Below are 233,402 nucleotides of genomic sequence, written 5' to 3' on the forward strand. Positions count from 1 at the left end.
AACTGTGAGATAATACATTTGAGTGGTTTTAAGCCACCAAGTTTGTGCTAATTTGTTATAGCAGCAATAGCAAGCTAATATACCTGTTTGTGGTCACAAACTGAAAACAAAAACCACTACAAATGATCCAGCAGATTGGGTGCCTCAAAAGTGGGATGACAGAGGAGTTCAGAGCAGTCAATCTGATGGTGGCCTGGTCTTTACTGAACCTGATTGTGAAGATACAATGTGCGCTAGCTGGTAACAGCATTGGTGAAGGGTCATTCATTCTTGGCAGAGGACAGAGGGAAAAGGCAAGCAGGTCAACGGAGTCTAAGAAGCTATTAGAGATACTGGGTATAACTTGAGTCCTAGATCCAGGACTTGCTTTGACAAGGAATTACTGTAATAGCTCAAACTTTGACCCCCTTATTCTTTCTACAGCCCACCTTCCTGTCTATGACTTCATCTCTACATGAGAGGTAAAGAATATGTCTCATTTTATGCCTATAGTTTTTCCTCTGTAGGTCAGTTGTTTCTCCTGTATGTAGGGCACTTCAAAATTTTTTTGAAACTAAAAGAAAATTTTAACAGAATATGTCTAGGTGTTCATTTTTTTCTTACTTTTCATGTTCGGGTATGTGATGGGCTCTTGAATTCCACGAACTGTGATACATCTTCATATCAGCAAAGTTTTCTACTGTTAATTTGTTGCTTATGTTTATTCTGGCTTGTATTTTAGGAATAATTATTATCTTGAATCTCTAGTCTCTGCCGTACATATTTATCACATTTTCACTCTCAGTATTTTCTTCTTTCTTTTTTTTTTTGGCTGCACCGCGCGGCATATGGAACTTCCTGGACCAGAGATCAAACCCGTGCCCCCTGCATTGGAAGCACGAGTTTTAACCACTGGACCAGCAGGGAAGTCCTCAGTTTTTTCTTGTTCCCTTTTTGTTTTTTTTTAAACTTGAGTAACCTTCTCTACTCCACTTCCTCCCACATACATGCCTTCCTCTCAGAAACTCTGTCCCCAGTATCCCAAGAGCCACAGAGTTAAGATAACAGATATTCAGGGGGATAGCACTGCTAATGGGTCATTCTGAAGTTAACAGTGCAACATTCACATTTGCGCATGGTAAGGAAAACAAATGCCATAGAGTGAAGCTTGATTAATAGTTATAAAATCAAGGAGTTGAGAGAACACACTGAGAATGAATACTGAATTTCCAGCCAGTAGATCTTTTAGGTAGAAAACATGAAAACAATGAACAAATAAACAGATGAAAATCAAACCGTTCATAAAAAAAATTGGTTATCTCTGGTTTTTCTTATGCTTCTTTCTTCTCAAGCTCATTCTCCAAATCACTGCTTCAGTTTTCTTTCCTGTCAATGTGTGACTAATTCTGTGATTGTATTTATAACTTTTTTTTTTACAGTAGTCCCGTCCTCTCATACAGCTTTTGATTTCTGATTCCATCTCAGCTAGCTCCTTTTTAAATCTGTTTTCTTACCCATAGTTCATCTTTTATTTCAAACATCCATATTTTCCTAAATCTTATTCAAGGTACAAACCTGATGTTTTCTAAGATTAGTTAGGTTTCCTGTAGGAATATTTTCCAAACACATGTTATTCGGAAAACCTCAAATGCCAAATTCTCTGTCATTTATGTCATGTAATGTTTCATAGGCTCCCCCTACCACATTTTAAATATTGATTATCCTTGAAAAAGGAGAATGTATTCAGCTCTGGTGAATGCCTGTAAACATGGGGCAATGGTCAGTGTTAGAATCCTCTGTCTGCGTCTTAGACTGGAGGACTGGATGGGCAAACCACCTAGCCCATCTTTTTGTTAGCTTGCTGATTCCATTTTATTCTGAATCTGTTCACTCCAAGGGATAAATCCCCTGGCCCTTACAAGATAGGGCTTCCAGTCTTCAAAACTGATCCCCCCACCCTCGGGGGGCAATCATCTCTAGCAGTCTATAGTTCTGCCCATATTCACCATCCCACGTTTCCCTAATTAGAGCCCCTCGGTTATGTCCCCGGGCTTCTCATTCCAGGTTTTGCTACATAAACGTCCTTCCTGACATCTGACAGATGGCAGGCAGCATTTCTAGTTTGTAATGCCACTGTAACTTTTTCATCTCCTCTCTTTGGGTTTGTGAGTATTTTATTGATAACAGGAAACAGGAGAAGGATAATCAGTACTGCTTGGCTTCTGCTCTCTGGAAGCTTTGGTTGAGAATCAGTGGAGACTTTCCTGCTGGGCTTTCAGAAACTTTCCCCACTTTCTAATTTGCCTTGTCTCCCAAATACGAATCCTGTGCATCAGATCTCCTGGTTTCTTCCCCTACTCTCTGAAACACCACCCTTATTCGTAGCCACCCTCTTCATAGTAGTTTCATAAGATGGACTCCCACAAAGCTGACTCCAAGATGGAGATTAGGGTGCAGGGGGTTACTAAGGAGAGCTTGAGATCAACACCTATGGAAGGGACACAGGGAAGCAGGATTAAGCAGAAGTTGAACTAAGATGCATTCCCAACAAAGACCTCAGGAGCTCTGGGGATGGAATGGCCCTTTAGATATCCCACATTGGGGCAAGAGGGGCAGGATTTTATATCCTCAAATGATCATTCTTCAGATGTGGTATGTCCTCAGAGAAGACATGACCTTGGGTGAGGCAGTTTAAATAGGGTTGACAACTGAAGACATCTTCCAACAGCACTCCCAGCATCTGAGGGAATAAATCCCTCATTCCTGAAGGGGAATCTGGGTACTGTAGCCCAGGGTCTACCTCAGGCAGTCGTTGGTTAACACAGCAATACCTTGGCCTCTCGAGTCTTAAGGAACCGAATTGAAATAACACAGAGTGCCATCTTTCATTGGGTTGATTTAGGTAAAAGGCACGATTATAAACTTCTTGCAATCAATTAGAGTAAGACGACAACCAGATGGCCTTAGATTAGAACCAGAATTGTTTAGAGCACTTCAAGCTAAAAACATTTTTAAAAAAATTTTATGAGGTATAATTGACATATAACATTATATTTGTTTCAGGTTACAACATATGATTCCATATTTGTATATATTGCAAAATGATCACCACAGTCTAGTTTAACATCTATCACCTTACACAGTTACAAAAAATATTTTTTCTTCTGATGAGAACTTTCAAGATCTACTCTCATAGCAACTTTCCAATATGCAATACAGTGGTATTAACTATATTTATATTATTATAACTATATATGTTTATATTATTTACTAAAGACATGTTTTATGACAATTGTTAAAGAAACTACAGAATAGTATTAGATAAATATAATCCTCCAGTGGTAACTAGTTAAAACTAATTAGGAGTTGCCTGTTTTGAGGGAAGACCAAGAATTAATACAAAGACTCCTGGTTTTGCAAAGAGAATTTATGTTGTCTCTATAATCTCCCTTCCTGTTATACAAGAGCCTGAAAGTAAAATGATCACAAACTTTAAATACCTGTGGAAGAGATTTTTGTTTCATTCAACTGTGAAGCGAATCCCCCATTTATATCCTGTCACCTTACAAGTCAGCAAGGCCACATGAATGGAGACTATGACTTAGTTACTTGGTATATGCTTCCTCAGAGACAGTTAATGACTAGAGATCAAAATAATTCAAATCAAGGATTACAAACCACATGCCTGCAGAAGAATGGGAATGGAATGGTAGTGCCTTTGATTTTTCAAGAGAAGATAGAAATCCAGATTTCTGTGTGAAATTTCCAGACTTTCTAGTGTGGGAAATTAATTCAAACTTAAAAAAAACACCATGTGAGTCAAACAATAAATGTTATAAGGTGAAATCAGGTATGTAGGCTGCCAGACTGTGACCTCTGAGTTCAGCCTTTCATCAGAATTCTTTTTGGTGGGGTTAATGAAAGTTGTGATACAAACAGAATGATGCTATAGTTTATTATAATAGCATTTCCTTCAAAAACTTTGTTATAATGTTACCTTGGCCCCAGGATATTGTTGTTTAAATAGACAAACAACATCAAGAATATCACTAATATGCATTAAGATTATAAGTATGTATTCCTTTGTATTTGGCAATAGTTCAGGTGAGTAAAAACCTTTAAGACTTTTGACCAAAGGCCATTATAAAACTCTTAGAGACCAAAAATCTAGTACCTTTTGCTCTTCAAAGTTAGTACTGACATGGACTCATACTATATCATATTATCAGTATCTCCTTTTTCCACTGGCAATAACATTTTCCTATTCTTGAGAACCACTCTTCCTTTTTCAGTTGTGTGATTCCACTGGGAGCTGCCATGTTTTTGTCTTGTGCTGATTTCCTGTTCACTATTAATTGGTCTAGTCCTGAGTGTCTGACCCAAGGCAGATGAATCAGAGTTCCCTGAGAAAAGGAGTCAAGCCCCCTCTGGTGGCAGGAGCTGGCAGAAGCCGTGTGGAAGAAGCTGGTCTGCAATGAGAGAGAAGAAAGCCTAGCCCACCTGCAGAGAAAAGCAGAACAGAGGGACTTCCCTCGTGGACAGCGGTAAAGAATCCGCCTTCAAATGAAGGGGACACGGGTTCCATCCCTGGTTGGGGAACTAAGATCCCACATGCCCGGGGCAACTAAACCTGCGAGCCTCAACTAGAGAGCCTGCATGCCGCAAACAGCAGAGCCCACGCGCTCTGGAGCCTGCACACAACCAGAGAGAAGCCCACACGCCGCAACGCAAGATCCCACGTGCCGCGCATGCCACAACGAAGACCCGACGCAGCCAAAAATAAATAAATAAATAAATTTTAAACAAATAAATGTGCTTTCCTTTAAGAAAAGAAAAGAAAAGCAGAGCAGGTGTTGGGGAAACAGAGAGGGAGTCTTGGCTGCACTTGTGACCCTGGCTCCAGTTGTTTCTGAGACCTCGCTGCATCCCTCCACTACCTTCAGTCTGATTGTTCACAAAAAGATGCTCAACAGCACTTGTCACTAGGGAATACAAATCAAAACCACAATGAAATACCTCTTCACAAACACTAAGGGGCTCTAATAAAAAAAGAAAGACAATAGCATGTTTACATGAGAATGCGCAGAAATTGGAACCCACATTGATGGTGGGATTGTAAAATGGTGCAGCCACTTTGGAAAACAGCTTGGAATTTCCTCAAAAAGTAAAACATAGAGTTATCATATGACCCAGCAATTCCACTCCTAGGTATATAACCAAGAAAATTGGAAATGTTATGTCCACACAAAACTTATACATGAACGTTCATAGCAGCATTATTCATAATAGCCCAAAAGTGGAAACAACCCAAATATCTATCAACTGGTGAACTGACAAATAAAATGTGATAAATTAATACAATGGAGTCCTATTCAACTTTGAAAGAAATGCAGTACTTAACCATGCTACAGTGTTTATTAACCTTAAAATCATTATGCTAAGTAAAAGGATCCATTCACAAAAGATCACATATTATATGAACGCACTTACATGAAATGTCCAGAATAGACATATTCATATAGAAAGATCCAGAAAGAAGATTAGTGGTAGCTAGAGGCTGGGAGGAGGGGAGAGAGGAGAGTGAATGTTTATGAATATGGGGTTTCTTTTGGGGTGGAAAATATTATAAAGTATTGTGGCAATAATGGGTTCCATAACTCTGAATGTACTAAAAACCACTGAATTGTACACTTTAAAAGGATGAATTTTATGTTGTAAGAATTATATCTCAATTAAGCTGTTATAAAAAGCAACTAGGTATAATTGCTTCACAATAATTTTGTCTCTGTTTTTCAGAAAATGACAGTATTTCATTTAACCAGCCTATAAGAAATCTAATAACTAGCAAGAATCAACAAATTCATATAATAACCATCAGCAGTTACAACGTTTATCACATAGAACGAAGAATGTGGTAGATGAAAGGCTGGGAATATAAAAAGGGGCTTAAAAAGATTTAGAAGGTGGGGTTCAAACAAAGTCCCTGCCCGGGGTGTCGTCTGGTTCAGGAAGGAGGCTCTGTGTCAGGGCCACCTCATCTGGCTCTGTACACGGCTCACTGCACAAGGGCACAAAGCTAACAGGGAAAAAGGGTTGAGCTTGGTCTGTTCTCTGCCCCCAAAGCCATGTGCTCTGATGTACCTCAGGGCGTATCTGTCCAGAGAGAGCACCTTTTCCTAATCTTCACAAAAATGCCATGTTTCCTAGTGACTGCCCTCAATAAAGAATATAATAAAGCAAGAGGCAGGTGGTGACAGACACCAAAGAGGGTGGTCACCAAGTTAAGGAAGTCTTCCTGAAAAAAAGAGAGATTGAATTGGTCAAATAGAGAAAAATAGGTCCAGGGGGAGTGAGGGGGACATTGGAGGCACTGAGAGAGGTGATAGAAGCTAAATGAGGAAGCTGGAATGCACAAAGCATGGTCAGGGGAAGTATGGGGCCCCATCCATCCACTTAGCAAATGCTTACTGAGCACCACTGGGGGCCAGGCAACCCCTGGGGGCCAGGCCCTGCGCTAAGCCCTGGAACCAAAACATAGCTGAGGCACAGCCTCTGACCAAACATCTGCTAGGAGAGGGGAACCAACAGTCACACCACAGTGAGATAAATGCTGACGGTGGAATGTTGAAAAGCTTCTAGGTTCTATATAAACAGAGAAAGAGTGATCCAGGTAAGGATCACTTTTTATTCTGCAGATGGTCAGGAGAAAATCCTGGCCAGTGAGTGCAGCAGGAAAAAATATAACTGGAAGTGCTTTCCTATGTAAATAAAACTGATTAGGAACTCTGCTTGGAACTCTGATGGATGTTAGACCTGGGAAATAGGCTCTCTGAGGCTGATTTATTTTATGGCTATTTAATTGTCCCCAAGCTATCATCTCAGATCAAATTGGGTATGAAAACACTCTATAAATGGCATATCCTGTGTTTCATTTTTGCTTGAAGAAGTTGATTTTTAAAAAATTCTTCTTCCAACAAAGACCATGTGGCCCAGACTCTGAGGTGGAAAAATAGATGGCATCTCTGTGCAGGGCTGGGGAATGGCAAAGTAGAAATGTTGAAAAGTCAGAGGAATGAGGGGTCTAGCAATGAGTTAATTTTTTTTTCATTATTTATATCCTGGAAGTTTTCAAAAATAAATTTTAACACGTTATGGAAATGTGTGAGCATTTAATTCAGCATGAAAGGGAAGGCAAGTGAAGCAAAAATATGGGTGATGAATATGAAGGCTGGATTGATTAAGATGCTTTGGGATGCATGTGGTAAAAATCCAACTAATCTAATTTTAGCCAAAAGGGTGATTGAATGACTCAAGTAGATAAGAAGTCCAGGAGTGCATCTAGCATCAGGTAAGGCTGAATCCAGGAGCTCAGAAAATGTCACTAAGGCTAAGTCTTTTTTTCTCTTGACTCTTTTTTTCCCTTTCTTCTTCTCTAGTCCTGTCTTTTATTGTATTGACTGCATTTCTTTTTTTTCCACATTTCCCTCTTCTACTGTTTTATATATGTGTGTGCATGTAAGTGGTTACTTTAAAATATTTAAACACATAATTTAATCAGTATCTCTATTCTCCAAGCACAAAAAGACACAACTTACTTTTACTTCTCTCTACACTATTCCTCTCAACTCCCGTGTTACTACTCTCTGAAATTTTGGTTCCAGCTTGTTTTTAAACACATAATTTAAAAAACTTATTCATTTTGATTTAATACTATATTTCTGATGATTTATTTGCTCACTGTGACTTTTTGTACCCTTCCTTTAGATTTACTTTTCTTCTTGTGGGAGTACACCCTAGTATATTTTATTCAAAGAGAGTCTTTGGATAGCAAACTTTCTAAGTATTCATGTGTCTGAAAATGTCTTTATTTTGTCTTTCCACTTGGATAATAATTTGGCTAGATACAGAATTCTGGGTCCAAAATTATTTTCCTTTAGCACATTGACTGCTGACCTCCAGTGTTGCTGATAATCTCATTCTCATTCCTTCCTTGTATTATTAGGTCTTTTCCCTCTGATAGCTTTTAGAATGTTCACTTTATCTTGGATACTCTGGAATTTTACATGATATACCTAAGAGTGTGTTCTTAATTTATTCTCTTATACACTTGATGGGAATTTTCTATTTAAGGACTCATTTTTTCCCTACAGTTTTGGGATGTTCTTCCTAGTATCTCTTCAGTATTATCTCTTCACTATTTCTTCTATTCTCTGCTTCTGACACTCATTAAATAGGTATTGGAGGGTTTGGATGTGTCCTCTTCTCTTTGAACTCTTCTTTAACATTTTCATTCTTTTTATTCTGGGAGATAAACTGGAGATAAACTTTGTTTGACCTTCCAGTTTACCCATTCATTCTTCAGCAGTAAAGAAGCTGCTATGAGGCTCATTTTTAAATTTTTTATTTCAATAACTATATTTTCATTTTAACATTTCTAGTTGATTCTAGTTCTAGCTTGTTCTAGTTTCAAACTTTCTCTTGTTTTATGGATTTTATTCCCATCTCAAATTTGTTTCTTTGAGGGTTTTGAGAATATCCTCATTGGGGAGCTCCCCCTTCCCACTCCCAGTATTCGTTGATACTGAACAATAAAAGTATGTCTATGAATAGATTAAATTGAAATAAATGTCCTAAGAACTAGAAGCTTCTAAGGGTTGGAGAACCAAGAATATTCTCCTCTCCTCTCTTTCTAGTTTCCATCTTCTCAAAGGATAGCACTTGGGAATGAAATAGAGAGGTTTCTAAAATGAATTTGACCCACTTAGAAATAGTTATAAGAAATTATATTCCTCCAGAGAAGAACTAGGAAGTTATTTTCCTTTTTCTCTTTCCTTTCCAATCTTGATAAAAAGCACAAAGGAGGGCTTCCCTGGTGGCGCAGTGGTTCTGCCAATGCAGGGGACGCAGGTTTGTGCCCCGGTCTGGGAGGATCCCACATGCCGCGGAGCGGCTGGGCCCGTGAGCCATGGCCGCTGAGCCTGCGCGTCCAGAGCCTGTGCTCCGCAACGGGAGAGGCCACAACAGTGAGAGGCCCGCGTACCGCAAAAAAAAAAAAAAAAAAAAAAAGCACAAAGGACACATAAATCAAGATCAAAAGTTTGCAGATGAAATATTATGACAAGGCAGACTAAGACAACAAACATACAGAATCACAATGACCAGTACTCTTGACACACAGGTTTGCAATCTGAAGCTTAAAGAGTGACACAAAACCAGTTGCAAGAAGTGAGAGTAAATTGTGTCTTTAACATTTGAAATCTGAGATCAATAATCAGGTAAAACTGTAATTTGGATTTGGAAGAGATTTAGCTTCTCCACCTTAATAATTCTATTTGAAACCTGAACTTTGCTGGGAGGGCTAAGTAATTTGAGTTTCTTAAGGCTACACTGAGAAGCCTTGAGTATTGCTTAATTGTTTCTCAATATGGAACAAAAAAAAAAAAACATGAAACAACTGGTTTTGATTAGGTAGAGTGAACATTTAGACCTGCTAATGTGGAAACATTCTATTACAGCCCAATAAAACGAACTGTCACTTAGATAATTTCATCATTGCTAATTATATTTCACACTTCTCCTTTTGCCCCAAACAGTATTTTACTCTCCAAAGTTCATTTTTCTTACAGTTTGACTCGTTCCTTTCTCAGAGATAAAACATTTAGAAATAATCATTGATAAATATAAATTTGTCTGACAACTTAGAAATATCATGGAGTAGGATGGAAAACCTCTGAACTATTTCGTTTTCTAGGTGTTTTTTAGCTTATATATTGTTCAAGTAACTTACCTCCTGCGTCACTTTAAAAAAGTAATGCATTTTGCTAACAATAAATTGGCAATTGGCAGTGTTAAATGACAGACTTAAGTAATTTTTGTTTTGTTTCATTTTGTTTTCTATGTGTCTTTTGCAAGAATTGTTCTTTCATGGTGTCATGGAAGAGAAAACAAATTTATCAAGAAACTTGGAAGCTTGCTTTGAGTTATAACCAGAACCACTATCAAAATATGTTTGTTCACTGGAAAACCTGTTTTACAAGTGGATTTTCATTGTGTTTTGGGGAAACCTTTTGTGCCAAATGAATCAGCAAAAACATTTTCTAAATCCTGCTGGAACCACAACCTGAAGTTACTACTGATATTTCAAAATCACATTTTGTTAAGAAATACCTTATACAGTAAAAATGATGGATATATGTTAAATATATTTATAATTTCATCTATTTAAATGAACCACTGTGCTATATAAACTGCTGGTCTTAGGCACCAGGTTAGAACACAGCTTTTCAAAAATTTATTTCAAAGCCTGAGAAAATCAAATATACCCATTACTGAAATCCGTCCTTTTAGTCTGTGAAATGAATTGCTTCATTTGTTTCTACCAAATCCCCTTGTTATCCATTGGCTTTAAATGGATAGACAGTTTTAGAATTTTCCAAAAGTGATCACAGAACTGACTCAAGCCTTCTGAATCTGTTGGACTAGTGGTGTTTTGTGGTCTGGCTCACAAACGTTAAGGTTACTCCAGTCTTCACTAGAACCACAAGTCTTGCCCTTGGCAGATTTAAATATTCAATTCAATTTTTCAAACATGTGCTAGAAGAAGAAGGGAGAAAGGTGATAGGAATAATCCGTGCCCAAGGTCCACAATTACCTCTCACAATACCTTGTTAAAACAGAGTGTCCTTCTGATTTTGGCAACATGCTGGATTGTGCTAATGCCAGATAAAAAACAAATATTCTGGTATCAGATCAATTTCCTAATTTCCTAATTAGATGGTATAGTCCATATGACTCTCTAAAATATTTGCCTCTCTAAAATGTGTAAGTAGAGAGGGGCCACATTATTTTTAAAACAAACACACAAGCAAACAAGTAAATAAACAAGCTATGGGATTACCATGAGAATCTCAATAAGCACTCATGTATGAGCATAGTGCTAGATACTTATTAAGCACATAATAATTGGTTAAATAACAGTCCAGTGCCTTATGCTTTATAGGTGATATCAATTAGCTATTGCTGTATAACAAACTATCTCAAAACTCAGTGGGTTAAAACAGTGACCATTTACTGCTGTTCAGGAGTTTATTAATCATCTGAATGGTTCTTTGGTTGTGGATGGACTCACTCATGTATTTGTAGTCAGCTGTGGTGCGCTTGTAGACAGCTTTTCAGATTTTTGGGTGGGCTCATTCATAGGTTTGAGAGTCAGTAGGGTGCTGGTCTAAGATGGACCTGGCTGGAATGAATCAACTCTGTTCCACATGGCCTCCCATCCTTCAGCAGGTTAGCCTGGGCTTGTTCACATGGCAGTCACAGGGCCCCAGGAGATAGATCAGAAACAGGCAAAGCCATTTGGGGCCTAGGCTTTGAACAGATACATCATTGCTTTAACCAAATTCTGTTGTCAAAATTTTTGCCAGAGCAAATCACAAAGTCAACCTGTGTTAAAGAAGTTGGGGAAATATTCTCCACCTTTTGGTGGGAGTGACCAAGTTACCCTGCAAAGTACGTGGATATGTGGAAGGGTGGATAATTGGAGCTAGTTTTGCAATTAGGCTGTTACATAGATTTTCAATTAATGTGAGAGAATATGTGAAAGTAAAGGAGTTCACTTATAAGCTTCTGAATAATGATGTTTGTATTTGGGGTTTCCATTTCCTTTCAATTTTAGGTTTGAAGTTTGGGTTCTTTGATTATTTGGTGGTGTGCAATAGAAATTGTAGGTAGCAGGACAAAAAAAAAAGAAAAAAGAAAAGAAAGAAGAAGATGTATAGGATAGCTCACAGAATCTAAGGATGAGCTTCAGCAAGGACAGGAACCCTGGATCACCTAGAATTTAGATAGCAAGAATTAATCCATTCAGGGCACTGCCTTGGGTTTCAGATTTCCTGGAGAGAAAGTCCAGTTGACCTCTGGATTAGCTGCCCAGGCCTTGGTCAAAGGAGGGCCAGATACCTTGACTCTAAAGTCTTACCAAGAGCACAAGCAAAGAGACTGGACAGTTCTCCAAGATAAAATGGAATTCACTACCAGATGAAGGGAATTCAAGGCAGGCAAATACAACAGTATCCTCTACAAAGTTTAAACAGCTTAATCCTAGAAAAGCAGATCTGGTAGTGGTTAAATCCCTACTGGTGTGGGCATGGAGGAATCAACTGTCATGTCCTTGCTTATCACTCTTCCCAGTAAGTAAAATTTAGAAAGTAGCCAGAGGCAAAGGATGCAGATTATGCAGAGAGGGAAGATAAATTAGAGGTGGCTTTCCTCTACCCATTGAACGACAGGCAATCACTTACTTATTTAATTTAATTCTTCATCTGCCCTGGCCCGATCAAAGCATAGTCTACAGATAGCAGCCTTTGCTCTGCTTCAAAGAACGTGGGAAATGTATGGCCAAAGAGAGAAGATACTTAGGAGTCGTATTAAGTTAGGAATGCTTCTGGCTGCTGGTGACTTTACTCATAGGACACTTATTGTTACTGAGTAGGAAGTCCCAAAGTAGTGGTCCCAGGGTGGGCCCAGAAACTCACCAGAGTCCTCTAAGGACCCCATCCTCAGTGTGGCAGCAGTGTCTCCTCATAGCTACAAGATAGCTGCAGCTCCCAGCATCATGTCCTCACAGGACAGCATCTCTAGCAGAAAGGAGAGAGGAAAGAGAGAAAAAAAGCTTTTGCTTTGCTTGCCTCCCTTTAATTAACACCCTTCAGTGTTATCCTTTAACACCCTTACATCTTATTGGCCAGAACATGACCATCCTTAAACCAGTTACTATAGAAGGGGAAAGAGGTTGCCACAACGGGCTTAGACCAATGTTAGTTCAATCTCTCAGGTTAGGCACATTGCCTCTGACATTTATGGTGCCTCCACTCACATTTACTTGGCCTTGTCCCTAATTCCAGCCCCAAAGGGGGTCAGGGCTGGCTTCATGGGGCATGGGACCTGTGTAGTTGCACAGGGCCTCTCGTTTAGAAGGGCTTGGTTTAATGCTCTTCTGTTGCTGTCTTGAAATTCTTAATAATTTTTTAACAGAGAACTCAGCCTTTTCGTTTTGCACTGGATCCCACAAATTATGTAGCCAGTCCTGGCTGGGATGGGCATAGGCCTTGACTCAATTCTCCCCCACAGCCCTTGCTGCAAGCTGGCACCCGTGGGTGCACTCAGCTGGTGGACATGCATAGCTTGGAAGGATGGTGGGCTAACATCCCCAAACTCTAACTAGTACAGCACAGAAACAATGGAGAAATGCTCATGCATCCCATCCTTCAGGGGCATTCTGCACGCTTCTTAGAAGGTCCTGGTGGAATCCACCTCCATTGCCCACAGCAGTGACCTTGATAGCATACTCTTCTATTGGCTTTTCTTCTTTCTCTGTCCAACTCTACTCAGACCCTCATTCCTAGTCCCTGGAATCACCTTCCAAATAAATACTTGCACACTAGTCTTATCTCAGGCTCTGCCTGCGGGAGAATCCAAGCTCAAACACCATCCAAAAAAATCATGGTTTGGGACTTCCCTGGTGGCCCAGTGGGTGAAACTCCGCACTCCCAATACAGGGGGCTGGGTTCAATCCCTGGTCGGGGAACTAGATCCCACGTGCATGCCGCAACTAAGAGTCTGCATGCCACAAATAAGAGCCCACATACCGCAATGAAGATCCCATGTGCCGCAACTAAGACCTAGCACAGCCAAAATAAATAATAAATAAATAAATATTTTTAAAAAGAAATGTTTAAAAAACAGTCATGGTTTCCTGTCAAGAAGAAGTGTATATGGCTGTTTGTCCTTTGGTTAAGCAACACCAACAATGTCAGTGATAGTTCTTGTGGGATAATAAAGGGGAATCAACCCAGATCCTGTATCCCTGACTTGCAAAAAATAAATCTAACATTTGTTGAGTATCTACTGTGTGCCAGACACTGTGCTGTTTTTAGATATATTCTCTTATTTCAGCTGCACAACAGCCATATGCAGTAGTTGTCCTTGTCTCCATTTTACAGATGAGAATACCAAGGATCAGAGAAGTTGAGTGATTCCCCAAGGCCAGTAGGTGGAAGACCAGGAATTCAAACACAACTTTTCTGGGTAGTCTTCCCACGGTGTCACCCTACTGAAAGGAAAGACATTAGATCTATGGGCCAACTAACTGGCAATGTGAGGATATGTGTGCAGCCATGCTCTGAGCTTCATGATCACTCATACAGTACAAAGCACTTCCTGAAGAACAGCTAGTGGGCAGGTATGCCAGCAAAGGGGCAGGCTTTCCTCTTAGTTTTTGATTCTTCTATAAAATTTCACAGCGGTGTTTCAGGAACAGAGGGTGGTGGCCGGCACATTGCTCATGCATTTTCTCCAAACCAGTAGGAACCTGGCAACTGTATTTTCCAAGCCTGGCTAGACAGATCATTCTATTTTGCTTTGTCACTTTCAAGAGAGTATTCTGCTCCTTCACAGACTCAGGGCTGTGTAGCAGACTACATTTATAGAGTGTTCTGGATAATGAGGTCAGGCAAACATTTGAAGAGACAGATCACAGACTACAGGGACACCACTGTCTTTTTCCAGGGCAAGTGGAGAAAAGAAATTGGACACTGGACCAGACAACGTCTGCGGTACCAGCTGAATTGGTAAAGCAAGCCAACACCTGGCTAGCAGTCAGGGACACAACTGAAGAAAGAACTGTAACATTATTATTCTCGAAGGATGTATTTTTAGTACACAGTATATAAGATGTGACCCTCTCCTGTGGAGAAACACAGAATGGAAATTTGCTTAGTACCAAATTGCCACCACATGATGAAGAAATGAAATGAGTTAAAATTATAACTTCAGAGAGTTTTCCAGTAGAGACTTTCAGATTAGCTTTTATTTTAATCATGTATATAAATTCCTTTGGTATTCTTAATATAAAATAAGATTTGATATGTCAGTACCTCTTGCTGATTTTCTTATATCCATTTCCCTGAGGTTTCTTTCCTGACTGTCATCTAACAAGACGCCAAAGCAGTGGCCTCTAACTTTGTTGATTGTGCTCCACATCCATAAAAGCCCTCATGCATTAATATCCAATATATGTATATTTACATATTTAGAAACTATATCCCTGTACTGCTGCATTGATATTTTATGTACAATATGAAATAGGCCAGAATGAAAATTTAAAGGATAAGATAAAGGTTAAACTATCTTAAAGGTACTCTTAAATTACATTTTAATTAGTGACAGTACAAAAAATTGTTTTTGCTAGTGAGAGCAAGATGCTTAAATATACTTCTTTCTTTAAAAAAAAAACCAGTTTGTGGACTTCCCTGGTTGTCCAGTGGTTAGTACTCCAAGCTTCCACTGCAGGGGGTGCAGGTTTGATCCCTGGTTGGGGAACTAGGATCACACAATGCCGTGCAGTGCGGCCAAAAAATAAAACAAACAACAACAACAAAAAAACAGTTGTAACTCTGTGATGCTGCAGTTCAAATTTTTGGACTAGTTCAGTTTATTACAATACTTGTATTTTTTAAATCTTTTAAAAATTGAGATATAATTCACCCTTTTAATTTATACAATTCAGTGGTTTTTAGCACATTCACAAAGTCATGCAACAATCACCACTATCTAATTTTAGAATATTTTCATCACCTCCAAAAGAAACCCCATACTCATCAGCAGTCACTCCAATTTCCTTCTCCCACTGGCCCCTGGCAACCACTAATCTTATTTTCTGTCTTTATGGATTTGCCTGTTATGGACATTTCACATAAACGGATTCGTACAATATATGGCTTTCTGTGTCTGGCTTCTTTCACTTAGCATAATGTTTTCAAGATTCATCCATGTTGTAGCATGTATCAGTACTTCATTCTGTTTGATGGCCATATAATATTGTATTGTATAGATATACTACATTATCTTTATTTCTTCATCAGTTGATGCACACTTGGGTTGTTTCCACTTTTTGGCTATTATGAATAGTGCTGCTATGAACATTTATGTACAAGCTTTTGTGTGGACTTAAAAAATTGCCAAGCCATGTGCTAACTCTATGTTTAACCATTTGAGGAAATGCCAGATGGTTTTCCAAAGTGGGTACACCATTTTACAATCCCACCAGCAGTCTTATGAGGGTTCCAATTTCTCCATACCCTCACCAGCACTTGTTATTGTCTGTCTTTTTATTGTAGCTGTCTTAGTGAGTGTGAGTGGTATCTCACTGTGGTTTGATTTACATTTCCCTAATCACTAAAGATGCTGAGCATCTTTTCATGTGCATGTTGGTAGTTTGTATATCTTCTTTGGAGAAATGTCTATTCAAATTCTTTGTTCATTTTTAAGTTGAGTTTTTTATCTTTTTATTGTTGAGTAATAAATTATATATTCTGGACACTAGACCCTTATTGAATATATGATTTACAAATTTTTTTTTATCTGTGGGTTATCTTTTCACTTTTTTGATAGTGGCCTTTGAAGAACAAAAGTTTTTATCTTGATGAAGTCAATTACTTCTTATGTTTCTTTGGATTCATATGCTTTTGGTGTCATATCTAAAGAACCAGTGCCTAATCCAAGGTCCTAAAGCTTTACATCTATGTTTTCTTCTAAGAGTTTTATACGTTTAGTTATTTAGGTCTTCAATCCAGTTTGAGTTCATTTTTGTATATGATGTGCGGAAGGGGTTCAACTTTATTCTTTGAATGTGGATAGCTAGTTGTGCCAGCATATTTGTTGAAAACACTATTCTTTCCTTCATTGAATTGTCATGGTAAGCTTGTCAAAAATCAACTGAACCTAGGGACAGGACAGGAATAAAGACACAGACGTAGAGAATGGACTTGAGGACACAGGAAGGGGGAAGGGTAAGCTGGGAAGAAGTGAGAGAGTAGCATTGACATATATACACTACCAAATGTAAAATAGATAGCTAGTGGGAAGCAGCTGCATGGCACAGGGAGATCAGCTCGATGCTTTGTGACCACTTTGAGGGGTGGGATAAGGAGGGTGGGAGGGAGACGCAAGAGGGAGGGGTTATGGGATATACGAATGCATATAGCTGATTCACTTTGTTATACAGCAGAAACTAACACAACATTGAAAAGCAATTATACCCCAATGAAGATGTTAAGAAAAAAAAATCAGGGGCTTCTCTGGTGGTGCAGTGGTTGAGAGTCCGCCTGCCGATGCAGGGGACACGGGTTCGTGCCCCGGTCCGGGATGATCCCACATGCCACGGAGCGGCTGGGCCCATGAGCCATGGCCGCTGAGCCTGCGCGTCCGGAGCCTGTGCTCCTCAACGGGAGAGTCCACAACAGTGAGAGGCCTGCGTTCTGCAAAAAAAAAAAAAAAAATCAACTGACTGTAAATGTATGTTTTTTTTTAACTCTCAATTCTATTCCATTGATCTATATGTCTCATTACCTGGTTCTTAATGTATGTCTCTGCTGAAACAATAACTCACAAAGATTCTTAGATCAAATGGAAAAAAATTCATCATTGGCTCCTTTTACTCATAATTTTCTGTCACATTCACCAGTTATGCAAATATTTGGCTGAAGATCTGGCTAGTGAAGATCTGGCTAGTGAATTTCCATCTTTTCCGATGTCTGTGAGTTGTTCTTGCAAACCAATAGTTACACATTGCATTTTTCCCCTTTTTAACACATATATACAAAACTCACTAAAACTCTTCATTTAGAAGATTTTTAAAACAGGTTAGCAAATTCTCCTTCCATATTTTCAAAAGTGCAACTATGAGAGTATTTAGACAGTGTTATTACATTTATGTAATTTTAGCAACAAAAACTGCAGGACAATGGATACGTTTTCAAAGATTCCTTTCCAAAATGTTCTTTCCATACCTCAAGTTTACTAGCTTGCTGTTTAGAGGGGACCTAATTTCTTTCTGTAAAGATTGTACTAGGAAGTGTGAGAAATGTCAGCTCTTCAATTTTATTGTTACTTGTGTTTACATTATTAGTATCCTCATCAACCTGTGGTTTCTTTGCAGTAAATATTTTTAAGCTAATGTCCACTTTGAGAGTATGTTAGTTAAAACTTCATAATTATAATATGTTGGGTTTTTTCTTTTTATTTCATTAGTTTCTTCATCTACTTTTATTATTTCCTTCTGTCTAGATTTTTAGGAGTCATTCTGGTGTTCTTTCTCAAACCTACCAAGTTGGGTGTTTTTAACTTTTAACATTTCTTTTTTCTAATGTGTTTAAATTTTCTTCAAAGAGCAGCTTTATTTGCATCTACAAGTTTGGATAGTATTTTTAATATTACTCGTTTTCAAGTATTTTCTAATTTCCATATAATTTCTATGTTGATCCATAAACTACTTAATAGTACAGTTTTAAAATTCCTAGTATATGGGGGGAGTCTTTATTTGTTGTTTTTATTGATTTTTAAGATGGATGCATTGTTGTCAGAAAAAGTGATCTTCATATTACTAATTCTTGCACGTTGTTGAGACATGGTCTGCAGCTTAATACCTGGTGGATTTTTGTAAGTATTTGACCAGAGTTAGCCCTACTGCAAAGTTTGAGGGCCCAGTTTCCACAGAAGACTGCCCTCACTTCCCACACCCACTCTAAGGAGTTTCAGCCAACTGCAAAGTTAACAGGAACAGTCCCCAAGATGGCTCTCACTTCTGATACCAATTGCAACTTCAGAGGATCCCAAAATCACTCTCAGATTTAATACCTTGTGCAGAGAACTCATAGAACTCACTGAAAGTTCTTATGCTTGTGGTTATGGTTTATTACAAGGAAAGGATTAAGATCAGCTAAAGAAAGAGACACACTGGGCAGAGTTTGAGGGGTACCCAATGCAAAGCTTCCATTGTCCTCTCCTGTGGAGTCAGGATACCTTACCCTCCTGGCATCGATGTGTAACAGTGTGCAAAGAGTGTTGCCAACCAGAGAAGCACATCAGAACCTCAGTGTTCAGAGGTTTTTAAATTTTTTAATTTAATTTTTAAAAAAGTTTCAGGTGTACAGTGTATTGATTTAAGAAGTATTCAGGGACTTCCCTGGCGGTCCAGGGGTTAAGACTCTGTGCTTCCACTACAGGGGACACGGGTTCAATCCCTGGTGGGGGAACTAAGATCCCGCATGCTGGACAGCGCAGCCAAAAAAAAAAGAAGTATTCAGAGTTTTTATTGGGGCTCTATTGTGTAGATGTGATTGATTGACAGACTGATTGATTGCCCACAGAGTTGAACTCAGTCTCCAGGTCGACCTTTACCACGTGACCCAAAGCACCCACTCTACATGTTCTGAGAAACAACAGGAGTAAAGCTTAGGAGTTAAGTCTTGGATTTTTCTCATTTCTGGAAACCTCCATTTAACCAACTGAATCTAGCCCAAGTTTTCCTGGCCCAGGTCCTACTCTCCCCAGTGGATGAAAAGTCTCTTGAATTACTCTCAGTTTGAGGGCAGACTTTCTTTTGTAAACCTGATCAATAAAGAAACTACATCTTTGTTAGAAAAGCCAGTCCCTGTCAAATTCTTTTAGCTTTACAGCAAACCTAAAATAATACTTTCTCCTGTGGCCCTTTTTTCTGACCCTCAGTTTGAATAATTTCCTCTTGCCTGTATGATTCATAAAATCTTTGCTGCTGGGTTAGAGCACTTATCAGATTCTGTTTCCCTTCGAGGTTGTTTATTTACTCTTCACTAGACTGTGATTTCCTACTTTATTTATCTTTGTATCTGTGGTACAGCCTAATCCAGAGCAATGACTACTGTACTGAATGCACTGGAGCTTTGAGATACAAAGGACTGGCAGGAATAAGAAAAAGTCACGGTTGGTACAAAGTTAATCTAGATCAAGTCACTGGTATTTCTATAAGAAGGTGGACTCCAAGATAACACAGAGAAATTATCTTTTTTTAAAAAAAAGATTATTTATTTATTTATTTATTTATTTTAGTTACTTTTGGCTGTGACGGGTCTCAGTTGCAGCACGCGGGATCTTTGTGGAGGCATGCGGGATCTTTCGTTTTGGTGCGTGCACTCTTCGTTGTGGTGTGCGGGCTTCTCTCTAGCTGTGGCGTGCAGGTTTTCTTTTCTCTAGTTGTGGCGCTCAGGCTCTAGGGCACATGGGCTCTGTCCTTGTGGCACGCGGGTTCCAGAGCGTGTGGGCTCTGTAGTTTGTGGCACGCAGGCTCAGTAGTTGTGGTGCACGGGCTTAGTTGCCCCGCGGCATATGGGATCTTAGTTCCCTGACCAGGAATTGAACCTGCGTCCCCTGCATTGTAAGGCAGATTCTTTTTTTTCTTTTTTTTTTTTTTTTTTTTTTTTTTTTCCGTATGTGGGCCTCTCACTGTTGTGGCCTCTCCCGTTGCGGAGCACAGGCTCCGGACGCGCAGGCTCAACGGCCATGGCTCACGGGCCCAACCGCTCCGTGGCATGTGGGATCCTCCCAGACCGGGGCACGAACCCGCGTCCCCTGCATCGGCAGGCGGACTCCCAACCACTGCGCCACCAGGGAAGCCCTTTTTCTTTTTTTTAAACATCTTTATTGGAGTATAATTGCTTTACAATGGTGTGTTAGTTTCTGCCTTATAACAAAGTGAATCAGTTATACATATACATATGTTCCCATATCTCTTCCCTCTTGTGTCTCCCTCCCTCCCACCCTCCCTATCCCACCTCTCTAGGTGGTCACAAAGCACCGAGCTTCTCCTTGTGCTATGCGGCTGCTTCCCACTAGCTATCTATTTGACGTTTGGTAGTGTATATATGTCCATGACACTCTCTCACTTTGTCACAGCTTCCCCTTCCCCCTCCCCATCCCCATATCCTCAAGTCCATTCTCTAGTAGGTCTGTGTCTTTATTTCCGTCTTACCCCTAGGTTCTTCATGACCTTTTTTTTTTCTTAGATTCCATATGTATGTGTTAGCATATGATATTTGTTTTTCTCTTTCTGACTTACTTCACTCTGTATGACAGACTCTAGGTCCATCCACCTCACTACAAATGTTTCAATTTCATTTCTTTTTATGGCTGAGTAATATTCCATTGTGTATATGTGCCACATCTTCTTTATCCATTCATCCAAAGATGGACACGTAGGTTGCTTCCATGTCCTGGCTATTGTAAGTAGAGCTGCAGTGAACATTTTGGTACACGACTCTTTTTGAATTATGGTTTTCTCAGCGTATATGCCCAGTAGTGGGATTGCTGGGTTGTATGGTAGTTCTATTTCTAGTTTTTTAAGGAACCTCCTACTGTTCTCCATAGTCACTGTGTCAATTTACATTCCCACCAACAGTGCAAGAGCGTTCCCTTTTCTCCACACCCTTTCCAGCATTTATTGTTTCTAGATTTTTTGATGATGGCCATTCTGACTGGTGTGAGATGATATCTCATTGTAATTTTGATTTGCATTTCTCTAATGATTAATGATGTTGAACATTCTTTCATGTGTTTGTTGGCAATCTGTATATCTTCTTTGAAGAAATGTCTATTTAGGTCTTCTGCCCATTTTTGGAATGGGTTGTTTGTTTTTTTGTTATTGAGCTGCATGAGCTGCTTGTAAATCTTGGAGATTAATCCTTTGTCAGTTGCTTCATTTGCAAATATTTTCTCCCATTCTAAGGGCTGTCTTTTGGTCTTGTTTATGGTTTCCTTTGCTGTGCAAAAGTTTTGAAGTTTCATTAGGTCCCATTTGTTTATTTTTGTTTTTATTTCCATTTCTCTAGGAGGTGGGTCAAAAAGGATCTTGCTGTGATTTATGTCATAGAGTGTTCTGCCTATGTTTTCCTCTAAGAGTTTGATAATGTCTGGCCTTACATTTAGGTCTTTAATCCATTTTGAGTTTTTTTTGTGTATGGTGTTAGGGCTTGGTCTAATTTCATACTTTTACATGTACCTGTCCAATTTTCCCAGCACCACTTATTGAAGAGGCTGTCTTTTCTCCACTTATATTCTTGCCTCCTTTATCAAAGATAAGGTGACCATATGTGCTTAGGTTTATCTCTGGGCTTTCTATCCTGTTCCATTGATCTATATTTCTGTTTTTGTACCAGTACCATACTGTCTTGATTACTGTAGCTTTGTAGTATAGTATGAAGTCAGGGAGCCTGACTCCTCCAGCCCCATTTTTCGTTCTCAAGATTGCTTTGGCTATTCAGGGTCTTTTGTGTTTCCATACAAATTGTGAATTTTTTTGTTCTAGTTCTGTGAAAAATGCCAGTGGTAGTTTGATAGGGATTGCATTGAATCTGTAGATTGCTTTGGGTAGTAGAGTCATTTTCACAATGTTGATTCTTCCAATCCAAGAACATGGTACATCTCTCCATCTATTTGTATCATCTTTAATTTCTTTCATCAGTGTCTTATAATTTTCTGCATACAGGTCTTTTGTCTCCTTAGGTAGGTTTATTCCTAGATATTTTATTCTTTTTGTTGCAATGGTAAATGGGAGTGTTTTCTTAATTTCACTTTCAGATTTTTCATCATTAGTGTATAAGAATGCCAGAGATTTCTGTGCATTAATTTTGTATCCTGCTACTTTACCAAATTCATTGATTAGCTCTAGTAGTTTTCTGGTAGCATCTTTAGGATTCTCTATGTAGAGTATCATGTCATCTGCAAACAGTGACAGCTTTACTTCTTCTTTTCCGATTTGGTTTCCTTTTATTTCTTTTTCTTCTCTGATTGCTGTGGCTAAAACTTCCAAAACTATGTTGAATAATAGTGGTGAGAGTGGGCAACCTTGTCTTGTTCCTGATCTTAGTGGAAATGGTTTCAGTTTTTCACCATTGAGGATGATGTTGGCTGTGGGTTTGTCATATATGACCTTTATTATGTTGAGGAAAGTTCCCTCTATGCCTACTTTCTGGAGGGTTTTTATCATAAATGGGTGTTGAATTTTGTCGAAAGCTTTCTCTGCATCTATTGAGATGATCATATGGTTTTTCTCCTTCAATTTGTTAACATGGTGTATCACGTTGATTGATTTGCGTATATTGAAGAATCCTTGCATTCCTGGCATAAACCCCACTTGATCATGGTGTATGATCCTTTTAATGTGCTGTTGGATTCTGTTTGCTAGTATTTTGTTGAGGATTTTTGCATCTATGTTCATCAGTGATATTGGCCTGTAGTTTTGTGACATCTTTGTCTGGTTTTGGTATCAGGGTGATGGTGGCCTCGTAGAATGAGTTTGGGAGTGTTCTTCCCTTGTAATGCAGATTCTTTACCCTGGACCTCCAAGGAAGTCCCGAGAAATTAGCTTTATATATGTGTCACAATTTAAAGAAACATTTTGCTGTTGTAAACCTGAAACTAACAATATTATAAATCTACTATACTTCAATTAAAAAAAAAAAAAAGGAAAGGGCACCTCAAAAAACTAAATAAATAAAATAAAATAAGAAGAGTGGAGGGCTTCCCTGGTGGCGCAGTGGTTGAGACTCTGCCTGCTAATTCAGGGGACACGGGTTCGAGCCCTGGTCTGGGAGGATCCCACATGCCACAGAGCAACTAGGCCCGTGAGCCACAACTACTGAGCCTGCGCGTCTGGAGCCTGTGCTCCGCAACAAGAGAGGCTGCGGTAGTGAGAGGCCCGCGCACCGCGATGAAGAGTGGCTCCTGCTTGCCACAACTAGAGAAAGCCCTCACATAGAAACGAAGACCCAGCACAGCAAAAGTAAATAAATAAGTTAATAAACTCCTACCCCCAACATCTAAAAAAAAAAAAAGAAGAGTGGAGATGTCATATTGACCTCTTCATGGTAGGGTTAAAGATTGCCCCCATCTTCTATTCTTCTTGGAAGTATTTTTCCTGTTAATGTTTAATCATCTGTGTTCCTACAACACGTAATTACTCAAAAACCTATAAACAATAAACATCTATATGAAAAAATAGGTTTTTAAAAATATAGAAATATTTTGGAAGAGGCAGCAAACAGATTGTCCAAATTCTTGAGGTCAAGTCAGTTTCTCTGCAATCCATGTCTTTAAAAAAATATATTTTTACAACTAGAAAAAAATACATAGACTCATTTAAACTTGCTTTCCATTCTATAAAAGGGGACAATAAGTTCTATTAAGTGTGTTAAAATATTCTTTTCTTATAATCACTTCTTGTATTTTAAGGGCAGTTGTTTAAAGTTTTTGTTTAGGAATTTAGGAGATACTAATCAAATTGTCAATGTCTGACTAAATACTCAGAACATGTATAGTGTAAGTGCCTAATATTACATTTTTTGATTGTAACATAAGTCCCTGACTTTAAGCTTTTGGTTGCTGAGGCATCCATTTCAAAGACATTCATCTCGAATAAACATATTGCCCACTGTGTGAGGAACTTATTATAGAAACAACTAGATAAGGAACCAGGTTGAGCACCGCCCCCATCCATGAATTCCCCCTTTCAGAAAGCCCTTGGTGACCTAGATAACTGACCACTTGAGTGGTCTGCTTCTCCCTTCCCACACCTTATTCCTACTCTTATGCCTTAACTTTGCCAAAAAAGAGTGAACTCATGAAACCTTAGGTACCCCACCCTTGAGCACTAATAAAAGCAGAACCCCAGGTCCATGCTCCCTCCCTCTCTCTCTACCCACGACCTTGTGTGGCCTTGTAGCATGCCCTGCACCCTCCAGGACCTGTGAGTAATAATAAATCTTGTTCGTCAAAGTTCCCTGATGGTTTTGCTGAGATGTGTCCTGCAATCATAATAAGAACCAAAGAGGGCAGTCCAGTCACAACATTGGCCCTGGTGATGGGGGGTGGGGGAAATGTCTGGCCAATCTGGAGACTGAGTTCAACCATGTGGGTGATCAATCAATCAATCAGTCATGTCTACATAATGGAGCCCCAATGAAAACCCTGAGGCTCGGATGAGCTTCTCTGGTTGGCATTACTCCATGCACATTGTCATACATCAATGCAAGATTGTAAATCCAGCAAGAAGCAAAGGGTGCAAAGCTAGGTCCTAGGAAGGAGCTATTCAGTCCACCCTTCCAGAACTGGAGCCAGGCCACAGACCTCTGTGAGGACCCCGTAGGTATGAGTTTCAGAGCTCTTAGGGGCATTTGTTTGACCCCACAGGCATGGGACAGAGGCCAGAGAACACTCTGCAGAGAAGAAAACAGATACATGGCCAAGTGGGTGTCAGTCCAGGTCCCAGACCAAAAGGGACTTAGAAAATTTCAAGGAAGGCACTTCAAAGTGTGGGAGGCTGAAGGGGCAGGGCTGGGGTAGAGGCCCCTCTTGCTCTGGTGTGAGGGCAGTTACCACTACCAAGAAAATGTTTCTTTCAGAAATGCTTGCCTTTTGCATTAGTTGAGTTCTAATAGCATCATTCCCCACCTCCCCCTTGGAATTTCTGTGAATGTATGCTAATTAACTTGGAAAGCTGAGTACGGCAAAAATAGAGATTTTTAACGACTATGTTATAAAATCCTTATCTTCTCTAATTCTTTGAGTTGTTAACCTCTAGTCAGCTTTCAAACTTTCAGTTGTATGCTCTAGGGCCTTTCACATCTGCAAATCCTCTTTCTAGAATCTTTTATGCGCTAAACAGATCAAATTTCCGTAGAAGAATCCTGCCTTGCCTGTGTTATTTCCATTTCCGGGAAGTGTTTTACATCTGCGTTGCAAAATAGCAGTCATGCCTCCTTCTCACTTACCATCCAAGGATAAATGTTACTTTCCTGACAAGCAGTTTGGATGCCTTCCAACCCCCAAGGCTCTGTGCATCAGTCCGTACAGAAATCCTTTTCCCTTCCAGACAAGATTGTCTTCTCCAGTACAAAATGGATTTTGTACTCTTTTGCCCTATCTCAAACTGCCTTCCCCCATACTCTCTAGAGGTCCAGTTCTTCTAGCAAGGAGGTAGAATAAACCATTTCTGACCTGCCACACTCATCCTCTCCCACACCCTTGCTGGATTACTATTTCCCCTGTCTCCCTGCTTCCATGCCTTTGATCATGTTCTTGCTTGCACCTGGAACTCCCTCTCCATTACTCCCCTTCCCCTCATGTCACCTCAAAGGAAGAAGAGCATCAGTTTAATCACAAGGCCAAGTTAAAGTACTGTCTTTCCAAAAGCATGACTGTGACCATTTACCTTTCAGAAGAGTCTAAGAAAAAAAAGCACAGAATTCCTCCACATGTCAGTAAAGATTTCCAGTTTTAACCAGTCCACATGCTCCAGGCCAGCAGATAGAAGTTGAAAGGGACACAGGTTTGTACCCAGCTACCAGCTGAACTTGGTGGCAGGGTATTAGAAAAAAAAAAAAAAAAAGGCACAAATCACATGGAAGGATGTGTGGGAGGGGCGAAAAATAAAAGACTGCTGTCTCATAGAAATGTGTTTTTAAAATTTCTACAGGTAGAGCTGTCAGGACTGCATATCAACTTTCATGGGCCCGACACATTTTGAGCCTATGGGTCTCCTCCAACCAATGCATTTCATGGGTGCTAAAACTTTCCTTTTTCTCTGATATAAGAAAAATAATTATTTTCTTCAATCCCAAGTTCATTTTTTTCTTTTGATTTTAAAAGAAATTTAAACAATTTAGTGAGACTCTAAAGTATTGTGGAGGTCTAGAAATTATGCTTAATGGATAGTTAGCCCTGAGACTATGTCTTATAATGTAGCATAAAAGACATGATTTGGTATAGTGTTTTAGAGCTGTAATCCAGGAGCCAGGCTGCCGGGGCTTGAATCCTGTCTCTGCCCTTCTCTAGCTGTGTGACCTCAGAGGAGTTATTGAATATCTGTCTTTGTGACTCAGTTTCCTCATCTGTAGAATAGGGATAATACTATCACATAGTTTATTGGGTTATGGCTAAGTTTAAATGGGCTAATATGTGCTAAGACCAAAGACTGACACATAGTACTATATGAGGACTATAAGCGTTAGCTATTATCATTATTAATTATTGTCAATGTTAGGTGCTTAATCAATATATATTAAATGAAACAACAAATATTCTTCTTATGCCAAGGTATTATTTTCAGCATCATCAAGCCACGTTAAAAGAAGGATTTTAAATCTGGACATAATTATTTCTATTTTTGAGAAAGAGGAAAAGAAAACAAAACCCTCTGGGAGATGAGGCAAACCCTTGACAATATATGAATGCATCTTGTTCTGCACATTATTGAAATCCCAAACTCTTTTAAGCTGGAAGCATTTAAGAGGCCATCCTTGATTTATATTAAACTAGTGAGCAACTAAACTCTCTAGGTCCTTTTTATATGAAGAATGATCAAACCAGGTTTTCTCCATTTTTTACTTCCACAATTCATTTTATAAACCTGGTTGGAGAACTTTACCTTATTATGACTACTTCACATGTCACTACTTTTAGACTAATACCTGTCTTAGTCTATTAAATCTTGATTTTCTTTTAGCAATCACATTAGTTTTCTCACCCATCCTTTTACCATATAAAAACTTGATAAGCATAGTTTCTCTGATCTCATGTAAATCATTAACATATATCTTATCTAGGGCAGGGTCAGACCACTCATCAACCCAGAGATTGCTTCTGGGTTGACATATTTTGGAGATACAGTTACCCAAACAGTTTTAAATGTCCTGATTACCATCATTTAGCTCCAATGTTTTGATCTTAGCTACAGTGTAATCAGGCAAGACTTTGTAGCAGGCCGATTCACATCAACATTTAGCTTGTCTAGGCCAGTAGTTTGCCTAGACATCAGAAATGCCTTTTAGAATTTCCTCCTTTAAAACATAGATTCCGAGGCCCCACTCCTCTGACTCTTGAGTCGGTAGGTTCTGAGTCCTGAGAATTAGTGCTTCCGTTATGGCCAGCACCTGGGAACAAAATGCTCTTTCTAATCCTAGTGTGGTTTGTAGATCAGCGGCAGCAGCTGGAAGCTGGTTGGAAAGATAGAATCTCCTCTCCTACCTCAGACCTATTGAATTGGATGGAATCTACTGATTATAGATCCCCAAGTGATTTGTAGGCACCTCAAAGTTTGAGGAGCACTATGTAAGCCATTCCCATAAGTTAGCTTCCTAGTTACTCAAGAAGAAGGAGAAGGAAAGGGGGAAGGGGGCGAGAGAGAAGTTCTCCCTCCTCCGCTTGTTTTACATTTGGACTTGGACAAATTATTTCACCTCCCTTTTACCTCAGTTCCTTTGTCTATCAAATGGGCATGGTAGTCATCCCTACCTCACAAGGATGTTGTAAAGATTAAACGAGTTAATGTGAAACACTGAGAACAGTCCCTGCCTACAGTAAGCTCTCGGTGTATCTGTTCTGGGTTAAACTGTTCCCCGCCCCGCCCCCCAACCCCGCTCCCAAAATATATTGAAGTCCTGAGCCTTGGTGCCTGTGAATGTGACCTTATTTGGAAATAGAGTCTTTGCAGATGTGATCAAGCTAAGATGAGGTCATTAGGGTGGGCCTTAATCCAATATAATAGGTGTCTGTAAGAACAGGAAAATGTAACCAAGGATTGACAGCCACCACCAGAAGCTAGGAAGAGACAAGGAAGGATTCCCCTACAGGTTTCAGAGGGAACATGGTTCCGCCAACACTTTGATTTCAGACTTCCAGCCTCCAGAACTGTGAGACAACACTATGAGATCCAGTTTGTGGAACTTTGTCACAACAGCCTTGGGAAACTAAAACAGTATCTTAGGTATAGTAATTATGGTTGTTACTATTATTACTACCAAGTGCTGGCACTGGGGAGACTGTGATGAAGAAGACCCAGTCTCTGCCCTCAGGTAGATTATAGCATGGAACTGTGCCAGGAGTATAGTGATGAATGGCTTGATACCCATCTGGGGTTCGGAGGAGAACCACAGTGGGAGAACAGCTGGGAAGGCACTAAGCCTTCTTGAGGGTCTAGAAAGACTTTCCAGGGGAGATGCGATCTCTGCAGAGGGGCCAGTAAGGTCAGGTAGGTCAGAAGGCTACATATACTGCTCCAGGCAGAGGGACAGTGTTTGAAGACCCCTGAGATGAAAGAGATGACTATAACATCTCTGAAACCACATCTGCCATTTCTTTCAGGCTTTGGTCTTGTAGGTCACCTGGAGATGAGAAAATGAGTTCCTTTTACATGGCCAAGTATCCTCACTTTTTCTTTTCCACCTGGAGCATCAGTTCTCCTCTTTAGAGTGAGTGCCCTTCACACTTCACTTGAAGACTTTTTTTTTTTTTAAAGAAGATGTTGGGGGTAGGAGTTTATTAATTAATTTATTTATTTTTGCTGTGTTGGGTCTTCGTTTCTCTGCGAGGACTTTCTCTAGTTGTGGCAAGTGGGGGCCACTCTTCATCGCGGTGTGTGGGCCTCTCACTATCGCGGCCTCTCTTGTTGCGGAGCACAGGCTCCAGACGCGCAGGCTCAGTAGTTGTGGCTCATGATCCTAGTTGCTCCGTGGCATGTGGGATCCTCCCAGACCAGGGCTCGAACCCGTGTCCCCTGCATTAGCAGGCAGATTCTCAACCACTGTGCCAGCAGGGAAGCCCGAAGACTTTTGTTTGAAAGAGGACTGTAAAACGGTGCCTGAGTGATTCTGTCATCCCACTTTGGCCCTCCCTCTTTCTCTCTCTTGTTCCAGCATCGTGCTGGCATGGTCCTTCTGTCTACTTTAGTATTTTCATGCAATCTGGGTTATAGTCTCCCGATACTTTTCTGATAAGGGATATATTGGTTTCAGGGATTTGTCCTTAGTTAAGCAATACATCTTGCCTCTTCTAGGTTTCTGTTGTGCGTGTTCTTTCAGAAATGTTCCCTCATCAGAAAGCTACCTATGTGGCCACACTTTTTTCTTTAGAACTATCAAGAAAATTGCTTTTATTCTCACTGAACTCATTTGCATCTTTATTTTTAGTATTTTCATTTTTAGAAACTTGCATGCCTGTTGAATATATTATTCTCTTTGGGGGCTTCTAACCATGGATTCATATATGTCTTCTCTATAAGAAGACATATATGTTCATTCAGTGAACATATATGTTCATTGTTCATTCATTCAATTAATATCTATTGAGCATCTACTGTGTAACAGGCACATAGAGCCCTGAACTAAATGATCCACATCCTTGTAGAGATTACAGTCCAGTGAAGATTTATGTCTGGTTGGGTCATGCATTCTCGGCTGGGGGGTTGTTTTTCAGTATTATGAACCCTAAGGTGGCACAGAGTCTCTGTCAGGATCCTAACAGCCAAGAAATACAATAACGAGATGGTGTTCTTGAGGATAGTCTATGAAGGGACTGTTTACAAGGTTGTGGACAGGGTGAAAAGAAGCTAAGGACTAGCAACAGCAGGACATCAGTAACCACTCCTGTGTCAAGGTCAAGGAGAGAGCTGTAGCTGAAGGTCAGGGCCTGCCAACAGGAACAGTGCAGCCAGTACCAACCTGCAGCCTGGCAGGGAGGGAGCAAAGGCAATAAGTACTGTACCTGGGATGGTTAATTTTATGTGACAACTTGGCTAGGCCGTGGTACCCAGTTTTTGGTAAAACAGCAGTCTTGATGTTGCTAGGAAGGTATTTTTTTAGATGTGATTAACACTGAAATCAGTAGACTTGGAGTAAAGCAGATAAGCCTCCATAATGTAAGTGGGCCTCATCTAAGCAGTTGAAGGCCTTAGAGGGAAAAAGACTGAGGTTCCCGGAGGAGGAAGAATTCTGCCTCCAGAGTGACCCTCAGACTCAAGACTGCATCAGCTCTTCCCTGGGTCTCCAGCCTGACGGCCTGCCCTGCAGATTTTGGACTTGCCTGCCCCTACAGTCATGTGAGGCTCGCTCTCTCTCCCTCTCCCTCTCTCTCTTCATATACATATGTATATATAACACATATATATACACATATATGTAAACACATGGGTAATACATATATGCATATATATACATATATAGAACTACATACATGCATATATAATTCCATATTTGCACATATGGTTCTCTCTGGAGAGCCCTGAATAATACAGCACCTAACCACTCCTTCTCACTTTGGTTTCCCATCAGCACTTGCCAAACACAACAAGCGAGCTGGGGGAAAGGGAACCCGTGGATGCTGTCTGCAGCGGTCAGCATCCTGAGGCACAGAGAAGGGAGGAGAGGGTGGATCTGGAGGGCCAAATCAGGATTGTCAAGACAGCTACTTTCCCACAGAGAGGCCTTTCAGAGTACAGATCTGGCCATGCTACTAATGGCTTAAGTATCTTTCACAGAATGGAGCAAAGCTGAAGCTCCTGGCCCACATGGCTGGCTGCATCTTTTATGACCTCAGCCCTTCCTTTCACACCAGCCTAGCCTCCTGCCTCTCCACCACCTTCTACTTTATGTTTCCGTTGTAATTCCCTGGAGCACTTACAATTCCCTACCCTGAGCAGGTTTTTTCATGCTGCTGTGCCTCTCTGCACACACCACTCCATCTGCCTGGGCTGCCCTATGCCCCCCACCCACCGGCAAAGCCTTGCCTATCCTGTCAAATCCAGCTCACATGTCACATGCCTTGTGAAATCTGTGAAGTCTGTCCTGTTTACTTGGTCCCAGAATTCCCGCAGCTTTCCTCTCTGTTACCTCCATGGCATACACAGGATTCACTGATCACCCAGAATTCAGTTATTTATAGAGCGCTCTACCTTCCCCTGCACTGGCAGCACCATGAGGACAGAAACGGGTGTGATCCCTCTCCACGTCCCAGCCTCCAGCTCAAAGCCTACAAACGACAGAGGTGGTGAGCGCGAGCCCCCTGTGGAGAGGTTCTTGGGCTTCTCACTGAGATGCGGATGTGCCCTTCTTTTTGGAACAGTTTCGAAGGACAACCCTAGCTTTTTAAAACCCATCCATTCTGAATGTACCTGCATTTCTGCACATCCTACATTTTGAGGCAGCCTAGGAAATGTACTGCAGATTTCTTCACTGGCAAGTATCTGATGTCAACCTCACTCATACCAACTACCCACAGTGTGTAATGAAACACACTGAGCTACATTCTTCAGCTGCTTCTGGCAGAGTGAAGTGCATAAAAAGCAATTCAACAGTTGGACAAGGCTCTCTTGGTTCATCTCGTCCTGAGGTCTCAGCACCGAGTCGAGCTGTTCTAAAGCCCTTTTCAAAACTGTTCCGTCAGTTGGACACTAGAGACTCATTTCATGGGGTTCTGTTAAGGGAAGGATTGCACTTGACACACAGATTTCTGTGTGTGTTGGGGGAGTGTGAGGGGAAAACATAACACGTTTATTTAGTTCAGTTTTTTTTAGTACAAGCCTTATTCATGTTTCCTTGAAATAAAGTATAATGTCCAATTTCAAATCAGTTTCCAGAATCTCTCTAAGCATAATGTGGAATTTCCCACTGCCAGTAAATGCTGAAAGGCTGTATTTCAAGCTGAAGTTCATTACAAACACCACCCCACCCACCAAGAATGAGCCTCTTTTTGATTGCTTAGGAAGGCTGGGATTAAGAACAGAATGGCTAAAATAACGACATAACAACTGAGAATAAATTAAATACAGTCCTGCTAGATTAGTAAATTTTGTACCATTTCACGTGTTTAATACCTGAAAAATATTATTCCACAGTCATTTAATTGGTGATATGCATGTACTAGACGCAGAACTGGTTGATGAGAGGATGCTCAGTGAGATGTTTGTTTCAGGGCACAGGGACACCTGGCACCCCACAGTCATGTATAACTTAAACAAAAGAAAGGAGAGATTTGCTGGGATGAGCTTGGAAAGCTTTGCAGAGAGAGTGACATTTGAGCCTCGAAAAATGGTAGTGTTTCAACAAGCAGAGATAGGGGAGAATGTCATTCTAGAAAATGGGAACAATGTGGGCCAAGGTATAGAGTGGGTCACATGTGGGGACCCCTCAGTGTAAGGGGGCTGTGTCTACAGCGTTAGGTGCATTGGGACAGGTTACTATGGGGAGATAAGGCTCGAAATATGGCTTTGCAATCACATGTTCAGGGACCCGAATGCCTCTATAAAGAATTGTAGTCAGGAGGCAGTAGGGAGCCATGAGAAAGTCTGGGCAAGGACGCGGCATGATCTGATTTGTGCTTGGGGTCAGCGACTCTGGGAGATAGGAAGCATAATGGATGGATTTAAAGAAGGATAAGTGGGGAGTTCCCTGGTTGCCTAGTGGTTAGGATTCTGGGCTTTCACTGCCGTGGCCCGGATTCAACTCCTGGTCAGGGAACTGAGATCCCACAAGCCGCGCAGCGTGGCAAAAAATAAAATAAAATAAAATAAAGAAGGATAAGTTGAAGAGCTCTCTTCATGTTTATAACATTTCTTTTTAATACCTTACTGCTTAGACTTTATAGCTTGTTACACATTAACAGGTTCAAGTTGTGCATCCATGTCCTCCTTCCTCTCTCCAAAGGCAGGAATTCTGCCTCAGTGAAATTATTCCCTCCTCCTCTCCTTAGGATGATAATCCCTACTATTATAATACATGTAGCTTCTTGTGTGCAACTGACTTGAATTTTGTGCCCCTTCTAGTAAAAGTTAAGTTTGTGTTGTAAAATATTTACCTATTGGGCTTAAAATTGAAATGTGAACTTTTATTTTAAGATATGTGAATTCTTTGATCTAGTAATTCCATGGATTGAAATTTGTCCTAAACAAATAATCAGGATGGCCACAAAGATTTATCTCTAAGGACATTCATCTCTGTATTGCATACAATAGTAATAAACTGGAAGCAGCCTAAGCATCCAAGAGGAGATTGGTTATGCAGCCGATTAAATATTTTTTGAAAAATGTCTAATAATATAGGTAAATGTTATAATGTAGTGTTGAATTTAAGAAACAGATAATAAATAAATATGATTCCATTTTGCAAAACAAATTTTTTAAAGAATTTATGGTGAAAGATTGGAAGAGTATTGACCAAAATTTTAACAGTGGATATCCTTGGTTGATGAGTAACATGGGTGATTTTTATGTTATTCTTTGGCTTTTCTTATATTTTCTAAATTTTCTATAATGAGTATGTATAATTTTTAGTTATTAGGAAAAAATGCTATTTAAAAATTGCTTTCATGTTAGAGGGTAGATTACAGTTCAGAACCATTCTTAGCTCCTTTGCATCTCTTGAATGAGTCTGGGCTTCGGAGTCTTTATTTGAATGAGAGGATTAGTTCCATAAACTCTAATACCATTTACAGCTCTAAGATGTCTCACCACATTTTCTGTGCCTTTCTGTGTTCCCACAGCACCAGGTACCTACTTTGTCATAGCACCACCCATCACAAAGTAACTTAATTCTTATTTAGTTACCTTATGTCTGCCTCTTCTAGAAGGACCCAAGCATCTTAGAGGAAGGAACAGTCTTGTATCACCTCTATTTGCCAGGAGCATTCTGGTTTCAAATGACAAATATATTACTCAAACTGATTTAAGCAAAAAAAAGAAGAAGAAGAAGAAGAAGAAAACTAATATTAGTTCCTAGCACTAAAAAGTCCAGGGGGCAATCTAGTTTGGGTGTAGCTGGATCTAATATCCAAATGATAGTACCCAGACTCTGTCTCTCTCTGCTCTACTTTTGTTTCCGTTGGTCTCCTTGTCAAGCTACTGGCCCCCTCACATTCTCATAGCTTCAGTCTCCTTTGGAGGGAGATCTTTATCTCCTTGATAGTTCCACAGAAGTCCCAGATTACTTTTCTTGAGTTCCATACACAGCACTGTGGCCAGGGGCTGAAAATTTCCAGTTACTCCTCCTGTACCTGTGGTTGGTGGTGGTCATGGGAGGCAGGGTGCAAGGCTAGTCTCTCTTGAAGGAACCACATGAGCCAAGAATACGGAATGAGTGTTTTCCCAAAGTAAAATCAAGATGCTGTCACCAGGAAAGGGAGAAATGGATTCTGGGTGAGTAAAAATGACAGTTATATCTCCTTCCATTTGCATCTCTAGCACCTTGCACTGTGCCTGGCATCCACTGGGTGAGGACTCAGTAAAAACCTTGTAGAATGAATGAAGGATCAATGTAAATTGTCGTTTTTTCCCCCCTCAGAGAAACTTAAATCTCACCCAATTCTGATCGGCTGGGTGTACTCATGTTTTCTCTGATTGTAAATTCTGGCTCGGACAGTTTTTCAAATAGTTTTTAGTCTTCGCTACTAATAGAAATTTGAAGTTGTTTTTATGAAATCATTTGCCTCTTCAGCCTTTATTACATATTCATTTTCTAAGAATCAAGTGACAGTTTCTGTTGGATTAATGTAAAATGAGCGTGACCATTATAACCCTAAGTTCCAATCCAGGCACTATTATTAACTGATTCATACTTTGTCTTTGAAAGACTGTTGGAAAATTTTTTTCAATAGTATGTGGGAAACAGTCTAACTCAAATATGGACTACTTTATTTAAAGATTGCAAAACTTTCTTGCCAGAAAAGAAAAAACAAAACAAAACAAAAAAACCCAAAGAATAATAGGAATTCTATTGCTCACCACTCTACTTTAATACAGCTTTAATACAGGTGACATGCAGGAGTTTTTTTCTCTTGTAATTGGACTTCCTTTTTTTTTTTTTTTTTTTAATTTTTGGCCTCACCACGCAGCATGGGGGATCTTAGTTCCCCGACCAGGGATCGAACCTGTGGTTAAGGGAGTCTTAACTGCTAGACAACCAGAGAAGTCCCCATATTATTATTTTTTTAAGTTTAATACAAGCACAGGTTAAAAAAAAAATCAAACGGTACAAAAGAGCATGCAATGAAAGCAAGTCTTCTATCCCTGATTCCTCTTCAAAGAGGCAACCACTACTAATAGTTTTTTATGCATCTTTCCAGAGATATTCAATATAAATATGTATAAGCATATCTGTATGTACTTATCTCCATAGCGCCCCTTTCCTTTTTTACATAAATGGTAGTATCAATGTACCTGTCATGTTCCTGGTTTTGTTCACTGAATATGTCTCACAGAGAGTTCCATATTAGAAGATGGCTCCACCTTGTTCTTTTTAATGACTGCCTAGTATTTTAATAGAAGACTATACCGTAATCCTCTCAGCCATTCCTCTACTGATGGGCAACTAAGTTGTTGCAGTCTTTTGCTACCTCGCCAATGAGGGCTTTCTGCTTCAGCTGACACAAAGTGTTTGCCTTTTATTAAAAGGCATCACTGGGGAACATCCCAAAGACTAAATAAAAATAACAGCAACAAAGAATCTAAAGCCATGGCGTTGGCAAAGTACCACTTTGTAGTTCCAGGTGAAGTTCTAAATGCTCTAGTTTTCCTGGCAAACGGTACCTCTGTCCTCCCACTCTATTTCTACCTATTCCTGTTAGATGTTAAGGGGAGGGGTATTATATTCTTCCTGAGGTCATTACCAACCTCAAGTTCTGGAGTCCTGCTACGCCCCAGAGCAGACCCTGACACTCTAGATCCAACTGATTGAACTGAACTGCTCTTCTGGGCACCCAGCTGACCGTGGCATGCTGGAGTGTAAATGTTGACAGTTGGTTATGTCTTTTTGATTTTTGTTTTTTCTGATGCAAGTACCTGACCTTAAGCTTTGGTTGCCACAGAGAGGCATCCACTTCAAAGATGGCTATCTGGAATAAACACATTGCCAGCCACGGTTAGATAAAGAGCCAGGCCACCTCCCCCTGTTGAGGCTCCTTTGTTTTAGAGATCTTGGTTGATTTTGATAACTATTTACACCCTTTGTTTTTCTCTTTCTGTGCTTTAAATTCCGCCCTTATGTTTTAAATTCACCAATAAGGAATCAGACCTCAAAACCCTAGGCCTTGACCACAGTAAAAGCAGAATCCCAGGCCCTCACACTCTCTCTCACTTTCTCTACCTGTGACCTTGCTGTGTGGCCATAGGTGTGCTGTGTAATTTCCAGGTCCTGTAATAATAAACCTTTATTTTTTAAGTGTTTTCTGGTGGTCATTGCTGAAGGACATCTTGAAATCATAATAAGGACCACAAGGGCTGGTCCAGCCACAACATTGGTTATTGATAGCCTGAGACCGGCACATTAACACATGCCAATCATTGATCTGTGTATGAAATCATAGGCCAGGTGGGGCAGACCTGGGCAGACTTCCAAAACAGTGGCCATGGCAGAGACTTCAAAGTGGGAGCAATTCCAGAGTTGTGAACTGGGCTCTGCACTCTCGAACACTACTCTTCCCTTGGGAGGGGAACTTATGAGCTGCCGCCTCAATCACAAAAAGATTCAGGGGGCTTTGACCTCTTCTTGGACCTGTCTGAGGGTCTTTCTACTGAAGCTTACTCAGCCCTCTGGAAGTGGTTTAGATACTTCACAATGGAGTCACAACATACACACATTTACCTTGCAAGAATTCTATCACGTGTCTCGTGTGTCCTTAGCAAAAAGAGAAAGAGAATTCAAATAATGCATGAAACGGCCCTGCTAGTCTACCTGATGAGTATCCGCCCAGAAGTAGATACAGCAGCTGTGCCTGAAAGCAACAATGCTTGTCATCTGAAAACTTCAGGAAGACTGTGGGAGTGACTGCAAGGGTTTGAGCCAAAAAGTCAAACTATTGTTCCTGGTGTTGGTATAAGAGTGGCGATAGAAGAAAGAGGGAGGAATTCATTGAGAGTAATCAATGAAGAGTTAGAGAATCCATTAAAATTCTCTTCAACATTGACCACACCAAACCATGTATTTTTATGGAATTGTACTTGGTTTTGCATTTGAAGGATTTTCAAAGTTACCATTGACTGGATATGAAATGTACCCTTAATGTGGTTGAACTTAAAGCACATTAGGTCTGACCCCACCATATCTCATTGGAACTTCTCTGAGGCTCACAGAGATAAAGTAGCATGCCAAAATTCACAAGCCAATACGTGTCCAGAATTCAAACTGGTCCTGCCAGCAAGGCCTAAAGACGTAACCTCTGCTCTTTACTGTGTCCTCATTTATAATTCTATTACTTACATAACTGGGAGTATGAGGGTGGCTCTGGGGTGACTAACCAACTGGGTTTACCCAGGACTAAAGGGCTTCCCAGGACTTAAAATTAGGACATTCCCAGGCAAATTGTGATGGCCAGTTACCCAATTTGGGTTTTGAAAGGCTCTGAGTCACATGATGTGACCATCCCATTTCATTGACCTATCTATTTGTAATGCTTCCTTTGATATTCTGTGACTGGACCTTGTTCTGAGTGATAGGCTCAAGAATAATGCCTTGAAGTTTAAAAATAGGCCCTTTAGAGTCTATGAGACCTAAGACAAACCATTTGCAATGGATTTTGAACTCTCTTCAAGTTTTTATTGAAGTCTTGAACTCTGTTAAAATCAATACTTTGATAATGCATGTAATCACTGACTGATTCATATGCTTTATAAATCTGTTCCCATGATTTGCTAGAGGTTGTGTTTTGTAACAAGGTGAACAAAGCCAGTGACAGGTGTTGTATTGCAATACCTTTCCTGTGAGAGGGGAAACCAAAGCAGATATAAACTATGTGATGGATAGGAAGTTCTCCAAAGAAGTTATACAAATGGTCAATAAACACATGAAAAGATGTTCAACATCGTTAGCCATCAGGGAAATGCAAAGCAAAACCACACGAGATATTCCTTCACACCCACCAGCATGGCTCTAATAAAAAAGATGGACAGTAACAAGTGTTAGCCAAGATATGGAGAAATTGGAACACTCATACCTTGTTGGTGGGAATGTAAAACAATGCAGCCACTTAAGAAAACAGTCTGGCAGTTCCTCAAATCATTAAACATACAGTTAGCATATGACCTAGCAATTCCACTCCTAGGTATGTACCCAAGAGAAATGGAAACATATGTCTACACAAAAACTCACACATAAATGTTCATAGCAGCACCATTCACAGTGGCTAAAAGGTGGAAACTACCCAAATGTCCATCAATAATGGATAAAGAAAAAGTGGTATTTTCATACAATGGAGCCATGAAAAGAAATGAAGTACTGATGCATGCTGCAACATGGATGAACCTTGAAATGTTGTGCTAAGTGAAAGAAACCAGACTCAAAAGGCCACATATTTTATGACTCCATTTGTATGAAATATCCAAAATAAGCAAATCTGTAGAGATAAAAAGTTGATTAGTGGTTGCCCACCGGAGGATGGGGGAATTATGGGGTGATGGCCAACAAGTGTAGGGTTTCTTTGGGGGATAATGAAAATATTCTAAATTTGATTTTGGTGATGGATGTACAGCACAACTCTGTAAATATACTAAAGTCCATGGAATTGTACACATTGAATGGGTGAATTTTATGCTATGTGAATTATATTTCAAAAAGTTGTTAAAAAAAAAAAGAAAGAATAGATTGTTCTAAGCCTTGCTTCTGTCTCACGGCACAGCCAAGACCACATTGCAAACCTCCTGACTCAACGAGGTTACATCAAACTCAAGTGCAACAAGTTGCCACTTCATCAGCCCCTCCCTCCGTGTCGGCTGGGGAAGCTCCAGGGATTTTAAGTTCCTTTCACTATGGAGTAAAAGTAAGTGATGAATCACCTACCCTCCTACCACAGGCAATGGCAAGCCTGAAAAGAACTCTTGTTTGCTGAGTTTTTATCATTTTCCAGTGCTTTGGTTGAATCTATAGGAATATCTTTAAAGAACTCCCCCAGGAAGGAGAGTTTATTTATGATTTTAAAATAATGCTTAATTTATTCTCTGTACCCTGGGAGCTAGCAAGGAAAGAACTTTGGTCAATAAAAGGCTCTGATGCCTGCTTTTCTATAGAAGTCAAGCTTCTTCCTTTGGACTCAACTGATATTAGATTTCTGATTATTCAACCTGGGCAGGGCTCAAGATATAAGTGCAAAAACACCATCTCCAATAAAGGGTTTGCTAAGCTAACTGACATTATGAACACATTTTCAAGGACTCATAAACCGACTTAAGAGAACAAGGTGTCTTAAAAGTTCTCCAGATGAACATATGCGGACAAAGCTAGTAAATAAAAATGCCCCTTCCCTAGCCGGTGTCTGTCTGGACACATAGTGCAGGAGCTGGGAGTTAGTTCTTGTTGTTGGAGGCACTTGAAAAATTTAAAAAGAATACCTTTTAAAGCTTTAAGATAAAAAATTATTGATAGTCTCTAAAGCCACTTAGGTTCCTCTTTTCACTTATGCAGAATGACTTTTCTACTAACAACTCCAAGGTAGTGAACATTGTTGTTTAATACTTTTTATTAAAAGGGTATTTCATGGACTTCCCTTGTGGTCCAATGGTTAAGACTCCACTCTTCCAACACAGGGGGAGGGGGTTCTATCCCTGGTCGGGGAACTAAGATCCCACTTGCCGTGTGGTATGGCCAAAAAATAATAATAATAAATAATAAATAAAATAAATGAAAAGAATTTTTTAAAAAAGAGTATTTCATGCACAGGCATGGGAGGGGTTACATGCATAGCCAGATTCTCTGGATTTGAATCCTGACTCTGCCATTTACGTAGGTACTTAACTTCTTTGTGCCTCATTTCCTCTTCTAAAACAAAGAACATAGCAATATTACCTGCTTTATTGGTTGTCCTGAAGGTTAAGTAAGTTAATATATATGTACAGCACTTAGGATAGTGTCAAGTGCTATGTGCATTAGCTTCATTGTCATGACTTAGCCAACTGGGCGTTGGGCCTAAAACAACAAATTAATCTTAACAACTCAACCTCACTTTTTTTGCACCACCTTGGGAATTTGTATTTGTAAAAAAACCCAATAATTAGACCATCAATGTGTTTAGCTAATGCTTTCTCATCAGAATTCTAACATGAAAAAAGGTGTCTATGGCCAAACAGATTAAGGAATAGAATGGATAAGTAGGACTAAGTTTGAGAATTTTTTTTTTTAGGCAGGGAATAGTTTACAGAATCCCACAGATGATTTTTTTCCATACTTACTTGGAAAATGTCCTATGAATTAGTTTGAGACCCTCATAACTCCACCATTTTGGGGAATGTTTGTATCTGGTGTGAATCTGCTACCTAAGTCAACATCGCTGAGCTTGTCATGTGACAAATGAGGTAAAATAATTGCTTCCTATTAGAATAGCATTTAAAGATTTTAGATATAATAATTTCGAACTCCTATTAGACACAGGTGCTTTTTATGTTGCAAGTACATACATGTTCAACTTATTAGCATTTTATTTTTGGTTCTATTCAAAAAACATTCCCAAGATGGCTGGCTCATTTTAATGGAGACAAAAATTTCACATACCAGTGTGAACAGAGAAGTGAGTAGTGAGTATGGGTGGAAAGCATTTAATAATTGACTGAGATAGGAGGACCAGATTCTCATTTTGTTAAAGCCCTCTTTGCACTTCATGATGCAGTAACATTTCGGGATGGAATGAATACTGTTGATATCACAACTCCTTTGGGTGCTTTCACTCATCTGTTTTTTCTGTGAGGCTTACTCTGAATATGGAGTGATCTGGTGTTTATGCTGCAAGCCTGAAATAATACCATTCTTGTCAACTACTTAAAAATATGGAAATATTTTTTTTTTTGCAGTACGCGGGCCCCCCACTGTTGTGGCCTCTCCCGCTGCGGAGCACAGGCTCCAGACGCGCAGGCCCAGCGGCCATGGCTCACGGGCCCAGCCGCTTCGCGGCATGTGGGATCCTCCCGGACCGGGGCACGAACCCGCGTCCCCTGCATCGGGGGGGATGTACATGCCGCGGTGTTGTACATCTCCCAACAACTGCGCCACCAGGGAAGCCCTGGAAATATCTTTTGTTCAGAACTCAGAATATGTGAGAGTGATGTATTTCATCCAGAAAGAAAAAAAATTCAATGTTCTTATCCCCACATTTGAAAAAACTGGTTGTTTTTCTGAAAGGACCATGAAAATAAAATTACAAGGAATGCAGGTATAGTTATAACTGAGTTAACAATTTACCCAAGAGGCAAAGAGGGGTAAGTTGCTTTGAAATTTCATGGATCTGAGATAGTGATCTGATGCATTGCTAACTCTTAGAACTGAAGTATGTTATTGTTTCAAGCCACTGAGGCCGTGGCAATGGAGTGAAGAGGGAGCACAGATCTGGGCTGGAATCTCAGCTGAGGATGGTGGGTCTGTTTGACTATAGAAATGGGCAAATGCTATAATCAAGGCTTGCTTTGTTTGTCCAGAGAAGAGGTCAGGAACCTTTTTCTGTAAAGTATCAGAGAATAAATATTTTAGGTTTGCAGGCCATACAATCTCTGTTGCAACCACTCCATTCTGCCATTATAGTCAAAAGCAGACCTAGAAAATATATAAGTGAATGACTGTGGGTGGGTTTCAATAAAACTTTCCTTACATATACCAAAATTTGAGTCTCATATAATTTTTCACATTGCAAAATGTTATTATTCTTTTGATTATTTTCAACTATTTTAAATTATAAAAACCATTCCTAGTTTGGGCCATACAAAAATATGCAGGCCATATTTTGCTGATTTCCAGTCTAGATTTAAGATAATAATGGTGAAAATTTTAATAATGAATATTAAACTTAAAAATTACTCATGTTTGTAGGAGTTGATTGGTGTCTTGTGGGGCTGAGGTGAAAGGACACTTTGCTGACAGTCAGAGCTTCTGATCTGAGAGTCTGCTGGGTGATGGAAAAGTCTCCTGGAATTTCTTTGAGATGCACACTGCAGCTCCAGCAGCCTGGCATCAGAGGTCCTTTGTTCCCTGCTCCAGAGAATCTGATATTCTTGCGACAGTTTTTCTAGGTCTGTGCTTCTACAGTGTCTGTGCTTCTTTACCTCAAACCTCTACTTCCTCGTGAATTCCATTGCTTCATGGCAACTGCTTAATGGCTTTTCTTGGTTTTTCTTTCCACTTCTGCTGCCAATACTGAATTCCTCTCTGTCTCACATTTAAATTTTTGCCTTCTCCAAATTAGGAGCAGTTGCCTGGCCCTGTCCCGGGCTGCACAGTTCTGGGTGTGCAGGCACGTTGGACCTAAAGTTTCCACATGATCCTTTTTTCTGAGCATGGGCAGAGCTCAGGGCCATCCTCATGCTCCTTCACTATTAATTCCAATTATACTATCTCTTTCTCATTAAAAAATGGTCACGTGCTCACATGCTTTTTAATCATTCCTCTTTCTTTTTTGTCTCTTTCTACCTCTTCTTTTCATTTTAGACTCCAAATAACAAAATAAAATATGACTCTTAACCAAGAGAGTGATAGGAAGGAATACTGCTAGTGATACACTTTTTATTATTATTATTATTTTTTACTGAAGTATAGTTGATTTACAATGTTGTGTTAATTACTGCTGTACAGCAAAGTCATTTAGTTATACATATATATACATTCTTTTTTGTATATTTTTCATTATGGTTTATCATAGGATATTGAATATAGTTCTCTGTGCTATACAGTAGGACCTTGTTGTTTATCCATTCTATAGATAAAAGCTTACATCTGCTAACCCCAACCTCCCACTCCATCCCTCCTCCAACGCCCTCCCCCTTGGCAACCATCAGTCTGTTCTCTATGTCTATGATTCTGTTTCATAGATAGGTTCATTTGTGTCATATTTTAGATTCCACATATAAGTGATATCATATGGTATTTGTCTTTATTTTTCTGACTTACTTCACTTAGTATGATCATCTCTAGTTGCAGCCATGTTGCTGCAAATGGCATTATTTTGTTCTTCTTTATGGTGGAGTAGTATTCCATTGTATGCATGTACCACATCTTCTTTATCCATTCATCTATCGATGGACATTTAGGTTGTTTCCATGTCTTGGCTATTGTGAATAGTGCTGCTATGAACATAGGGGTGCGTGTATCTTTTTGAATTATAGTTTTGTCCAGATATATGCCCAGGAGTGGGATTGCTGGGTCATATGGTGGCTCTATTTTTAGTTTTCTGAGGAACCTTCATACTGTTTTCCACAGTGGCTGTACCAACTTACATTCCCACCAACAGTGTAGGAAGGTTTCCTTTTCTTCACACTCTCTCCAGCATTTGTTATTTGTGGACATTTTAAAAAATATAAATTTATTTATTTATTTATTTATTTATTTATTTATTTATTTATGGCTGCGTTGGGTCTTTGTTGCTGCACAGGGACTTTCTCTAGTTGCAAGAGTAGCGGGGGCTACTCTTCATCACAGTGAGTGGACTTCTCATTGCAGTGCCTTCTCGTTGCACAGCATGTGCTCTAGGCATGCAGGCTTCAGTAGTTGTGGCACGCAGGCTCAGTAGTTGTGGCTCGTGGGCTCTAGAGTGCAGGCTCAGTGGTTGTGGTGCACGGGCTTAGTTGCTCCGCGGCATGTGGGATCTTCCCTGACCAGGGATCGAAACCATGTCCCCTGCATTGGCAGGTGGATTCTTAACCACTGCGCCACTGGGGAAGTCCTGTGGACTTTTTAATGATGGCCATTCTGACTGCTGTGAGGTGATACCTCACTGTAGTTTTGATTTGCATTTCTCTAATAATTAGTGAAGTTGAGCATCTTTTCATGTGCCTGTTAACCATCTGTATAACTTTGGCAAAATGTCTACTTAGGTCTTCTGCCCATTTTTGGATAGGGTTGTTTGTTCTTTTGTTGTTGAGCTATATGAGCTGTTTGTATATGTTAGAAATTAAGACCTTGTTGGTCACATCATTTGCAAATATTTTCTCCCCTTCTGTAGATTGTCTTTTCATTTTGTTTATGGTTTCCTTTGCTGTGCTAATGCTTGTAAATTTGATACACTTTTATTAATTTTTAAATTTTGAAATAAATTTAGACTTACAGAAAGATTGTAAAAATTAGTGCAGAGTTCCCATATATTCCTCACCCAGCTTCCTGTAATGTTACTATCTTATATAACCATAATACAATTATCAGAACTAAGAAATTAACATTGGTTATATCTAAATAAAAAGAGAGAGAGACAGAGACAGAGGGAAAGAGACCAGAGAGCTCTCTCTCTACACACACCCCCAAAGAAAAGCCCTGTGAGGACATGGTATGAAGCCAAGAAGAGAGCCCTCACCAGAAATTGAACCCAGCTGGACTTGATCTTGCCCTTTCCAGTTTCCAGAACTGTGAGAAAATACATTTCTGTTGTTTAAGCCACACACACAAAAGAAAAGAAAAGAAAAGATAGAAAAGAAAAAAAGAAATTAACACTGGTACAAAAACTATTGATTTTATTAGGATTTCATTAGTTTTTTGACAAATGTCCTTTTGGTGTTTCAGGACCCAATTGAGGATCCCACATATCATTCACTGGTCATAGCTCCTGTATAGGTGTCCTATGCTGTGTAACAAATTACCACAAATTTAGTAACTTAACACATATTTATTACCTCACAAGCCTCTTATAGGAGTCATGGCTTAGCTGGGTCTCTGCTTAGAGTCTCACAAGGCTGCAATTAAGGTATCGTTAAGGCCTGGGTTCTTATCTGGAGGTTCAACTGGGAAAGAATCCTCTTCTCAACTCCCTCAAGTTGTTAGCAGAATACATTTTCTTGTGGTTGTAGGATTCATGGCAGCTGGCTTCTTCAAAGCCAGAAAAATAGAGAGAGACTCCACTGCAAGACAGAGGCTGCATTTGTATATAATCACAGGGACGTAGCCAGAAGCACATAACTCCCATCACTTTTACCACATTCCACTGGTTAGAAATAAGTCACAGGTCCTGCCCACACTCAGGGGGGAGGGGATTACACAAAGGCATAAATACCAGAGGGAAAACTATGGGGGCCACCTTGAAGTCTGTCCAACACATCTCCTTAGTCTCCTTCAATCTGTGATGGTTCTTCAATTTGTCCTTGTCATTCATGACCTTGACCCTTTAGAAGAGTACTGATCAGTTATTTTGTAGAATGGTCTCAATTGTGTTTGAGGTTTCCTCATTAGACTGAGATTATGGATTTTTAGCAAGAATACCACAGAGGCAATATGACCTTTTCACTGCATCAGATGAGGAGGTACACGATGTTGATGTTTTATTGCTTGTTATGATAACCTAGATCATATGGTTAAAGTGGTGTCTACTGGATTTGTCCACTGTAAAATTACTAATTTTTCCCCTTTTTAATTACTAAATATCTTGGGATGTAAACTTTGAGACTATACAAATATCTTATTTTCTCCTTGAATTTCCAAACACTAATTTAAGCATTCTTTGGTGGATTTGTCTGCAACAATTATTATTGTGATGTTCCAATGGTGATTTACTATTTCCTTCATTCTTTATACATTTATTATTTGGAATCTCTCTGAAAGAAAGGTTTGCCTCTTCTCCCCCATTTACTTATCCAATAATTTATTTATATTAGTATGGGCTCTTAGATATTTATTTTTTCCTATGAATTATAATCTAACACTGTCATTATAGATTTTGTGGCTCAAATTTTTCCAGCTTTGTCCATTAGGAGTTCTATCAAGTGGTTCCCATGTCTTTTTAACATGCCCTTTTCTTTCTGTCTCCCTCCTTCCCTCCCTCCCTCCCTCCCTCTCTTTCTTTCTTTCTCCCTCCTTCCTTCCTTCCTTCTTCCCCCCTCCCTTCCTCCCTTCCTTCCCTCCTTCCTTTCTTTCCTTCTTTCTGTTCTTCTTTTAGCACTTCCTTACTTTCTGGCACCACAAGATGCTCCAGCTTCATTTTGTATACTTTCTACCTCAGCTCTGGGTTCAACCACTTCTCCAAGGAGCCCTGGTTCCTTTAATTGGAGAATGATTATTTAGAAATCAAGATCTGGGTACTAGGTGTACTCATTGCTACTGTAATGCCATTGCTTTTAGAACCTCTCAGTGGACAGAGCTAGGAAATATAAGCATGTATACTAACGCATTTACATACATATATCTATATTTCTATATCTACCTATCTGTATATATATTAAAAGCCTGTGAGTTCATGCTAATATCTCTGATTCCAACCCAACACTAGCAGGTTCATCCTAGCTTTCCCGGCTCCTCATTTGTAATTTTTTTCACTGACAGTGAGAAAGCTGGCTCTTATGACCCATAATATATTTACCTATTTGTTCAAACTTAATACACATATAAAATAGTCTCAGAATTGCTAACCCATATCCCTGTGAGAAACAAATTTACAAACTAGAGAACGGTGTTTGCATACAGTTCTTTTTGTCTTTAGCTTTACAGTGGGCAGTCAAAATACTCTTTTCTAATGTAACATAGGTTAGTTCTTTGCCACTGTCTTCAGTGTGGTCATGTTATTCATTTATAACACATTTATGTTCATATTTTACTATTTGTATTTTATTTTGGATTTCCCCCACATACAGTTTTTTTGTTTGTCTGTTTGTTTGTTTTCAGTTCACATTCAGTAAAATTTACTCTTTGCAGTATACAGTTCTATAGGTTTGACAAATGCCCAGTCAGGTATCTGCCTCCACAGTCATGGGACAGAACTATTAGAACAGTTCCATTGCCCCTCAAACCCACCCATACTGCCCATTAGAAATCAAACTATTCTCCCAACCTCAACCCCTGGCAACCACTGATCTGTTTTTTAATCCCTGGAGTTTTGCCTTTTCCAAAATGTCATTTAAGCAGAATCATGAAATATTTGGGGGGGAGTTCTGGCTTTTTCAGTTAGCAAAATATTTTTGAGATCCTCCTATGTATGTTGTTTTATGAATCAGTAGTTTCTTCCTTTTCATTGCTGAGTACTATCCCATCGTACGGATGCACCACTAAAATGTAGTACATCCATTCACCAATTTATTCATTCACCATTTGAAAGGTAGCTAGATGGTTCCCAGTTTGGGGTGATTATGAATAAGCCTGCTATAAACATTCATGTACAAGTTTTGGTGTGAACATAAATTTTCATTTATTCTGTGTGAAACCTTAGGAATGGGATTGCTGCGTCACGTGGTAAGTGTATGGTGATATACCTTTTTTAAAAATAACAGTTTTGTTGAGATATAATTTACATACCATCAAATGTATTATATAATTCAATGTTATTAGTACAATCACTACAGAGTTGTGCTACCATCACCAATTTATAATTTTAGGACATTTTCACGCCCTGCAAAGAAACCCCATGCCCATTAGCAGCCACTCCCAGTTCCCTCTTCCCTCAGCCTAGGTCTGACTTCAGCCTAGGATTCTTTTGGTGTGCCCTGTACACAACTCTTTAATGGAGCTGACCCACCCTTGTATCACAGCTCAGAGAGCTGGTGAAAGACCATTTGCAGGTAAGAGCCCTGTCCAGGCTGACCTCGCTTGGAAGCAACTTCCCCCTCCCCTGACTCCCCCAGAAGGATCCCTCAACCGGGCTCTGATTTCATTCTTTAAGTCCCTTGTTCCCAAAGTGTGGTCTGAATTATGTTTGTAAGGGGAAAAAAGGAATGTTGTTTTCTTACTTTAAGTAAATAACTAAATTTTAAAAAGTAACCGAGTGTAATAATCCATACCATTCCTCCCAAACAAGAATAATAGAAGGGGGTAGGGTGGGAAATTTCCTTTATAATTCCATAGGAATTACTTTACTGCATGTGTGAGACTCAAGAAGCCTAAATAGATGAGATACCATGTGCTAGAGAAGAAACTTGATCGTTGTATCAATTCTTCCCAAATTAATGCATAATTTATTTATTAACCATTCAATAGAAGCCCTATACAATTTTAGGGAGCAGGGCAGGGAAGCTTAATAAAATAATTTAGTAATTAGTCTGGAAGAACAAATGACCAAAAAGTTCCAAGTTATAATTTATAACTGATCTGCTTCTCATAGTGGCTCCCTGGTGGAGAATCATAAGGATTTATTACTCAACAATTGCAAGGGGACACCCCTGCCAGCTAACATTTTGCATCACGGAGGAAGCACCACACACCAGTAGAAGAAAGGATAGATTTTTCAATAAGTAATGTTAGAAAAAATGATATGGTGGGACAATATTTTCAAAATATTAACTGATTTTTATACCTAATATTCCCCTATGCGAATGGTTCTCTACCATTCGCACAAGACCATTCTGGGCTCAGGATGGAAGGTAGAAAATATAACTGGGGTTTTCTCCCGGTTTTAAAGCCTAAAGCCCTTAAAAAAAAGAAAGAGCTCTGAATAAACAAAGCATCTGGGAGAAAAGCACCGAGGCCTAATTAAAACCCCTCAACCAGAATTAGAACTAAGCAATCTTATGGAAGAATTCCCAGGATGGGATTTAGGAATGTGTGTTTTTATAAATGTAAATTTTGTGCACCGGTGGGCTAGATTAGTGGTTCCCTACCTGGCTGCAAAGTGGAATCACCTCCAGGGTTTAAGATATTCAGAGCGGGCCCCATCCCAGAGATCTGTAGGTTGAGAGGGAGAGAGGGAAGTCCAGGAACCTGAATTTTTTTTTTTTGAAAGCTTCCAATGTGATTTTAATGATTAGTCAGAGCTGAGAATTCCTGGTAAAGTCTATTTCCTTCCTTGTTAATCCTGTAAGACATTTTATTCACTGTAGTGGGATGATTTTTAAGAATATTATCCAAGGTTATCTCCCCAACACACCTTTTTCTTCTCTTTCTACTTACTTTCAAAATTTCCTATAAAAAAATTAAAACATACGGGTGAGTTGGAAGACCTATATTTAAGGCAATGATCTGCAGAACGTGGTCCCTGGCTTAGCAGCATCAGCATCACCTGGAAATTGGCTGGAAATGCAGTCTACGCTAGACTGCCAGGGTGAGAAACTCTGGGCATGGGGGAGGGGTAGCAGTCTGTAATTTTACACAAGTAATCTTGATGCAGCCTCACTTTTGAGAATCAATGATTCTCTTAAAGTCAAACTTTGAAAACTTCTGATGCCTGGGACCCACCCCCAGATTTTGATTTAATGAGTCAGGTGTGTGGTGTCCTCAGATGGTTATAATATACAGTGAAGTTTGAGAGCCCTTGGGGCTTCAAAAGAACTTCCCCCTGTTCAGAGCGGAATTTTCTTTCTAAACTAAAAGTGAAGAAAAGAAAAACAAGTGTGTGTAGGGGCTGGATTTGATGAAGAAAAGACAGTGTTTAAGAATAGGGGGATTTCAAGGTTCAAGCCTGAGTTTGTTTCAGCAGTGCATATTAATAATTTGGGCCAGGGCTTCCCTGGTGGCTCAGTGGTTGAGAGGCCGCCTGCCGATGCAGGGGACACGGGTTCGTGCCCCGGTCCGGGAAGATCCCACATGCCGCGGAGCGGCTGGGCCCGTGAGCCATGGCCGCTGAGCCTGCGCGTCCCGAGCCAAGCCTGTGCTCCGCAACGGGAGAGGCCACAACGGTGAGAGGCCCGCATACCACAAAAATAATAATAATAATACTAATAATTTGGGCCAATATTTATGATTTTATTATAATGGGACTGTTGCCCCATTTATCTTTAGGGGCCTAAGATTACTCCTATGATTATAGTTATATTTTTAGTATTTGATGATTAAAAATATTATATGAAGGTCAGGAAATGAATTTGATAACATTGTGCGTTTTATTCTTTACTGCAGCACTTAAATACATTTGAAAAATAGAAATATATACGTAGAACTATTACGTTTTAAGAAAATGCTTAGCATCCATAAAAACTTTCTTATAATACTTTCAGGAGGCCTGAGGCTCATAAGTTGGTGACTGCTAAGGATTTTTATACTTTTATCTAAAAGAGATGGAAAGAGCAAGAGAGATTATATTGATTTTTTTTTACTGCTTATCTTCCTATGATGTGACTGCCCAAATTTATAATAAAACCCTTCCAGAAGGTTTGGGACCCACTAATAAATTATGTTCAACATATTATATTCCAGTTCTTTGCAAATTAGCCATCCATTTATGGCATCTATGATATTCCCTAATAATTATAATATGAATTTATTACATCACCATATTTCTCAGTTATGTTGAGAACACTTACCATGTAACCCCATATAAGTTATTTCTAAATGAAACATTTCTGTCCTTCTACAATTATAGACAAATTTCTCAAATTATAACTCTAATTTCTTGGAGTATGTCATGTTTTGTGATATTTTTTCAATTTTAGGCCAAATATCACAATTTCCATTTCTTCTTTTTTTTCCTTCCCTCTTTCCTTTATTCCTTCTCTTCTTCCTTCCTTAAAAATATTGTCTTAAAATCTACTAAGTTTAGTTGGATTTTTCTAATTTAAATTTAAGTTAAATAATTTGTTAATTAAATGGTTAATAGTTAAATAATTTAAGTTTAGTTGGATATTTTTCTAATAATTTAAAGGCTCTAAAGTGACATAGATCAAGTTATTTTCCACCTTGCTAAACATCTTTAAAAAGAACCTGTTGAAGACTGAAAATGCAGCCAATTAATAGACTCAAGTAATTGATTTGCCTGCCATTAAACAAATGCAACTTATTTCCACTGAGGTTTGTTGAATTTTGGAGTGAATTTTCCTAAATACCCTAAATGTTTCTATTTTGCAAAATGTGTGCACATACTAATAAATGTACTTCTTTTTAAACTAATACAAAGAGCAGACAAAAACTATGTACTGGGGCTTCCCTGGTGGCGCAGTGGTTGAGAGTCCGTCTGCCGATGCAGGGGACACGGGTTCGTGCCCCGGTCCGGGATGATCCCACATGCCGCGGAGCGGCTGGGCCTGTGAGCCATGGCCGCTGAGCCTGCGCATCCGGAGCCTGTGCTCCGCAACAGGAGAGGCCACAACAGTGAGAGGCCCGCGTACTGCAAAAAAAACAAAACAAAAAAACCCCCCAAAAAACTATGTACTGGATTCCACCCGAGAAATGGCAGAGGAGCGTTACTTCTGCCTGGAAGTGTAGGCTTTTCCTCTGGTTGCCTAAGTTCTGTGGGCGGCCTTTTGGTGATTGGGTCAGAGTTGTGCAATCTGGCTCTCAGCAGCTTGTCTCTGCTCTACCTGGGTCTTCAGCAACAGGCTGAGGCACTTGAAGGAGGCACAGGGGATGCCAGGGTAGGAAGTGAATGTTTCATGCAGCTGGGAACATCAGTCCCGGCGCCTGGACCATCAGTAGGGTCACAGATCACTCTCCTACTAGCTTTCTTTTATCCTTGAAATGCAGGTTAAATTATCACCACCCATTGGAATCTCTTCGTAGTCATCACGTTTGTGTGTGTGTGTGTGTGTGTGTGTGTGCGCATGCGTGTGCACTTTCCCTATAACTTCGAATATCCCTTTATTCTGGCACTTAATCACACTCCCTTGGAATTGTTTGTGTACATATCCATCTCCTTCACCTCAGGACGGTGACTTCTCATCTTTGGACACAGCAAATGTCTCTATGACTAATGAGTAAATACAAGGCCAGCCACATGGCTAATGCACCCCGATGAGCATAAAGAGAACATGCAAAATCACGTCGCTGCCTGATTGTACATGGCACGTCCTCTATTACAGCCTTCAGCCTTCCCCCACTCTTCCGTTGTATCTCCTAAACTCAGCAATACAGATACTTATAATTTTCTGAACATACCGTGTTATTTCATGCGGCTCTCTGCCTTTACATTTTTGAATTTACACATACCCTCACTTTGAGGAGGGGAAGGCTGGCAAAACCTTACCCTTCTTTCAAGTCTTAGTTTATGTATCATATTCCCCAAGAAAAAAATCTGACATCTCTCTCCATTCTCCCTCCTTTCAAAGTTGAACTCTGTGCTCCCACAAAATCCTTCCTTTTAACTGGCTGGCCAGTTTAATCCACGCTCTCCATTTCTTCTGGAAAAGAAAATGACTGATGCCCACAGCACACTCAGTGTTCTTTGACAGTAGGACACACTGGAATGCCCACACACTTTAGCACCTCCACTCCCTACGCTGGATGCTTACTGAGATCCATTGTGTTTATTCCCAAACCTATTTATGCCACTTGTACCTATTAGTGTAACTAAGTAATTTAGTTAGATGTGACTTAAGTGAAGAGCATATGAGTGGGAAAAGAGAGTTGTGTTTTCCATGAGAATAGATGGATGCTTTGGAAAGACCCTTAATTTTTAACTCTATAAAAGTTCAAACTGGAAATTTTTGCAGATGCCTATGGAAGTGGTTTTTGGAACTCCCACCAGTGTACCCATACCACAAGAGAAGCCTTTAGCCCTACATCAAAGATTAGTGAAGTGCATGTGTTTTAGTCAAAATAAAATGTCTAAGGTATGTATGTATCATTTTTACCTGTCCCAGTAATATATTGTAATGTACTGGGGTGGGGTTGGGAGGAAGAGACTGTCTCCTTCACTAGATTGTTTCTTGAAGGCAGGGACCATGTCTTGCTTGTCTTGGTAGTACCTGTGCCTGAGAATGGGAAGAATATTTGAATCCTAGAGGACTTTCTCTAAGGACTTCTTGACCCAAGGAACTGCTGCACTTATTTCTGTACAGGGGGTTTCAACAATTAGGTTCCTTTTATGAATTACAGCCACTAGGGGGCAATGCAACTGCATTCCTTTGGAACGGCCAATCCAGGGAAGATGCCTCCAAGCTAGATCCCCTAAAATGTGATGAGCCTCCCTAAAGTGTATTGGGGAACCTGCGGCATAAACATCTTACCAACACCGTCATTCTTTTTTTTTTTTTTTTTTTTTTTTCGGTATGCGGGCCTTTCACTGTTGTGGCCTCTCCCGTTGCGGAGCACAGGCTCCGGACGCGCAGGCCCAGCGGCCATGGCTCACGGGCCCAGCCGCTCCGCGGCATGTGGGATCCTCCCGGACGAACCCGTGTCCCCCGCATCCGCAGGCGGACTCTCAACCACTGCGCCACCAGGGAAGACCCGTCATTCTTTGTATATGTGTTTCCCTGTTTATTTGGGGAAGCTGACTCCATTTTTTCTAAACAATGAAAGGACCAAGTAGTAATCACCACCTCATTAAGTTAGTTATTATAGCTGAACCAATTCCTGGAAGGAAGAAAACAAAAGAAAAACAGGAAGAAAATTTTGAAACCCTCATGCAAATGTTGCGAGTAATATCAAGGATTATAAATTGGTACAGTGCAGGCCACAGTGTCTTACAGTGGAGTATCAGAGGAAACACTACTGAGAAAGTTATGGAGAGTGTGTCCAGATGACTGAACAGATGTCAACCCTTCCTTCCTTCCCCTAAATGAGTCTCCTCCCAGTTCTGATGTGCTAGATTCACAGACTTCAAAAATTAAGCTGCTGGGCTTCCCTGGTGAGCAGTGGTCGAGAGTCTGCCTGCCAATGCAGGGGACACGGGTTCGTGCCCCGGTCCGGGAAGATCCCAAATGCTGCGGAGCGGCTGGGCCTGTGAGCCATGGCCGCTGAGCCTGCACGTCTGGAGCCTGTGCTCCACCACGGGAGAGGCCACAACAGTGAGAGGCCCATGTACCACAAACAAACAAACAAACAAAAAACCAAAATTAAGCTGCTAGTTGCTCATATCTTTTCAGAAGGAATGTCCTCTCCTAGGAGTAAGAGGGTAGTGAGAGGATAAAGAATTCCAAACATCACCTTTAAAAGAAAGACCCTGGGAAAATAAAAAAGAAAGATTATTTTACTTTTCAGTGAGTTGCCATGCTGAATTACAACTAAACTGATGATCTCTGAAGTTAAGGGATCTTAAACATTGCAGTTTGAGTCCAAGGGAGCTGAGGCCTCCTATTTCACACGTCTTTGGAAGTAATGAAAGAGTATCTGTTCCAAAGTACTCTGTTTGAGAATTAATTAAATCTAAAACAAGATAAACAGTCCAGTTTGCAATTATCATGGGGGTTTTGAAGTAGTTGAACTAGAGGCTGAGTGATTCACTGCATCTGGGGAGCTGACTGACCTGGGTTTGAGTCTCAGCACCGCCCCTAACTAGTGAGGAGGGTCAGATTACCTCCCCTCTCTCAGCACCAGTTTTGCATTGCCCATCTGTGAAATACAGGGAGAGGGAAACTGGACAAACGATCGCAAAACCTCCCCCAGGTCTAAACAGTCATATATTTCTTTTCCAGGAAGTTGCCCTTATGGATTTGCCCTTAACATCCTTCTGTTTCAGCTTTTAAAGAGGCAATATGAAAAAAACCAATCATGCAAATTGCTATTTCTCTATCAACACTTAATTTACCTTTTCTCTTAGGGCAGGATCTGGCAGGGTTCAAAATATGGTTGGAACTGATACAAGTGGATGTTTCCAATAAAATTAGAATGGGATGTTACTGTTTAAACCCCCAAAATTCAAAACATGCTAGTTTGTGTGCAGAACAGAAACTCAAACCCAGCATTTGCCCTCTAGCTGCTCATATCTGAAGGGAGTGGTGGCAGCTTACTCCAAATGAGTAAGAAAATAAATATACTGATATTTCAAGACTGGACAAACATGTAGGCTGCCTTTTAAGTTTCTGACTCCTGATTTACTTATTTTTTTCCCACCTTCCCATGGAGAAAGGCAATGAATGAATGAATATTCAGATCTTTAGTGTCTGTCTGGAAAGCTGGCAGTCTTCCAGAAATACAATTAGATACGAAAGAAAAGTTCCAATCCTCACCTCCTTAGGCTATCAGTTCAGCCTTTTCACAGAAGGAAGACCAAAGTTGGAATGGGCAGTGTGGCCCATGGGCATCTTCATGGTTCTTTTGTCAGTACTATCCTATTGATCTGTTTGTCACATTGTGCAAGGAATTAAGGTACAGAGGGGTGTGAGGCCTTGTGACTGCCCTCAAGGTGCTGTCACTAACCATAGCTTCTCCTTCCTTACTTTTGCTTGTCCCAGACGTTTGAGTTAAAAGAGTTGCCCTCTGATAAAACCTTGGAGCCCTAAGGTGTAGTCCATAAGCCTTGTCAACTTGGGCCTCCTCTTACTTTTTCGCCTCAGGGCCCATCCTGGTTGCTGAACACACGGAAATACTATAGGAATGCTTTGGGGGATGGACTGAAACAAGTGGCTGGGCTACTACTGACCATTTTCCCGGGCTGGCCTTGCTTACTCAACTTTGTGAGTAGGAGCAGTGCCTCAGCTGGCCCATCTGTAACAGGAGGAAAATATTGTGAGCTCCAAAGGAGTGAATGCATGTAAACCCCTTAGTCCCGTGAATGGTGCATAAGGTGCAGGCAGGCGCTGCGCCTCCTGATTTCTTCTTCTTCTTCTTGATCATCATCATCATCATGATCGATGCTGATGCTGGTGTAGAAAGCCTGGACTGTGGAGGCTGACGGCCTGGGTTTGAATCCCCTCTCTTGGAAGATAATCTTGAGAAAGTCTGAAAGCCTCAAGTGCTTCATGGGAGAAAGTAGGACTCGATGCCTGGATCAGGGGCCGCAGGAGGCTTAAGGCAAAGGTCAGCAGAGTGCAGAGAGAGGACCAAAAAATGTCAACCGTCGCTGTTATTACTGCAAATGAAGACAAGCTGGGCATCGGTGCCCACTAAGGACCATGCCGACAAGCCTGGCGGTTTCAAGCAGGTCCCAGAGGCAGGAAGTCTTCCTTGGAGAGGCGCGGGGGTGGGAGGTGGGGGAAGCTCAGGCAGCCACTGGGAGTGGGAACGCGGAGAGCGAACTTGACCTCCGACTGCACGCGGGGCGTGTCCGTCCGAGCCCCCGGCTGCAAGGTCCTGCCTCCGACCCGGGCTGGAGGAGCCGCTCCCGGGCGTAGGGGGCCGGGCCCGGGACCCCGCCCAGGAGGCGGCCGGGTCCCCTGGGTTGGGCGCTGCTGGCGGAGCCGACGGGGCGGAGAGGAGCACGGCGGGAGGAGGAGGAGGAGGGGGCTGGTCAAGGGAAGTGCGACGTGTCTGTGGAGCCTTTTTATACCTCCTCGGGAGTCCGGCAGTAGCCACTGCCGCCGCCACCGAGCGTCCTAGCGCTTCCGCTCCCAGGAGCTGGGCTCCGAGTTCCAGCGCGCCGGGCACCGCCGCAGCCAGCCAGCATGTCGTCCGGGGTCAAGAAACAGAAGACGGTAGGCTTCGAGTCTCCTGCCTTCCTCCTTCGCTCCAACCACGGGACGCTCGGAGGCGAGCAGCCCCGGCGCCGAGGCTGGGGCGCGGGGAGGAGGAAGAGGAGGAGGAGGGAAGCAGGAGGGCGAGGCTCGGCCGGGACTCCCGGGGCAGCCCTTGCCGGGCAGTCCCTTCCCGCCCCGCGCCTCTGGGAACCTGCGCCCCGTGGGGTCGTCACGGCCGGGACAGACCTCCGGAGCTGGCAAAGTGGGTCCCAGTTAAGAGAAAGGACCAGAGATGGGAAATTTCCTTTCTTCTCCAAGAGCTTTTCCAGACCCGTCTTTTCTTCTGAATGAGCTCCGCGCGGGTCCAGCGGGTGGTGGGCTGAGGGAACTCGGTCCTGCCAGGTTTGGTCGCGGGGCACACGTCAGTGACAGTCATTGGGGTTTTGTCCACGGAAACTCCTTGGAGTGGACTTTCATGACAGACATTCATAAAGGAAACTACGACCATCTAGACGTAAGGGAGGAAATTGCATTTCTACACTGGCAGGACTCCAGCTTGATTCAGCTCCCTGTTGGAATCGGGTGGCACCTCAGGTTCAGTCATGGGGGGCCCCTCAGCTTGGTGGAGTGAGATGAGGGGACTGTTTTCAGGAGGCTCAATTTTATCCAGAATTAATCTGGGCCATCCCCATTGTGGGAAATAGAGGGTTCCTCGAAAAGTTTCTTTCCCACTTAGTGATAGGAGCTCCTATAAATTTTGCATCCTTAAACATGGCAGCAGTGATCACAGACTCTTAGAGTCGGAAACAGCCTTGTAGCCAGCATTTGGGCCACACCAGGGGTGGTCTGCAAGCCTTGTTCAGATCCCAGCCAGCAGTCTGACTGCCTAGCACTCATCTTTTCACTACCACACTACAAGCCTCAGATGATTATGGTGGTTAGGGAATGGGCTGACCTCTCTCAAACAGACTTGCGCTTGGCACATAGTAGGTGATCAATAAATAAATGTTTATTACTATTATTATATAATACTTATTACTGAAATATCTTTGAGGTGTATTTGTGGCAGGCGGCGGGAGAGGTGAAAAAAACATGAATTGGGGAAGAGGAGTGGAGGGGCCATGCAGGGGCTAGAAGTGTGGACTTCAGCAACAAGGGGAAGGGAATGGGGGCTCTGTGGTTTCAGGGAACCACACTGGACCCGCAGGAAGATCCAGGGGGAAGGAGGCATCAACTTGAGAAGGGAGACTGGTCGGGGTCCAGTTGCCTTTTATAGGAGCGATTTTAAAGTAGAGAGACTCTCAGTATTATATTTGAAAATATTGTTAAGTGCAAATCACTTGTGTTTTATTCCTATTTAATTTTATTAATTTCTGTAAAATTCTCAAGGGTATTTTCTAAATGACAACCTGCTGTGGCACTTAGTAGCCTTTTATATCAGTGAGGTTTTAATTCTTACCTCCTTGCTTGCATCAAGAATTCCTTCCCAATGGGGTTGCTTTGTCAAGCATTAGTAATGAAGGGACGGGTGGTCTTTCCCCTTCATGCCTCCAGTCAGCAAGAGCCTGTGAAGTGAAAGGTTTGAAAACAGGGGTTTTACACACTGATCGCGGCAACTGCACACAGACAGAGAAAGTGAGAAATTTGAGGGCCGGAGGGTTTGGTTTTTGTATTTACACATTTGGAACCTTCTATTTTTTGTTTGGAGATGTGTGCGTGTGTATGTGTGCGTGTGTGTGTGTTCTGCATAAGATGAAATTAACACCTGAAACAGCTAGCAGGACTTGTGAACTTTTATTTAGCCAACATGATTATAATCCAGGGCACCAGCACAAGTTCCCCAAAGGGGCGGATAGATACTATTGGGTAAAGCAAGTCAGCTGTAAATGCATATGAAATCTCTCAAGCTTTAATTGTTAACTCAAAATGTGTTTTGAAACTTTGCAAGCCAAAACAAAATCTGTCCACATGTGTGACCTCTGAACTAATCAATTATTTGAGAAGTGAGTCTTGCTGATCTAGGAAGGTTTCCTGAGGCTGAGCTGATCTTTTTAGGGACTTGCAGAAATCATTACATAATGTTCTCTATTGTTAAAAGAGGGTGATCAATTCACACCCCAGGTACTGCAGTGACTCCAAATATTTGTTGAGCCCCTACTGTGTGCCAGGCAGGATACTGGGGTGAATATATCTTTCCTGGGGTTTTTTTTAGCCACACTGTCTGGATGAATATAGCCATTCAGTTCAGACCCCTGTTGGGGGAGTAGGTAGTTTTGGTTTAAATGTGAGAAGGTAGGATGATTTTCTCACAAGCTTGAGAAAAATAAAAAAGGAAAGTTTCTTTTATAAGGGAAGGTAGCACATTCCTCCTGTGTTAGGCATCCTTACCATGGCAACCAAAGACAGCTACGTGTCACAGCCCTCCCTCCCACCCTTGATTTACTTCCAACCCTGGCCACCTCCCATCCCGTCGACACACACATGGATCCCAGGAGAAGGAAGGAGGCAGACTGCAGCCAGAGGACTGGAAAGAAAGGCAAAGGCCTGGTCCTTTCTTCTTGCATCATGTCCTGGATTAGCATTTTTCAAGGCCCACAGACAATGTTATGTCCTGGAGACAACCAATCTAAAAAAATCATCTGAGATATTAAAATATTTTCCAAAGGGTCAAACAAGCCAGTGTTTGGAAGGGAGTGAAGGGCTACTGAAAAGTTAAAGCTCTCCCTAAATGTAAGTAATTATCCACCTTTTTATTATTTTAAAAACTCTGTACACAGGGCTTCCCTGGTGGCGCAGTGGTTGAGAGTCCTCCTGCCGATGCAGGGGACACGGGTTCGTGCCCCAGTCCGGGAAGATCCCACATGCCGCAGAGTGGCTGGGCCCGTGAGCCATGGCCACTGAGCCTGCGCGTCTGGAGCCTGTGCTCCGCAACAGGAGAGGCCACAACAGTGAGAGGCCCGCGTACTGCCAAAAAAAAAAAAAAAAAAAAAAAACTCTGTACAATATTCTGTTATTTTCCTGGAGGTAGCTACTTTTAAAACTATTTGAAGATGCTGTGTAAGGCAAGACATGAATTTCCAGATGAGCAACCATTGGAAGGAAGGAAAAACAAGTACTTCCCAGAGTCCTGGCGCTAAGCTGTGCTGTATTTCATTTCATACTCACAGCAGCCTTCACCCCAGAAAACCGAGCCTCACCTCTAGGGGAGGAGAAATGCCAGGAGCAGGTCAGGATTTAAATTCAAGTTTGTCCAACTTTGAAGCCCCTGCTTCTGCTCCCTCTATTTCTCTGGCCCATAAATTTCCTCGTCTGTAATGACTTACCCCTTACAATTGTTGTGAGGAGTAAATAACTCCTAAAAACTGTCTTGCTCAGTTCTAGGCGCATATGCAGTTGCTTCTGTTATTATTTTTATTACACCATACTGTCTTGGTTTGCCCAGCAAGGAGAAGAAAGCACAGGTTGGACCATTCCAAAGGCTCAGTAAACGACAACCATAAGAATATTTAATAAAAGCAAACAAATAAAGAAGTATAGAGGTGATGATTTGAATTCTAATTGTGAAAAGCTGAATAGAAGACAAAGGTTGATAATTACTGTGGACGTACCAGAGTAACCCAAATAATCAGCAAGATTTTGCCAACAACCTTGGCCAAGAAAGGCAATCTATATATAAGTAAATTTTAGACTAATTTCTCTTCACCCTTCCTGTGCCTTCAACTGTTTCCAGATCTATCTTAAAATTAATGTTGTCTGATTCATGCTGTTATTCCATGATCATCTCTTTGGACTTTTACCGTTAAAAATAAATATCATTAACTCTGAGTTTTTTATCTCTGAGATAGTTATCTTTATCTTTCAGCACTTTGTCTTCCTGTTAATGTATGTGGCTCTCTGGTTTGCTTAGGGGATAATTAGGCTGAACCTTTAGGGAATGAGAGTCTGAGAAAGGACTCAGTGATGTCAATTTCAGTCCTAAGCGATTACTGTTTATTTCAAAACCTGTCACTAAATAGTAATGGGCACTCATCTTTGTGTTTGGAAGTCTTTGGAAAACACAGAAACTAAAAGTAAATAAACATAAATATAATGGCATTTCAACTAACCTTTCATCCCTTAGGTGATTTGCTCATCCCACAGGTGAAATGGCACCTGTCCAGAGCAACTTTGCATAGAGCCTGGCACTGAGTAGGTGCTCCATAAATATTTCTTGCATAAAAGGCTGCAGAATTCATTAGTGAATGAATTTGTTTTTAGCATCTCTATTTTGCTTAGATTTCCCCCACTCCCCTCTTACCTGTCTGCTCTTGTATGCTTGCTTATTTTTGCCTGGATATTCATCATCACCACTGAAAAATTACCTGTAGGGATTCTTTGAGGCTTAGGATGAATGGCCTTCCCCCCACCCCGCCAACCCCCTGGAGGATTTGCTTTTGTTTCTGCCAGGTGCCTGGTGGCACTACTAGTCTGGCACCACTTTGACCTAAACTTACCACTTCAAGTTTTTTAGACCACCCAGGTGATGTGAATTTAAGCTGCAGTTTTGCACACAGGGACCAGCTGGTGAGTACAAGTCCTCATGGACTACCCCCCTGTGCCTTCTTATGTACACTTCCCAGGTCAAGGCCATTGTCCCTGCAGTCTTTCAGAGTGGGAAGTGGGTTAATTCTGGTTCACTCTTATTTTTAGAGGGTGACTCTTGGGAAACTCAGCTTAGTGTAGACAAAGGCCTTTGTATTCTCCCCACTTGGGTACGTTCTAGTCTTCGATTTCTGTTTCATCTCCCCCGTGAGGCTGTCAAAATCCATGCACATCTGCCCCTTATCAGGGCAAAAGTGCCTCCCTGCTTGCTTACCTCTTAGGTTCTTGCTTTCCCGCAGATTTTGGCCTGGTAGTTCCTTACTATCTTCTCGGGTATTTGATGTTTCTAATTAGATTATTGTATATTATAGCCTGTACTTTAAATCTGTTTTTATGAAGGATTGGACTGTATAACCTAGACCATGATTGCTGGAAACAAAAAAATCTCTGTCTTTTCTTGATTCCTGTGTATCCTTAACATTTTCATATCATACCTTTCCCTTATTATACCTATAACATTCTTATAAAAGGAGTACTTTAAGAACAAGTAAACTTAAGTCAGATTGCTAGTCAGAAATATTTAATTTAATTCCTTTTTCCCTACGAAGTGCTAAGGTCTGGGCTGGGGGCGGAGGAGGTGAGCAGTGCTCACCTTGTCTTGTGGCCTCTGCCTTACGGGCATCCGTTGAGATGTGCATTGTCCTGTCTCATCCTTAGTGTTGGTCCAGTTCAAGTGCATTCCTGTCTGAAAGCTGCTTCAGTTTCAGCACCTCTCCCTGCTTCTCCCATGCTCTCGTGGGTACTTTGAGGTCATTGTGCTGCCCCAGCACAACTCTGGGGGAAATTCGGTTAGGTTAAGATCTTTGACATTGCCGCCCTACTCCCAGAACGGTGGGAACTGTGCTTCTGCTCTGGTGTGACCATGCTGGGACTTTGAGGGGCTCGAGGGGCTGCTGATGTCTGTCCCTGCTTCCTCTCCCTTGGGATCTGTTGAGGCTCAGCAGCACACCCAGTGCCCCTGCTTTCAGAGTCCCCGAAGCTATTTGGTTCCTCTTACCGCAAGCCCAACACCAGGCCCAGAACACCACTCCCCTTCTCAGACTCACACTGGCATCTAAGCTCCCTTTGTTTCTAATCAATATTAAATAGAACTTTTTCAGAAAGGTTAATTAACATTAACATTGGATTCGTGACAAATGTGGTCTTATGGATCCTCTTTCCTGCCTTTTGATCACCAAATATTTTTTTTTCAGTTTAGAATAAGTTGGCACACGAGATGGAAATATTTTTTTCTCTCTGCAAAAGAGCCATTGTATTAAAACTTAAAATCTAACTTGCCTCTGATAACACATGGTGTGTAAGGTGACTTTCATCAGTTGGCTGGTGTGACTTCCTTTAACATCTAATCAGCAACTCTTCTGTATTTCACATTTACTCCTGAAGTTGATTTTGCTATTACTGGTATTGTGAAAACATGTGTGCAGCATAAACATGGCAAGCTCAATCTAATATCTGTCTAGCACCAAATACTAAGTTTTGACAAAAAAAGTGACCTGTTATCAAGCTTTTCTAAAACAGTTACATAAATATACCAAATGCTACATCATTAAAAGTGATCATTTCTATGCTAGGTTAATATTTGCTTTAAATATCTAGTTATGTTTTGTTATAAAAATATGGATTTTTATCCACCAAGCATCTATGTCCAGGCTAATATTACAATTACTTTTTTTTTCTTTTTAATGCATGCTGAGTGTGGGCTTGAAAAATTATTTGCAGACTTTGCTTGGAGACTTAAACCACCTACAGTGTAGTCTGAGATTTTACCCCCATTACTTCATTCATCTATGCCTTCCCTAATCATTTATTTATGGATAACTCATGCTTTCTCAACTTTTAGCGAAATAGGCAACTAAGATGTTGGTGATGATTTTTATTTTTATATATTTCCTACTGTTAAAAACCTGAATTAACTTTTTCGTCCTCTGCTGTGATTCCATTGTATATTGTTTTGTTTTCCTGTAGGAGCTCTGAAGCTTTTCCTTTTTTAGTTTGTGTCAGATCCTCACTTACATATTTGTTCACTTCATTCACTCAACAAATATTTTTTGAATGACCCAACCAGGACCTTTCGTTTCCATAGTTTACTAGAGCTGCCAAAGCCTTATATTCTTATTTATTTATTTATTCATTTATTTATTTATTTATTTATATTTATGTTTGGCTGCATTGGGTCTTTGTTGCTGCGCCTGGGCTTTCTCTAGTTGCAGCGAGCGGGGACTACTCTTCGTCGCAGTGCGTGGGCTTCTCATGGTGGTGGCTTCTCTTGTTGCGGAGCCCGGGCTCTAGGCACGTGGGCTTCAGTAGTTGTGGCACGCGGGCTCAGTAGTTGTGGCTCGCAGGCTCTAGAGTGCAGGCTCAGTAGTTGTGGCGCACAGGTTTAGTTGCTCTGCGGCATGTGGGATCTTCCCGGACCAGGGCTCGAACCCGTGTCCCCTGCATTGGCAGGCGGATTCTTAACCACTGCGCCACCAGGGAAGTCCCCAGCCTTATGTTCTTTAATTATAGTTTTTTAGGCTATTCAAAACTGTCTTTAAACTATTCAGAACATAGCGTTTACTTTTTCTAACTGCAACACCCCACCCACAAGTTGTGTATTCTTTCAACCTTCTGCCCAGTCAGTATTACAGTGACCTTGGGCCAAAAGCAATAAAATTTCCAACTGATTTTTCATACATTTTTTAAAATCCCTTTTTTGTTCTCCTAAATTAAAAATTTAAATTATTGACTTTTTATTCAGGCTGTTCCTACTTTAAAATTGTATTTTTTAAAGAACCCTAGCACTTTACTTCTGGAAGGAAAATTAAGAGCTCGTGTTCAAGCCGTTCAAGTTGATACACAGTATTTCAGAGCTTTGCTAAGGCCCACGACCATCTTCCTGGCCAGCTGGTTGGTGATAACCACCACCACTGAGCTGGAGCTCTGAGTGCCTAACTACAGGCCTAGCACTTTTCTCTGTATTGTGTGCCCTTTGAAAGAGGCCCTACCCATTTTCTATAGCTTTGTTTTTTCTTTTACATACTGGGAAATAGTTTCCATAAATTTAAAAAAAAAAAAAAAACACTCCCAAGTTGGTTATCAGTGAGTCACAGTTACACTTTTTTTTAAAAAATAAATTTATTTATTTATTTTTGGCTATGCTGGGTCTTTGTTGCTGTGCGCAGGCTTTCCCTAGTTGCGGCCAGCGGGGGCTACTCTTCGTTGCGGTGCGCGGGCTTCTCATTGTCATGGCTTCTCTTGTTGCGGAGCACAGGCTCCAGGCACGCAGGCTTCAGTAGTTGTGGCACATGGGCTCAGTAGTTGTGGCTCGCAGGCTCTAGAGCTCAGGCTCAGTAGTTGTGGCTCACGGGCTTAGCTGCCCTGTGGCATGTGGGATCTTCCCAGGCCAGGGCTCAAACTCGTGTCCCCTGCACTGGCAGGTGGATTCTTAACCACTGTGCCACCAGGGAAGCCCCACAGTTACACTTTGATTTAGCTTTAGCATCTTGTTTTGATATTCTGGAGATAGAAAACATGCACCAGAGAGCAATGTTTGAAAAATATAACTTTACCATTTTGAAATATTTTTCATGGGCCAGTCTGTTTCTCTTTAGAAAATTCAACTCATACCCCCCCAAACTCCCCAACCTCACATACTCTTCCTTAAACCTTCTCAAACAGTTTAATCATTTTATCAAAAACAAGAAAAAAGATAATAATGATTGCATAGTGCGCAATACAGATAAAACTATATTAGGCAGAAGTTGGGGCAAGTTCAGTTATACATTAAGGTCTCAGTTCTTGTTGTAGTTCTCGGAATTTCCAGTTTTATCTCTAAATCCATTCATTTCCATTGTTTCCTAAGTTCATGAAGTACCATGAAGTCAACCACAATAATTGTGTGGTCCTGCCAACTAAATCTACCTAATTGCTGAGTTCCAATAGAATCTTTTCCTGAATTATATGAATAAGTACAGCTCTTGGGCCATTGTGTCACTAATACAACAATGTTCTGAGTAGTTACTAAAAAATAAAATTAAAAAATTTACATTCATCTACTGTGTTTAATTTAGCCATTTGACTAAGAAGAGATCTAATAAAACATAGAGATTACAATTCCGACTATGGGATTTGCATATTTATCAGGAGTTTCAATTTTTAGAGCATGTTTTGTTAGAAAATTCCCACTCTGTTGTGACTTGTTTATCATCTGCATTGACAACTTCTGATGTGGCAGGCACTGTTTCCAGAGCCTGCCTGTGCATTAACTCATTTAGTCCTCACCATCTCCTGAAGCAAGTTTGTGAACAAATAGTCAGGAGGGAACTCATTTAACTGAAATAAATCTTTAGAGAGTTCCCCCACAGAAGAAGCTAAAATCTTATTAGCTCCTCTGTAGTTAATAAGTTGTTTATTTCATAGAGGGGATGAGACAAACACCAAGTAGCAAACACAGCAGGATTGGGCAACTAGTAATATATTACTGCTTCATTTGTAAAATATTTTGGCAGCTTCCTAGTGCTGATATCTCAACATAATAATATAGAATTCTACTGAGACATTCCCCAGCACTTTTGTAAAAAGAGTAAGTGGCATATACTCGCAAGTGCATGTTACCCTTGCCATCACACACATTTCTTTCTTTATGGTGACATAAAGTGAATAATTGGAAAATAAATTTACTTTGTGCTCAGACTCAACAAGTAGGGGTAATAGTTTTTATTGCCTAGTTTTACCACTAGGTCAGTATTCAACAAATGTGAACAGAATGATTTGTTTCCACTAAAGCTGCTAATACTTGAGCCAAGTTGTAACAGTGATTTGTCAATGATAAGAGGAAACCAGGCCACCGATGTATTTTTCACAAAATAAAAATTTGACCTACCTGGAAGTCAAGGCTTAAGGATGTTGGCAACCAGATAATGCTTCCATTTCACTGGGGACCAATGAGGAGTGCCTGGAAATTGTGAGATCCTAAATGACACTTTCTATGACGTTTGGAAGAAACATTTGGGGAGTTTGTCTCATTCTGTCATCATAGGTCGGGAAAGTCTAAGTTTTCAGCAATCCTGGGCCATGGCCTCATTGACAGCCACTAGGAAGACCTGGATTCTGATTGCCAGGAGGCCACTGTGTAAAAGGCTGGAGCCCACGCTCAAGGGGAGAAAAGTGGCATTGGCTGCGTGTAATTGTAGGGGCTGAGATCGAAGTCCTTTAATAGAGAGGTTACCTTATTTAAATTAAGGGAGTACTAGTGACAGTAGAGAAATTAAATCACAGAATCCATGCGTTCACAGTGTGAGACACCTTGGGTACAAAATTCTGTTAAAAGGATGTGTTGCCTCTGCTTAGTTAGCCATTCAGTGAATGAAAATCTGGGTCATCATAAACACCTGGTTTCTTCCATTTTCTTCTCAGTGTTGAGGCTCTGGCTTAATAAGTCCTTTAAACATCACATTGTGATGTCCATCCTTGATTTAGGTTAAGAGTCTCCCTCAAGGTTGAGGAAGGTACCTTGTTGATCCAGCTGAGTTCCTTAGATAGGAGAAGGGAACAAGCATTTTATTTGGGGACTTTCCATACAGTAACTCATCTCCTCACAGTAACCTATGGAGTAGTTGATGTTCTTATCCCCATTTTATAGTTGAGAACAGTAAGGCTTATTGAGATTAAATAACTCACCTTAGGATGCATTAGTGTGAGTGGCAGAGCTGACTCCCTCCTAAATTCGAACGCCATGTTTTCAATGATTCTTTTTTTTTTCATTCGTTAATGTAATAGATGTCATGGATACTACAACTGTCAAAATGAAGATTATTCTGATGATTGGAACATACATTTAAACTTTGTGGATGCAGATTAATGCAGTGAAGAAACTGAAAAGATTAGGTGGTCGCTTTGAAAGGGATTTTCCTCAGGTGCTTTTTGGAATGTTGTATATAATCTTTAGAAGATGTGGATTTGAGCAAATGCCATTAAAAGGCAATAAATGTTAGTTTGGATGACGCTTTGCGGCCAATTTTAGGAATGGTAGTGTTTGGAATCGAACCCAACATTTCACCTTAATAATACAAAGCTTCAGTGTTCTAGTGGGTGAATGCATATACCCAAGAAAAAGTGTCCTTAGAAATAACTGCAGTGACTTACATGTAACTCTAGACCTGGCCTTGTTCATTATGTGGGCGCTGCACAGTCGAGCATTCATGAGTTCCAAGTTCCCAAAGCCCCACAAGCTACAGGCCTGTTTTCTGGATGTACTAGAGGTTTCATTGACATTTCCACAGCTCAGCACAGAATTTTAATCTTTCATGGTTCAAGGAGCTTGTGTCATATACACAGCCTCATTACCAGAACCAATTGCAAAAGAATATGAAGAAAATACACAGAGGTAATGAAACACAGCCTTCAGTGGAACACTTACAGGGCTGATGTTTAGAAAGGCAGCTAAGACCTGTGCTGAACACTATAACTGTGTGGTTTAGCGCATCTTCTGAAGGCAGTTACACATTTCTAGGAGACTTGATTTGATGTGTATTGTGTTTCCATGAGGGCCATTGCCCCCTCCCTGAATTATAGCAGGGTTCCTCTGGGTCTGCATTAATACCTTTCTTTCATCATACTCATCAAGGCTTAGTCATAAATTCTCATTAATTATCCTAGGCGCTCTCTAGAATGGGTGGGTATAAGGACTACAAATCTTTACTAAAATAAAGAGATGGGATAAATTCCCTACGCCTTCTGGTGAGCCCATATAATAGTAGAGACAACCCAAGTTTGCCAAGTTCAGTGGCCTAGTTCTTTGTTTTGTCTCCAAGCAGACAGAAGCTCAGGGACACCTGAATTATATTTGGAATGAAGGCTTTCTTACTGGGATTGTACCAAGTTAATTGTGTGCTGTGAAACACCATATGGCCTCATTTTCATTGGGACATCTAGTGCTGTAAACACTATAATACATGAATTAAGTGATTCAGCTAATTATACCCATTTTTTATATGCTTCTAAAAAAATAGTACGTGATCCTTGAAATAGAGAAGGTTGTGTATTCAAATTTTCTTACCATTTTTTTGGTGTTGTGTCTGTATGTTTATTTTAATGAGGAGACTGGAAACTAAACCATTTCTTTGCTGCTAATTCATGCTGGATTACCTTCTTATTTCCATGGGACATATGAATTCTGAAGCCATGTCTGTCTCCATGATAGCACCCTGCTTGGATCTGTGTATAGTTGCATATAAAGTATAGAAGGAGTTATTACCTTAAAAAGCTGATTTAGACAGAGGCTTGAGGAAAGAGAAAGATACAAGAGTCAAGGAGATATCTGGAGAAAACTTGATCCTGTAGACCAGCAGTTAAGAAATTAGGTTCTGTGGCCAAATCCAGCCCCCACCCTGTTTTGGTATAACGTGTAAGCTAAGAATGGTTTTTAAATGGTTGAGTAAAAAATCAAAGGAAGAATTATATCTCACAACATGTGAAAAGTGTATGAAATTCAAATTTCAGTATCCATAAATAAAGCTTATTAGAACACAGTGATGCCCATTTATGTATATGTTGTGGCTGCTTTCACTGCAGAGATGAGTATTTGCAATAGACTGTATGGCCTGTAAAGCTGAAAATATTTATTATCGGCCTCTTTAAGAAAAGTGCACCACCTCCTGCTTTTGACACTGGGGGACCAGTGTTCAGTTCCGACTGACTTAGGTCAATGGCCTGTCAGCACATCACTCACATCTGACTTCAGAAAGCTGAGTACCCAGCTCTACTTCATGAGCCCCCAATTGAATCGTGTTTGGTGTATTGGCTTGTTTTGTTTTAAAAAACATTATTTTTTAAAAAGTTCTAGGGAACTCATTGTTATGTCTCTTTTAATGATATTATTGAAGATATTGTTCATTAATTACAACGCATGATATTCTCTTTATAAAGATCCATGGGAGAAATACCTCTTCAGTCTTAGTACCAGAAAGGCTGTATTTTTTCTGAGGATTTATGTGTGTGTGTGTGTGTGTGTGTGTGTGTAATCCTTTGGAAACTGTGCATTCTGTGACTGTCCAGCTTTATTTTCGCCAAAAAGCTTGGAAGCAAATTTGTGGCTCACTTTCTATTTTTGCACCAGCTTCGTGCTTGGTATCATTTCACTTTATGCCCCTTATGTTGTTTTCTCTTTTTCTCATCCACTCAGAAGTGAGCTTTTGCTGTGCTTTATGGATCCTGTAAGTCACTGTACATGTTTTAGGAACTATGCAGAACATTAAAACATATATTAAATTAAAAATAAGATGCATTTGAACTTTAGCTCCAGAAACTCACAGAGTATTCCTTACAGTACCACCTCAGAGAGCCCTTCAGCTTTTCCCTACTGTTTTGTGACTTTCCAGGGCTCTGTGTCTGCAGGACCTTATGGAAACCAATCCTTGAAATGCTTATTAAGTGCTCTGTGGTCTAATGTTCTATCCTTGCTGGAGGCTTATCATCAAACCCCCTCAAGATGGATAAAGATATAGATCAGAAGTTCTTCATCTGGAGTCCAGAGGATTTAGGAGAGTTGTGAACTTGGATGGGGAAATTATTTTTATAACCTAAAATAGAAATGTCTCACTTCCTTCAGTGATGATCACAGACAACAAATCATAGCAGTATTAACAGTACCTGTGATTATATCAGCAATAGAAGTTACAGATATTTTCATATCACGTAAGTTGTTGCCGATATCGCTGATGTCATGAAAATAACTGTGTTCTTTATTACTCCGAAATTTAGATGATTACTATAGCTGTCTACCTAAACATCAGGATCTTGTTATTTAATATGCTGATAAAGAAGGACATTTATTACTGTCCTGTAATTTTAAAAAACCATTTTGATAACTAATTCATTTTTTTTTCTTTGCAGTCATTTGTGTTTTATTTTATGCATTTAAAAACATTTTTCTGAGAAGGGGTCCATAGGCTACCAAAGGAGTTCTTGACTCAAAAAAGGATAAGAAAGCTCTGTGCATGGGTACACCCATGCAGGCCCCCACACACAGTTTTTACAGGCAGTTCCAGAGGGTTCACAGATGCCCAGACAGTTCACAGATGCCCAGACAAGACCCATGTCTAATATGCAGTTTAAGAACTCAGGCCCTATTGGCTAAAATCCAAGATAGAAGGTCTCATGAGGGAGGGTTTTTATTTTGTTTTATTTTCTGAGGTCCAGTTCAAATGAATCACTTCTAAGAATCAACCTGCAGTGCTTGGTCATAATCTTAGTCATAGTATTGATTCTGGCTGTTATCATTTAGCATTATCTCTTTCATCCAAAAAGCAAGGAATGAACATGTCTTCATAAAGTAACCTCTTGGCTTTTGCCATATCAACTCTTGGTGTTTTTCAGTGAGAAATTAAAAACCTACCACTTCACACTGTTTGATTTTTAATTTCTATTGAAAAGAGCTTTGAGTCTTTGAATGGTCAGAGCTTGATATGTGTGTATGTCATAAATTTGGAATTGGATAAAAAGTACCAGTGCCACTAGATGTTAATGACATAATACCTTTCATGTTCTATGCCTTGAATGTTTTTATTGATGTTTTCTTTACTAATCAAGCATATTTTTGTGTTCATGAAGCCACAGTTCATGTGAGAATATCATTCTCTGCTGATATTTGTGTGTTGTACACCCCTGGTTAGGGTTTGCTTTACACTTGCATGGCTTTTATGTTTTTTTGAGTTCCATTTCTTGTGCTGGTATTCTGAATTCTCCCCTTCAGTTACTGAGATCTGGGTGGGACCTTAAAGATTATCTAGTCCGGTGTTTCTCAGCCCTGCTACACTTTACAAAATATTGATGCCTGGACACCACTCCCAAGAATCTGATTGAATTGGTCTGTGTGGGGTTCTTTAAAAGCTGGGTAAGAGGTTCCTCGGTTCTGCCTGCCTTGAGAACCACTGCCTAGCTTAATTCCTTCGCCATACAAATGTGGAGCATTGTGACATGCCTGAGGACCTCCAGCTAGCTAGTAACAAATGGGTTTTCTCTACTTCAGAATGCTATTTGCTCTTTTCAGATTTTTTTTTTTTCAAAAATGCTAGGCCATTTACCAGCTAACGCAGACTTCTGGGATGGCTGCATCCCTCACAGAATATTTAAAATTAAATATTACAGCTGGAATGTTTCAAAGCTTGCCACCCTTGTCCTATTTTAACATTACCTAATGAACAGACAGCTTTCTGGAAAAACCCGGAGATCATTCTTTCTTAGTCAGTTGTTCCTGGCTGTGGTGACAACTTATCCCTGGAAATTTGCCCCATTCCCAAATCACAATTAAGAGAGTGGCTTGTTTTTGTAAGTAGCTTGTGATTCTTGATAATGTAAGTCTCCAGATCTTACTGTTGAACCTGGCACGTTCCAATGGGAATAAATCTAAAAAGATTCCCTTGTCACATTTGACGGCCTTGAATATTAAAGACCCACACTGGAAGAACTCTCCAAAAATCAGCCTGCCTTTCCATTGTGATTTGTCAGTGTAACTCTAACATTTCTAGGAAAAATATATAAATACCTCATGGGCAGAAATGCTGTCCGTTTCTATATTTCATACCTATCATCTGAATTTACTAAGAATGAATCAAATTAATTTACAACCATCTGCCTTTTCCACCCAAGCTAATAAACTTCTTGCCTTGTTTTGTCTGATCATGAATTTTGATCAACTTTATTTATCTCATTGGGTTTAAAAATTAATAATGTATCGCCTTATATGGCACTTATCTTCATAGAAATTATTCATTCTTAATGTAGTAAATGAAAGGAAAAAACAGATTTTTTTTTTTTTTTTTTTTTTTTTTTTTTGCTGTACGTGGGCCTCTCACTGCCGTGGCCTCTCCCGTTGCGGAGCACAGGCTCCGGACACACAGGCTCCGCGGCCATGGCTCGCGGGCCCAGCCGCTCCGCGGCATGTGGGATCTTCCGGGATCGGGGCACGAACCCGCGTCCCCTGCATCGGCAGGCGGACTCTCAACCACTGCGCCACCAGGGAAGCCCCAAAAACAGATTTAATATAGATATTTGACTTAAAAAGATTAGATGACTCAAGCTAATGCAGTTCTTTTTTTTCTAATTTATTTTTTATTGCAGTATAATTGATTTACAATGTTGTATTAATTTCAGGTGTACAGATTTCAGGTATAATATATATATATATTTTTCAGATTCTTTTCCCATATAGGTTATTTCAAAATACTGAGTATAGTTCCCTGTGCTGTACAGGAGGTCCTTGTTGGTTATCTATTTTATACATGGTAGTGTGCATATTTTAACCCAAACTCCTAATTTATCTCTGCCCCTGCTAATGACAGTTCTTAACTTAATGGCAAGTTTTCTGATCTACAGTTGGTTCCTTTAGGACAGCAGCTTTCTTTTTGTTTCTTTTGCCTTCTGTCCCTTTTTTTGTTAATTAATTAATTAATTTGGTTGCGCCGGGTCTTAGTTGTGGCAGGCAGGCTCCTTAGTTGCAGCATGCGAACTTTCAGTTGCTGCATGCATGTGGGATCTAGTTCCCTGACCAGGGATCGAGCCCGGGTCCCTTGCATTGGGAGCGTGGAGTCTTAACCACTGCGCCACCAGGGAAGTCCTCCTTCTGTCTCACTTTGAAGTGAATTTGGTTACAGGTATTTTGAAAGCAATGTGTCCATATATATTAAACCTAAAAGAATTAAAATTTTCCTTTTCCTGTAGTTCTCCTATAAAACTATCAGGACAGAAAATAAATTTCACCTACAGCAGGTCAGAATACCACGGAATCAAAAATGACACAGTGGGCTTCCCTGGTGGCACAGTGGTTTAGAATCCGCCTGCCAAGGCAGGGGACATGGGTTCGAGCCCTGGCCTGGGAAGATCCCACATGCCATGGAGCAACTAAGCCACCTGTGTGCCATAACTACTGAGCCTGTGCTCTAGAGCCCGTGAGCCACAACTACTGAGGCCCATGCACCTAGAGCTCGTGCTCCCCAGTAAGAGAAGCCACCGCAATGAGAAGCCCACACACCACAACGAAGTGTAGTCCCCGCTCGCCGCAACTAGAGAAATCCCGCACGCAGCAACAAAGACCCAACACAGCCAAAAAAAAAAAGACCCAATGCCTTCTTTAAAAAAAAAAAAATCTGATACAAAAATGGCACACTAAATGGCTTGGCCTCTAGAGAAGAACAAGAAGAAAAGGGAATTCTGCCCTAAGCCCTCTCACCAGCCCTGTATAGAATCAGCACCGAGAACTGTCAAGTAAATTGCCTCCCCAAGGAAGCTCTGTGTTCCTCTTCTAAATCATCTTCATTTTTGCAGGCAATATAATTTCAAAATTTTGTAGAGTAGAATCCCTTTATTGAGTTATTACTGGAGAGCTATCTGCTATCTCTTTATAGGATAACATTATCTATATAATATATAAGGTTTATATTATATGCATGCATGTGGATTGTAGTTTGAACCACTTTATGTCTAGGGCCAATTCTAGATCTGTACCTGCCAAAGGATGAACATTTAAAAAAATGTGATCACAGAGTTGAGAAAGCAATCTCTTTTTTTTTAGCTATGCTTAGCCTTATGAATATAGATAAGCATTTTAATGTATATTTTAATAATTAATTTTGAAAAGAAAAGATTTGATGGAGCAAAGATTTAAGCAATAAAAAAAACCCATAAGACTATGAGAAAAAAATATGGATCTTTTATGATCTCACAGCTGAGAAGACCTTTCTAAGTGAGACACAAATTCAGATACCACACACACACACACAAATACACATACACACAAAAATTTTTAAATTACCTGCCAAAATTTAAAAAAAAATTAAAATCAAATCAAAAGACAAACAACAACCTAGGGGAAAATTTCTAATTCAGAGAAGACATAGTTCTGCTTTCCAAAATATACAGCACTCCTACAAATGAGTATTTTTAAAAATCTGCAATCCAATAGAAAAAAATGTGGAAAAAGAACATGAATTTCACAGAAAAGGAAATACAAATGGCTCTTAAACATATGAAAAGATGCTGAATCTCATTCATTATAAGAAATACAAATTAAAAGTATGAGATTGAATTTTTCATCTATCAGATTGGCACAGGTAAAAACTTAAGCCAACCTGTTATATTGGCAAATGTGTGAGAGAAGAAACAGTCTCATACATAGCTAGTGGAGATGTATATTAGTACAATCTCCAAGAGGTGTTTGGAAATATCTATTAAAATTAATATTGAGCATATTCTTTGAACTAGCAATTCAAATTCTGGAAATTTTTCTATAGAGATCTTGCAAATGGGTAAGATGATGTATGTGCAAGGTTATTCTTGGCAACATTTTGTAACAGAGGGTTGGAAACAACCTAAATATCAATCAATAAGAGGATTCTTTAAGTACATGTTATGGACTATTTTGTTATTATAATATATGCATAGTAGAAATTAATTTGCCACTGTTAATAAAGAATGAGTTGTCCCCTAATTATACCAATATGGAAAGATTTCCAAGCATTTTGTTAAGTAAAAAAGGCCTGGTGCAAAAGTGTATCTATAGCCTTGTAACATTTGGGAGAAAAAGGAAAAAAGATGCATATAGTTATAAGTGCATAGAGTATCCCTGGAAGGATGCATAGTAAATTAATAGTATTATTGCCTCCAGGAAAGGGAACTGAGTGGCTGGGTAGGAGATTTACTTTTCAAAAAGAGAAAGCTATATCTCTATCTATCTATCTATCCATCTAGATAATAGCAACTGTGAAAAGTCTGTGATTTTATCCCAGTTGCAATCTAATAAGTTAACTTGCCATAGTTGCATGGTTGCTGGCAGAAAACAAAACTCCTGAGTCAGAGACAAAGGGCTTTATTACTCATAGCACAGCAATCAGTATGAGCATCAGTGTATGTTGGTTTCTCTTGCCCCCATCTCCCAAGCGGGTGACATGGGTGCATCTAGATGGATATCCGCACAAGCAGTGAGTTGTATTATAGGAGAGGAACTGTAAGTGAAGGGAACCTGAATCTTTTTTATGATGGGCAGTAGAGAGGCTGACCCTTTGCTCTGGAGGAGACATTATCTCTCTCATCCAAGGCCGTTCACTATACAAACATCCTTGAAAAGATAGTCTGAAATAAAAGGCAGTTAACACTCTGTACATCAAAAGATGTACAGAGACACAAGAGAACAATGGAGAATTGTCTGTCTCTTGTTTATTTGTAAATATATGCATTCATATACATATATGAGGTTTGAAGGCTAACAGTAACTCCTGATCATTTGAGCCTTTCAGATAAATTGTGTGGAGTGTGAACTCATTGGTTATTGTTCAGATTACTAGGCCTGGATCTGGTGTCACTTAATTGCCTCCATCAAAGAATGCTATGTCCATCCACCTCACTATTCCATTGTATATATGTGCCACATCTTCTTTATCCATTCATCTGTTGATGGACACTTAGGTTGCTTCCATGTCCTGGCTATTGTAAATAGAGCTGCAATTAACATTTTGGTACGTGACTCTTTTTGAATTATGGTTTTCTCAGGGTATATGCCCAGCAGCGGGATTGCTGGGTCGTATGGTAGTTCTACTTTTAGTTTTTTAAGGAACCTCCATACTGTTCTCCATAGTGGCTGTATCAATTTACATTCCCACCAACAGTGCAAGAGGGTTCCCTCTTCTCTACACCCTCTCCAGCATTTATTGTTTGTAGATTTTTTGATGATGGCTATTCTGACCAGTGTGAGGTGATACCTCATTGTGGTTTTGATTTGCAATTCCCTAATGATTAGTGATGTTGAGCATCCTTTCATGCGTCTGTTGGCAATCTGTATATCTTCTTTGGAGAAATGTCTATTTAGGTCTTCTGCCCATTTTTGGGTTGGGTTGTTTGTTTTTTTGATAATGAGCCGCATGAGCTGCTTGTGAAGTAAGTCAGAAAGAGAAAAACCATATGCTAACACATATATATGGAATCTAAAAAAAAGAATGGTTCTGATGGACCTAGGGGCAGGACAGGAATAAAGATGCAGACGTAGAGAATGGACTTGAGGACATGGGGAGGGGGAAGGGTAAGCTGGGGTGAAGTGAGAGAATAGCACTGATATATATACACTACCAAATGTAAAATAGATAGCTAGTGGGAAGCAGCCGCATGGCACAGGGAGATCAGCTCGGTGCTTTGTGACCACCTACAGGGGTGGGATAGGGAGGGTGGGAGGGAGACACAAGAGGGAGGGGATATGGGGATATATGTATACATATAACTGATTCACTTTGTTACACAGCAGAAACTAACACAACAATGTAAAGCAATTATACTCCAATAAAGATGTTAAAAAAAAAAAAGAATGCTATGGCCATGAACTCCATTTTGCACCTGGTACACTATCTGTAACTACAAGTTATTGGTCAGGAGGGGCCCCAACTGAGAGTGAGAACATGTATGAATCCGCACAACTCATTCTCCCCTACTGTAACAAACAACGGGAGTTGCCACCTTGGGCATTTGTAGTACTCTCAGATTTGGGAACTAGACGCATTGTTTTTCTTTAGCTCTGGAGTGAATGCTGAAGAAAGTGCTTCCTTTATTTGGCTTCATTTAGCTCAATTGCACACTGAAATCAGTTTCAGGCCTGTGCTTTGCAAAGTATGAATTGAAAATGGGTGGTGGCGGGGAGGGACTTTCTTGGCTTTGGCACCTGGATAACAAAGTAACCCAGGAACAGGCTTTTATTCATCAATGGAACACACTGGATTTGTGTCTCAGAGTTCAGGGTGGGCCAGCAGGAGCCCTGGTGGGTCTGTGGAGGGATGAATTAGCGTCCTGTTGGAAAGGTGCTGAGCCCCTCCTGAGTCACCTTGAATGCCCTCTTTTTGCAGCAGCCACAGCAATGGCCCATATTTTTAAACTTTTTATTTAAGTATCGTATATAACATATGTATATGAATATATATAAATCTTAAGTGTCTGCCCGATGAATTTTCATAAAGTGAACACACTTGTATAACTAACCAGCACCCACATTAAGAAACAGAATACTGGGGCTTCCCTGGTGGCGCAGTGGTTGAGAATCTGCCTGCCAATGAAGGGGACACGGGTTCGTGCCCCAGTCCGGGAAGATCCCACATGCCACGGGGCAACTGGGCCCGTGAGCCACAACTACTGAGCCTGCGTGTCTGGAGCCTGTGCTCCGCAAGAAGAGAGGCCACGACAGTGAGAGGCCCGCGCACCGTGATGAAGAGTGGCCCCCGCTCACCAGAACTAGAGAAAGTCCTCGCACAGAAACGAAGACCCAATACAACCAAAAATAAATAAATTAAAATAAAAAAAAAAAAAAAAAAAAAAAAGAAAAAAAAAAAGAAACAGAATACTGTCCGAATCCCAGAAGCCCCTTCCAGTCACGAACTCTCCCTCTGAAGGTAATCATCTGATTATTTTTGCCTGGTTTTGAACTTTAGAGTACAAATAGAATTGTATATCATACACGCTGTGTATGGCTTCTCTTGCCTCAAGTTATATTTGTGAGAGCCCTCCATATTGTCTGTACTGTTAGTGTGTGGTTGGAATTTGTTTATTCTCATGGTTGCATAGCAGCCAGGGGTGATTTTGTTCCTCAGGGGACATTTGGCAACGTCTGGAGACATTTTCTGGTCATTACAACTGGGGGGAGGGAAAGTTGCTGCTACCCACCCTACAATGCACAAGGCAGCCCTGCAACAGTGGCCCAAAATGTCACTAGTGCTGAGGCTGAGAAACCCTGCTGTATAATAATAATATTCCATCATGTGAATCTACCACGATTTATTTACCCACATATTCCTTAGAGCCTCAACTTCAGCATTCATGACCATTATACAGCTCAGGCCTGGCTTTGAAATTCTTGAAATTATGCTTACCACAGTCTCATCAAACTAAAAAAATTACCAAACAGGATATGCTTTTTACATTTAGGATGAGCGTTAGAATCAAAATGAAGTATTATGTATAGTCTTGGTCATAGACAAAAATTGTATATTTTGGAATCACCACAAGAATTTGAACAGATTCTCAATGAGAGAATGAAATGGGCTAAATCAAGTAAAGATGTGAAGGACTATTATTAAAAACAGCTTTACTGTAGTATCATTTACATCATAAAATTCACCTAATTTAAATGTACAATGGAAAGATCCCTAGTAAATTTATAGAATTGTGCAACCCTCACCGCAATCTAATTTTAGAACATTTTCATCACACCAAAAAGATCCATTGTGCCCATTTGTAGTCACTTCTGTTCCTAGCCTGAGTCCCAAGAAACCAACAGTTTACTTTCTGTCTCCAAAGATTTTCCTTTTCTGGATGTTTCCTACAAATGGAAACATAAAGTAAGGTGGTCTTTTGTGTCTGGCTTCTTTCACTTTGCATAATGTTTTCAAGGTTCATGCATTGTTGTAGCAGATATCATTACTTTATTCTTTTTTATGGCTGAATAATATTCCATTGTATCTGTGTGTCACATTTTGTTTATCCATTCACAAGCTGATGGACATTTGGGTTGTTTTCAGTAGGGACTGTTATGAAAATGAACGTGGAGGATTTTTCTTTTAATTGATGTATAGTTGATTTACAATGTTGTATTAATTACTGCTGCACAGCAAAGTGATTCAGCTATATATATATATACATATATTATATATTCTTTTATAGTCTTTTTCATTATGGTTTATCACAGGATACTGAATACCGTTCTCTGTACTATACAGTAGACCTTGTTGTTTATCCATTCTATAAATAAAAGCTTACATCTGCTGACCTCAACCTCCCACTCCATCCTTCCCCCAACCCCCTCCCCCTTGGCAACCATCAGTCTGTTCTCTATGTCTGTGATTCTGTTTCTGTTTCATAGATAGGTTCATTTGTGTCATGTTTTAGATTCCACATATAAGTGATATCATACGGTATCTGTCTTTCTCTTTCTGACTTACTTCACTTAGTATGATAATCTCTAGTTACATCCATGTTGCTACAAACAGCATTATTTCATTCTTTTTTATGGCTGAGTAATATTCCATTGTATAAATGTACCACATCTTCTTATCCTTTCATCTGCGATGGGCATTTAGGTTGTTTTCATGTCTTGGCTATTGTCAATAGTGATGCTATGAATATAGGGGTGCATGTATCTTTTTGAATTATAGCTTTGTTCAGATATATGCCCAGGAGTGGGATTGCTGGATCATATGGTAGCTCTATTTTTAGTTTTCTGAGGAACCTCGATACTGTTTTCCACAGTGGCTGCACCAACTTACGTTCCCACCGACAGTGTAGGAGGGTTCCCTTTAACATGCAGGATTTTGACACATAGCTAGGTAAATGGCAAACACAAGCAGACTTTTGAAGAAAGGATATGATTCTGGGTCAGATAATCTGTATTATTTTCAAGGATAATTTGACCAATTAAAAAAAAAAGAATAGGAAGGGGAAAAGACTGGAAAATGATACAAGGAATATTAGACTTGCAGGAAAAGGAAACCTCTGACAGTTACCCATACAGACCCTAGCACTTTTGAAGGCATTTTATAACCAAGTAGCCTAAACTACAGGGCAGCAAAGCTCTGCCTTAAGGCGAAAGATAATAGATAATTGGTTGCACTAAGAGAAGGTCATTAAACATGCCTCATATTAGTATCTTACGTTAAAATAAATCATAGGGCTTCCCTGGTGCCGCAGTGGTTGAGAGTCCGCCTGCCAATTCAGGGGACACAGGTTCGTGCCACGGTCCAGGAAGATCCCACATGCTGCGGAGTGGCTGGGCCCGTGAGCCATAGCCGCTGAGCCTGCGTGTCCGGAGCCTGTGCTCCGCAATGGGAGAGGCCACAACAGTGAGAGACCCGCGTACCACAAACAAACAAACAAACAAACAAACAAATAAATAAATAAAATCATAACTCAAAAGGAGAGACCATTACCAGAATGGATACATAAGGGACCAGCATATCCATTAACAAAGAATGGTATAGAGAAGGGGGCACTCAGGTGAAGTCAGGGCTTATACTTCATAGGATTGTGAAGATCACAGACAAAAGCAGCATGAGAGTACTCTTTAAATCATAAGGTAATCTCTACAGATATTAGGACTTACCCCTTACTAAACAAAGCAAGATCCCCCGAGGCTAAGCATATGAAAATTGGTCGTTAAGAGCCAAAGGAATAACCTAGAGGTAGAATTGCCTCCTCTGGAGCTGAATTTGTGTCAAACACCAGTGGAATGGGGAGCTCCCAAAGTAATGAACCCCTAACCCCACGCCCTTCACCTTCACTGAGGGTGTTCAAACAGTGGGAACATATTCTTTAGCCACATGGGATCGTGCGGCTTCATGGAATGGAAGTTGTTCATTTTATTAGACCTGAATAATTATGCAGTAGGTGTAGGTGTGAGGGGTCAGGTGAGAATGGAGAGGGTCAGAACACTTGATATAAACAGGTTCCTTCTCCTTTCGTCCCCTTCTCCTCACTCTCTCCATCCAAGGCATAACTTTTTTTAATATAAATAAACAAAATTCTTAACATAGTAACTAAATCTCTTCTTTTTATGCAATAGAATAAACGAGATAAGGGACTTCTCACATTACAAAAAGACATCCTTCTCAAGGATTTGTTTATACAGCATTACATATACAACATTATATACTCAATAAGGCAAAATGAAGCTGAACTGTTTAAAAAATTAAGGTAAAGCAAATCTTACAAGTTTTTTTTCTCATTTTACTAGAAAGGAAGCTAAACTATATCACAAGTTCAAGTTCATATTGTTGGCAAACCTATTAGTGTTTTCCAAGCTTATTTGGCCAATGCCCACTTTTTTGTTCCCACAGAAAACCATAATCTCTTGAGGGACAGTCTGAAGAACACAGATTGTGAAATGTTGATATGGCCAGACTTCATTTATGGTTAGCGCCTTATTTGCATTACAGATTGAACTCTCAAATGAATCAAGTTGGTTAGTTTAGGTGAGAAATTGAGTAGCACTTCATTCCCATTCAACAAACTACCAGATTTTTCTAGTGCCTCCGATGAGGTAAGTTGGCTCTACTATTACCATAAATAATATGACATCTGGCACCACTCGTCAGCCAATTGCATTGCTGCACCCAAATGAATTATTTGTCTTGAAATCTTACTCTCAACGTTCTAATCACCCAATCTAAGTTGAATTAATATTTGTTGTCTTTAGTGTGCGTATATTCAGGCTTAATCTGGCACGCTGGCTGCCAGAAAACACGTAATCTCTGTAAATAACAGAGAAAACAAAATTAAAGTCTAATATTGGAAAGTGTAAATTACATCCAAACTTTTAAAATCATATTTGTATCATGTCATTTCAAAGAAATTCAAGTGTGCCTTTCTATCCAGGTTCAACAAATGTCCTATACGAGAGAGAAAGAGAGAGAGAGAGAGAGGAAAGAAGGAAGGGAGGGAGGAAGGGAGGGAGAGAGTAGAGGCAAGGGGTGGGTGGGAGGGAAAGGAAACACAAAAACTATAACTTTTGCTTACCTGATCCAGGTTCCCATCTTGGGAACCTGGATCAGGTAAGCAAAAGTTACAGTTTTTGTCCATAAAAGATCTGAGTTTGCTTAAGTTTTGTCCATAAAAGATCTGTGTTTATGTCCATAAAAGATCTGAGTTTGCTTAAGTTTTGTCCATAAAAGATCTGTGTTTATGTCCATAAAAGATCTGTGTTTATGTCTATAAAAGATCTGTGTTTGCTTAAGTTTTGCTGAGTTAGTTTGTTCCCGTGGGTCTTACTGAAGAGCAAAGCATAACACGCAGCACCCATCCCTGAGTCCTGCTGGCACAAATCAACAAAGGGACAGCTTGTGAGGTAGGTACACAGAATCCGGTTGGCACAGCCTTGAGGCTGATTTTTCCAGTTGAACCAATAAGACCTTTGTTTTTCGAGGCAGATTTAATAATGTACACTCCGAGAGGATTTTCCAGGGCTATATAAAACCACCTTAACTCAATGGGAGTCGTTCTCTAAAAGCTTGAGTTAGAGCTTTAAGATTAAGTCCTTAAGATGGAAAGTGCATATATGATAATCACGCAGAATATTTGTAATAGAGAAAAGTTATGAAGCACGGCCTCTAAAAATATGTTTGAAAAAGAAAGAAAATATTTAGAAAAACAAGCATGAAACGATAAAGAATAGTCCCACCATCAACGTCAAACCATCTGCCTCAAATGAAGCTACTGCTGACAGTGTCACTATTAGAAGATATGCAGAGCATATAAGTGGGGATGGCTGCAGTGCTCCTTTTAGCCTCCTCTTCATAGGTAAGTGGAGGGGACTAAGTGAGTCAGAAGGGGGAGGAGTGTAGAGGAAAAACACAGTCAGGGGCTTCCCTGGTGGCGCAGTGGTTGAGAGTCCGCCTGCCGATGCAGGGGACACGGGTTCGTGCCCCGGTCCGGGAAGATCCCACATGCCGCGGAGTGGCTGGGCCCGTGAGCCATGGCCGCTGAGCCTGCGCGTCCAGAGCCTGTGCTCCACAACGGGAGAGGCCACAGCAGTGAGAGGCCCACGTACCGCAAAAAAAAACAAAAAACAAAAAACAAAACACAGTCAGATTGAGAGGTTGAGAGGGAGAGCCGAGCCAGTTGACCGCGCCCAGAGTGAAGACGAAGCATCTGGAAGCCTCTCTTGTTCATTCAAGGAATAGGGATAGAGGGTAAGGAGGGTTTTAAGCCCTGAGAGGCAGTTTGTGCTTTCTCCACAGATTCTGAGGGTAGTGCAGAGTATTCCTAACTGTGTAGTTCCCACATGCAAACTAGGCCCAGAAGCACAACAGTTCAACAATGTGGGCCTTGTGTATGTCTGAGGGAATAACGCCTCACATCCACTCTGCTGCCATCACCTGACAAGAACCAAACAGAACTCTGTGGTGTAAATTTGCATTAGTGTGCAAAGTAGCTGCATAACGATCCTGCAAAATTGTGGTTGGAAATATTTTGTCTTGGTGTGGATTCATGAAGGTTTAAAAACATGGTCAGGCATAGAGAACAGACTTGTGGTTGCCAAGGGAGAGGGGGTGTGGGAGGGAAGAAGTGGGAGGTTGGGGTTAGCAGCTGTGAACTATTATATATAGGATGGATAAACAGCAAGGTCCTGCTGTATATATAGCATGGGATATATTCAATATCCTGTGATAAACCATAATGGAAAAGAGTATATATAAACCAAAAAAAAGGATGTCAATATGTGTAAAAAAAAAAGCCATGGTCAGGGAACCAGCCTCACCAAGAGCTACTTTCAGGTTCCTCCACTTATTCAGAAACATTTTGCTTATACTACATAGAAGGAAAAAAGTAAGAGTTGATATGCAGCCTGTGCAGCCATTTTGAATCCGTTTATAGTCACGTTGTATCCATACATGTCTACAAAATGCAGCAAAATAAAGAGTTGTGGGGTGATCTTAATGCATGATTAATGAAGACTGAAGCCAGCCCATGGGGTTAATCCGGTTAAAAAAAAAAACCCTAGTTTTTCCCCTCCGGACCTAGATTTTTGCCTTGACTAGCTGGATAATTGTTGCAGGAGCTTCCTCTGTCTGCCTGTGTGAAAGCAGCCATGGGGTATGTGCTTGAATGTAGACAGTTTGTCATTCAAGTTGTAGGTGCGAAGGTAAGCCATGTTCTGTGTGGGTCCTCAAGGAACAGTTCACCTATGCCCATCACAAGTCTAGTTCACGGTGTGACATGTCAGTTGCACATTCAACTGTCTCAGGAGGTCCACCTTGTCTTTGAACACTACACATTATTTGCTTTGCCTGTTTTTGAGCTCTAGATAAATGAAATCATACAGTATGCACTCCATTTGTGTCTGACTTCTTTCAACATTGTGTTTGCAAGACCCATCCTTATTATTGTACGTCATTGTATATTGTTCATTCTTGTTGCTGTTAGCATTTCCATTGTGTGAAACACTGTGATTTACTTACCAGACTACTGTTGAAAGGCAGTTGGTTGTCTTTCAATATTTATAACAACCCTGTGAGGTAGGTGCTATTATTCTGTCCATTTTGCGGATGGGAAAACTAAGGCTTTGAGCAGCTTTAGAATTCATTTATCTCAAGTCACACAGGCTACTGTGGTCTAGCCAAACTTGAGCCCAGGTCGCCTGACCTGAGAGCCTGTGATCTCCACCCTCAATCTATTTCTTTACTGAAACAGTTCTTTCATCTGTTTTTTGTCTTCTGTCGTTTTAAATGATTCAGTTGTGAACCTATGGGAGCTGGACCAGGAGACAAATTTCTGTCACCGGACCACACATGAACTCATCCCTCCCCCTGAGACTAAAGCTTTGTTCCTAGGTCAAGTTTACTGAGCTTAGAGTAAGGGCTTGCTCAGGTGGTTCCAGTAGTTCACCTGATGTGTCCAAATCCCTGTAAAATGCTGTGTGTGGTCTCAAGCTGGGCTCCCCAATTCAAAAATATATTTAAAAGCTGAAGAGACTCTTGAGAGGAGAGTGAGCACATCTATTGTGTTAGTGTATCTCTAGCTTTAACTGTTTTGGTTCCATGATACATGGAGAAACCTGAGGACTGTTTTGGGGTTTTTTGTTTGTTTTTTCTATATTGAGGATTTTTTTTTTTTCTGTGTTGAGCCTTCTATGGCTGTTTGTAGGAAAAGAAATGTCAGTTCATACTTTATTTTTTAAGAAAATTTTCACAAATGCCTTTTTCTTCCTGTTGCTTCCTGGGAGACATTCAAGTGAAGACTACAGATTAACATTGGAAAGAAAGACCAATTTTCTAGCCTTGGGGTCAGGAACCCAGTACAAGGAAGTTTATAGGAGGCCAGTTTTTGGCCTCTTCCTGGATGGAAATGGAGGAGCATAAACGGGACCACCCTCTCCCGAATTCCATCGTTAGTAGGAAATGAGATGTTCTGCTCTTGCGTCTCTTCATGACCATCTTAGAACAATGCAGAAGTTTGCTGGATCTTTGGTGTGATGACAGGAGAGAATACAGAGGAGACCTGCACCTCCCCTCAGAGGACAGACAATCCCTACCCAGGAAGGCAGCTCATCCACTTTGCTTCCTGCTCTGGAACATACAGGGTAATTTTGACAGCCTTCAAATCTGGATGGAATTTTGTTTGTTTGTTTTTGTTTGTTTTTAAATGAAAAAGTTGATTGTTTATATATGTATAGGTAGGTTTTACTTTTTTTTTTTTTTTTTTTTTGCGGTACGCAGGCCTCTCACTTCTGTGGCCTCTCCCGTTGCAGAGCACAGGCTCCGGACGTGCAGGCTCAGCGGCCATGGCTCACGGGCCCAGCCGCTCCGCGGCATGTGGGATCTTCCCAGACCGGGGCACGAACCCATATCCCCTGCATCGGCAGGTGGACTCTCAACCACTGCACCACCAGGGAAGCCCAGGTTTCACAAATTTTTAAAAGGCATTTAATAAAAGTTAAATGTGCGGTCCACCCTCTGTAGAGCTTCATCCTTTTCTTCCAGACACTCTTTTCCACTGTGGAATTTGTGAGCTGTGCTAGCCAGAAGAGCAGCAGTTTAAAAAAAAAAAAGGGCAATTTTACTCATTGGTGGTTAGAGGGGGAGGGTGCAGCTCTTTAAAAATGTCTGAATTCAGTCTTTCTCCATTTCTGAAACTGCCTTCTCTTCTCCGCAGTGTCTCCATGTAGTCATCCTCATGCCCCACCCCATACCCCCTTGCCCCGCCAGGATTCTGCATTCCATCTCAGCCACTCCCCTAGCCAATGAACCTGCTCACCACTAATTTCAAGGTAATGTGGGGAAGCTGTATTTCTTAAGATAGAGTATTAGGTCTTGCTGGGAAAAAAAAAAATCTAAACTTTGAAAAATATTATGTCTGACATTTCAGAACTGGCTGTAAAACTCTAGTCTGTTTAGATAACATATACTGTTCTCCTATAATGTGTTTGTCTTTAGCAGTTAACAGTTTGGAACCAAGACTTTTAAGCTGTCCTTTCCCCTCTGATTGACATCAGAGAAGAAGGGCATTCCATTCCTATAAATTATTGAAAATAATTTATAAAGAGAGAATTTCATAAATGGAGTATAAAAAAAGAATGAGGCACAGAGATAAACATCTTCAGTGTTCAAATGGCTTATGTATGTAGTAAAGGCAAGGCTAGAACTTATTTTCTGAGAAGTAAACCCCTAGTAAGGTGGCAGATAAAATATAAGATTTCCAGTTAAATTTGAATTTTAGATAAACAACAAATAATGTTTTAGTATAACTATGGCCCCAATATTGCACGGGACATACTGTATTTTTATTTGTTAAATCCGGCAACTCTAACAAAAGTTTTCAGTATGGTTTCAGCACAATTTCAATCAATTAATATTTTCTGAGCACTTTCTGCCCAATGGTTAGGCTCAGAGGTGGCCTCAGGCAGGCCTTGTGTGTGTGTGTCTTTCACCATTGTACCCACAGCTTCTAGCACAGTCTTTGGCATATAGTTAGTGCTCAATGAATATTTTTTGAAAACATTAATCAAAGGAATAAAAGAAATCTAGAATATGATGAATTTATGACATGTGTAACCTAGGTAGGAACAGAAGCCCACATATATAACAAGCTAATGTGACTAATGCTATCTTATTTTGGATTTTAACTAGTTAATTTACTTACTAGACTAGCTCATTTATGTAAAGGATCCAGATTCTGAATATGTGAAAGTTTACTCCCACTTTGAAAGGAAGTGATAACCGAACAGGAGATTGAACAACAGTCTTATCTAAATTTAATGCAGTATTCTTAATTATCTATTTAAAACCGCCCTACTGGACATATTGCTACCTATCTTCTTTCACATACACTTTTGTTCTAATGTTCTAATCAAATAAGTCATGTATCTGTAATACATTTATTTCTGACAGGATTGAATTTGATCAAGAGGAAAATGAATGTGTACTATACTAGTCAGGTATAACATTGAGCCATACTATAAAGTAAAAATTATTGATCTGTATTGTTTCTCCAAGGAATTTATAACTCTTTATAACACTTTCATTTATAATAGCACTAAATAAAAAAGTTGATTAATGTAATATTTTTCCAGTATAAAAATTAGGCATATGGAAATTCTTATTGTTTATTATTAGTTTCACTATTTTGCAAAATATAATGATATAACACACAAGAAAATTTAATATAATCATAAATTCAGATCTCAGGATTGTAAGGACCTTAAGTATATTATTTATAATTGAAGCTATATATTCTCTCCTCTTTTTTTTTTAATATTTATTTATTTGGCTGTACTGGGTCTTAGTTGTGGCATGTGGATCTTCATTGCAGCATGCAGGCTCCTTTAGTTATGGCATGTGGGCTCCTTTAGTTTCAGCATGCAGGATCTAGTCCCTGACCACAGATCGAACCCGGGCCTCCTGCATTGGGAGTGTGGAGTCTTACCCACTGGACCACCAGAGAAGTCCCTTCTCTCTCTTCTTCAGAAGAAAAACCTGAAGAAGTGTAGAAATTTGCAAGGAACAAAAACCCAACCACTCTTATTTATTCAGACTTCCTTGTGAGGCTGACTGAAACAGCACTGTATTTTTCTCACTTGCTTGAAGTTATACTCAATTGAATTATACATTCAATCCTACCAGTTGTGTCCAAGCAGTAGTATAACCAGAAAAAGTTGGAGTTCCAATTGAAAGAAAAAACTGATAAATTTAACTATATTTTTTTAAAAAAGTATGGCAAGCAACACCATAAACAAAGTTATAAATAACACCATTCACAAAGTCAAAGTACAAAGAGGCAGTGGAAAAATTTCCTAATATATATAGAGTTCCTATAAATCAATGAGAAAAATACCAACAATGCAATAGAAAAATGGGGAAAGGGTATGAATGAGAGTTTGAAAAATAAATAAATACAGGAAATACAAACGGTCCTAAACATAACAAAAGGTGTACAACATCACTCATAATAACAGAAATTCAAACTAAAATCATATTGAAATACCATTTTCATCTATCAAATTGGAAGAAATCCAAAAGTCTTGATAATGTACTCTGTGGCAATGCCATTGGGAACCTGGAACTCCCATGTATTGCTGGTGAAAGTATAGATTGGTATAATCTGTAGAGAGTGATTTGATTATATGGATCAATATCACAAATGCCCATACTGATTGACCTAGTAATCTCACTTCTAAGAATTACTCTCATAGACATATATTCACAAGTGAGAAATCAAGGTAATTCATTGTTGCATTGTTTGTAGTGGTACAAATTTGGAAGCCTTTGAAATTTCTATTAAAAGGAAGCTAGTTAAATAAATTATGGTGTATCCATACAATGGAACAATATGCAGGCATAAAATGAATAAGAAAACTCTCTGTTATCAATATGGAAAGATCTGCCAACATAGATCTGAAACAGCAAGGTGTGTAATAGTGTGGAAAGAAGGGTTAAACAAATAGTATATACATGTTTTAAAATTTACTTCTATTTGTATAAAGAAATTGACAGGATATACAAGAAACTAATAAAAGTGCTTACACGTTTTCAGAGGTAGGGAAGGTGGAGATGGGACAAATGGGTGATGGGTGTGAAAGCAAGACTCTTCTGTATACCTTTTTGTATGTATATATTTAAAGTTTGTGAGTCATGTAGATATTACTTATTTAACAACTAAATAATAAAAAAGAGAATAGCATTGCATCAGCCCAGAAGCAAGAGACAGCTTAAACTCTGGGGGGAACTTCAGGGATTCAGGCTGACACCTGTGTGTAGAGTGTGAAAATGGAGAGTGTGAGCGATGAGAGGAAAAGACGCAGGAGGTGCCACGGAGGAGGCCTGATCACTGAACTGTGTCAGAGCTGGCAGGTGGGAAGGAGTCAAACCAGGGGAGCAAAGGTGATTTCTAAGTCTTAGAATGAACAAACTCCCTGCAGAGGAGGGAGCCCAGGAATGGATCTGGGGAAGGGCCCAGGTGATTTCTAGGGGCCAGATCTAAGTAGAAAGGAGTGGAGGTCAGGACTATATGTAATGAGATAAGCAAGACGCACATCTTCTAGAGCCCAGACTGTATCCTCTGGGGTGTGGGGTGGGGAAGGCTTCTTCTAGGCAGCATTTATGCATTCTCGTGCTTTGTCAGCCAGCCCCAAACACATCTTTACCAAGAAGCCATGGTAACTTCCGATAACTTATTTGCCCCGGTGGTCTTATTTCTAAACTGTGCTTTTAAGATCCCCAAAGATTGCTCAACTTGGAATAAGAAGACTTGGATTTGAGACCCTGAGTGACCAGCTGTTATGACCTTGGGTAAAACACTTTGAACCTCACATTTTTGAACCTCAGTTTTGCCATCTGTGAAACAGACATGCGGAGACAAGCCATAGTCTGCTGTGTTTTGTGAAGCTCAGGTGCAGCTTTAGAAACTCTAAGGTTTCTGTGACAGGTAAGGGACTGATCACTGGCACTATTTTTGTCTATGCTTCAGTCAACAGACACAGCTGTGCATTCTGCACCTAGATAAGATGGCCATGCACGGTTTGCTCTGTGCTGAGTTCGAAATAGCAGGGCATGAGGAGGTTTCACAGCTGGAAAGTGAAGGAGAATGCCCTAGGTTTTTGAGGGACATCATATTTCTTTCTACACTACATGTTTTAGGGAAGACTGAACAGAGGGAAGCACTGGGGCAGTCTTCATAATTTTAACTATCATCATCCACTTAATTATTATTATAATTATTTTACTAGTAAGTGAACTATTTAAATTATCATTAATAACAACTATTTGTCTCATTTTAGCTAACATTTAGTGAGGGCTTAACTACTGGCCAGGCCCTGTGCTGTTTTATGTACATTTTCTTATTTAATCCTCATACGACTTCACTAAGGCAGAAAATATTATGAAAACCATCTACAAAAGAAGGAATGGAGTGGTTAAGTAATTTGCTCAAGGGCACGCAGCTGGCACCAGAAGAACCAGGATGCCCTACCAGTCACTCTGACGTGGAACCCATGTTAACCTTTATGCCATTCTGCTTCTTTAAGGGAATATACATCCAGTTGAGGGTGGGAGCAAGAGTGTCTGTCTTTCTGCACTGTGAGTTTTATCCATACAGTTAAATTCATCAGACAATACTAACAGGTTTGGCTGCCTCCAAATCTGTAACTCAGCCAAGATTTTGAAAAAATGTTTGACATTCTTATCACCCAATTTTACCACCTGGGCAGCTATGTTCTTCCAAGTCTATCTCAGCCCCTGGCCCTCTACCTTTGCCCATAATACACATTTGAATAACAGATCAAATTTTGTGAACTATCATGGGAATGAAAAATTAGTTTGAGTAAAAATACTTAACATTCATTCAGTAAATTCTAAACTCCTATGATATTCTAGGTACATGGATTCCACGACAAATGTGGGTAGAGCAGACCAGCAAGTTCCCAATCTGGTGAAGTACAGAGCCATGTCAGTAAATACAATAGTCCCTCCTTATCCGCTGTTTCACTTTCCGCAGTTTCAGTTTCCCGAGTTAAACCATGGTGTGAAAATATTACATGGAAAATTCCAGAAATAAACAAGTTACAAGTTTTAAACTGTGCACTGTTCTGAGTAGCATGGTAAAATCTTCCACCGTCCCGCTCCATCCCGTCCAGGATGTGAATCATTCCTTTGTCCAGCATGTCCATGCAGTATAAGCTACCTGCCCATTAATATAGGAAAACACATAGTATGTATAGGATTCAGTACTATCTGCTGTTTCAGGCATCCACTGGGGGTCTTGGAATGTATTCCCTGCAAATCAGGGGGGACTACTGTGACCATAATTAACATAAGTTCTCTAGTATCGTTAGTGTCTCCTAGATTTGCCTGAGCATTAAAATCACCTGAGGCACTTTTGGAACAAAACTACAGGTTCTTGGGCCCTACCCCAGACCAAATGAATCAGAATCTCTTGGGGAGAGTCCTGGGAATCTGTGTTTTTATCAAATACCCTCTCAGAGTCTTACATCAGAGTCTTAAGTAGGTTTGGGAAATGAACTATCAGTAGAAACAGGATACTGTGGGGTCAGAGGAAGAAGCTAAGTCTGTCTGTGGGTGGGGAGATTAGCCAAAGGCTCACAGCAATGTTTACGCCACACCTTCGTGAGTGAGTAAGAGACAAATCGAAAGAAGGGCAGTCCGAGCAAGGAGAATGTGGGTGAAAGCACAGAAGAACGGCGTGTGTGTGTGTTGGGGGGGGGGGTAGGGCTTGTTCTGGACTGGTGCATGGGGTTTGTGTGACTGGTTCATGGAGTTCAAGGCCACGAAGGGCAGTAGGTAAAGCTGGAAAAGTAGGTCATGGCGCCAAATTGAGGTCTCTGGACTTTACCATAGAAGCCAAAGGATTTTAAGCCAGAGAATTTTACTCTGGTGGCAAAGGAGAGAATAGCTTGAGAGAGATGAGGAGTCCAGTTTGAAGGCTGTCAGGGAGGTTCTCGTGAGTGATTAGCTAACAACAGTGAGATGATTCGAGAGGTATCTCTTAGCTAAAATTGACAGGACTCAGTGATAGATTTTGTTTTTTAATGAGGGAGGGGGCAGTAGGATGTCTCCTAGCTTAAATAATAGATAGACGTGTGGGCCATTACAAATGATGAGGAATATGGGAAAAGGAGTAAGGGGTGATGACAAGAAAATGAATTCTTGTCGATGCTGAGTTTCAGTGGCTCTGGGTGGCTATACCTGCTAGGCATTTAAATATTGATATTTGGGGCTTCCCTGGTGGTGCAGTGGTTGAGAGTCCGCCTGCCAATGCAGGGGACACGGGTTCGTGCCCCGGTCCGGGAAGATCCCACATGCCGCGGAGTGGCTGGGCCCGTGAGCCATGGCCTCTGAGCCTGCGCGTCCGGAGCCTGTGCTCCGCAACAGGAGAGGCCACAACAGTGAGAGGCCCGCGTACTGCAAAGAAAAAAAAAAAAAAATTGATATTTGAAGATAGAGATTTTGCAGTCCATAGCATACTGATAGTAGACAAAACCTTTGGGAACAGGTGAGAGTCACTAAGGGATGTATAGGGGAAGAGCGGAAGGGCGCTGGAGAAGAACCCTGATATCTAAGGGATGTGGAGGAGGCGTGTGTGAAGGAGCCTGTGGAGGAGACGTGAGATGGCAGAAAGGCAAAGGGATAGAATAATATCTTGGATGCTAAGGAAAGAGGGAGTTTTCCAGAAAAGAGTGGTCAATGGGATAAAATGGAAGGGAGACATTGTTTTACGGATTCGTGGCTGCTCAGTTTCTGCTCCCAGTGCCTTGATTTGGCAACTCTAGTACAGGTCTTCATGAATCTCCAATCTAAGGACTGAGTATGTAACTGACTGGGTGTTTTGTATAGCTTAAATTCTTAAGAGAATCTCACTGATTCAGCCTGTGCATTGGTTGTACTTGGGTCAATCCAGTACAAGCAGCGATGTCTGGGGAGAGTAGTTGGGGAGGTTGAGTCTGTAGCTGTGGCCAGGCAGACTCACTAAGTAGAGTATGCAGGGGAAAGAGATCAAGTCAGATAAACACTGAAGATCTTGTCAGTGCCGGTCGTTACAGTGACTACTGATTTAGACGCTGTTTTAAACACTTTACATGCAGTAATTTAATCTGTTTGAACCTACTGCTGGGCATAGAAGTCATATTGCAATGGATTAGAGTCCTTTACTCCTAATAATGACAGTGAGTCTTGAGAAAGGCATTAATCTGGTTCTTTCACAATTGCCCTTTGCTTTGTGCTTCTTTACAGAGGCAGAAGCCTTCTCTGGGTCCACTCTTTTTTTTTTTTTTTAATTGAAGTATAGTGGATTTACAATGTTGTGTTAGTTTCAGGGGTACAGCAAAGTGATTTATATATATATTCTTTTTCAGATTCTTTTCCCATATAGGTGAGTATACTTCCCTGTGCTATAAGTAGGTCTTTGTTTCTGGGTCCGTGCTTAATGATCAAATGGAAGACTGCCTTCTGATCTTATTTCCTTTTCCTGAGTTCTCTTAATTGAATCATGAAAATATTACACATAAAAAGAAGTCTTAGAGCTGGGCAGATATGACCACATGAGCGTTCTATGAGTCGGTTTACTCCAGAGCTAGATGGATTTAAATGACCTTTCTTATCCTTAGGAATCTGCCTCACTGTGAACAAAGAATATAGGCAATGTAGCAGATGAATTTTTAATCTGACTTTTTTTGAACAGAGAGTAAACAATGTTTCCATGTAACAGCTTTTTGATGTAAACTTTTTATAATGGTGATTTCAGGCCATTTCAAGCTGATGGGCTCTTCTAGTTCACAATAATATACATTTTAGTTGCCTGTCTCTGGATTGTTTATGTTATATTTGTGAAGGAAAAACCAGTGAAGTAATCAATGTGAGGATGTGCTCACAGAGGATGTGGTTCATTTAACTTATTCAAGCAATGCATTAAATAAGTGTCCAATTCTGTATTCTATTGGATTTAAGTGTTAATGACTTAGATTTCAGCACTAACTGAAATATGTTAGGTCCCATCAGCTTAATTGATTCTCAAAGAATATGGGAAACTCACCAGAACTATAATCACAAATTGTTATACACAGTTCCTTGATGCAAATTTCAAAGAATATTTTACAAATGCATTTGTGAATGGGAGTTCTGTTTATTATAAGGTTTGGACTGCTTTGGCTGTTTTCTGTAGTGATGGCTGTGAGAAGACTTAGGACATGGCAGGTCTCACTTTAAGAAAGGGGTAACCTGCAGGATACAAAATTAATGCACAGAAATCTCTGGCATTCCTATACACTAATGATGAAAAATCAGAAAGAGAAATTAAGGAAAAAATCCCATTTACCATCGCAACAAAAAGAATAAAATACCTAGGAATAAACCTGCCTAAGGAAGCGAAAGACTTGTACTCAGAAAACTATAAAACACTGATGAAAGAAATCAAAGATGACATAAACAGATGGAGAAATATACCATGTTCTTGGATTGGAAGAATCAATACTGTGAGTGTACTACCCAAAGCAATCTACAGATTCAATACAATCCCTATCAAACTACCAATGGCATTCTTCACAGAATTAGAACAAAAAATCTTACAATTCATATGGAAACACAAAAGACTGAATAGCCAAAGCAATCTTGAGAAAGAAAAACGGAGTTGGAGGAATCAGGCTACCCGACTTCAGACTATACTACAAAGCTACAGTAATGAAGACAGTACAGTACTGGCACAAAAAACAGAAATGTAGATCAATGGTACAGGATAGAATGCCCAGAGATAAACCCATGCACATATGGTCACCTAATTTACGACAAAGGAGGCAAGAACATACAATGGAGAAAAGACAGCCTCTTCAATAAGTGGTGCTAGGAAAACTGGACAGCTACATGTAAAAGAATGAAATTAAAACACTACCTAACACCATACACAAAAATAAACTCCAAATGGATTAAAGACCTAAATTAAGACCGGCCACTGTAAAACTCCTAGAGGAAAACATGGGAAAAACACTCTTTGACATAAACCACAGCAAGATCTTTTTTGACCCACCTCCTAGAGTAATGGAAATAAAAACAAAAATAAACAAATGGGACTTAATTAAACTTAAAAGCTTTTGCACAGCAAAGGAAACCATAAACAAGACAAAAAGACAACCTTCAGAATGGGAGAAAATATTTGCAAATAAAACAAGAGACAAAGGGTTAATCTCCAAAATATACAAACAGCTCATGGAGCTCAATATCAAAAAAACAAACAATCCAATTAAAAAATGGGCGGAAGACCTAAACAGACATTTCACCAAGGAAAACATACAGATGGCCAAGAGGCCCATGAAAAGATGCTCAACATCACTAATTATTAGAGAAATGCAAATCAAAACCACAATGAGGTATCACCTCACACCAGTCAGAATGGCCATTATCAAAAAATCTAGAAACAATAAATGCTGGAAAGGGTGTGGAGAAAAGGGAACCCTCCTGCAATGCTGGTGGGAATATAAATTGATACAACCACTGTGGAAAACAGTATGGAGTTTCCTTAAAAAACTAAAAATAGAACTGCCATATGACCCAGCAATCCCACTACTGGGCATATACCCTGAGAAAACCATAATTCAGAAAGAGACATGTACCACAATGTTCATTGCAGCACTATTTACAATAGCCAGGACATGGAACCAACCTAAATGTCCATCGACAGATGAATGGATAAAGAAGATGTGGCACATATATGCAATGGAATATTACTCAGCCATAAAAAGGAATGAAATTGAGTTATTTGTAATGAGGTGGATGGACCTAGAGTCTGTCATTACAGAGTGGAGTAAGTCAGAAAGAGAAAAACAAATACTGTATGCTAACACATATATATGGAATCTAAAAAAAAAGGTACTGATGAACCTAGTTGCAGGGCAGGAATAAAGATGTAGTCATAGAGAATTGACTTGAGGACACGGTGAGGGGGTGGGGGAAGCTGGAGTGAAGTGAGAGTAGCATCGACATATATACACTACTGAATGTAAAATAGTTAGCTAGTGGGAAGCAGCAGCATAGCACAGGGAGATCAGCTCAGTGCTTTGCAATGACCTAGAGGGGTGGGATAGGGAGGATGGGAGGGAGGCTCAAGAGGGAGGGGATATGCGGACATATGTATGCATACGGCTGATTCACTTTGGTGTACAACAGAAACTAACAGTATCGTGAAGCAATTATACTCCAGTAAAGATCTATTAAAAGAAAAAAAGAAGGGGGTAATCTTCTTAGCCATAAAGGTGGCTGTAACCACAGTTTAGAATATGTCATTTTATTGAGTAGTGATACTAAAGCATATGTGCTGATGAGGACCAGAGTTTGTTTAAGGATATCCACATCTGTCAATCAGCCAGCAAAATATTTATTAAACTTCTATTATTCATTCAACAAGTATTTACTGAATACTTAATGAAGTCCAGCTACGTCACATTTGCTTGCTCTTTTTAATCCTTGCAGCAGTTAACAAGAATTATAATCCCACAATTTTGGGAGACTTAGAGAGGTTAGGCTTAATTCATTCAAGGTTTTAGTGGAGCCAGAAGTTGAATTGACTCTAAACTGTCCAGCCTCAAAATCTATATTATTTCCTCTTAGCTGGGCCCTGTTGGGAAATCAAAGCTGTTTAAGCTATGGCCCCCACCATGTAGGGTTGACAGTGAAGTCTAAAATACAAGTCTCTAAGTCTATAAAACCTTAGATATAAGTCTAAAATATCCAGGATCTAATGGGGACAGGAGTTTAGCAGGGAGGCATCAAGGAAGGTGATTTGAACCCACAGGGTTTGTGCTGCTTGTTTTTTTTTTGGCCACACCATGCGGCTTCCAGGATCTCAGTTCCCTGACCTGGGGTTGAACCCAGGCCATGGCAATGAAAGCCCAGGATCCTAACCAATAGGCCACCAGGAAACACCCTGTGCTGCTTGAAGAACAGGCAGTGTGTGGTTAGGTGGAGGGTATGAAGAGATTCTTCCAGATAGGATGGGCTGAATGAGAAAAGGTGCAAAGCCAGAATGAGCTGTGTTCAAAACCTCCTGCTTGGAATAGAAGTTCTGCAGCTGAGAGTAGAAAACGTTATCGAAAAGGTCGCTGGAGCCTGCAGATGAAGGGCGTTAAATTCCAATCTAAGAATTAGGACTTAATTCTGTGTAAGGACTTCATTCAATGGGGAGCCATTGAAAGTTTTGAATATAAAAGTAACATGATTAAAGGGTGTTTTAGAAAATTCATCTGATTGTCAGTTCCAGCCAAGAGGAGACTCCAAATTATGGTCAAGAAGACAAGCAGGGCTTCCCTGGTGGCAGTGGTTGAGAGTCCGCCTGCCGATGCAGGGGACACGGGTTCGTGCCCTGGTCCGGGAAGATCCCACATGCCGCGGAGCAGCTGGACCCGTGAGCCATGGCCGCTGAGCCTGCGCGCCCGGAGCCTGTGCTCTGCAACGGGAGAGGCCACAGCAGTGAGAGGCCCGCGTACCGAAAAAAAAAAAAAAGACAAGCAAAGGTCAGAGCTGGAAAGGGAGTTCATAGCATCTGGAGGTCTGAGGAGTGAAATGTGATTATATATGAGAAGCAAGCCAGGAGGACCTGGAGCAAGTTCTGTTGGAGAGGGTGACACAGATGAGGCCACTGGTTCTGGACTAAGACTGAAGACCATCTGGAGGCCTGCTCACCACGTAATGTGGAAATAGGCCTGAGCACTAAAGTGGAAGTCATGGTAAGGGTCTAAATCAGGGTGTGAACAGTGGAAACTGGAAGAAAGATCCTTATATGAGAGATACTATGAAGAAAAACAGGACCTGTAGATGGATGATACATAATTAGAGAGGAATGAGAGCAGTGGCTCCTATAAGCCCTCAGAGTCATTTTAAGAACAAGTCATGTTCCAGAGATTAACTTTGAAATAAGTTATGCAGGCCTTGGAAAAGTTTCATCAAGAACCTTTCTCCATCAGGAAATGTTTTTTTAAAGCTGTCAGTCTAGTATGCCAGGAATATTGCTACCCCCAGTATAACCATGGAACCTAAACTTCCCCTGTCCTCACTCACCATCTTTCCACCTGCTTCTCAGTGCAGGTGTGAGCTGTCCCCACCCAAATCGCTGAAGGAGGCTTTGGGGTCCAGGTGTGAAGATTTGTGAGCATCTGTGGGTGTGTGAACCCCTCTCTTGGGGGTCCTGAGAAGGAACTCCACACACATACACCCCCAACTTCCAGCCACATATTTCTCCATCCTTGGTCCACTCTAGGACAGTTGCAATTTCCGGATTCTTTGGTCCAAAAATATTAACTCTTTTACCCTGCAATAAACTTCATCTAATCGCTTCTCTTCCACTTTCCTGCTTCTGAAGCAAAAAACAGCCATTTTGAGGGTTTTTTTTTTCTCCCCTAAGGAGTTTCAGATCTCCTTTTTCCTCCTCCTTTTTTATGTTATTTACTCACATCCCTCCATATGGAAGATTAAGGGCTGCATGTGTCATAACAGGAGGTTTGGGGACATAAGGAGGGCTGAGAGAGGCTGAAAGAGAATTAATTCACCTCCATTTTGGAGGGACAAAAGGGGCTCAGAAGAGGGCACTGCTAGGTTTCATCAGTTTCCTCTAAAACCAAAATCTTTCTTTCTTGTAATATTTTAGAATGTCGCCATAAACAATGTGGGTATGTCACAACTTATCTATGTGTTTAACTCTTATCAATGTCTTATCTATTTATCTTTCTCTTTACTTCCTCTTTACTCCATGGTGTGCTTGCTTATAAAAGGATTTCTCAAATAACTCCAAGTAATTTTAATCCTTAAATTATAAGTAAAATAATAGAGTCAGTGATTTTAAGAAATATGATCAGGAAGATAAAGAATCCAGCAGTGCAGAAGCCAAGGTGATTATAAAGTATTTTGTTTATTGCCAAATCTTGTAAAAATGCACTCTTTTAAAAAATAGACTTTATTTTTTAGAACAGTTTTAGATTTATGGAAAAAATTGAGAAGATGATACAGAATTCCCATATATCCTGCACTTAGGTTACACTGTTACTAACTTTAGTGTGGCACATTTGTTACAATTAAGGAACTGAAGACACATTATCATTAACTGAAGTCCATACTTTTTTCAGATTTCCTTAATTTTTATCAAATATTTTTTTCTATTCCAGGATCCCATCCCACATTGCATTTAGCTGTCATGTCTCCTTAAGCTCCTCTTGACAGTGACAGCTTCTCAGACTGTCCTTGTTTTTGATGACCTTCACGCTTTGGAGGAGTACTGATAAGGTATTTGGTAGAATGCCCCTTTCTTGGAGTTGGCGTGGTGTTTTTCTCACGGTGAATGGGAGGTGACATAACGTGGTTGTTACGTCAAATATGATGTCAGGCCAGAGCAGGGATCCTGCCTTGTCTGCCCAGTGCACTCCCTGCCTGATTGGCAACTCCTAACAATTGTACCCCTCGTGGCTCAGGCCTCTCTTTGTCCCCGCAGCGTCGAGGGGGCATTGAGAGGACAACAAGGGGTTGGTGTTGGCGCCCGGGCTCCTAGGTTCACTGGGTCTGGCATATAGATATATATAATTTAGAATGGGATTAATGTTATTTCCTCTGTAACCTGTTTTCGCATTTGAGCATATAGCATGACATAGTTTTAGGTCAGTAAATACAGATGTGCATATTCGGCATATGGATATGCCATAAGCTATTTAATTGATGGAAATTTTGATGGCTTCTATTTTAAATAATATTATTATGAACATCTTTAGGTAATGATTCCTTTTTCTGTATTACGATCTTGAGGTTCTTTGAGAATTAGTGAGACTAGCAGGGGAAATCATAGTGAGGCATTGCATGTTCTCAACAAGACTTGACTAATTTTATTTCCATGGAAAAATGTGTTTTAAAATAAACTAAAATTGAAAAAAACATTTTTAAAGAAAGAGCTTTTTTTTTTTTTTTTTGGCCACATAGCTTGGCGGGATCTTAGTTCCCTGACCAGAGATCGAACCCAGGCCCCGGCAGTGAAAGCACTCAGTTCTAACCACTGGACCTCCAGGGAATTCCCAAGAAAGAGCTTTTTATCTTCAGAATTTTAAAACATATTACAGAGCAACAACTATCAGTACCATAGGTGTCCACACTAAAAGTAGAAAAATTCTGTAGAAATATGTAAGAATACATAAATTATAAATACATAAGAATTATAAATATATAAGAATTCTAGAAATAGATTCAAACTACTAAAAGATTTTCAAAGTAATAGGGAAATGAATTATAACATATTTTGAGATCACTGGATAATAATGATGGAAAAGAAATAAAATTGACCCATGTAAGCACATGACACATTATTAAAATGTCAGATGTATCCAAATAGATAGAATAGTTTAATCATATCAAAATAGAGGTCTAAAGAACATATTTGGCTCAGCTATGATGAATGATCAAATGGAAGACATCAAAGACAACAGGAACATTTTTATATATTCTTAAAATACCCTTTAATATGATATAACATATTACATATAATATATGTGCTATATAATAAAGTGTATATCAAAAGGAAAGTGAACAAAAAGTGTATATTATAGTTAATAAAATTTTTACTATACAAAATACAGAAAGAAGTACCAATATGCTTTTGGCTGCACCGCACAGTGTGCAGGATCTTAGTTCCCCAACCAGGGATGGAACCTGTGCCCCCTGCAGTGGAAGCTCAGAGTCCTAACCACTGGACCGCCAGGGAATCTGCCCACAATACATTTTTAAAAAGTGGATGAGGTCATTGCCTAGATTGTCCTTACTTAATACCAAAAGAGACAAACACACAAATATCATAGGTAACTTACAACATGGAAAAATACATATTCTTACTAGTAACTAAATAGGTACGAAGTAATCCAGGGGGAAAAAAACATTAAAACTGCAAACATAACAAGTTAGTTGGAATATTTAGAAACAGGTATATTGTGGTAGCCTGGTAACTTGGCTCTGTCTTTCTGGAAAATGAACTGGCAGTACATAATAAGACTTAACGAAAGTTTATAACTTTTCATACTCAGTTGTTTCACTTTGGGCTCTAGACCCCAAGGAAATACTCTGAAAGGAAAGAAATATAAATAGATATTTGTAATGGTAAAACATTTGAAGCTACTCAGGTTAAGTAATGAAAATGAAGTAAGAATGATCTTTTGATTTTTACATTTTTATGTAGTATCAAAAGCCATAATATGCACGATATCATTTAGTCCTCAATGAGGAAGCTGTGACACAGAGGTCCCACAGCTGGGACTGGAAACTTGGAGTTCTGTCTGGGCAGGAGTAAGACCTGCACTTGGAGCCAGGAAGGCTGGCAGTGTGTTCTGCATCGTGCAGGTGTGGGACTTCAGCCAGTAGTTTGAGGATCTGCAAATGGGTCACAACGCACAGTTTCCTCAGCTCCCGGGCTTTGAACAATAAGTGACATAACGCCTGTGAGAGTGGAGCTCCTACCATGAGCCTGAGAGGGTGATTACTGAGGTTGCTGCTTTCTGCAAGCAAACCTTTAAATGAATCTTCAAACTGCACACCGAGGTCGGGGAGGTTTAGGACACTTTAATTAGCAAGACAGCAATGAAACCATAGCCCAACAGCAGTGAGGCCAAGTTCAAAGGCAACAGCAGAGTTGTCATTAGAGAAAGAAAGTGGATTTGTTTGCACTGCGGGGGAGGCAGGAGGGTGTAGAGGGAATTCAAATCCACTTACTTTTTTTTTTTTAATTAATTAATTTATTTTTGGCTGCGTTGGGTCTTTTTTGTTGCCCGCGGGCTTTCTCTAGTTGTAGCTCGCATACTCTTCGTTATGGAGCATGGGCTTCTCATTACGGTGGCTTCTCTTGTTGTGGAGCACGCGGGCTTCAGTAGTTGTGGCTCGCAGGCTCTAGAGCGCAGGCTTAGTAGTTGTGGTGCACAGGCTTAGTTGCTCCGCGGCATGTGGGATCTTCTCGGATCAGGGCTCGAACCCGTGTCCCCTGCATTGGCAGGCGGATTCTTAACCGCTGCGCCACCAGCGAAGTCCCACTTACTTGTTTTTTTTTTTTTTTTTGCGGTACGCTGGCCTCTCACTGCTGTGGCCTCTCCTGTTGCGGAGCCTCCGGACGTGCAGGCTCAGCGGCCATGGCTCACGGGCCCAGCCGCTCCGCGGCATGTGGGATCTTCCCCGACCGGGGCACGAACCCGTGTCCCCTGCATCGGCAGGCGGACTCTCAACCACTGCACCACCAGGAAAGCCCCACTTACTTGTTTTTGATTGAAGACATTAGGCACACATCAAAAACCTTTGAGCACTGAGAAACTCGTAAACTAATTTGTGCTTTCCAGCTTCCTCATTCCTCCAGCGCCCTCTCTTTCATAAACCTACTCACTGTAGCACAGGCTCTGATTTGGCTCCAAGGGCGCCCCGCCCTGCCATGAAATCATCTGAAGTCTTTTCCCCATGTAGCATCTTTTCTTCTAGTCACGCAAAACCAAGGCCTGCCGTGACCTAGCCTATCCCACCCTGAGTTCCAGAAGCTCCTTCATACTCCCCTTTAGGCATCTCCGATGGGAGTGAGGAGTGGATCTGGCAGAGATACTCACTGAACCCTGGGTTGGGTGATGAAGTCCCATCTTTAACAGCTCATGAGGCTAACCTGGGGCAAAGGCCATCCTCATGCCGGTGACTAAGCATTCATGACTGAGACAGCCAGCAGGAGAGCAGTAAGTGTGGGGTGGGTAGAACCAGGAGGCTTCAAACTGGTGCACCTTGGAGAGGCATGTTACTGTCTGGGCTTTGAGTCAAAGAAAATGATCATCAGACCGGCAACAACATCCTCCTCTGCTCCTGTGCGTGCGTGCGTGTGCATGTGCGTGTGTGATGCTTCACCCCTACAAAATTGCTTTCCTGTCCATTGTCTGACTTGATCATGAGCCCCCCACCTCCCCAGACTTGCCTTAGAGTGGACCTAAGCCTTAGAACACTTCTAAATCTGGGTGACTTAGGCCTCAAACTACCAGGATGTCTCCAGAGTAGATAATGCCTCCTGGGCCTCATCAGCCTCAACATCTTACCTTGTCATGTATTTTCTTTGATACTTTATATAGAAAATTATTTAATCCATTCAGCAGCCCTATGAGGAAACTATTCTTAGCCCCATTTTACAGAACAGGAAATGGAGGTTTGATGATGTTTATCACTTGCCCAGGGTCACTGAGCAAGTAGCTTACGAAGAGGGTTTCAAACCCCTATTTGCTTGATGCCAAAACCCATCCTCATGTGACTCCTGGGAGTTTTTCTGGGTCAGTGACCTGGAAGAAGGTAGGGATTTTTGCATTTTTTTCCCTTAGGGACCCAGAATGGAAGTATGCCACCAACTTTGTGGTTTCTGGGCCACTTCCAGTTAAGTGTCAGTGTTGGATGAGGTGCCGAGGACGTCTGTGTGCTCCTTTTCTACTCGCAGGGAGGCATTTGTTCTTTAACATGTGCTTTGATTTCCATAGAGAGAATCCTTTTTCTGACAGCCACTTTCTTTCCGAAGCTTAGAACACCATATGCTCTTAAGAAGGAAGGAAGGGTTTCAACAAGGAAAAGAAAAGTTTTCGGCTGCCTCACCCCTTTGCAGTTCAAATATCCTTCAAAACATCTGCTTCTATTTTATTTGTTTGCCTTTTGGAGAAAATCAAGGGTAAATTTGAGATAAATAAGAAGAAAAATAGCTTCCCGAAACAAAAAAAAAAAGCCCCAGTACCTGGCCATCTGAAAAGATTTTATTTGTTTGTTTAAAACATTGTTGGAGTGATAGAAAATCTGGACAAACACCCATGATTAAGATGCAGTTAATAAAAACCAAAAGTTCAGAGACTAACTATTACATACTGTAAGAGAGTAGTTCCTTCCGGTGGACTCTGATGTTTTTGGAAAACCAAGTGCTTATTGGGGAGGCAATTAACAAGATCATAACAAAGTTTCCACAGATGACTAGCAAAGCATGGAGTTTATTCTGGATCTCAGCCTCCAGGGAGAAGGAACAGCCAAAAGAGAGGGAAAAAAACCCATCTCTGTGGACAAATTAAGCACTGGTGGGCATTCACGTGCACAGGTGGGCAGCAGCCCCTTAAGTCAAACGTGCTATGTTGGGATCAGAGCCCTTTTCCACAAATGTAGCTGTGCTGAACAATATCATTCCACCATCTGAATTTTTTTCTTTTTCTTTTTTTTGGCTGCGTTGGGTCTTTGTTGCTGCTCACGGGCTTTCCCTAGTTGCTGTGTGGGGGGGGGCTTCTCATTTCAGTGGCTTCTCTTGTTGCGGAGCACAGGCTCTAGGCTCGCGGGCTTCAGTAGTTGTGGCACACGAGCTCAGTAGTTGTGACTCACAGGCTCTAGAGCGCAGGCTTAGTAGTTGTGGCGCACGGGCTTAGTTGCTCCGTGGCATGTGGGATCTTACCGGACCAGGGATCGAATCCATGTCCCCTGCATGGCAGGTAGATTCTTAACCACTGCACCACCAGGGAAGTCCCCCACCATCTGAATCTTATTAGGTATTTTCGTATTTGCTTAGTTTTTTTTTAATGGTTCTTTTTTTGCATGTGGTAAAATTTACATGTAATGAAATACCCATCTTAAGTGTACGTTCCGTGAGTTCCGGCAAATGCAAACACCTATGTACCTCAAACCCTTATCAGGACGTACAGCATTGCCATCACCCAGAGGCAACTGCTGTTCTGACTTTGCAAATTAGTTTTCCCTGATGGGGGACGTCATATAAATGGAATTACATGTAGTTTTTTTGGGTAAGACTTCTTTGACTCGGCAAAATGTTTTCATTTATTATCATCCACGTTGCATGTATCAGTAGCTCATTCCTTTTTATTGCTGATTAGTATTCCATTAGAAGAGTATTCTATAATCTGGGCGTTTTGTTTTGTTGTTGTTGTTGTTATCTATTTTCCTATTTGATGGACCCTTGGTTATTTACAGTTTTTGTCCAAAAAAGTTGCTAATCATATTCTTGTACAAGTCCTTTTGTGGGTATAAGTTTTCATTTCTCTTGAGTTAATGTCTATGAATGCAATTGCTGAGTCCTAAGGGAGGTAAACGTTTAGCTTTATAAGAAACTGCCAGTTTTTTTTTCTGAGATAGTTGGACCACTTTACACCTCCACTATCAACATATGAGAGCACATGGGCTTCCCTGGTGGCACAGTGGTTAAGAATCCACCTGCCAATGCAGGGACATGGGTTCGAGCCCTGGTCCGGGAAAATCCCATGTGCCGCGGAGCAACTAAGCCAGTGTGCCACAACTACTGAGCCTGCGCTCTAGAGCCGTGAGCCACAGCTACTGAGCTGGCGTGCTGCAACTACTGAAGCCCGCGCATCTAGAGCCTGTGCTTTGCAACAAGAGAAGCCACTGCAGTGAGAAGCCCGCGCACCACAACGAGGACCCAATGCAACCAAAAATAAGTAAATAAATAAAAATAAAATTAAATTAAAATTAAAAAACAAACAAAAACATATGAGAGCCCATCCTTGCTGACTTTAGATGTTACCGGTAGTGTCTCATTTTGATTTTAATTTGCATTTCTCTCATGACTAGTGACATTGAGCCCTTCTTCATGTGCTTATGGGCCATTTGTGCATCTTCCTTTGTGAAGTGACTGTTCAAATCTTTTGCCCATTTTTAAAAAGTGGGTTGTCTCTTTATTATTGAGTTGCAGGTATTCTTTATGTATCTTCATGTCAGAGGATGGAGGGGACACATAGTGCCCACTGAACTAAGAAGGGATCTTGAGACTGAAAAAAATGAGGCAGGCAACTCCATATAATCAATGGATCAGTTTATTATGGGGTAACTTACTTACAGGATGGGATCAGGATTGTGTCCACAACAATCCAGAAGCATTCACAGCTGTACTCCATGCCACTCCATGAGGGGCCATTGGGACAATTTTATATTAACCTAGAGTATGGGGGTAGGTACTTGGAAGCAGGACGTGCCTTTCTATGTCAAGACTTACGAACGGGTAACGAGTTTCGTGGGCATCAGGAATACGTCAGTGAAGGTTTTCGTCATTGTTTGGGGACTAACAGGGCATAGAGGAGAGGTCACCTGGTTCTAATGATTATTAAACTATATGTATTAACTACAAAGCCCTCGATGACAGAGAAGTGATTCACTTTACATTACAGTCCCTGGCAGGGTCAGCAGAAGAACAGGAGAGACTGTAACGGCCCAAGATGGCTTCAGTTATGCTAACAGCCATACACTTCAAACAGTAGAGAGATATATGTCTGAGACCCACCCTCTCCTCTGAGGGGCCCAGTTACTTGATCTTTTTCTCTGTATTTCCCCCTAAATTGTTGCCAGGAATTCTGCTTTGTTTAGTACTATATTCCCAGGGTCTAGTATGGCCCCTGGCACTTAGTAAGAGCTCATTTACATAAACATTTACTGAAAGAATCAATGAATGAACGGATGAACTGACTTGTGGGCCTGATATCCACACACAGTGTTCTCGAATTTAATGGCAGTGATTAACAAGGAAATGGAGAGAAAGAAAATTTTAATGTTATCCTTGAGCCATAAAGTGTACTTGGCACAGAAGACTCAGGATACCTTCAGGGGATTTATTCATCCGGGGAAAACACGGCTAGAATATCTCATGGACTAGCCTCATATGCCCCCCTTTATGAATCCTCTCGTGCAAGCCACCCCTGCTGTCTACTGTGTCCCGACCCCTTCCGAGTCTCGGGTTCTGACCAGGTTTGTTTGATGGATGATCAGAGCGTCTAGCCTTTGAGAGTTTTAGATAACTTAACCCAGCCGATCCCAGCTTTCAACACCTACCTCTTGACTCCCGCTGGCACTGATAATGCTGTTCCCTGCCAGCTGGCCCCTTAGCTGGGCTCTGTGCCTCACTAGCAGGCCCACCCCATGGGTGTGCACTGCCTTTCTGAGCCCCCAAGGGCCAGCAGGGGGCTCCTTCCTCCTTGGTCTTGAAGTGGATTTCCTGGTCCTAATCCAGATGGCTCTCCCGCTGCAGCTATACACTGAATAATCATTGTCAGCCTCCACGTTTGTAGGGAACTTGGCCATTTACAGAGCATGTTCCCATCCATTATCTATATAAGCCTCCAAACAGTCCTATTTGTATTCCCCTTGATTTTTTTTTTCCCAAAGGAAAGGCATAAAGAGGTGATTTAATTTACTCCAGAATGTAAAAGTTGCCCTCATGTGACCCAGAGTTTTCTAAGATTCTCTGGGTCTTGCTCAAAGAATATTGGAGCTTTTTTTTTTTTAGCTCTGGTGGGTATACATGTACAGTGTTTAAAAGGCTTCATAGATTTTTACAGTTCAGCAACTTGGATTACATCTGTCATTAGAAATTTAATTACCATACCAAAGACACACATGGGCAGTTCTCAACCTTTTTATTTTTATTTAACCATCATTATGGGTTCCCCTGACCTACCCCCTTTCCCTTTGGATCACATCTTCACATATTATTTTTTTAAATGTCCACCACAAACTGTACTTATTGACTCATTTTACCTTTTTTTATTCATCAGACATGTACCTTCCAGTCAGAGTTTAGGGTCAGGCTCAGATAATCTGTGCCCTCATGGGGCTGATTTTATTACAGCCAAAATAAAGATATTCGAGATTTAAGTTAACCTCCAAGACTAATAACTGGTACATTTCCATTTCTTCAGGCCTTATTGAAAGATTAAAAAATTCATACACTGACCCTTGGGAAAATGGAAGCAGATTTTAGTACTTGTGAAAAAGGAGTCCTATTTCGGGGATAAACTCTCAAGTTGCTGACGTCTATGTCTGGGTGGGAACAGGAGGGGTATAATGGCCTCTAACTCTTCGTTCTGTGATCTGGGCCTCTTCCAGCTCTCTAGAGAGGAGCTCAACCAGCCTCACCCTATTATTTCCTCAGCGGCTGGAGTATATGGGCTGTTTTCAGTTCATGCCCGTGGGACTTGGGAAGAACATGCATTTACTGAAACAAAGACATTCCCCTAACCATTACCTAAAGGTACACATTTTAATATGTCATGGAACCAGAACTTTTACATTGCATCAATAATTGCCTCATTCAAATTATACTTTCAAAGGGCAGTGATGGGTATGCTAAAGGCAGTGTCTGTTTCTAAATTAGTAGAGTTAATTAATGTTACTCTGTATGCCAATTATAAAAAAAGGAGTTTCTGTTAGGGAAGACTCTTTATGTAATCTGTTATTTTATTATTTTATTATATGTATACATATGAGATTTATTATTTTATTAATTGAATATTGTGCTTGCTCTTGTTTTGTAGGAGACCCAGCAGAAATCCACCAATGTTGTGTATCAGGCACATCATGTGAGCAGGAATAAGAGAGGGCAGGTGGTTGGAACAAGGGGTGGATTCCGAGGATGTACCGTGTGGCTGACAGGTATGTTGTGCTGAGATCTATATATTTTTTAATGGAAAACTGATGGTGACACACAATTTTTAGGAAGATAGTGTCACTACATATTACATGTGTATTTCAACATTAGAAGGAGGCTGAGAGCTGTAATAGAAAGCTTGGGTGTTAGTCCTAACTCTACCCATCAGTGAGAAATAGGAGTTCCATCAAGTCATGGAATGTCTCTAGTTCTCTGTTTTCACCTCTTTGGCAGGAAAGGATGGGACAAGTTGATTACGACATTCCCATTCATCTCTAAGGAATTCTGTAATTCTTAATTTCATGCCTAAACACATTTACTGGCAGTTATGAACGGGGCTCTCCTAATTTGACATCAAGCATTTGGCTGTCCATTAGAGATATTCTTTATTCTTTTCTGATGTTTTAATATTCTAGGGGGCTATTTTACTCATTTTAAAAAATTAAAATCTGTGCAAGAAGCAAAACTAATGTTTTCTGTGTATCTGAGTATTGTCCCTTGTGTATAAAAAAAGAACTCATTCCCACCGAGGTGACGAAATGAATCTCCCTTTTCTTGTGTTTTTATAGCCGCAGAATGTCAAAGCTAAGGGTTAGTGACAGAACTGGAATTAGTCCTCGGCTGTTACCTTATACTCTGAGTACAAGGTAGAGGATGTTGATTCCTGGGAATGCAGGTCCGACATAGGCTGGACTCAAAAGAAAAAAACAGGTTCATTTCGGAGACATAATATTTCATATGGAGATGAACTCAGATGCAAAGATATGTTTATCCAGGTTATGAAATCAACTTATGTGTTACTGTTTGCTCACAAATGCTGATTTATTCTAACCTGAAGATAGTTCTATAAAACACAACAAGTGAGGACCTGCCTTGTGTCTTATCTTGCTATTCTGAGTCTTTCCTATTCCTGTCTAAAGCAGCCTCATTCTTCTCTTTCAAGTTATTTCCTAGTGCCTGTGGCACTTGCCCTTGGTTTCCGGGTTTCATTCATCCCTGGAAGAACAACTTTCCCTGCTTCCAGGGTGAGGCTGGACAGAGGGCAAGGAGGCTGCTGTGTTCTAGAAGGCAGATTCACCTGCCGCAATTCCTGATATGTTTCCCCCGCTCTCTCTGAGAGACGTGACGTGCAGCAGTGTATAAAACAGCGTGCTCCAGACGTTTCCCTCTTGCTATGTGTTTGCCTTCATGAGATGTTTTGCCTTCATGTGTTTGTCCAAATTTTGAATCAGGACATACCCACAGAGTCCATTATTCTTAATGTAAAACACCCTTGGAAAGACAAAAAGAACAGGTAGAACAAAATGAAATAAAGCATATATGCACTTAGCACAAGTCCTGGTCCCTAGTAAAACTCTCAGTAAAGGTAATTGCTTTTACTTCAATGTATTAAAATAAATATTCCAATCATCTATTTTAATACAGCTAACTGTGTTAGAAATTTCTATTGTTTGTCTCATTTTCTGATGCAAGAGAACGTACCAGAGATTCAGGAGTCCCATTTCTCCTACCCCACAACTGGACATAACTTTTAAGAGGAATTTATCACATTAATTTCTATCCAAATGAAACTGAATTACATAAAGATGTATAGTCAATGCCTTGATTTACAAAGATTGCCAATACATTCTTCACATAGCCATTTCTTCTAATGATCCTCTGTCAAAGCCAAGGGCATGACTTTAAAACATAACTAAAAATATGGAAAATACTTGTTTACCTTTCATATATCACCTTTCTTTCCAAGTCTCTCTGTCCTGCATCCCTTCTTTACTCTTACTTTTTCTTTTTCCTCTTCCCCCCTGCTGTCTTCTCTGTATTAACAATTTCTTGAGTTTCTTTTCCGCCCCCGTCCTGACTTTTCCTCTTCCGGGTGCTGTCTGACAGTGGCTTGGTATCACTGCATTTTTCTTCAGGTTCAGAGATCTTTAGAACAACTGAATTTTTAGAGGGCTCCTTTTCCAGGGTGGTTCAGATTTTGAGCTCTTAAGTAATTTTGGCGGGTAGCATTTCGTTTCCTTTCTCCTTACATTCTCCCTCATGTAGCAATTATAGTGTGTGTTCCCAATCACTGTGCTTTGAAACCATGGTAAAAGGCACCTTGTAACTCCACTCTCATGCAAAGACTCCAAACACCTAAGAGTATATGGCAACTCTGACTACATCTACAGCGTAGCTCAGGGTGGTTCTCTGTCTTCGTGTTTTGAGAATCATTTTGGAAAATCTTGCAAACAAAAGGACAGTATGTTGGTTCTCTTGTCAGATGGGTGCTTAGCAGCATCTACAAGGGAGGGAGGCGGGCCTCCCAGTCTCCAAGGGCTGGCTGTCCCTCCACTCCAGCTGATTGCTCTCATAAGGGGATATGAGGACACCACTGCCAGAGCCTCTGATTTTTTTTCAAGAGAAGCCATAATCTGAATTTGTATGCACAACTTTCTAATCTATAAAATACTCTGCAGGCAAAGTGTTACCAACTCAGGTCCTTGGACTCATTAATCAATGGAAATTGATAAGAGGCCAGTCAAGGAATTCAGGCAAGGCTTTATTGAGGTCCCTGCCTGCAGCATGAGGGAGTGAAAACAAGAAACAATTGCCCTTGATCACTCCTGAGGTGGGGCGAACCGGTTCCTTAAATGGGATGCGAGTAGGGGCAGATGGGTCGTCAGGCTGGAGCGGTGGCTTGGGTGGTCGGCTGACCCTCTTGGTGGTGCCGTGTGCAGGAATCATGCGCACTACCCTGCTTTTGCTCCCTGCACCTCAGAAATGGCAGCTGGTTTCTGGCCTTTTTGTATCTTATTGTTTATAATTTGCCCCAACTGTGGCCGCCTGCAGGTATTTTTAGTCCCTTATAGTTTCTTTGTATTCTGTTGCCCCAGGTGCAAGCACTCCGGTAAAGGGTCCCAGCGCATCTCAAAAGCAGAACACACCAAGGACCATATGTAGCCTGCCAAGGTCTCCCTATTGACAAACCCCTTTTGCTTTGAAAGGCTATAATCCTAACAAGGGACAAATAGTTTTTTCAAGATTTGAAAGAAATGCCAGTACTTGACTTGTAGTAAACTTTGCTTTTTCTAGATTTGAATGGGTTTTTTTTTGAGGTCAATCCAGTGATTGTAATGAGGGTTTAATTATGCTTGAATTAGGTAAAAATTAGGATCAGTTCACAATTCGGATCAGAGCACAATTTATTATCTTAAACAGTCAGAGACAGTGCCTGTCCTGTCTTGCCCATTCTGAACAGGTCTCTCTGGTGCTGGAAAAACAACGATCAGTTTTGCTCTGGAGGAGAATCTCGTCTCCCACGCCATCCCTTGCTACTCCCTCGATGGGGACAACGTCCGTCATGGCCTCAACAAAAACCTTGGATTCTCTCCTTGGGACAGAGAAGAAAACATCCGCCGGATTGCTGAGGTGGCCAGGCTGTTTGCCGACGCTGGTCTGGTCTGCATTACCAGCTTCATTTCTCCTTTTGCAAAGGTAAAATGCTTTGGCAATGCACACAATTGCCACACATAGCGCCAGTGCTCTCAAGCTGCCAGGATGAGGACCCAGCGGAGGGGAAGACAGAGGAATGTCATACTTTCAGTCTCCCCCACTGGCTCTCCCTCCCCGACTTGCTCCCTCATTTCCTCTCTTTAATATTGGTTATATAAAGAAAGTCCCTTCATTTCCAGATGCCAGGGCACTAGGTGACATAAACCCTTCCACTTTCACAATGGTAAGGTACACTTGGCCAGAGTTGAAAGGAAGAGAATGTTAAACAAGAAAAATGCCAAAGCTCGGCAATTTTATTGGGTTGGCCGAAAAGTTCCTTCGGGGTTTAATCAAAAAGCCCGAACGAACTTTTTGGTCAAGCCAGTATTTCTCCAAAAAGTCAGAAGGCTTAGCTTACTAAAGAAAACAGCAGTTCATTGCCAATGCATCAGGTTATGTGGGTTTAACGTTGAGATCAACGAGGTGGAGTGTTACTCCTCTTGTTTTAAAACAGGAAATTTCTGTGAATTACATATAAGACACTATGTACTTTGAACACATCCTTTGAATGAAGTGCTGTCATATTGCCAGCCCTGTCTTTTAGTTGGGATTCTTTCCCTTTTTTTTTGTTTGTTTGTTTACTTTTTTTTTTTTTGGAAAGTACTTGGGAGCGTTGTTTACTAGAGTGAAATTTCTGGGGTTTTTCTAAAGGGCTAGTTTCCTGACACCTCTGAAGAGCTCAAACCCCAGTGTTATCTTAAGGTCATGGAACACCGGAGCACACAGTATTTTGTGATGAAGAATTTCACTATGAAACCTCTTCTTACATTATTTTTTTTGGCCAAGTTTTTTTTTTTTTTTTTTTTTTTTTTGGCTGCCTTGAGTCTTCGTTACTGCACATGGGTTTTCTCTAGTTGCGGTGAGCGGGGGCTACTCTTTGTTGTGGTGCACGGGCTCTCATTGCGGTGGCTTCTTTTGTTGGGAGCACGGGCTCTAGGCACGTGGGCTTCAGTAGTTGTGGCACGTGTGCTCAGTAGTTGTGGCTCGTGGACTCTAGGGTGCAGGCTCAGTAGTTGTGGCACACGGGCTTAGTTGCTCTGCGGCATGTGGAGTCTTCCTGGACCAGGGCTCGAGCCTGTGTCCCCTGCATTGGCAGGCGGATTCTTAACCACTGCGCCACCAGGGAAGTCCCTCTTCTTACATTCTTAAAGGTAATTATTTTCCAGGATCGTGAGAATGCCCGCAAAATCCATGAATCTGCAGGACTGCCATTCTTTGAGATATTTGTAGATGCGCCTCTAAACATTTGTGAAAGCAGAGATGTAAAAGGTCTCTACAAACGGGCCCGAGCTGGGGAGATCAAAGGTAGGAGAGCCAGTTCAGCGGTATCTTTGCCACTTACTTATGCCACCATTTCTTATTAGTCTGTGCCCAGAAATCTGTCTGAAGTTTCAAAAACCGTTTTCCAAAATTGCATATAGTGCACACAACTTTTTATCAAACCATAATATCTTCAATATGTCCATGGGCTAGTTAAAACGTGGGCTTGTATTTTTCAAGAACTATCACCCCAGCCACAAGCAATCAAGTTTAGAGAACTAAAATGGACATGTGTATGTGCATGTGTGTAGGAGGAATCTTTCAGTTTTCCTCCTACTTGTTTTCCTTTTCCATTCTAATCAGCCGCAGAGGGCTTGGACTCAGACAGATTTTGTTGATAATCGGGGCTTTCTGTATTGAAACCACAGCTGTATATGTTCTTATCTATGGCTAGAGGGCAAGGATAGCTGTTTGACCTTTTCTGTTTTAATCTGAATACAGCGGTTGAAAACATTATTGCAACATGTGTTATGTCTTATTGAGTAAAAAGATTGTTCTGTTGGTGCAGATGTGATTTTCAGCCTTCTGCCTTGCAGGGTTTACGGGTATTGATTCCGATTATGAGAAACCGGAAACTCCTGAGCTTGTGCTTAAAACCAACTTGTCCTCGGTGAGCGACTGTGTGCAGCAGGTGGTGGAACTTCTACAGGAGCAGGTGGGTGGACTGAACGTCTTTTTTTTTTTTTTTTTTAATAGTTTTATACAGTCATAAAAGATCATCTGTTTACTGTAGTGTTCGTTTTATAGTTTTCATTCCAAACTGTTACCAAGTCTGCTTCATTTCAGAACATTGTACCCCACACTATAATCAAAGGCATCCATGAACTCTTTGTGCCAGAAAACAAACTCGACCAAGTCCGAGCTGAGGCCGAAGTGCTCCCTTCGTTATCAATTACCAAGGTAAGATGGTGCCCACTGGCTAATGGAGACTTAGGCTTAATGTCAGTCATTATAATCCATTTACAAGTACTCTTAATTAATAAGGCAGGTAGGCATAAGGAAAATGCAATGCCTATGAAGAAAAACACTTCATTTTGCCAATTTGTTTTTTACCTCTTCTTCAAGAAAATCTCTCATCAAGTGTTGCCACAAGGCAGCTGATCAATGCCATGTACAGAGGCAGACTGGAAACGTAACTTCTATATTTGCAGAGGACAGTTTTATATGGTTGTCATTACACCTTCAGTTATGCCAGCACTCAAGCATTAGGCAGTAATTATTTGTTGGCAGTTGCTGAGAAAATAGTTTGTCCAGAATACAGGTGTTTCTTGGACCATTGAGAAGGAATTTGAAGAAAACAAGAAGCAACCCTGATCTAAAGTGACATGAATGCCTTGATCTTTTTTCTACTCTGCACATCCCACTCTTCCCTCATCAGGGAGAGTCCAGTCTGAGGAGAGAGAGCCTTGGTTGCATTGATTTTGCTACCTAGAAGATGTTAAGATGCAATCCCAGCAAACAGCCCTGCAGATGCCTTGGCCTGTTTACTGGTTAGTGTTAGTTGGCTCATATAAGGTGATCAAGTCTTCACTGGTAACCTTTTTGGTATCCATTAAAACCTTGGACATTTTTTTAAGAGGCAGAGTACATTGGGAACGTGCTTCAGCTCATGAAGACCCCAGGCTTCATAAGTCATGACGAATTTATAAACACAATAAATTCTGAGTTTTCCAATGCTCCAGGCAGGTGAGAAACACATAATTATAATTACAGTGCAGAATAATAGTTCCAATAACAAAATGGTCTGCAAGGTACAGAAGAACTTCAAAGAAACTAATGATTAATTCTTTTGATCCTAGGGGTGACAGGAAAGATTTCAGAGCAGTGGCCCATGAGCTGGGTTTTATTTTTATTTGTATCTATTTATTTATTTTGGGGGGGTTTATTTTTTTATTTTTATTTTTTGAGCTGGGTTTTAAATGACGAACAGGGTTTTCAGGTAGAGGGGAGGATGGGCTTGAAACCACGTGTGTGTTCAGACTGCACACTGTCTGGCACTGTTGGTGACTAGGCCCCCAGGTGGGGAGTGGTGGCAGGTGGACACCCCTACATGAGCCCCTGGGGCCAGAGCTCGAAGGCCTGTCAGTATCACGCTAAGAATTTTAGACATTTGTCTTTTTTTAAAAAAAATAATTTATTTATTGTTTATTTTTGGCTGCATTGGGTCTTTGTTGCTGCACGCGGGTTTTCTCTAGTTGCGGTGAGCGGGGGCTACTCTTCGTTGGGGTGCGTGGGCTTCTCATTGCGGTGGCTTCTCTTGTTGCGGAGCACGGGCTCTAGGCGTGCAGGCTTCAGTAGTTGTGGCACGTGGGCTCAGTAGTTGTGGCTCACGGGCTCTAGAGCGCAGGCTCAGTAGTTGTGGCGCATGGTCTTAGTTGCTCCACAGCATGTAGGATCTTTCCGGACCAGGGCACGAACCTGTGTCCCCTGCATTCGCAGGTGGATCTTAACTTCTTCCCCACCAGGGAAGTCCCTGGACATTTATCTTAGTGTCAATGGTTTGCTCAGTTCAGTCAACTAGCACATTTGGTGAAAAAAATGTAGCCAAACCAGAATTTTTGTGGAAAAAAGGATGAACAGTGAATCTTCAACACAGTTGCACATTGTAAGGATAGATACAGCCTAAAATGTTCAAAGAAATCATCCCAGTTTGAAATCTTTTCACCACTCTGCCACAGAAAGTTCTAGACTCAAATTCTCCAGCCCCTAGATCATGGACCAGCATTACATATGGGAATGCTTAAATCATAAAAGGTTCTGCCTTCATTCTCCTGTCAACTGAATAAGAAAGGACTGCCCTGGGGCCAGATGGCTGGAAAACGGAGCTTATGGAAATGTTCACCTGCTTTTTTGTGTTTTGCAGCTGGATCTTCAGTGGGTCCAAGTTTTGAGTGAAGGCTGGGCCACTCCCCTCAAAGGTTTTATGCGGGAAAAGGAGTACTTGCAGGTTATACACTTTGGCACCCTGCTAGACGGTATGGGTTTTTGTTTCTTCGTTTGTTTGTTACTCTTTATTATTAAAGAAAAAATATTTCTCAGAAGTTTTCACAGGAACAAGAAATGCTAATCCTTGGTTTGTAAATCCTATTGTGAAAATATTTAGATTATTTATGGTGTGTCCAGTTATGTATAAGCTTCCATTTTTAGGATTTTTTTTGGTTATCCTCAAAGGATTATTGATTATTTAAAGCTAAGGAACCAAAAAATAAACGTTTGACTTGCACACAAAGCCAAGAGAAGGTTAAGTCTTTTTCACCTCCACCTGCCCTTGCTGTCCTTGGTATTCATAAGGCAGTGGACAGTCAGAAGCACCATTGGCAGCTGCTTGGACCATCCTGGGGTAGCCAGGATGAACTCAGCACTCATTGCTGACTTGCAGGATGCCTCCCATCCTCCAGCAAACATTATTGCAGCAGCTGCTTTCCTTGGTGGATAATAAAGGGTTGATATTCATGCCATACATGAAATAAATTAGGATGGCTTCATCCACTAAACTTTAATACGGGGTGTTAAGGCAGCTTTCTGGGCAGAAGCTGAATGGCTTTTAGAGAACTGCTCCTGTCAAGGTTGGAAGGATGTCTCATTCAGAAAGCTTCCGGATCCTTCTCTGATCATTTCCTTCCTAGAACTGTCTTGACCTTATCAAATAGAACTTATTTATTTCAAGATCTTGGAGAATAGCTGATAAGTGGGGGACGGAATTTGTAATACTGAGCAGGGCTCCAAACCTTCTAGGAAGAAAAATCAAATCAGATGTTCTTTCCTGAGAAAGATGTTCATGTTCTAGGTTTGTGCCTCTGCCTGGGGAATGGGGCGTAAAGCAACCCCAGTTGTAGTTAGGTTTCAAAACTCCCCATACCCTCCAGAAGCCTCCTTAATTCCTATGTAAGTCAATTAATAAAAATACATACCAGGGATGTAATATGCTGCCCACCTCTACCTAAGTAGAGGCAGAATATCATAGTGGATAAGAGTGAGCTGTGGAGCCAAACTGTCTGGGTTCAGGGCAAATTACTTAAAACTCTCTGGGCCTCAGTTTCCTCATCTGTAAAATAAGGATGTTAATAATAGTACCTACCTCAATGGGATGTTGAATGTTTAAAAGAATACAGTACCTGGTCCAATAGTAAATGTTCCATATATTAACAACCCCCTCACTGCATAAAATTAAAAGGACTTCAAAGTCTTGAACAGACCAAGTAGCTTATCTTTAGTCACATCCGTTTGGAAGTAGCACAGATAAGATGTTCATCAGCTAGCCAATAAATATTTATTGAGTGTCCTCGGATGTCAGGGTTTGTTCTAGCTGCTGGAGATAGATAACGAAGACAAAGATGAGCTTTTTGGGACAGGCAGTGCAGTTCATCTTCTGAACTCTAGTCCAGAGGGGTTTTCCCGCCACATCAGTGGTTGTCAAACTTTTTTTTTCAAGTCATAACTATTTCAGTGAAATTTGAGGCAATATATACAACAGATAAAAATGGAACTGCTCCTTTGGAAGAAGTGGGCTCAGTCTTTCTCCCACCTGGACAGCAGCCTTGAGGGTGTCTAGGGAAAGCTGGTTGAAACACTGCCCTCTACCACACCATGACAGTCTCATGACAGAGCTTGAGTGGATGGCTTTTGGACTGAGTAGACACAGTTAAATTCCAAAAATGATGTCTCTCTGTATCAGAAGGTTGGGCAAGGTATCATTTGTATGGATATCATTTAATTTATTTTATCATTTAATTTTAACCAATTTATGAAAGTTTGAGTCACCACCATTGAAATTTTTTTTTACATCTTTATTGGAGTATAATTGCTTTACAATGGTGTGTTACTTTCTGCTTTATAACAAAGTGAATAAGTTATACATATACATATGTTCCCATATCCCCCATATCTCTTCCCTCTTGCGTCTCCCTCCCTCCCACCCTCCCTATCCCACCCCTCCAGGCGGTCACAAAGCACCAAGCTGATCTCCCTGTGCTATGCGGCTGCTTTCCACTAGCTATCTACCTTACGTTTGGTAGTGTAGATGCCACTCTCTCACTTTGTCACAGCTCACCCTTCCTGCTGCCCATATCCTCAAGTCCATTCTCTAGTAGGTCTGTGTCTTTATTCCTGTCTTACCCCTAGGTTCTTCATGACATTTTTTTTCTTATATTCCATATATATAGATCACTCCCTAACACCATACACAAAAATAAGCTCAAAATGGATTAAAGACCTAAATGTAAGGCCAGAAACTATCAAACTCTTAGAGGAAAACATAGGCAGAACACTCTATGACATAAATCACAGCAAGATCCTTTTTGACCCACCTCCTAGAGAAATGGAAATAAAAACAAAGATAAACAAATGGGACCTAATGAAACTTCAAAGCTTTTGCACAGCAAAAGAAACCATAAACAAGACCAAAGACAACCCTCAGAATGGGAGAAAATATTTGCAAATGAAGCAACTGACAAAGGATTAATCTCCAAAATTTATAAGCAGCTCATGCAGTTCAATAACAAAAAAACAAACAACCCAATCCAAAAATGGGCAGAAGACTTAAATAGGCATTTCTCCAAAGAAGATATACAGACTGCCAACAAACACATGAAAGAATGCTCAACATCATTAATCATTAGAGAAATGCAAATCAAAACTACAATGAGATATCATCTCACACCAGTCAGAATGGCCATCATCAAAAAATCTAGAAACAATAAATGCTGGAGAGGGTGTGGAGGAAAGGGAACACTCTTGCACTGCTGGTGGGAATGTGAATTGGTACAGCCACTATGGAGAACAGTATGGAGGTTCCTTAAAAAACTACAAATAGAACTACCATATGACCCAGCAATCCCACTACTGGGCATATACCCTGAGAAAACCATAATTCAAAAAGAGTCATGTACCAAAATGTTCATTGCAGCTCTATTTACAATAGCCTGGAGATGGAAACAACCTAAGTGTCCATCATTGGATGAATGGATAAAGAAGATGTAGCGCATATATACAATGGAATATTACTCAGCCATAAAAAGAAATGAAATTGAGCTATTTGTAATGAGGTGGATAGACCTAGAGTCTGTCATACAGAGTGAAGTAAGTCAGAAAGAGAGAGACAAATACCATTGAAAATTTGAAACAATTTTTGTAGCCATAGACATGTGGCCATTTTCATCTACCATTAAACAATTGCACATTTCTTGATCACCTACAATCTGCAGGTAAAATTGTTTCTATTCTGACCCTGTCTCCCAAAAGTATTTTGTTGGTTTTAATTTTCTCAAAGGTTCACAATTTCCCCCTATAGTAAAAAAAAAAAAAAAAAAAATTAGCTCAGTCTACTCAGTCCAAAAGCAAAATAAAAAATCATTTTTTAGTGTTTTGATGATTATATAGTATGAGTTACTCCCTATATTACTCAAGGATCTATTTTCAGGTCAGTGTATTATTATTATTTTATTTCTCACTGGATATATAGTTTGGGGGGGCTGTCATAGATCCTCCAATGATAAATGTCACATCTGAATTTAAAAATGGAACCTCAAGCTTATGTTCTTGACTGGTGGCATCCAAGCAGGGTTAAGACATAGCAGCCTTGTAAGACCTGATCATTTAATGGCAAGTCTTCTGCGGCTCTGACTTTCCAAGTCAGGGCTTGAGAGCTTTTCTATATACTGCCAGCATTTATTCAGCATATAATGTGTTCTGACCCTGGTGCTTGACATAGGACATCACATTTAATCCAGATAACACCACTGTGAAGGTATTTTGTCCATATGAGGAAATAAGTATTGGGAAGGTTAAATAACTCACTCGAAGCCTGGATTCAAATCCAGGTTATCCTGGGACTGGGCATACTCTCATGTCCTGTAAACATCTGGAATTCTAGGACATTCTAAAGCAGTTTGCCTGTATACCTCCCAAAGCCTGGTTTGGAATCATCTGACAGTAGTTATAACATCACATATTTGTAAGAGACAACTTCTTGCTTAAGTTGGAGGGGCTATTGACATATGTTATAATTATTTAAAAACATAATTATTTAAAAATGCTTTTGGATTGTATTGGACATTATTCAATACAAATTCTGGTTTTACCAGCTTTTTGCTGTCACATATGCTCTATTTTTAGAAATAGCAGTAACAAAAAGCTCAGTATCTTTGTATGTTGTATGTATGAAGCTTCATAGTAGGAGTTTGTTCCTTGTCATTGTTGCTTTACTATTATTTTGGTGGAAAGTTGAAAACAATATGTTTCTTAATTTTGTTTGTATTTCTCTAGGCATGTTCCTTCCTGGTATGTACTTTAACTTTATAAGTAGTTAAATTATTCTAATTAGATATGTTATATTAACTAGAAATGGTAAGGACATAACTAAAAAAAAAAATCTAAATGAACCAGTTGGAATTGCTAACAGTTCATGATCCAACCAGTTTTAATAGAATAATGCTGCATTCTTCTGTTGATAGGAGTCCAAGTAACAGGAAATTTCTGGATCAGATGCAGCTGTTGTTTATAATGTTTTATTTGGCTGACAAATTAAACTTCTTTCTAAATTTCTGTTGCACATTTTGTTCCTGAGATTTTAAAAATTTACGATCCTGTTAATTACTTCTACTGAGTGTTGGTCCCCATTTTGTTTCACAAATCTGGAAATTTTTTTCTATTGCATTTATAAAACATTTTTAATTGATGAAGGATAAATCAATTTTAGATACAATTTAAAGTGGATGCACCTGGTTGGATTGTGGATGATTGTACTTCGTTTGTGATGAGTAATTATGCATGAATTTAATTTCAAGCTATGACAGTTGATAGTTATAAAACTGGGAATAAACACGTACTCACTGCAATTCTAAACTTCTGCACTGTACCAGAAGAAAAAGGTAAAATTCTGAAGATATCATTTATCTTGAGTATTGTTTTCATCATTGCTGTTTTTCCTTGAAAAAGACGAATTAAGCAATATAAAGTATTTGGTTTTGCCCAGAAATAGTCCCAAACAAATGATAAGCATATCTACAAGGTTAAAACAACAGGCTTGAAAATTATTTAAAGCAAAAGCAAGATTATTCAATTAAACATGAAGTTAAGTCTTGGACTAACTGTGGCTAAAAAACTCCGATACTCTTTTCTAAAATGAGTTAAACTGCAGTAAAATAATCAGGGTGGTTCCCACCAGAGCTGAAGCACATGATGGAAAAAGGCCGAAAGCCCGAGTCAATGTTTAAAGCTATGGAGGCTATTTCAGCACAGAGTTAAATTGTGGGATAATTTTATGTATTAGAAACGTTGATTAAGATGATAGGGAAACCCCAGTAAATGTGCTTTTACCTGTGTGGAGTTGTAGCTACAGGTGTATGAGATCAGTTGGCACCGTCACTCGGTAGAACTCCCTTCCACAACATCCCACAGATTAGTCTCTTGACAGCCTGTCAGGTAGTGCTGTTTCCTTAGTTGGGATTTTCACTCAAGGCCAAGATGAAGGTGGATCAGAGGCTATGCTGGGCTGGAACCTAGTGGACCAAAGGAGGCGATGGCAACGAGCAAGTAGAGTATTCTTTGGATTTCAACCCAGAGTAATTGATGCAAGGCAGCATCGCAAGCACGTTGCAGGCAGAGCTGGGTTTCCGCCAGCACCCAACCCACCTTTTGCTTTGCATCTTGGTTTACTTTAGTTTGGTCAAGGCACTCTTTGTAAGCAGTGTGGTCGTGCTATCCACAGAAAGCCTCTTCCCAGCAACCCAGGGATATACATATTATTTATGATCCCATTTTCCAAGTGGAGAAACTGAAGACAGAGAAGGTGAGTGACACAGGCAGTAAATAGGAGATCGCTTGGCTTTGAGTTTAGTGCTCTCTGCACAGGGCTTGCTTGGACTACTCTTATCGTCTGTGAACTTTGAAACAAAGGAGTTACTTGAGTGAGGAAACTCATACTTTCTGTGTACTTACTCATACCTTCCTTGCTGTTTAGGAGGCTCCCAGAGCAGGTTGCAGGATTTTATGATGGATGGGATTTCTTTATTGCTGGAAGTTGCTGTATATATCCTGTGACATTCTTTATGTCCTAGTAACTTTTGGAGAGTACTTTAAATGTGCAAAGTGATATGCCTGTAGACTTTTGTTTCATAGCTAATGGGGGAGTATTATGTCCCAAAGAAATAGAACTCAGATCTCAGATCTTTAACTCTATCAGAAGTGGTCTAAATGTTGGATTTTGAAAGTTAGATTTAAAAGACTCAATTAATCTATGGTACATTTCCTCCAATCCATAAATAACAGCATTTGCTTCCTCTTTTGGAAATCCTGAGTTTGTAATAAGGAAGAACAAATTTTACTCCACATTGGATCTGTTTCTTTTACTTTAACCTTTTTATTCTATTGCTTTTACAAGTTAATCACTAAAGGTATGTTGCCTATAAGCTTAAATTATACATAATGGCCCATCTCTGGGAACCCTGCCTCTCATGTGAGGAAGTTTAAGCTAAAAGACCTTTCTTTGTTTAGCTCACAGAAAACATCCTGACTAAGCCCACCTGTGAATGACCGCAGGGAGGAAGAAATTAACATCCCCTCGGAGTCTGACGGGAACCAGAAAATGTTTGACTTTATCCCCTCCCCTTTTAGTATAAAAGAAGCCTGAATTCAGGGAAGGTGGTTCTTTGGGATACGAGTCTCCCGTCTTCCCGGTCTGCTGGCTTTCCAAATAAAGTTGCTATTCCTTCTCCCAGCAACTCACTTCTCCATTTATTGGCCGGTGGAGCAGCAAGCAGTACAAGCTTAAACTGGGTAACAAGTTGAATGTTGTTTTTACTCACTTTCCTTTCATTCCCTCCTGAGTCTTGAACTTGGGAACTCCCCCCAAATCTCCCTGATATTCTTTAATGTTATACACTTAATTCTGTGCCCCCATTTTCTCACTGTAAGTACAACTGAAAGCCTGACATATTTGCTAGAATGTTAGGGCACCATTACAAAAGGGGAGAAACAGTTGTGTGATTTCTTTTATGTTATCTGGCTTCACGAAGAAATCATAGTCATCCCTCCCAATCTGAGGGGGGTTGGTTCCAGGACCCAATGCAGACACCGAAACCTGTGGACGCTCCAGCCCCACAGTCCAACCTCTGCATCTGCGGGTTCCTCATCCACGATTCAACCAAAGGTGGATCCTGTATAAGGTTTGCAATCCACGAGGTGGTTGAATTTGCCGGTGTGGAATTCACAGATATGCAGGGCATTGCCAACCTTTATTTTATCTAGTTGGATTTTTAAAGACTTTAAGCTTCCTAGTGTGTTGAGGTCAGGACCAAATTTTAAAAAGGGAACTCAGAAGGGAGCCACCCCCTCGGGCATGGTCCTCCAAATCACTTACTGAAGCCACCCCTACAATTTGAAACAGCCCGTTTTTCACAAACGCTCCATCTTTTGCTTTGAGAAGCCTCTTCTCAAAGGATTTATCACAGACGCTAGAGAAACTAGTGCAGCCAACATAACCATGTTCGAGTTAGGTCTTAATGCCTTTTGCAGGAAATGTCTGGAAGATACATTGTGCACGTTTGAGTCCTTTTTTTTTTTTTTTTTTTTTGCGGTACGCGGGCCTCTCACTGCTGTGGCCTCTCCCATTGCGGAGCACAGGCTCCCGACGCACAGGCTCAGCGGCCATGGCTCACGGGCCGAGCCGCTCCGCGGCATGTGGGATCTTCCCGGACCGGGGCACGAACCCGTGTCCCCTGCATCGGCAGGCGGACTCTCAACCACTGCGCCACCAGGGAAGCCCCGTTTGAGTCCTCTTTAAAGGAGCCCACACCTTGTATCCCACACTCATGCATCAAATGGCTCTTTCCACAGACGGAGTGATCAACATGAGCATCCCCCTCGTGCTGCCCGTCTCTGCGGACGATAAGACACGGCTGGAAGGGTGCAGCGAGTTTGTCCTGACACACGGAGGACGGAAGGTGGCTATCTTACGAGACCCTGAATTCTACGAACACAGAAAAGAGGAGCATTGTTCCCATGTGTGGGGCACAACCTGTGCAAAACACCCCTACATCAAAGTAAGTGGCATAAGCTTTGGAAGGTCTTTCTTTCAACTCAGGATAAAAATAATTCTTTTTAATTCCTTTGTGAAGAACTTAGAAAAACTGGGGTTAGGTGGAAGAATGCGTTTCTAAGAGAGGTCCTGCAAGCTTTGCCTGGGGACATGTTTTTAGATAGGGCAAGGAAATGACTTTCTGTTGGAGGGCTGGTCTAAACGGTCTCTTGAGTCCTTAGATCCTGTGATGGCTGTGACTCCCTCAGCTAAATGGGAAACAACTGGACTGGGGAGATAATTTAGTCTAACATCATGAGGGGAGAACCAGAATCAGCCATGCTATGCACAAACCACAGCCAGAGCTTGCAGCCCTGTCCATCTTGAAATTCACAAGGGAAGTCAATTTCTTCATACAGAATGGATCCAACTAACCTCTGGAAAGAGACTGGAAGTTCATGCTCTGTGGCTGTTGTGCGGAGGGGGGTGGTGGGTGACGTTGTTTCAATAAACAAAAAGCACAGATAGCAGCAGAGTTTCCAGAGGGAAAATACCACATTTTCATCAGTGGATATTTTTCAGGTTGAAAAATGTGTTCACCTGATTAGGATTATTTTGGAGTCAATCTGCCTAACGGCAAAATAGACTAAAACTCCTCAGCCTCCTTCACAGCTTCTAATTGTTGTTGGTGATGGGGTGGGATTGCAGGGAGTGGAATTGCTGGGTGTGGTTCATTTCCCATAAAGAAAAATATGTGAAATTGAATGCAAAAGCTATCCCTTATTGGAGATTAGAGCATTAGGGTTGAAATTTAAAAAGACATATACTAGTGATTCCCTAGTTGGAGTAACTAACTTTCAGAAGGTTCAAAGGTAATAGAGAACAATCTGAGACCCAGGAGACTCTAAAAAGCCTTGTGGTTGGACAAGGCACGTCCTCTCTCTTGTCCTCAGTTTCTTCATTTATAAAAGGAGGGGGCCAGACTCAGCAACTCTGAGATCTCTTCCAGCTCTGTGACTGTACACAATGGATATTTGAATAAACCTGTTCAAATCTGTCAGACAAACTTCCCTTTGGTTTGGTTTTGTTTTTTTCAGTTGTGAAATGTTGCAAAGTAGGGAGGGCTTTTGCAAGGCCCCTGGTGGAACACAAGAGGTCAGTGGGGGAGCAAAGCAGCTTTTCATTTATTGGACACAACTAGCCACCCTGCAGATAAGCTCAGAGCCATCTGAACATTTTCTCTCCCAGAGGCTGGGAGACAGGCCTTGAAATTACTGGACAATAGCTATTTGAGGAATTGTGTTCTGAGCCTTAATTATATCTTTGTCTCATTCCTTTTCTGATCATAATCCTTTAGGTTTGGGCTCTTATCTGCACTCAGTGACCTAAAGAATAGTGGCCTTTCTTCATGCCAGCTCAGATGTTTCCACTCTTTGGGCCTGACATCCACATATACATGGTTAGCACTAAAAGAAAAAAAAAAAATTCTAAGGAAGCTCTTAAGCAATTATTTTTATCTTGTCTTGCATCATGTGCTGGCAGTTGGAGGTCAGAATTTTTTAGATGGCAGGGAGAGTGGTGGTGTGATTTGTGTTCTTGAAAATATAGTCAGTGACTGTAGTATTAGGTCATTAGAAGGACTCTGTAAACATTCCCAGTGAGCTAATGGTGAGAAATGGGCCATGGATAACCAGAGAGAAAACCACTCACCCTGTATAAGCTACACCTGGGGCACTGAAGGTGTTTTTATGGGAAAGGAACTGTCTTCACTGGACATTTTTTAGCACCTTGAAATTCACAGTAAAACTTAAACATGGTTTTTTGGTTTTAGAACCCCAAACCTTTCAACAGTAATTCCTTCCAAAAGTAATTATGGGCCTTCTTGTGTTTCCATGTGGTGCTGGGAGTTATATTTGCATGGAAAATGGTCAGAGTCACCGAGGAAACGGTCTGCCTCTGTTGCATAGCCCCTCACTGCAGTTACCCTGACCTTCCACTCAAATCCTCCCAACCCTCTCTTTCACTAATATGGAACCACGTGACATGCCACAGATGTGAGCATGCGGAGAGGAGCGGGTGAAACTTGTAAAAATAATGCTTAGTGGAGCCCCGTTGCCTTTCATCCATGGATCTCAAAGCTTTTTCAAATGGTAATTATTTCTCATGATGTTCCTGTGAAGCACCTAAGAATCATTACTCCCATTTTACAGATGTAGAAACCAAGAGAACAGAGTATGCCTTCCCAGTGAAGGATAGGAATGAGAGTTTCTATATCCTTTAGCCCTTCAATGGAGACCACATCGTTAGTTGGAGCAACAGAATCACCTGGGGAGCTTTAAAAATTACCCATGACCGGATCTCTCCCTCACAGACTTTGATTTAATTGGCTTGGGCTCAGTTCTGGGTGTTATGGGCTTTGAAGCTCCCTGTGATTTTAATGTACTGTGAAGGTTGAGAACCGTGGCATTAGATAATTATCCGCAGCTGTTTCATGTGTGGCTCCACCTGGATATATCCTGCAAGCATCTCGCACTCAACATGGGCAACTTCACCCCAGCCTTGTCCCCTGCCGTGTCCCTCACCTCTGTGAACAGCTCCGCCATCCAAACAGTGGCCCATGTCCAAAACCTAGATGTCATTCTTTTTTCTTTTCTTTTTTTATCATAAGATCAACAACATTTATTTTCCATAATGAATTTCCTCAGTTTTGAGTGTACATCTCGTGGCATTCTGAAAAAAAATATATTTTCTGTGTTATTTTCAAAGTATTATTTTTTAAATTGAAGTATACTTGATTTATAATATTGTGTTAGTTTCAGGTGTACAGCAAAGTGATTCAGTTATACCTGCGTGTGTATTCTTTTCCATTATAGGTTATTACAAGATGTTGAATATAGTTCCCTGTGCTATACAGTAAATCCTTGTTGTTTATCTATTTTATATATAGTAGTGTGTTTCTGTTAATCCCATGCTCCTAATTTATCCCTTCCCCCCACTTCCCCTTTGGTAACCATAAGTTTGTTTTCTATGTCTGTGAGTCTGTTTCTGTTTTGTAAATAAGTTCATTTGTGTTATTTTTTAGATTCCACAAATGAGTTATATCATCTTTGTCTTTCTCTGACTTACTTCACTTAGTATGATAATCTCTGGGTCCATCCATGTTGCCGCAAATGGCATTATTTCTTTTTTAAAAAAAATGTTTATTTTATCTATATTGGCGTATAGTCGATGTGCAATGTTGTGTTAGTTTCAGGTGTACAGCAAAGTGATTCAGTTATACATATATCTATTCTTTTTCATATTATTTTCCCATATAGGTCATTACAGAGTACTGAGTAGAGTTCCCTGTACTATACAGTAGGTCCTTGTTGATTATCTCTTTTATATTTAGCAGTGTGTATGTGTTAATCCCAATCTCCTAAATTACCCCTCCCCTTGCCACCTTTGTCCTTTGGTAACCATAAGGTTATTTTCTAAGTCTGTGAGTCTTTCTGTTTTGTGAATAAGTTCATTTGTATCATTTTTTTAAAGATTCCACATATAAGTGATATCATATGATACTTTTCTCTCTCTTACTTCACTTAGTAGGATCATCTCTAGGTCCATCCATGTTGCTGCAAATGGCATTATTTCATTCTTATGACTAATATTCCATTGTACATATATACCACACTGGACGTCATTCTTCCTTCTTTCTTCTCCCTTGTCCATTCAATCACCAAGTCCTAACAGTTCTGCCTCCTAGGTATTGCTTGAAGTTGTTCACTTCTGTTGCAACTTGGTCCAGGGCACTCAATTTCTTCCCTGTCTCTTGCCCTACTCGCCTCGAAGCCCCTCTCCAATTCTTCAGCTAGAGTGGACCGTTCAAGCTTTATTGGGGAGCTCACATAAAGCTATGACTTCACCTTACCACCTCTAACCACCACCGCCCAAGATATTCCCCTCCAGCATCTCGGCTGGTCACTATATCATCCTCTGTCGCACTTTTGCATGTGCTGGTCCCTCAGCCTAGGACACTGTTCCTTCCACCCCTGCCTCCTCACTTTCTTTATTCCACCTTCCCACCCTTAGCAGCTCCTCTCCTTCTGATGTGCACGTTCTCTCTTCCTCTCTAGGTTGTTTATTTCCACTCTTCCTTTCCTTGCCCTCTTTCAGCCTGTTCACCATAGCTTTCTTAGTCTTCAGCCTAGTGTTTGAGCTCACCCTCTCCTTTTTGCATTCCTGTTGTCTGTGATTCCAAGCCCAGTTCCTCTTTCACTGCTTCACTAGACTCCCTTAAAGCCTGAACGTGTGTCCAGTTCTGCAAACTCTAGCTGTGGTCCCACACCTGCCTTTGGCAGGAGGCTTGGAAGGAAGTGGGGACTTATGGGCCACAAAGCCCTTGGAAATTAGAGCCACTGGACCTCCCTTCCTGATAGCTGGACCACAGTTCTGGGGACAGTTGAGCCACCTTGGGGACAGAGATGCTCTCTGTCCCTCCTGATCCCAGAAATGCCAAAAGCATAGTTTCAGCATTGTTCTCCAGATATATTTTTAGGCTGGATGGTGAAACAGGTTCAATATTGCCTTTACCAATAGAACAATATAGGGTGGAACCCTTGTGCCCAGAATGAATTACTGTATGCCCAGGGATTTGGGGTAACTCTTTCAAAATTTTTTCTGCAGTTTAAGCAATGAGGAGAAAGTAAATGTCTAGGTATGGGTATTTGACAATATTCTTGTTAAGTGATTTTCCTGAGCACAGAGTTTAGAAGGGGGGCCATGAAAAAACAAGCAAATCCCTTGCAAATTACCCTTTCTCTACCAAGGGTTTCCTTTGTTTCGGGAGCTGTCCTGTGCAATGTAGGATACTGAGAAGCATTCCTGGCCTCTAATCACTAGGTGCCAATAACACACCCTTCCCCACTCCAGTTGTGATGATCACAGTTGTCTTCAGATATTGTCAGACGTCGCCAGGAGAGGCAGAATCGCCCTCTGTTGAGAGCCCTGGCTCTAGCCCAACCTCCCATTCCCTGAAAACCTCTGGAATGCAAGTCATTGTAAACTCCAACATCTGGCCATGACAGGAAATTGAACCAGGGGTATACCATCACCACCTTGATGTCTTCTGAATTGGTGTCATAAATCAATCGGCTTTCTCTCCCCTTTTCTTGCCTCCCTCTTTTCTGCTGACATTACAGGCTGGCCACACTGTCCTTGGACACTGCAAAAGGCAGTTATGGAATTTGATCAGGGGAATGACTGCACAACTATGATTTGACTGAGAAGTAAGACGTTCTGTAATGTTTGTCTCAATGACTGAGGAGAGACACCTGCTCTCAGTCGTGACTTGTGGCACTGCAGCGTCATATGGAACATATTTAAGCTTATAGAAAAAACAAAAGGTTGTCATGTTTTTCTTTGTTCAGGTTGAGATAAGATGAACACATAACAATGTATAAGTTTCAGATGTACAATATAAAAACCATGGTTAGATGTCACAAAGTAGGTGGCAATGCATTACCCATGTGTGTGTTGTCAGGCCTGGGGCCTCTTCCATCCATCCTTGTCAAGGAAAGTGCTAACCCTCTCCTTTCATCAAACACTGTCAGGCTTTTCTTTTTCATTACTTTGACCATTCTTCACACCAGGTTCACACCTAATATTTGTGCGACCCAGGGTAACAATATGAGCTGAAGCCCGATACCGTATCTAAAAGTTACTTATCTGACTAATAAACTTAAATATGTTTTATCTTTCTACTTTGGCAATATGCCTTGATCACAATCTGGAAGGCCAGGTTCAAATTTAGGCTTCTCGGTTCTGTACCAGAACATGGTAGTGTGTGGACAGTTGGCTCTTGGCCTGCAGCCAACCCTTCCTTCTCTTTTCTATGCTTGGCCTTGCCCCATGCCGTGGAGGCCCTCTGGGTCTGCCTGTGGGCACCCAGGCTGAATGTCCCAGGTACACATCTCATGGTGGAGAGTAAATGCAGACTTCAGGTGGGCCTGCCCACCAGGGTTTCCTTGCCCTGACAGAAGGGGCACAATTGAAGACGCCAGAGTTGGGCCATCTAAAGTGTGGGACAATGTATAGATGGTTCTTTCTAAAAATCTCCATGTTCTGTTCCTTACCCACCCTTTCCTGAAGTCACTTTTTCAACTGAGACTGGGTATTGAAAAGTAGAGTATTTATAGTGACCTCAGTGAAAAATGAGCCTTGTCATCTGTCTATCATCTATCTATCTACCATCTATCTATTTACTTATTTAGGTAAAAAACATGTAACATAAAAATTACCATCTTATCCATTTTTTTTTTTTTTTTTTTTGCGGTACGTGGGCCTCTCACTGTTGTGGCCTCTCCCGTTGCAGAGCACAGGCTCCGGATGCGCAGGCTCAGCGGCCATGGCTCACGGGCCCAGCCGCTCCGCGGCATGTGGGATCTTCCCGGACTGGGGCACGAACCCGCGTCCCCTGCATCGGCAGGCGGACTCTCAACCACTGCGCCACCAGGGAGGCCCATCTTATCCATTTTTAAGTGTACTATTCAGTAGTGTTAAGTATATTTACATTGTTGTGAAACAGATCTCCAAAACTTTTTCATCTTGAAAATATAACTCCATACCTATTAAACAACAACTGTTTCCCTTCCCCAGACCCTGGTATCAACCATTCTATTTTCTATGAAGTTGACTACTTTAGATACCCATGTAAGTGGAAAAATACAGTATTTATCTTTTTGTGAATGGCTTTTTCACTTGGCATAATGTCTTCAAGTTTCATCCCCCTTGTAGTCTCTGGCTGGACTTCCTTTGTTGTGAAGGCTGAATAATATTCCATTGTATGTATATCATTCACATTCATTGTTCATCCATTCATCTTTCAATAGATATTTGGGTTGCTTCCACCTTTTAGCTATTGTGAATAGTGCTGCTATGAATATGGTTGTGCAAATCTCTGTGAGACATTGCTTTTAATTCTTTTGGATATATACCCAGAAATTGGATTATTGGGTCATGTGGTAGTTGTATTTTTAATTTTTTGAAAAAACTCCATACTGTTGCACCATTTTACAGTCCCACCAACGGTACACAAGGGGGTCCTCCACATCCTTGCCCACACTTGTTATTTTCTGTTTTTGATACTAGCCATCCTAATGGGTGTGAGGTTGCATTTCTCCAGTGATGAGTGATGTTGAACATCTTTTCATATCCCTGTTGGGTTGGCCATTTGTACATCATATCTGTTAAAGTTGCTGATTTTTAAATTAGGTTATTTAATCTTTTATATCAAAGAAGAATATCCACATGATAGAAAAAGGCTATTCAGATCCTCTTCCCTTTTCCAACTACCTATCTGTAGTTGAATTTTCTTTACATATTTCAGCCAAAATAACATATTGCCACAGAATAAATGCAAAAGTAGATACGAGAATCCAGCTGCCTTCTATTAAGTCAGATAATGAAGAGATTTGCAAACATGTAAAACAATACCATTTTTCTCTTGTTTTAGGAAAATATTTTTCAGTAAAAAATAAAATGTTTATGTTAATATTTAATACACTTATTGTTAGTTTTAAGTCAATAAATATTTTTAAGGGAATTAAGTTTTAATTTCTAATACAGAAAATTATAGATATAACCAATATAAACAAAAGCTCTTTGCAGGTCCTCAATAATTTTTAAGAGTAATAAAGGATTTGAGAGACCAACAAGTTTGATAAATACTGTGCTTGAAATGTTGAAGAACTGAAGGCAGTTCTTCAAGTAAGCCAAGATTGGTTCAGAAGAAGAAAAAATTTTAGATAAAATGGAAAACAATATTAATCACTAACAACTTTAATAACGGTCTTTCTAGATGGTGATGGAAAGTGGGGATTGGCTGGTTGGTGGTGACCTTCAGGTGCTGGAGAGAATACGGTGGAATGATGGGTTGGACCAATACCGCCTGACACCTCTGGAGCTCAAACAGAAATGTAAAGAAATGAATGCTGGTATGTAGCCTGGCTCTACGGCATTTGTTAATACTCCTAACCCTCCTCTGCTTACAGAATTAAGGATTATCAGGAAACAGCATGTTTATAGTTTTGAAAAGCTGAAAACTTTTATCATCTTCTATTGATATGTCTGTTGATATGGAAACACCTTATAAAGTTGAACTACTGCAATATTATGCAGTAGTTAAAAATATGCACTGACCCAGAAAGATACCCAAAATATATCTATTAAGTAAAAAAAGCAAACTGCAGAACGGTATGTATAGAATAATTTCGGAAAACAAAATAAAATGGAATAATTGCTTTAAAAACTCAAACCTACTTCTGTGTGTAGCAGAAATCTCTGGCAGCATGCGCACCAAACTGCAGATGGCAGCGGCTACCTCTAGGGGTAAAGCGGGACCAAGGGGAAGGGAAGATTTTCACTTTACATATTTTGAAAAAGAGAGAGAAAAAGTAATGATAGGATGATGGATGATTTTTAAATTCTATTTTGGGCTTTTCTGTATTTTCTAAGTTTTCTATGATGGATATATATTAATTTATTTCATAACCAGAAAGAAAAATTAAGGCTCTCAGGAGTTCATCACTAATTGGAGTAGTTTTGAAGATTTCCCTAAAGTGAAAGAGAAATATTTTTATATCTTTAAATTGTTAAACTTTTGCACAGACCCCAGAAAACGTTCCTTATCAATATTCACTTCCCAGGGAAATGAGGCTGGAGCAGGGTGCAAGAGGACTGATTAATACTGGCCCCTGCCTGAGCCTTGGTTTGTAGGAAAGGTCCTGGCAACAAATGTGTTCATTTCTGAGTCAGGCTCTCCCTTTAGGGCTTCCAACCTTTGTGTCCTATTCCTGTCTAAGCAGTCTGGCACTGGTTGGTACCTTTGGAGTAACACCCCTAAAGATCCAGGTGGATTCTCCAGCCGGTCCTTAAAAGCAAGTGGATGTAACAAGTTCACTGAACAATAAACACAGCTGCATCTTTTTCTCTCTGTTCTTGCAAACAGTGCATGTCTTTGACCTTGGTGTTTCTGCATTCCTTTCCCAGACGCAGTGTTCGCATTCCAGTTGCGCAATCCTGTCCACAACGGCCATGCTCTGCTGATGCAGGACACCCGCCGCCGGCTCCTGGAGAGAGGCTATAAGCACCCGGTCCTCCTGCTGCACCCCCTGGGGGGCTGGACCAAGGATGACGATGTGCCCCTGGACTGGCGGATGAAGCAGCACACAGCTGTGCTCGAGGAGGAGGTTCTAGATCCCAAATCCACCATCATGGCCATCTTCCCATCTCCCATGTTGTATGCTGGCCCCACAGAGGTAAGCAGCTCCCTGGGCTGGGCTATGGGACTCAGGAGTACAGCATCTAATTTTACTTAGAAGAACCAGTGAGTTTCTGGGCTTCTTCTTCACGAGCAGATTCTAAAATCTTCTGGCCTCTTTACTTTATCAAACTTAATTATGTTTCCATATAGTATTTGTGAAAATGCTAGAAACACCAAATCAAACCTGTCATACACTGCCTTTGAGACTGTGGAAGTTGGTATGTGAACGAGGTGTTTAATACAGCTTACCTGGGTTAAAGGGCAAGATGTATCTAGCCCAGTATTTCAGCAGTTCCAGTTACTCTTAAGTGATTCACCATGCTCGGTGAGCTATATTAGAAGGGAGAAGATGTCTTTAAAACCTTAATGTCTCCCTTTCATCAAGTGTGGATTTCAACAAGTTTACAGGAACTATGATGAATTGAAAAGGTCTCAACCCTTTGGAATGCTCCAAACTGAGTTTAATGAATTAATTCTCTTCAACCAGATCAAAGTTCCAGGCCCCTGGTTCTCTTCCCCATCCTTTATATTTCTATCTGAGCTCTAAAGAGGGCAACTTATTTTGAAATCCCAATGCTGTGTTGAAATGGAATCAATGTCTGCATATGAAGGTTAATTTGCTCATTACTGGCAGTCAGATGGTAAGAGATATTGGAGTTTGTAATTTCCCTTAAACTGTGATTTATTTTGAATAGGGAGGAACTGGAAAGTAAAATCCACGTAGTTCTGTGGAACAGTAAGATCTGAGTGTTACTGGTCTGTTAGTCTGGAGAGATTAGGAAATATAAATTCATGGTCTAAGAGGGAGGATTCTTATCTTTAAAGCTCCTATATCCTACCCAATATAACCAAAAAGATGACAAGAGCAGGAGTCTTGGACACCTCACTGACCTCCTTGCAATTATTAGTTGACCCACATCGCTGAATTACTTTTAAAGCAGAATAAAGGGGTGTCTCCATAAACAGGGACCCCACAGGATTGGCCAGTGATGACCAGCATGTCCTTTATATGATGTTTCCTAGGTCCAATGGCACTGCAGGTCCCGGATGGTTGCAGGGGCCAATTTCTACATTGTGGGCCGGGACCCTGCAGGAATGCCCCACCCTGAGACCAAGAAAGACCTGTATGAACCTACTCATGGGGCCAAGGTCTTGACCATGGCCCCTGGCCTCACCTCTGTGGAAATCATTCCATTCCGAGTGGCTGCCTACAACAAAGCCAAAAAAGCCATGGACTTCTATGATCCAGCAAGGTAGGTTTTCAGAGGAAAATTCTTATTTTTTTATTTTATTTCTTTTTTGCGGTATGCGGGCCTCTCACTGTTGTGGCCTCTCCCATTGCGGAGCACAGGCTCCGGATGCGCAGGCTCAGCGGCCATGGCTCACGGGCCCAGCCCCTCCGCGGCACGTGGGATCTTCCCAAACCAGGGCACAAACCCGCGTCCCCTGTATCGGCAGGCGGACTCTCAACCACTGCGCCGCCAGGGAAGCCCCAGAGGAAAATTCTTTAAATCAACATCTGTACAGCTGGAATGATGAGGCAAAATTTTGGAGTGCTCCCCAGTGCATCTCCACATGCTCCTAATCGGAATGAGTCCCTTGAAAGCTAAGACCTGGTCTTGCACATTTCATGCCCCCTAAAGTTGTAGCACAGCCCCTTGCATATAGTAGATGGTCCACAAATATTTCTTTTTTAACATACATTCCTTGAGCATGCAGTGAGTGCCTGGCACATTATGTGAAAGGAAGTAAACACAGAAAAAGCTTTCAATGAGCATTTATAGAGCACGCACAATGCTCAGAGCTCACGCAAGTAGGCAGAACTAATAGAAGACGCTTCCCATGAAGTGAGTAGGTACACAGTACTGAATGGGTAGCTGCCATGATTTCCCTTTCTTCTGCCTGTTCCTTTACTGAAGATTTAGTGAATTGCTTATTTTAGAAGATGCAGCATTTTACAGAAAGAAAAAATGTGGTCTCAGAACCCATCCTACTTCTGGGATCTTTAAGGTAGATGTTACTTACCTATGCTGAGTTCTTTGTTGCTACCCTGTGACAGGCACAATGAGTTTGACTTCATCTCAGGAACTCGTATGAGGAAGCTGGCCCGGGAAGGAGAGAATCCCCCAGATGGCTTCATGGCCCCCAAAGCATGGAAAGTCCTGACAGATTATTACAGGTCCCTGGAGAAGAACAACTAAATGCCCTTCAGCACCAGAGTTTCTTTCTGAAGTGCTCTGTGATTTCTTTTTCTATTTTTGTGATTAGATGCTTTGTATCCAACTGCTTATTAATGATTGACTTTAAAGTTAATGTCTTATAATGAGGTAAAAATGTTCTCTATAAAGTCAACATACACACACACACACACACACACACACGTGTGTGTGTGTGTGTGTGTGTATAAAGTAAAACTGAAGACCAAACCTTAGCAGGTAAAAGCAATATTATCATTTCAGAATGAAATTAGTTGTATTTTCTACCATATCTGAGCAGTAGGTCCCAGATTTCATAAAGCTTTGACCATGTGTCTAGTTTACTTGCCAAAAAGTAAAGCATGTCTCCCAGCTTAAGTCTTGCCAACCTGCATTCTCCCATGTCATATACCAGTAGTAAAGGAAATGAGATGGGCAGCCCCTTCTATACAGCTGACAAAAAAAAAAAAAAAGAAAGAAAATCTCACCCCAAATGAGGAGTGGCTCATGTCAAGATTCTTGCTAGTATTTCCCTCGTGCCTGTATCCAGCCTCACTGCCCAGTATCTTAGGTGCTGAACTATGACCTGACTGGAGAAACCAAATGTGTGAAAATGTGAAGTTAATCTCAGAGATCTATGCAACCTAGTTCTGCCATGGAAGTTATATTATCTAACAAGAAGAGAAATCTTAATATTTTTCTGTGAATAACGTAACTCCAGTTAAACGGTGTCTTTTAATTAAATAGCGTACAGGGCTTTGATGAAAAGATTTGCACCCAGGCCTCAAACAATCTGGCAATGTTGTGGAGAGTTAATTTTTCTCCTCTTTGCTGTGGTCATTGTGTCTATGGAAAGGCTGCGCCTATTACCTGCAGTGGCATCAGCTGTGACCAAAAACAATTCAGACCATCAGACTAGCGAGCTGCTGGAACCGGACAAAAATGCAGGAAGCTCCAACCTTTTCATCTTACAGGTGACCAAACTAAGACGATGCACAAGCACAGGCTTCATGAACTAATGAGCACTGTAACAAAAGTGCCAAATTGGCATTTTGGAAGTACTGGTGGCACTGAGCACCCAGGCCACTTGACTCCCAGGCTGGTGCTTTGTCTACCCTGTACAACACAGGAGCTGGACCTGGTTTCCCTCAACTGCTTAACAAAACTCCTTGAACAGAGGGCACTTCTTGGATGCTGTAAGGTCTGGAGTTTCCTATACCCAGCTGATTCTACTGCAGTTGAAAAAAATACTTTCCCAAAGACTCATGCTGTTCTGAAACATTCAACCTCTGATGGCTTTACTTTCTGGGAAGCAATCTTGAACCTTCTGTATAATTCCTTTTTACTAAGGAATATATGAAGAAATAGTACCTTTTGTACACAGGTCTCTCTGGAAGAGACTTAAGACTGGAAAGAGAAAACACTTTTTTCATACTGTTTTGTTTTTTTAAATGCTAAACCAAGCTAATGAAAGTTCTTTTGAGAATAAATCACAGTGGCCACAGCAAAGTATGACTATCTTTAATATTACAGTGCCTATATTCATTTAATCAGAGGTCCTCACTACTGCCTTTTTAAAAAAAGCGTATTTATTGAAAACATGAGACAAGATGTAGGTGCCTTAACCAATGTTATTTTGTGATTTTTAAAATATATTTAAAACTGCTCTTCTGCTTGAGTACCACTTAGTGCAAATGATTATTTCTATGTACAACTGATGCTTGTTCTTATTTTAATAAATTTCTCAAAATGAAGGCTGAGTCTTTTCTGCATCTCGTATCAAGTGTGCATTGACATCTGTTGGTTGAAGCCCTTGTGACTTTGTATAACTGGAGAGAAACAGCAGCTCTCTTTCAGACCATCATTAAGAGGCTGTTTACCCTTGTTCCTGTCATCTTTTAAACTGTGCTCTCCATGTGAATGACACGTGGTTTCAGCCAAGCACTACAGTTCCTCAGGGACCTCACCCCAGGATTTCAGTGCATTGGGATCTGACAAAATTTTAAAATTTGTCCTAACTTATTGTTCCCTTTTTTTCAAAGTGCCTCCACAGAGTTTCACCAGCAGGGTTAGAAGTAGTTGTGCTTCCTCCACAACTCCCACACCTCCACTCACCTCAGCAGTTGCTACTGGTGTAGGCAGAAAGGATACCTGTTTCCACCCACACTTTCAGTGGCCTTCAGACAGGCCTGCAGCTTTGGGGCTTTTTCCCTCCTTCAGTCCCTGGCCTCTCCCTCTCTTCTGTCCTGAAGGCTTCATGCAAATTTTTGTTCCTGTCCTCACTCCAAACAAAACTGGTGTGATAGCCAGCTCAAAGGTGCCACTTGTTACCACTTCCTCTTTCTCCCCAGATCCTTACTTGCTGGCACCTGGACAAAGCAGAGCAGGGAATGTGTAAGTACATAAAGATACAAGTGGTGCTGAGGGAGTATGCCATACCGCACAGGGCAGTGCGAAGGGCATATGTAAATCATTCATTCAGATAATGCGTACAAATCTATCAGCATTTATATCAGGCCACAAGATTCCTTTCCAATCCATCTTCCCTGCAAGATGAAACAAATCTTAGTGATTTGAGAACAGCAAGTTCATCTTTCTTTTTTCCTCATCTTCCTCCTATTAACCTGACTTTTAGGTCTAGCATGGATCTTGAATATACTTTCCTGATAGGTTAAGTAATCAGGAAATTAGATGAGCACCAGAGCAGTCAACAATGTGTAAAGGTTTGATAGAACACAGTGCAGCTTTTGCCTTTGAGATTTTGAATGATACAGGTTTCTATTATTTATGTATATCCCACTACCAATAATGCAAAAATGATCAAGAATTAACTATATAGATATTTAAAGAATAACCACTAATTTTTTCTTCTCCCTAGCATTCATTTAATTCTTTGGTCAATATTAGCTATTATTGGGCCACTCATCATACATATTCGCCAAATGATTAAAGTGATGTATACAAGCAATTCACTAATATAATACTCCAAAGGTGCCTATTTTTTTTTGCTTATATTGTAATTTTATTGAAATTATTACTAAAAAATAAATGGATCAATGATGAGCTTGGACATTTTAGTCTGATAAAAACCTAGACAAAATAAAATACTTTTTTACAGGGCTAGGAAACAGTGATGACGCAAAGAACTCTTGACAAACTGAGAAACAAGCCTTTCGTAGGTAAGTCTTGTAGTTCTTCAATGGCTTATCTTTAGTAACGGAAGTAACCTCCCCTACCCGCCAAGCCATTAGCTTTTCCATAGATTTCCTCATTTGGATTAACTGCAGGAAAGACCAGTCTCAATCAGTAAGAAATCTAAATTATAGAATGTTTTAAAAAGTAATACAGTTTTATTACCTTCAAATACATAAGCGACCAACAGAGGGGCACAGCTTTTTAAATGTCATAACGTATTTGTAATTGTTGGCAGCAATAATACATACTTTATTTTGGAAACGTTCTTAAATAGGGTTGGGCTTGTTTCAGAAACTCAAACCTGCTCTGCACCTATTTTACTAAAATGTTTGTGAAAGCTCTTACATACTGTAATGTATTAAACACACTTATGGGTAAAGAAAAATCTTGATTATATTGATTGCATAAGACTGTTTTCCATAAATAGTTCAAAGGTAAAGTTCAGCTCAGCACAGGTTTAAAAAATAATGGCCTACTTCCATGCAAACAACTCCAATATTGATCTGGTCTTTTAAACTAGTTAAAAGACTGGCGTCTATAACTGCATTCACCAAGAAGAACCTACATTTATGGAAGAAATTAATTCCATCAACCACTAAAGAGGTTGTACCCCAATCCTATCTTCAAATTACAAAAAAAATTATATAAAGTGGCAGATCTTTGGACATTCAAAGTAAACAACCAACGAAAAAGCTTACAGCTTCAAAAGAGCCAAAGAAACACATTTAATAAACAAAAACACTAAGTACCTGGAAGTGTCTATGACTTTACCTAATGGCATGTTTCATAACTTATGCCTATTAAAACAAGTCCAGGGACTTCCCTGGGGGCACAGTGGTTAAGAATCCGCCTGCCAATGCAGGGGACATGGGTTCAGTCCCTGGTCTGGGAAGATCCCACATGCCACGGAGCAACTAAGCCCGTGCACCACAACTACTGAGCCTGCGCTCTAGAGCCCATGTGATGCAACTATTGAGCCCACATGCCGCAACTACTGAATCCCATGCTCTGCAACTACTGAGCCCCTGTGCTGCAACCACTGAAGCCCGTGTGCCTAGAGCCCGTACTCCTCAACAAGAGAAGCCACCACAATGAGAAGGCCGCGCACCACAACGAATAGTAGCCTCCACTTGCCGCAACTAGAGAAAGCCTGTGCACAGCAACGAAGACCCAATGCAGCCAAAAAAAAAAAAAAAAAAAGAAAAAAGAAAAAAGAAAAAAGGCTCCATTCTTGAAGACTCCAATTTAAAAAAAACAAAAACAAGTCCATTTACCAAGGCTGACACCCATCAGTAGCTAAGAGAGTCACCTGGTTTAGAAGTCCTGATGATCAGGTCAGTATTGCTAAGGCCCCAAAATGTCTATCAACACGGCCACTGTTGGATCAGTGTGCTGTTTAGTGAAAACTGGGATGGGAACTTAAAGCACATCTATTTCAGCATTTCCATTATTGCACAGATACGGAAATGGAAGCCCAAAAATGTGAGATGACGACTCTAAGGACGTGATGACCTGCAGACATATTCACTTGCTAGTTTCCAAGGCATTTTCATATGTTTCTTAAAACAATAACAGAAGGTACACATTATGATTTCTATTTACAGATAAGGGAACAGATGCCCACGAAAGTAAAGAGATTTTGCCCAAGGCTACACTGTGCATGCACTCTCTAGCGCACTCTCTAACATGGAGTTCCACAACTGGGACTGAAACTTATAAAGCTGAAAATGAACTTTACATGACTTATAATAAATCCCTGCACAATTTCTTCTGCTAGAATGCAGAAGGATGCAAAAGACTTCCACTTCCATATAGTAACAAGAAAAGGCCAGACAAAATAAAAATAATACTTTTCCAGGAGACTAGCAAAGAACAGTGGATGCAAGGACTTCTTCATTAACTGACTTCCAGGCAGAAATAAGCCCTTCCGAAATGAGCAGAGAGCCTTGGTACTTTTTTTTATACCAGGGTAGACTCCTGAGAATGGATACAGTGTGTGCAAGAGCAGGCCTGCCTTGGATGGAGAGACTTTGCAGGCATGTGGAGAATTCAGCCAACACTCAGACAATAGTGATTGAAATCTGGAAACACTTTTAAAAACAAACTGCTAGGCTAGACAAGTCCTCTTCCCTGGATTTTTCAGAGAAAATGGCAGAAGAGGGGCTCAAAGTCTTGTGCATTCTCATGGTGACTGGATTCCAGAACCCTGTCAGAACTGAATATAGAGAAGAACCGCAAACATCTGAACCCGCACCCAAACCCCTCCCAGCTCAAATACTGCCAAGATCAAAAGCCAACTGCCTAAGAGGGTAGGGGTTGGGCTAAGCCTGGTCTACTCAATCTTGTTAAAGCTACAGCCCAGACTCAGCCTAACTAGACTCTTAGAGAAATGGCAATGATCAGCCCTCCACGCTAACTGCCTATCAGAGGAATGGGCTTGTACTTCCTGGAAATAAAACAAAAACCTATGTTATACTTCAGTCTCCACTGTTCTGTTTTACACCTACTATCTGGAACAACATAAATTACAAGTTAAAAAGTGATCACCTGGCTGCAGAGTTGGGCGTGCCAAGTAGCAATCCATCATCAAGTGGTAAAGCTTATGGGACTGGACCAAACAGTCCCTAAAGGCCTGTCCACACAAACTATAATGTACATTGCTCATATGTCCAGCATGCCCACCGGAGTCATAATACTGCCCTTGGCAGTACTGGCCTCGTGTGACCAGCTGGTCATTTACCACTTTCTTGTCTAGCCACATTCTCCACAATACTCAATTTTCTTTGGATGAAACCCCACTCTCCTTTTGCAGTTGACCAGTAAATCCAGATACACTTGGCCCTTGAACAATGGAGGGGTTAGGGGTGCCAACTCTCTTCACAGTCAAAACTCCCCGAATAACTTACAGTCGGTCCTCCATATCCACAGTTCCTTGTATCCGTGGTTCTGAACCTGCAGATTCAACCAACCGCAGACTGTGTAGTACTGTGGTATTTACTACTGAAAAAAGTCTGAGGATAAGTGGACCAATGCAGTTCAAACCTGTGTCATTCAAGGGTCAAGTGTACTTTTGCTCTCAAACCATTTAAGCCAAAGGAGTTCCTGAAGGGTCATTCTCTCAAAGCTCCAGAACTGCCAGGAGGTGATTTTTGACCTGGCTTTGCACACTTCCAGGATTTTGAATCCTGAATGGGACAATTTAAAGATAAACATCTGGAGTTCATTTAATCCAGTAGAGGAATAAAAGCAAGATTCTTAAGCAATTCCTGTTAAAAAAACTTCTGGAGCTTTCAGAGTTCCTACCTAACCTAAGTCCAGTTCTTCAGCTTCCCTCTAATCTTAAGAGCTCCTCATATCCTTCAAATAAATCCTTTATTGCTTAGGTCAGCTAGAGTTGACTGCCTGCAATGGAACCCTAACTGGTACTCTTCACAAGGCTATGACTGTGGCCCGGTAGACAATGCTCATCTCCCTCAGACATGTCTGCAAAGGACTTTGTTTACTGGATGATATATTACCATCCCCTGTTTGAGTATCTTGGTCATTCTTAGAATTTCTGGAACCTATGTATCTTCAGGACAGTGAGGCATACATACTCCACTGTGTTCTATTCTCAGCTCCAAATCTTGCATGTCGGTAATTATTTCAATGTTTGACTCTAGTTTTAAAACTGAGCTGTCATGATTCACAAACCTGTGTCCTTGATGCATTCCACAGCAACACTAACATTCACAGAAACTGTATCTCAAAGCAAACAAGCTTTTATCTAAATTGTTCTCAAGCAGATTTATAACAGTAAATATTAGACAATCACAAAAATATACTCCCAGTTCAGTGTTTCGGTAATGAGACCCTTATGCGGCGTTAGTATTAACAGTGTAAAATCCACGCCAGTGTTCACGAAGGAGGTTTTATTTTTACTCACATGATAAATGGTTTTTTTTAGGTTTGATCTCATTTCCTATGCAGGCATACCTTGAGATATTGTGGGTTTGGTTCCAGACCACTGCAATAAAGCAAATCTCTCAGTAGAGCAAGTCACACAAATGTTTTGGTTTCCTAGTACACATAAAAGTTATGTTTACACTGTACTGTAGTCTATTGAGTATATAACAGCATTATGTCTAAAAAAACAATGTACATACCTTAAAAAATACTTTGTTGCTAAAAATGCTAACCATCATCTGACAATGCAGGGTTGCCACAAACCTTCAATTTGTTTTAAAAAAAAAAAAGCACTATTTGTGAAGCACAATAAAACAATGTGTATACCCTTACATCTTTTCCTCAATACAATTTCATGAACATGGACAGACTTTTCACCTATACATGTACATAGAGCTGTAACTTTTGACAACATGGATGGACTGACTGTCATATTAAGTGAAGTCAGACAGAGAAAGACAATATATCACTTCTATGTAGAATCTAAAAAAACAAATGAAACAAATGAACTTATTTACGAAACAGAAACAGACGCACAGAGAAAACAAACTTACAAAGGGGAAAGGGTGGGGGGAGGGATAAATCAGGAGTTTGAGATTAACATATACACACTATATATAAAATAGATAAACAACAAGAACCTACTGTAGTGGAATATTACGCAGCCATAAAAAGAAACGAAATTGAGTTACCTGTAGTGAGGTGGATGGACCTAGAGTCTGTCATACAGAGTGAAGTAAGTCAGAAAGAGAGAAATAAATACCGTATGCTAACACATATATATGGAATCTAAAAAAAAATTTTTTTTAAAGGTTATGAAGAACCTAGGGGCAGGACAGGAATAAAAACACAGATGTAGAGAAAGGACTTGAGGACACAGGGAGGGGGAAGGGTAAGCTGGGACGAAGTGAGAGAGTACATGGACATATATACACTACCAAATGTAAAATAGATAGCTAATGGGAAGCAGCCGCGTAGCACAGGGAGATCAGCTCGGTGCTTTGTGACCACCTAGAGGGGTGGGATAGGGAGGGTGGGAGGGAGACGCAAGAGGGAGGAGATATGGGGATATATGTATATGTATAGCTGATTTACTTTGTTATAAAGCAGAAACTAACACACCACTGTAAAGCAATTATACTCCAATAAAGATGTTAAGAAAAAAAAACCTACTGTATAGCATAGGGAACTATATTCAAAATCTTATAATAACCTATAATAGAAAAGAATCTGAAAAAGATTTTATATATATATAAAATACATAAATATATAAAAAAGATTTATATACTTATATATACACACACACATATATCTATATCTGAGTCACTGCTGTACACTTGAAACTAACACAACATTGCAAATCAACTATACTTCAATTAAAGAGAGAGAGAGAGAGAGAGCTGTAACTTCTGAGATGATTAGGGAACTCTATCTTTGATAACTAAATTTATAACAATTTCAGTAATGAAGGCTCTCTAAATATTCTGTCAGCTCTAAATGGAATGATTCTATGGCTTTATTTGAGGCTTCCAGTTGGTGCTGGGATTTTAGTCATGCAGGATATATGCTTAGCGTATCAGAATTCTATTCAATATTCTGACATTGACCTTAAGAGAAGCTAAAGAGAGAATTATAAAATATACATCATCGAATTCATTTCCTTTATCCAGAAGAAGCTGTAACATTTGTCCACAAATAAAACAATTCTAGTTTAAAAAAGAAAAATTCCTACCAACGAAATTCCTACCATTTTTATTCAGGCACACTCAAAGTTTGAGACATCCTCGACTCCAAACCTTCAAGTTATAGCTACTAAGTAATATTAGATTGTTGTGGTCATATAGAATATTTGGATTACTCCAATCCAGCTATTGATAACATGGTGAGTTCTGCATCACCCTGCAGGTGCAGGGTTGAATGAGAAAGGAGATAAATTGGAAAGAAGATACTGAATTGATTCAAATATTGAGTTTCTAAACTCTATTTTAAAAAGGCCAAGGGATAGTTTGAAACACATCAGACTTACCAGATGTCTTCCAACAATGAGGCTTTTAGAGAAACATCACAGGTGATCATTTCATCTCAATCCCTAGAGTAGAGATCTAGGGATCATGGAAATAGTTTAAGCATGGAGAATGCTTAAAAATTGAGCCTGGTCAAACAGATGTGTACATCAGTGTGTAAAAGCAATAAAATAATGTGATAGCAAACATCTGAACAGTACTATGGAATGCACTATGCTACGTGCCTTACATACATCATCTTATTACACACCCTATAAGATGAGTGCCACTGTCACTCCATTTTATAAATGAGGAACTGAGTCTCATTAAGTTACGTGTCTAGTCCAAGTATACAGTTAATTAATAGGGAGCCTGTATTTAAACTCAGGCAGTCTAACTCTAGATCCAGTACTTTTAACTGTTAGCCAAAATGAAATATCTTAGAACCTAGAATCCAATGCATGCCAAAAGCTTACATCAAACATGTCTACAGCAAAGGATATATTATATAACACTAAATGTTCCTTAAAGTCATACAGTAAAGTTTCCTCAATCACTTTAAGATATTAAGATGCCTAGATGAGTCATGTGTTGTTGCCTTTAGTGTATTTCTCTAACTTCATTTGATGATTCAAACTATGATAAATTTAACTACTACTATTGGATATTCTAGATTTAAAAGAAGATAAAAAGGACATGAAGAGAGATATGTCACTCCTATTTTTGATCAGTATGCCATCAGATTAAAATTAAATGACTGCTGAAATTCATACTAAAACAAAATAATGGTTATATACTAGAATGTATGCTATAAAACTTACACAGTAAGATGAAAACAGTCCAAGGGCAAGTTTTATAAACCAAAACAACCCCAGAAAATTTTACATAACTGAAAAAGACAAAGGAGTAAGTAGAGAAAACTCAATTAAGAGGGACCTCTTTATTACATATTTATAAAATAACAGTATAATATAGTTATTAAAAATGGAGATGAAATATTTTATTTTTGGTATCTTATGTTTTGCATTAAATTTTTCAATCATCTTCACAATTTTTCAAAACTTGAACCTCTACCCCACCCACCATTCAAAGAACAAATGAAGAACAAACTATCCAATGGGTTCTAGTGAGAGACTTAATATCAAAGCAATTAATCCAGTGGCTCATGAATTAAGATTGAGAATTTTTAAAGAAATATAATAAAAACAAAAATTCAGAAGGCACCTCAAGATCATATTGTGCCATTTTCCTCATGCTGTATGTTTAAGTGCCTATAACAGAATTCTAGTTAATGAAATTTTGGACAAAAGAAGTGTCATATTTTGTGCACAGAGCATCAAATGACTACAGATACAATATGGAGATTCTGCTGTGCCTATCTGTACTAAGTAGGACATAATTTATAATATGCTAAGAAAAAAAATTTTAATTACAAAATGGGTATTTTTAGCACATTTAGTAACAGCTAGTTGTTTTAAACTATCACTTCATTTTTGATGACCAAATTATATGTGACCATAATTAAAGAACATATAATTTTAAAATAATACTAATAAACCATGGTTACAACAGAACTGTTACATTAAATGAAGAAAGGAAAGTCACATACATGTACTGAATGGCACTGAGGTTTTTCAAAGCCATTCTTTTGAAAGGCTTTCAGTCCACCTTCACATGTATCAAATAAAAAAATGTCTCTACTCAGTGTGCTTGCAGAAGGAGATGAAGTCAGTTCTGATCACCCAAGTGGCTGACAACCACTCAGTGCTGATCACTGAGCAAGTCTTTTATCTGACTACCCTGACAACCATAACTGAGCCACATCTAAGTCTCTGATGCGGCAACTCCAACTATTCAACTGCAGAGAAACACTCACCTCAGAAACACAAAAAAACACAAACAACAACTGAAACAAGTGACAACTAGAAATGGCTGAATCACTGTACCTTTTAGACACAACCATTAACCTTAGTTTTGTGATATGCTATTTGGTACTTTTTGATTCAGTAGTTGGAGTAAAAAAAAGTTTCTGTATTCAAACCTATTTACAGAACGTCAATATAAAATGTGTGAATATATACATTTAATATACACACATGCACGCACGCACACACACACGCACGCGCGCGCACACACACACACACACACACACACACTCACTCACATATCTAGAAACCAGCACTTAGCCACGTCCTCAATTCTCACTAATGACTCAGTAAATCATTTGTTACTTTAAGACCAGCTTAGATACTATAAGGCTGCAACATATGGCTAAAGAGGTCAAACACAAGCACCCACACTCAGGCTAATTAAATTGTTCCTCCTCATGATTTTCCACAAGTAGTAATACCATTTATATTACAACTATATCTCAATAACTTAGAATTCAGAGTATAAAACCAGTGTCATGAACATATAACTCCCTCACTGTTTAAAGAACACTCCTTCTGTTCTATTTCCACTAATGGTAAGAGGGCACACCAAACTGGATCACATTGGACTGTACAAATTATCTTTACTCTCAATCTAAACAAACGTGAGTTAAAACATTCTGAAATGCTGCATCCTTTGATTTCTTCATCTTTTCAATTGCCCGATGCAGGTCCTGTTGTTGCACAGGTCGAATTTCATCTTCATCATGGCTAAAATGCAAAAAAAAAAACCCCCACCAAATATTCAAATAATTTTAGAATACATCTCCCTAAAATATTTTACCAAGACTAAAAAACGAAGTCTCTTACCCATCCAAGACCCCAAAGACAACCACAACTTACAGCTTCACGTGAATTCTTCCAAGGAATTAATCTATGCATATAAATGTCTTAAGAGATTTTTAAAAAGCACTTACCAGCAAGAGGTAGGAAGCTAAAATGGCTGGCTATAAACATTATAGCTTGGTAACTAAAATCAAATACTTCACACTAAGAATATAAAGGTGTGAAAGTTGATCTAAATGGGATTATAATTCTAATCAAGGATTCAAAAGTCATTCCCATGAAAACCGGAACTAAAAGGTAGCAGTCTTAGGTATATAATATTCATGCATGTGTTTAGCTTTTCATAAACTGAAAATAAAATTCATTCCTACTAATAAAAACCAACTACTCTAAGTCCTCCCCACTTCAATAAGGAGAAAAATATGATCCAATATATAATGTCTCCTTTGTAACTTATAAACACTTAGGAAAAATAATTCAGGGAAAAAGTTATGATAACCTAAGTCCATTACCCAGACTTTTTGCATTGAAATATAACATTTTCAGGGCTTTAAGGACAGCAGAAAAACAGAATTTTCATTAAAATAATTTATTTAAGTAAAATTTATTCATAGGGTTTTTTTTCTCCTCTTAATATATACAAGAATAAAAATCTTCAGAAGATAGATTCTTGGCTACAGAGGTCAAAAGTATTCCCAATTTTAGTGCTAGAGTAGCTGGATTACTCTGGCAACAAATAAATGGAGTGACCCTCTCCACAAAGGGGCTCAAGGGAACACTAAAGATAGGTCCAGAACCAGTGCAGGCACAGCTCCAAGTTAACAGGGTAGCTTTCATGCACACCTTTCTATACCAAGAGAAACCTTTTTTGGCAAAGCTTGCTAGGCAATACAATGTAATTAAACACATGAATAAGACAGGCAAATCCAGGTCACTTGGAATGAAAGCCTCAGGAGATGAAGAAGGGAGACTGAGAAACAATGGGGCAAGAGGTAGAGAACTCATTCGACACAAGCCCCCAAAGTATACTGGTTTGCTAAGAGTCACGTTAGAAGGTTGATATTTTGAACAGGGGCTTAGAAATGCAGGGTTATACTGGTTCAGGGCAAGTGGCCTTATGGGAAACACAGGACTTTTGTTCATCAGAGCTGCATTATTCCATATTCCAGTTCACTAATACGGCTGGTATAAGATTGGTTTCTCAAGCTCAAGATACTTTGAAACTGGTTTCAAGTTTGCTGTAGTGACAAATGACTTCTTTTTTAGTAAATACATTATTAACAAGTTGAAGTCTAGTCCACAGCAACGTCCCCATAAATGTGAAATTTCTGGAAGACAAGGCACTCATTTCCATAATGTAAAAATTTTAAATACAAAAGCAATCCAGGGATACCAGAGCAGCTGTTTTCCTGGTAGAGATGGGTAAGCTTAAGTTTGTCAGCTTTCTGTAACCCAGTTCATGGATTTCCAGTAGAAATTCAGCTTTTGCTCTTTCTCTTCATTTCAGATGCTTCCCCAAACCACCCTCCCTTGCAAATTCATTTCCAGAATTCTCTTTCAGAAAAAAGGCAATAAATAACGTTAGGGGAATTTTAAATTCCAATTTACCTTTTTATTCCATAAGCAGAGTTGGTATTATAAAGCAAAATAAAAGAAACTATCCCAAAAGCTCTAAAAGGGTTGACAAATATTAAGAGATCAACTCTAAATACACATACCTTTCTTCTGATGTAGAATTAACATATTCCCTGACACAGAGGAGGGCAGCATCTCGACACATCTCCTTGAGGTCACTTCCTGAAAACCCATCAGTTTCCTGGGCAACTTCCAGCAGGTCCACATGCCTATCCACCTTAAACAAATATAAAACATACTTTTAAAAAAATGTAAAATATACTGCAAAAGATATATCCAAACATTCTTAGAATTAAAGAAAGTTAAGCATATTGAAACAGCATGGGAGAAGAATCAATAGATAGTATTTTCAGTCTCTAGAAGTTTTCTTTTTTTAACCATAAAAGCTGAAAATTTGAAATCTAATTTTCAGTAATTGTCATTATGACCAAAACATAAATAAGTCTTACTAGATATATCACAGAGTGATGGGGAAGAATAGGCATTCGAATATTGCTGGATTGACTTTGGTGCCTCTTAGGAAGGTCCCACTTTGATACTTTTTTATAATATAGTCAACATACTTGGCAAATAGTCTGGATAATTAAGTCCTGAGACCTGATTTTTTAATATTATGATATTACAAAAATCACATTCTACTAAAATATTCTAACCCTCATTTTAACTGTACTGCTTTGATATTCTACTACCTCAACACTAATTCAGCACCTATGGTTTTGCTCCCCAACCTAAGCTTATACAGTCAAGCCAATTAAGTGATCCTTCTGGGCACATAACAGACTTGGGATAGTTAAAAGCTGATATGTAGCTTAAGAAGAGAAAATGAGAAAGAAAAAAATTGATTATAGTAACTACCATGTATTAAATGATTCTTATATATCATTTGCTGTATTAAGTACTTTACATGGAGTATTCTCATTTAATTCTGACAGGGAAGTATTCTCATTTTCGTTTTCAGAAAATACTAAAACCTGCAGAGGTTAAATAAATTGCCCAAGGTCACACCACTGCCAGAGCCAGGGTTTGAACACAATGCAGTAAAGATCCAGCTGTATTTTTTCCCCCATATAGCTAACCGTTTGTCTTAACATTTATTTTCCCCAAGTTGACTGGAAATGCCATCTTCATTTGTTACTAAATTCCCATTTGTCTTTATGGAAGACCCCCGTGTAACTCTACACAAGGACAAGAGACTTGGAGGTAAGACAACATGGGATCTACTGTTAACTCTGCAACTGTGACCTCACATGACAGTGTTCTCAGTCCTAAATGTGGAGGTTAAATAAAGAGAAATCACATATTCTTTGATAAAAAGAAAACTGCACCCAGAAGGTAGGTGTGGAACAGGCAAGGAAAATGGTAAACTACATATAGATAAATCTAAGCTTTAATATATAAAAACAGTAATAATAATCATTTAATTTGGGATAAAGAACTAAGTAGCACTAAAAGAGAATGTGTAACTTCCAAATGACTAGAGGATGAGGGAAAAAGGAGTGAAGAACACAAGAGCAACACTAAAGAACGAAGGACTGGTGGGGAGGTAGGGGAACTGGAGGGGGAAAGGGGAAGGTGTGGGCAGGGGGTGGGTGGGGGGTGTCCAGGGAGGAAAAAAAAAGCATAATACATGGAAAGCACTAAAATAACAAAGAACAAATGCAAATTTATCAGTAATCACCACAAACACAAACAGAAATCATTACATAATGATAAAAAATAATTCACCAGAAAAATATAATAAATGGACAAACCCGCAACAATACTGGGAGATTTGTAACAACAATACTGGGGATATAAGACGATAAGCTCCTAGGGCTCGTTATAGTTAGAATCTGTGATCTAATGTACAAACATAAAAGCTGACAAACTGATTACAGGAATTCTGTATAATCTGGATATTAGTCCTTTGTTGGTTATAGGGTTGCAAATGTTTTTCCTGTGAAGTGTTCTTGCACTTTGTTCATTGTATCTTGTCATACTTCAAGAAGTCTTAAGTCTGATTACAGTCAGATTTTTCTATTCTCTTTGTAGTTTAAACTTTTTTGTGTGCCTCAGAAACTCACTTTCTCTATAGTTTGTAACAGTGAAAGAGAAAAAATAACCTACACCTGTACCTGTATTATGTATCTATCCACACACATTTATGGAACTGATACACACAACGAACGTCAGGATAATGCTGAGAGTTCTCTACAACAGGATACCAATGATGGTGTGGGGGGAGGGAGCAGGGGAGGGGTTGACATGAAGCAAAATATTAAGATCACCTTTTAAATCCAGGTGCTCGATTTAAAGTTATTTGTGTATATGTCTAAAATAAAAGACCTTCCAAACTATTCTCCGAGATGTTAAAAATTAGTCCTCCTCCCTCAAAAAATCAACGCCTCCACCCTATCCTTTGCCTTCTCCGTTGTTGGGCCACACTATGTTCTAACCACTCACAAATCTTGTGCATGACAGGGTGATAAAGTCACAAAGATGAACAAAACAAGTATAAGAAAAGAATAAATAGAAAATTCCAGTCATTGGGGGAGAAAGATTAGTAAACAGAGATAGCATTCCATAATGGTTAAGAGAAAGGCTCCATCACTACTTTGCTATGTAAACCTGGGTAACTCATATAACTTCTCTGGATTTCAGTATCCAGAGGCGTGTAAAAGAGTACTAATATGTACTGCTTAGATGATTGAGGATTAAATAAAACGATGTGTATCTTACCACAATGCTTGGCACACAGCAAGCACTCTAAAGGCAGCCCTTTTTATTTTAAGATAATGGCTCTAGATAAACCATGAAGTAATGAGAATTATTTTTATTAGGCAAGTATGAAGGCAATTCCCAAGTTAAAAAAAGGTTTTGAGTACTGGGAGCAAATTAGGAATAAATTAATGAACGTCCAAAATAGCTTGAAAGAATAGCACTTATTTGTGTGCGGTTATTCACTATATCTGCCATTGACTGTACACTGCATGATAATCAAAGCATTTTACATATATTGTTTAATTTAAATTATCAAACCGACTCTATGAGATTGTTGGCATTATCTCCGATTTCCAAGTGAGAAAATGAGGCACAGAGATGCTAACAATATTTGCTCAAGGTCACACAGTAGGAAATGGTCAAGCCAGAATGGGATCCTCAGGTCTGTCTCCTAAACCCATGCTTGTTAACTATTCCCGCTGTTACAGAAAATATATAAATTCAGGTTAGTCTGTATAGGGAACAAAAACTATCCTTACTGCAGTGTCAGACATAATACTTGTATTTGATGTAAATGTTACTAGTTCTAATTCTTTCATACTTAAAACGCTAAGCCCAAACCAGTATACTATCTTTTTTAAATGAGTGGGTTGTGTTAAGGATCTATCAATAAGGAATTGTGAAAGACTGGAAAACAGTATCATTTCAAAAGCTTCATTCCTTTCTTCAGAGAAGAAAAAACTCAAAATATAAAAGTCTAGCCACCTGTTTGCATCACAAACTCTAATTCTGCTCAGGAATGTATACGCATGATAATGCTCATCTTATTAAATAAATGTGTGTGCTACTGATTTGAGGCATCTTTTAACAAAATTACATTAATTTCTTACATATTCCACTGAAGTAACAATATGCCTCCAGCATATAAATACCAGCTAGTAGGAAATGAGACATTCCCATGTCAGCAATTATCCAGAGAGCACTCATATTCTGCATTATAAAACTGATTAGACACTAATTCTTTGTACTTTAGTAAGAAACAGAATGCTAAAAATTGCCTGTACTAATGACAAATGTAATTCTAAAAGAATTTCCAAAGATACTACTGTTAAAAAAAGCAGAACACTAAAATCAAAGTTTATATTTGGCAGAATGAGTAGTGTCTTAAATTTAAATGCTAAAATTTAATGGCCTGTGTGAAGTATGGCTATCATACGAGACAAAGAGCTTACATCTCATAATTTACATTCATCATCTATATATCAATGACCTATATCACCTATATTTACACTGGACCACATATATGGGGTTCAAAAATGTTAACTTCCAGCCACACTTCATTAAAAATTTTTTAAATAACTGTATTAGTTAACCTGAAGTCTCCGCAAAATTGTTCACAACTACCTTGTAATGCCTGTTAAATTTCTAGCCACATCATAGCCATTCTAATTCAAAAGATCTTGTGAACTCATTTAATCCCCTTTGTTTTCTTCTCTGTTCATCAATGCCTATCCTTATCAAAGGTTGACCAATGGAGCCTGTTTTATCTAAACAGTACTACAACTACACAATGTCTTCTTGAAAGCAGTAATCAAATATTCAGTTAAAAGGCAAAATGTAATTTGTTGATTTCTCATTCATGGAGGACAGGAGTTCCTTACCCAGAATATATGAAAGGTTTTAGGAATCTCCCCGAAACTATACAAAACATTTCAAGTATGTATGCAGGGTTTTTTTTTTGTTTTTTTTTTTTTTTTGGCGTTACGCGGGCCTCTCACTGTTGTGGCCTCTTCCATTGCGGAGCACGGGCTCCGGACGCGCAGGCTCAGCGGCCATGGCTCACGGGTCCAGCCGCTCCGCGGCATGTGGGATCCTCCCGGACCGGGGCACGAACCCGCGTCCTCTGCATCAGCAGGCGGACTCTCAACCGTTGCGCCACCAGGGAAGCCCATATACACAGTTTTTAAAGGAAAGACGATATAGCTTTATCTCTTTATTAAAGGGCTCTATGATCCCCAAAAGGGTTAGTAACCAATGATCTAATCTCTGTAATTTGTTAGACACTTTAAACTTTAGCAAATAGCATATATGTTATTTTGATATATTGTAAAGAAATGAATGAACAGAACACCACTGAAAGATACAAGACTTGAACACCCAGAAAGACATAAATGCTTCTGGGGAGAAAGAGTCAACATCAAAAATATCTTAATTCTCTTAAATTATGATCCACCAAAAACACTAGTGTTTGTTTTTTTTCTTGAATAAGACAAATTAATTTAAAATTCATACAGAAAAAATAGCATACCAAGAAACTGTGGGCTGGGGTACAACAAGAGGGGTCTAGCCCTACTTGATATTAAAACTTACAAGACCTTAATAATTAAGAGTGTGGTAGGGACTTCCTTGGTGGCACAGTGGTTAAGAATCCACCTGCCAATGCAGGGGACACGGGTTTGTGACCTGGTCCAGGAAGATCCCACATGCCGCGGAGCAACGAAGCCCGTGTGCCACAACTACTGAGCCTGCGCTCTAGAGCCCACGAGCCACAACTACTGAGTCCACGTGCCACAACTACTGAAGCCTGAGCACCTAGAGCCCGTGATCCACAATGAGAAGCCACTGCAAAGAGAAGCCTGCACACCGCAACCAAGAGTAGCCCCCGCTCGCCGCAACGAAGACCCAACGCAGCCAAAAAAAGAAGAAGAAAAAGAAAAAGTGTGGTGCTGGTGAATAAACACAGAAAAGACCAATGACCTGAATGAATTCAAAGTCCAGAAACATAGCCAATACACACGAGAATTTAGTATATGATAAAGGTGGCTTCTCTAATGAGGAAAGGTTGGACTATTCCAAAAAATGGTGTTGGGACAACTGGGTATCCATTTGGAAAAACAAAAGCAAAATTCAATTCATAGCACACATCATACATCTGGATAAATACCAATTATAGCAAAGATTTAAACGTAAACGATAAAACCATAATGGACATCCAGATATTAAGTATCTCCTAATGAAAGACTATAATTCTACCCAAGAAGTAGTCCTCTCTCCAACTGAACTTAATCTCATCCAGTCTCTTGATCCAACTACCAATTTTAGAGGAATTACTGCTCCTTGTATAATCAGCAAAATTCAGACTATGGAAAAATTTGGACAAACCCAACGTGGTTTTTTCAACAAATAAATTGAAAGGGGAAGAGGGAAAGGACGAGAGACATGAAGGGAGAATCTATAGTCTATAGATTAAAAAAGATTTAAAATCTGAAATAATTGAAAATTACAAACTTTATATGGATCCTGAGCCAAACAAAAACATGGTTTAAAAAAAAAAAGACGTTTAGGAAAAAATCAGAAATTTGAAGAGACTAGATATTCAATGATAGTAACAAATTTATGTCATTTTTGCTTAAGTATAACAGTGGTAATGAGGTTAGGTTAAATAAAGAATAGAATCCTTCCTTTTAGAGCTATAACTAAAATATTTACAGATGAGAAATGATGGGAAAACATGGGAGGTAAGGAAGTAGATAGGGTATGGATGAAGCAGAATTAGCCATGGGATGATGGTGATTCAAGGAAGCATGAAAACCACTGAAATATAAGTATGCCTCACTACGGGAAGCTATTTGGTTTCTTAATTTAGATAGCAAGTTCAAATACTGAGTTTACATATGAAGTTTATGATAGTGAGGAATACCATGTTATTAAAATATACTTGGTTACAGAGTTTTGGAAAAACAAGTAGCAAAGCTGGAGAATATGGAAACTTCCTTTACAAACATGGTAGTGGAAAAGGACTTTTAATTTAGGTCAAACTTAGAAGCCATAAAGGGGGGAAAATCCAGTAAAATCAAGACAAACTAGGAAAAAATATTTTCAAATCATATAAACAAAGGGCAAATCTCCCTAATACATTAGAGTTCCTACAAATCTACAAGAAAAAAAACATACTAATAGAAAAATAGGCAGAGAATATGAACAGGTATTTCACACACACACACACACACACACACACACACACACACACACAAATTCTAGAGGCTCTTAAACATATACTGCTCATTTCATCCCTCAATGTAAATGAAAACTATAATGAGATACCATTTTCTACCTATCATGTTGGCACAAAGTTTCATAACATTCTGTTGGCAAGGCTATAGGACAAGAGGCACTCTAACACTGCTGATGTAAGAGTAAACTGGGGGACTTCCCTGGTGGTGCAGTGGTTAAGAATCCACCTGCCAATGCAGGGTTCAATCCCTGGTCCAGGAAGATCCCACATGCCTGTGCAGCTCAACTATTGACCCTGTGCTCTAGAGCGTGAGAGCCACTACTGAGCCTGCGTGCCACAACTACTGAAGCCCGCGCACCTAGAGCCCATGCTCCGCAACAAGAGAAGCCACTGCAAAGAGAAACCCATGCGCCGCAACGAAGAGTAGCCCCCACTTGCCGCAACTAGAGAAAGCCTGTGCGCAGCAACGAAGACCCATGCAGCCAAAAATAAAAATAAAATAAATTTAAACAAAAGAGTAAATTGGCATGAACAATTTGACAACTACTACCAAAATTATAAATATCATACCCTTTGATTTAGCAATTTTTCTTCTGGAAAATTCACCCTACTAATATTCCTGGTACAAGTGTGAAATGACGTATGTACAAGGTTACTCAATGCAGCATTTTTATAGTAGTGAAAGACTGGAATCAACCCAAATGTCCTTCAGTGTGGCACTGATTAAATAAATTATGTTATATCCATATAATGGAATCCTATGCAGTGCAAAAGAAAAGAAAAAAGAGAGAGAGAACAGAACGAGGAAACCATATGCTAATATGGAATCTCAAAAATAAGTGAAAAGAGAGCAACAGAGAACACTGTATATGGTTTATTAATATGGTTTATGTAGAAAAGGGGAGAGGAGTAACATTACATTCTAATTTGCTTGTATAGGAATAACACCATCTGAAAAGATACAGAAGAAATATAAGGGAGATATGAGACTTTTCCCTGTATATCATTTAATATATATATTTTAATTTTTGAAACGTGACTACACCACCTATTTTTAAAATACAAACGATTGAAGATTTTGATTATTGTACCTTAATTCTAAATTCCAACTTCAAAAAATATTGCAATTAAATAAAAACCAAAACCTCCCCATACTTCTCTGCAAAAACAAATGTATCATATAACAGGAAACCAGTCTGAAAAATATCAAAGAGGATTTTAATCTGTAGATATGAAAACACATGGCTTTTTAAAAAGCAAATTACCTTTAATTAGTTCAGATATGCCATAATAATTGAGTTGTATGAGCAGCCAAGAGTTTTACAGTAATTTACAAGTTCAAAGCTACATTATTCCCAGGTTCCTTTTTCATTTCTGTCTAAAATGATTTTATGAACATAAATATTTTTATATTTATAAGATGGGGAAAAATGTAATTTTCTACTTACATTTTCATTTTTCAAGATGAGTTTCAGGATTGCTTCTCTTTGTTTTAGAGCCTAAAAGTAGGATAATTTCCAGTTAGCATTTAAAAAAAAAAGGATCAACTAATTTTCCTAATATTTCTTCCTTTCCATGTAAACTACCTGACAATACCTATAAGAAATGACAGAAACTCTGACAGGTCATGGAAACTTCTGACTAAAGCAAGGTCTAGATTCTAGACTCTAGATTAATCATTTGTGGCCATCTTACTGAACTGTATCTTCTTATTCTGAATCCCCAGTGCCTAGTACCATATCTGGAAAATAACATGCCCTTAAATATTTCTTGAGTGAGTAAATGAATTCCTATGACTACCAATGTCTTTCCTCTACAGCTCTGCAAATCTCCTTAATTTAGGAAATTTCTGAAAACTCACTGCTGCCATAAAATTTTTTATCAGTAACTGGAAGAGATGGCAACAATAACTGCTCGGTTCTTCCATTCAGCATGTAACTTCCATGTCCACTAATTTATATTAGTGAATTTTATTTAGTGTTAATAGCATATTAGTTTATATGCTTGTATGCTCCCCCCCACCCCAGTGATGCTTCATATTACTAGAGAATAGGAGCTTTTATAGAATACCTGACATATACAGTAAATATGAATGCTTTTAAAGATTATTATGGCTGAACTCATCCCTATTCCCACAACCACTGAAAAAAACAGAGCCAGTTACAATGAGTACCAAATTAAGTGACCTGAGAAACAAAACCAAACTGTTGTTTCTGTAATTCAAATGTGTTAAGTATGAAGGTTAATTTGGTATGTTAGGCAATCACCAGTAGGTACTTTTTGTTAATAAGCATTTAACTTGGAAAGGAGTTTTAAGGTAAGGTTAATCATACACTTTGTTATCATAGTTAAACAGTAAGAAAAAAATTATCCTATAAAGTGCATGTGTGTGTTCAATAAAAACAGAATGAAGAGGGGGATTATAAAAATTCCAGTTTCTACATTACAAGTACACAAATTTATGACAAATTTGAAAAAATCTTTTACAACCTATTTTGAACTCATACAAAAATATATTAAACTTGCAACTTTAGTAAAGGCTACTTTCCATGCTGTTGTACCCTATGTTCTATTCTACTGTACATCAAAACCCTTTGTTTGCTCTTAGACGATAAGCAGAGATTCTATCAAGATAATCTTTACCTTCAGAACCACTGAGGTGAACTGATTATCTCTAAAAATATTCTGATGTCTTGGTAACAAAATAAGATCAAATATCTTGTGTGAAGCATACAAAGTTCATCTAAACCTTCAGCAGTCAACCTTTCCAGCCTCATCCCCACCTACTTTCCTTGATGCCCCCTAACTGAACTATCCCCAGAAGTCACCATTAAATATGTGCTTCCACACCTCCTTGCCTTTCTTCATTCTGGTAGAAAAGCATTTCTCTGCTTCACTTGACTGTCAAATTGCTACCATCTTTCATCCTTCAAGGTCCAGCTCGATTCTGTAGGTTTCACTAACTCCTCAGACAGAATTATGTTTTCATCATCATCTCAGGTCCTCACAGTTCTTTAAGCATATTTTTGTGAAGTACATTTTACATTTTTTTTTTTTTTTGGCCACGTGCCATGCAGGATATCTTAGTTCCCCAACCAGGGATCGAACCCACGCCCCCTGCAATGGAAGCACGGAGTCTTAAACCACTGGACTGCCAGGGAAGTCCCCATTTTACATTATTTATTTTTGTGTCCGGCTCCCCTGCAATAAAGAGTTCTTTTAGGACAGGGGCCACGTTCTATTCACCAGAGCCTGGCAGGTGTCTGACACATATTAATGCTCAATAAATATTAGTCATATTAAGTACATTTTATAGTCTCCTATATCACATTAAAAAATCTCTGCACTGAACCATCAGGTAGATTTTCTAACAGACTGCCTAAGTAAATGTATACCCTCAGAGGAATCAGAGGCTGCAGCTGCAGCAAAGAGCCAGCCAGAGTAACTGTGCAGAGGCCATAGCCACCAATTTCAGGAAACCATGTTTACTGCTACAAACTGTTAAGCTGAAGAATATAAAATGGGGCAAATATTTTTAGGCCAGAGATTTTAATTTTGAAAGAAGTGACAGTGTAAGTTCTTCTACATAGCAATATATGTAACATGCTGATTGTATGGTGCATAGAGTCTATTACTAACCCTGTTTGTTTTTTTCTCCTTTAATCTAAAAGCAGACAAAATTCAGTATTTAGGGATTTTGTGCAAAAAAGTATCAAGTTTTAATCCTCTACTTGAGGGTACTTTTAACTAGCAAAAAAGAATGCTAGAAGAAGATACTTACTACCGGTTCAACACCACCCTCACATTTGCATTCTTATGTTAAAGTGTAATATCATAGCTACTGGTTAATCATTAATCCTGCCACAGGAAAGAACTGCCAATAATTAATCAATTAAATACCAGGTGTTCTTCCTGTCAGGCCTTCAGAACGGTTCTTTAACCCTAAAACCCTAATTTCATCCTATCCTAAACCAAAACTATAATTTACATTTTCTTATGTATCTTCCATAGGTAACTTTACTGCATTCTAAAGAAAATCACTGAAGTGTCTAGGCAAACTTGAGGTAATGAGATACTTTGAAGAGAAGCAAACAACATTGATCTTAGGAAAGAAAAATTAAAAAAGCAAGAAAAGGAGTGGAAAGGAGCAAAGTAATTAGGGGGATCCTTGCCCTGTTCCTCCCCTGCCTGTCATAAATAATAAGTCTTATTTTTTAATCATTCCCTTTGTGAAATCACAGATGAAGACATGTAAAAAAGCGAATATTTAACTGTTCATAATATCAATCAAATCCACCTACAGGCTGGTTGATATGAAATCTCGTAGGCATTCTTCTCATTATAGCTGAGTCAAGATCCTGAGGACGATTAGTAGCTCCCATCACTATGACCTAAATATATAAAGAAAACAAAGGTATTAAATATACCAGTAATACTCCTTTCAGGTTGTTATTACTAGGGCTTAGAAGATATAGAAAATTAAGTGGGGTTTAAACTAAATCTTCTATAGGAAATCTGATTGTAATCCAGTATTACTCAAATATTTATAGATACAAATCAGCGTTAATCCTAAATACATCAAATGATAGCAAAGCTGGTAAGGCTGATGCATTTCGCCAGACTTCTAGTAACTAAAATAATAATTATTCAGTTACTGAGGAATTATAAAAATTTTTAAAAACCTATTGTATTTTCCAAAATATGGTTATTCAGTGACTACATGTTGAATAACTTAAAGCTATTTATGTTACAGTTTGGGAGTATATATGAGGGAAATACTTCAAGTCGTTTAATAATATTAAGGAGAGAATCATTTCCCCTACCAGAATCTGAGGATTCTGGTAATAGTAATAGATATCATCTATTTTTTCCTCTGGATTTCACATCATTTCATGGCACTATCAGCACTGCAGGTGACATCTTCTCAGTGCTAATAAAACCTCAAGCAATCCAATTTTAAACAAGGGCAACAGAATAAAAGTAAACATCAAAATGCTGGGTAGAATATTAAAAAAAAAAGAAAAAAAACTGCTGGTGGCCCTGCCAGCCTCTGGGTCTATGCCGCTTATTTATAAAGAACGTAGAGATGAAAAATCAACACGAATAAAGACAAAGATATACAAAACTATTTAATTTCTGAACGGCTTCAATATTACCATTATTGTTGATATTTCTGTATAATATAATTAAGCACACAGCTGTCATCCAAAATGAAATTTATTGGTATTCTAAGGAAAACTTTTATTTCAGCCTAAGAGGTCTTAGATTTCTGAAATAATCTGAAATCTAACTCCAGAACAACATGTTGAAAAATACACTAACTCTTACATTCTACTTTTTTTTTTTTTTTTTTTTTTTTTTAGGCTATGCTGTGCAGCATATGGGATCTTAATTCCCAGACCAGGGATCGAACCCATGTCCCCTGCATTGGGAGTGCAGCATCTTAACCACTGGACTGCCAGGGAAGTTCCTTATATTCTACTTCTACTCTTTATATTTAACATTACTCAACTGCCAAATTACTTTCAATTAACTGTGAGAGGTTGCCACCTAGAGGGAAAAAATATACATACAAATTTGAGAAATAGTTCCGTAATATAATGCAATTTTGTATTTGGGTCAAGTGATCCTAAAGTCAAAATATTAATGCTCTTACCTGTTTTTCTTTACTGACTTTCTACAACTCTATAGAATTAATAAGGAAAATTTCTACCTAATGTAAAACAAAGTCTTTAAAAGTGATCAAATGAATTAATTGTATAAGATAAAGGATGAATATAGTATATTTTGAGATAGAGTATTCATTAGATATTTAGAGAGTTCAAAGTGATATGGAAGCTTGTTGCAGACTGATCATATTATGTTGTAGAGAATCACAAAAAGCACTGTGGTTGAGGCAGCACCTGAAAAAAACTGAAAAAGGGGCTGTGCTTTGAGAAACATTCTAGGTAAACAGCCTGAAACAAAACAAAAACCCATTATGAAACATGAAACACTAAAACTTAGGATCAAGGAATCCAGATAAATCTAGCACAACATGGCCTAATGAATTTATGTGGGGTGATAACAGATATTCACGATGAAGAAGCAAAGCAAGAGTGATTGACATCACTTAAAGAAGTAAATTTTAAGGAGTGATTTTAAGGGGCAAAAAAGATAACCTTTACACATATATTAACTCTATTTAGTGCAAATAAGCTAAAATTAAAAATGGGAAGCAACAGTAATTTTTTAGTATTTATGCAGCAAAATTAATGTACATTTTAGGTATTAGTTAAGACTTCTAAAAGTCTTTAAAACAAAATATTAAGATAAATTTTTTACCATTTCACATTTAAAACAATCAGATCTAAATATATGCCTCAAAAGCTGAACTATGTCAATGAATACCCTAAAAATAATGTTAGCTTTTACGTCTCATGTCTCTCAAGATGAAGAATGTATCATTGACTAACTTGGATTTCCAGTAGCAGTGACAGGTTTAATTGGGCCATTCAACTATTTTTGTTTCCTCTGTGGCAAGGAAACAAAGAAAGTAAGCTGGGGTACTGGGCTCCATCCATAGTCACAGAATAGACAATTTTAGAGGAAAGCTAACTGGTTCCTATTAAAGAAGATGTCTAAAACTATTATTCAAATTAGTAACAGCCATTTTAACCCCCTCAACACACAAAAAAGTTAAAAGCAACATCTTTATTTTCTTCCTCAAAAGTCTGTCATAATAGAACAGTAAATACTATTAGTATAGTAAAGAATAACAGTTCTAAAAATTCAATTTTAATTTGCTGTATCAGAACCACACTGTGGGGCTCTGGACGAAGTGGCTCAGAAGTATATTTCATTCAAATTATTTTATAATATTATCATTATTTCCTTGGTTTTAAAATAATACTCTGATAAGATATAATAGTAACTATCAATATTTCTCTCTTACATGGGCTAACTATTCTCTGCATACTTTAAATACTATTGCTTAGGAGGATAATTAGTGTTTGGAAACCTGCAAACTAAACTCATTGAATAGATTTCTCAGAACCAATGATTAATATAAATTGTTTCTAGTAATTCACCAGAATTTATCTATGTTGTGCTTTCTTCTCTAATCATTGAACAAACACTAAAGGCAATTTTCCCTCAAAATGAAATTATACTTTCATAACGGTGATGTAGGACATGGGGCTTAATTTTCTTCTTAAGAATCAAGTGTCTCAGCACTTTAGATTTATGGTAATGTGGCGGACAAAGGAGATCCTTAAACCCTCTGGCTACAAAACATGCAAAAATAATAAAATATTTTTAAAAACTAAATTAATCAATAAATCTGCAAAAAAGTAAAGGAATTAAGCTGAATCCAGCAACAAAGCCTATACATGATGGAGGCAAGCAAGGGTAGAAGTTGACCATATACCATCTGGACACGTACAGATTTTAAAAAGTGGTGTGTGTGATGAGAGACCACCCTACATAAAGTTGGGACCCATGAAGTACTATGGCCTGAGAAAAGTGGTGAAATATTAGAAAACCTATTTGGCAGAGTCAAGCCTTGGTTCGTGGAAAGATATATAAACACACACACTAAATCTCTGAGATTTCATGGTTCATGGCCAGCTAACATGGATCCTGAACCTGAATTTACCTGTCTTTGGAAAAGAACACAGCAGAGACAAGTACAAAATCCTCTTAGAACAGCAAACCATCAATGTAGATTCCAAAAATTCACACACAAAGTTCTACCAAATATGATTTTTCCCATGAAATCACAAAACACACAAGGAAATAACCATCCTAAACCCAAATGATAGAACAAGATGTACAAATACTTCTATGCTAGAATTACTGAAGATGGACTATAAAATTAGTGTTAATACATTTAAAGGAATAAACAAGAAATAAAAAAAAATCACATAGCAAATACTTATGTAGCATATATATACCAGATACTGTTACAGGCACTTTACTCAGATTAAATCCTTAAAATCCTACAACAGTTCTGAGGTGGATACAATTCTTCCCTTTTTATAGATATTACCCCCTCTATTCAGACACAGGGTGATTATATAATTTTGCCAAAGTTACAAGGCTAACTGATGCCAGGGCTCTGCTTTACTAAGCCAACTGGCAAGAGACCATCAAAACTGATCTGGCAGACCTGAAAAAGAATTTATAGAGCTGAAGAATATAATAACTGAAATGATAAGCTCAATGAAAATGCTACATAGCTGAAGGGATCCAAATGAAGCCAGAATCATCTAATTGGAAGAGGTAAAGAAATTACCCAGAATATAGCACAAAGAGACGGAAAATATGAAAGAGATGTTAAAAAACATGGAATATAAATAAGGTATATCCAAATGGCTTTTGATAAGATCACAAGGAAAATGGAAAAGAAAAAATATTTGAAGAAATAATGGTTGAATTTTTTTTTTTTTTTGGTTGCGCTTGGGTCTTCATTGAGGTGCGCAGGCTTCTCATTGTGGTGGCTTCTCTTGTTGCGGAGCATGGACTCTAGGTGTGCAGGCTCAGTAGTTGTGGCGCATGGACCTAGTTGCTCTGTGACACATGGGATCTTCCTGGACCAGGGCTCAAACCTGTGTACCCTGCATTGGCAGGCAGATACTTAACCACTGCGTCACCAGGGAAGTCCCTCTATGTTTTCTTAAAAGGGGCAAAAAGAGATTACAAAATAGAAAAAACCTACTGAAGTTAAAACAATGAAAAAACATTATTAACCTTCCCAAAACTTTTCCATGAGAAAAGTTTTTAAATACATATATACATGAGATATAAAATAGGTGATTCATGGAAGGGGCGGCGGGGGGAAACCCAAACAGAAAAATGGCTCTAGAAGTTCCATTTCCAGCAATATGGCAGAAAACCAAACATGCCAGAAAATTTTTTAAATTTTCTTTTAAAATACATTATTGATCTGGCAAGAAAGTATGGAATATTCAGAGGTGAAGAACTAGGTGAAAATGGGAACTCCAAAATGTAAATTGAACAATATAGCTGGCTTTCTCTCTGGGGGAATACCAAGGGACCTTAATTTTGGTTTTCACAGCATTTCAGAGGAAAGAGACAAAGCCTAGAACAGAAGACTGTCATGTATAAAATTGGAAAGGTGCATGTGACAGGAAGTGGTTAAGTATATAAGTATCAGCAACTAATGAAAATGAAAGTATAAAATTAAGTTTAAATTAAAAAAATATATATATGTAAATAAGTTTGACTACTCAAAGTACAGAGAGGCCTGTACAAATTGGAAGCATCCTTTTGCTACATTAGTCAGAAATTAGCAAGCAAAGGAAATGTATTTAACCGCCCTACTTCCCTGATGTGTGACAACGTACTGTTAAGTTGTGTGGCACTGACAAAACTAAAATACACAGTTGATTCTTTTTCTAGCTTCTTTTAATCATTCCTTAGAACCTTACAGAAAAGGATATTACAGTTTAGAACATCTGAGAGCTTGCAAGGAAAAACATGCAGCCCCACTTTAACTAAGAAACGACAGACCTGGGTTGGAAACAAGATGTCCGAGTAAAAGAACTTGCACTCGCCTTCTCTCATGAAAACACCAAAATCACAACTAACTGCTGAATAACCATCAACAAAAAAGACTTGAACAAACCAAAAAAGATATTCTATATCCAAAGACAAAGAAGAAGTCACAAAGAGAGCATAGGAGGGGCGTAATCGTATAACATATAATCAAATCCCATACCTGCTGGGTGGGTGACCCACAAACTAGAAAGTAATTATATTGCAGAAGTTCTCCCACAGGAGTGAGAGTTCTGAGTCCCACGTCAGGCTGCCCAGACTGGGGGTCTGGCATCAGCAGGAGGAGCCCCCAGAGCATTTGGCTTTGAAGGCCAGTGGGGCTTGATTACAGGAACTCCACGCATGGAGGGCACACTCAAGGTCCTGTGTGTACCAGGACCCAGGGAAAAAGCAGTGACTTCACAGGAGCCTGGAGAAGACCTACGTGCTGGTCTTGGAGGGTCTCCTGGGGAGGCAGGGTGGCTGTGGCTCACTGTGGGGACAAGGACACTGGTGGCAAAGGTACTAGGGAGTATTCATTGGCATGAGCTCTCCTGAAGTCTGCCATTTTGACATCAAAATGAGGCCCCACTGCAAGATCCAGTGCTGGAACGCCTCAGGCCAAACAACCAACAGGGCTGGAACACAGCCCCACCCATCAGCAGGCAGGCTGCCTAAAGTCTTCCTGAGACCACAGCCGCCTCTAAACACAACCCCTGACACGGCCCTGCCCACCAGAGGGACACGACCCAGCTCCAATCTCCAGTGGGCAGGTACAAGTCCCTCCCACCAGGAAGCCTGCACAAGTCTCTAGACCAGCCTCATCCACCAGGGGACAGACACCATAAGCAAGAGGAACTACAGCACTGCAGCCTGAGGAATGGAGACCACAAACACAGAAAGTTAAGACAAAATGAGACGGCAGAGAAATATGTTCCAGATGAAGGAACAAGATAAAACCCCAGAAGAACAACTAAGTGAAGTGGAGATAGGCAATCTACCCAAAAAAGAATTCAGAGTAATGATAGTAAAGATGATCCATGATCTCGGGAAAAGAATGGAGGCACAGACTGAAAAGATACAAGCAATGCTTAACAAAGAGCTAGAAGACATAAAGAACAAAGAAAGAGTTGAAGAATACAATAACTGAAATGAAAAAATACACTAGAAACAATCAACAGCAAAATAACTGAGGCAGAAGAACAGATAACTGACCTGGAAGACAGAATGGTGGAAATCACTGCTGTGGAACACAATAAGGAAAAAAGAATGAAAAGAAAGGAGGACAGCTAAGAGACCAATGGAACAACATTAAGCACACTAACATTCACATTACAGGGGTCCCAGAAAGAGGAAAGAGAGAAAGGGCCTGAGAAAATATTTGAATAGATCATAGCTAAAAAATTCCCTAACATGGGAAAGGAAACAGTCACTCAAGTCCAGGAAACGCAGAGAGTCCCATGAAGAATAAACCCAAGGAGGAACATGACAAGACACATAATAATAAAGTTGAAAAAATTAAAGTCAGAAAAATATTAAAAACAACAACAGGAAAAAAAAAATAACATACAAGGGAATCCCCATAAGGTAATCAGCTGATTTTTCAGCAAAAACTCTGTAGGCCAGAATGGAGTGGAGTGGTGTGATATACTTAAAGTGATGAAAGGAAAAAACCTACAACCAAGAATACTCTACCCAGCAAGACTCTCATTCTATTTGACAGAAAAAACAAAAGCTTTATGGACACTCAAAAGCTAAGAGAATTGAGCATCACCAAACCAGCTTTACAACAAATGCTAAAGGCCACAACTGGAAACAAGAAAATTATGAATGGAAGCTCACTGGTAAAGGCAAACATACAGCAAAGATAGAAAGTCATCCACATGTGGATATGATATCAAACCCAGCAACTGTGAGGAGAGTACAAAAGCACGATACTGTAAATGCATTTGAACTTGAGACCAGCAACTTAAATCATATATATATATATATATATATATATATATATATCAGACTGGTATATCAAAACCTCATGGTAACTGCAAACCAAAAACTGACAATAGATATACATACAAAAAAAGAAAAAGGAATCCAAACACAACACTAAACATAGTCATCAAATCGCAAGAGAACAAAAGAGGAAAAGAAAAGAGAACTACAAAAACAAATCCAAAACAATTAACCCAATGGCAATAAGAACATTCATATCAATAATTACCTTAAATGTATTAAATGCTCCAACCAAAAGACATAGGCTGGCTGAACGGATACAAAACAAAGACCCACATATATACTGTCTACAAGAGACCCACTTCAGATCTAGGGACACATACAGACTGAAAGTGAGAGAAAGGAAAAAGATATTCCATGCAAGTTGAAACCAAAAGAAAGCTGGAGGGCTTCCCTGGTGGCGCAGTGGTTGAGAGTCCGCCTGCCGATGCAGGGGACACGGGTTCGTGCCCCGGTCCAGGAGGATCCCACATGCCACAGAGTGGCTAGGCCCGGGAGCCATGGCCGCTGAGCCTGCGCTTCCGAAGCCTGTGCTCTGCAACAGGAGAGGCCACAACAGTGAGAGGCCCACATACCGCAAAAAAAAAAAAGAAAGCTGGAGTAGTGATACTCATATCAGACAAAACAGACTTTAAAATAAAGACTATTACAAGAGACAAGGAAGGACACTCCATAATGATCAAGGGATCAATCCAAGAAAAAGATATAATAATGGTAAATATATATGCAGTCAACACAGGAGAACCTCAATATACACGGCAAATATTAACAGCCATGAAAGGAGAGAGTGACAGTAACACAATAATAGTGGGGGACTCTTAACATGCCACTTTACCAATGGACAGATCATCCCAAAATGAAACTAAATAAGGAAGCACAAGCTTTAAATGACACATTAAACAAGATGGACTTAATTGATATTCATAGGACATTCCATCCAGAAACAACAAAATACACTTTCTTCTCAAGTGCTCATGGAACATTCTCCAGGACAGACCATATCTTGGGTCACAAACCAAGCCTTGGTAAATTTAAGAAAATTGAAATCATATCAAGTATCTTTTCTGACCACAATGCTATGAGACTAGATATCAATTACAGGAAAAAAACTGTAAAAAATACAAACACATGGAGGCTAAACAACATGCTACTAAATAACCAAAGAATCACTGACGAAATCAAAGAGGAAATCAAAAAATACCTAGAAACAAATGACAATGAAAACACGAAGACCCAAAACCTATGGGATGCAGCAAAAGCAGTTCTAAAAGGGAAGTTTATAGCAATACAGTCTTACCTCAAGAAACAAGAAAAATCTCATAAACAACCTAAACTTACACCTAAAGCAATTACAGAAAGAAGAACAAAAATACCCCGAAGTAAGCAGAAGGAAAGAAATCATAAAGATCAGATCAGAAATAAATGAAAATGAAGGAAACAATAGCAAAGATCAATAAAATTAAAAGCTGGTTCTTTGAGAAGATAAACAAAATTGATAAACCATTAGCCAGACTTATCAGGAAAAAAAGAGAGAAGACTCAAATCAACAGAAATAGAAATGAAAAAGGAGAAGTAACAACTGACACTGCAGAAACACAAAGGATCATGAGAGATTACTACAAGCAACTGTATGCCAATAAAATGGACAACCTGGAAGAAATGGACAAATTCTCAAAAAGCACAACCTTCCGAGAATGAACCAGGAAGAAATAGAAAATATAAAGAGACCAATCACAAGCACTGAAATTGAAATTGTGATTAAAAATCTTCCAACAAACAAAAGCCCAGGACCAGATGGCTTCACAGGCGAATTCTATCAAACATTTAGAGAAGAGCTAACACCTATCCTTCTCAAACTCTTCCAAAATATAGCAGAGGGAAGAACACTCCAAAGCTCATTATAAGAGGCCACCATCACCCTGATACCAAAAGCAGACAAAGATGTCACAAAAAAAGAAAACTACAGGCAAATATCTCTGATGAACACAGATGCAAAAATCCTCAACAAGGGCTTCCCTGGTAGCACAGTGGTTGAGAGTCTGCCTGCCGATGCGGAGGACGTGGGTTTGTGCCCCGGTCCAGGAGGATCCCACGTGCTGAGGAGCAGCTGGGCCCGTGAACCATGGCCGCTGAGCCTGTGCATCTGGAGCCTGTGCTCCACAACAGGAGAGGCCACAACAGTGAGAGGCCCGTGTACCGCAAAAAAAAAAAAAAAAAAAACTACAATGAGGTAACACCTCACACCAGTCAGAATGGCCATCATTAAAAAGTCTACAAATAATAAATGCTGGAGAGGGTGTGAAGAAAAGGGAACCCTCTTGCACTGTTGGTGGGAATGTAAATTGATACAGCCACTATGGAGAACAGTATGGAGGTTCCTTAAAAAACTAAAAATAGAACTACCATACGACCCAGCAATCCCACTACTGAGCATATACCTAGAGAAAACCATAATTCAAAAAGACACATGCACCCCAATGTTCACAGCAGCACTATTTACAATAGCTAGGACATGGAAGCAACCTACATGTCCATCAACAGAGGAATGGATAAAGAAGATGTGGTACATATATACAATGGAATATTACTCAGCCATAAAAAGGAACGAAATTGGGTCATTTGTAGAGACGTGGATGGACCTAGAGAGTGTCATACAGAGTGAAGTAAGTCAGAAAGAGAAAAACAAATATCGTATATTAATGCATATATGTGGAATCTAGAAAAATGGTATAGATGATCTTATATGCATAGCAGAAATAGAGACACAGACGTAGAGAACAAATGTATGGATATCAATGGGGAAAGGGGGGATGGGAGGAATTGGGAGATTGGGATTGACACTATACACTATGATACTACATATAAAATAGACAACTAATGAGAACATACTGTACAGAACAGGGAACTCTACTTAATGCACTGTGGTGACCTAAATGAGAAGGAAATCTAAAAAAGAGGGGATATATGTATAGCTGATTCATTTTGCTGTACAGTAGAAACTAACACAACATTGTAAAGCAACTATACTCCAGTAAAAATTAATTTTAAAAAAAAGGCTTAAAGACCCAGATGTAAGACCATATACTATAAAACTCTTTGACATAAATTGTGCAAGATCTTTTTGGATCTACCTCCTAGAGTAATGAAAATAAAAACAAAAATAAACACATGGGATCTAATTATTAATGTCCAAAATATTACAAACAGCTCATGCAGCTCAACATCAAAAAAACACACAACCCAATCAAAAAATGAGCATAAGACCTAAATAGACATTTCTTCAAAGAAGACATATAGATGGTCAAAAAGCTCATGAAAAGATGCTCAAGATCGCTAATTATTAGAAAAATGCAAATCGAAACTACAATGAGGTATCACCTTACACCAGTCAGAATGGCCATCATTAAAAAGTGTACAAACAATAAATGCTGGAGAGGGTGTGGAGAAAAGGGAATCTTCCTACACTGTTGGTGGGAATGTAAATTGGTACAGCCAGTATGGAGGTTCCTTAAAGAACTAAAAATAGAGGTACCATAGGATCCAGCAATCCCACTCCTGGGCATATATCTGGAGAAAACCATAATTCAAAAAGGTACATTCACCCCAAAGGTCACAGCAGGACAATTTACAAAAGCCAAGACATGGAAGCAACCTAAATGCCCACTGACACATGAATGGACAAAGAAGATGTGATACATATATACAGTGGAATATTATTCAGCCACAAAAAGGAATAAAATAATGCCATTTGCAGCAATATGGATGGACCTAGAGGTTATCATATTAAGTGAAGTAATCAGACAGAGAATGACAAATATCACATGATATCACTTATATGTGGAATCTAAAAAAATGATACAAATGAACTTACAAAACAGAAACAGACTCACAGACATAGAAAACAAACTTATGGTTACCAAAGCGGAAAGGTGGGAGAGAGGGATAAATGAGGAGTTTGGGATTAACATATACACACGACTATATAAGTGACATAAGAACTGAGAGTAAAGACTGTAAGGATTTATGGTAAGAGTCAAACGAAATGTACAGAATACTCATAGCCACTAGTCACTTCCTTTTCCTTGACATAGATGGTTCTAATACCCTGGTTTTCTCTCTTATTCTTGTATTTGTTTTGAGCATTTGGGAAATCTTTTTAACATTTTATTAATTACGAAGCCCTCAAAATGGATGAGACATATACAAACCATATTCTTTCAGATTCTCATCATTTATTGGTAAGTATAAGCTACGAAAAATAATTTTGTAAATAAGCTTAACAAGCAGCCAAATTTTCTATTAACACCACCACCAAGAATAACACAAATTAAAGCAGATTACTTTCAAATACCTGGCAGCTGTGATCAGTATCCAATCCATCCCAGAGACTCATAAACTGAGCTTTCATCATGGCTGTAGCTTCATGGTCAGAACTTGAACGGTTTCGTAGAAAGGAGTCTAGAAGAAAAAAATCCTTAACCTTACAAACCAATAATAAATTACTCTTTACATAATTTCAAATCATTAATTAAAAGCTGACAATTTTATGAAATATTACAAAGAAAAGGGTTCGAATATGCCTTTTCATACATTATTCTGATATAACCACTTTGACAAATTATCCAGCAAATTAAATCAATTCACAATCCTCATTTCTTTCCTAAAAATACATTCATACCAACATATATAAAAGAAGTAAAGGATCTAGGGCTGAGAGGCTAAAAAAGGATCACCTAGTGTCTTAGAGCAAAAGTCTGTGTGCTTTGGCCCTAACTTTCCAGGTTCTCTGCATCCTATGTATTCTTAATTATGGATCACATCCTTTTTCCTCATACACTTTTCCTGGTAATAAATAAAAATGATACTGGAAAATCTCAAAACACTATTAAGTGGGAAAATATAGGACAGGAAATGGTTTAAAACATACATGCTGGCATGCATGTACATATACATTATACAGGGTAAAAAAAACCTTTAATGAAATACACCAAAATGCTAATAACTTTGGTTATCTCTCAGTGATACTGATGGACAATTTTAATTTTCTCTTGAATTCTTTTCTATCTTCCAAATTATCTATAACAAACATGAAATACTTTTAGAAGGGGGAAAACATTTTCTGTCTAGAATGAAAGGACTGAAAGGTGGTATATCCTAAGAACGAAAAAAAGACAATAAAAACAAATCCTATATTTTCCAGTACAATCCTATTTCAAATGTTTTGTCTTGTATCTCTCCAAATCACTGGCATTTCTCAATAACTTCCACATTTCAACATTAAAACTAAAACTTGAAGTCTGTCAATCATATATGCAAGTGACATGAAAATGCTTTTTAATGTGCTAGGTCCAAGCTTTAAAAAACAAAAATTTTTTTTAAAAAGCAATTACAGCAAAAACACATTACTGTGACATGATAGTTTTGTGATGGCAAACAAATATCCTGTATTTTCTTTTACAGTTTTAATCGTGTACAATATGTACCATTGTTGTACCATGTATTGTACCATGTACAATAAACGTACCCATTTATTCTGGATGTATAAAATCTAGTCATTTTAAAATTGCTTATTTTTTAAAGATAAATTGTGTAAGTTTAGCTGCCTACTTAACCACCATAATTCTGCTATTAATTATTCTTAAATTATCTTCATTTCTAAGAAGTGGTTCAGGCAAGATGGCTGCTTAAAATAATATGAAAAACTTAAAATGTTGGATCAAAGTATAAATAACCTAACTATATCAGTAGTTACATTAAATGTAAATGGTCTAGAGTATGCAATTACCTGTTTAAGATATTAGACTGGATTAAAAAACACAAAACCCAACTGTGTACTGCTTACATGAGACACACTAAATATAAAAGCTCAGAATGCTGAAGACAGTGGAAAAAGACATGTATGTAAACACTGACAAAAAGACTGAATAAGATTTTTTTTAAGTTAATGCATATCTGATAAATAGTGCTAGAACAATCGGACATCCATATGCAAAAACACAGACTTCAACACAGACCTTATACATTTCACAAAAATTAACTCAAAACAGAACACAGACCTAAATGTAAAACAAAAAGCTATAAAACTTATGAAAATAATACAGGAGAAAATTTAGGGAACCCTGGGTTTGGTGATGAACTTTTACATACAACACCAAAAGCACAATCCATCCAAGAAAAAAATGTGTAAGTCGGAGTTTATCAAAAATAAAATTCCTGCCCTGTGGAAGACATTATTAAGAGAAAAGACAAGCCACAGACTGGGAAAAAATATTTATTGTATGAAACACATATCTGATAAAGGACTTGTATCCAAAATTTACAAAGAACTCTTAAAATTCAACAAGAAAACAACCCAGTTAAAAAATGAGCAAAACGGCTTCCCTGGTGGCGCAGTGGTTGAGAATCTGCCTCCCAATGCAGGGGACACGGGTTCGAGCCCTGGTCTGGGAAGATCCCACATGCCACGGAGCAACTAGGCCCGTGAGCCACAACTACTGAGCCTGCGCATCTGGAGCCTGTGCTCCGCAAGAGAGGCCACGACAGTGAGAGGCCCACGCACCGCAATGAAGAGTGGCCCCCACTCGCTGCAACTAGAGAAAGCCCTCGCACAGAAATGAAGACCCAACACAGCCAAAAATAAATAAATAAATTAATTTAAAAAAATCCACCTTCAAAAAAAAAATGAGCAGAAGATATGAACAGAGACCCCACCAAAGAAGATATACAGATGGCAAATAAGCATATGAAAAAAAAGATGCTCAACGATATACATCACTGGGGAAGTGCAAATTAAAACGAGACACCATTACACACTTATTAGGATAGCTAAAATCCAAAAAATTGGTAATACCAAGTGCTGGAGAGGAGTGGAGAAACAGGACCTCTCATTTACTGCTGGTAGAACTGCTGGTGGAACTTTTAAGTGCAAATAGCCACTCTGAAATACATTTGGTAGTTTCTTACAAAGTTAAACACAGATACCATACAATCCAGCAATTGAGCTCCTAGGTATTTACTCAGTTGAGTTGGAAAACTAAGTCCACACAAAATCCTGAATATCTCTGTTGTTAGCAGCTTTACTCATAATTGCACAAAACTGGAAGCAACCAAGAGGTCCTTTAATAGATGAATGGATAAACAAACTGTGTCACAACCATACAATGGAATATGATTCAGCAATATAAAGAAATGAGCTACCAAGCCATAAAAAGATAATGGAGGAAACAAATGCATATTGCTAAGTGAAAGAAGCCAGTCTGAGAAAGCTACATGTTATATGATTCCAACTGTATGATATTCTGTAAAAGGCAAAACAATAAAGACAGTGCAGCTAGGAGTTTGGGAGGGAGGAGTTTGAGAGGGATAAACAGGTAGAGCACAGGGGATTTTTAGGGTGGTAAACTATGCTGCCTGATATTGTAAGGGTAGATACATGATATTATGCATTTGTCAAAGACCACAGAACTGTACAACACAGAATGAACCTTAATATAAACTATGGACTTTAATTATTAATAACATACCAATAATGGTTCATTAATTATAACAAATATATCACATTAACACAAAGTATTGATAATAGGGAATCTGTGTGTGGGGGGGGATATGGGAACTCTGTACTTTCTGCTCAAGTCTTCTGTAAACTTAAAACTGTTCTAAAAAATAAAGTTTAGTAATTAAAAAAGAAAGGTTACTGAATATCTGAGATTGCAAGAAGGAAAGAAAAAAAATCCTAGAGATCAGGAAAAGAGAGAACTGAAAAAAAGAATGGTGAGATTTTGAGGTGATTATGCCACTATTTGTGTGTGTGTTTGTGCACACAACAGGTATGCATGGGTAGCACCAGGAGGTTCTGCTTTGGTGTTAATATCCATGCTGAAGCCAAGATGCCCAAAAGGATGTACACTCACAGAAAGTATAGACAAGAAAAAAAATTATGCTCACCACTACAGGGAGTTAAGGACGCTTGTCTGTCTTGGCCTGGGCTCTGGAGGGAAATATGTCCCCCCTGAAAAATTAAAAAGCAAGATCACAGGGGCTCTCTCTCAGGCCTGAAGTCTAAATTCAAACTGTCATTCAGTCTAGGAACATCCAAGTTGAGAAATTAGAGCCTAAAGCCTCTAAGTGGAAGACAGAAAAACTACTCTGGATTATTTTAGGCAACACAGAATTCTCATATAAAAGCAAGTCCTAAGCAATCTAGAGTTCGAAATGACACACGGAAACAAATTACTATGAAAGAGAGTTAACAATATAAAGAAGTAAAATTTCAAACAGAACAATCCAAAGAACTATATAAAAAATAGTATGTGGGCTTCCCTGGTGGAGCAGTGGTTGAGAGTCCGCCTGCCGATGCAGGGGACATGGGTTCGTGCCCCGGTCCGGGAAGATACCACATGCCGCGGAGCAGCTAGGCCTGTGAGCCATGGCCGCTGGGCCTGCGCGTCCGGAGCCTGTGCTCCGCAACGGGAGAGGCCACAACAGTGAGAGGCCCGCATACCACCAAAAAAAAAAAAAAAAAAAAAAGTTTAAAATTTTGAAGATGTAAAAGGGATTGAAATTTTAACAGAAGAGCAAGTTATAGTAAAAATAGATAAATTTGAAAAATAAACAAACAGAACTTCTAAAGTTCAAATATAATTGGCAGAATAGAAACCCAATTGTTGCAAGATTGAACATAGCCAAGCAAAGAATTGCTTTTTATTACTTACTCAATGACTGATTGACTTTTGAGTTTCACCATTATTTTATGTATCAACAAAAATTTTTAAATACTGCCAATTAAATTATAACATGCTATCCCAATTTCAGGGATGTTAAAATGTAAAAAACTAAAATAAAACTGTATGTTTTAGAACTGATGAAATATGGTAGAGAACTAGATGCTACAACTATGGAAATGACTCAAAATTAAGTAGAGAGTTGAAGAAAAAAATATATATATAATAAAACAGAAGTCTTGCAATATTCAATAGCAACTAGAGAGAAAAGATAGATTAATTACAAAGAAATATTAGGCTATAAGCAGAATTCTCAAAAGCAACAAGACTGGTAGACAACAGACTTTTGGCTTTAAAATGCTGAAAGAAAATAATTCTGTATCATTTAACAATAAAAACAGAGTCAACACATTTTCACACAAAGACAACTCACTGTACTCACAATCACTGCTGAAAGAATTTTGACAGACTTCAGTAAGAAGGAAATTAAATCCAGAAAAGGCAGGTGCAAGAAGTAACAGTGAGCAAAATAACTGGCAAAGTGGATCTCTAAACAAGCAATGCCAGTATAAAAATAACAACTAATATGGAAAAGTAAAAAACAAGAGAAACTGTTAACAAAAACATATGAGAGATGAGAGGAATGATTAGTATTCAAGAGTTCTAAGGTCCCTGTATTACTTGGGAAGATGCGAGAAATAATTAGCCTAGACTTTTAAGACAAGTAGCTATGCTAAAAGAAAAAGAATACAGTTGACCCTTGAAGAAGGTACGAGTTATGGGCGCTGAGCCTTTCCATAGTCCAAAATCCACATATAATTTACAGTTGGCCCTCCATATACACGGTTCCTCCATAGCTGCAGTTCATGTGGTGATAAGAGTTTTTACTGTTGAGAAAAATCCACGTATAAGTGGACCCATTCAAACCTGTTGTTCAAGGGTCAACTGTACGTAACTTCTAAACCTGTGTGAGGGAAAAGGGAATAAAAAAAGTACAAAAGTCCACTAGATTGGTAAATATCCATAAAAAGCACACAGTTATGTGGTAGAAATAAATCTAAATATATCAGCTATCAAAATGAAAGCAAACTGACCACAGTTCCTGGTTAAAGAGCCTTAGATTAAAATTTTTAAAAATCCAGCTATATGCTCCTTTGTGCAAAAGTCAAAGCAAAAATCCAAAATAAATGGAATAAATTGATGAGAAAGATACACAAGGCAAACAAGTACTCAAAATACTTTATACCTATCTTTCTCTATATATATTTCTATATAGTTTATCATATTACATATAATTATAATAGTAAATTTATTCAAAGCTACAGTTTTAATTACTGTAGCTTTATTATAATATATAAATTATAATAAAAATATAGATGATCCATAAAATAGAGAAAAAGTCCACTAATATAAAAGTCATGACACACAGAGAAAGATGATCTATTTATAAGTTGACAGTCCATATGGCAAGGAATTAAACTAGATTCCTACTTAACATTATATATTTTAAAAAGGAGAGTATTTATGGAGGTAGTGAAGGGATTTGTAAACCAGACACAAGAAGTATAAACCATAAAGGAAAAAAACTGATAAATGTAACTACATTTAAATTTAAATCTCCATAAAAGAAACTATCATAAAGTGAAAAGATAAGCCAGTCTAGAAAATATTTGCAATCATAATAAAACATCATCAAAGAATTACTAAGAAAACTGCAAATAACCCCAAAGAAAAACCAGCAATGTACAAGCAAGGAAACCTAAATGGCTAATCAACATGTTAAAAGATGCACAAATTTACTAGTAAGCAGGGAAACACAAAACAATGATGAGATAAGTTTTGCTTTTTAAGTTGACAAAAATTAATGATACTGCCTGAAAAGATAAGTTTTGGGGGAGTATGTAGGGAAACAAACTGTATACTGGTGAGAGTGTAAACGGGTATAACCACTTTGAAGAAATGGTAATCCTAGTGAGGTTGAAGATGGACACATCACACAACCTAATGGTTCAACTTCTAGATACCTACCCTGGACAAACATATGCATGAGGAAACATGTACACGAAAGCCCACTGCACCCTGTTTAGAAAACATAGCATACCTATTTCGTCTATAAAGATGATGGAAGGCTGTAGCTTTATGGCAAGGGAGAAAACAGCAGCAGCCAGTTTCTGAGATTCTCCATACCACTTATCTGTCAGTGTTGAAGGCTGAAGGTTAATAAATCGACAACCTGCTTCTTTGGCTGTAGCCTTGGCAATCAACGTTTTACCACAGCCTGGAGGCCCATAGAGAAGTACACCTGGAAATTAACATGTTATTTTATTATTTCCTTTAAGAGAAAGAGATATTTGCTAGTTTATGGGATAATAAACGTAATATTAATTCTGTCCACATGAAACTTTTTCGCCATATTCACTTCCATTTTTATTAATCTTTTCTTATAGTAGAAAGGAAGGTGCTATATTCTAAGTTTGTGTCAGTGATGACATGTATTTGAGATTATAGCACCCTTGTGCTTCCTCCCTTCATGAAATGGTCCAGTTCAGGATATTAAAGACAATCATCTTGACATCCAAACTCACACCTCTTGATCAATGGCTGACAAATAAAATCGTCTAATGCCCTTCCCCTTCACAAGCTAAGAGCCCTATAGCACAATGACAACAGCCCAGAGAAAATGAACAACTTCAAAATAGACTGTAGAAAACACTGTTTTGCTATTGCTCAGAGACTTAAGATAATGATCTTTTCTTAAAAAGAAATCACCAGTCACTCCTGTTTTAATTTCCTAGGAATAAAACTATATTATTAACCTAGAGTCTCCACTGACAGCAATTTGCTGCTAAATGCAATTTAAGGTAAGTCTTTTAATATATAGAAGATCTAAACAGGCTGAGGTCTTGAGCAATTTGGGGAATCATCACCAACTGTTTTTCATCTAAAATGAGGTAGCATTTTCTAGGTTAATATAATACTAAAATTATGGCCCTGACTATAGATCATTTACAGACAGGCCTGACAAAAATCATCATTTGCAAACTTCTTTAAATATTTGCTTAATCTAGAGCTTCTCGACTTTTCTCATGTAATAGCACTTAAAGAATGACAATATTGGGAATTCCCTGGAGGTCCAGTGGTTAGGACTCGGTGCTTTACTGCTGGGGCCTGGGTTCCATCCCTGGTTGGGGAGTTAAGATCCCACACACCATGGCCAAATAAATAAATTAATATAGGCAGCATGCTGGGGTAAAATGGAGAGAATTTGGAGTTATCCAAAATATTCCTATTATGTAACAAAAATAAAAAACAAAATATGAGGGAAGAAAAGTAAGTACTTTATATAAACCTCCCCCCCCAAAACTTACATTTTTTTAAAAATGAGAAACTTGAGCTTGGTTCTATAACCTAGCAAATTTTTTTCATGCCAAACATTTCAAAATAATGTTCAAACTCCTCTTCAAGCACACATAGATTTTTCTAGTGGTCTTAATAATTCTTCAAGATTCAACTAACTCATGTTTAATCATTTTAAATTAAACCCTTCTAAAGCTGATTTAAAAATTTAAATCCATAAGCACTGCCAGTATATGTTAATATTGTCAAGCAGTCCTCGCATTTTTAAATTAAGTTCATTTAGGTACTAAAAGTTTAGTTAAGTCAGTTAAATTTGAACCTTCTATTGACACTTTTAGATGGCTCATGTGAGCAATACAGAATATAGTCTAATGCCATCGAATTCAAGTGAAGCTGAAAACATATGGGATAACATATGGAATTATTACATTTATTATTCTGATCATATAATTTAATATGGAATGCAGGTCTACTAGCAAACTTTTAATATGTATTACTTGAATCTCAGGTTTTTAGAACTAATGATGCAAAAGTCTTCATATTTTGTTGACTTTGCAGCTATACCATCACTTCATAAACACATGGAATACTTCAGACTGTCAGATTTGTTTCAAAGTATTCATTTATCAGTTTGAATATTTTATTCCTAATAGTTTAGTTTTGGTACCTCCTAGTAGGATTAAGTTTTTCTAATTATTTCAGGGATTATAATTAGTATTATTAATTGAGCAGTTATTTACTAATGTCTAAAGATTTAACATGCAATGAAAATTTTTGGATTTCATAATCTTCTGGAGGATGGAGCTGTGACAGATAAGGTTCACATGAGGAACAATCAATGCTCACTTCTTGACCTGGGTGGTAATTACATGAGTGTTAGCTTTAAAATTATTTATTCAACTGTTTAATCCCCATTTCTGTATGTATCTTAAGTTTCACTAAGATTCATGTTGTCCCATCTGATACTTTATCAGTGAGTACAGCAATAATATTATTTGAAAATGGCATGTTTTCTATATCCTTTGTTGAAGTGGACTCCACCACGTTAATATTTATGAAGATAAATGAGTGGTTCTGCAAATGAATGTGAGGCATTTAGCTTTAATTATTAGTTTTATAACATTTTAACTAGTTTTTAGAACTTAGCCTGATACTTTTACAACCATTTTCAACAGAATTAAAAATGTGTTTATTATTTTGTGCTTTGTAGAGACTTAAAAATTCAAACCCCTCTTTAGGATGGATGTTTTTAACAAAGGCTTTACTTCCTAAGTACTGCATGCAAATACAAGATTTAGGATGAGGAAGAAAAGAAGTATTGGGACAAACAAATCCAAATTTGAGATAAGCCTCATTAGTGAAAAATATATTACCTTATTAGTGACCAACTTTTCTTTCTTTCTTTTTTGGACTAGTTTATTTACTTTCAAGGTTTAATAAAAAATTTGTCCAAATGGTGGAAAAATAAATATCTGTAAAACTACTTAAATACAGAGTACTGGGGGGAGGTGGGGGGGAAGTTATAGGCCTTTATGACCTCAGAAAGTCCATCTTTCAAAACATGTATTTCTTATCTACATTTTAAAGAATGCATCAAAACATGGAGTACGATGACATTCACAAACATAACAGTTATGTGCCAAAATAATGATTACTGAATTCAGATTTTATAGAAGGACCATACAGCATTCAAATGGATTTCTTTTTTAATTTTTTTTTTTAATATTTATTTGGCTGCGCTGGGGCTCTTAGTTGTGGCAGGTGGGATCTAGTTCCCTGACCAGGGTTCGAACCCAGGCCCCCTGCATTGGGAGCACAGGGTCTTAACCACTGGACCACCAGGGAAGTCCCTCAAATGGAATTTTAACTATTGTAAATTTTTAAATGTTTAGGGGGAAGAAAGGGTTACATTTTTTAATGCAACCATCAGTATTTTATGGCATGTTCTTGTAACCAATAAATGACACCATATCTTTATATGTTATTAAGTATGATTATCATGTGTCACACATTCATGACATAACAAATCATTCTCAAATTAACTTTCTGTAGTCTGTGAGGCAGTGATCAATTTCAGCTTAGACAGCAATGAACTAAGGAAAACATAAAATTGGCAATAAAGCAATGAGTCTAACCTAGGTAACCTATTTCCAGTCCCCAAATGGAACAAGTATGGTATGCAACTGATTGTATACTCTGCTTCTGTACACCAATATCCAATTTATGTTGGGGGTCAAAAAGGAAATCAATGATTTTCCAAACTTTTGTTCTTGGTGAAAAATTTTCCAAAAATGCAAAGCTGAAAAAGCTCAAATAGTAAAACTTTAGATCACATAATAAGGAAATACTCATGTAACTTAAAAAAAATTTAAATACACATAGGAACCACCTTCAGTTTTAGATAATGCTTTTAAATAAAAAGCAGATTTACATAAGGCTGTTAAAGTACTCCCTCATAATTTGGTATCTGCTATGCTAATTGGGGCTTTAAACCAAGTCCAACTGGTGAAGTCACCCAGTTACCTGGCCTAAGCCATCACTGATGAGAAAAGCTTTCTCTAACAGCATTAAAAAATTTCCTAAATTCATTAACATTGTGAAAATGAGACATAAAAATTGACAAAAGTTCTTTCTTGTTCACACTATAAACAACCTGCAAGAGAGTACTGAAGAACTTAGTAATCCAACATTTGCCTTACTCTTGATCTGGGCTCAGATAAATCATTTGAAATTTTCTTTGGGGAAAAAAAAATTTTTTTTAAATCACAATAGAGTAAATGCTTCTTGTTAGAAAATAAGTAGCTTTGTTGTTTCAGAAAGTAAGATATATAAAAAACAGATTTGTTGTTTTAGTTAACAAAAAGAGAATGCCATTTTTGGTGGTAACTGTTAGCCTCTATTTACCAGAAACAAAAATTTTCTACTTCATAAAAATGTACAGCTATTGGCTTCAATTACCTTTGAAATATAAATTAATGCACTTTTTGATATAGCTGCAAAATTAGTAAGATTATAAACTACAACTTATACATGTTATTTTGATATTTCTAAAGATCCTTTTTTGAGAAATGCATTTGTCTAATAATTTGATTTCAGTCTTGACTAGCAACCTCTCTAGTTTTGGCAATACAATAAAGAAAAGCTTCTACTAGATGGCAATACAATAAAGAGAAGCTTCTACTAGAAGCTTCTACTAAATAAGCTACGCTATAGCGTTTGTATTTGAAAGCCATGGCAACACACTTCTACAGATCTCACTGTCAATTATCATGTAAGCTACATTTGAATCGCCTTTAACAAGTCTTAAACATGATCAATATATGAATGGCCAATAATAAAAGTATTAGGGCTTCCCTGGTGGTGCAGTGGTTGGGAGTCCGCCTGCCGATGCAGGGGACGCAGGTTCGTGCCCTGGTCCGGGAGGATCCTGCATGCCGCAGAGCGGCTGGGCCCATGAGCCATGGCTGCTGGGCCTGCGCGTCCGGAGCCTGTGCTCCGCAACGGGAGAGGCCGCAGCAGTGAGAGGCCTGCGTACCGCAAAAAAAAAATAAAAATAAAAATAAATAAATAAATAAATAAAAATAAAAGTATTCTATTTAAGGATGTAGTTATAAATACTTTCAATTCTTGAGTTTCAAGGCTTTTGAAGTAATCACTAGGAATAAGAAAATGTTTCCCTTAAAAATAAGTAGTATTTAATTTCTAGTTCATCTGTAGTTCACTATTTCCTTAAAAACAAAACCAAACAAAAAACTACCACTGCAATCTAAAATAAAATTACCAAGAGGAAAAAAAATCACTAGAATCATGAAACAACCAGAAGTCGTATCTTGAAGACAAAAACCCATACTGTTACTTTGAATTTTTTTTTATCCTCTATTTCCCTAATTTCATTTTCTTGTAAGTAATAAAAATGAATTTGAAATAAAGGGATTATTTTGATATGTAACTATGGGGAAAAACTTTACCTAAATTTGGAAGCTGAAGAATAAGCAATTATTTTAAAATCATTATTTATAAAACAGTTCACTGGATCTCAGCAGTCTCTTGAAAACTCAACTTCAAAAACACCAGTTCTATAATGGCAGAAAGTTTCCATGTTTTCCAGATTTTTAATGCTTTAGCAAATATAAACTTTTACCATACCTTTTGGAGGCTGCAAAAGCCTGGAATTTTCAAACAAATGCTTCTTTTTGATAGGTAAGATGACTGTGTCTTTCAGATCCGTAATGACATCATCCAAACCTGCTATATCACTCCAAGTAACCTGGTAAAAGTTAAGGTCAAAAAAAAAAAAAAAAAAAGTTAAGGTCAGCATGAAGTTTTACAGCTAATGTATATTCACCAAAGTAAAAAAGAATCCCCCCAAATGGCAAGCCTTAATTATACCTAAATAGTAAATTATAATTATACCTAAATAATAAAAGTTTAAAATGATATATTAATATAAGTACTTTTAAGCAATACTGAAATTATTAAACTACCATGAGCTAAAATTTAATAGTCAACTACCCATTCAAAAAAAAAAAAAAAAAAAAAAGGCCCTAGGTCTCACACTCAGAACTCTGAGATTTGGGATCTAATAAGCTGACCTCACTCCATTAAGATGAGGAAATACTCCGCCAAGAAGAATGAGAGCCAGCTCTGACAGACAGTTCAGCACTAGCTGAGTGGCCTAATTCACAGATGATGCTGTCAAACATAATAGGAATGAATTTAGAAATAAGGCTTATACTCACCAAACTGGGCTTCTGAATTTTATTAATTAAAAGTAAACTGTGTCAAAACTTGTTTTATATTTATAGAGAGTAAACGGGGATACATTTTTTCAAAACTGACAGCAGCTTGTGTATTTTAAAGCCTTCTGACTCAGCTTAAAAAAATTTTTTGGGGGGTGGGCACTGGATAAACTAACTGAAAAAGACCTGAAGAACAAACAAAAACAACCTAGCTTTAATTTGGAAGAGTAAAGGGGCTGGAGGTGGGGCTGGTCGGAAGCAATATTTACAACACATTTATTTTCCACCATAAAATAAAAAGTGAAAAAGCGCAGCCAGATCTGAAAAAATCATCACTGACTTTCACTGTAGCTATAACAAAGAACTGAGTCCATTTCAAATGGAGGATTAATTCTGGAAAGGCATGTATGTCTCTGTGCACACAGATATTAATAGACATTATAGATTTTTATTTCTTAGATTTGGAGGATATTGTATTTCACTCTATTTATTTACACCTACTGTTATAAAATATTCACAGAGGATTTTACAGTTTATAAATTACATTAATCTGATGCTCAAAATAACCCTTTAGAAGTAGGTAGAGCAGGTATTACATTGTCCCCGGATTATACGTGAGGGAACTGAAACTCAAAGAGAAAATAATTTACCAAGGCCATAAATGGAAAAACTGGGATTCAGAATCTTGTGCTATCATACCTTATAAAAAATCTAGATTTGAACTCCAAGTCAAATATCCACATGACTTAAAGCAATAATTTTATATGCCACAGAGGTGAATATATCAAAGTACAGGTTCAACTAAACAAATGTGCACAAAAAAAGTTAACACAGCAGGCCCGAGACGATTATCCTTGTAAAGGCCTGCTTGCGAGGCTAGCCCCTGGCTGGAGTATGGGAGATACTCAGATTTCGGGAGAGTTTCCTCCATTTTCCTGATGAGAACAGCTCACTGTGCCTAAACTGTTTGTGCAAACAATATGGTCTATGGTGGATACCTGTTTTGCTTATGGGAGTCTAGAATTTTGGCACATGTTAGGAAGATGCAGTCTATGTGACCAGTCCCAATTAAAACCCTGGGCCCTAAGTCTCTAATGAGCTTCTTTGGTAGACAGCATTTGACAGGTGTTCTCATAACCTGTTGCTGAAAGAATTAAGTGCACCCTGTTAGAAGACTCTTGGAAGCTGGTGCCTGACTTCCTCCAGACTTCATCCCACGCCCCTCTTTCTTTGCTAATTTTGCCTTGTATCCTTTTGTTGTAATAAATTATATCCAGGAGTATAACTACACTGAATCCTGTGATTCCTCCTAGAGAATCATCAAACCTGGTCATGGTCTTTGGGACTCCTGATACAAAATGCTAGACAAAAAAAATATTAAATAAGATTAAAGATACCTACATGCATGTTAAGAGGGTCTACTAGATGAGCAGCAATACTCATTTCATATTCTGAAAGCTTCACATTTTTCACACCGATTTGCTTCATTAATTTTTCCGCCTAGAAAGAAAAAACAAGCAACCTCCTTTAGTTTGATATTTAGACACTGGCACTCCATAACATGTAACTGTGAAGTCCAAAGAGCAATGAACAGACATACAAGATTTTCCAGAGATATTCTATGCCACTTGTTTCATCCTTCCCCATTCTTAAGTCCTTAAGTAAAAAAAGATTTGAAGGTCTACTCTACAGAAACCAGGGCAATTTAAACCAGCTTTTGGGAAATGAGAACATAGGGTACATGATTGAAGAGATATATACACGGCCTCTCATTGCTCCAATGAGATTCTAAGGTCCAACTTGATTTCTCTTTCCTAGCAGGATTATCATGACAGGTGAAAATGAAGCCTCAAGATGAAAGATCGAGGGGTTAAGGCTATCAAGAAATGGACAACTGGAGTTTCTTTCCTTCAATTGGCAGAGTATCTAAAAACTGGTGCCCAACTTTCCTCAAATTACCCATATATCTACAACAGGTGTTCAACGTAACTAATTTCAAATTGTTCTGAGATACTATCCTTTTTAAAGTCAATTCTTGGGGCTAGGCAACCAGAGATAATAAAAATAATTTTCAGTTAGAAGTATACTTGCATATATTTTTAGAGCTGGGCAAAACTAGCCTTAAAGCTATAAGCTCTAGCAAAGCAACACAGCTTTCAACTAAAATAAAAATAATGTTAACAGTAAAACATTTACTGAGTGTGCCAAATACTATGCCAAAATACTGTAGATGGATTAACTCATTGAATCCTCAGACAGATCCTATGAGGTAGGTACAATTTCTCCCCAACACAGAACAAGAAACTGAAGCATAGCTCAGACTGTTATTTGTCTTAGGTTAAAAATTAGCAAATGGAAGAGGCAACATACGAATCCAGGCAGTCCCAACTCTAGAACCTATACTCTAACCATCATATATATTACCTTGGTTTCCTCAGTTACATGACTGGAGTTTGTGTCAACTAAAGAGTCTTTAAAAATCTAGACATAATATATTCAAATTTCAATTAAGTGAACAGTTTTAGAAATGAAGGTGCTCCGATAAATCATATTTACCTAAATTTTTGTTGTTACACTTTCCTAGAATACTTTTGATTATATATAATCTTGCTATTTGTCAGGGGTATTGCTACTCTTAAAAAAAATCACATCATACAGCATTACAGTTATAGACTGGTTAAAGGATCAGGATGTGTGTTGATTATATCCTAGTAATATAGCTTTTTTTTTTTTAAAAAGTGCTATGAACCACATCATTTTTCCTATTCAGCCACCCTCTGGATCAATGGATAAAGCAGCCTTTTCCAGATTCTTTTATCTCTTTCTTACAAATTTCTTCTCTTTCACTGACTTTAAATGTGTCAGCTATGAACAGTATCCTGTTTTCTGTACCTATAATAGCATTATTTCTCTTCTTTTCCTTTGTTCTTCTATAAATGTGAAACCATCCCACATGTGTTCTTTCTAGGCCATGCTCTATATAGTGGTTCTCAACCAGGGGTGATTTTGGCCCCCTAGGGGACATTTGGCAATGCCTGAAAATACTTTTGGTTGTCACAACTTGGGTGGGTGGGGCAGTGCTACTGGTATCTAGTCAGCAGAGACAGGGATGCCGCTAAACAATCAAGAAGGCAAAGGATATCCTGCCTCCCCACCCCCATCATCTGGTCTAAAATGTCAGTATTTGAGAAATCATGCTTTTCTCTCTATTAGCTACTTGCCCTTAAAATTTTACTCTAGGCCACAATTGCCTCTTGCTACCTTTATTTATATTTGGAATTTCCTAAATAAAAATTATCAACTATGTTGTTTACTTTATAGAGACAGAAAACACTATAGTTGAGTTTACCTAGAATCTTTTCTCCATAACAGCAGTTCCATTTAACAATGTCTTCAGGTTGCATTAATAACATTGATAGGAAAGAGAAAAAAAATTAACGTTTATTGAGCACCTACCACATTCCTGGAACTGTGCTGGATACGGTTTACAATCTACCCTTGAAACCATCCTGAGAAGTAGCTATTATTCTCATTTTTCAGATGAAGAACTCAAGGGTCAGAGAAATGTAAAGAACTGGCAAGATTACACAGCTATGAATTAGCATTACCAGAGCTCAAACTCTGATCTAATTTCAAAGCTCATGTTCTGTTAAAACACTAACATTTCTCATTTGGGAGAGCAGAACATGCTTAACACACAAGTAAATGAAAAGAAAGCACCCCAAAATACATCATACCAGTACCAAACTGTGTTCCAGGAACAAGTTATCCAATTGTCTAGCTTTGACACATTTAACTGAGCCCTTATTTCTAAAATGTTTTACCTAGAAAAACAAAATTATGATTGTACTACTTGAAAAATGGCTTATGCTCATGCAGTACTTTACTGTTTACAGCTTAATGACAATTATACTTTCTAGTCACCCACATTTGCTTGGTGTTTAAAGTGGGTCTCTCCCACTCTGTGGAGGGAAAACGGTGAACTGTGGCTGAGGAGTCAGAGGTAGGAGGGAAGCTTACTTTTTACTTTTATACCCATCTTTTCAACTGTTTCATAGTATTTTTTATCCTTTCACTCTATTTCACTTTTTCTCCATGTAAAGTATTATTTAAAAAGTAAAGAAGTGGGGAAATAGGAAATAGTGAACTAATATTTCTGCCTAGAATGAGGAAGGAGGAAATGGAGTAAAGGAGCAGCAGAATAGAAACACTCATTTCATAAAGGTTCTAAAAGATTCATAAAATTGGTTGTTCTTCTGGAAGAATAATTTTAGAAAGTTAGAGATAGCACAACAAGAGTGAAAAAACAAAGATGAACTAATTCAACTTATTTCAAAAAACTTTTACTGAGGTCATAGCTGAAGTACTCCAATTTTAAGTGTAGACAGAGGAAATTGATATAAAGCTTTAAAAAATACATTTAAGTAGGAAATAGCAAAGAATTTGAAGAATTATCTTTACACATTAGGTATAAGCCTTTACCACAAACTTACATTAAAATTCTAACAAACACCCTTTTCTAGACATGCGGAGACAATTTTCTTCTCTTTTAGCGTTAGTGCACTTACATCTTCGGACTTTATCGTATAACCCAAAAGTTGCTGGATAAGATGGCTTTCTACTATAATACTCTTCTGCTATGTTACTGTATAAAACACTATAATGCACTGAGTTTTATCTCGAGTTTCCCTCTTGTTGCTTTTCTTTCCTCATCACTTCTATCTATCCCCTTGGCCACTCAGGCAACACTAACTGCTTATTCCTTACTGATTTCCCATCTGAATTTCCTTATTTACTTCAGCTCAGTCTTCTAAGATTCAGCTCCAGTAAACCATGGTTTTAGGGCCACTTGATGGGTAATGCAGTTCACAATGGCTTCCTGGTGTCAACAAATGTTAGCTCTTCCAAATGGTAACTGGTGGCCGCTCTTAAAAACACCTGGCAGTTGAGAGTTCCAGTTTAAGATTTCAGTGTATCAGCCCTTCACAAACTATTTCATCTATTACTTATATCAAAATAACTGAAATGAAGTTTTGAACCTTACAATATCAATGATAGGACTAAAAATAGGGAGACATTAAGTTAATGACTAAGGTCACAATATATGACCTTCATGTGTATGAATTCTCAGTAGTGAATCTTTCCAGGCCTTTGACAACTAAACTACAATCTCAGGAATATTATACAGTCTAATTAATATGCTAAACAAAATACTGTATATACAAATGCCCAGGAGAGGTCAAGCATTAAGTTATTCATCCTGTACTTGAAAGCTCTTTAATAGTACACCTAGAGATTCCCTGTTTTCTAACACCTCAATTAATCCAACCCATCCTTTTATTACAGACATACCTATCAAAACTCTTGTGCTATATCTCAATATGATCCAACAGTGGCACGTGCCCAGAAAACCCTTGTCCCTCTTTAACACTCTGCTGAAACCATCTCCTCTCTCATTACCAATTAAATATCCCACATTTAGTAAGGCTGAAAGTTTTCCTGGCTTTAAACTAGAAATTATTTACAAATATCCTGTTTAATCCAAACGTAAGACTACTTCTAGGTTACTCTTCCTGATTTGAATGCACCTATGTCATCCTTCACCTTTCATCTCAAAACTGCACTGCCTTTAAGCTCACATCAGGTCCATGGATTATCTGGTAATCTCAAAACGTTATCTAAGCTTTTATAGTCAGTGTTCTTCCTCTGTGACCACAGGAGTCATACCTTCCTCCTCTCCCACATTCACACCTGATCTTTGCCCTCAATACACACTCTAATTCCTTAATTCTTTTCTATACACCAACTAAATTATCCCATCTGACTTCCTAAATGGCCTGTACCACAGAATGTCTTCCTTAGAAACACGATTCCTTACACTTATTGTTATACCAGTTAACCCTATCTTCAACGCAGGTTCAGCACCACCATTCAATTTATCTGCTCCCAATCTGCTGAGAAATGCTCAAGTTCATAAAAACAAAACAATTGAGTTCCTAATAAACTCATGCTTTCTTCAATTATGCCCCAATGTTCCATAACCTACTATGATTTATCTCGTTATATACTAATCACATATTTACCTCAGCAGGTCCCAAACCTCCTCCACTCCCAAGCACATTCAGTTATAACCTCTCCCCTTTGTCGAGAATAAAACAGTTAACTCTACCTTAAAATGTTCCTGTAGGGCTTCCCTGGTGGCGCAGTGGTTGGGGGTCCGCCTGCTGATGCAGGGGACGCGGGTTCGTGCCTCGGTCTGGGAGGATCCCACGTGCCACGGAGCGGCTGGGCCTGTGAGCCATGGCCGCTGAGCCTGCGCGTCCGGAGCCTGTGCTCCGCAGCAGGAGAGGCCACAGCAGTGAGAGGCCCGCGTACCGCCAAAAAAAAAAAAAAATGTTCCTGTAACTACCGATCCCAATCCCTCCTGGTTCTTTCAGGACATACCTCCCTCCTCTTTGGCAGCAACTCTCCACCTGCTCCGCTAGTCTTTTCCCCATTCTTCTTTACCTTTCCCTCAGCAAACTCTGCAATGACTATGTTCTTTTACTTCAAATTACACTTGCTGTCCCCACTGAACGGAAATTGCTCTCTTTAATGATTTCAATAAATCTACTGATTGCTTTTTTCATTCACATTCCTCATGACATCTTCTCCTGGATCATTTTATAATACAACATTTACAACCAATTCTCTTTGCAACCTTCTTTTCCCTTGGCTTTGGTGACTTCACACACACACAGTGATTTTCCAGATAGTGGGAAAGAATTTAAGAAGGGGCTTTTAAAAATTATATTTAACACCCCACCAACTTCTCCAAATTCTGAGCTTTCAAAATGTAACATCCTTCCATTTGAAAATAACTGCCACAGTGAACCACTGTTACAATCTGCAGTATTTTGTATACTTCAAGGTAAGCTGGGGTGGGAAAGACTGGAACCAACAACTTACATTATTTTGGTTTTATTCCTCCTCCTCTGGCCACTTGTTTTTTTAAAAAGTGCTTTTATTAAAATAGGATAGGTTAAAAAGAATATCTTTAGAACATGCAGATGAGGTATAAAGAACCACAGAGTAGGTGCACAATGAATATCTGTTATATGAATAAATTTAAGTCTTTAATCCCAGGAAGAGATTATTGTGCACAGAATCAAGCAGAAATCAAATTTTATTCCCTCCCATATAGAGCCAACGGTCTAAGTATCGTTTATTGAAAAGTCCATCCGTTCTCTAATAATCTACAAAGCAAAACCAGTTATGTCATACATTGCTTCCATATTACAGGTAGGACTGTTTCTGGACTCTATTCTGGTATATTTGCCAATCCACCCCTGTGCCAATAGCACATTGTTTTGTTTTGTTTTTTAATTTATTTATTTTTATTTTTAATTTATTTATTTTTGGCTGTGTTGGGTCTTCATTGCTGCACGCGGGCTTTCTCCAGTTGCGATGAATGGGGGCTACCTTCGTTGCGGTGCGCGGGCTTTTCACTGCAGTGGCTTCTCTTGTAGCAGAGCACAGCCTCTAGGCTCACGGGCTTCAGTAGTTTTGGCTCGCGGGCTCCAGAGCGCAGGCTCGGTAGTTGAGGCTCATGGGCTTAGTTGCTCCGTGGCATGTGGAATATTCCCAGCCCAGGGCTCTAACCTGTGTCCCCTGCATTGGCAGGCGGATTCTTAACCACTGCATCACCAGGGAAGCCCGCACATTGTTTTAATGACTATAGCTTTATTGTAAGTCTTGATATAAACAAGGCAAATCTTTCCTCCCCCAACACACATGTCTTGTTTTTCAGGAGTGTCTTACCTATTAATAAACTTTTATTCCTCAATATAAATTTTAGAAGAAAAATACAACAAACAAAAAAAGTCTTTGGGTATTTTTTAATTGGCACTGAATTGAACTTAAGCCTTCAGTAGTTTTATAATTTTCTCTATAAATGTGTTGTATAACTTGTGTTTTTCAGTTACTGAGTATTTTTGATGCTACTGTAAATAGTATCTTTTAAAAACTGCATTTTCCAACTGTGGTGGGTATCCAGAAATACAGATGACTTTTCTTTTGTGTACTGATTTTGTATCCAGCAGCCCTTAAACTCTTATTAATCCTGATAGTTTATCTGTAGGCTTTCTTTGGCTTTCTATGTAAATTATATTACCTGTGAATAATAACTTTATTTTTTTCCAATACTTCTACCTCTTATCTTTTTTCTTGACTTATGCATTAGCTAATAATCAGTAAAAATGTTAAATAGAAGTGATGACAATAGGTTTCCTTGACTTGCTCCTAACCATAAAGAAAATGCTTTCAATTTTTTATGATGAACTATGTTTCCTGTAGTAAATTCATTCTATCATGCTAAAGACATTATCTTTTATTCCTATTTTCTAAGAGCATTTCTAAAAATCAAGAATAAGTGTTTAATCAACAAAGGCCTTTGCTGCATTGATATGATCATAGTTTCATCCTCAAATCTGTTAATATAGAATATTAATATATATGCATTTTTAAATTAATATATGTGTATTTTTTCCCCTCAAATGATGCCAGCCTTTAATTCATGGGATAAATTCAACTGGTCATAATATATTATCTTTTTTATACAATGCTGAATTCAGCTTGTAAATATTTTAAGATTTTTACATTCATTTTAAGTTTTGGAATTGTTGTTATGCTACCCTCATAGAAAGGTTTGGTGAGTGTTTCTCATTTTCTACACTCTGGAAGAGTTTATATAAAATTGTTACTATTAATTTGTTTCTTAAATGCTGCTAGAATTTGCCAGTAGAATTCTATGAGCCTGGAGTTTTCTTTATGGAAATATTTTTCCAATATTAATTTATTTCATAGTTATGGAACTATTCAGGTATTCTAATTCTTAAGTCAGCTATGGTAATTTATAATTTTCTAAGAGTTTGTCCGTGTCATTTAGGTTTTCAAATTTATTGACATACTTATTAATTGTCCTTATTTTTAATGTCTGCAGCATCTGCTATTGCATGTCTTTTATCATTCCTAGTAATACTTATTGGCGGCTTCATTTTTTTCTTGATTGGTTTTACGGAAGTGTCAATTTTATCAGTCTTTTCAAATAAACAACTTTTGGTTTTACTGATTTTCTCTATTATATATTCATTTTCTATATTTCTATTCATTCTCTCATATATTCTATTTTCTACTAACTTATCTTACCTTTATTATTTCCATTCTTTCACTATCTATGGGTTTATTCTTTATTATTTCCATTCGTTCACTATCTATGGGTTTATTTTTTATTAAAAAAAATATTGTTTCCAGCCTAAGTTGGATACTTTATCAATTTTCTACTTTTTTTTAATAAAAATACTTCAGACTACAAATTTCTCTCCTTTAGAGACCTCACCACCCTCAATACAGTCATCAGCATCTATCATAGTGACAATTACATAAGCTCTCAACAAATATTTGAATGTATAAATCCTAATGGTGGAAGGAGGAATGTGGAGGAGTAGTTTGGGAAAAAACCCACAAGTGATACACAGCTACACAGGAATAGCCCTGGGGCCTACACCATCTCACTGAGACTCACTGCTCTAATGAGTCCAACTACTTATGAGCATCTGATAAGGAATCTCCAAAGACTGACCTTTTTCCTGAGATTTAGACCTACAATTTCAACAGTTGGATGAACATTTTTCTGGATTCCTACCACCAACACAAACTCAATATGCCCAAATCAAATGTCATTTTCCCATATACTTGCCCCATCTACAGATTCTAAAACTATAAAAGATACTATGAATCTCTGAAGAGTCCAGACAAATCTCAGATTCATCTGTAAGATGTCCTTTTTCTTTTCTCTGTCATCACAAAGTCCTTCCAGCATTCATCTATTTCATCCATTCCACTCCTTTTGTCACTCCCTTATTCTAGGTCTTTGCCAGGATTACTGCAGTCTATAACCAACAGATCTTGCTCCTAGTCTCCCTGATTCCAATTCCTGTTACATGCTACAGTAAGGTGTCCTTAAAACACTGCTGTGCATATCACCCACCTACTCAAAAATCTTTCATGGGATATACAATGGAGAAAAGATAGTCTCTTCAGCAAGCGGTGTTGGGAAAGTTGGACAGCTGCATGTAAATCAATGAAGTCAAAATACTCCCTCACACCATACAAAAAATAAACTCAGAATGGCTTGAAAACTTAAATATAAGACATGACACCATAAAACTCCTAGAAGAGAACATAAGCAAAACATTCTCTGACATAAATCATAGCAATGTTTTCTAAGGTCAGTCTCCCAAGGCAATAGAAAAGCAAAAATAAACAAATGGGACCTAATCAAACTTATAAGCTTTTGCACACCAAAGGAAACCATAAACAAAATGAAAAGACAACCTACAGACCGGGAGAAAATATTTGCAAATGATGCTACCGACGAAGGCTTAATTTCCAAAATATACAAACAGCTCATACAACTCATAACAAAAAAAAAAACAACCCAATCGAAAAATGGACAGAAGACCTAAATAGACATTTCTCCAAAGATACACAGATGGCCAATAAGCACATGAAAAGATACTTAACATCACTAATTACTAGAGAAATGCAAATCAAAATTACAATCAGGTATCATCTCACACCAGTCAGAACGGCCATCATCAAACAAGTCTACAAATAATAGATTTTTTTTTTGATGTGGACCAATTTTAAAGTCTTTATTGAATTTGTTACAACATTGCTTCTGTTTCATGTTTTGGTTTTTTGGCTGCGAGGCATGTGGGATCTTAGCTACCCGACCAGGGATTGAACCCGCACCCCCTGTATTGGAAGGCAAAGTCTTAACCACTGGACTGCCAAGGAAGTCCCCCCAAAAGTCAACAAATAATGAATGCTGGAGGGGGTATGGAGAAAAGGGAACCCTCCTACACTGTTGGTGAAAATGTAAATTGGTGCAGCCACTATGGAGAACAGTATGGAGATTCTTTAAAACACTAAAAACAGAGTTACCATAGGATCCAGCAATTCCACTCCTGGGCATATATCTGGAGAAAACTATAATTCAAAGAGATACATGCACCTCAATGTTCACAGCAGCACTATTTACAATAGCCAAGACATGGAAGCAACCTAAATGTCCATGGACAGATGAATGGATAAAGAAAATGTGGTATATATTTACAATGTAATACTACTCAGTCATAAAAAAGAATGCAGTAATGCCATTTGCAGCAACATGGATGGACCAAGAGATTATGGTACTAAGTGAAATAAGTCAGACAGAGGAAAACAATATCATATGACATCACTTATGTAGAATCTAAAATATGACACAAATGAACTTATTTACAAAACAGAAACATTTCAAATGTCTCACAAAGCACAATGTATACCATTACTGAAGAAAAATTTTTTGTTTAGTCTGTTGAAAAATTTTACCTAGATTCCTTCACTTATAAGCTGACAAAAATATTCTAATTAGGCTATTCATAACAAAATGCTGTAATATTTTTATTCTTCATCATTCTTTCTTCTAAGTTGCTTATACAGTCAAAAAGGATTTGAGAAACAAATACTTTTTTTAGGAATAATGAAATTAAATACTACATAAAAACACATTTCCACATGGGTCTTATGGAATTTCTTATTAATTTCTAATTCCACTCTATCCTTAGTTTTATGGGAAAATATTTGCTAGCTACAGGAAAAATGATCCTCAAACATTTTAATCATACCTGTTTCTGAGCTTCTACTTTCTGCTTTCTGGTTGGATCAATCGCATCTACCATCCATTTGATTGTAAAGTATGTTACTGCACCAAATATTGTCAAACGGAAAATTAAGCCAACAACTTCATTCCGACTCAAGGGACGAGAAAAGGCTTCAGCATGTACCATCTTGATTGTTAACCTTGAAAAACAAACAGAAATGCCACTAGGTAGTAACTAGATTCATTAAAATCGGGAGACTGATAGGTAGCGTAAACTAAGCAAGAAAAACTTCTAGTCAAATTCAACATTACCTACCTTAAAAAAGTGTTTTATTTAAAGAGAAATTGATTTTTAAATGTTAAGTAAATAAAGCGTAAATAAACACATTTTCATCTCCTCTTGGAAACTGAGGTTTATTTATTAGAATTTTTAATAAACTTTTCTAAAAGCTCATATAATTTAAGTAGAGAACAATTCTATTTGAAAAATGCAGTAAACATCTTAAAGCATTTACTGTTTTAATCAGCTTTTAAATAATTATGTCAGGGAACCTAGAAAAATAATGACTATAACACTTATCCAACTGAAAAAAGGCAGCCCAACAATGAAATACTTTACTAATGTGATGGTATACCAGGTAATTTTTGAGTGAAATTCAAACTGTGAACAGACTCACTTTTCCCTCATACTTACTTTTAAAGGCTTCCAAGGGCTGCTGAAATGTATACATGCTATTTTCTCAACTAACAAGTGACATGAAATTTTTGGAGCCATCTTATTCTTTCCAACAACTTAGCTAAATATGAAACAACAGAATCTTCAAAATGTTTGACCCACAACTATACAGCTCTCACTCAAGATAACGAGGAAAAAAGGACGCAACATGTCTACTTTTACACATATGCCTAAGCAGTTACATCAACCACAGCTTGGCTTACAGGAGGCATGCACACCTGTATCACAGGCAATGACCACCCAGTAGAATAAGCTTTTTATGGATGATGTGACTATCACATTTTGAGAGATAGAATCTCAGCCTCAAATAATGCCATTATACTCTCGCAGCATAGGAGTGTGCTGAGTGCTATGTGACTCAGGGGGAAAAAAAAGTATATTTTGCATTCATGTGAAAAGGAATAAAACAAAATTTGTACAGATGGCTCAGAAACAGGTGAAAATTAGGTATTTCATAGACTAATATCTATGGTCGTTCCAGCTCTAAAATTATTGTTTCTATTCTCACTAGCACTATTCAGTTAAAGATTCTCTTCAATCATTCCAACAGAATTGCTGCCAGAATTTTGGACGATTTCCAAAAGAAAAGTCGAGGATTCCAACCTTCTGCATTACTGGGAGACATTCACTTCACAATAATACATTATTTAATTTAAACTTAACTAAATAACTGAAAGCCTTCATTCTGGATAAAGAAATTTTGGCCTAGGGATGTTAAATAATTCAACTCATACAATAAAACACTTACTGATCATGTATATAGAACGCCTACTATATACTGGGTATACAATAATAGCTAAGACACAATTACTTTACTCAAAGAATGCATAGTACAGTTATTATCTTATTAAAAATGAAGCTAGAACAACCAACCACCCCACCAACAAAAAAATGAAGCTAGAAAAAAGCCACTTGGTTAAAATCTTTCATGTAACAAATCAAATTGTGCTTTCTTCCATCAGCATGGATTCCTAAAGACGGGTTAACAATACCCTCCGTCTTCTAGGAAATGAAAAATTGTCTTCCCTAGCCTTTATTCCAACACAGTAAATTTGAAAATGCAGTTGTTATATGGGGTATCATTATGCGGGAGTAATACTCACAGATGAGAAGAAACCAACAGGCAAAATAAAGATTTACTAACTTAAACTAGTGATATTCGAATAAAATGTTTTCATTTATTTAAAGTTTGAGTGAGTAGCGATAAAACTGCCACCTACTGGATGTTCACTGAACTACATGAACTAGGACTGCTATCAGTACCTCCCAGTCATCAAGAGAACAGTTTTTATATCTATTAAAAAAATCAAGGGGCTTCCCTGGTGGCGCAGTGGTTGAGAGTCCGCCTGCCGATGCAGGGGACACGGGTTCGTGCCCCGGTCTGGGAAGATCCCACATGCCGCGGAGCGGCTAGGCCCGTGAGCCATGGCTGCTGGGCCTGCGCGTCCAGAGCCTGTGCTCCGCAACGGGAGAGGCCACAGCAGTGAGAAGCCCACGTAATGCAAAAAAAAAAAAAAAAAAAAAAAAAAAAATCAAGACACAAAACCTCTGTTAACTATATACTTTACTATAATTAAATTATTAACCGCAATACAGTACTCTGGACCTATAGCCACTTCTAAAACAGTCATCCTTCTTTTAAAATGACTTCAAAATCCTGAAAGGAAACTTAAACTTCTCCTTGTAGGTTGTAACTGTATACACTTTATTATACACTCATTTATCATTCATATGACATAGATATGCCTGCAATGTAAGGCCGTTACGGTAACAATACCATTACAGCAGAATATATAATAAAAGTTGCACATGCATACAACAGTAGGGACTGTATTTCAATTCTGTATAAACATCAGGATCAACAAATATACACATAAACATAGATGGTGCCATGTACAAGAAATATGGCAAAACACTGTAATTCAGAGTTATCTGTTAGGCAAATATGATATCAGATAGTTTCATTTTAAAGAGTTCTCCATTTCAGGGTAGAAAAATTAAAAATCGTACCACCTCGTCAATGAGCAGCTTACTGACAGGTTAAGGACCAAGAGTAGAGTATTCATACCATAGCATTTCTCTAATTCACCGCAGTGTTTTACAAAGTTTTTCTCAACCCCAGAAGTCCCAGTTTCGCAGACATCAAGGCTCTATGAACACAGCCTATGACAATGAAAGCCTGCCAACCTTCACATAAAGGACAGGTTATTATTAACACCACCATCCTCTGCGAAAGCGTGCCTAGGCTTGAAGAACCTCCTTCACTTTTGCACTAGGTGGTAGCAGTGCCTGTGCGACAATCAGACCCGCTTCATTCTGTCCGCCTTTGCCTAGGACCCCGGTTCTGAGGTCGCCCGGAACGACCTCAAGCCCCCGCAGTGACCCGGCTGCCTACAGAGATTTCCTAGAAATGGCCTAACTCTTGGGGGCAGAGCTAACGGAGACCTAAGGGCCTAGGCCGGGCCGAAAGCCAAGGCGGAGCCCGGGACGCCCTTGGAGGTTAATCCGCTGGATACGAAGGGCTGCGAGAAGCTGAGGGGCCGCAATGAGGTGGGGCATGGGAGGACGGCAGGGTGACCTTTCCCACTCGGCTCCCCGGACCCGAGCCAGTCCTTTAGGGACTTTAGGGAGTCCGTCCCACGAAGCCCCGCGAAAACCCGCTACTCACCCCCCCAGCAGAACAGCGGCCGCAAGAGGCCCTAGCAGCCTCATACAGGAAGGAAACGCCGCCTGGGAAAGAACGCTTCCGGGGGGGAGTCGCGGCCCGCCCCCTCGCAAGGAGCATGCGCCACCGCGGCCGAGGGCCTGGAGGGGCGCGTTTCCGGGTTTTGGAAGTGGTGCGGGGGTGTTCGGCGGGAGCGAGGTCACGCTCCAGATTCCTAACCTGCTCTCTGCTGGGCGGAACCTCTGAGTTTAGCTGAGTCTCGGAGATGGAATTGGGGCAGGCGCTTGTCACTTAAAGTCCGTGCCCTGCTCACGGGTTCCTGTCGCATCACTGACAAATCCGGGAGCCTTCGTGAGAGTGCAAAGTGTGTTCTGTGTTCCCCGCAAAGAAGTTCTTCCTTCCCTTCTGCTTGATCCTTACCTACACCCTTCGCCCGCCCCTCCAACCCCGGCTGCAAACCCGCACGCTGCTGTTCTGTCGTTTAGCCAAAGCTCTGACGCGCATGGCCAACCCCCCACCCCTCACCATCTGTCTTTCAGTTTTTAGGGTGAGCTCACCCTCCTCTCCCTTGTCTGCTCCGACGGACACATGGGGGTGGCGCCTGAAAATCTTTCTGCGGAACGATTCTGCAGCCTACCCGGGCAGGCCTGGTAGTAGGGACAAAAGAGGGCATCTGGTAACAGGTTTTGCACTTCGGTGACTTCCCTTTTTCTTTTACCCCTTTCTTTCCCTTTGCAGAATGAGAGATGAGGCACCAGAGGTCCCCAGGGAGCAAATCTGAAAGCCAGCGCCTCCTGAGCACAGGCTGCCAGGGGCGAGACGACGTTAGACATTGTCCCCAGATATAAGAAGCTTCACTTCCTTCAGACAGAGGCGGTGAGACTATGAAGTAATGGGACAGTTCCTCTTACTACGCTCCTCGGGAAGGCAGTTTGTGCCTCTCTGCTTTAGGCATCATCCTTGATGGCTAAAATTCTGCAGCCTGATTGTTGAACGTAGTGAATGCTACCCTTGTTACAAGCTTGTGATACTGTAGTGATGATCATAGCTACAGTTTACTGAATGTCTACTAGGTGTCAGGCAATATGCTTTTTTGTGCTTCACATCCATAACCTGAATTCCTCAAAAAACCCAATCCTCTAAAATAGCCATTATTTTCTCTTTATTTATTATTTATAGATGAGCAAATTTTAAAGCTTAGAGTGATAAACTTTTTTAAGTTCATGCACCTAAGAAGTGGCAAAATTTCATTGGGACCTAGATCTGATTCAAATCCCACACTTTACATTCTCTCTTTGAAATAGTAATTTGATACCAGTTAAATTTTAAAATCTAGGTGAAAGAGGTAAGGCCATGAAATGACAAAATCTTAAGGCTTTAAAGGATAAGGATGGGATGACAGGAATGGACGAATGTTTAAAAACTGTGATTGGGTTTATTGACAAGAATCAGAATGGAATCTAATACGGTAAGTGGTTCTTGTTTTGCATCCATGCCTTTTAGTCTATTTTTGTGTGTCTACAACCATAAAATAAATTCTAAAAAACTGATATGAAGCTAGGTTTGGGAGTGCTAGTCTGATTTTTCATCTCAGAATGATTATGAGACCAGGATAATATTTACAAGTAAACACAAGCCATGTGTTCAGCAGTCTTAGAAGAGACTCTCCACTGGGTCCCAGTGATTATCCTCAATCTGAGTCATTGCTTGGGATGCTCGTGGGACTATGCCTTGACAGAGCTAAAAGGTAGAGGTTATTGAAGGAAAGAACTTTAGGTTTTGTGGCTCGTGAGGATAATCATACCCACTGGTAAGGAAAATGAGCTGAGAAATTCAAGATGGTAATGGATTTCCATCATCCACTGAGTGAAACTGGGTCAACTAAGAGCCTCACCTGCTTTTCTCTAAGGGCCAGGATAACCGACCTACCCAGTTGGTCTGACATTAAGGGGATTTCTAGGACATAGGACTTCAAATGCTAATACAGGGAACGTCTCAGGCAAGCCATGAGTAGTTGGTCACCCTACTAGGGAACTAGTATGAACTAAATGAACTCTAGAATCAGGTGGAGCTCTCAGTATGGTTGCATCTAGACTCAATTCATCTGCTTAATATCTGCGGTATGATTGCACAGGAAAGGAAATTGTGGGTAAAGTAATCAAGACTGACCATAAAGAGTCTACATGCCCTCAAATAAATATTGCTGCTCATTCCTTTTCCAGTGGTTTGGCTATAAACTGAGTACCTACATCTATACTTTTTGGACCTAATTTTCATTTAGCAAATCCTTAGGAAGCCTCCTATGTCTGGGCCCTAAGACATCAAATGACTGCCTTCCCATATACCATGTACATTCATTTCCAGCAATCACTAAATCAGCTATTCTTCCAGAATAGAGCTGAGTGAACATATGCTTTTCATCCCAGGATAGCTTTATATAATCCCTGGCAGCACAAAACACCATATTTGGCCCACAGTAGGGGCTCAATAAATAATTCATTATATGTAATATTAATCAGGAAATTATTACAACAGATTTTTGGTAGACCTTCTGAGCCTTCCCTCCATGATGTCAGAATCAAGATATTAAAAATAGTTATATTTACTGTAGAAAGTTTTTGTTTGTTTATAAACTAATGCCTCTTAAGGCAGTTAATGGCAGTTCTCTCCTCAGGGAAGTGAATTTTCCTTTGTTTTTGTTAGTTGAATGGAGGTGTGATAAGTTTGCTCTGTAGCTAAGGTCAATTATTGCACTGGACCCTTGAAGGGGAAAGGATGCCTTAGATTAGGAGCTGTAGAATTTCACTGTGAGTCTATTCACTTGGACAATTTGGCAAAATGCAGGTTCCCAGGTCCCAGCATTAAAGGCTCCCATTTAACTGCTCTAGGTTTTGGCCCAGGTATTTGCATTTTGAATAAGCATCTGAGATGATTTGGATATAGGTAGTTTGGGACCACACTTTGACAAACTCTGCCCTAGTCAGTGATAATTTTAGATGTATTTTTGCAAAAATCTCTTCTGCCCCAGCCCCAAAAGCCTATCTGGTTAGCTGAACCATTAAGCCAGCTGGGATACATCAGGAAATCAAGGCAAGGAAGCCTCATGACAAGATGCAGAATAAAGTGTCTTTGGAAGGAAAAACAAATCTGAAATCTTTGGATAAATAAACATGGTAAACCTGACCCTTTTCATTGCACATGAGAAATGATTCACTTGACAGAGATTTAGAAAGAGCAGAACTTCAACAAATAGATAAAATTATATAGCAGTAATTTCACCAGCATAAGAGTCACTTGGTAACCTTGGTTCTTTTAAAAATATTTCATTGGAAAAAATAATCATATTATTTTGATAAGTTAAATAATAGAATGGGTGGGAAAAGAAAAGCAAGAATATGAAGCTGTGTCTAAAGCCATGAAAGCACTGAGAAAGGCTAAGATTAGGTGCTTGAAGCTCCAGCAGAAAGAGTAAGGTGGAATCAAGGCAAAAATAATGGAAAATTAAAATTTCAACAGATTGGAAGGAGTGGAAAGATGAATTGATAGCTTCATTCTATAAAAAGCACAAGAGCTAAAAAGACTCAACAGCAAATTTCAAAGAACATATTGTTGTAAATCTACTTTTCATGCTTTTATGTTTTTAAACTTTGTACATAATTTAAAATGAGTATATATAGAAATTAGTGTATATGTAATTTTCTCATATTATCAGGGTAGCACTAATCCACAAACAGTCTTACATTGCTTCCTAATCCTTTTTCTCAAGCACTACTGCCAGTTGTACATTTTTTACAGTTTATGCTACCAAGAAACATTTTCTAGAACTTAGATATTTCTTTTACATCTGCAATATTTTGTTGTTTAGCTTTAATACAGTACTGAAAATGGACTGTTCAGGTGATACTATCTGTGGAAAGTCAGGATGGATCAAACCAGGGAATTGCTTGGGAAGATGTCTAACCCTACTGTAACCAACTTTACATTAGCAAGAGCTTTAAGGCATAAATGAAAGAGTAAGCTCCCTAGGATTTGTTTGGGCCCTTCCTAAACGCCCTTCCATATGATTTTTTTTTTTTTAATGGGAGAGGAGTTGGGAGAGATTGGGTAAGAATAACAAAGATATGAATTCATCAGTCAAAATAGAAGAAACAGTAGTTGAAACATTAATTCTCAATTCCTGTAACAGCAGATTGATAGATGAAGCATAAAACAAGACTAGATGCTGTGGTTTCCAGGATGCACTTGGCTTCCCATCCTTTATAACCTGGAGCATTTTTTGCCGTAAGTAGGTCATTTGCTTGCTCTCATTTACCTGATTCTAGGAAAATGCCCTTGAAAGTATTTGGAAAATAATACTTTTTGTTAAGCTTGTGCTTAACATTTTAAAAGTTAAGATTGCATGAAACCTCTCCCACCCCCTTTTCTCTATTAACCAGAATAACTTGTAACCTTGTAGCATAAGTGAAACTAAAATGGACAAGAAGAATTCAAGATGTTTTATTTTCTAAGGACTAAAATTTGTGTCCATAGCACTGTCATAGTACTCATCTCACAGAATTATAATTGGGGTTTAAGTTTCTGTATTCTCCTATCAGATGTTCAGTTCTTGAAAAAAGAGGATGCCTAGGACATAGGAGGGGCTTAGCAAATGTTTTAATTAACTGATTCCCCCCACCAATCTGACATATTGAATGAAGCTCTTCAGGCACCATTCTAATAGATTTACAGTGACCAGGGAGGGAAAAAGAGGAAAGAAAGGCAAATGGTCCAAAGATAAGGACATGTGCAATCAAACCATTTTACTGACCATAATTATATCATTGTCCTGTCATGACAGGTCTGTTCCTGATGTGTCCACCAGAGACCAGTCCCATCAGGTATCCATAGGGTTTAAAAACATGGACATTGCAACCCAACGGACTTGGCTTTAGATGTAAGATCTGTTATTTACTAGCTCTGTGACCTTGGGCAAGTTATTAAGCTCTCTAAGCCTCAAGTTCCTCACCTTTAATACAGGGACAAAAGCGGTACTCACACCATGGAGTTGCACTGAGAATTAAATGAGACAGTGCATGGCAAGTGCTGAGCTCTATGCCTGGCACTTAGCAAGTGCTCAATAAACATGCCATTGTAATACCTCAGATGTTATTTTCATTATACTATGAAGTGATATTCTTTCATTTCCAGAAGCCCTGTATGGACAAAGATTCCTTCATATCTCCTTAGTGTTTGCATGAGGACTTCACCTCTCAAGTTGTCAACTGTGGCATCTTGTCTGGGAATGTTTATCTTCTCTGACTTGTGAAGAGGCTATGCCTCTGTCTCTTTGAACTCTTAGTTCTCTCATTCTCAGTTTTAATACGCCCCTCTGAGTGAGTCTTACTGATTAGTATTCTATAAACCATTAATGATAGTTATATAAAACCTGTAAGATTCCATCCTTGTGACCCCCCAGACAAATAAGTTTAAAATATTGGTCAATCAATGAAAATGACTATCTGGATATTTCTCAGTTCACTGAAGACCATCATTAATATTGGCTGTCGTTCCCATTCTGTCTAATAACAGCCATATATTGAGCTTACAATTCTTGCTCTCGTGGAGTTCTGAAGACTCAAATGTCTTGTGAAAATGCAAGTCTTCATAAAACTATTGATTTTTTTTAAGGTAGAGGTTTAACCTATCTTTCATCTCCATTCATTATTTGTTTTGGGAAAACTTCCTTAGATTGCCGAGTGACTTTTGCACAGAAGAAAGAAATTAGTTCAACGGATGAAAGTGAGATGCTGAACCAGATTTGAGATTTTAGAGGTCAATCCTTTGCATGTCTTATCATTTCTTTGCAAACTACAACCTTTTTGTTACCCTTGAGGACTATCATAACATCAGAGCTGCTATTCTTCATACAATATTTCATTCATTTGAACATAACATGTTTTTTAAAAAATACTTACTATGTGCAACTCATGGAAATGCTCCTAAAATTGAGGGAGTTCTACTGAGCAAAAGAAATGGAATATCCTGTTTAGAGACTGAGTGCATGGCTTCCAAAGGCAAGGGCAAATCTTGCTAATTTTAGATGTTTAGGGATGAAATGTCTACTAGACCTTGTTTCATCTTAGAGAGGCCCAACAGTAGCGTACTAGCAAGCTAATGTTAAATTTGCCCTCCCCACCTGTTTATTGCCAGTGTTTCTGGAAACAGAAAAACAAAACAAAGGGGTAAGGAAAAAAATAAGTCTGTATGTAACTTGAGTTAGAGAAGTGCAGGAAACAAATCAAGTATACGAAGTTAGCAGTGCTCAAAGTCCATTCAACTTCAGAATAGTATACCTGGTAGAGTTCCACAAACCTTTCTCCTTTCTAGCCTGCTGTGTATTAAGTTTAAATGCCAGAACCATTCTGAGAGCTCTGAATGCCCATATAAGGCCTAGAGCCAGAGACATGCCCCACACCCATTTCTTTATATTTTCTGAATTCCCCAGTAAACGAGAGATCAGAAAAAGAGACAGTAAAGGAAAGGAGACAAAGAGGTCAACTCCCCAACAGTGTTTTCTTCCCCTTTGGTGTTTTGCAAAAAGCTGAAGAGATGCTATAATGATTCTTTAACCAACTGAAAGCAGCGTTAGAATTCTGTCTAGATATTCTTGAACCTCTGACTGGGCAGTGTTCCACCTTCCACACTCCAGTCCATCCATCATTCAATACTACTTATGCTAGATAAACTGGCTTGCCCTAGTTTATTATCATGTTGTCCTCACAGACTAGTATTCAAGGAGCCTCCCCTGACTACTTCCTTGGGACTCTTGGAAGTAAACAGAGAAACAGTTTAAATGAATGGTAAAAACCCATGAAATACAGTGATTGTTTTTTTTTGGGGGGGGCGAGTAAATAATCATATGTCTTCACTTGAGAGAATCATAAGGATTTCTAGCACACGAATACACATTCATAGCCCAAAACAGAAGACAACTAAAAAATCTCTGCAGAGGTACAGCATTTCCTCCTCATTCCGTAGGAAGGTGGGGATCTATGACACTCCATTTTAATGATCATCCCCAAATTCCATTTCTGTGCCCAACACAGTAAAGCATTTCCAAGTACAGAGTGTCAGGTGAACAACAAACAAACAGCCTCTGTCAAAATAGTTTGAAGCGTGCAAGATGTAGATTATTGAGCACAGTACTTGAAAAATACTAAATTAAGACAGTCCTCAATGACAGCTCTGTGACCTGTCTCATGTTAGGTAGCCTTTCTGGGTTTCTGCCTCTGAAATTGAAATAGTTCTACCAACTTCATAATTCCGTGATTCTGTGATTCGTTCATTCTGACCTGTATGTGGGAGAAATTTTCTCCCCTTTAGAATCCAACAAATGAATGCTAAATTTGAACTCTAGGTTTCAGAGTATACTTTAACATATTAAGAAATTATAACAATTTCTAACAAGACTTGTGTACTATACTACCTTGTCAGCTACCACTTTGCCTGTCATAGTTTTGTCACAATGTGGTTTTGTATTTGTATGCTTAAATTTTACAATCTGTGATCTCTATGTATGTATGTATGGTTGAGTTTAGTTCCTTGAAACCAAAGCATTAAATATCAGTAAGGGCTATATCAAGAACTTTAAAAAAAAAAGTGTGGTTAATACAAATTCCATCTTCCACAGAAGATCATGACTTTCAGAATATGAACTTGTGAACAACCTAAGGAAAAGATTCTTTTCTACTTTATAACTAACTTTATTGTTTTATTCTCTTGAGAATTCCCTATCGAACTTTCCAATGAGGGTTTTATCTAACATGGCACTTTTCTGGAATGTAACCATCACTACCCCCAGTTAGTGAGAGATTACTATAACAAATAGTGAAAACACTCACATAGATTCTCATGAATCATGTTTTAATTGAGAGCTAGCCAAAGAGGAAGGGTGGAGAGGTAAGGACATAGATTTATCTCTGCTTGTGTGTTCATTTGTACTTTTATTAAGAGAAACAACATTTTCCTCTTTTTTAAATAAAATCTCATCCTCTAGGGAGTAAATTCAGGAGTAAGATGCTCCACACCTGTTTTGCGTAGTCCAATTGATTGTTAATTTCATTGTCTTTTGACATACTGGGAGGTATGTTAATTTGGAACACATCTCTCTCATAGAAGTAACAAGCCAACATTAACACAGGTAAGATGCATCTTTTACCTTGATAAAGACACCTGCTCCAGTATTATAGAAATAGTTAGGGAAGGTCTAGATATATATATCTGGAAAGATATAATTTCAAGGAATCATGCTCTCTCAGGATTGAAAGGAATATTAAAGTCAGTGAATGTTCAACCAAAGGCAGTGTGGAACTGTAGAATGTGTGCTATGGAATTAGAGGACCTGGATCAAATCACAGCTTTGCAACTTAGTAGCTGTGTGTTTGGGGTAATTTATTTAACCTCTCTGAGCCTTGGTTTTCTCACCTATAAAATGGGGATAGTGACTACATGATGGAGTTGGTGAAGGGATTGAAGATAATGTATGTAAAGGACCTGGGACAGACATAATAAGCATTTAGTAAATGATTGTGGTTGTTGTGATCATCAGTGTCCCACCAACTGGTCATTAAGCTTATTTGAACATTCCCAGTGACATGGAATTCACCAACTGTTCAGGTAGCCCATCTCATGTTTGGAGAACTCTTCAGTGTTAGTTCTTCCTTTTACTAAGCCTAAATCTTTTCCCCTAGAACTTTTTCTATGGTTCTGATTCTTGCCGTTGGGGCTGCACAGATTAAGTGTGTAAATCAATTAAGCTTGTAATCTAGAACGGTATATACGCTTTAAGAGTGGTGTGACCAGTGTGGATACTAGAGATTTATCAACACAGTTTAGGATCAAACTAGCTTCCTTTTCCTGAAACCCACCCTTTTTTTTTTTTTTTTTTTTTTTTTTTTGCGATACGCGGGCCTCTCACTGTTGCGGCCCCTCCCATTGCAGAGCACAGGCTCCGGACGCACAGGCTCAGCGGCCATGGCTCACGGGCCCAGCTGCTCCGCGGCATGTGGGATCTTCCCGGACCGGGGCACAAACCCGCATCCCCTGCATCGGCAGGCGGACTCTCAACCACTGCGCCACCAGGGAAGCCCAACCCACCCTTTTAATACCTATTGAATTTGCTATTAATTAAAGCGTGTTTGTCTTTTGTACTAGAGCTGCAGTCAAAGCTTGAGTCCTGCATACTGTACCTGTCACAGTTTTGAGGGAGAGATTTAAGTGCAGAACCTTACAATTAAATCTTTATGATATTAATTAATAAACTGGTAAAATTCCAGTTGAGTATTCCAGTTGAGTATAAAATTGAGTATTAAATCATATATAATGTGGCATATCTGTAAGGTCATATAGTTATAAATGGACAAGAACGTAGTGCACTTGATTTAACAAATACCGATATGGTATTTAGTATGTGCCAAGCACTGTTCTAAGTGCTTTTCATATATTAACTCATTTAATTCTCAGTCATAATAACCCTACGTGATAAGCATTATTGTCTTCAGATAAGGAAACTGAGGCACAGAGAGATTAAGTAATTTATCCAGGGCAAATAGCTAGTAAGTAGCAGAGTTAGAATTTAAACCAGCATGTTTAGCTCGAGAGCCTGTGTTCATACTCATGCCCTGTTCCCAAATTTGTTAAAATTTAGAAAAATTGTTACCTGGATTGTTAGGGCTCCTTAAAAGCAAGAAAAACATGACAAATTAACACTGCTGGATTTACAACCTACTTTATAAAAGCATTATTAGAGAATATCTTTTGAGTGCTATGGATTTGATTTATGGGAATGTAAAATGTTGACTAGAAGCAATATCTAGCTCCATTCTAAGCAGGACTAGGCTTCTAATGGTTCATTTTATATTTCAGCTATATAATTGAGAAGGAATTGATGAATGCCTCTGAATTTTTATCTTCTCATATGTACTTTTTCTGATAAAAATTGTTTTCAAATGTTAAGACAGCAGTACATGATATTACAGTTTTATTTTTAAATTAACATACAGTAAAGTTGATTGTGTGTGCATACCTGCATGTGTGTACAGTTCTATGAATTTAATACGATAGATTCATATAACCACAGTCGAGATATATAACAGTTCCATTATCCTAAGAAACTCCCTTGTATTACCCCTTTGTAGTTACCTCCTAACCCTTGGCAACCATGGATCTAATCTCCATCACTGTAGTTCTATCTTTATGAGAATGTCATATATAAGTTAAATCCTACGGTATATAACTTTTTGAGACTGGCTTCTTTTACTTAACATGCCTTTGAGATTCATCTGAGATTTGCATATGTCAGTAGTTCATTCATTTTCATTGCTGAGTAGTATTCCATTGTAGAGATGTACCACAGTTTGTCCATTCATTTGTTGAAGGACGTTTAAGTTGTTTCCAGGTTTTGGTAATTGTGAATAGAGCTTCTATAAACATTTGTGTGTAGGTTTTTGTGTGAACAGAAGTTTTCATTTCCTTAAAGTAAATACCCAGGAGTAGGATTGCTAGGTCATATGATATAAGAGTATTTTTAACTTTTTGAGAGACTGCCAAACGGTTTTCCCCAATGGCTATACCATTTTGCATTTCCATGAGAATGTATGAGCATTCGATTTGTTTTGTATCCTCACCAGAACTTGTTATTATCAGTATTTTTTTATTTTAGGTATTCTAATAGGTATCTCATTATTGTTTTAATTGACATTTCCCTAATCATCGACAATATTAATATCTTTTTTAACAGCTTATTTGCCATCTATTTATCCACTTCAGTGAAATGTCTGTTCGAGTCTTTTGCTTATTTTTAAATTGGTTGTTTGTTTTCTTACTGTTGAGTTTTGAGAATTCTTCAAATATATATTTGAAGTTGGAGAGCCTCAAAAGATCCATAGCACTCAAAAGATATTCTCTAATAATGCTTTTATAAAGTAGGTTGTAAATCCAGCAGTGTTAATTTGTCATGTTTTTCTTGCTTTTAAGGAGCCCTAACAATCCAGGTAACAATTTTTCTAAATTTTAACAAATTTGGGAGCCGGAGGAAGATGGCGGAAGAATAAGACGCGGAGATCACCTTCCTCCCCACAGATACATCAGAAATTCATCTACACGTGGAACAACTCCAACAGAACACCTACTGAACGCTGACAGAAGACCTCAGACCCCCCAAAAGGCAAGAAACTCCCCACATACCTGGGTAGGTCAAAAGAAAAAAAAGAATAAACAGAGACAATAGGATATGGACGGGACCTGCACCAGTGGGAGGGAGCCGTGAAGGAGGGAAGGTTTCTACACACTACAAGCCCCTTCGAGGGCGGAGACTGCAGGTGGCGGAGGGGGAAAGCTTCGGAGTAGCGGAGGAGAGCACAGCAACAGGGGTGTGGAGGGCAAAGCAGAGAGATTTTGGCACAGAGGATCGGTGCCCTCAGGCACACACCAGCCCGAGAGACTTGTCTGCTCGGCCGCCAGGGCGGGCGGGGCTGGGAGCTGAGGCTCGGGTATCGGCTTTCAGTCGGAGCGCAGGGAGAGGTCTGGGGCTGGCGGCAGGAAGAGACCCTGAAGGGGTTAGTGCTAGCCCGGAGGGAGTCCGGGGAAAGGGTCTGGAGCTACCGGAGAGGCAAGAGACTTTTTTCCCTTTTGTTGCCTGGTGCGCGAGGAGAGGGCATTCCCCTCCCTCCCCTCTGCCTGAGTGAGCCAGAGCCCCCGAATCAGCGGCTCCTTTAAACCCGTCCTGTCTGAGCGAAGAACGGACGCCCTCCGGCGACCTACGCGCAGAGGCGGGGCCAGGTCCAAGGCTGAGACCCGGGAGCTGTGAGAGCAGAGACAGGGAAATCTCTCTGTGCAGCCTCCGAGGCAGCGGATTAAAGCTCCACGGTCCATTTGATGTGCCCTGCGTCTGTGGAGTGCATGAATGGACAGCGAATCATCCCAAATTGAGGAAGTGGACCTTGAGGACAAGATTTAAGACTTCCCCCCCTTTTTTTTTCCCTCTTTTTACAACGAATTATCTCAAATTAAGGAGGTGGACTTAGCAAGATTTCAGACTTTTCGCCCTTTTCCTCTTTTTACAACGAATTATCCCAAATCGAGGAGGTGGACTTGGAGAGCAAGATTTTTGATTTTTCCCCCTGCTCTCTTTTTGTGAATGTGTATGTGTAATCTTCTGTGTAAGATTCTCTCTGTATAGCTTTGCTTCCACCATATGTCCCAGGGTTCTTTCGGTCCGTGTTTTTTTTCAATAATTACTTTTTAATTTTAATAACGCTACTATATTTCATACTTTATTCTATTTTACTTTACCTGCTCTTTCTTTTTTTCCTCCCTTCCCTTCCTCCCTCCCTCCCTCCGCTCCTCCTTTCCTTCTTTCTTTTTCTTTCCTCCATCCCTCCCTCCCTCCCACCCTTCTTTTTTCCACTTTCTTTTTCTTTCCTTCCTCCCTCCCTCCCTCCCTCCTGTCTATCTTTCTTTCTTTCCTTCCTCCCTCCCTCCCTCTCTTCTTCCATTCACTCTTCCTTTTGCTTTCATTCCTCCCTCCCTCCCTCCTTTCTTTCCTTTCTTTCCATCCTTCCTCCCTCCCTCCTTTCTTTCTTTCTTCCTTCCTTCCTTCCTTACTTCCCTTCTTCCTTTCTTTCAATCTCTCTTTCTTTCTTCTACTAATTATTTCTTTCTACTTTTTCTCACTGTTATTCTGAGCCGGGTGGATGAAAGGCTCTTGGTGCTGCAGCCAGGAGTTAGTGCTGTGCCTCTGAAGTGGGAGAGCCAACTTCAGGACACGGGTCCACAAGAGACCTCCCAGCTCCACATAATATCAAGCAGCGAAAATCTCCCAGGGATCTCCATCTCAACACCAGCATCCAGCTTCAGTCAACGACCAGCAAGCTACAGTGCTGGTCACCCTATGCCAAGCAACTAGCAAGGCAGGAACACAACCCCACCCATTAGCAGAGAGGATACCTAAAAACATAATAAGGCCACAGGCACCCCAAAACACACCACCAGACGTGGACCTGTCCACCAGAAAGACAAGATCGAGCTTCAACCACCAGAACACAGGCATTAGTCCCCCCCACCAGGAAGCCTACACAACCTACTGAAACAACCTTAGCCACGGGGGACAGACACCAAAAACAACGGGAACTACGAATCTGCAGCCTTCAAAAAGGAGACCCCAAACACAGTAACATAAGCAAAATGAGAAAGCAGAAAAACACACAGCAGGTGAAGGAGCAAGATAAAAACCTACCAGACCTAACAAATGAAGAGGTAATAGGCAGTCTACCTGAAAAAGAATTCAGAATAATGATAGTAAAGCTGATCCAAGATTCTATTTCCCAGATCCAAAATCTTGGAAATAGAATAGACAATATGCAAGAAACAGTTAACAAGGACCTAGAAGAACTAAAGATGAATCAAGCATCGATTAAAAACACAATAAATGAAATGAAAAATACTCTAGATGGGATCAATAGCAGAATAACTGAGGCAGAAGAACGGATAAGTGAGGTGGAAGATAAAATAGTGGAAATAACTGATGCAGAGAAAAATAAAGAAAAAAGAATGAAAAGAACAGAGGACAGTCTCAGAGACCTCTGGGACAACATTAAACGCACCAACATTCGAATTATAGGGGTTCCAGAAGAAGAAGAGAAAAAGAAAGGGACTGAGAAAATATTTGAAGAGATTATAGTTGAAAACTTCCCTAATATGGGAAAGGAAATAGTTAATCAAGTCCAGGAGGCACAGAGAGTCCCATACAGAATAAATCCAAGAAGAAATACGCCAAGACACATATTAATCAAACTGTCAAAAATTAAACACAAAGAAATCATATTAAAAGCAGCAAGGGAAAAACAACAAATAACACACAAGGGAATCCCCATCAGGTTAACAGCTGATCTCTCAGCAGAAACTCTACAAGCCAGAAGGGAGTGGCAGGACATAATTAAAGTGATGAAGGAGAGAAACCTGCAACCAAGATTACTCTACCCAGCAAGGATCTCATTCAGATTTGATGGAGAAATTAAAACCTTTACAGACAAGCAAAAGCTGAGAGAGTTCAGCACCACCAAACCAGCTTTACAACAAATGCTAAAGGAACTTCTCTAGGCAAGAAACACAACAGAAGGACTATACCTACAATAACGAACCCAAAGCCATTAAGGAAATGGGAATAGGAACATACATATCAATAATTACCTTAAATGTAAATGGACTAAATGCTCCCACCAAAAGACACAGAGTGGCTGAATGGATAAAAAAACAAGACCCATATATATGCTGTCTACAAGAGACCCACTTCAGACCTAGAGACACATACAGATTGAAAGTAAGGGGATGGAAAAAGATATTCCATGCAAATGGAAATCAAAAGAAAGCTGGAGTAGCAATTCTTATATCAGACAAAATAGACTTTAAAATAAGGACTATTAGAAGAGACAAAGAAGGACACTACATAACGATAAAGGGATCGATCCAAGAAGAAGATATAACAATTGTAAATATTTATGCACCCAACATAGGAGCACCTCAATACATAAGGCAAATACTAACAGCCATAAAAGGGGAAATCGACAGTAACACAATCATAGTAGGGGACTTTAACACCCCACTTTCACCAATGGACAGATCATCCAAAATGAAAATAAATAAGGAAACACAAGCTTTAAATGATACATTAAACAAGATGGACTTAATTGATATTTATAGGACATTCCACCCAAAAACAACAGAATACACATTTTTCTCAAGTGCTCATGGAACATTCTCCAGGATAGATCATATCTTGGGTCACAAATCAAGCCTTGGTAAATTTAAGAAAATTGAAATTGTATCAAGTATCTGTTCCGACCACAATGCTATGAGACTAGACATCAATTACAGGAAAAGATCTGTAAAAAATACAAACACATGGAGGCTAAACAATACACTACTCAATAATGAAGTGATCACTGAAGAAATCAAAGAGGAAATTAAGAAATACTTAGAAACAAATGACAATGGAGACACGACGACCCAAAACCTATGGGACGCAGCAAAAGCAGTTCTAAGGGGGAAGTTTATAGCAATACAATCCCACCTTAAGAAACAGGAAACATTTCGAGTAAACAACCTGACCCTGCACCTAAAGCAATTAGAGAAAGAAGAACAAAAAACCCCCAAAGTTAGCAGAAGGAAAGAAATCATAAAGATCAGATCAGAAATAAATGAAAAAGAAATGAAGGAAACGATAGCAAAGATCAACCAAACTAAAAGCTGGTTCTTTGAGAAGATAAACAAAATTGACAAACCATTAGCCAGACTCATCAAGAAAAGAAGGGAGAAGACTCAAATCAGTAGAATTAGAAATGAAAAAGGAGAAGTAACAACTGACACTGCAGAAATACAAAAGATCATGAGAGATTACTATAAGCAACTCCATGCCAATAAAATGGACAACCTGGAAGAAATGGACAAATTCTTAGAAATGCACAACCTACCAAGACTGACTCAGGAAGAAATAGAAAATATGAATAGACCAATCACAAGCACTGAAATTGAAACTGTGATTAAAAATCTTCCACCAAACAAAAGCCCAGGACCAGATGGCTTCACAGGCGAATTCTATCAAACATTTAGAGAAGAGCTAACACCCATCCTTCTCAAACTCTTCCAAACAATATCAGAGGAAGGAACACTCCGAAACTCATTCTACGAGGCCACCATCACCTTGATACCAAAACCAGGCAAGGATGTCACAAAGAAAGAAAACTACAGGCCAATATCACTGATGAACATAGATGCAAAAATCCTCAACAAAATACTAGCAAACAGAATCCAACAGCACATTAAAAGGATCATACACCATGATCAAGTGGGGTTTATTCCAGGAATGCAAGGATTCTTCAATATACGCAAATCAATCAATGTGATACACCATATTAACAAGTTGAAGGAGAAAAACCATATGATCATCTCAATAGATGCAGAGAAAGCTTTCGACAAAATTCAACACCCATTTATGATAAAAACCCTGCAGAAAGTAGGCATAGAGGGAACTTTCCTCAACATAATAAAGGCCATATATGACAAACCCACAGCCAACATTGTCCTCAATGGTGAAAAACTGAAACCATTTCCACTAAGATCAGGAACAAGACAAGGCTGCCCACTCTCACCACTCTTATTCAACCTAGTTTTGGAAGTTTTAGCCACAGCAATCAGAGAAGAAAAGGAAATAAAAGGAATCCAAATTGGAAAAGAAGAAGTAAAGCTGTCACTGTTTGCAGATGACATGATACTATACATAGAGAATCCTAAAGATGCTACCGAAAAACTACTAGAGCTAATCAATGAATTTGGTAAAGTAGCAGGATACAAAATTAATGCACAGAAATCTCTGGCATTCCTGTACACTAATGATGAAAAATCTGAAAATGAAATCAAGAAAACACTCCCATTTACCATTGCAACAAAAAGAATAAAATATCTAGGAATAAAGCTACCTAAGGAGACAAAAGACCTGTATGCAGAAAATTATAAGACACTGATGAAAGAAATTAAAGATGATATAAATAGATGGAGAGATATACCATGCTCCTGGATTGGAAGAATCAATATTGTGAAAATGACTCTACTACCCAAAGCAATCTACAGATTCAATGCAATCCCTATCAAACTACCACTGGCATTTTTCACAGAAGTAGAACAAAAAATTTCAAAATTTGTTTGGAAAAACAAAAGACCCCGAATAGCCAAAGCAATCTTGAGAACGAAAAACGGAGCTGTAGGAATCAGGCTGCCTGACTTCAGACTATACTACAAAGCTACAGTAATTAAGACAGTGTGGTACTGGCATAAAAACAGAAAGATAGATCAGTGGATCAGGATAGAAAGCCCAGAGATAAACCCACGCACATATGGCCAACTTATCTTTGATAAAGGAGGCAGGAATGTACAGTGGAGAAAGGACAGCCTCTTCAATAAGTGGTGCTGGGAAAACTGGACAGGGACATGTAAAAGTATGAGATTAGATCATTCCCTAACACCATACACAAAAATAAGCTCAAAATGGATTAAAGACCTAAATGTAAGGCCAGAAACTATCAAACTCTTAGAGGAAAACATAGGTAGAACACTCTATGACATAAATCACAGCAAGATCCTTTTGGACCCACCTCCTAGAGAAATGGAACTAAAAACAAAGATAAACAAATGGGACCTAATGAAACTTCAAAGCTTTTGCACAGCAAAGGAAACCATAAACAAGACCAAAAGACAACCCTCAGAATGGGAGAAAATATTTGCAAATGAAGCAACTGACAAAGGATTAATCTCCAAAATTTATAAACAGCTCATGCAGCTCAATAGCAAAAAAACAAACAACCCAATCCAAAAATGGGCAGAAGACTTAAATAGGCATTTCTCCAAAGAAGATATACAGACTGCCAACAAACACATGAAAGAATGCTCAACATCATTAATCATTAGAGAAATGCAAATCAAAACTACAATGAGATATGATCTCACACCAGTCAGAATGGCCATCATCAAGAAATCTAGAAACAATAAATGCTGGAGAGGGTGTGGAGAAAAGGGAACACTCTTGCACTGCTGGTGGGAATGTGAATTGGTACAGCCACTATGGAGAACAGTATGGAGGTTCCTTAAAAAACTAAAAATAGAACTACCATATGACCCAGCAATCCCACTACTAGGCATATACCCTGAGAAAACCATAATTCAAAAAGAGACATGTACCAAAATGTTCATTGCAGCTCTATTCACAGTAGCCCGGAGCTGGAAACAACCTAAGTGTCCATCATCGGATGAATGGATAAAGAAGATGTGGCACATATATACAATGGAATATTACTCAGCCATAAAAAGAAACGAAACTGAGCTATTTGTAATGAGGTGGATAGACCTAGAGTCTGTCATACAGAGTGAAGTAAGTCAGAAAGAGAAAGACAAATACCGTATGCTAACACATATATATGGAATTAAAAAAAAAAAAAAGTCATGAAGAACCTAGGGGTAAAACGGGAATAAAGACACAGACCTACTTGAGAATGGACTTGAGGATATGGGGAAGGGGAAGGGTAAGCTGTGACAAAGGGAAAGAGAGGCATGGACATATATACACTACCAAACGTAAGGTAGATAGATAGTGGGAAGCAGCCGCAGAGCACAGGGAGATCAGCTCGGTGCTTTGTGACCGCCTGGAGGGGTGGGATGGGGAGGGTGGGAGGGAGGGAGATGCATGAGGGAGGGGATGTGGGAACAGATGTATATGTATGACTGATTCACTTTGTTATAAAGCAGAAACTAATAAAAAAAAAAATTCAAAAAAAAAAAAAAAAAGAAACTGAGGAACTGTTCTAAACAGAGAGAGTAAAGAGCCACAACTAACTCTGTGGCGACGGATGTTACCGCGACTCAGTGTGGTGATCATTTCACAACATATACATGTATGGAATCATTATGTTGTACACCTGAAACTAATATATGTCAATTATATCTCAATTAAAAAAATGAAACATGAAAAAAATAAATAAATAAAATAAATAAATTTTAACAAATTTGGGAACAGGGCATGGGTATGAACACAGGCTCTTCAAATATATATATCTAGAATATATATATTCTAGATATAAGGCCTTTGTCAATATGTGATTTGCAAATATTTTCTTCTGGTGTGTAACTTGTCTTTTTATTTTTTTTACCAGTGTCTTTTATAAAGTTTTAAATGTTAAGTCCAGCTTATCATTTTTTCTTTTATGGATCATGTTTTTGGTATCATGTGTAAGAACTCTTTGCTTAACCCCAGGTTATGAAGATTTTCTCTAAAGGTTTCTTCTAAAAGTTTTATAGTTTTATATTTTATATTTAGATCTATGATACATTTTGAGTTAATTTTTGTACAAAATGTGAGATTAAGGTTGAGGTTCAGTTTTAAGTATATGAATGTCCAATTGGTCCAATATCATTTGTTGAAAAGACAATCCTTTGGGCCTTTGTCAAAAATCAGTTGGCTATATCTGCATGGATATGAGCATGGATCTGTTTCTGGGCTGTCTATTCCACTGATCTAAGTGACTGTCCCTTCACCAGTACCACACTGTCTTGGTTAATCTAGCTTTATAGTACAACTTAAAAATCTGGTAATATGATTTCTCCAACTTTATTCTTTTTCTTCAAACTTATTTTGGTTTTTCTAGTGCCTTTGAATTTCTATATGAATTTTAGAATCAGCTTGCCTATATCTCGAAAAATTCTGCTGGGATAGTTCATGAAATTGAATTAAATCTGTACATCAAATTGGGGAGTTGAGTCTTCCTGTCCCTAAACACGCTATGTCTTTCCATTTATTTAGGTCTTTGATTTCTTTCATTTATGTTTTCTAGTTTTCAGCATATAGATACTGTTCTGTCAGTGTTTTGTTAAATTTATTCCTAGGTATTTCAATATTTTTGGAGCTATTGTAAATGGTATTGTTTTTAAAATATCAGTTTCAATTGTTCACTGCTGGTATACAGGTATATAATTATTATTGTGTTTTTAAATTATGTCCTGTGACTGTACTTAACTCAGTTCTAGGAGTTTCTTGGGTTTTGTTGTTTTTTGGTCACTTCTTTTGGATTCAATCATGTCATCTGCAAATAAGAACATTTTAATTTCTTCCTTTTCAATCTGTATGCCTTTATCTCTTATTCTTGCCTTATTATACTGGTTAAGAATTCTAGTATAATGTCAAATAACAACAGTGAGAGAGGGCATCCTTGCCTTGTTCCTGATCTTAGGGGGAAAGCATTCAGTATTTTACCACTAAGTGTGACATTAGATGTTGGCTTTTTGTACATGAGGTGAAAAAGTTCCCTTCTATCTCAGTAAGCTGAGAATTTTAAAAATCTTGAATGGATGTTGAATTTTTTCCAGTGCTGCTTCTGTATCAGTTGATATGATTATGTACATAGTTTTTCTTCTTTAGTCTACTAATATAGTGGATTACACTGACTGATTTTTCAAATATTGAAGCATCCTTGCCTTTTCAGGATAAGTGCCACTTGTTTGTAGTATATACTTAAAAAAAATACTTCTGGACTCAGTGTGCTCAGTGTGTTTGACTTTCATATCAATGTTTATGAGAGATATTAACCTAAAGTTTTTTCCCCTGTACTGCCTTTTGTACAGTATTTGGTATCAGAGTAATGCTGGTCTTATACAAATGAGTTGGGAAGTGTTTCCTAGTCTTCTATTTTCTGGAAGAGTTTGTGTAGTATCATTTCATCTTTAAATGTTTAATAGAATTCTACCTTTAGGCCAGGAAAATTTTTTTGAAAGCCTTTTAACTATGAATTCAATTTCTCTGTAGTCATAGGATTCTTCAGGTTATCTATTTTCTCTTTGATGAGTTTTTGTGGTTTGTTGTCAAGGAATTAGTCTATTTCACCTTGGTTGTCATATTTATGCATGTATTCCCTTATCCTTGTAATGTCTATAGGGTCTGTGGTGATATCCTTTTTCATTCCTGATATTGATAGTTTGTGTCTTTTGTTTATGAATTTCATTGAGTTTTATGGATTTCATTGATCTCAAAGAATCAGTTTTTTATTTTATGGATTTTTCTCTATTTTGTTTTCAATTTTATTCATTTCTGCTCTTAGCTTTATTTCCTTTCTTCTGTTTTATTTGCTTTTTTAAAAAATACTTTTTAAAAGATCAGTGATTTGGGCTTCCCTGGTGGCGCAGTGGTTGAGAGTCTGCCTGCCGATGCAGGGGACATGGGTTCGTGCCCCAGTCCAGGGGGATCCCGCGTGCCGCGGAGCGGCTGGGCCCGTGAGCTATGGCCGCTGAGCCTGCGCGTCCAGAGCCTGTGCTCCGCAATAGGAGCGGCCACAACAGTGAGAGGCCCGCGTACCAAAAAAAAAAAAAAAAAAAAAAAAAAAGATCAGTGATTTGAGACCTTTTTTCTTTTTTTATATAAGCAATTAATGCTGTAAATTTCCCTCTTTGGTTTAGCTGACTCCCACAATTTTTGCTATGTTGTACTTTCATTTCTATTTAATTAAAAATATTTTTACATTTCCCTTTTGACTTCCTCTTTAACCCACAGATTATTTAGAAGTGTGTTGTTTACAAATGTTTGGAGATTCTCTTTATTTTCTATTACTTAAATCTAATATAATCCTATTATGATTAGAGAGCATACTGTGTATGATTTCAATTCTTTCACATTTTTTTAGGCTGGTATTATGATCCAGATATTGTCTGTCTTGGTGAATGTTCCATGTTCATTTAAAATAATATGTATTTTGCCTAGTGTTGAGTGGACTAATCAATAAATATCTGTTGGGTTCACTTGGGTTGGTGGTATTTTTCATTTCTTCTGTATCCTTGCTGATTTTCTGTTTACAAGTTCTATCCATTGCTGAGAGAGGAATGTTGACGTTTCCAAATACAATTGTGGATTTGTCTGTTTCTCCTTTCAGTTCTATCAGTTTTTAATTCATGTGTGTTTTTTTAAAATAATTTTTCTTGGAGTATAGTTGATTTACAATGTTGTGTTAGCTTCTGCTGTACAGCATAGTGAATCTGTTATACATATACATATATCCACTCTTTTTTTAGATTCTTTTCCCATATGGGCCATTACAGAGTATTGAATAGAGTTCCCTGTGCTATATAATTCATGCATTTTGTGATGTTCTTATTAATCTCTGGTAATTTTCTCTGCTCCGAAATCTACTTTGTCTGATATTAATATAGCTTCTCCCACTTGGTTTTGATTAGTGTTCACATGTCATATATTCTTTCACCCCTTTATTTTTAACATACCTATATCAATATATTTAAATTTTTTTTGTAGATAATACGTAGCTGGGTCATGTTCTTTGTATCCATTCTACCAATCTGTATGTTTGACTGGTATATTTAGACCATTTCCATTTAATGTAATTATTGATATATTTGGATATAGATCAGCCATTTTATTTGTTTTCTCTTGGTTTTGGTTTTTTTCTTTCATTTCTCTGTTTTCCCTTTCCAGCCTTATTTTGAGGTAGTTGAACATTTTTTAGTACAGTTGACCCTTAAACAACGTGAAGGTTAGGGGTGCTGCCCCTTCATGCAGTTGAAAATCTTCATGTAACTTATAGCTGACCCTCTGTATACACAGTTCCTCCGTATCCAGTTCCTCCGTATCTGCAGTTCCGCATCTGCAGATTATGTAATATTGTAGTATTTACTATTGTAAAAAATCTGCGTATAAGTGAACCCATGCAGTTCAAACTCTTGTTGTTCAAGGGTCAACTGTATTCAATTTTATCTATTGTGTTTTTGACTATATGTCTTTGTAAAAGAAACGTTAATGATTGTTCTTGGGATTAAAATATAAATATTTAATTATCCACAGTTTGCTTAGAATCAATATATTTTACCACTTCAAGTGGATGTAGATCCCTTTACACTCTCTTCTTTATGTTGTAGTTGTGTATTGCATTTGCAAACATTGAAAACATACACTGGAAATCAAGAATAGTCTATTATATTTACCTAGAGATTTACCATTTCTATTCCTGATGTTCCAAGTTTCCTTCTGGTATACTTTCCCTTCTGTCGAAAGATATTCCTTTAGTAATTCTTTAGAGCAGGTCTGCTGGCAATGAATTCTCTTTGTTTTCCTTCTCTGAGAATGTGTTTATTTGAACTTCATTCATGAAGGAATTTTTGCTGGATTTAGAATTCTGGGTTGAGGAGGTTGTTGTTTTTATTCCCCTAGCACCTCAAGTTTTTCCACTTAATTCTACCCTCCATGGTTTCTGATAAGAAATTTGCAATCATTTGAATTGTTGTTCCCCTGTAAGTAATTCGTCATTTTTTTGTAGCTACTTTCAAGATTTTTTTTTTTTGGCCTTCAATTTTCAGCAGTTTGATTTTGACGTACTTGGGCATGGATTTCTTTGGGTTTATCCTGTCTAGGGTTCACTGAGCTTTCTTGAACCTGTAAGTTTATGTTTTTCACCAAATTGGGGGAACTTTTCAGTCATTTTTTTCAAATATTTTTTACTGCATTGTATTTTTTCTCCTCTTCTTCTGGACCTCCAATGACAAATATTAGATCTTTTGGTTTCATCCCACTAGTCTCTGAGGTGCTGTTCATTTTTTCCCACCCTCTATTTTTCTCATTGTTCAGATTGAATAATTTCTGTTGAGTTATCTTCACATTCACTGACTGTTTCCCCTGTCATCTCTATTCTATGATTGAGTCCATCCAATGAGTTCTTTATTTTAGTTATTGTATTCTTCAGTTCTACAATTTCAGTTTAGTTCTTCATATCTTCTATTTCTTTGCATTCCTTTCTCTTGCTTCCTGGTGTGCTTTTATAATAACTGCTTTAAAGCTTTTGTTAGCTAATTTCAGCATCTATGTCATCTCAGTGTTGGCCCCTGAATTGTCTTTTCCCATGTGAGTTTAGATTTTCCTTGTTATTTTGTATGCTGAATAATTTTTAATTATATCCCAGACATTTAAAATATTATAAGACTCTGCATGTGCCACACTGTTCATTGCAGAATTATTTACAATAGCCAGGACATGGAAGCAACTTAAGTGTCCATCGACAGATGAATGGATAAAGAAGATGTGGCACATATATACAATGGAATATTACTCAGCCATTAAAAGAAATGAAATTGAGTTATTTGTAGTGAGACGGATGGACCTAGAGTCTGTCATACAGAGTGAAGTAAGTCAGAAAGAGAAAAACAAATACCGTATGTTAACACATATGTATGGAATCTAAAAAAAAAGAAGAAGGTTCTGAAGAACCTAGGGGCAGGACAGGAATAAAGATGCAGACCTACTAGAGAATGGACTTGAGGACACAGGGAGGAGGAAGGGTAAGCTGGGAGGAAGTGAGAGTGGCATGGACATATATACACTACCAAATGTAAAATAGATAGCTAGTGGGAAGCAGCCGCATAGCACAGGGAGATAAGCTCGGTGCTTTGTGACCACCTAGAGGAGTGGGATAGGGAGGGTGGGAGGGAGACACAAGAGGGAGGGGATATGGGGATATATGTATTCGTATAGCTGACTCACTTTGTTACACAGAAACTAACACACCATTGTAAAGCAATTATACTCCAATAAAGATGTTAAAAAAATTTTTTTAATAAATAAATAAAATAAAGTGTGGGCAACATAAAAGCAAACTTTTTGGCCAAATGAGCTTTAAACAAAAATTCAACTTCTAGAAATGCTATTAAAAAAATAATATAAGACTCTGGCTTTTGTTTAAATCCTATGGAGAATATTGATATTTTTTGTTTTAGCAGGCAATAGAGCTGGTTGTATTCAGGCCACAAATTTCAACCAAACTCCTGTAGGTTCTAGTTTCAACATCAATTTTGTTTTCAAAATATTTGCGGTACTGTTCAGATCTATCTATTATGTGTTCCACGCACAGTGATCAGTCTGGGACATGTGCAGTGGTATATCCTTCAAAGTCTTTGGTATGCTGTTGAGGATCAGATCCACCCTTGTGCAGCTTGAAGGTGAGCCTAGGTGTTTATAATCAACTTTGTTACTTTCCTGAGCTCCTCCGTCTCCATGATCTCTGGTACTTTCTGGTTTCTTAGACTTCCTCTTTTAGCCTTCCAGCCATAAAGCTAGTGCTTCAGTGATCCTGTGCTGCTGCATACTCACTGGGACTGTGCCATGTCCAGGGCCAGTCAGTAGACGGACAGAAAAAAAAAGCAACCGGCATTCTGCCCATTCTCCTGAGACCACAGCTTCTCCTTAGAGAAAGGTTCCCCTCTCTCAGATATTTTGGTGCCCATTGTAGTCATTGCCACTGCTGGGCTGGCAGGATTTCCTGGGGCCTGGGGCACTAGAGAACAGAGACAAGAATAAAAAATGGCAGATTTCTCCTAGTCTTTCTGAGCATTAGGAAATGCTTTTCCTGCTCTTTAAGCCAGAACTGGAGGGCTTCTCCCAAAACTAGACTAGTAGCTCTAGAGAGCCAACTAAGTTTTTATTGTTTAGTTATAACACACCTCAAATATGTATTTTGATAATTTTGATATGCCTATGTTTTGGATTAATATACTGCTTGATTATTTGGTCCTTGGTCTCCTTGACTAAATTTGCTTAATGTTTCACTATAAATATCTCAAGGCTAAGTGACCTAGCTTCTGTTTGGGCCAATTTTTATGTCTTTGAGAAGCTCACTTCAAAGACATATGGTTAGAAGCCAAAAGGTCATTTCTTTCACTTACAGTGTGGGAAAAAATGAGAAATGAGAGTAGTGCTGAATAAATATATGTAATTGAGTAGAAGGAAGGTAAAGAAGTTTGCTTATCTTTTGCAGATAATAGTTTTAAATAAATTCATATAAGAAAATAAACAAAACATTAATAATTCTTACCCATCATAAAAGAAGGACAAAGCCTCATAATTGGAGTGGAACTAGGCTAGAACTAGGTTACTGTCTCAAGTGGGCTGAAGACTCGAATAGATCAGTGAGCTTTGGTACCTAAGGCAATTTCATGTTATGCTCTATTGCTCTCCACCAGATGGACTTCTTTCTTTTCTTTTTGTCCCCCACTGATCTTTTCCATCTTATCTGTTCCCTTGTCTTTTTCCTTTCTTCACAATTTTTTTTCCATCCGTGAACCTGGTTAATCAGTAGAGCAGGGTTTAAAGAAGAAGCTGATCCTTGAAGGGAGCAACTTTCCATTATCCACCTTCACCCCCTCATCTTTTCCTTGTACTCTTGTTCCATTCCCATTCGTATTCTGCCCTTCCATGTTGTCTTCCCCAGGGCTGTGCTTTAGCTCTGCCACTGTTGGCCAGAAGATATGGCTTAACTCTACTTGGGTCACTTGAAAATAAAAAGGTTATTACTTATTCTAGAATAAGAATACTATAGTTTTCCCTTCTCACACTAGAGTTTTAATAAAGCACTACATTGTTCCAGAGTTGGTAAGGATAATTTGTGAAATCAAACTCAGTTGTGATTTGGCCACTTCCATCTTAGAGACATTCAGAGAGAAATGTTAGAAAATGATAATTTCATCAGAACTTGTTTGAAAGAGAAAAGTTAGCCTCCTGCATAAAAGTAGGAGTCCACATTCCCGGGAATTTTAGTTATTTATGCTGCAACTGAGGAAAAGGTACATTACTATGTTTGCTTTATGATTAAAAAGGCCTCATAGACCTTTTTTTCCCCCTTCAGGGCACAGATTATTAACTAAGTCTGACATTTGCTCTGTTGATGTTCCCTCTAGGAAACAAAAAATGGAAATAGTGATTAAAGTCTTTGCAGATAATATCCTACACCAAAGTATAGAAAAAACGGTTTATATAACATGACATGGTAACAAAATATATGGATATTATTATCTGAGGATTATGTTATATTCAGTTGATAAGTTATATTTGTATGTTTAAGTATATATTTGAAACAGTGTGCAGTCTTTTAGTCATTGAGTTTATAAATACTTACTGAGTGTCTATCTGATATGTGAAAAAACTGTGCTAGGCGTTTTGAGAAGTACAGAGGTTTACACCTTTGTACAAAGAATTATTTTTTAACCTCCAAGAAACTTAATGGGAAGTGGGACTAGCTACACTGAAGCAAAGACCGAGATGTAGTTAGGAGTTGGCAGGGTTTAAACCAGAGAGTCTAGAGGTACTGTACCTTCTGACAACTGTGAATGAGGCCGGTTCTTGGGAAGCCCATTGCTAGTTTGCTCTTTGTATAGTTCAGCTGGACCTATTATCCTTCTAGTTTGTAGGAGACATTATTCAGGAAGCTATCTAGTCCATGGAGGAGGTGACATCTCCGGAACCTGGCCCCCACAGGGAATTTTGAATGGGTGGAAAAGGAGATTGTATGCATTCTTGCTTATGTCATAGTGTTGGACATGTGACTTAAAAATGTGGCAGGTCACTGTGATTGGACTCTTTCATTACCATACTTTGACTCAGGCAAATGCGGCTTATTGAAACTCTTAACTGAAACATTGGTATGACGTAAGATTATAACAATAAAAGACATAAAATGACTGTTTATTGGGGACATCTTGAAGGACCAGGGAATCCCATCTTGCACTTGTTGATAGCTATTCATCATTCATTCGGCATTTACTGAAAGTTTACCATATCTCAGATAATATACAAGGTGGCAAATAATATACAGAGATGGCAATAAGGAGAATACAACCGAGTAAGATATAGTATCTGCACTCAATCAAACCAGCTAACAGCGAGCACTTATATCGTGTTTACTATGTGCCAGACTTGTTCTAGGTAATATATACTCACCCAGTCCTCGTAACAACCCTGTGAGGTAGGTACTATTATTATCCCCATTTTACAGACAAGGAACACAAGAGATTATGTAACTCGCCAAAGATCTCACAACTGTTAAGTGGCAGAGCAATATTTGAAAGCAGACAGTCTGGCTCCAGAAATGATGCTTCTAGCCTCTATGCTAAATAGCCTCTCAAGGAATTTATGATTTCAGTATACATAGTTAAGTACCTCACCTTTCAGGGTAAGGCAGTGGGGAATGGTGTATAAAGAAGCAAAAACTGACTCAGATTAAGTGTTTCCTGTAAACTAACACCAAGGGTGTCTGACTCAAGAAATACTTCAGTTTGTGCTCCAGAGAGAAGAATGGAGTAACAAGAAGGTATTAAATGCAGCAAAATGTTGGATATATTTACCAGTGGATAGCCATCCAGTTTAATTTTATGTCCAAAACTACAATCCTGCATCTTCCTTTCGTATATACAGTATAAGGATTAATGATTACAATCAATCTGATAACATTTCTTTTCTCCCTTTATCTCTCCTTTGGTAGAGGTACTTGTATGAAGGCTGCTTCACTATGGAGGTTTGGTTCTGTATAGGCATGTCTGGTGAACTGATGGGATGGGTCTGCTGGGATAGTACTTACAGAATACTGGAAACCTTAGGGAGAAAATTCCTGGGGATGGAGAATTGCAGAAATGATAATAAAGCCTCAGTTATTTCAGGAGAGGAATGATTTCAATACTTGTGATACAGAAGCAGTATAGAGTCAAATTATAAGAAAAACATGAGATGTATTTCTGTAGATCTGCCTGTAGACCATTTAGTAGTAATATGTAGTAAATAATAATATTCATTATTATTTGTTTTGTATCGCAGTGCTTACCCCAGGCTGTCCTTATAAAAACATATTTGCAGAGACCTAGGAGAGAAAATGTAAACATGCCAGGGGGCTTCTTAAGACTTTACATGTGCCCTTTAATGACCCTATACATTTCTAAATGTTATCAACAAATGTTAGTTATAACAAAATATTGATAGTAATAAAATATTGATCGTAATTATCATTATTACTCTTATTATGTCCTCATTTCATGTTATCACTAATTTTACCTTGGGGTTAGTGAGAAAATAGGATTTAATTTTTGAAATATTCAAATATTTTAGTAGATTTCTCTAAACAGAAAGAGAAGGATGAAATTTATACATATAGACAAGGAACTTAGTTGTCATTCCTGTGCCTTATGGATTTTGCTTTCCTACAGAAATGAACTCCTGAACTATGATTTTATTAACATAGAATTAATTTCTTGCTAAGAGGCACTTTCTACTTATCTCACCTTTGGATATTTGCTAGATCACTAATATTTCCTCTATCCATCCTAAATAAATAAATCACTAAATGCCTTACTTCCTCTTTCCAGGCAAGTAGAAATTTCAAAAAGATGATGAAGAAATTCTTTTCCTTCTAATTGGTTCTTTGGCCGTTTTAATCTCCCCTCCACTCCCAGCAAGGGGTAGTCATTAAAATGCCTCAGAAAACGGTGGAGTCTTCATGATAATAACTATGATATGATCATGTTACACACCCATTCAAAGTTCTCTGCTTCAGGGCCAAGGTTTGGGTGATACCACATCGCCTGTGGACTTCCTGCTTCCTGGAATGGCTTCACTTTTGTGAGGATAGGAAATGAGGGAAAGATGAGCCTACTATAATTCTGAGGATCAGATTTAACTAGGGTCAGGTAAATCTTGAGATATTTCCATGTTGATAAATTTATCTAATTTATTCCTTTTAACCTAGTGTATAATAATTCTATCATCTGAAAATATCACATTTTATTTATCCATATTGATGGATATTTATTTAGGTTCTTCCTAACTTTTTGCTATTTCAAATAATATTGCCATGAAAATCCCTATGTGTTTTCTTATGCACACGTATGAAAGTTTTTCTAAAGTAAGGAATTTTTAAACTATTTTGCTAGCTTATCCCACAAACAATTTGGACAAACTTTTCTTCCTTACACATTCTAGAATTGGAATGAAACGTTTCATCATGAGTTTAAGTAGTTACAAAGGAAATAATTTCCTTGTAATGTAAACATTAACGTTTAAAAGTAGAATTATTAAATGTATCTAATGGAATATAAATGCCATAGTGATTTGATATATTCATCATTATCCATCAAAACATTAACAACATGAACAAGTGCTTCTCTTATAGTGGGAAATTTTACATCACTTCATTTTCTCTTTGCACTTGAATTTTCTTTCCACTCCTGCCACAGATTTTTATCTGAACCTAATATACATTATGTGTGAATATCTTTAATGATCACTCTATCATACTTCTCTGTAAGAAATTTTATACATAAATTTAAATTAAATTATGTTAAATTCCTTTGACCATAATACTTCTAAGTGTTAAATTATTTTGAATTATCATTAATTATTTTTAGTTCATAATTTATCAATTAAATACTTTAAAATGTTGTAACTATTAAACATAAAAAAGAAATCAATAGGGCTTTAAAAATTATATATCATAAGTGAATTTTACTTATTTCTAGAAGGAGACAAATTCACACATCGGTTTATTTCTAGTGTTTGCCTTTATATTATGAACAATGAGGAATATTGTTTACATAGATATGTGATTGGAAGGAATTGTTTTACTGATGTCACACATTTATTGGAAAGCTTTCCAAGTTGTATGCCACACATCACTTAGTGATCTTATCTTTAATAATTTTTCAGTGGACAATATAAATAGGTCTTCCTTCAATTTACTAGAAAACATGTATTGTTAAACAATCTAACTTTCAAAAGGGTTTGTTAGTCAGTAAAATCATTTAGCCTCTCAACACCAATATCATTATTTCAGAATGTCTCTTCAGATCCTTGCAGGTTTTTACACTTTGGAGCAGTACACCATTTCAGCATTTAGGTAGAGGTATGCCTTTCTCTTTTAAAGTGGGAGAAAGGGCCAGTGTGAAAAGGGAGGTGGGGCTAGGAACCACAAGGGCCACTTAACTACACTGGTTCTCAGGAAGATCAGATTTGGGAGGAAGTATATATTGAAGTTAAAGATCTGGAATTGATCGCCTTAAAACTATCTTGAATGTCTCAGTTCCCTAGTTTGAAGACCACTACTCTGAGGATTATACCCAGAATTGAAATTACTACTGTTGGAGTCTCCTCAGCTATATAACTGTTCCACTGAACCCTCATCACTGAGGACATTGCTATGCCTCTCAAGGACTTGGGAGAAGTCCCTCCAAAGTTCCCTGTATGTGAGTCATAGGAATTTTCTAATTTGGGGGAAATCCCATGGTCACTTTATTCAAATAACTGGTGACCAATGTGTAGTAACCCACCAGGGCTCTATGAGACACTTAATTTCTTTCTATAATTTGCTTGTGACAACCTCTGGAAGTATTTATTTTTAAAGATTTTTTTGATGTGGACCATTTTCAAAGTCTTTATTGGATTTGTTACAACATTGCTTCTGTTTTATGTTTTTGGTTTTTTGGCCATGAGGCATGTGGGATCTTAGCTCCCTGACCAGGGATCAAAGCCACACCCCCTGAGTTGGAAGGTGAAGTCTTAACCACTGGACTGCCAGGGAAGATCCCTTCTGGAAGTATTTTTATCCATGATTTTCTTTCTTTAAAGGGCATCCTTAGTCTACGTGAACAAGGATGGTAGAAAGACAGCACTATAGTTGGTTTGCATTCTGTGCCCTGAAGCAGAAACGTCTTTAAGGCCTCCTTTACCCTCTGTTAACTGCAAAATAAACAGATGTCTAGTAGAAAAGTTATTAGCAACATTCTGTGCAGTTTGGGAGAACAAGAAGTTGGGATCACTTGACCTAGCTTCCAACAGCAAACTCAGGCCAAGTAAACTACCAAGGTAAGTATACTACCAAAGTAGCTTACTCTTAGGGCAAAATTTTTCTGGTTTACAAGTTTCTGGATATAGTTGAAAAGGACAGTACATTTCAAAAATAGAATAATGGCCATTTTCAGTCAGGGACCAGTTTAATTCTACTTAAAGAACACTTAATGTGCCAAATTCAATTCATAAGAAGAAGTTGACCAGTTAATAGACAAGTGCCTCAACAGTATAAAATAAACAGAATATGAAATGCAGACAGTCCTATTTAACAGCTACAAGTTATTTTAAAAATCATTTTAAAGACTATAATAAAATAATAAAATATAATATTTTATAGTTAGTAAGTCCACAAGAACACATTAATAATAAGACACATCTCAATTAAGCGTTCCTTTGTACTTGCTTCAACAGGTAATTTAGGAAAAAGTTGGTCTCATGAACTTTAGCAGCCAATGGTCTGTGGCTGCACCTTAGGAGGCATCCAAGACAAAGGTATTATGTCCAGGAAAATTTCAGATAAAACTTAGGGCTCAGAGCTAGGTAAATGAGAGTTTTGTTTTGTTTTTCTCAGAAAATAGACTGTTTCTATCCATTAGTTTTCTCTCAGTTTCCCAGCTTCATGAAATTTATGTTAAGGACCTGAAATATTCCCAAATTAATTTTTAAGTACCATGACCTTGCTTACAGACCTTTTCCTCGAGAGTTTCCTGAAATATAAAACCTGTACATCCTTTAAGAAATGCAGTACATTCAAGTACAATTAATTAGGAAAAATTCACAAAAGAGAATTGTTCATCTATTGTATTTAGAATAGGTAAAATTTTCCATCTAAGTTAGGTCTGACAACATTAGATTTTTCTATGGTTTCTTTCTGAAGTTCTGCAAGATAGAAAAATCTAAATCACAGTGAGAGTACCTTTAGAACTTATTTTATTAATCCTAAGAAATTGTTAATAAGAAACTGATAACTGGGTAAGATCATTAAATGGAACCACGGAATTAACCCGTGGCCTACCATTGGGCTGCTAAGGTTAGATTTTAAACAATTAAATATAAACTAAAGATACTACATTCATGTGTTTGAAAAATCAAAAAGCAAGAAGCAACAGCATCACATACAGTGTGGATTGGGGCCCTTGGAGCTGTGTAACTTGGCAGTCCTGTAAGTGTCACCTTCCCACCTGGTCTCCTAGCCATATCAGTTTCTTGTACGTTAATAAAAAGAATCTAGGAACATAGAGGTTAGGAGGAGGAAAATGGGATAGGAAGAAAGAGAATGGTAAGAAAGAGGGCAGGAGAAAAGAGAGCAGAAGGATGCTGGAAAGAGTGTGTCTTAGTCTGTTCAGGCTGCTATAGCAAAATGCTATAGACTGGGTGGCTTACAAAGAACAGAAATTTATTTCTCAGTTTTGGAGGCTGGATGTCCAAGATTAGCGTGCCCACATGATCAGGTCTGTGTTTAGCAAGGGCCTGCTTCCCGATTCATAAATGCTGTCTTGTAGATGTAACCTCACCTGGCATGGCAGAAGGAGAAGGGAGCTCTGTCAGACCGTTTTTATAAGGGCACTAATCCCATTCGTGAGGGCTCTGCTTTTGTGATCTAATCACCTCACAAAGGCCCTACCTCTTAATACCTTCACCTTGGGGTTGGGTTTCAATGTAAAAATTTGTAGAGGACACACTCCGACCATAGCAGAGGGGAAAGGCTAAGTCTTTATATAAAGGATCAGCAACTTTCTCCCAGCCCTCTCTTGCAATTGTCTCCTTTGTGTGTATATTTGTATGTGAATATTAGAGGAAGAGTAAAAAGGAAAAAAAACCAGACAGTCTGGGGAATGGTAGTAGTGAGCCACTGGGAATTTTTAACCCTGTGCATATGTTATATGCATAAACTTCTTTGTATTGCTTTTTCCTCTCAGATCACTTTTATCTTGTCTCAACCAAGTATATTTAATTATTTTGAGATTTAGGTTTTGGGAAAAAATTCAGAGCTAATAGGCATAAGTATTCATGGAAGAAAGGGAAGCAGGGATGCAGGCCTCTACCATCCTTACAGTAGAGACAAGCTGACCTTTCTCTACTACAGATTGGCCTGATGAAATCCAGAACTAAACTTTCTCTCTGCACTGACCTGCTCAGACTGCAAATAGATTCGTTAACTGATTTTTTTTAATTTTTTAATTTTTTTAACATCTTTATTGGAGTATAGTTACTTTACAATGGTGTGTTAGTTTCTGCTGTATAACAAAGTGAATCAGCTATACGTATACATATATCCCCATATCTCCTCCCTCTTGCATCTCCCTCCCACCCTCACTATCCCACCCCTCTAGGTGGTCATAAAGCACTGAGCTGATCTCCCTGTGCTATGCGGCTGCTTCCTACTAGGTATCTACTTGACATTTGGTAGTGTATATATGTCCATGCCACTCTCACTTCCTCCCAGCTTACCCTTCCCCCTCCCTGTGTCCTCAAGTCCATTCTCTACGTCTGCATCTTTATTCCTGTCCTGCCCCTAGGTTCTTCAGAACCTTTTTTTTTTTTCTTAGATTCCATATATATGTGTTAGCATATGGTATTTTTGAGCCCTGCAGGAAATGCTCCCTCTAACCATGCCTGGCACCATTTTCATTGACTCCAACTCTTCAGCAGGTGGCAGTGTTTCCCTCTATTCCCGGAAGCTTTTGGCATTTCCTTCCTTTCAAAAGAGCACAGTCCCTTTTCTTTTTCTCAATCTACGTATAACAGTTGCCTCCTTTCCATCCTTGTTTGGAAGATATTCTCCCAGTGATCTTAGGAACTGAGGAGGAGAAGCAGAACTGTAACATGCAGCAATTCAT

General features: G+C 39.0%; 2 protein-coding genes across 3 annotated transcripts; one reads left to right on the plus strand and one right to left on the minus strand.

Annotated features, from left to right (window-relative positions):
* Positions 1–56,728: 56,728 nt before the first annotated feature.
* On the plus strand, positions 56,729–135,757 carry PAPSS2 (3'-phosphoadenosine 5'-phosphosulfate synthase 2; the record flags this gene model as incomplete). The annotated part of the gene is made up of 12 exons (XM_079704487.1): positions 56,729–56,758; positions 108,198–108,315; positions 111,552–111,787; positions 113,011–113,149; positions 113,701–113,819; positions 113,951–114,064; positions 116,028–116,139; positions 123,998–124,203; positions 132,016–132,151; positions 133,206–133,474; positions 134,503–134,732; positions 135,539–135,757. The coding sequence occupies 12 exons, from the start codon at positions 56,729–56,731 to the stop codon at positions 135,678–135,680; spliced, it is 1,851 nt and encodes a 616-aa protein (XP_079560613.1). The 3' UTR covers positions 135,681–135,757.
* An 11,581-nt stretch (positions 135,758–147,338) lies between these two features.
* ATAD1 (ATPase family AAA domain containing 1) lies at positions 147,339–196,133 on the minus strand (the record flags this gene model as incomplete). 2 transcript variants are annotated; one of them, XM_079697398.1, is made up of 9 exons in its annotated part: positions 147,339–147,459; positions 149,253–149,386; positions 157,333–157,383; positions 160,186–160,275; positions 171,783–171,889; positions 178,253–178,453; positions 183,655–183,775; positions 185,649–185,747; positions 195,959–196,133. In XM_079697398.1, the coding sequence occupies 9 exons, from the start codon at positions 196,118–196,120 to the stop codon at positions 147,339–147,341; spliced, it is 1,086 nt and encodes a 361-aa protein (XP_079553524.1). The 2 variants fall into 2 exon arrangements, with proteins under 2 accessions (XP_079553524.1, XP_079553525.1); XM_079697399.1 differs by lacking the exon at positions 160,186–160,275 and having other exon boundaries at positions 195,959–196,120.
* Positions 196,134–233,402: the final 37,269 nt, after the last annotated feature.

This window comes from Hyperoodon ampullatus (assembly GCF_949752795.1).
Source record: "Hyperoodon ampullatus genome assembly, chromosome: 1".
Lineage (NCBI taxonomy): Eukaryota > Metazoa > Chordata > Mammalia > Artiodactyla > Ziphiidae > Hyperoodon > Hyperoodon ampullatus.